Source organism: Ranitomeya variabilis, chromosome 2 (genome assembly GCF_051348905.1).
Source record: "Ranitomeya variabilis isolate aRanVar5 chromosome 2, aRanVar5.hap1, whole genome shotgun sequence".
Taxonomy (NCBI): Eukaryota; Metazoa; Chordata; class Amphibia; order Anura; family Dendrobatidae; genus Ranitomeya; species Ranitomeya variabilis.
Window position 1 is genome coordinate 286,920,479 of NC_135233.1, and position 288,358 is coordinate 287,208,836.

General features: G+C 46.9%; 2 protein-coding genes and 3 long non-coding RNA genes across 6 annotated transcripts; 2 read left to right on the forward strand and 3 right to left on the reverse strand.

Annotated features, from left to right (window-relative positions):
• The first annotated feature begins 2,607 nt into the window (after positions 1-2,607).
• On the forward strand, positions 2,608-73,583 carry TMEM255A (transmembrane protein 255A). The gene is made up of 9 exons (XM_077285094.1): positions 2,608-3,087; positions 47,962-48,104; positions 50,806-50,868; positions 54,918-55,007; positions 62,223-62,300; positions 62,388-62,476; positions 65,097-65,256; positions 67,863-68,006; positions 72,727-73,583. Exons 1-9 carry the CDS (start codon positions 2,937-2,939, stop codon positions 72,886-72,888), a joined length of 1,080 nt encoding a protein of 359 aa, XP_077141209.1. The 5' UTR covers positions 2,608-2,936; the 3' UTR covers positions 72,889-73,583.
• Positions 73,584-81,214: 7,631 nt separating this feature from the next.
• On the reverse strand, positions 81,215-95,411 carry ZBTB33 (zinc finger and BTB domain containing 33). Its single transcript, XM_077285102.1, has 2 exons — positions 94,918-95,411; positions 81,215-85,033 (listed from the first exon to the last, which is right to left on the reverse strand). Exon 2 carries the CDS (start codon positions 85,029-85,031, stop codon positions 83,052-83,054), a length of 1,980 nt encoding a protein of 659 aa, XP_077141217.1. The 5' UTR covers positions 85,032-85,033; positions 94,918-95,411; the 3' UTR covers positions 81,215-83,051.
• Positions 95,412-95,455: 44 nt separating this feature from the next.
• LOC143805596 (uncharacterized) lies at positions 95,456-241,089 on the forward strand. 2 transcript variants are annotated; one of them, XR_013221281.1, is made up of 5 exons: positions 95,456-95,581; positions 114,333-114,425; positions 116,355-116,428; positions 128,833-128,933; positions 240,957-241,089. It is a non-coding gene; the product is annotated as an uncharacterized LOC143805596 (long non-coding RNA). The 2 variants fall into 2 exon arrangements; XR_013221280.1 differs by lacking the exon at positions 240,957-241,089 and adding an exon at positions 129,071-129,202.
• Positions 111,618-117,416, reverse strand: LOC143805597 (uncharacterized). The gene is made up of 3 exons (XR_013221282.1): positions 117,300-117,416; positions 115,670-115,808; positions 111,618-111,725 (listed from the first exon to the last, which is right to left on the reverse strand). It is a non-coding gene; the product is annotated as an uncharacterized LOC143805597 (long non-coding RNA).
• On the reverse strand, positions 124,444-125,685 carry LOC143809354 (uncharacterized). Its single transcript, XR_013222229.1, has 5 exons — positions 125,517-125,685; positions 125,363-125,422; positions 125,206-125,274; positions 124,723-124,949; positions 124,444-124,502 (listed from the first exon to the last, which is right to left on the reverse strand). It is a non-coding gene; the product is annotated as an uncharacterized LOC143809354 (long non-coding RNA).
• Positions 241,090-288,358: the final 47,269 nt, after the last annotated feature.

Genomic DNA, 288,358 nt, shown 5'->3' on the forward strand with positions numbered 1-288,358 from the left:
GAAAATGTAGGAAGCTGTATTAGAACATGAAAAAAGAAATAAACAAAATACAACTACTCTAAAGGAAGGGACCGGCATGTGACACCTTTCAGACTCCCTATGTCCTCTCCTTACACAGAATGCTCTCATCACACACACACACTATTCCTTATGTATGTCCCTTTTGTATGTCCCTTTATCTCAGACTGCTCCCTATACCACTCGTTACACAGAATGCTCATTATTATTATCTCAGACTGCTCCTTATGCCCCCCTTACACAGACTTCTTTCTATGCCTATCCTCACAGACTTCTCCCTGTGTCCCCTCCTTCCACTGCTCACCATGCCCCCTCCTTACAGACTTCTCCCTATGCCCTCCCTACTTAGACCTCTCCCTGTGCCTCCTAATAACAGACCTCTCCCTGTGCCCCCTGCCTACACTGACTTCTCCCAATGTCCACCCATCACAGCCTGCACCCATCTTTCCCACAGACCTCTCCCTGTGCCCCCTAAAAACACACTTCGCCCTGTGTCCCCTAATAACACTTCTCCCTGTGCCCCCTAATAACAGACCTTTCCCTGTGCCCCCTAATAACACACACCTCTCCCTGTGCCCCCTAACACACACCTCTCCCTGTGCCCCCTAATAACACACACCTCTCCCTGTGCCCCCTAAAAAAAACAAACCTCTCCCTGTGCCCCCTAAAAACACACTTCTCCGTGTTCCCTAATAACAGACCTCTCCCTGTGCCCCATAATAACACACCTCTCCCTGTGCCCCCTAACACACACCTCTCCCTGTGCCCCCTAACACACACCTCTCCCTGTGCCCCCTAAAAAAAAAAAACCTCTCCCTGTGCCCCCTAAAAACACACTTCTCCTTGTTCCCTAATAACAGACTTCTCCCTGTGCCCCCTAATAACACACACCTCTCCCTGTGCCCCCTAATAACACACACTTCTCCCTGTGCCCCCTAATAACACACCTCTCCCTGTGCCCCCTAATAACACACACCTCTCCCTGTGCCCCCTAATAACACACACCTCTCCCTGTGCCCCCTAATAACACACACTTCTCCCTGTGCCCCCTAATAACACACCTCTCCCTGTGCCCCCTAATAACACACCTCTCCCTGTGCCCCCTAATAACACACACCTCTCCCTGTGCCCCCTAATAACACACACTTCTCCCTGTGCCCCCTAATAACACACCTCTCCCTGTGCCCCCTAATAACACACCTCTCCCTGTGCCCCCTAATAACACACACCTCTCCCTGTGCCCCCTAATAACACACACCTCTCCCTGTGCCCCCTAATAACACACCTCTCCCTGTGCCCCCTAATAACACACTTCTCCCTGTGCCCCCTAATAACACACACCTCTCCCTGTGCCCCTAATAACACACACCTCTCCCTGTGCCCCCTAATAACACACACTTCTCCCTGTGCCCCCTAATAACACACACCTCTCCCTGTGCCCCCTAATAACACACACTTCTCCCTGTGCCCCCTAATAACACACACCTCTCCCTGTGCCCCCTAATAACACACCTCTCCCTGTGCCCCCTAATAACACACACTTCTCCCTGTGCCCCCTAATAACACACACCTCTCCCTGTGCCCCCTAATAACACACACCTCTCCCTGTGCCCCCTAATAACACACACTTCTCCCTGTGCCCCCTAATAACACACACTTCTCCCTGTGCCCCCTAATAACACACACCTCTCCCTGTGCCCCCTAATAACACACCTCTCCCTGTGCCCCCTAATAACACACACCTCTCCCTGTGCCCCCTAATAACACACACCTCTCCCTGTGCCCCCTAATAACACACACCTCTCCCTGTGCCCCCTAATAACACACACCTCTCTCTGTGCCCCCTAATAACACACACCTCTCCCTGTGCCCCCTAATAACACACACCTCTCCCTGTGCCCCCTAATAACACACACCTCTCCCTGTGCCCCCTAATAACACACACCTCTCCCTGTGCCCCCTAATAACACACACCTCTCCCTGTGCCCCCTAATAACACACACCTCTCCCTGTGCCCCCTAATAACACACACCTCTCCCTGTGCCCCCTAATAACACACACCTCTCCCTGTGCCCCCTAATAACACACACCTCTCCCTGTGCCCCCTAATAACACACACCTCTCCCTGTGCCCCCTAATAACACACACCTCTCCCTGTGCCCCCTAATAACACACACTTCTCCCTGTGCCCCCTAATAACACACCTCTCCCTGTGCCCCCTAATAACACACTTCTCCCTGTGTCCCCTAATAACAGACCTCTCCCTGTGCCCCCCTAACAGACCTCTCCCTGTGCCCCCTAATAACACACACCTCTCCCTGTGCCCCCTAATAACACACACTTCTCCCTGTGCCCCCTAATAACACACACCTCTCCCTGTGCCCCTAATAACACACACCTCTCCCTGTGCCCCCTAATAACACACACTTCTCCCTGTGCCCCCTAATAACACACACCTCTCCCTGTGCCCCCTAATAACACACACCTCTCCCTGTGCCCCCTAATAACACACACCTCTCCCTGTGTCCCCTAATAACAGACTTCTCCCTGTGTCCCCTAATAACAGACCTCTCCCTGTGCCCCCTGCCTACACCCACTTCTCCCAATGCCACCCATCACAGCCTGCTCCCATCTTTCCCACAGACATCTCCCCATTTCCCTTCCCCCATGACACCGCCAGTCTGCTCCGTCCCGTCCCCGTATTGCTGCCGCCGGTTGCCCCCCAGAGCAGCGGTCCGTCCGTGTCTCCTCCGTATAGCGCTGTGCACAGCAGCACGCCCCGCCCCCGATCACATGCCCTCCTTACACCACTCCGCCGTCGCTGCTACCTGTCATGGCCAGCGCTGCTGCGGGACTATGCCCGGGGAGGAGGAGGCGGCGGCGGCAGTGAGGCGCGGGTCACCCTGCAGCCCCTATGGATGCTATGTGCCCAGCCAATTCCCAGCGCATTGTTGCATCTCCAGGACGCGTCCTTGTGCTGCTGCTGCTGCCCAGTAGCCGGACCCTCCGCCTGCAGCATGCTGACTCAGCAGTCCCAGCGCACGGAGATCCCAGCTGCAGATTCCACGGGTGAGTGGGTGTCCGTGGGCGCCCGTGCATTGCATGCATGTTGTTGTAGGTGCAGGGATGGGGAGCAGGGCAGTGACGTCAGCAGCACCCTGGACGTGCCGGAATGGCTGCTCCTGGATGTGACTAGTCACTGGCATCTGTGCCTGGCACCTCCGCACTGTGCAGCCCCCAGCTGTGTGGCAGCCCCCCGGCTGTGTGGCAGCCCCCCGCTGTGTGGCAGCCAGTGCTCTTTCCATGAGTCCCCAGTAGCAGAACACTGGGCTTGTGTCATGGAGTCTCTTCCATCTGTGCACAGTCTTCTTGCACCTTGTGTGTGTCCGTGTCCCTCAGGCTGCACCTCATGTATGAAGCCCCCATGGTGACTGGTGTGGGGGCTCCGCGCTGTCCCTGACGTGTCCCACCACGTCTCTATGGGGTCCTCTATAACGTCTCTGCTTTCTGGGGTACTCTGCATGCCACTAAGGCTTTGTTCACATTGCCTTTTTTTTTCTATTCCATTTTCATACCTGAAACAAAAAAACTTCGTGTTTTTTTTGTTTGTTTTTTTTAACCATTGATTGCTCTGTATTGGAAGCTTCATTAAGTGGCTTCATAGAAGATTCCCTAATTTTTCATCTGGCTCCACCTAAATCTGCATCTTTGCCAAAGTCTGTGTTTGGGGGTCTTAAGGTGGCAGCAGACCTACAATGAGGACCGTCGATCAGGCATGTTTTATTCAATATGTCTGACCCTTCTTTCCTAGGACACAGGCTGAACACACATCAGATTGTTGGCCGGTCACAACCTTCTCATTTGCAGGGACACCTAGGCTGGATTTAAGTCCAGTTTTTGTGGCATTTTGCCAGGACTTTAGTAAGTAAATTGTCAGTAGCCGGACGTTTGATATTGGTCGTATAAAGGGGGAGTCAGAATCAGTGTGCAGTCACTTTATGCTTCTCCTGGATCTTGGTGGTGTACATGATTCCCCTCTTTGTCTTCTGACCTTATGTATGCGATTTGCTTTCTCTTCACCACAAGCCCTCCAGACCCAGAGTTCCTCTAAAGTCTCTTCTGTTGCGAGAGTCTAGTGGGGCATGACTGTATATCACATATATTGGGTCATGTCACCTTCTACCTGCATACGGGTATCCTGGGGCATTGTGCCATTCAATCACACAGTGATTTTGATTGCAAGCTTTGCTTAAGTCTGGACAATCCCTTTAAGCTGCTGTTTGCTAAAATTTTGGACAGCCAAAAAGGCTAATCCAAACCATATTCTGCTGACTTGCCAAGTTTTCTTTACACTAATGAGTGTGAGAGATATTGGCCAATTGTGGATATCGCAAACACTTCATCTGCCTTGCTGGATTTTGTGTTCAGGTAATGTACTTTAAGGGGTTGTCAACAACTCGAACAATCCCATCTCAGTCAGCATGTTTGCACCAGTAAAACAGCAATACTTGCTTGTGCCGTTCCAGCAGGGTCAGCACTCGCTCCCCTGGGCTTGCGTCACATTATGTCATGCGAGCCCTGCGCCCAGTCAGCGCTGGCTTCACTCTTCTCTCCTTCAGACAAATCTGAGATGAAGAGGACGTCAGCGCTGCGGCTGGTCGCTCACTTCCTCTTCATGTTTGGTCCCACCAGGGGGAGAGTGAAGTCAGCGCCGATTGGGCACAGGGCTCTCGTGACATAAAGTGATGTGAGCTCTGGGTGAGCGTGCGCCAGCACCTGCGGGGATTATAGGTGTTATGTTACTGGTGCAAGCATGCTGATTGAGATTGTTCGAGTAGTGACCAACCTCTTTAAAAAGTCATTCATATCAATCAATGAGAGGCCACAGGTCGTGGCAGAGGTTCAGAGGCCATTTTTTTTTTTTTTTAAACTTCTCTGCTTGATGTTGGGATCATTTATCTGTTTTTTTTTACTGACTTTCTTTGGTTATTTGGCTCCATGGTAGAAAATATTTATTCTGTGCAGTTATTGGATATGCACAAATTTTCCATGATAGCCTCCTCTTTTTTGCCTGTTTATGTATTTGTAGCTCTCCAATTCTTGGTGGTTGGGTGGTGCGCAACAACTTTTCTAGTGTCAGTCTCATAGAAATAAATGAGGCTCTTAGCCCAGGTCAGGAGACCTACGGTTGGGCCCGAGCAACATGGACCCTAAAATACCCCCTACGGCATATATAATTGGAGAGCTTCAGAATCTGATGTTGCTGCTTCTCTGGTTAGTCTTAAAATAGATCATCTTATGGTTTTAATAGATCATATTCCTATGCCACAAATGTATACAGGGAGGGGACTGAAGCAGCATTGCATTACTGTTAGCTCTGATGGTTATTTATCCTTTCCATACCCGGCACATGGTTATTACGGCATCGCCTTTTTGTATCTTCACCGAATTTACAGTTGCCGTCTAATGCAGAGGTTCTCAAGCTGTGAAGTGGGTCCCACTGATGAAGCACCCCGCCATTGTTGGTGAGGGTTGGCGCCTGCAGTGGCTGCTTTAATCATTTAGTTTATCGGACTGTGGGTGGGCACTGATTGTTCCTCCGCGCCGCTCTAAGAAGTGAGCTGCAAAATTTAGCTCCACTATAGCATTGGACGTCCAGGATAACTGCCCCTCCGGACCCCCCTCCATACACTACTCCAGGAGAAAAAGTTGAAAATAAATATAATATTAACTACACTTATCTTCTCATAAATCAGCCATATGAGTGTCAATAAGAAATTTTGTAATGTCTTTTTAGAGAAAAATTACAGTTGAGCTAAATTTTGCAGGATCCTGGTCTGGCAGCCACATCGGTAGTCTATGGCCACCAGTCCAGAGCACTATGAACCTCCTGCTACCTGCGGCATCCCAGCTCCCCTCCTGATCAGTAAGTCCAGTGATGTCATTACATGGTGAGGTATGTAGGACATCATAGGGGCCTACAGATCAGAAGAGGCTCCAGGGAGGGAGCAGGCAGTAGCAGGCTCACAATGCTTTTCTTTTTATTCACCTCTTTCATACTCAAAAATTGCTCAAATCTACAATTATTAGGGGGGAAAATGCTACAGCCTTTGCCTATGTTAGCCTACAGAGAGAAAGGACTAAGAACAGGCAGTACACGAAGAGAAAATGCTGAGGCTTTTAGAGCAGGGGAAAATAATTGAAGATCTTATGAGTCATAATGGCAATGTTAGGATCACCTGGTGAGGTGGATTCTCTAAGCCTCAGGTACGGGTGGGCATGTGGGCAGGGAGGACTTGGCACACAAGAATCTCAGGAGCAGCAGGACAGATGAAGCACCCAACTGGCATGAATGCACGCACAGATGGTGGCACGCATAGGACTAATCTCAAGACACAGGTGTGTGACTACATGGGCCTTAAATAGGTCTACGGAGATGATGTAATTGATCTACTCAAGGCAACTTGCAAAACCCGACGTGGAGCACAACAGACCCAGGGCAAGGAAACGAAGCCTGGGATACCTGGAACAGGTGTGTAAGCGGCAAGAGATGGTGTTAGTACCCATGTAACTCAAACGACAGCTTATTCTGAAATGTCACCTGTAAGTTCAGTTATACTAAAGATGTGCAGCTGCTACATAATGCAGGTGAATTGGGTCACATTGCGACCCCCCAGGGCACCACGACCTTAGCAGTGATTTGGAGTTTTTTGTATGCTTGTTGTTGTTCTACTGTAGGTATCTCAATGCGACTCAATTTTCCTGTATTATGCTGCTACGTAACAGTCAGGGTTGTGGAGTCTATAAAATGGACCAACTGCTAAAATAGGTAGTAAAATGGGTTCAGTGGTACAGTGCAGTGTGTGCTGTAAATGTTTTCATAATAATTTTGGAAAATTATGAAATGTCCTATAAAGGTCTGTTCTGTTCCTAATCTGAGGATCTCGGCTTTTAGTTGAGATGAATCTGTGCTGTACTTTATGTACGTGCTCAGTACTGACCAGTGCTGTGGAGTCGTAGATGAGATGAATCTGTGCTGCACTTTATGTACATGCTCAGTAGTGACCAGTGCTGTGGGGTCGTAGATGAGATGAATCTGTGCTGCACTTTATGTACATGCTCAGTAGTGACCAGTGCTGGGCAGTCGTAGATGAGATGAACCTGTTCTGCACTTTATGTACCAGTATCAGTAGTTACCAGTGCGGGTCATTCCATGTCAAGTGAACCAATGATTTTTACCACTATATTTTTAATTCTTTTGAGATTTTGGTATTTGGTAATAGTTTGTCAGAGAATGCAAAATGTGAAGAAAAAAAAATTCTAGATATTTTTTTTAATTTTTTATTGATTTTCAAAGTTCGGAAAAAGTGCGAATTTCGGTGTTGCCTGCCCTTACATTTCTCCTCATAACTCAGGCTAGAAAAGAGATAATATTTCAAAAACTGCACATGTGCCTGTTATGCTCCTAGCCACTTCTGCACCAAAATACAAGCTGGGATCGTGATGGGATCATATTTTAAAAAATAAAACTATTACAGTGTCAGTTCAAAAATCTTGATTTCAGGTCTGTTCAGCCTGTGGTGTAGAAGTGTGGGGTTCATATTTACCTAATAATCCATGATTGTTAGCTATTCCTGTATTATTTTATTATGTTAGAGTTAGAAGCAGGAGAGAACAGAGGAGAAAGCTTTGTTAGGGCCCAACCTGAGATTGAACAGGGGTAGATGGTGACTGCAGAGCAGATGACAGGCCGGCAGCTCGAGCCTCCAGAGGCCGTATTCACACCAAATCTTATCACCCAGGCAACTCCTCAAATGGAGGGAGAAAAATACTCTTAACATCCAGTTCATGTATTGTTCAAACCAGGACTACGAAGAGGAGGAGAGTTTGTTATATCGGTTACAGGAAGCAGAACCCATCACAGGGACTCCGCAATACCGGACTGTCATCTCATCACATGTAGTGGAAATAAAGACAGTGATGTCCATGACGTGGTAGAAGGCGGCACAAGATCGGCAATGGATGACACAACTGGCTATGTGACCTGTGAATATGATTAGCGCTGACGGCTACTGGACTCTCCAAAGATTGTGAAAATGAAGACATAGAAGTGACTTTTCTGCACCTTCTGGTCCAGCGCCGTCCTTTGTGTATCCCAGAAAATCAGACATTGTAAAAGTGAACAAAAATCAGATATAACTCAGGTGGAGCCGAGCACCATGACAGCAGCACATACTCTGACACAGAAGGAAACGGCCATTGCTAGTGAGCGCTTATGGACAAGATGACATTTCACCCACTAGAAGGGACACATTGATGATAGAAGGCCAGTGTAAAAGCCTACTATTAATTGTTTGATTAGTTCATATTTTATAGAACGAGGATTTAACTACTGGACTATTCTTCTTAAACACTTCAGAAAAGACAGGTTTAGTGATATAGTAGAAAAAAAATTGTTCCATGTATAAATAGGTGGTAAAAATATTGGTTCTTTTAGTCTGGTTTTTAACATATAATCAGGATGAGACTGTATTTAGAAAACCACACTTGAGGATGTGATCACGTTTTTTCTTTTGGCTTGTTCAATGAATTCAGGTTGAAAATACTGAGCAAGTTGTTATGATGATTAAGATGTATTTATTCTGGCACTTTGGTAGTTGTTTTTTGCGTTTCTTTATTGTTACATATAAATGCTGAATGCAATAAGTTGTAATTTGAAAAGAAAAAGGGAAGAAGCTCACACAAACATAAAATCAGATGATTCAAGGCTTAAAAAAAAATACAAATTTGATAGGTCCCAAGTTGAATCCCTGTACAAATATAAACAAGGACACAAGTAACACACATGCATGTTTTCACAATTTTAAAACATACGTTTTTTTCAGAATTGCGCATCAAAATGTTTAATTTGATTTCACCAAAACAAAATATAAAGAAACATAGTCTTGTGACATATCAAATGAAAGCCGGTACCGTTCTGAGAAAAATGATACCTCTCCCACCTCTATATCTTAATCATAGCCCGAGATATGATAAAAAATGTAAAGCCATACCAGTCCAAAATCAGCGCTTTTTTAAAACTTTAAAAATCTGTAAAAAATTAACTGATGAAGAAAAAAATTCTAAACTTTTAATTTGTAATTAACTAAAGTTGTACTTCATAAAAACAAAAAATAAAAAAAATCTAAAGACGTCAGGTAAAAAAAATATTCATATTTGGATCCCTTGATATGGAATGACCAGTGCTGTGGAGTCGTAGATGAGATGAATCTGTGCTGCACTTTATGTACAGGCTCAGTAGTGATCAGGGCTGTGGTGTCGTAGATGAGATGAATCTGTGCTGCACTTTATGTACATAGTAGTGACCAGTGCTGTGGAGTTGTAGATGAGATGAATCTGTGCTGCTCTTTATGTACATGCTCAGTAGTGACCAGTGCTGTGGGGTCGTAGATGAGATGAATCTGTGCTGCACTTTATGTACATGCTCAGTAGTGACCAGTGCTGTGGAGTCGGGGTCAGGAAAATTGAGGAGTCGGAGGTTTGGCTTTCCGACTCCATAGCCCTGGTAGCAGCGGCACAGATGATCTTTGGCTGTATGACCTGTGTCACTGGTTAAATTCCCCATGTATCCTCAGCCTTAAGGGTAAGTTCACACAGGGCGTTTTTGGTGCTTTTTTTTTCTGCAGCAACCTGATCTTCTTGGCAGGAAAGAAGCTGCGTCAAAAACGCAAGTTTAGGTGCGTTTTTTTGTGCGTTTTTTTGTGCGTTTTTTTGTGCGTGTTTTCTCTTTGTCCATGCTAATGTTCTTGAATTTTCAGCTGCAAAAACGCAGCAAATAATGATACCTGTGTTTTTGCTGCGTTTTTTCAACGCCCATTCAAGTCAATGGGTGAAAAACGCAGCAAAAACGCTTAAAGAAGTGACATGCTCTATGTTCAAAAAACGCAGCAAAGCACAAAATACTGATTAAACAAAAACCAATGTGTGTGCATGAGATTTCTGAAATCTCATTGATTTTGCTGGTACTGTAAAAAGCATCTGAAAATTAGCATAAAAAACACAGCAAAAACGCCCTGTGTGAACATACCCTAAGGCTGTTTTTATAAATGTGGCATGCAATACTAACAGAGTGAGGCACAGGCAGCACCATGTTTTGGTTGGGGAGTCCCATTGGAAAACCATTAAACATCTGTGCTTGTATTATATTCCAAATAGTCGAATTGTTCTCATTACGAGCAGGAAGCATTTGGCTACTTTCTATGATTTTCCCATTCCCACAGTACACTAAAGGACTATGGCTGATTTGATCAAGGCTGGCGGGATCACATGGCAGTCTTGAACCTATAGCCCGCTGGATGTGCCCGATTTCTTAAGAGGCGCTCAACTTTGAATTATACTGGCACATCTTTTGAGCAGTCACTGGAAAATGAAATCTATGTAACCGTGTTCTGAAATTGGCAAAAGAGGTAAAAAAAGGTCTCCAGGTGCTAATAACACTTGTGACAAAATGTGCTCCTTTTGCATGCAAGAAAACTGGCGTCAAGATGGTGATAAATTCCCTCTTGTGTTTTATGCACCTGCATTAATGGAAAGCGAGGTCCACAGCAGCCCTCCTTTCTCCACTGACAGATCCGAAAATAGCTGTAGTGAAGAGGTGATCTCCTGCCACATGTGGAGACTGTAGTGATTGATTCCAGCCATGGTGTAATGACGGCATTGTAAAGGAGACATTGCCAATCGCCCTGAAATTCCAGGGCAATCCATTAATTAAGGCCCTTTTTGCCCTGTCTGTAAAAAAAAAAAAAAAAATTAAGACATCTGAGATTTTGTTTGAGGCTGAAGTAATTATTTTGACTAACTATCATTTTACAGTGAATGCGGCTGATGTGTCTATGTATCAGAATTATGGGCTGCAGACATATCTCTTATAATCTTATTGATTTATTGTAGATTTCCAATGTGTCTGTATAAAAATATTGTCTGTGCGGGATTTTTTTATAAGCTGTCCAGAAAAAATAAAAAGTCAAGTTGTGAACCCTACAGAGTACTGGTCCTGTCATTACTGATGAGATTAGGATAGAAATGCGTCATTTTCTTTCATGTGCATTTTGGTGTCAATTCTGCAAAAAAGCTTCAGGTTCAGATTCTGATTTTTGCAGCCAAAACCACTAGTCAGATTTTAACCACATGTTTAAGGCATGTCAAAGGGAAACTGTCACCAGGTTTTTGCTGCCCTATCTTAGAGCAGCATGATGTAAGGGCAGAGATCTGATTCCAGCGATGTGTCACTTACTGGGCTGTGTATTGTATTTTTTTATCTGCTGTAGATCTCTGAATGCTGAGTTCTGCATAACCCCGCCCACACCACTGATTGGCTGCTTTCTGCCTACACACAATCAGCGGTGGGGGTGTGGCTAGACTACCTGGCAGCAGATTTACTAGTCCCCTCTAGTGATAATCTCTTGCTGATAAAACAGTGATTTTATCAAAACTGCAGCAAGCAGCCCAGTAAGTAACACATTGCAGGAATCAAGGTCTCTGTCTTTACTTTGTGCTGCTCTCAGATTAGGAGGCAAAAAAAATTGGTGACTGATTCCCTTTTAATTATACTTGAGAGAAACAAGTGGAAGGCAAATGATAGGGCCATAAGTGACTTTGAAATTCTATGGACCTATAAATATATTTTGTGTTGCTAAATTCAAGCTAAAATTCAGAAACATTACTGGGCAGCATGTGCAGAGTGCCTGTGAATTAATTCACTAATATGTCCATCATTCAGAGTTTTATGCAGAATTCAGGGACATATAATAATAATCTTGCAGTCAATAATGTGCATCCATTGCCCAAATATAGGTCACAGTGGGAAATGCTGGCTGCATTGTTCACTTCCTCGGGTCTGTAATTGGGAATGTGTGTTTCTGCAGTGCACATGTTTAGTATTTCATCATTGTTCTATATGTCGGATACTCAGGACACGATTATATTAGGAGGCTGCACTGCCACTGACTTAGTGTGTGCAGTGCTCTACATCCTTGCTGTTCCCAGGTTTTAGAGATTTCTATTGTGATGACACAGATTTTTCCGCTGTATACAGTGGATTAACCATGTGGTATGTAGGCCGCTGCAGACAGCGCGGTGTATCTGCTGCTCTGAGTGCTAATGCGGCGCTCTGATGTGTCTGCCTGATGTACGGTAATTACGGTTTTCCAGGCGGCAGGAACAACCCTCATTACACTTTCATCATGCATCCTCAGCTTTTGTACCTCCATAGATCACTTGTGCAGGGGCTGCTGCCTGCCATGGGTCCACTATGCTGTTTTCTCCCCGTTGTATAGATTTCTCCTTACTGTTCTCAGATTTACTTGCTTTATGCAGACTGTATACCCTTCTTAACACATACGCTTCTGCAGGGGTGGGCAATTAATTTGCCACATGAGAGACCGTGACTGTTATGGAGGGCCGAATCAATAGGCTGAAATTAATTCTACTCAATATTAATATTGATATATTATAATGATTATATTATTTATAATTATATTAATATTAATTGTAGCACTTAACCCCTTTCCGACATCTGGCATAATAGTACGCCGATGTAGGACTCCCTCCCTTAGATGTGGGCTCCGGTGCTGAGCCCACATCTTTCCTGGCACTTGTCAGCTGTTTTGAACAGCTGACATGTGCCTCTAACAAATAGAGAAAAAGACCAGCACATCCAAGCTAGTGTGAACAGGCGCCAACCAAAAAAACATATAAGTTGAAAAACGATAAAGGTTGCACCATTATTTACCAAAAATGATTACTCTAGAATATTGAAAATGCATTACTGCCATAGAAAATAGGAAAAAAGCGCTATATAATGTACACATGAAATATTTATCTGCAAAAATTGCTATGAAAAAAGGAAGGTACTTCGCGCATAAATTGGCCAATGTATGTGAACCCAATTGCCATGCCAAGGCATCCTTTGTAATTGGGTCCCTGTCCTGTTTTGTCACCTCTCCTGGGCAAAAAAGCCTACAATTTATGGGTCAGGAGTGGACCAGCTAACTACTAAAAATAATAAGTAAATAATGGTGCAACCTTTAATTGTTTTTCAACTTATATGTTTTTTTGGTTGGCACCTGTTCACACTAGCTTGGATGTGCTGGTCTTGTTCTCTATTTGTATTAGGCCTTTTCTGATAGCTGGTACACTCCTGACCCATAAATTGTAGGCTTTCTTGACATGGCAATTGGGCTCACATACATTGGCCAATTTATGCGTGAAGTACCTTCCTTGTTTCATAGCAATTTTTGCAGATAAATATTTCATGTGTACATTATTTTGCGCTTTTCTCCTGTTTTCTATGGCAGTAATGCATTTTCAGTGTGCCTCTAACAGCCGCAGGTGGAATCGCGATCAACCCGTCACTGGTAAGCTGTTAAATGCCGCTGCAATCTCTGATTTCCTTTATATACTGTAAGAGCCCCATACAGCCTATCCATATACAGCATGAGCCCCACACAGCCTCCTCTATATGTGGCATGAGCCCCGCACAGCCTCGCCATATGCTGCATGAGCCCCACGCAGCCTCCCCCATATACGGCATGAGGTCCATGCAGCCTCCCCATATACGGCATGAGGTCCACAGTCTCCCCATATACTACAAGAGGGCCCCATAGCCTACCCATGTGCTGCATGACACCCCCATAGCCTCCCCATGTGCAGCATGCCACCCCTATAGCCTCCCCATGTGCAGCATGTCACCCCCATAGCCTCCTCATGTGCAGCATGTCACCCCATAGCCTCCCCATGTGCAGCATGTCACCCCAATAGCCTCCCCATATGCAGCATGTCACCCCCATAGCCTCCCCATGTGCAGCAATTCACCCCAATAGTCTCCCCATGTGCAGCATGTCACCCCATAGCCTCCCCATATGCAGCATGTCACCCCCATAGCCTCCCCATGTGCAGCATGTCACCCCCATAGCCTCCCCATGTGTAGCATGTCACTCCCCATAGCCTCCCCATGTGTAGCATGTCACTCCCCATAGCCTCCCCATGTGTAGCATGTCACTCCCCATAGCCTCCCCATGTGCAGCATGTCACCCCCATAGCCTCCCCATGTGTAGCATGTCACACCCATAGCCTCCCCATGTGCTGCATGACACCCCCCTTGCCCCCATAGCCTCCCCATGCCCACCAAAACATCCCATATGCATGAAAAAAAAAGAACACCACATACTCACCTCGGTACTGTTCCCCGTCTCTCTGCTTCTGCTCCAGTCTCGGTGTCTCCGGTGCGCTGACTTCCAGCAGTACACAGCTGACATGATGAAATCACGTCAGCTGTTTCACACGCTGATTGGTGGAGGAAGTGGCCGGAGACCCCTCCTCCACCAGTGCAGTCAGCGTGGATATAGACAGCGAGCGGGCACGGTGCTGACCGTGGGCCACTGTTTTCAGCCCCTCGGCTGTCTCGGTCTGTGGGCCAGACTGAGACAGCCAGAGGGATGGATGTGGCCCGTGGGCCGCACTTTGCCCAGGTCAGTGCTTCTGCATACACACTGTAGCTGGATTTTTGATGGCAGGTACTGAATATGGTTACTCCATTGTCAAAGTTGCCATAAATTTTTCTTTTTTTATGCAGGCTACAAAAAAGTCAGTCTTGTTATCCTAAGAAAATTTTAAAAATTGTTATTATGTGCCGGAGTCTTTGCCAATTCTTTGCATTATGTAATTGTATACTGGCAGGCTGATAATAATATAGTGTATTATCAGCTATATATATTGACAGGACCTGTCGCACACTGTTTATTAGCTATTGAGCTGTGCTCTTTCACTCCAGTTATTCAGTCTGATGCAATGAAGTTGTTCAATACAGCAATATAGATGGGAACAAGCTACTCAGAGGATGGAGAAAGAGTAAAATAATGTGGATCCATTATTATGTGAGCACCCTCTTATAACCAGGGATGTGGTTGTGTTAAAAATTAGCCAATTCTGGTATACTCATGTTACATAGTAGTCAGTAAGAAGCTGCCATCATTTTCAGTGATCTTGATTAATCCCATGTAAAGTTTAGAGTTGCATCTTACAGAAAAAGCCATAGCCCATGAACAGCTTACAACACAGCCAAGGGATCTCATTGTTTATAGGGACTCTGTCAGTAGGGTCAGCCCTTCTAAGCCGTCTATATGGGAATGTAGGTCATAGGAAGCTGAATAAGATGATACCTTCATATCTGCAATCTGATGACTTATTACGGAGAAATCCACATTTTTCTTATATGTAAATGATCTGGTCAGGATTGTGGCGAGGATGTTTCCTGGAAGATAACTCTGCCTCCAAAGTTTATTATAAATAGAAGTGGGAGTTACTAGTGGGAGACAAGTAAATAACGCAGAACAGCGGGAAATTAAATTTATCTTCTTACAAGCAATTTTTTGCAACTCTCTGAGCTCTGCTGTATTGCTATAATATTGCAACCCTAAAACAACAAAGACAGAAACATAATGATTAAATACCCTGCAGTAAATAAATAGCATAGTGCATGAAAATAACGTATGATACTTAGTTCCATTTTTTGAAAAAAAGACCTACAGTAGATCCATAAATTTCAAACTTTCTCCACCAATGGTTCATTTTGTCACTAATTTAACTATAACCCACAATGTTATGGGTATCTAGGGAATCATCCAGCCCTTTAACCCCTTAGTGACAGAGCCAATTTTGTCCTCAATGACCAAGCCAATTTTTACAATTCTGACCACTGTCACTTTATAAGGTTATAGCTCTGGAACGCTTCAACAGATCCCACTGATTCTGAGATTGTTTTTTCGTGACACTTTGTACTTCATGTTAGCGGTAAAAAATGGAAATTTTGGAAAATTTAGCAATTTTCAAATTTTTTTTTTGTGCCCTTAAATCAGAGAGTCATATAGCACAAAATAGTTAATAAATAATATTTCCCACATGTCTACTTTACATCAGCACAATTTTGGAAACATAATTATTTTGTTAGGACATTATAAGGGTTAAAAGTTGATCAGCAATTTCTCATTTTTTCAACAAAATTTACAAAACCATTTTTTTTAGAGACCACCTCACATTTGAAGTAAGTTTGGGGGTCAATATGACAGACAATACCCAAAAGTGACACCATTCTAACAACTGCACCTCTCAAGGTGTGCAAAACCACATTCAAGAATTTTATTAACCCTGCAGGTACTTCACGAGAACTAAAGCAATGTGGAAGGAAAAAATGAACATTTTACTTTAGACCCAAACTTTTTTATTTTCACAAGGGTAACAAGAGAAAATGAACCACAAAAATTGTTCTGCAATTTCTCCTGAGTACACCAATACCCTGTATGTACAGGAGAGCCACTGTTGGATGCCATGTCGCGTTTGGAGACCCCCTGATGTACCTAAACAGTGGAAACCCCCAATTCTAACTCCAGCCCTAACACAGCCTTACCCCTGACCCTAGTCCCAACCCTAACCCCAACCATAACCTCAACACCCCAACCGTAACCCAAACATAACAACCGTAGCCCCAACCCTAGCCCCAACCCTAACCCTAGCCCGAACCCTATCCCAAATGGAAATAGATGCATTTTTTTAAATTTTATTATTTTTTGATTTACTATATTTTTTATTTTATTTTGATAATTGTGATAGGATCTATCATAGTGATCAAAATGAACCAATAGGAAAAATCTCCCATCGTTGCCGGGTGCCGGCCGTCAGATCTTACGCATGCGCTCGCCATTTTCTTCCCCAAAGAAGACGCCAAGGGCTGCCTTATCAATTTTACCATACGTGGAACAACATAAAAAAACAAAAACACAATTCTTGAATTGTTGTTTTTTGTTCATTCTGCCTTCCAAAAATCAGAATAGAAAGCGATTAAAAAATGTCATGTGCTCGAATATGGTACCAATAAAACCGTCAACTCGTCCCACAAAAAGCAAGTCCTCACATAACTCTGTGGGCCAAAATATGGAAAAATTATAGCACTCAAAATATGGAGATGCAAAAACTAGTTTTTGCAATAAATGGCGTCTTTTAGTATGTGACAGCAGCCAAACATAAAAACCCGCTATAAATCTGATATTGCTGTAATCATACCAACCTGAAGAATAAAGTCACTTAAGCACTGATACAGCACGAGGAACGGCGTAAAAAATAAATAAAAAAACAATTCTTCACCTGCTGTTGATTTGTTCATTCTGCATCCCAAAGATCGCAGTAAGGGTATGTGCACACGTTGCGGATTTCCTGCGGATCCGCAGCGTTTTTTGCAGTGCAGAAACGCTGCAGATCCGCAAGTGATTTACAGTACAATGTAAATCAATGAGGAAAAAAAACGCTGTGCTAATGGTGCGGAAAATTCTGTGCGGAAACGCTGCGGACTAAAAGAAGTAGCATGTCACTTATTTTTTGCGGATCTGCAGCGTTTTTGTACCCATTCAATTATAGAAATCCGCAGGGGTAAAAAAGGCACAAAAACATGTCAAATCCGCACCTGCGTTTTCTGCCAAGAGATGCAGAATCTGCACCAAAAATTCCTAAGCCTAATTCGCAACGTGTCGGCCACAGTTTTGTGCACTTCTGAAAAGAAAGACAACGCTGAACAGAGGTCAGACGGAGTCCACAGTAACTCTACTGCCTCATTATAGTGAATGGATCCCTCAGGGGGTTTCATCTGAATCACATCACTCAGAGATTTAGTGTTCAGCGTAGAGCGCCAGATAAATGTGATCCCAAATGTTATGTAAAATGTTCCCAATAAAAGCTTTAACTCGGTCCACAAAAAAAGCTAACCCCCACTCAGGTCTGTCATCTGTTAATGGAAATATAGGGGGCTTCAATGTTACTGATAGCAAAAAGACTCTGGAAAAGCAAAATGGCTCCTCCCCCGCCGAAAGAAATTCAACAAATTCTGCGCTCTCAAATCCAGATCCCCCACCCCCTTCTGAGACCCACAGTGTACCACATATAGCGCTTACATGTTTTGGCATTTCTGTAGTGATGAGAGCCAGCCTAATTTAAAGGTGCCTGTTTCCTGAACCACGAGCTTGGCATAATGCACTGGTGGCTGCAACATACTGGTCACTACAATTATAGTTTGCAATTTTCAAGTCAGCAACATCCACTACTGCTTGTTTCTGGAAAACATCCATGGAGTCAAAATCATTACTACACCTGTAGACAAATTATCAAAGTGGAATAATTTCCAAAATGGGGTCACTTGAGGGGGGATTCTGCTTTTCTAGCACTTAGGGGCTCTGTATATGGAGTCCGCAAACTATTCTAGGAAAATCTGCGCTCAAGGAGGCAAATAGTCCTCCGTCCCTCCCAAGTCTCTTCGTCTGGCTAAGCAGTATTGTACATCCACATATGGGGTATTTCTACATTCAGCAGAAATTGTGGGACAAATTTTGATGCCATTTTGCCCATTTACCCAGTATGAAAATGTAAAACTTGGGGCTAACACACAATCTTCGTGGTAAAAATTTAAATTATTTTTTTCTTCACTGCCCAATGGTATAAAATTCTGTGACACACCTGTTGGGTCAATATAATCACTGCACCCCTAGATTAATTCATTGAGAGGTTTAGTTTGTAAAACGCAGTCACTTATGGGGGGTTCTGCTGTTCTGGCACCTCAGGGGCTCTGCAAATGTGACATGGCACCCTCAAACAAGTGCAGCAAAATCTGCTCTGTAATATGGCTCTACTTCCCTTCTGAGCTTTACGCTGTGCCTCAAAAGTAGTTTTTGACCACATATGGGGTATCTGTGAACTCAGGAGAAAATGGACCCCAAAATTTGTAGTGCAATTTCTCCTGTTACCCTTGTGAAAATACAAAATTTGGAGCTAAAAAAGATTTTTGCTGGAAAAATGTTATTTATTTATTTTTTTAAAAATGTTCATTTCTTAACATTCTAAACTTCTGTGAAGCACCTGGGGATTCAAGGGGCTCAATAGACATCTAGATAAGTTCCCTAAGGGGTCTAGTTTCTAAAATCATGTCACTTGTAGTGGGTTTCCACTGTTTAGGCACATCAGGGGCTCTCCAAACGCGACATGGCATCCGCTAATTATTCCAGTAAATTTTACATTAAAAAAGTCAAATGGCGCTCCTTCCCTTCTGAGCCCTGCCATGCGCCCAAACAGTAGATTTCCCCCACATATGGAGCATTTGTGCACTCAGGTGAAATTGCACAACAAATTGTATGGTCCATTTCCTCCTGTTACCCTTGTGAAAGTAAAAAAAAATTAGGTCTAAAGGAAAATTTCTGTGAATTAAAAGTTTATTTTTTCATTCCACATTCCAAAAATTCCTGTGAAGCACCTGAAAGGTTAATAAACTTCTTGAATGTGGTTTTCAGTATCTTGAGGGGTGCAGTTTTTAGAATGTTGTCACTTTTGAGTATTTTCTGTCATATAGGCCCCTCAAAGTCACTTCAAATGTGAGGTGGTCCGTAAAAAAATGGTTTTGCAAAGTGTGTTGTAAAAATGAGAAATCGCTGGTCAACGGTTAACCGTTATAACTTCCTAACAAGAAAAATTGTTTCAAAAATTGTGCTGATGCAAAGTAGACATGTGGGAAATGTTATTTATGAACTATTTTGTGTGACATATCTCTCTGATTTAAGGGCATACAAATTAAAAGTTTGAAAATCTCTAAATTTTCACCAAATTTCCGTTTTTTTTTTTCACAAATAAATGCAAGTCATAGCAAAGAAATGTTGCCACTATCATGAAGTACAATATGTCACGAGAAAACAATCTCAGAATCAATGGGATCCTTTGAAGCGCTCCAAAGTTATGACTCTTAAAGTGACAGTGGTCAGAATTGTAAAAATTGGCCTGGTCAGGAAGGTGAAAACATGCTTCTGGGAGAAGTGATTAATTCTGTGAATATCGGTGGGGGTTGAGGTCCTGAAGCCCCTACTGATTGCGGAAAAGACTTCCAAGGGTATGTGCACATGTTGCAGATTTTGATGCGTTTCCGCAGCGTTTTTGGATGCGCCGAATTGCCTCAAACACGCAGTGAGTTGTGCTCACAATGTTAACCAATGGAAAATACAAAAACGCTGTGCACATGCTGCGGAAAAAAACGCCCGGAATCACTGCATTTTTTTTCCGCAGCATGTCAATTCTTTGTGCGGAGACTCAGTGTTTCTGCACCCATTGACTATACATTGAGTAAGGCTACTTTCACACTAGCGTTAACTGCAATACGTCGCAAATGCGTCGTTTTGCCGAAAAAACGCATCCAGCAAAAGTTCTTGCTGGATACGTTTTTTCGTCATAGACTAACATTAGCGACGCATTTGCGACGCATTTGCGACGCATTGCAAACCGTCGCGTCCGTTTTGCGACGCTTGGGCGTGTGATAGCGGACCGTCGGGAAAAAAAAACGTTACATGTAACGTTTTTTGCTCCCGACGGTCCGCTTTTTCCGACCGCGCATGCGCGGCCGGAACTCCGCCCCCACCTCCCCGCACTTCCCCGCACCTCACAATGGGGCAGCGGATGCGTGGAAAAAATGCATCCGCTGCCCCCGTTGTGCGGCGGAGACCACGCTAGCGTCGGGAACGTCGGCCCGACGCACAGCGACGGGTTGTTCCCGACGCTAGTGTGAAAGTAGCCTAAGGCAAATCCACACATCAAAAAACGCATGACAATCCGCAAGCAATCCGCAAGTAGTCTGCAAGAAATCCGCATCAATTCTGCAAGAAATCCACAAGCATTTTGGCCTGCGTTTTCTGCCAAGAGATGAAGATTCTGTGCGGAAAATTCCGCAGGCCAATCCGCAACGTGTGCACATACCCTTAGAAGTGCAAATCTCGGGACCCCTGAAAATGTGCACAAGAACAGACAAAGTCAAAAGAGAGTTATGTCTTGAGAGTCCCATCATTCACTCAAAAGAATTCTCAGATGAGTTCAGGAGGCAGGAGAGCACAATTCCTGACTAAGCATGCACATAGAGAGGAGTACAGATAGACAGTGACTTTGTATTGAATCTGCACTCCTCTCCGTGCGTTCCAGCACAAAGGGTTAATCCCGCAATCGCATTATTTCCCACAAATAAAAGCATACTTATTGTTGTTTGGTCAATAAGTCTGCAGTTACTCTGTGGAACTGCAGAGTAATGAAACCCCCCAGCACACATACTGTGCGCTGTGGACATTCGCCGGTATCTGAGCCGGTACCAGAGGGTATGAATGAGTTATACATACACCCGACCTGAGCCCATCTAGTGCGCATGGACTCACTACATTCACTTGTATTGAGCGAGGCCGCACCCTGTCTAGTGATGTGGCCGTCCAGTGGGCATGGCCGACTAGAGGGAACAGCGTCACTACATACAAGTGTATGGAAGTGAGGCCGCTCCTACTGGCCGGGAGTTTGTATAACTCATACAGTGGAGAAAATAATTTTCAATGCTCTTACAGAGGGAAGGAGGTTGTTGGCCAAAATCTCGTGATACATGACCCCATCCATCCTCCCTTCAATATGGTGGTTGTCCTGTCCCCTTTGTAGAAAAGCTCCCCCAAAGCATGATGTTTCCCTCCACCATGCTTCACAGTTGAGATGGTGTTCTTGGGGTTGTATTCATCCTTCTTCTTCCTCCAAACACGGCGAATGGAATTAATACCAAAAAGTTCTATTTTGGTCTCATCTGACCACATGACCTTCTCCCATGCCTCCTCTGGATCATCCAGATGGTCATTGGTGAACTTTAAATGGGCCTGGACATGTGCTGGTGTTAGCAGGGGGGACCTTGCGTTCCCAGCAGGATTTTAATCCATGATGGCATAGTGTGTTATTAACGGCGATGTTTTAGACTGTTGTCCCAGCTCTCTTCAGGTTCTTGACCAAGTCCTGTCTTGTAGTTCTAGGATAATTCCTGACCTTTCTCAGAATCATCCTTAACCCACAAGGTGATATCTTGCATGGAGCCCCAGAACAAGGCATATTGACAGTCATCTTGTGTTTCTTCCATTTCTAATATTTGTGCCAACAGTTGTTGCCTTTTCACCAAGCTGCTTTCCTATTGTCCTGTAGCCCATCCCAGCCTTGTGCAGGTATACAATTTTGTCTCTTGTGTCCTTAGACAACTCCTTGGTCTTGGCCATGGTGGAGAGCTTGGAGTGTGATTGATTTTATGGACAGGTGTCTTTTATACAGGTAGTAAGTTCAAACAGGTGCAATTACCCAGACATTACTGTTCAGACCTGCCTATGGAAAGCTATATAGACAAAATACCCAGCCCAGAAAGGGGGAGTCATGCTCCTGTTTGTACAAAGTACCAAATACTAAAGCAAAACCAATGAAATGAGATGGAACAGATGTTGGTGTAAGTGCAATGTGTAGGTGTGCATTCACACTGTGGCCATCTAACAGACAGAACCTAACATAAAAAAGAGCAAATAACTTGTAGTGAATAAATAAGTAAACAGTAATAGTACATGTAAATAACATAGGGTGCTTAGTACACAATGACCTTATGTCCATTAGGAGTTTATCTCAATGCCTAATAGCAGTCAGGGTATCGTTGGTGTGAGGACACAGCATTGTATCTTAATTAACCAGATGCCTATTTTCAGCAAGCCAAGAAGAATAGACTGTTATCTATTTGTTGACTTTTGAATTCATGTGTTTCTTTCTGGTTGGTTACGAAAACAGACTTTTGATTGTGTAAGTCTGTAATGTTGACAATTTGTTGTGACACATTGTGCTCTTATCCTGGATAACTAGTGATGTTTGCTGATATGCTAATTACACATTGTCTAGGCCAGCTAGTTTGTTGACTTTTAAAATAGAGTAAGAAAAACTATGCAAATAGATTAAATAATCAAACAGTGCTACTTGATGTTGTCAATATTCTTCCCCTTTACCTACAAATACTGAATGAAGGACACTTGTTAATCATAAATAGAGGTTATATGCCTCTCTGAGTGACAAAGAGAGACAGAGTTTCAACCAAGACATCCAAACATCCAAAGGACCAGAGACGAGACAGCAGCCATGACATCATGTCTCCATCATGAAGAACTGTTGTGAATTTGCTTTTTGCTCCCTCTAGTGGTTACTAGTTTTTTGACTCTGGTTTTTCTGTCATTCCTTTTATCCGCACCTGGGTCGTTAGTTAGGGGTGTTGCTATATAAGCTCCCTGGACCTTCAGTTCAATGCCTGGCAACGTAGTTATCAGAGCTAGTCTGCTGTGCTCTTGTCTACTGATCCTGGTTCCAGTTATATCAGCTAAGTCTGCCTTTTGCCTTTTGCTATTTGTTTTGGTTTTGTATTTTTGTCCAGCTTGTTCCAAATCTATATCCTGACCTTTGCTGGAAGCTCTAGGGGGCTGGTGTTCTCCCCCCGGACCGTTAGACGGTTCGGGGGTTCTTGAATTTCCAGTGTGGATTTTGATAGGGTTTTTGTTGACCATATAAGTTACCTTTCTTTATTCTGCTATCAGTAAGCGGGCCTCTCTGTGCTAAACCTGGTTCATTTCTGTGTTTGTCATTTCCTCTTACCTCACCGTCATTATTTGTGGGGGGCTTCTATCCAGCTTTGGGGTCCCCTTCTCTGGAGGCAAGAAAGGTCTTTGTTTTCCTCTACTAGGGGTAGCTAGATTCTCCGGCTGGCGCGTGTCATCTAGAATCAACGTAGGAATGATCCCCGGCTACTTCTAGTGTTGGCGTTAGGAGTAGATATATGGTCAACCCAGTTACCACTTCCCTATGAGCTGGATTTTTGTATTCTGCAGACTTCCACGTTCCTCTGAGACCCTCGCCATTGGGGTCATAACAGTTTGCCAGGCCAGTATTAAATGTTTAATGCATTGCAGAAGAGGGATTATAAGAAAGAAGATTCTGAGTTTTTTTTTTTTTTTTCTTCTTCCCCTTTACCTCAGAGTGGCTATGCTTGCTGCAGACATGAATGTCCAGACCTTGATTACAAGTGTGGACCAGCTGGCTACTCGTGTGCAGGGCATACAAGACTATGTTATCAGAAATCCTAGGTCAGAACCTAAAATACCGATTCCTGAACTGTTTTCCGGAGACAGGTTTAAGTTTAGGAATTTCGTGAATAATTGTAAATTGTTTTTGTCCCTGAGACCCTGTTCATCTGGAGATTCTGCTCAGCAAGTAAAAATTGTTATTTCGTTCTTACGGGGCGACCCTCAGGATTGGGCTTTTTCGCTGGCGCCAGGAGATCCGGCATTGGCTGATCTTGATGCGTTTTTTCTGGCGCTCGGTTTACTTTATGAGGAACCCAATCTTGAGATTCAGGCAGAAAAGGCCTTGCTGGCTATGTCTCAGGGGCAGGACGAGGCTGAAGTGTATTGCCAAAAATTTCGGAAATGGTCCGTGCTGACACATTGGAACGAGTGTGCACTGGCCGCTAATTTTAGAAATGGCCTTTCTGAAGCCATTAAGAATGTTATGGTGGGTTTTCCCATTCCCACAGGTCTTAATGATACTATGGCACTGGCTATTCAAATTGACCGGCGGTTGCGGGAGCGCAAAACCGCAAATTCCCTCATGGTGTTGTCTGAACAGACACCTAATTCGGTGCAATGTGATAGAAAAACCGCAAATTCCCTCATGGTGTTGTCTGAACAGACACCTGATTTAATGCAATGTGATAGAATCCTGACTAGAAATGAGCGGAAAATTCATAGACGCCGGAATGGCTTGTGCTACTACTGTGGTGATTCTACACATGTTATCTCAGCATGCTCTAAACGTATAGCTAAGGTTGTTAGTCCTGTCACCGTTGGTAATTTGCAACCTAAATTTATTCTGTCTGTAACTTTGATTTGCTCACTGTCATCTTATCCTGTCATGGCATTTGTAGATTCAGGTGCTGCCCTGAGTCTCATGGATCTCTCATTTGCTAAGCGCTGTGGTTTTACTCTTGAACCATTAGAAAATCCTATTCCTCTTAGGGGTATTGATGCTACACCATTGGCTGCAAATAAACCGCAGTATTGGACACAGGTTACCATGTGCATGACTCCTGAACACCGCGAGGTGATACGTTTCCTGGTTTTACATAAAATGCATGATTTGGTTGTTTTAGGGCTGCCATGGTTACAGACCCATAATCCAGTCCTGGACTGGAAGGCTATGTCAGTCTCAAGTTGGGGCTGTCGTGGTATTCATGGGGATTCCCTGCCTGTGTCTATTGCTTCTTCTACGCCTTCGGAAGTTCCGGAGTATTTGTCTGATTATCAGGATGTCTTCAGTGAGTCTGAGTCCAGTGCACTGCCTCCTCATAGGGACTGTGACTGTGCGATAGATTTGATCCCAGGCAGTAAATTTCCTAAGGGAAGACTGTTTAATCTGTCGGTACCTGAACATACCGCTATGCGTTCATATATCAAGGAGTCTCTGGAGAAAGGACATATTCGTCCGTCTTCTTCCCCTCTTGGTGCGGGATTCTTTTTTGTGGCAAAAAAGGACGGATCTTTGAGACCTTGTATTGATTATCGGCTTTTAAATAAGATCACTGTCAAATTTCAGTATCCTTTACCGCTGTTGTCTGACTTGTTTGCCCGGATTAAGGGTGCCAAGTGGTTCACCAAGATAGACCTTCGTGGTGCGTACAACCTTGTGCGCATTAAGCAAGGTGATGAATGGAAAACCGCATTCAATACGCCCGAAGGTCATTTTGAGTACTTGGTGATGCCTTTTGGGCTCTCCAATGCGCCTTCAGTTTTTCAGTCCTTTATGCATGACATTTTCCGGAAGTATCTGGATAAATTTTTGATTGTTTATCTGGATGATATTTTGGTTTTTTCTGATAATTGGGATTCGCATGTGGAGCAGGTCAGGTTGGTCTTTAAAATTTTGCGTGAAAATTCTTTGTTTGTCAAGGGCTCAAAGTGTCTCTTTGGTGTACAGAAGGTTCCCTTTTTGGGGTTCATTTTTTCCCCTTCTGCTGTGGAGATGGACCCAGTCAAGGTCCGAGCTATTCTTGATTGGACTCAGCCCTCGTCAGTTAAGAGTCTTCAGAAGTTCTTGGGCTTCGCTAACTTCTACCGTCGTTTTATCGCTAATTTTTCTAGCATTGTGAAACCTTTGACGGATATGACCAAGAAGGGCTCCGATGTAGCTAACTGGGCTCCTGCTGCCGTGGAGGCTTTCCAGGAGTTGAAACGCCGGTTTACTTCGGCGCCTGTTTTGTGCCAGCCTGACGTCTCACTTCCCTTTCAGGTTGAGGTGGATGCTTCGGAGATTGGGGCAGGGGCCGTTTTGTCGCAGAGAGGCCCTGGTTGCTCTGTTATGAAACCTTGTGCCTTTTTCTCTAGGAAGTTTTCGCCTGCCGAGCGAAATTATGATGTGGGCAATCGGGAGTTGTTGGCCATGAAATGGGCATTTGAGGAGTGGCGTCATTGGCTCGAGGGTGCTAAGCATCGTGTGGTGGTCTTGACTGATCACAAAAATCTGATGTATCTCGAGTCTGCTAAACGCCTTAATCCGAGACAGGCCCGCTGGTCATTGTTTTTCTCCCGCTTTGATTTTGTTGTCTCGTATTTACCAGGTTCAAAGAATGTGAAGGCCGATGCTCTTTCTAGGAGCTTTGTGCCTGATGCTCCTGGAGTCGCGGATCCTGTTGGTATTCTTAAAGATGGAGTTATCTTGTCAGCTATTTCTCCGGATCTGCGACGTGTGTTGCAGAGATTTCAGGCTGATAGGCCTGAGTCTTGTCCACCTGACAGACTGTTTGTCCCGGATAAGTGGACCAGCAGAGTCATTTCCGAGGTTCATTCCTCGGTATTGGCAGGTCACCCGGGAATTTTTGGCACCAGAGATCTGGTGGCCAGGTCCTTTTGGTGGCCTTCCTTGTCAAGGGATGTGCGGTCATTTGTGCAGTCCTGTGGGACTTGTGCTCGAGCTAAGCCTTGCTGTTCTCGTGCCAGCGGTTTGCTCTTGCCCTTGCCTGTCCCGAAGAGACCTTGGACACATATCTCCATGGATTTCATTTCTGATCTTCCGCTATCTCAGGGCATGTCCGTTATCTGGGTGATATGTGATCGCTTCTCTAAGATGGTCCATTTGGTTCCTTTGCCTAAGCTGCCTTCCTCTTCCGATCTGGTTCCTGTGTTTTTCCAGAACGTGGTTCGTTTGCACGGCATCCCTGAGAATATTGTGTCAGACAGAGGATCCCAGTTCGTTTCCAGGTTCTGGCGATCCTTTTGTAGTAGGATGGGCATTGATTTGTCGTTTTCGTCTGCTTTCCATCCTCAGACTAATGGACAGACGGAGCGAACCAATCAGACTTTGGAGGCTTATTTGAGGTGTTTTGTCTCTGCTGATCAGGACGATTGGGTGACATTCTTGCCGTTGGCTGAGTTTGCCCTTAATAATCGGGCTAGTTCCGCCACCTTGGTTTCGCCTTTTTTCTGCAACTCTGGTTTCCATCCTCGCTTTTCTTCGGGTCATGTGGAGCCTTCTGACTGTCCTGGGGTGGATTCTGTGGTGGATAGGTTGCAGCAGATCTGGAATCATGTGGTGGACAACTTGAAGTTGTCACAGGAGAAGGCTCAGCGCTTTGCCAACCGCCGCCGCGGTGTGGGTCCCCGACTACGCGTTGGGGATTTGGTATGGCTTTCTTCCCGCTTTGTTCCTATGAAGGTCTCCTCTCCCAAATTTAAACCTCGTTTTATTGGGCCTTACAAGATATTGGAAATCCTTAATCCTGTATCTTTTCGTCTGGATCTTCCTGTGTCGTTTGCTATTCACAATGTATTTCATAGGTCCTTGTTGCGGCGGTACATTGTGCCTGTAGTTCCTTCTGCTGAGCCTCCTGCTCCGGTGTTGGTTGAGGGCGAGTTGGAGTACGTGGTGGAGAAGATCTTGGATTCTCGCCTCTCCAGGCGGAGGCTTCAGTACCTGGTCAAGTGGAAGGGCTATGGTCAGGAGGATAATTCCTGGGTGGTCGCCTCTGATGTTCATGCGGCCGATTTAGTTCGCGCCTTTCATGCCGCTCATCCTGATCGCCCTGGTGGTCGTGGTGAGGGTTCGGTGACCCCTCACTAAGGGGGGGGGTACTGTTGTGAATTTGCTTTTTGCTCCCTCTAGTGGTTACTAGTTTTTTGACTCTGGTTTTTCTGTCATTCCTTTTATCCGCACCTGGGTCGTTAGTTAGGGGTGTTGCTATATAAGCTCCCTGGACCTTCAGTTCAATGCCTGGCAACGTAGTTATCAGAGCTAGTCTGCTGTGCTCTTGTCTACTGATCCTGGTTCCAGTTATATCAGCTAAGTCTGCCTTTTGCCTTTTGCTATTTGTTTTGGTTTTGTATTTTTGTCCAGCTTGTTCCAAATCTATATCCTGACCTTTGCTGGAAGCTCTAGGGGGCTGGTGTTCTCCCCCCGGACCGTTAGACGGTTCGGGGGTTCTTGAATTTCCAGTGTGGATTTTGATAGGGTTTTTGTTGACCATATAAGTTACCTTTCTTTATTCTGCTATCAGTAAGCGGGCCTCTCTGTGCTAAACCTGGTTCATTTCTGTGTTTGTCATTTCCTCTTACCTCACCGTCATTATTTGTGGGGGGCTTCTATCCAGCTTTGGGGTCCCCTTCTCTGGAGGCAAGAAAGGTCTTTGTTTTCCTCTACTAGGGGTAGCTAGATTCTCCGGCTGGCGCGTGTCATCTAGAATCAACGTAGGAATGATCCCCGGCTACTTCTAGTGTTGGCGTTAGGAGTAGATATATGGTCAACCCAGTTACCACTTCCCTATGAGCTGGATTTTTGTATTCTGCAGACTTCCACGTTCCTCTGAGACCCTCGCCATTGGGGTCATAACAAAGAACACAGATTTATCATTCTACAGGATGCCAGCGTAGGAGACCACTGCTCCAGCTGGAAGAATACAGATCTGTTCCATTGACCATCGTGAATCCATGTATACGTTTGGAGAAAGCCAGGATTGGGATACACCGATTGCCTGGCTCCATGGACATGTTCGATGAAGCCAGGTTGTGACCCTCCGGTCAACTGGCCTTGTACCTGGATGAACTGTCATCTTCTTATGCTTGTCGTTACCGCCTCTCTGTGCGTGCCGCAGGTGGAGTAATCGGCCCTGGAAGATCTAAAGTAACAGCTGGATTCCCAGCGAGTCAACGGAAGGGTGAGACTCTGTAATGTGCACCATCTTGGGTACTGTGCTGGGATTGTTCTATGTGTTATCTGCCTGTTTTGTGGTTCAAGTATTGCCACACTGTTTTTCCCTCAACCCTTGTTGTGTGAGTAGCGTTATTCCCATGGTAAAAGTGGAGCTGGCGTGTGGTGGGACGATCCATGGTCCATGTGGTTTCGGCTAGCGAACCAGGGCACCCACCATCCCCTTCCCCCGTGTCTCCACAGATGGCTACTATTTGAAGGTTTATGCTGTTCCCCCTTCCTTAAAGATATATATGGTCTTGCTTTATGATGTTGCAGGCAGCAAACTATTAGCTCTGGCATTTCCAACCTCTTTGATATGTGTCACATGTGCTCAGTATGATCACACGCTCATCTGTGAGGAGAACGAAACACCAGTGGCGGACCTGGCAATTGTGGTGTTCTCTGGTAATTGTGAAATGGAGCTGCATGGTGCTGGGGTGTAAGCACAGATCCATCTACAGGATGTCAAACCCTCATGTCACCCTCACAGAGTCTGTTTCTGACAGTTTGGTCAGAATGATACACACAAGTAGCCGACGGGAGGTCAGTTTGTAGGGCCCTGACAGTGTTCCTTCTTGCACAAATGAGCAGATACCGGTCCTGTTGCTGGGTTGCTGATCTTCTATGATCCTGTCCGAATTTCCTTATGTAATGGCCAATGTCCTGGTATCTACTTGAGACTGTGCTGGGCATCACAGCAAATCTTTTGGAGATGGCATGTACCGATGTTCCATTCTAGTGGAGCTGGACTACAAACTGAATGAATACCACCACATGCTATCAGTAGTGACCTGAACATCAGCAAAACACAAAACTAGAGAAGAATTCAGGAAGGATATGGAAAGAGTATTTGTTTGTGGCCACCACCTGCAGAACCATAGTCTGTTTGGGGGGCATTGTTCCTGTCACCTATCTGATGCTTCTGTTCTCATTTTCATTTGTACCAAAACTGGTGAAGATGGTTCACAATCTCTTACACTTCATAACTGGACCCATTGATATTCCTGAAGTTAACTGACCTGGAGTTAGGTAAGACTCATTCAGACGTTGGTGTTTTTTAAGTATGATGCAAAAACAAGGTGTCATCAGTATTTTGGATCCGTGCTTTATCATGGTCAATGTCAGTTTTTACTATCGGTGATCATCAGTGATTTTCATATATGGATAAATAATTTACAAAGCGTCTCCTATCCTTTGCAGTGGTAAACATGGACAGCACACTGATGGCACATAAACTATAATGGGTAGGTCTGTGAAAAATGTGGATAGAACACGTAAGTGCAATATATCTGAATGAGGCCTTATACTGTGTGATGTGCAAGTGCTCCCTTCATATTTTTGAGCAATGTACTTTTATTCAGCAATTTATCCATATACAATATAGACATTTTTGACAGTCTGATCCGTTAGTGCCCGTCCTTGTGCTGTGTCCATTCTCGCGGAGGCTTTCGTCAGTACTGATGATATTGCTGTCAGTCATTGAGGGGATAGATAATGGTGAACCTATCAGGCATGAAATTGTAGATGAAATGCACCGGCTCATTCCTGGGGATTAGTCTGCTCCACATTTATGTCATAATTACAATAGGAGAAAGACATCAATTCTTACAGTGACCTCTCACTTGAATGAGAGGTTGTCCAGATAAAAAGGCTTATCTGTCAGTCTCACTGAAAAAAAGAAAGAGCTCAAGTACATTGGAACATACAGTACAAATAAATACCGTAACTATTATATATACCGTAAATATATTCCTTTTTACCAATCGGATGAGGTTTTTTCCCTCTGGGTAGATAGCTAAGCACTTGCAAGCAATCACATAAATTATATATACCCGCATTGCGTTTGTCAGATCTGGAAAATATGTGCAGGAATTTCTCAGTCAAATAACAAATTTGTGAAGTATGTATTTAAAATGCATGCTTTTGGTGACAAAGCAATGGACAAGAAGTATAATAAAAGTACAGGTTGGAAAAGTAGCAATTACGATGGCATGTCTGTTGTGAATTTACTTTTTGGCTCCCTCTAGTGGCTACTAGTGATTTGACTCTGGGGTTGTCAGTCATTCCTTTTATGCTCACCTGGGTCGTTAGGTCAGGGGTGTTGCTATATAAGCTCCCTGGACCTTCAGTTCAATGCCTGGCAACGTTGATATCAGAGCTAATCTGTAGTGCTCTTGTCTACTGATCCTGGTTCCTGCTTGATTAAGCTAAGTCTGCTTTTTTGCTTTTTGCTATTCGTTTTTGTTTGCATTTTTTGTCCAGCTTGTATATTATCTGTATCCTGACCTTGCTGGAAGCTCTAGGGCGGCTGGTGTTCTCCCCCCGGGCCGTTAGACGGTTCGGGGGTTCTTGAATCTCCAGCGTGGATTTTTGATAGGGTTTTTGTTGACCATATAAGTTATCTTACTATATTCTGCTATTAGTAAGTGGGCCTCTCTGTGCTAAACCTAGTTCATCTCTGTGTTTGTCATTTCCTCTTACCTCACCGTTATTATTTGTGGGGGGCTTGTATCCTACTTTTGGGGTCCTTTCTCTGGAGGCAAGAGAGGTCTTTGTTTTCCTCTTCTAGGGGTAGTTAGCTCTCCGGCTGGCGCGAGACATCTAGCGACCAACGTAGGCATGTTCCCCGGCTACTTCTAGGGTTGGCGTTAGGAGTAGATATATGGTCAACCCAGTTACCACTGCCCTATGAGCTGGATTTTTGTACTTTGCAGACTTGCTGATATCTCTGAGACCCTCGCCATTGGGGTCATAACACATGTCCAACTTTACCAGGCCCATTAGCCACTTTAGTACTTACAAATGGGAGCGGGAGGCAGGTGGAACTGGTGTGATGACATCATACTAACTGCACGATGATATAATTGTAGATAAGGTCAAGGTTTTAGCCTAGGTATATGTTTTGGTATTTGGCATTTGGGTACCCTAGACAATTTCTGTAGATTTGACATATGGTTTAAAAGTGTATGGATAGGATATCAATGTCTGATCAGAGGGGGTGCGACACCTGGCAGCGCTCCCGATCAGCTGTTCCCTGTGTCAGCAGGGACCGGAACTTCTCCGTTCCGAAGCTACACAGAACAGCTCCATTGACGGTACAGTGACTGCGGCCTGGTGATGCACCTACACCCTCTAGCGATTCTGGCTTGAAACCGCTAACAAAAAAAGGAAGCTCAATAAGCATTAAAAATAATGAACATACGCACAGCAATGTCAAAACGACTTGCTGTGCATGTGTAATGTCTTCGTTCAGTTCTTCTGCCTTCTTCAGGCTTTGAAACCTATGAAGTGACCGGTCCATTTTTCATGCGGCTTCTGCTTGGAAGCTGCTACAATTTTATTTATAAAATTAAAAAAAAAATGCTGGTGGGAAAGGCACTGCAAAAAATGACAAAAAGATGGCAAAGAAGGCGGTTCAAGAAAAACACCTTCAAAAACCATGTCGGTACGCTGGCGCTTAAAAGCTGCTGTGTGCACATACCCTACAGGGGTTCTCCGATCTCAAACATTTCTCACATACTCACAGGATATGCCTAGATGAGGCGACTACCGGCCACCACCTAAGAGGCAGACACTCTATACACAGTAGTTCAGATTTCCTTGAATTGCTCTCCATGCTCTAGGTATGGGAGTTGGCCGCCATAGAGGGTGACCTGCACACTTCTGTGTAATACAGATAGAATTCCCCTGTGTCTTCTGAACCCGATATAACTTGTACTCTGTAAAAAGTAACTTCATGTGGTGCCCATACCCCCTTTATAGCTATACATTCTACAGCTGTCAGTGAAGACATCGGGAGGTCTCGTAGAAATAAGGTAATCTTCTGGTCCCCCCCCCAAAATCTGTGAGTTTTTCTACAATGTGTATACAGGCCTTAAAGGGAACCTATCACCTCATTTTTGAGCTGTGAGCTGCGGCCACTGCCTTTCGAGGCTTATCTACAGCATTCTATAATGCTGTAGATAAGCCCCCAATGTAACCTGAAAGATAAGAAAAGCAAGTTTTATTATACTCACCCAGGGGGCAATCCGGTCTGATGGGTGTCGCAGGTCCGGGTCCGGCACCTCCCATCTTCATGCGATGTTGTCATCTTCCTTGCTTCGTGTTGTGGCTCCGGCGCAGGTGTACTGATCAGCACTGTTGAGGGCAGAGCACAGTACTGCAGTGCGCAGGCGCCGGGAAAGGTCAGAGAGGCCCAGGGCCTGTGCACTGCAGTACTTTGCTCTTCCCTCAACAGGACAGATCAGTACACCTGTGCCGGAGCCGCAACACGAAGCAAGGAAGATGACGACATTGCATGAAGATGGGAGGCCCCAGACCCGGACCTGCGACACCCATCGGTCCGGACCGCCCCCGGGTGAGTATAATATAACTTGTTTTTCTTCTCTATCAGGTTAGATTGGGGGCTTATCTACAGCATTACAGAATGCTGTAGATAAGCTGCGAAAGGCAGTGGCCGCAGCTCAGCTCAAAAATGAGGTGACAGGTTCCCTTAAAAAGAAATCTGTTACAAGGTTTTTGCTATGTAATCTGAGAGCACTATGATGTAAAGGGCAGGGCCCCTTTTCTAGTGATGTGTCACTTACTAGGCTCTGTCATTGTATTTCAATACAATTTCTATTTTATCAGCAGGAGATTATCACTACAGGACTAGGTGTCTTGTGCCTTCTAGTCCAAGCACACCCCTCAGCACCCTCAGCAGCTTCCTGTCAATCTACACTGGACACAGATGGCTGTCAATCAGAGGTGTGGGCGGAGTTATACAGAGCCCAGCATTCAGAGCTCTGTTTGATCTGCAGCAGAGAAAACTGTGATTCTGTCCCAGTAAACTAAGTGACACATCGCTGGAATCGGGGTCTCTGTCCCTAGATCGCGCTGCTACCAGATTACATAGGAAAACCTGCTTACAGATTCTCTTTAAAGTCCGGTATCAGACATGTTTATTCTAAATGTTTGGTGCATGAAAATTTAAAATTAACCCATACAGCACACAGCTCAAAGAAGAAAATTTGAATATCACCAGAATTGTGATTTTTTTTTGGGGGGAGGGGGGGGTCTTTACGCTAAATACAAAATACAAAAAGAACATCCTATTTACCCCCAAAATAATATCAATAAAACTGAGAGCTCGTCGTACAAGCTAAACCCATCAACAGAAAAATAAAAACATTATGGGTCTCAGAGAAGGGAAAATGAAAAGGCAAAAATACATTTTTTAGATGTTATATTAAAGTACTTCTAAGTTAGTCTATTGCCACCTCTTCTCTCTGGTTGGACCCCATGTTTCCCAGGATGCATCTCTGCATTATGCACACGGATGGGGGGAGAAATCGGACAGAAGCGGCATGTCAGAGGTGCAGGAGGAGACAATTAGTAAGTAGCATTAGCAAATATTGATATTGAGCTTGTATTTTACTGATGCAATAAATCACGGTGCTGCTGTGCTCTAACTGCAGGTAACTCGCTGTCTGTCTTCTTGCCAGACACTAATACATTATGGGCAATCAATAATCGTTTTCAGATGTAAATATTTAACAAATCTGCTCACAAGCCAAGCTGAGCCTGATCATCGCATGTATGCAAATGTCGGCTCTTTGCCTGTGTACTAGCAGCAAACTGAGCCCCATCCGAAGACTGAAGCCCCCAACACCTGCTGCAACCTAATACGTGTTCTAGGCGGCGGGGCCAGGAGGCGTCCAGACAGCTGAAAATATCAGGATGACATGATTGTGCACTTAGCCCACGCATCAGCAGCTCAATCATAGACTCCCTGAAGTGGAGCATTAATTAGTCTCCTATTTCTAATAATCATTAATGGAAAATTATAGTTTTATGTCTGTGGCCATCCAGCCAAATGGTGCAATGTCCAAACATATACCAGTACTTGTACACCAAAGCCAGGGGCCTGTGCAAATGAAAGATTTACCGTACTTTAATTTGTGTTGGCCCCACTCTTGGTTTTGGCTTACGACTGATCACATACAGCAGTGTGAATGTGGCCTGTATGTTTCTACCACTTTTTTTTAAAATTTCTTCTGTATTCTATAATTTAACCCCCCTTAGTGATGTGGGGGGATTTGGGGATTTTAAGATGCAGCCCCAGTTTGCAAATCCAATGTGTCACTTTATGTGATAATAACCTTGCAACGCTTCTACTTATCCAGATGTTTCTGGAAATGTCAATTGTTAATTTTACACTCATTTTCTTTGATATGTTTTGGGACTATTTCCAAATCTTTTCTTTAACACAACAGGTGTTACCAGACACATGCAACTTCAGAATTAATTCCCTGATATTTGTTTGTTTTTTAAAATATCCCAAATGCAGCCCTAGTTTTGTACAAACCCAGGCTTAGGCTACGTTCACATTTGCGGTCAGCGCCGCAGCGTCGGGCGCCGCAGCGGCGCCGCATGCGTCATGCGCCCCTATATTTAACATGGGGGCGCATGGACATGCGTTGTGCTGCGTTTTGCGCCGCATGGCCGCAAGCGTTGGACGCAAGAAACGCATCAAGTTGCATTTTTTTTGCGTCCAACTTGCGGCCAAAAACGACGCATGCGGCGCAAAACGCAGCGTTTTAGCGTGCGTTTTGCCGCGTTTTCGGTTGCGTTGTGCGCTGCGGCGCCGACGCTGCGGCGCACAACGCAAATGTGAACGTAGCCTTAGAAATGAAGGAGCGTCTCGCAGATTTTTGTGCCTCCATGTTTAGGTTCAATGTTTTCAGGTACCATTTCAGTTGAGGTAAAACTTGCATAAAACAATGAGAAATTACCTTGTGGTAAGTAAATACGATAAGTAAATAGTAATAGTACATGTAAATAACATAGGGCACTTAGTTAACACTATTTTCACAAAAAAAGTGTAAAAGCCATTCCACTGCGTCAAGGTGACCCAATCAGTATGGTGCTATCTTTAGCATTAAACCTCACTAAGTACCCTCAGACCTCAATAGACGGTAGCAGAGCAGGACTCAGGCCTGACTGTTTTGCCCCTCAAATGGAAAGGTATATAGACAAGATGCCCAAATCAAAAAGAAAGGGGGCATTCTTGCAGGCACAGAGAGGTGAAATGCTAGAGATGGGTCCATTCCGATTGGGCACACATTGTCACACTTTTTGGATCAAAATAGTGATAGACAAGTACCCTATCTGTCACGGGTTAGGCTACTTTCACATTTCCGTCTGGCACTCCCCGTCACAATGCGTCATTTTGGTAAAAAAAAACGCATCCTGCAAATTTGCCCGCAGGATGCGTTTTTTTCCCATAGACTTGTATTGCTGACAGATCGCGACGTATGGCCACACGTTGCGTCCGTTGTGCACTGGTTGCGTCGGGTTTTGGCAGCCCGTCGTCTGGGAGAAACGTTCATGGTAACGTTTTTCTGTGCGTTGTATCCAGTTTTTCCATCTGCGCGTGCCCGGCAGGAAATGTCTCTCTCTGTCCCTTTCCTGGCCGGGACTGCAGACGGAAATGTGAAAGGACACACTTCCGTTGGTACGTCGCGCCGACGCTTTGTGATGGGCGACTACCGACGGAAATGTGAAAGTAGCCTTAATTGGCCATGTTGGAAAACTCTGAGCTCTCAGCTGAGCTTAGTTAGCCATTCCGTTCCCCTTTATAATCTGGGTTCTGATGCATATCCATGTCAGAGCTAGCATTTGCTGCATGGCTTCAGGAGGAAGAGGTGTTCATATGAGAAAGAGTGTTGGAGGAGTTATCTGTGACTGTTGCATGGTTTGTAAGTGTGGTAATTCCCTTCCCTACTTTTGTTTATTCCCCATCCTCCACTCCCCGGTGCATTTCTCTGTTTTATGTGATTGAATATTTTTGTATGCCTGGAGTTTTCTGTTAACCTTTGTTTGTGTAGCCTTGTTGGTCAGTTTGGTGCACTGCAGTGCACAATAGCTCCCCTCTTCCCTGGGTGAGGGAAAGGAAACAATTGGAGGGCTATCTCAGGAAATAAGGCAAGGGTGGTGGCCCCGGCATCTTCACCTTCAGAAGTATCCCAGGGAATAGGGAGAGCTAGGGCGCCCCTTAGTGGTAGGATCAGGGAACGAGCCCCTGGTCCCGAGTCACCTGACAGCTGTGTTGTGACGCTATGTTTTTATCCTAGGTCTTTTCTGTTAATGGCCCCAGTGTAAATGTTCACCTACACGTTGCATTTACACCAGCATGTGTTTCGACCCCATTTGAAAATGAAATCCCTCTCCCTCTAGGAATTCAACTTGGCTTGTAGTCATTATTTTGACACCAAAGATGTTTGATAGAGTTTTATAGCATTGGCCATGAAAATGAAATCTTAATTTTTTTTCCAAAATTTAGTTTTGATAATTTTTTATTATTTAAAGACGTAAGTACACTGTCATATCTTACACAATTGCTCCTCTTTTGGGGCATTACCCTGTATGTGGCTATAAACTGCTGGGACTGAGAAAGATAAAGTGAAGTTCATGTTGTTATGCACATGGTGATATCAATTCTGTTTATTTTTATGTTTCAGCACTTTTATCCAATTTAATCACTTCTTTAGAAGATAAGTGCCATACTTTAGGAGACATAACTTTTTTTCTGTTGAATGTGGTGTGTGTGGTTTGATTTGTTGCAGGAAAAGCTGTGCTTTTATTGATACCATTTTAGATAAATGTGACTTTTTAATTAATCTTTTAAAAAACTTCTCTTATAGACTAGCATGTTAGGCTATATGTTAATATAGCAATAGCCACATGGATTGTAATTGGGGAGAAATCTAAACCCCTATTCATATGCACTTGCACTTTTATATTTCAAATCTACATGGAGATATACTTTAAATATGCTTAATCTTACATTGACTAATGCCATAATTCTATAATTTTTGATTACGAAATTATTGCCTGATTTTTTCTAGTTGTGTGAGATTTTTATAAAAACTTTTGAATCTATTAAGGGAATTCCACCCCTTTATACTGAAAAAAGTATAATATTGACTATGCAAATAATTTGAACTGATGGATGCATAAAATTACTGTTATTACTGCTATGATATGCAGAGATTATTTGTTATGCAGCTCCTCACACAAGAGGCACCTTTTGTTTTATGAAACTATATGTTGTTTTGTTCTTTTTAAATAATTTGACTAATAAAATATATTTTAAAAATAAAGCCGTTGAAGAGGTCACTTCTGGGACGAAATGAGAGTCGGCCAGATACAGATATCCCACCTACCGTCACCGGAGCTTACATAGTCACAGCCTCTGGCGCCTCCCTTACCCTCAGGTCAGTCAGGGAACTGCACCTAGGATCAGTAGTCACCAGAGAGGCTGCCCTGTTACGTACTGGTTATCAGGGCACTCTGCAGTGAGGGTGGTGTATATTTCACCAGTCCCAGGCCGGGAATATATATATAAACCTCCGGTCCTTCACTGTCAGGATCCCCCAATAACACCATAACGGTATGCTACCACTAGTTGCTAGTTAGATATAAGCCCAGTCCATTAACAAGCTTATATTATGTCAGAAACCAACCCCAGGTAGCGCATAAGTACTAGCCGGACTCACGGAGGTGGGAAATCAGGTTTTGAGATAAAAGAGCAGGCCAAAATGAATTGATATTTTAATTGCTGAAAGGCGCACTAGATAATACAAATATATACAGAGTAATACACAGATATTACAGCCAGAAGTACAAATAAAGGTAGGGTACAAGTATGGGATTGCAGTTAGCTGTATGTGTCCAGTTACTGTTCCTTATAGTATGTGGGCCCGGGGAAGCACTCGAGTCAACAGGTACTTTCTTAGTTTCTGGTACATCTCCACGCATGACGTGACCAGGTTTCCGTGGCAGAACAATGACTCTGGCTAAAGGTGTGTGGGTAGCTTCTAACTCTTTTTCGCCCCTCCCATATTTGCCGCCACCCCTCTGGGCCAGGCTGAAATCTTTAGCCTGATCTTCGTGCTAAAATAATTCCCAATATCTAGGATGGGTCATAACTTCCTAGTGGGAGGTCCAAACGGGACGACTGACGTCTTAACAGGGTTTGTTGGGGCTGGACCGATACGGAGAATCCAAACTCGAGCCGGCTAAGTGGTTCTGGAGAGCCAGTCTCGATAGCTCGGTATCTGGGGCAGCTAGAGAACGATGAGACCCAGGTGTGTGTGCGGAGGGCTCCCAGGTTTCTTGTGGTATATTGGACTTAATTCATCTCTGTGTGTCGGTGCCTAACCGTCTAGGGCTTCCAATGTTAGCTTACAGCCCTGCACAAAAGACAGCAGGGGGTCCCAGCTCTCTTTCTCCTCACATTAATGGACATGGGGCCTCTAATTCTCTTGCCATATGGCATGTTCCTGTTCTTTTGGGAATTTCTGTACTTGTGTCTTGGGTGGGGGCCACAGTTCAGGAGTGGAGGGAAATCTCTGGATAATATATTGGGCCTGAAATTAATGTATCAAAATGGAGTCTCCCTCGTCCCTCAATGCGGGACAACTTGATTTATATTACGGTTTGTGACACCACACTAATTGATACCTTTCTTTGATCTTAAATTACCCTGTATGTGGCTATAAACTGCCGGGGCTGAGAAAGATAAAGTGAAGTTCAGGTTGTTATGGACATGGTGATATTAATTATTTTCATGTTTTAGCACTTTTATCCAACTAGTTGGCCCGTGCGAAATTTTCGCACATTGGTTGTCGGGGGCGCATGCAATTTCAGCAAATTCAGGCTGGTCAAATGTTAATGTATTTAATGAGGTGACTCACACAAGAGAGGTATTTATATATGTAGATTGGTAATACAATAAATTAGTTTGATAAGTAGAGGCTAAAAAAATGTCTTGAGGTTGTGGTGCCACCTGAAGGTTATTGTTTTTTTCTGCAGGTTTCTGAAAATGAATGTTTAAACTGTATTTATTAATCAAACCGTTGTGAGGCTGTGGCCTCTGATACAGCTAGGGGGCGCTGTTTGTTCTCCCCAGAATGTGCATGCAGACGGATGAAATCCATAGGTGTGCATGAGAGTCACGCATTTCCGGTCCGGGTTTTCCATGTGGCTGAAGGCCACAGGTTTGTGTGTGTTTAAAAACCCTGCAGTAAGGGGTATGGGTGTGTCAGGTCAGGTGTGCGTGGTGCACGTCAGTGTCAGTCTGGTGTGTGCTGGTCTGCAGAGTGCATGGGAGCAGAGCCAGCACCCAGGGCAGCTGAATAGCCTGGCACCCGCAGCGTACACAGAGATGCAAGTCGTCCATGGTACTAGTCTCGGATGTGGACAGTCCTGTGCCCGGAGGTGGATGTCCTGTGCCTGAAAGAGGACTAGCATGTGTAACGATTGTAAACAGGTGGATATGGTGCCCGGCTGCTATCGGGAGGATATCCTGAACTGTGTACGACTGTGTGAGTAAAGAGTCTGTAAAGAGACTATGATACAGCGATGCAGGACACCCACGAGAACTAGTCAGAGGAGGGCTGGCGTGTGTAGTGTTTGCAACATATGAGGCTGTGTGTATGGAGACGTATAGAGACTGCGAGATGGCGTGCGGTCGCCCAGGGAAACTGGACAAGGGAAGTCTGGCCTGTTTAGGGACCGCAAATCTAAAGCCATGTGATATGTATTGCATTGAACTGGTGTAAACTGGTTACTGATAATATCCACTTAAGTTATATGCATTTATGTGAATTGGACTTTAATGCTGTGAAGAAACACATTAAAAGAGACTTTTGTGTTTGAATTTGTGGGTCACTGCTTCTTCACTGCGTACGATGCTACCGCAGCCTTACACCGTGAATATGTGGTGTGTTTGTGTCTTTTATTGCTGAAGTGGGCAAGTTTACCTTTCAAATGGTGTATTATTTGTGTGTGTGGGTCGAAGTAATCACCGAAAAAGCAGTGCATGTTTACAAATGTGTTTGCATATGTGACTCACCATTTGTGTGTGTGAGGCGAAGTAATCACTGAAAAAGCAGTGCATGTTTACAAATGTGTTTGCATATGTGAGTCACCTGCAGTAAAGTGTGCAATTCTCGAATTTGCCTGAAATAGGCTGAGCAAGCACTTCGGCAAGCTGGAAAGACCCCAATGCCACCTACAGGTAATTTGACCTTTAAAATGGTGCATCATTTGTGTGTGTCGGTGCAGTATAAACGAAGCAACTTAACGTTGTGGTGCCACCTGCAGGTTGTTTTTTTCTGCAGGTTTCTGAAAATGAATGTTTAAACTGTATTTATTGATCAAATCGTGAATGTGTGGTTTGTATGTGTCTTTTCTTGCTGAAGGGGGCAAGTTTACCTTTCAAATGGTGTATTATTTGTGTTTGTGGGGCAAAATAATCACCTAAAAAGCAGTGCATGTTTACAAATGTGTTTGCATATGTGACTCACCTGCAGTGAAGGGTGCAATCCTTAAATTGCCTGAAATAGGCTAGGCAAGCACTTCGGCAAGCTGGAATGACCCCAAGGCAAATGCCACCTGCAGGTAATTTGACCTTTGAAATGGTGTGTCATTTGTGTGTGTCGGTGGAGTATAAACGGAGCAAGTGTGCAATTGAATAGGCAGTGCATGTTTACAAATGTGTTTGCGTATGTGACACGCCTGCAGTGAAGTGTGCAATCCTCCAATGTGCCCGATATCAGCTGGTCAAGGAATTCGGCAAGCTGGAAAGCCCCCAAGGCAAATGTTAGGATGTCTGTAAGCAGCTTTGTGGTAGTGTGCTTTGGGGAGTGTGGTGCCACCTGCAGGTCATTTTTCCTTACTGCAGATTTATGAAAATTAACGTTTAAACTGTATTTTGTGATCACATCGTGGATGTGTGGTTTGTTTGGCTATTTTCTTGCTGGAGTTATCAAAGCTTCTGTGACAGAAAACTGGTGTAAAAACTTCAAAAAAGTGACAACATTTTTCTGCAACGTGTAGTTGTGCAAAAATGTTGCAACTTTTGACATCTTCACATCAGTTTAAAACATGTCAGCGTGAATCGGCGGAGTTGGGGAGGAGGCAGGATAGAGTGGCCACACCCCCCTGTCCAGTTCAATAAAAGTGGCGACGTTTCAGCAGCCAGAAATACTACTCCAGTTTTAGCCAGGGTGGATAAAAATCAATGTTTTTTTTAAAAAATCAAAAAAATCGGATTTTTTTGATTTAAATCGGATTTTTTTGATTTAAATCGGATTTTTTTCAATAAACTGCTTTTTGAGGAAAATATTTTACCATCCAAAGGTTCTTCCATCATGAGATAAAGCTGAGTTGTTTAACTCAGTAGAATAAAGGCTGTATATGTGTAACATTCACAATGCCATGCTCTTCCAGAGGTTTCTGTAGGATGCTGACTATCCAACAAGTTTGGGCATGTCAACTGAATGGAAAAAGAAACTAAACCAAAAGTGAAACCAAGCTAGAAGTGTGGAATTAAAGGGGCAGTATGAACAAAATGTGGAGGCTATTAATAGTTTATACAATTAAGACATGCTGCTTTTAAACACCTACCTATTGCCATATAGTAAAACAAAAAAGATTTTTACTTACTTTGGGGTCCCCCCCTCACCCTGGCGTTAGATCGTTGCCCCTAGTTTCGTCCGTGTAACTATGGGCGCACATGCGCACTGCTCTCACTTCTCATTTTAATCGTGATTTATATTAAAAAAAACCTTTTGATTTAAATCAGTGATTTAAATCATGATTAAAATCATGATTTAAATCGATCCGATTTAAATAGAAAAAAATCTTTTGATTTAAATCGTGATTTAAATCATGATTTAAATCGGCGTGATTTAAATCAATCCACCCTGGTTTTAGCCTTGAGTAGCATTTCTGCTGCTTTGCACGGAGGGGCTGGCGACTGAAATTCATTAAGTGGAGTTCGCCTCTTAATGAATTTGGAGCATTGTACTCCCCCAAGACTGGCACAGCATGAGCGAGCGCTATGCTAGTCTTAATTAATTGGATTCAGTGTGTTTGAGAGAACAGTTACTATATATAAGTTAATATACACAGCATGATACGACCTTCACGCATTAGCATTAAAAAAAATCCATATTTTCTGTTTTTTTTGGTGCGGATCTTTTTTCGCATTATACATATATTATTATATTACGTGTCACATGCCTGCATTTTTTTGTGTTCATTGAGTGGCTCAAATTTTAAATCTCACAGGACACACAAGAGAATCACCTCCAAAAATAGTTGTTACTTTATTTTTTGGAGGACCAAAATATTTCCTGACTTTAAGCATAAGACATTGGCCTAAATAATATTTTTTTTCGATAAGGATGCTGTTGCCTTTGCTTCATTTTTTGATTTGACATTGGGATAACGAACAATCCGAAATTAAACCACTTGGCCTCGTAGACTGACGGCACATTGTCCTTTTTAAAAGAATTTTGTGCTTGAGGAAGGGACTCGTGGTCCAGACTTACGGAGGTAGGAACCTCAGCGCCACAAAAGAAAATGGCACTGTAGGTCTTGCTGCAGTGTAAATTAATTTTGATCTGGCAACGAGTCAAAAAAACGATATGGTCCCTGATAAGCCCACACTTGCCGAATTTCCTGATTCCCGGCTCCTGCTCCTCACAGGTTCTTGACATGAAAGAGATCTTATGATTTACGTTATTGCTGTACTAGATTTCTGCCTACCTGCACCCGCAATGGATGTCCTTGACAAAGACCGCTCCCAGTCGAAACGTTGGACCATACCTGTTTTTGACTCCTTGCCGGATCAAACATTTTTTTTACACTGCAGCAAGACATACAGTCTCAGTTTCTTTTGTGGTTCTGAGGTTCCTACCTCAATAATCCTGGCTGTTGGGCATGCCATAATGTCATGGCATCTGTTGTGTATTTTGCTGATCTCGCACAATTTGTTCTTTATAGTGATGGTAAATTGATATTAATCATGACACGTCTAAATGGTTTGCTTTGTAGAAATATTGTGATGATCGGGTAATTACCGTAAGTAAATGCAGAATATTCTACTGGTGCCAGATGTTATGGTGATTGAAGATATATAAAGCATTGCTCTTATCTCATTTGCAGTTTTATTGAATGCTAAAATATTTGAAGGGCAGTTTAGTATATGTCAGTAAAGCAGCCTAGGCTCAAATTGCCCAATAATTCTTCTTCTGCACAGAACTTCCATATTGTACGTTTTTTTGTAGTCCTGTATTGTACTGTATATTTACAGAAGTTTTAGGTTCTGTGCAGATTGGAAGTAGAGTATATATTATGCCTTGTGTCTAGCCTTTAATCTAATAGTACTCATTACATAATTATCTTGTTTAATTGGAACCAGGTAATAACTGTGATTGACTGGCTGTGGTTCACTGCCAAATGACCTGTCAATCAACCAGAGGAGTGTGGTGCTAGGCAGGGAATACAGCGCGAGACAAAGGATCTGGAAGTGCATGACCACAATGCACTTCCAGACTCGTCTACAGAACTTCAACATGTTATTTTTCACTTCTGGAGCAATCTCTTGGGGTCATGAAGTGATCGTCTGGCTTATTTTTTAAAAGGATACACAGTCATAGCATTTTCAAGCCTCTTTTAACATGTCAAGGATATGGACACATATGGGCGCCAACATACAGACCCATAATCCATAGTAAAGTTGAGTATCTTTGTAGTCATGTTGCTCTATTTATTCTGTTCCAAAGGAGATATTGGATCCATGAAGTGACACACACTGTGCTGCAGACGTGTTCACAATGTGTTGCAGAGTCTCTCCTCCTAAAAATGGCTGAAATCATATTTCCTGTCACATGACCACATGGACCACCCTCATTAACGCAATTCAAACGTATGGTTTATTTGGAAACTTTGCATGATTTGCGTCTGGCTGCATTTGCAATAGCCTTCAATGGCAGAATTGACGCTTCCGTTACTCTTGCGTTAGCTTGACCAGACCCGAAAACGCTGCAAGCCGCGTTCGAAGGTCCGTCATAAAAAAACGGAATGTGGCAAACGCATGCCAATTTTGACATGCGTCACGATGTGTCATACAATGCAAGTCTATGGGTGCGTTACAATGTACGTTACATTGCGTTTTCACTACTTAAAAACGTGTCCGTTAGACGGACTCCCCTAGCGCAATGTAAACCTAGCCTAAGCCTTTACATCTAATAATATACTCCAAAGCTGCATTCACTGTTCTTCCCTTTGCTATAGGAAACTGTGAACTGTAAACCTTAACACCTCCATTATTCCATTATTATTTTTGACATACAAATTCTTATCAGCAGTACAATATGTAAATGTAATTACCCCTTATAGTGACATTTATATGGAAATCAGTAGGCATCAATCACGCTCCTTCTCCAACTGGCAGCTAATAGCTGGGAAATGTGTAACTAGAAAATAACCTGTTTAACCCCTTCATGACCTTGGGATTTTCCGTTTTTCCGTGTTCGTTTTTCGCTCCCCTCCTTCCCAGAGCCATAACTTTTTTATTTTTCCGTCAATTTGGCCATGTGAGGGCTTATTTTTTGCGGGACGAGTTGTACTTTTGAATGACATCATTGGTTTTACCATGTCGTGTACTAGAAAACGGGAAAAAAATTACAAGTGCGGTGAAATTGCAAAAAAAGTTGCAGTCCCACACTTGTTTTTTGTTTGGCTTTTTTGCTAGGTTCACTAAATGCTAAAACTGACCTGCCATTATGATTCTCCAGGTCATTCCGATACGATAATTGCGCCATTTTCCGATACTCGTGTCGTCTCCATTTTTCATGATCTGGGGTCGGTTGAGGGCTTATTTTTTTCGTGCCGAGTTGGCGCTTTTAATGATACCATTTCGGTGCAGATACGTTCTTTTGATCGCCCGTTATTGCATTTTAATGCAATGTCGCGGCGACCAAAAAAACAAAATTCTGGCGTTTCTAATTTTTTTCTCACTACGCCGTTTAGCGATCAGGTTAATGCTTTTTTTTATTGATAGATCGGGCGATTCTGAACGCGACGATACCAAATATGTGTAGGTTTGATTATTTTTTTTTATTGATTTATTTTGAATGGGGCGAAAGGGGGGTGATTTAAACTTTTATATTTTTTTAATTTTTTTCACATTTTTTTATTTTTACTTTTGCCATGCTTCAATAGCCTCTATGGGAGGCTAGAAGCTGGCACTACACGATCGGCTCTGCTACATAGCAGCGATCTGATGTTCGCTGCTATGTAGCAGAATGCAGGTGTGCTGTGAGCGCCGACCACAGGGTGGCGCTCACAGCTGCCGGGGATCAGTAACCATAGAGGTCTCAAGGACCTCTATGGTTACTATTCAGAAGCATCGCCGACCTCCGATCATGTGACTGGGTCGGCGATGCGCTCATGCCCGGCCGGAAGCGCCGGTAAAATGCCGCTGTCTGCGTTTGAAAACTGCATTTAACTAGTTAATAGCGGCGGGTGAATCGTTCAAAACAGCTGATATGTCCCTGCTTTGATGCGGGCTCACCGCGGAGCCCTGCATCAAAGCAGGGGACCTGACCTCGGACGTACTATCCCGTCCGAGGTCAGAAAGGGGTTAAATCAGGTTTGTAAGTAAAATGCATAATTTTTACAATTTAAAAAAAAAATATTTTCCATATACAGTAATTATATATGTGTATATCGTGATGAAATCTTGTAATTGTCAAACTTGATTTTTCAGCAGTCTTATTATCATCACAGACAAGATTAATATAAATGGTAATACCTCTATACACAGCTAATAACACAAAAGACATCCTTCATGTACAGTGACTGCAGTGATGAGTAAAACATAGTTTTTATTTTTGAATATCTGTTCTGCATTGTGGAGATGTTAGCTTGTAAAGTTTAGCCTATGATTTATGATAAGCCCAACAAGGCATCACTGGAGATTCTTCTCTGGGAGTGTGAAGTTTTTCCCTTGCAAGACTTGACAAATCAAAAGCAGGAGGTGTCATGAAGGGGAAAAAGGAACATGCCCCTAAAAATGTTTCGAACAGGCTTTTTCTGTGTGAGACATACAATGATACATGGCCCTGATCTCCTCCTTGACCTCTGCACCTACTGTGTAGAGTAGAGCCGTCTCATTACAAACACCTCTAGCAGTTTTCAGCTTGGTAGTCAGTGCGGGAGGAGTAGAGCAGAACTGACAGTGCCCTGAAATAGATGCTGAAAAGAGGTGTTTGTAATGACACACATCTTTGCTGTACTCCTCCTTCTCCCATGCTGACTGCCTTTAGGTGAAAGCTGTTAATATTTTAAAGACTCATAACTCTGCTTTACCTTCCCCCCACACTAACTGCTGTGGGATAAAAGCTGCTAAAGGTGTTTGTAGTCACACACAGCTCTACTCTACCCTGTAGGTGCAGAGATCATGCAAGAGAGAAGGCCTGTCTGTTGCTACATGTCTCAAAGGAGAACGCCTGCTCTAAGGTTTTCTGGGGCATGTTATGTTTTTCATTCCTACTTGTGATTGGTCCTTGTCATACAGGGGAAAAAGTACACACCTACCTGTGAAGAATCTCTGCTAACGCCCGTGCCTTAGAACCTAATGGAGATGAAACATTTAAAAAAAATAAAAACAAATGTTTTATTCAGCTCTGGAGCCACTATTCCTTGATGTAGCCAGTTTAACATGATAAAACTGGTGAAAGGTGATCTTTATCATATATATGATATAAAGCAGTAGGTCATTTTCTAATAAAACATTCTCTTTAAATGACTTTTCAAATCATCTTTAGTATCAAAGGATGATTTAGCTGGGCATAGGACACCTAGTTAGCTATCTTGGACAAAAAAAGTACATTTTAATCATATTAGTTTATTTTTTTATTGTAGGATCTTTTAATAGAAGAAGACGAAATTCCATATTTGTTACTGTGACACTTTTCCTGGTATCCATATTAATTTTAACTGTGGGTCTGGCTGCAACCACCAGAAGTGAAAATGTCACCGTGGGCGGCTACTATCCCGGTGTAATAGTAAGTGTAAATAAATGACTTTTGAACCTTTAATTCTAAATTGTTATGTACAGGGAGCCCCTGTGTACTTTGTTATCGTTATTAGATCCATCAGTTTATAGTAAGTCGCATTTCTTAAAAAAAAAAAAAAAAAAAAAAAAAAAATGTTAGTAAATGTAAGCAAAAATAAAATGAACTGAAGTATAAGTTGGAATGCATCTAAAATAGGAGCATGTTCACACTGGCCACCAGACAGATAATAACCCAACACATAAGCAAAATAGACATATACCCTGCTGTAAGTAAATACATAAAAGCAATAGTGCATATAAATAACGTAGGGTACTTCATAAACACAGTTTTTGATTAAAAAAAAAAGCGTAAAATCCATCCCACCTGAGTCAAGGTGAACCCAAATCGGGATGGTCCTAACCTCTAGTATTAAAACCTTACCATGTATCAAAGTGACATCAGTGTGAATAAGGGCAGAGTAGGACCGGGTCCCAAATAGATTGGCAGCAAATGGGAATCTATATCAACATTATACAAAGCTCAAAAAAGGGAGGAGACACCATTACCTGCACTGTTGGGTATCCATTTGGGACCCGGTCCTACTTGGCACTTATTCACATTGACATCACTTTGACACATGGTAAGGTTTTAATACAAGCGGTTAGGACAGTACCGATTTGGGTTCACCTTGACGCTGGTGGGATGGATTTTATGCTTTTTTTAAAAAATCGAAACCGGTGTTTACTAAGTACCCAAGGTTAATTGTATGCACTATTGCTTTTGCTTATTTACTTACAGCAGGGTATATGTTCATTTTGTTTCTGTCTTGGTTTTGTTTGTTAGCAAATGTGTTTATCTCTCATTGGAGATGTATTGTCCTACAAACCCATAATACCCAGAGAAGCCAGTAACTAATATCAATATGCAAACTGCTACATAGTATAAAATTACTGTGCATGAAAGAACACATTTCTGTCCAATCATCCAATATTTAAATGACAGTTATGGCCAAAACTTTTAAGACTGACACAAATTTTACCAAACTTGCTGCGTCACTGTTTTTAAGATCTTTTAGGCAGATGTTCCTATGGTAACTGAAGTGCAATTATAAACATTTCATAAGTTTTTACACTTCTATTAACAAATCATCAAGTTTATGTAAAGACTAGAGATGGGCGAACCCAAACAGTAAAGTTCGGGGTCTATACCGAACATTTCTCCCTGTGAACTCTCTGAGCTTAGCGCTGCATCGTGAGACTTTTCTTCACTGTGCTAGCGGTGATCTCAGTGAGGTCATTTAGTTCAGGGGCCTGGCTGGAAACGCAGCCTCAGTGACTGGCGGTAACCTCGATGACATCACCACTAGTCACTGAGGCTGCGAACGCAACAGGTCATTCCCCAGTGGTTCTCAGCCTGGACGGTCGCATCTTGGCACCGTCCTGGCTGAAAACTGTCCACAGACATGGATTACGGCGTGGGACAGAATGAGAGACACATGAGGGATATGGTTGTTTTTTTTACAGGAGACGCTGGCCTCAGTGGAATTGGGCATTAGGTGAGTATTTTATTTTTTTACAGGAGACGAGGGCTTTGGTGGAATAGGCATTAGATAAGTATAACTGCGTTTGTTATTTTTAAATAAAAAAGTAAAAGTTGTTTTTTTTCTTCTTCAAATAAAGGACTTTATACTTGCCGAGTGTTTATTTACAATACAACTATAGGATTAGTAATGGATAGGTGTCTTATAGATGCCTCTCCATTACTAAGCCGTGGACTTGATGTCACTGGACAATACAAAGGTAACATCAACCCCACAAATATGAACCCCACTCGCCACCATCACAGGGCAAGTGGGAAGAAACATCTAATTGATGCGCCTTTTCTTGGCAGCTGCGGGCTGCTTTTTTTAGGCTGGTGGGAGGCTAACATCCATTACCCCTTGTAAGCCTGAGATTGGTAGCCCCCAAGTGTCTGCTTTAGCTTGGCTGGTTGTCAAAAAAGGGGGTCCCCATGCCGTTTTTTTTTTTGTTTTTTTTAAGTTATTTAATTAAAAAAAATGGTGTTGGGACCCCTCTATTCTTGATAACAGCCTTGCTGAAGATGACACTGGTGGTTATCAAAAATACAGGGGAACCCACACCATTTTTTAAATTTATTTATTTTAAATTATTAATTTACAGCACAAGCGCTGGCTGATGATATGTCATTTGACAGCGTGGGAACCGTGCCTCTCTGACTGGTGATAATGATTTTACCGTCGATCAGAGGCAGTGTTTGCGGTGCTGTCATGCACATGACAGTGTGGCAAACATTAGATGTTCGGGCCCCCCATTCAACTAAATGGGGTCCGGGTTAGGGTTCAGGTGCTGTTCTTGTACCCAAACCCCACCTTTTTTGTAACTTTTTGGCTGAACCCGCCGGACCTGAACATTCAGGGGTCCGCCTATCTCTAGTAAAGACTCAATATTTACAGAGTTGACCCTTATTTTCAAAACTCCTGTCCTTTGCCCTGGCAGCAGAATATCTGGTTCTGGGCCAAATCCTGCCTGATTGCAACCCGTTCTTGTCTAATCAGTGCTTATGAAAACCAAAATTTGTGTCAGTGTGAAATCTTTTGGCCACGACTGCAGGTATTTCTTGAATATTGAAAAATTAGCCAGTTAACATATATAAGACAACCTTGTCTTTTTTCTTTCTTTTTCTCCTTCAGCTTGGATTCGGATCCATGCTAGGAATAATTGGATCCAATCTAATAGAGAATAAAAGACAGATGGTAAGTGTAATAATCTAATATATAATTGCCTAGAATACTACTTCCTGCAATTTGTGCCAACTTCCGGAGCTAATGTCCGGAGCTAATGTCCGGAGCTAAGTGACGTCACCAGTGTCCTACACCCAGGTAGAGCACAGTGGCCCCAGGCAGAGCACAGGGGCCCCAGGCAGAACATGGGGCCCCAGGCAGAGCACAGGGGCCCCAGGCAGAGCACAGGGGCCCCAGGCAGCATATGGGGCCCCAGGCAGAGCACAGGGGCCCCAGGCAGCATATGGGGCCCCAGGCAGAGCACAGTGGCCCCAGGCAGAGCACACACCAAATCGGAGGCCGAGGGGCCCCGCCAACCAAATCGGAGGCCGAGGAGCCCCGCCCACCAAATCGAAGGCCGAGCGGCCCCGCCCACCAAAGCGGAGGCCGAGGGGCCCGGCCCCGCCCACCAAAGCGGAGGCCGAGGGGCCCCGACCACCACATCGGAGGCCGAAGGGCCCCGCCCACCAAATCGGAGGCTAAGGGGCCCCGCCCACCAAATCGGAGGCCGAGGGTCCCCGCCCACCAAATCGGAGGCCGAGGGTCCCCGCCCACCAAATCGGAGGCCGAGGGTCCCCACCCACCAAATCGGAGGACGAGGGGCCCCGCCCACCAAATCGGAGGCCGAGGGTCCCCGCCCACCAAATCGGAGGCCGAGGGTCCCCACCCACCAAATCGGAGGACGAGGAGCCCCGCCCACCAAAAGTAAGTGCGCCCCCAAAAGTAAGTGCGCCCCCGGGTGCAAAAGTAAGTGCGCCCCCGGGTGCAAAAGTAAGTGCGCCCCCGGGTGCAAAAGTAAGTGCGCCCCCGGGTGCAAAAGTAAGTGCGCCCCCGGGTGCAAAAGTAAGCGCGCCCCCGGCCCCGGGTGCAAAAGTAAGCGCGCCCCCCAGTCCCGTGTGTGAAAAATGCTGCTGTAAAGCTGGTAGCGCTGTTCAAGCACCATGTATTTCCTTCAGGAAATGCCCATCTAATATATAATTGCCTAGAATACTACTTCCTGCAATTTGTGCCAACTTCCGTGGCTTTGTCCGGACATAATGTCCGGAGATAATGTCCGGAGATAAGTGACGTCACCAGTGTCCTACACCCAGGCAAAGCACAGGGGCCCCAGGCAGCATATGGGGCCCCAGGCAGAGCACAGGGGCCCCAGGCAGCATATGGGGCCCCAGGCAGAGCACAGGGGCCCCAGGCAGCATATGGGGCCCAAGGCAGAGCACAGTGGCCCCAGGCAGAGCACAGGGGCCCCAGGCAGAACATGGGGCCCCAGGCAGAGCACAGGGGCCCCAGGCAGCATATGGGGCCCCAGGCAGAGCACAGGGGCCCCAGGCAGCATATGGGGCCCCAGGCAGAGCACAGTGGCCCCAGGCAGAGCACAGGGGCCCCAGGCAGAACATGGGGCCCCAGGCAGAGCACAGGGGCCCCAGGCAGAGCACAGGGGCCCCAGGCAGCATATGGGGCCCCAGGCAGAGCACAGGGGCCCCAGGCAGCATATGGGGCCCCAGGCAGAGCACAGTGGCCCCAGGCAGAGCACAGGGGCCCCAGGCAGAACATGGGGCCCCAGGCAGAGCACAGGGGCCCCAGGCAGAGCACAGGGGCCCCAGGCAGCATATGGGGCCCCAGGCAGAGCACAGGGGCCCCAGGCAGCATATGGGGCCCCAGGCAGAGCACAGGGGCCCCAGGCAGCATATGGGGCCCCAGGCAGAGCACAGTGGCCCCAGGCAGAGCACAGGGGCCCCAGGCAGCATATGGGGCCCCAGGCAGAGCACAGTGGTCCCAGGCAGAGCACAGGGGCCCCAGGCAGCTTATGGGGCCCCAGGCAGAGCACAGTGGCCCCAGGCAGAACATGGGGCCCCAGGCAGAGCACAGTGGCCCCAGGCAGAGCACAGGGGCCCCAGGCAGAACATGGGGCCCCAGGCAGAGCACAGGGGCCCCAGGCAGAGCACAGGGGCCCCAAGCAGCATATGGGGCCCCAGGCAGAGCACAGGGGCCCCAGGCAGCATATGGGGCCCCAGGCAGAGCACAGTGGCCCCAGGCAGAGCACAGGGGCCCCAGGCAGCATATGGAGCCCCAGGCAGAGCACAGTGGCCCCAGGCAGCATATGGGGCCCCAGGCAGAGCACAGTGGCCCCAGGCAGAGCACAGCGATATTTTGGACCACTGTGCGGTGTTTCAGACCCCCTGTGTGATGTCTGGGGCCCTGTTCTTAAGTATATTAAAGATTAAAGTAACGTATATTAAAGTATATTATAGATCAAATTTGACACGTTTATGAGCACCATTGAGTGATATACTCAAGAATGACATAATTTTTCAACATTTTATGGTTTCAAACTGTAAACACTCAGAGTTTTTTTTACTTCAACCAGAAAACCTTAACGGTTCATAAAAAACTTGACTGTTCAGGATATGATAAAAGTCATAGTATTCTGAATCTTTAACTTATAAAGATACCTTTATATGGGGTGATTATTGGTTCCAGAGAGGCTTTCGGCCGATAATCGTACACATGGCTGGTGACAGGACAATACAATATAAACGTTCAAAGGTAAACACTGATAACATTAAAATCTAATATATAATTGCCTAGAATACTACTTCCGGCAATTTGTGCCAACTTCCGTGGCTTTGTCCGGAGATAATGTCCGGAGATAAGTGACGTCACCAGCGTCCTACACCCGCTCAGGGTGGACAAAGATATATGCCTTCGTGGTGCGTGACACTTTTCTGATTGGTTGCCGCCTGCCGCGAGCGACCAATCAGAAATGTGCCGTACTGTCAAGAATTGTCAAGAGCTGGTGAGTGCAGCCATTTTTTGTTCTTTCTTACTATTATTTATTAATTGTATTATTCTTACATTTGAATAAATAAAGTATATATGGATTCTAGACTCCCGATTCTTTAGAATCGGGCTGCCATCTAGTATATTATAAAACATGAAGCACAGATTTTGTTAAAATGAATGAAATTGTAACTTTATTAGCTCCTGTTATTTAGCTCTTGCACCTTGAATCACATCTTCCACCTCCCTACACAGTATAATGTCCCCACAGCCCCCCCCCCCAAAGTTCACAACACAGTCCCCACAATTACCTACAACGTATGATCCAATCAAAATCCCCAGAAATCATTGGTTTGCACTCAAATCTGATAGGAGGTGCTGGTAAAGAGGGAAATATCATGGAGGAAGTATCCACACACTCTCAAGGTTTCTTTTGAATTGCAGATTTTTAATATTAAGTGCAGTAGAGCATGGTCAAGTGTGACATTTTAGGACATAAAGCGAATGACCATATAAGGTTGATTCGCCCCGTTCTGGGTCTTTGTCTTGTGGTCACTGTTTTCAGCAAATATCTTAGAAATGAACTGGCGCCAATGCAGTATATACACATATATTTATTATATACATTTTATAAAATGTTTAATCATGCTTTTAGAACAAGCAGGGCTCATTACTAATGACGGCTATCATTTTATGTACACTATGCCAATGTGTTTTTTTTTTTCATTGAGGTTATCCACATTTACCTTTTTCCAAGTTTAAAGGGGTTGTCCAGTGAAGATAAGTTAGCGCGTATCAATAGGATAGGTGATAACTTATAAATCGATGGGAATTTGACCACTGCACCATTCATACCCTATGGGGCTATTGAGCGCTGCCATCTGCTTTTTTTGGGTGACTCATGGGGAATGAGTTGAGCAGCGGGGATAATGGTGCCTGGTTCTGCTGATTAGTGTGATTCTCAGTAGTCCGACCCTCGCTGATCTAGAAATTGGTGCACTTCCAGACATAACTTGAAAATGTGATTTCTTGCTGCTGGAGCCGTGCTTTTGGGTCACAAATTGTTTTGTCATAAGGGGATAGTACGACTTATCGCTTAAAAGGGGTACATCATTGTATTAATGATTGGGGGGATGGGGGTGTTAATATTTCCGATAGGTTGCCATTTAAGAAAAGTCAGTTCAGTTTTGCCTGTCTATATTTTGCATACTTGTCTATTCTCACCTTTTATCTTGTGTTTTCAGCTTGTTGCATCGATAGTTTTTATCAGTTTTGGGGTGATCGCGGCTTTCTGCTGCGCCATCGTAGATGGTGTGTTTGCTGCAAGACATCTGGTACGTATCTCTTAAGTGACGTCCCTACATTACATTTGTGTGGTTTAATTATGCATTTTTAGCTTATTAACTGTGAGTAATTAAAGGGAGAGTTCATGTTTATAATTTAGGAGCCATTGGTTTTTCTCTTTTCATATGCTAAGAATACCCCAGAGTTAGAGATCTACCTGAATTAATAGTACTAGGTGGAAGTCCCTAATGGAAAACTCAATTTTTTTGTCAGTATGTCATTTTTAAGTAAAAAAAATTCTGGTCTAATGATTATCTTAAAGGGAATGTGCCATTGGAAAATGGCCAATTTGAATCAAATTTTTTTGTTAAATGTAATTTTTAAATTTTTGTTTGATAATGTTTGCGTCCGTTTTACATATTACTATTTATACTTAACAAAAAATCTGAAATCTTTCAATATTCCCACTGTTCACCAAGCATAATGCTAGATTAATAATAATAATCTTTATTTATAAAGCGCCAACATATTCCGCAGCACTTTACAGTTTAACAGTTTCAAACACACCAGTCATAGGTAACAATGTTAACAATACAGTAATAAAGCAAAATAAGACAAAATAAGACGATCCTGCTCGTGAGAGCTTACAATCTACAATGAGGTGGGGAGATACAAAGTACAGGTGTGTATTTACAATGATGTATTTACAATGATGGTCCAGCCATCTTCAGGGGGTGGGGGGTAGATGGAGATAGTGAATGGGCTACACACACACACAAACATAAAATGACTGATTAGGGAACGTGATAGGCCGCTCTGAACAAATGAGTTTTGAGCGAGCGCCTAAAACTATGCAAGTTGTGGATGGTCCTAATATCTTGGGGTAGAGCATTCCAGAGGATTGGCGCAGCACGGGAGAAGTCTTGGAGTCGGGAGTGGGAGGTACGGATTAGTGCAGAGGTTAGTCGAAAGTCGTTTGCAGAGCGCAGCGGTCGGCTAGGCCGATAGACAGAAATGAGGGAGGAGACGTAAGGGGGTGCCGCACTGTGGAGAGCTTTGTGGGTGAGAACAAGTACTTTGAATTGTATCCTGTAATGAATAGACAGCCAGTGTAACGACTGGCGAAGAGCGGACACGTCCGAGTAACGATTAGCCAGATGGACGACCCTGGCTGCTGCATTAAGGATAGACTGGAGAGGGGAAAGTCACATGAGGGGGAGGCCAATTAATAGTGAGTTGCAGAAGTCCAGACGGAAGTGGATTAGGGCGACAGTGAGAGTTTTTGTTGTCTCCATGGTGAGAAAAGGGTGGATTCTAGAGATGTTCTTTAGGTGTAAAGGCCCCGTCTCACATAGCGAGATCGCTAGCGATATCGCTGCTGAGTCACAAGTTTTGTGACGCAACAGCGACCTCAGTAGCGATCTCGCTATGTGTGACACGTACCAGCGATCAGGCCCCTGCTGTGAGATCGCTGGTCGTGTCGGAATGGCCTGGACCTTTTTTTGGTCGCTGAGGTCCCGCTGACATCGCTGAATCGGTGTGTGTGACACCGATCCAGCGATGTCTTCACTGGTAACCAGGGTAAACATCGGGTTACTAAGCGCAGGGCCGCGCTTAGTAACCCGATGTTTACCCTGGTTACCAGCGTAAATGTAAAAAAAAACAAACAGTACATACTCACCATCTGATGTCCGTCAGGTCCCTTGCCGTCTGCTTCCTGCTCTGACTGAGATCCGGCCGTACAGCGAGAGCGCAGCACAGCAGTGACGTCACCGCTGCGCTCTCGCTGTACGGCTGCTCAGTCAGAGCAGGAAGCAGACGGCAAGGGACCTGACGGACATCAGATGGCAAGTATGTACTGTTTGTTTTTTTTTACATTTACGCTGGTAACCAGGGTAAACATCGGGTTACTAAGCGCGGCCCTGCACTTGGTAACCCGATGTTTACCCTGGTTACCCGGGTGCTGCAGGGGGACTTCGGCATCGTTGAAGACAGTTTCAACGATGCCGAAGTCGTTCCCCTGATCGTTGGTCGCTGGGGAGAGCGGTCTGTGTGACAGCTCCCCAGCGATCACACAGCGACTTACCAACGATCACGGCCAGGTCGTATCGCTGGTCGTGATCGTTGGTAAATCGCTATGTGAGACGGGGCCTTAAGCGGCACGAGCGGGCAAGAGATTGTATGTGGGAGGTGAAGGAGAGATCGGAGTCAAACATAACACCCAGACAGTGTGCCTGCTGCCTAGGCGTTATTATGGTGCCACCCACGGAGAGGGAAATGTCAGATTTAGGGAGGCTAGTAGAAGGCGGGAGCAGAAGAAGTTCAGATAGAGAGCGGACATGATGTTAGAGACTGCAGACAGACAGTCAGTCGCGTTCTGTAGTACAGCGGGGGTAAGGTCAGGGGCTGACGTGTATAGTTGTGTGTCATCAGCGTAAAGATGGTACTGAAAGCCAAATCTGCTGATGGTCTGTCCAATTGGGGCCCTGTAGAGGGAGAAGAGAAGGGGGCCAAGGACTGAGCCCTGAGGTACCCCGACAGTGAGAGGAAGAGGAGATGAAGTGGAGCCGGAGAACAGAACACTGAAGGAGCGTTCAGAAAGATAGGAAGAGAACCAGGAGAGAGCAGTGTCCTTAATGCCTAGTAACTGGAGCCTAGAGAGTAGGAGAGGGTGGTCAACAGTGTTGAAAGCTGCAGAAAGATCGAGGAGAATGAGCAGAGAGTGATCACCGTTACATTTTGTTGTCAGAAGGTCATTGGTCACCTTGATGAGTGCAGTTTCTGTTGAATGTAGGGGGCGGAACCCAGACTGTGAAGGGTCTAGGAGGGAGTGAGTGGAGAGGTAACGGGTAAGGCGAGAATAGACTAGGCGCTCCAGGAGTTTTGAGATGAAGGGGAGATTGGAGACCGGTCTGTAGTTGTTTGCGCATGATGGGTCAATGGTGTTTTTTTTTTAGTAATGGAGTAATGATAGAGTGTTTGAAGGAGGAGGGGAAAATGCCAGAGGAGAGGGAGAGATTAAAGATTGTAGTTAGGTGAGTTGTGACGACTGGAGAGAGAGACTGGAGGAGGTGTGAGGGAATGGGGTCGGTGGTGCATGTAGTTGGACGAGAAGAGTAGAGGAGCTTGGAGACTTCTTCTTCTGTGATGGGATCGAATGTGCAGAGTGAGCCAGGGGAGATGCAGGGAGGAATGGGAGTCATTGCACTTGGTGTCTGGGAGCGGATTTCCTGACGGATATTGTCTATTTTCTCTATAAAGTGGGAGGCCAGGTCATCAGCACAAATGTCTGTGATAGGGGCTTGTGCTTTTGGCCTGAGGAGGGAGTGAAAGGTGTCAAAAAGTTTCTTGGGGTTGTTGGATAGTGAGGAGATCAGGGTGGTGTAGAAGAACTGTTTGGCAAGGTGAAGGGCAGAGTTATAGGTCCTTAACATAAATTTGAAGTGTATGAAGTCTCCTGGTGTGCGAGTTTTCCTCCATAAGCGTTCAGCACACCTGGAGCATCGCTGGAGGAATCGGGTTTGCGATGTGAGCCATGGCTGTTTCACTCTGTGTTTGGAGGTTCTGAAGGTGAAGGGAGCTACTTGGTCTAGGGTGCTTCTAAGAGTGTCATTGTAGTGATGTACAGCCAGATCAGGACAGGAAAAAGAGAAGATTGGGGACAGTGATGAGTGTAAGGAGTCTGAGAGTCTGAAAGTGTATGAGGGTTAATGGCATGTAGATTTCTGAATGTGTGGTAGGTAGGAGGGTGCTGGGGTGGGCGAGGAGTTGTGAGTGTGAAGAAGAGAATGTTGTGGTCAGAGAGGGGAAGTGGTGAGTTATCTAGGTAAGGGATTGAACAGAGCCGGGCAAAGACCAGGTCCAGGGTGTTACCGTCTTTGTGTGTTTCAGAGGTTGAGAGCTGTGAGAGGCCTAGGGAAGTGGTTAGTGATAGAAGCTGGGATGCAGATGTGGAAGTGGGGCTGTTAATGGGAATGTTGAAGTCTCCCAGGATAAGGGTTGGTAGTTCTGAGGACATGAAGTGCGGCAGCCAGGCTGAGAAGTGGTCCAGGAAGTGGGTGGGTGAGCCTGGGGGCCGTTATATGACCGCTACCCTGAGGGAGAGGGGACGGAAGAGCCTGATGGTGTGGACCTCAAAAGAAGGGAATGAAAGTGAAGGAACTGGGGGTATAACCTGGAACGTGCATTGGGGGGACAAGAGTATGCCGACTCCACCACCAGGTCTGTTTGTGGGTCTTGGGGAATGGGAGAATTGTAAGCCACCATGGGAAATGGCAGCAGGGGAGACAGTGTCAGAGTCCTGGATCCAGGTTTCAGTGAGGGCCAACAGATTGAGAGAGTTGTTCGCAAAGTAGTTGTGCAGGAAAGGAAGCTTGTTACATACAGACCGTGGATTCCAAAGGGCACAATTGAAAGAGAGAGATAAGGGAGTGCAAGTAATATTAATAAGGTTAGTATGGTTTTGATATGAGGTAGGGTAGCGGTTGAGGTTGGGGGATGGGGGACCGGGGTTGGGGGATATGTCCCCCGAAATCAGTAGGAGTAACAAGATAAAAAGCAAGTAGTTTTTTGAAATGTTTGAAGTTTTTTTGTGCAGTGTGTTTGGGTAAGATGGGCTGAGGTTTTTCAGGAAGGTGAGAAGTGCATGGGAGCTGTACATGGGAGATGGAAGCAGTGAGGAGCTGATGTGTATGAGTCGTGGTGGAGGGGGGATTGGGCGGTGAATGTGCATTGCAAGGGAGCATAGGAGGATAGGAATAAAGCACGTGGTGAGAAGGGAGAGCAGAGTGTGGGTTACCTGACTCCTGCCCTGACTAACTGCCATGAAATAACTGCTGTATCACGACGCTTATCTTCCGTGACGCTTTGCCCCACTAGCATGCACCCCTAAAGGTACCTTCACACGAAACGACATCGCTAGCGATCCGTGACGTTGCAGCGTCCTGGCTAGCGATATCGTTTCGTTTGACACGCAGCAGCGATCAGGATCCTGCTGTGATGTCGCTGGTCGCTGAATAAAGTCCAGAACTTTATTTGGTCGTCCGATCGCTGTGTATCGTTGTGTTTGAAAGCAAAAGCAACGATACCCAGCGATGTTTTACACTGGTAACCAGGGTAAATATCGGGTTACTAAGCGCAGGGCCGCGCTTAGTAACCCGATGTTTACCCTGGTTACCAGCGTAAAAGTAAAAAAAACAAACAGCACATACTCACCTGCGCGTCCCCTGCCGTCTGCTTCCTGCTCTCTGACTGAGCGCCGGCCCTAAAGTGAAAGTGAAAGCACAGCGGTGACGTCACCGCTCTGCTGTTAGGGCCGGAGCTCAGTCAGTGTCAGGAAGCAGACGCTGGGGGACGCATGTAAGTATGTGCTGTTTGTTTTTTTTACTTTTACGCTGGTAACCAGGGTAAACATCGGGTTACTAAGCGCGGCCCTGCGCTTAGCAACCCGATGTTTACCCTGGTTACCCGGGGACCTCGGCATCGTTGGTCGCTGGAGAGCGGTCTGTGTGACAGCTCTCCAGCGATCAAACAGCGACGCTGCAGCGATCAGCATAGTTGTCGCTATCGCTGCAGCGTCGCTTCGTGTGAAGGTACCTTTAGGATGGTTCTACATTTATAGTCCAGTGATGGGTCAGAAGAGATGGATTATGGGACCAGGGTGGGGATAATTTGGCAGCTGGGGCCAGCACACCAGGGGGTGGTTAAATGATCAAAGGCATTGTGGCTGGCAACATGCTATCACACCTTCATCTGATTGTATCTAGAGTGGCCACAGTAATGGATATACATCAAACAGTGAGTACATCCTACAATACAACCAATGAATTATACCAAACATTACGCAGGCACATTAAAATAAGTTGCTAGATGGAGATAGATTCATGTTTCTTGCCGGTTACAAGAGACAGGATTACAGTGTAAGAGGACATCTTGAGGCTAGAGATGGAGCAGATCACTTTGCGCAGCCTGGTCCATAGTCCAGGTCAGTGCTCTCTGGCCCTGGACAGGCGTGAGGAGCAAATTCTCTGACCTGGGTTCCTCGTTCCGGTATTTCATTCACTGGCTTGGTGTGACATAATCTGTGCCGCGCAGAGTTGACCACACGCCAGCTCTGAAAATAAGACGAGCCCAGAAGGTCAAGAAATTCACGCAACTCCTGTTTACGGACCAGAGAGCCCTGACCTGGACCATGGACCGGGGTTGCGCAAAATGATCTGCCTATCTCTAATTGAACAGATAAAATAGGATCCAGCATCTACAAAAGGTCATGGTCACAGCACACCACCTACCTTCTTATAGTGAATTGAGCTGATTGGACCTGCCTGGGACAATCTCCAATATAACGTCAGTGAGTAAAGGTACCGTCACATTAAGCGACGCTGCAGCGATATCGACAACGATGCCGATCGCTGCAGCGTCGCTGTGTGGTCGCTGGAGAGCTGTCACACAGACAGCTCTCCAGCGACCAACGATGCCGAAGTCCCCGGGTAACCAGGGTAAACATCGGGTTACTAAGCGCAGGGCCGCGCTTAGTAACCCGATGTTTACCCTGGTTACCATTGTAAATGTAAAAAAAAAACAGTACATACTCACCCTCTGATGTCCGTCAGGTCCCTGGCCGTCTGCTTCCCGCACTGACTGTGAGCGCCAGCCGTAAAGTAAAAGCAGAGCACAGCGGTGACGTCACCGCTGTGCTGTGCTTTACAGCCGGCCGGTGCTCACAGTCAGTGCGGGAAGCAGACGGCCAGGGACCTGACGGACATCAGAAGGTGAGTATGTACTGTTTTTTTTTTACATTTACAATGGTAACCAGGGTAAACATCGGGTTACTAAGTGCGGCCCTGCGCTTAGTAACCCGATGTTAACCTTGTTTACTATTGTAAAACATTGCTGGCATCGTTGCTTTTGCTGTCAAACACGACGATACACGCCGATCTGACGACCAAATAAAGTTCTGGACTTTCAGCAACGACCAGCGATATCACAGCAGGATCCTGATTGCTGCTGCGTGTCAAACACAACGATATCGCTATCCAGGACGCTGCAACGTCACGGATCGCTATCGTTATCGTTGCAAAGTCGTTTAGTGTGAAGTTACCTTAAGAGCCGGTCTATTGTTCATGATAATCAGATGAATTTTCAGAATGTATTATGTATTGTTATTGTCACTAAATCTTGCACCAGCACAAAGTATATTGGGATTTGAGAATGTAGAATTAGTGGTCAAGAAGTGATATGAATTAACAACGATTTTACTTTGAAAGGATCTCAGACCAATCTACGCGGGCAGATGTCGATACTTTACCTCTGCTGGAGAAGATCAAGTTACTGACACTGTGGAAGTAAGATTATCATTACGTACTGTGCTATACCTGCAGGAATTACTGACCAAGGAGCTTTACTGTGTTATGTATCCATGTCTTGTCCAGGTTACTTGCCAGATGCCGACACGGGGCTCGTGCTCTTTGAAGATTAAGAGCAACACATGCTATTGCTGTGAGCTGTATAACTGTGGAAGGTAAAAACAGCAAGATTTGCTGCTCAAATTTAGCAATAATCTGATACTGATTATTGGCAAATTGCTTGTAACAGTTGTGGCAACTTGTAGGTAGAAGAGTTATCACATTCAATTGTATCATGTTGCAATATAGCATAATTGTAACGACTCTGTTGTCGGGTGACCTGGGACCAGGGGCTTCTTCCCTGTCCCTAGTGCTAGGGGGCACCCTAGCTCGCCCTGTTCCCTGGATTACTTCTGAAGGTGAAGATGCCGGGACCACGTATCTTTCCTTATCTCCTGAATCCGTCCTCCGTCTGTACCATTCTCTCACCAAGGGAAGAAAGGAGTAGTTGCGCACCGTAGTTCACCAACCAGATGAACAAGATAACACAAATAGGGGCAACAGAAAATACCAGGCATACAAATATACACTCACATATAACAGAGGAATGCATTGGGGAATGGAGGATGGGGAAAAAACAAGTAGGAGAAGGAAACTGAATTATCACACTCACTAAACCAAGCAATAGTCACAGATACACCCACCAACCGGTGGTCCTGCGGTGGTGGTACGGTGGCAAGGGTGGTGGTACGGCGGTGAGCAGTAACCCTGCGGCATATGGCGGCCGCCATTCTCCTTCTGGGGTCTAGCGTCCAGCTTCTGACTCAGCGCAGGCACAGATGGAGGAAAGCCAATATCTCCATCCGCGCCTGCCTCTACGCGATGTCTCCAGGAAAATGGTTGCGGCGCAGGTGCAGATGGAGATCTCAGCAACAAGATCTCCATCTGCGCATGCGCTGCCCCAGCTGCCATTTTCCCAGAGTCCATCGCATAGTAAATAGTGTGGGGCCTCTGGGCTTTCACAAAATGTTAGCGGAGCTCCCGCACCACCGTACACCCGCAGCACCACTCTTGCCTCCTCCAGCAGCGACCCTGCTCCACTTTGGCCTGCACCATCGAACACCAGCAGCGACCCTGGGACCCCGCTTCACCGCAGCCACCACCCCCCGGTAAGCAATAAGACGCCTGGATTGTAATAAAACACTTTTTGTTAATAAAATGGTGGTGCTTATTGTATTTTTCTCCTCAAAATTTGGGATGCGTCTTATAATCCTGCGAGTCTTATAAACCGCAAAATACAGTATATAACAATAAGTGATTAAAAATATGTAAAAACAATAACATTAAATAATAAATCATCTTATAATAGATAGCGATAAGGACATGATGCACAAAACTGTCCTAAAAATCATCCAGTGGAAAGTTGGGTGGGTTTTTCGTTGGTGGGCTGTGCTGCTCCTCAGCTCTGGTATTAATGATCTGCCCCAACACTGCACATAACATTCTTTATTGCAGCTTCTTTCATGCTCCAGTGTCATTCATGTTGCATTAGCCATTTGTAAATGTTCCTAAGTACCCCTAACAAAAGCGTCTACAACGACATGAATGAAGAGATACATTTCTCTTTCGTTCTCCTCAATCCTTGCAGTTCTGCTAGGAGTAGATGACAATAGTGACAATCTTGGAGGAAGAGTTCCAGTTCACGTTTATATTGCAGCGTATGCAGGGTTAGTACCAGGCAAGCTAACGGGAGCAGAGCTTTAATGAGGACGAGACCGGGACATATTGGGGAGCTTATATTGCTATGCAGTTAATCTGAGCGCTACTCCAAAAGTTCAAAATCCTGATTCTGAGAGAGTTTTTTCGTGACATATTGTACTTCAGGATAGTGGTAACATTTCTTTAATATGACTTGTATTTGTGACAAAATCGGAAATTTGGCGAAAATTTAGCAATTTTCAAACTTTTAATTTTTATTCCCTTAAATCAGTCATGTCACTCAAAATAGTTAATAAATAACTCCGGCAGGTATCTGTGCCACAATACACTTCAGCTGAATGTGTGTCCGAGGATGCACATCCAATTGCAGTTTGCTCTGACTTCGGTGTGCCCCTCACTCGCATAGGCCAGGTCGCGACCTCTGCGACCGCCATCTTTACGCCCCTGTTGTTGAGTGATTGGCTCTCTATGATCAGACCCTGTCCCGGGCCTAATTGTCAGCCATATTGCCATTTCTGGGACTAACATTGGACCAAGTGTGGGGCAAGCTTATCCATTGTTTGGCTGCTCTATCTGCGTGGTTCCAACAGATCAGATTCACTTGTTCTATATCCTCATTAACCAGCGCTGACCTGGTTTGAAAAGCTAGATAGTGAAAAGTAGTTTGAAAGTGCTGTAGACTGTAGTTCCACTAAACAAGTAAATTGGCTAAAGAGGACCTATCACGTTCCATGTTCAAGTGGACATATGATGTAATAGTGGCTTCAGAACAGAATAAAATATATTATTGTTATTAGCATTCAAAGTATTTGGCAACTAATGAGTTTATTTTCATTAAGTCCTAGTGGGTGTTATCAGATTGTTTTTACTGGGGGTGTGTACTTCTTCTCCCTGTATAATACTGACCAATCATAAGCAAGCAGCAACACACAGGGAAAAAAAGTGCCTTTCCAGCCATTAGCACAGTACATGCAAAAGCCCTCCCCCCAAAAAAACACAAAAACCTTGACCCCCTGTCATAGCTTGAACATAATTTAATGACCTGATAATAACAATCCTGTTTCCTTACATTTATAGGGCTGGAATTTCAGGTCTGTACTATGAATATATTGATGTTAAAAGCTGCCAAGATGTTATACATCTGTACCACTTACTTTGGTCGGTAACTATACTGAACATTGTGGGCCTGTTCCTGGGGATTATAACCGCTGCAATACTTGGTGGATTCAAAGATATGGTAAGAAATTATTTCCATATTGTTTTATTCTTGCTTGTAGTCATCTCACAAGTGGAGAGCAGTGGTTTCAGTATTGGTCCATCTATGGTGGAAATATGTTATTTTTTACAAGAATCTCTGACATATGATCCATACAAATTATTAGATTTCTGTGTAAAACTGAAGAGTACAAATTAATGCAAGTGATGACTCAAGTTTGTGTAGTTTCCTTGAAGAAGTAATTAGTACTGTATATACTCGAGTATAAGCCGAGATTTTCAGCCCCAAAAAATGGGCTGAAAGTGCCCCCTCTCGGCTTATACTCGAGTCATGGAAGGCGGGAGGGTCGGCGGGTGAGGGGGAGCGACGCCTGTCAAATACTCACCTGCTCCCGGCGTGGTCCCACTTTCTTCGGGCACGGCAGCTTCTTCCCCTGTTCAGCGGTCACTGGTTCCGCTCATTAAATTTATGAATATGGACTCCACTCCCATAGTCGTGGAGCCGCATATTCATTACTGTAATGAGCGGTGCCACGTGACCGCTCACTACAGGAAGAAGCTGCCGCTCCCGGAGACGTGGGAAATGCAGGGACCGCGTCAGGAGCGCCAGGAGCAGGTGAGTATGTCATATTCACCTTTCCGCGTTCCACCGCCGCCTCGTCTTCCGTGTCCTCTGCAGTGACTGTTCAGGTCAGAGGGCGCGATGACGTATTAGTGTGCGCGCCGCCCTCTGCCTGACCAGTTACTGCGGAGAGACGGGATGCTGAGGAGCAGCGGGCAGCGACGAGAGGTGATTATGTAATTTTTTTTTTTATTGCAGCAGCAGCATTATATGTGGCACACTGTTATATGGAGCGTCTATGGGGCCATAAAGAACTGCATGGAGCATTATATGGGGCATCTATGGGGCCATAACTGCATGGAGCATTATATGGGGCATCTATGGGGCCATAACTGCATGGAGCATTATATGGAGCATCTATGGGGCCATAACTGCATGGGGCATTATATGGGGTATCTATGGGGCCATAACTGCATGGAGCATTATATGGGGCATCTATGGGGCCATAACTGCATGGAGCATTATATGGGGCATCTATGGGGCCATAATGAACTGCATGGAGCATTATATGGGGCATCTATGGGGCCATAATGAACTGTATGGAGCATTATATGGGGCCATAAATAACTGCATGGAGCATTATATGGGGCATCTATGGGGCCATAACTGCATGGAGCATTATATGGGGCATCTATGGGGCCATAACTGCATGGAGCATTATATGGGGCATCTATGGGGCCATAATGAACTGTATGGAGCATTATATGGGGCATCTATGGGGCCATAAATAACTGCATGGAGCATTATATGGGGCATCTATGGGGCCATAACTGCATGGAGCATTATATGGGGCATCTATGGGGCCATAACTGCATGGAGCATTATATGGGGCATCTATGGGGCCATAACTGCATGGAGCATTATATGGGGCATCTATGGGGCCATAACTGCATGGAGCATTATATGGGGCATCTATGGGGCCATAATGAACTGCATGGAGCATTATATGGGGCATCTATGGGGCCATAATGAACTGCATGGAGCATTATATGGGGCATCTATGGGGCCATAACTGCATGGAGCATTATATGGGGCCATAACTGCATGGAGCATTATATGGGGCATCTATGGGGCCATAACTGCATGGAGCATTATATGGGGCATCTATGGGGCCATAATGAACTGCATGGAGCATTATATGGGGCATCTATGGGGCCATAATGAACTGCATGGAGCATTATATGGGGCATCTATGGGGCCATAATGAACTGTATGGAGCATTATATGGGGCATCTATGGGGCCATAAAGAACTGCATGGAGCATTATATGGGGCATCTATGGGGCCATAACTGCATGGAGCATTATATGGGGCATCTATGGGGCCATAAAGAACTGTATGGAGCATTATATGGGGCATCTATGGGGCCATAAAGAACTGCATGGAGCATTATATGGGGTATCTATGGGGCCATAAAGAACTGCATGGAGCATTATATAGGGCATCTATGGGGCCATAACTGCATAGAGCATTATGTGGGGCATCCTTGGGGCCATAAAGAACTGCATGGAGCATTATATGGGGCATCTATGGGGCCATAAAGAACTGCATGGAGCATTATATGAAGCATCTATGGGGCCATAAAGAACTGCATGTAGCATTATATGGGGCATCTTATGGGGCCATAAAGAACTGTATGGAACATTATATGGGGTGTATTTTGTATGGAGCATCTTATGGGGCCATAATGAACAGTATGGAGCATTATATGGGGCTCCTGATTCAATATGGATATTCAAAAACACTTAACCTACTGATGTCTCAATTAATTTTACTTTTATTGGTATCTATTTTTATTTTTGACATTTACCGGTAGCTGCTGCATTTTCCACCCTAGGCTTATACTCGAGTCATTAAGTTTTCCCAGTTTTTTGTTGCAAAGTTAGGGGGTCGGCTTATACTCGGGTCGGCTTATACTCGAGTATATACGGTATTTTGTTTGCACAAGATCAGAGAGATACTTGTCCAATACTTTAATATAAAGTTATTACATGTTTATGTTTACAGAATCCTACTATTCCTGCCATTAGTTGTATTGTGGAGACCCCACGTCCTACTGTACAGTACAACACAAGACCACCGGTGCCATCCTACAATACCTACTATCACAGCACTCCACACCTGCCACCTTACACTGCCTACGACTTGCAGGTATGGAAATAGAAGGGGATTTTTATTTATTAATGGGCAGAATTAAAATGTCACGTTTGCAGTCACGGGGGTGGTGCCGATGCTGGTTCAGTGACTGCGCTGAGAATACAGAGCGGCCACCCCCGTGACTGAAACCGGAACGCTGCTGGGGAGAATAAAGTATATTTTCTCCCCCCAGCAGTCAGCTGCGTGCAGTCGCCGGGCAGCATAATAACACTATTAGGCCATGTTCACACGTTGCGGTTTTTACCGCGTTTTTGATCTGCAGCAGTTTTCCATGCAGTATACAGTACCATGTTAACCTATGGAAAACCAAATCCGCTGTGCACATGCTGCGGAAAAAAAACGCGCGGAAACGCAGCGTTGTTTTTTCCGCAGCATGTCAATTCTTTGTGCGGATCTGCAGCGTTTCTGCACCCATTGACTTGCATTGAGTTGGGCACATCCGCAGATGTAAAAAAGATCTGCGGTTTAGCTGCGGGTGAAAACGCTGCAGATCAGGAGGGCGGAGTGTGGGTGGAGTGTGGGCGGAGACTGCGTTTCTGTGTGTGCGGGCCTGCCGGGGGTCTGTGCGGGCCTCTCGGGGGTCTGTGCGGACCTCTCAGGGGTCTGTGCGGGTCTCTCGGGGGTCTGTGTGGGCCTGCCAGGGGTCTGTGCGGATCTCTCGGGTGTCTGTACGGGCCTGCCGGGGGTCAGTGCGTGGCTCTCGGGGGTCTGTGCGGGGCTCTCGGGGGTCTTTGTGTGTGTGTGCAGGCATCGTCCGATGGGACTACAAGTCCCATCGGGCTATGCCTGCTACAATGACAGTGATTGACACATTAGCCAATGATGGGACAGTAGTAGTCCCATCATCCGGCTAATGTGTTGAGTGTAAAACCCCCCCCACAAACATACAACATATAACATAACAGAACATACAACATATAACAGAACATACAACATATAACAGAACATACAACATATAACAGAACATACAACATATAACAGAACATACAACATATAACAGAACATACAACATATAACAGAACATACAACATATAACCGAACATTCAACATATAACATACAACATATAACAGAACAAACAACATATAACATACAACAGAGCATATAACATACAACATATAACAGAACATACAACATATAACATACAACATATAACAGAACATACAACATATAACATACAACATACAGTAGAACATATAACATACAACATATAATATAACATACAACATATAACGAACATATAATATAACAGAACATACAACATATAACATACAATACATACAGTGCATTCATACATTACATACAATACATACATAGAGTACATACTCACCATCACCTTGTCACTTTGATCCCCAAAGCCAGTGTCACCTGTCAAAAATATTCAAATAATAAACAACCAATATACTCCCTGATCCGCAGAAATCCAATAAATACGAGTGTCCCACGACGATCTCCCGTGGAGAGCAGCAGCATCAGCTGATGCGACCGCTCTCCAGGGGCTCCAGGAATACAATGACGGAAGGTATCCTTCCGCACTGTATTCCTCCGCCCCTGTAAAAAATAGTCCCTAGTCTCACTTGTGCCACAGCTGTGTGAGAAAGTTCCCACGCAGCAATGCCATAAAGTGAGACCCTGAACTAAGGTAACCTCTTCAGTGATGCACTGCAGGAGCCTTTGTCTCCTGTCAGTGTGTCACTGAAGGTCTATAGAACGGTGACATCACCCGATGTCACTGTTCTACAGGGGAGATCATCGTGGGACACTCGTTATTAATTGGACAACGGCAGTCAGGGAGTATATGGTTTATTATTTTACGTTTTTTGCAGGCACTGAAGTATGGTAAGTATGGTTAAATTAAGGATATTAAAATACTTTTTTCTGGCTGTGTCTTTATTTTATTTTTTTTAACTCTTTCACTACTCTAGGATTAATAATGGATAGGTGTCTTATTGACGCCTCTCCATTATTAACCCGGCTTAATGTCACCTTACAATAGCAAGGGGACACTAACCCCTTATTACCCCATATCCGACCGCTACTCGGGAGTGGGAAGAGAGGGACTAAGTGCTGGAATTGGCGCATCTCACAGATGTGCCATTTCTGGGGCGGCTGTGGGCTGATATTTGCCAATGTCCATGGCCCCTCTCTAGGCTATGAATATCGGCCCGCAGCTGTCTGCGTAGCCTTTCTGGCTATAAAATATAGGGGGACCCCATGTCATTTTTTTTTGGGGGGGGTTCCCCTATTTTAATAGCCAGTAAAGGCTACGTAGACAACTGCGGGCTGATATTCATAGCCTGGGAGGGGGCCATGGGTATTACCCCCTTCCCAGGCTACAAATATTGGCCCCCGGCCGTCGGCTTTCCCCCTCTAGCACAGAAAGTTGCGCGGGAGCCCACGCCATTTTTTTAGTTGTTTTTTTTTATTAAACATTCATTAAGAAACATAGGCCTTGCTATTATACATCTATGGATATAACTATGGCTATATCGATCTATCGATATATTTATAGAGAGATAGATATATCTATAGATACATAGATGTTTCTATCCATATATCTATCTGGCTACTTTCACACATCTGGTTTTTGCAGTCAGGCACAATCTGGCCAGTTTTGAAAAAAACGGATCCGTGTTTGTTTTCGCGCCGGATCTGTTTTTTTTCTCATAGAGTTGTATTAGCGCTGGATTGCGCCTAATGGCCTCACGTTTCATCCGTTTTTTGCCGGATCTGTCAGAAAAGCAGACGGAGAAAACGTACAGAAGAACGATTTTTCTGTCCGGCGAAAAAAGGCGCAGCGACGGATCCGGCAAAAACCGTATGAAACTGGGATGTGACATGATGAATCCGGTTTTTCATGCATTTTTTCCATTGAAATCATGCACATTTTCCGCTCTCTCTCTCAAAAAAAGGGATCAGTTGCATCAGTTTTTCACTATTTGCAACGGATCCGTTTTTTCAAAAATTCGCTGGATGTAGATAGATATATGCATAGTTAGGCTACTTTAACACATCAGTTTATTTCCGTCAGGCAGGATCGGGCGAATTTTTTAAAAAACGGATCCGTTGCAAATAGTGTATAAAAAGTAGCTGAGATTCTCAGCCACAAAAGTTGAAGTGTTTTTTTTTTTTCTCACCAAGCATCCGTACGCCATGCGACTGCTATGTGAGTGTCCGTTTTTTCCCTCACCTAGCATCCGTGTGACAAGCATATGCCATGCGTTTTTAATATCCGCTTTTACATACTGTAATTCTAATAGAAATATGTCAGTGTAGTGCAGTGCATGTGTAGTTTACTGTACATGTACAATTGTGCTCAAAAGTTTACATACCCCGGCAGAATTTTTGCTTTCTTGGCCTTTTTTTCACAGAATATGAATAATAACACCAAAATCTCCACTCATGGTTAGTGGTTGGGTGAAGCCATTTATTGTCAAACTACTGTTTTCTCTTTTTAAATCATTATGACTTTTTTTTTTTTTTTAAACTTTTTAAGCTGCCTGGACACTTTCTTATTGAACCGCAACTAGGGCTTATTTTTGGAGTAGGGTCTTTATTGTAAGCATACTCAAAAAAGCCTGCAAAATTGTGCTCGTGCTTATTTACGGAGGTCTTATATTTGGGGAAAATAGGCCTCTGACAGCTATAGTAACTCAACAACCCACTAGCTCTGCTCCTCCTGCCACTGATAAAATGGGTGTGCTGGTGGAATCCGCAAGATAAACATATCGAAAATAATGTTATGGAGTGCCAGTTAACATCGGGCCATGACTTCCAGTTTCCTCATTAAGCCTTAAATGTCTGATCGTTATGGGTCCTCCTATGGAATTTTATGAATGCAGGGGATCTGGTCTTTCCCATTTATTTTCCACCAGAATGAGACAGCTGTCACATCAGACTGAATGAGGGGTAGGTATAGATATTTTATGCAGTGTTAGGCCGGGGTCACACTTGCGAGAGAATTGCACGAGTCTTTCCCATCAATAGCCAGCACTGCCACCGCCACTCGGGACCGGAGCGTTCAGCTTCATAGAAATACATGCAGCCGCACAGTCTGGTCCCGAGTGCTGGGTATTGATGCGAGAGACTCATGTGAGTTTCTCGCATTGCACTCGCAAGTGTGACCCCGGCCTTAGGGTGTGACAATAAAACTATATATACAGGGCACAATTGGAAAATGCTAGTCCAGGCTTGTAGGGAGAGCACCCAGGACCGGATTATATAATTGTAACATGACAGACAAATGACAAACAACTTACTATTGTTGAATTAGAAAATAGAATTCTTAAGCCCTCTGATTCTATTCTTCATCTTTTGGGATACATGGTTTTATCTGTATTAAGTATTATTTTTCCTGCCTACCCTTCCCCCCCCCCCCCCCATTGCCTTTTTTTTTTCTTTTCCCTTATTTTTCCTTCTACTATTTCCTCCTACTTAATACTAGATTACAAAAGAGAATACCAGTAATTATTTTCCGAGACCACAAAAGCTTGTGATCGACTTTAATATTAAGAATTAAAAAAGGGCAACAAGTCCATACTTTCTCTTTATACAATGAATCAAATGCTTTAAAAAAATAAATAAATAAATAAATAAAACATTAAAATAAAAGCAGGCCTCACAAATGTACTGTACAGGATTGTCTAAGTACTAGGTGTAAGTGCAGTGAGTAAATGTATTTTTTGGTAAAGTAACTATAATGCATTTGTTCGGCAGCATTCCAATGTGTTTCCGGCTTCCACCCCCTCTGGCTTATCAGACGATCCGAACTCAACCTCACAGTCCGGTCCCAGCTTCATGTGGCCGTCCAGCGCGCCACCTCGCTACTCTCCACCTTATTTCCCGCCAGATGAAAAGCCTCCACCATACACGCCATGATCTGTATCGGCAGCGATTCCCACCTCCTACAAAATGCAGGCCAAAAGTCCGCCAAACAATATGAAGTTTTTTTATATTTATGGAATAAATGTAAGATTACCGCGTGGAATGGACGACTGTGTAAATTCTAAGTGTACATACGTGTGCAAGACGCCTCAGACGCAACACTGACTTTTCAACTTCTGCCAAATGGAAATGCACATTGTCCGCTTTACATTGATGTGCCGAAAAAATGGGAAAAGATAATATAATGGTGCATTGATTTCATTGTTGCACTAGGTTTTGTGTTTCATTTTTTCTGTGCAAGTGTATACTTTACTATGTTTAGTGATTCACAGTTTTTCCATGGCCACTGTGTGAAAATATCATGCCTGGGCAACCTCACCGACGCAACTTGCCTTCGGATCACGCTTTCTCCTTGTAAGTGAAAGCAAAAGACACTGCGGGGACATGAGATTGTCGAAGTCTTAGTGCTCAGTACAAGTGGATCAAGTGTGGATGAAAAACTTTCAGAGTATTTCATTAGCAAAATAGAAGTTAATGTAAACTTCCATGGAGGATATACTGTTTACATCGCAATCCGGTGAGAGTGAGGAGAACTGGCAAAGTCTCGTCTTATCATGCAACATTGGTGCCTCTTATAAGTTTGTGAAGATCTCACTATGTAACATAAAATAAAGTCTGATGTGCAGCAATACTGTGGTGACCGGCGATATGGTATTATTCCGACAGCGGAATCGATGCACAAAGTCAGTGCAAAATCACGTGCAAGCAAATGAAGTCTGACGTTACGCATTATAGTGGCCCAACCAAACACATATAGAAAATACAAGTGCGTCTGTGTTTGAGTAATTCTCCAGGATTAACAAGAAATAATCTAATTCTTGAAATGTATTTTTTTTTTAGTAACAATATTCATCATTTCTGGCCATAGCTGAAACAACTTCTTTGTCTCTCTGCTTCTGCCCATTCCTCCCATGTCCATTGACTTATACCGGCAACAGATGTAACCTGATTTTTAATAAGGGCATGGTACGAGAGAGGGAGAAAGTGATTGATAAGTAGGGAGACATTTTTATTTTCTAAAATATATTACACAGATTATTTGTACATGTACTGAGATTAAAAAAAAAATGCGCAGTTACTATTTAAGATTCACATATACTTAATATCAAAATCTGAAATTTTGGATGGTTGCTGGCTTAGATTTATTTAGATGTGCAGTGTACTGGTACTTCACGAAAACATGTATAGTGGGCTTAATCGAGCCAGGCTACACTGTCGAAGGTGTTCGGTGCCTCAGTTTTGGGATACTAACAATTACATGTCCAGGTAACCAGGTCTTTCCTTGGTTTCTCTGGCTTAGAGCAGGAAGGTAAGACTCTGCCTACAGTCCTGCCTCGGAGCACGGGCATCTTATTAACCGAAAGCTCCTAAACATTGATTACACCCCAGGTATCATTTTAATCAGTGTAACAGGACCAACCTGACAATGCCTGTAGTTTACTTAGCAAAATCCTGCTGACAGGTTTGCTTTAAGCCTTAAGGTACCTTCACACTGAACAACGATAGCGATCCGTGACGTTGCAGCGTCATGGCTAGCGATATCGTTGTGTTTGACACGCAGCAGCGATCAGGATCCTGCTGTGACATCGTTGGTCGGAGCTAGAAGGCCAGCACCTTATTTTGTCGCTGGATCTCCCGCTGTCATCGCTGAATCGGTGTTTGTGACGCGGATTCAGCGGTCTTCACTGGTAACCAGGGTAAACATCGGGTTACTAAGTGCAGGGCCGCGCTTAGTAACCCAATGTTTACCCTGGTTACCAGTGTAAATGTAAAAAAAACCAAACACTACATACTTACATTCCGGTGTCTGTCGGGTCCCCCGGCGTCCGCTTCCCTGCACTGTGTCAGCGCCGGCCGGCCGTAAAGCAGAGCACAGCAGTGACGTCACCGCTCTGCTTTAGGGCCGGCGCTTACACAGTGCAGGGAAGCGGACGCCGGGGGACCTGACAGACACCGGAATGTAAGTATGTAGTGTTTGGTTTTTTTTACATTTACACTGGTAACCAGGGTAAACATTGGGTTACTAAGCGCGGCCCTGCGCTTAGTAACCCGATGTTTACCCTGGTTACCCGGGGACTTCGGCATCGTTGGTCGCTGGATAGCTGTCTGTGTGACAGCTCTCCAGCGACCACACGACGAAACAGCGACGCTGCAGCGATCGGCATCGTTGTCTATATCGCTGCAGCGTCGCTTAATGTGACGGTACCTTTACTTTAAAGGGGTCTTCCCACTAAATAGATAATAAACATTTAGTGGGAAACCCCTTTAATGCCAACTTTAATTTTCTTGGCCAAACTAGTAACCACCTTTTTTTTTTTTCTTTCCCTTTTAGTAAATAGTCTACATATATTACAAAGTTTTCTAAGCTTGTTATACGATCTTAGATAAATGTGCTGATTTTTCACCGTGTGGGTGTTAATAGGGAGTAAAAAAAAAAAAAAAAGCGCTCAAATTGTGCGCTCACTAAGGCTGTGTGTACACGTTGCGGAATTTGCTGCGGATCCGCAGCAGTTTTCCGTGAGTTTACAGTACCATGTAAACCTATGGAAAACAAAATCCGCAGTGCACATGCTGCGGAAAAAAACGCGCGGAAATGTAGCGTTGTTTATTCTGCAGCATGTCAATTCTTTGTGCGGATTCCACAGTGGTTTACACCTGCTCCATAATAGGAATCAGCAGGTGGAATCCACACAAAAATCATGCTAAATCAGTGGTAATTCCGCAGTGCGGATTACATGGGGATTTACCAAAATCAGTCCGGAAAAATCTGCACGACTTCCCGCAACGTGTGCACGTGGCCTTAGAGTACTGTGCGGAGGATACAACACCTATAGAAAGTGATGGTAAACCCAACTGCTGCCAATCCGGCAGGGGTAGAAGGATCCACCTTGCCTGTGAGAGTATTGAGAAGGAATTCCATTGGACATAGGACAATCCGGCTGCACAGCTGGTGTAAATGATCCAAGGGACATAGAATTTTGGCACTCAAATGCTTAGTTTTATCCATCACAAAAAAGTTTTAGTGAGAAAATCTTTGTCCCATGGGACATTCTATACCAGCAGTGCAGCTGGAACGTTGTATCTCCATTGGAATTCCTACTGGGCTGATCATTTATTCTCAAAATTCTCAGTTTACGGATAAAATCTGTATTCAGTAAAGACAGACTTTCCCATTACTGAGATAGGCGATGGCAGTTGGTGCTCATAAAGTTCTGTAGAGAAGAGTAAGGGCTCATTTCCACATGCGAGGCACACGTCTGTATCTCGCATGTGGAAACAAAGCTGTGGCGCCGGCACTTTGGAGCGGAGCTGTGCAGCTCCATGTGTTCCTATGCGGCCACACGCTCCGCTCTGGAGTGCCGGCTCCACAGCTTGGTTTCCACATGCGAGATACGGACGTGTGCCTCGCATGTGGAAATGAGCCCTTACTCTTGTTTCAGGAGAACCTACAGAATGCCTGGATCTGTCGCTAGCTCTTTCCCTCTTCATTAATAGTTAACAGCACCAACTATCATCTCTCAGTAATGTGAACATCCATATTCACTGAAAACAGCTTTTACCCATGTACTGCTAGTGACCAATCAGGAGGAAAAAAAAGATTTATCTGATAAGAAACTTTGTAATATCTTATTTGCTTGTACTATTGATTAAAAAAAAAAAAAATCTAGAAAAGTTTTATTATTCTTTGATTTAAAGTGAACCTGTCAGCAGGATTTAGCATTTTTGCCTGCAGTATTGTGTGGATTACCAACATTACCGAATGCGGTATAGAACCTTTGTGAGTCAGAAATCTTTATGAATGAAAAGGCTTATACCAGATTTTTTTTACTTGTATGCACAATACTAATTGATTCCAAATTACTCAGAGAATGTGACACTTAAACTTGATGCATTCTGTTGCCAAGAAGCAGCCGAAGTGTGGGCGCGGATATCGAACAGTTATGAATGTCACATCCGGAGATGAGTGAGCAGCCACAGCTCTTCCTCTGGATGTCTGATGAAGGGGACATACAAGCAGTCGCTGACTGGCCGCAGGGATTGCCTGACATTATGTCACGCAAGCCCTTGTAAAGTCAGTGCAGACACCGCTGGAATGGCGCAGGCACCAAAGGAGAGTGTAGGTGTTATTTCACTTGGAGGGAGAAAACAATGATTGAGAAGAGGCGTCCGAGTAGTGGACAACCCCTTTAACTCACACACATCGTGAACACGTGCTTAATAACCGGTTCCAATGAAATCCTGTTACACGAGTCAGATTGAAAAAGTGTTTATTGGTTTGCCATAAAAAGCTCTAAAGTCTAAAGGCTCAAGTATCAGTTAGTGAAAAGTAGCACAGGACTTTAAAAAAAAATAAAATAAACAAAAAAAAAGTTAAGGAAAAGCTGTACAAGTAATAATATATACACAACAAGACTGGTACAAAAAATGATCATGGAAGAAGAAAAGACATACAACCCAACTTGTTAGAGACAGACATATGCATTCCACGATGGGCAGTGACAACAGAATACGCTAACTGGTTGTTATGTCGACACTGGTTTCTTTCTGTACATACGAGACTGGAATGCTATCTGAAAAGCAATATATGTGCCAGGGCTCAGGAAGTAAAGACTTCAACCTTAGAACTGTAACCTCAATATACAAGAGACATCTAGCAAGTAGGGGGGAGTAATAATGTGCCGAGAGTAACGGACTGGTAGCGGCTTTTCTTGCTTGCAGTTTAGCATCTTTAGACAGTGCAATGGTCTAAATACTGAAACAATGGGTTGCATAATTTAGTAGCATGCGGTTTCTCCAGGAACTCACAAGTTAAATATTTCTTAATAATCATAGTATTTGTTTCACTGAAACCCTTCCATACAACCCAGACCAAAGATGTTACACAAGCACCAAATAGGACATGTCAGTTTTCAAGTCTCTTCTCCCGGTCTCATGCTATTCAGGACCACTGTTAAAACTTCCCATCTTATGTACTGGTTTTAAAGCTTAAAACTATTTTTTCCTCTTTTAAGAAACAAAATAACATTTCCATGTAAAAAATACTTAAACGCTTAAAAGTGAACTGATGAATCATTAAAAAGTGTAACCTTTCTGGCATACACAACCCATATGCCGTACATGCAGTTGGTGTGGACAACCTATTATTGGGTGCAAGCATCATAGGAGCTCGCAATCAGCCGATCGGCACCCAAGACTTACACTGAACGGTGGGTGCTGTCATTGGAACCTAGTCCAAGTGTTCACTGGTTTTTCAGCTGTTGTGAGACTACAGATACCAGCATGCCCAGCACTTGGTTTAGAGTTGGCGATCTAACACAATCTTTGCAATTCTCTACATTAAGTCCTGCCACAGCAAATTCGGGGTTCTTTAATTTTTAACATATAAAAGGCATAGAAAATCGTCCACGACGTGACTTATTAGTATGAAGGACTAAGGCCCAGAGATTCATGAGCATCTGCTAATAAATAAATGCACACACTATTAGGAAAAGATGTGTTAACATCACAACCCTATGATTGGGAAGTTTTAGCTTTAATGACCCATTTCTCCGTCATACTACTTGGGCTGCCTCTAGTCAGTGCTCTATAGGCATTTATACAGCGGATATCCCACGTCTTAGCTTATATATACAGATACCTGCACCTAGTCTTTGTACAATGTTCAACATCCACAATGGTATCATCACACATAAAAAACAAGTATCACTAGTTTAACCAAATCTTCATTATAAAAGAGAAAAGGCCATAGTAATTTGCCTACCGGCACTACGCTAGCTACAATAAGCCCAGGATCCTGCTCAGGTCATTTACACAAGCCGCTCATCAGTGTGCAACTACTTCTCCATGTTCTGAAAAAATGGCTGGCCCATAGCGAGCAAAGTAACACAGAGACTAAAGAAAACCCTGTGGAAAGGTGAAGTAAGGAAACGTAAGGAGAAAATCAAAAGTAGAAAAATAATTTATATCTGTAAAATCCAGTGGGGAAAAAAAGTATCTGCACTAGAACAGCTCCAATGTGAGAGGGCATCCTGTAACAACCTAGCAAATCGCCGCTGAAATTCTCAGGATATGGGATTTAATCTGTCCTCTGCCTTTTTTGCCTGGGTGAAACGGGGGCGACTTAGGTTTTCATAAATTGCATGTGAATAATGAGTTAGAAATATAACTTGAGAGAAATGGGTGAAGATAATAAGAAAGAAAATGTTAATAAACTGTCATGGGCAAAATTAAAATATGACCACTCACCATTTTATTACTGTTGCGTTTGGCAATGTTATGTTGACAAAGCAGCTGCAGTCTTGGATCAGGTCACCAGATTTCACAATACAAACTGCTCTTAGACCAGATGAGGCTGGCGTATTTACTTTGCAACTCCTTGTCAGAATGACTGTATAACCCCCACTATTAAGATGAGAATTTTATTAGTGATTAGCGAGTATACTCGGTACTCGAGATTTCCCGAGCACGCTCGGGTGGTCTCCGAGTACTTTGGCGTGCTCAGAGATTTAGTTTGTCTCTGCAGCTGCATGATTTGTGGCTGCTAGACAGCTTGAATACATGTGGGGATTTCCTAACAAACAGGCAACCCCCACATGCACTCAAGCTGTCTAGCAGCCATAAATCATGCAGCTGCAGAGACAAACTAAATCTCCGAGCACTAACAAATACTCGGAGATCACGTGCGCATGCTTGCTCATCACTAAATTTTATCAATCAAGACATAGCATTAAATAGCTGGTGATCAGTGATAAATCTAAGTGACTGGCAGCTTGTACTGGGCTGGATGAGGCTACGTTCACACTAGCGTTGTGCGCCGCTGCGTCGGCGACGCAACGCACAACGCACGCAAAAACGCGGCAAAACGCACGCAAAAACGCTGCGTTTTGCGACGCATGCGTCGGTTTTTGCCGAAAATCGGACGCAAGAAAAATGCAACTTGTTGCGTTTTCTTGGTCCGACGCTTGCGGCAAAAAAGCCGCATGTGTGGCACAACGCAACAAAAAAAAACGCATGCGTCCCCCATGTTAAGTATAGGGGGCGCATGACGCATGCGTCGCCGCTGCGTCGCCGACGCAAATCCGACGCACATTAGCTTAACGCTAATGTGAACGTAGCCTGAGATATCAGCATGGAAGAGGGACACTGAGCAGTAGACAATCAGGCTACGTGTGAAACTTCCATGAAGGATTATACACCCTTTGTGATGAGGATTTTAAGAGTAAAGAGAGCAGCCTCCTCAGGTACAAGAATTCTACGAAAATGGGTCATCCCCACCTGCAGTTTGTGTAATAATAAAAAAAGCCCTCTACTCACTTGCGCCATGTCCACTGTCGAATCTCTGCCTGTCACCGGCACGGATATCCCGTCAACAGCGCATCCAATCACAGAGCTCAGCGACTGTGCTGTTGATGGGACATTAGTGCCATTGCCAATGTCAGACATTCAGACTATCTGCAGAAACTCTAGGCAAAAAAGGCGTCAGTTAGAAATATCACAAATATCTATGGCGACTCTTATTACAGATAATGATATAAAAGGAGAACCGAGAGTCAAAACTAGCCAATATTATTACACAAAAACTTATTTTTATTGACAGAAATCAGTCACAAACATTAGTGTACCATATCGTAATAAATAATCAGTAAAAAGCACATAGCGACTGTATCCATATATACATCAAAAAGATCCAGGTACCTGGATCTTTTTGATGTATATATGGATACAGTCGCTATGTGCTTTTTACTGATTATTTATTACGATATGGTACACTAATGTTTGTGACTGATTTCTGTCAATAAAAATAAGTTTTTGTGTAATAATATTGGCTAGATTTGACTCTCGGTTCTCCTTTTATATCATTATCTGCAGAAACTCGCCAGTGAAGGAGAGTACAGCGCGTTTTTTTAACAAACTGCAGCAGGGGGCTCAACATTATATGAAAGAGAACAATCCCTTTAATATTGTATGCAGTGTGTATTGTGGAATCTGGTGACTATTCTGCGGGCCGCTGTGAGTGAAGACATAACTTGGGCTAATGTAACTGCGGTCATCATGTAGCCCTAGCCCAGGTTCTGTTCTTCCCTACACCAGTACACCCTTTATAACCTTGAGGCTTGTGCAGATGCACGAGTAATAATTCTTGCATGTTTGTTACGGTGTTTTTGTTTTTTTTTTACAAATGTAAGTTGCAAGGCATTGTATGTTAATGTACCACCAAAATCACAATTTATACTTCCTTACAGCAAATGTGATACAAGAGTACATGTTGAGGTTTATTTTTTCAGAGAAATGTAAAAAATTAAAAACACAACCATTATTGTAACTTAAAAAATGAAACCGTGACATCAGGTCTTTTAAGTTCAAAGGAAAACTGTCAGCTGACTCGTGCTGTCTGAACCATGGGGAGCGACAGGCAAAGTCCGGCAGCATTATTGTTACTCTGAAATGTTGCGGCGTTTCATAGAAAACTTACTTTGAAGAGCTGGCCGGACTATGCGCCTTGTATGATTAGCCTGAGATTGGCAGCTACACCCAGCCCCACTCCAGATGACTGACAGGTCTCTCCCTAAACACACAGATAGAAAGACCTAATGGGGAGCAGGGTGAGGAGAAGCTGCTGGGGACTGGACTTGGACTAGTAATCCTATACTATAATTAAACTATAATTATGCAATATTTTAAAGTAAAGCATACACGGGATGCAATAATGCAGCCAGACTCGGATTTATGCTGTGTGGTCTGGGCAGCCGGAGTCGCCTGACAGATTCCCTTTGATGGGATTTACTAGAATCACAACATTGCAGGGAATCATTTCTCAGAAGAATCCATCCCCTTAGGTTGTTTATATGGTCCTGTTGCTCCCTGAAAGATAATGTCATCCACACATCTACTGATGCAATCTGTTGCTTCCCGAATGAAAAAGTTACTGTTTTAATTCACATGTAAAAAGGGCTTAAGAGCAGGGCTGTGGAGACGGTAAGCCAAACCTCCAACTCCTCAATTTCCATGACACCGACTCCACCAAAATGGGCTCCAACTCCGACTCCACAGCCCTGCTTAAGAGCTCTGGGTGTGTCAAACAACTTTTCAAGTCACTGTTCCTTGCCCAGCCCATATTCGTATATTTGGTCAAGCCAGTGAGCTATCTGTCAAGGTGGAGGGGTAGGTGGCACTTAACCCTCATTTTCATATGAATGAAAGCAGCAATTTTCCAGTTCGGGAGTAGCAGATTATATCAGAAAAGGATTGGATGCCATTATCTTTCAGAGACCAACATCACCATATAAAGAGTTTGGCCATGGGATCATTTTGACAGATTCTCTTTAAAAGGTCTATCCTTAGGATATAGAGTAATGCTGTAATACCCAGCACAGGCGTGTTGCATATATGTACACTGAGAACTCTCCAACACTGCGGGCTCTTTAAACAGCTGATTAACATAAGTGCCAGCATCTGGACCGCAAGAGGCCATCAATACCGTGATCCTAGGAAACCCCTTTAATGTGCACTTGAGAATACTTTGTAAAAAAAAAAAAAAAAAAGTTATTAAAGCGGTTGAAAACCTAATCAAATGCCTTTTTTTTTTTTTTTAAAGTTCTCAATGCACTGCTTTTATAGAAGGTATGCTTTCCACGGTACATGTTTTAACTTCCAGTTCAGCAGTTGAGGAGTGGAAGACCTTAGATAGTTTACCTGTCTAAGACATTGCCAAATAAATTTCTCCATTTTAAAGTGCAAACATGCCTAAAGTATTCGGCAGCGGGAACTGTCTAACTCACACCGGAACGTCAGTAAAATGTAATACATACATCTTTATTCTTTTTATTACAAAAGTTCTAAGCCTAACCATTTCCTATACAATGATTGCGAATACCAAGGTATACCAATAGTCTCTGTAAATCTTGTATCATTGGCCGCTTAGGAGATTGTTGAGAAGATGCCCTCACATACTGGATGCAACTTAGAAGAAAGACTAAAACTAGGCTGTTTTGTAAGCTATATTAAAATGTATTTAAGATAGAAAAAAAAATCCTGACAGCAGTTCACCTGTTAGATCCATGTACTCCTTGCTCTCATTACACTGAATGTTAATATGATTAATAGGATTCTGGTATAACAAACTCAAACTCAGTACTGCCTTCTGAAGTAGTTGGTTTAAACATGTTCTGGTTGGACTGCTGAAGGAAGATATCGTCCCAGTTTACAGGTTTTGGCCCCTCGTTAGAGTGGTTCTGGTTCTCTGCAGACGCTGGCTCAGATTTGTCTGGGTCAATGTCATACACGATTCCGCCATCACTGATAACGGGGACAGAATTGGAACTGTCCGCTATGTATGCATACTGTCTAATCTGTAATGTCTTGCATGGGTTTAGGCGGTAAAGCTTCGAGTCTCCAGCAGGGTCCATACTGTGCACTGATCGAATGTGTGAAGCCATGACTTGGTAATTAATAAACGAACTACCACAAGTCAAGCACTGATATCTTCTTTCTCCTGTATGATGAATTTCATGTTTTGTACGATATTCTGCAAGAGGGAAGACTCTCTCACAATAGCGACAAGGATATTTCTTTTCCCAAGAGTGAACGTTAAAATGTCTCCGTAAACTCGTCAGACAAACGTACGATCTTTTGCACACAATGCAGATATAATAGACTCTTCCGTCGACGATGAGCTCGTAGTGATCTTCGTGTTTTATTTTCATTCGCTTACGATCTGGAAAGCCATCGTCATCCTCTAGCTTGGCCAACCCTTCTTCCTCTTCCTTGATGGGGATTACAATGTCATATGTATCCTCCCCAATATTTGCATAAACTTTGCACCCTGTTGACAATCCCTCAATCTCAGAGGCTGTGTCCAATGTAATTATTTTTTTTCCATCCAGTATGCGCCGAGGCTCTGATGAATCCTTGCTGGTTCCAGAAACAACATCGGCAATTTTAATTTTATATTCTCCCGGTTTTGAAGATGATGCGGGGCTGAAGGTGACCACTTGCTTTTTTTGAACTCCATCGAAAGAAACATTTTTGTGTGTAATTGTGGGCTGTTCCAAAGATACCACTGAAGACACAGGAGATGATGAAATGCCGTTGCCGTCCAGTATCAGTTCTGTTTTAGGCTTAATAATACCAATTGGTTGTAGTTTTGGCAAATTTTGAGTGGCGTCAGGGGCTGCCTGCTTCCTAGCTAACCCAGCTGTAACCAAAGAAGCAGCATTTTGGAAGGTCTGGTCCGGAAGAGCCACCGAAACCGGTGCAAGTTGTGGAACAGGAGGGACAGCTGAACCGTTTGGAGGAGGATTTGGAGTAGATAGGCTTAAATTAGCAGGGGGTTGAGTCTGAGGTTTAGTGTCCTGGTCTGGCTGCGGAGATTGGCTAGATGGTGCAGCAATTTTTGTATCAGATACTTGACCATTAGTAGCAAGAGTTGGAGTTTGCGAGGATTCTTTTTTCTCCGATGTCACTGGTTTGTCTGGCATAGTCTCTGAACAAAAGATCACATCATCGTCATCGGATTCATCCTCTATTATATTGGTTTCACCATCAGGTTCATCACAGGAGTATAAGGCGAATGCATCGCCGATGACTGGTATCCTCGAGACACCCACTTTACTAGATGATGGGCTGTTTTTTGCAGACTCTCGTGATTTTGGATCAGAATTCGACTGGGCCTCGGGAGAATCATCCTTTTCTCCACCAGCCATGCTCTTCACTTGTGATAAAGGTATTCCAAGCTCTGCTATAAAAGGAACTCCCAGCAATTTTCCAGATTTGATCAGCTCCTCCAGCATGTCGCATTTCACACGAACAATTTTAGCGCTGTAAATATAGTTAAGAATTTCTGCAAAAATTTCAGCTCTGATAAAATTCAATTCCACCACAGCTCCAGCAACAATGAACAGCTGGTGGAAATAAGTGCTGCAGGCAGAAAGTATATTCTTGTGAGCTCTGAATTTGCGGTCTTCAACGATGACTGTGACGTCACAGTATAAGCCCTGCAGCCGCTGGTCATTTAAAGATTGCAATAAGCTGCCAGAGTACTGCGTGTCTGTTGCCGTAATCAACTTTTTCCCCTCCATGTCTGTAAGCAAATACAAAAATGTGTCAGTAAAGGGACATTTTATTCTTCTGCTCACATGCTAATATACAATATCACCTGTAAATAGCCATCCTCCTACTCTAACTATACATAAAGAATATGGCTATGGCTACACATGCACACAAGCTTCATTATTACTTACAGCAGGGAATCCTCGGTATGGTACTAAACAAATGTGATTTTGCAAGGAAAGTAGTGCAGTAACTTAGTTTTGTAGTTACAGAAGCTGTACAAGAAAACAAATATTTATTTCACCCCAATAGCGATTGCAGGGACATGTAATGTAATGGGGTATTTGGAGCTACGTCCGCATCCTCACTTAAATTCTAGCCATACATACAATGGAAGGGCATTATTTATATTTTTCCGTAAGGGAACCTGTCATGTAAAAATACACCAGTAACCTGTAGATATGGGTTTAATCTACAGGTTAATAGTGTTGTGAAGCTGACTGGCACCTGCACTGGGAGCCCTGCTGCCAAAAAAAAAAAAACTTTATTCTTGACGGCAGCCTCAGGCTTTCAGTCATACGGCACTATCCTGTAGATTAACCCCATATCTGCAGGTCAATAGTATTTTTTTTTTACATGACAGGTTCCCTTCAAAAAACAAAACATTTTTATAAAATGTCGTATGATAACAAGTGGGTGTGTAGCTGCATTAATTACTAATCTCCAATGCACAATCATGTGGGCCGAATGGCACAAAAGTTGCAAGAACTACAAGCAGCATTTGACAAGTTTCCTTCAGCATGTATTATTTCTTTGATAATATAGAAAATTGTGCCCTCTAGTGAAGCGTTTCTGTACTGCAGTAACCCCTTCTGTGTTTTCGTTCAGTACTGTACAAATTCAAGAAAAGAGAACTCCTTTAGTAGCAATTATACTACTCACAAGAAATTTAAGATTAGTGATGAGCGAGTGTACTCGTTGCTCGGGTCACCTCCGAGTATCTGTTAGTGCTCGGAGATTTAGTTTTCATCACGGCAGTTGAATGATTTACAGCTACTAGCCAGCCTGAGTACATGTGGGAGTTGCCTGGTTGCTAGGTAATCCTCACATGTAATCAAGCAGGCTAGTAGCTGTAAATCATGCTGCTGAGGTGATGAAAACTAAATCTCCGAGCAGTCATAAATACTCGGGAGACCACCCGAGCAACGAGTACACTCGCTCATCACTATTTAAGATATTTGGCTTTCGGGAGAAATTTCAGGATGACCCTAAAATGCCCTCTAACGCATCAGGTGAGCTTAATGTGACCTTCTCTAAGCTTTTGGATGCACATTGCCATCCATTATTGTAAAGCATCTCAAAACTGGCATGCGTTGCGTTAGCGATGATGTGTTACTTTGTGACGCACCCTCAAACGCGGTCTAACGTGTTTTCGGGTACATTAGGTCTAACACACTGCGAACAGAGGCATTCACTATGCATAGACCTCTATTACTAATGCATGCCAACGCAATGCTACCATGCATTGGCGCATGCGTTAGCGCAATCGTAGAAAAAAAAGTGAATTTGGGCATCAGCATTCGCGCATCCGTTTAATGGATACGTTAAATGGATGGCACTAACGCGATGGGAACCTAGCCTTACCGACTCCACAGCCCTGTTTTTCAGAGGTACATAGCCACCACTGTGTTGGCTTTGTTTCAATAAATTGTTTCAGATGAGGAAATAACCATTGTTGCTTTTACGTAAATGCCCCATATTTATGATAAAATATATCACTGTAGCGTGAACTTTTTACGTTTTTCATACATTTCACCCGAAAGCCAAATATCCCTAACTTTTTGGGAGTAGTGTATATGTAAAGAATGCAATAATATAGTCACCGGGAGCAGTCTTCTGCGGTGACAAGTGACAGCATGTGACCTCTAAAACACGCAGTCACTGTTAATGTACGACAGACTCAGAATGAGGCAGCAAGAAAGTAACCGCAGACCCTGTGATCCGACAGGTTACAAATGTGGCCTCGTGCCACTGGAGTGGACCAGAGCGCCGCTGAAAACAGAGACCGGCGAGTATGTTACTGCACTTACTACACATCATTGCTACTACAGGGACAATTAAGTAGAAATTACAGGAGTTCTCCTCTAAATAAAATCTGTGCTGCTGGCTTTGTAAGGTCTTGATGCCAAACTACGTTCCCAGGTGAAGGATTTTTCATTTGGAAGAGGCTGATGGACAGGTCTGGCCACATTCTGCTCCATCCACGGCTATTTTGTGGACAGGAAAGCTGCACAGTCTATCTTTCTACAATTGTTTGTTTCATGATTATTGGCTTGTCTATTCAGGGTGCAATCACCTGAGGGGAAGAGAGGAAAAAAAAAAAAAAAAGTACAGCGCTGGTTTGCTGGGCGAGATGAAAAAGTGAAAAGCGGCACTCACCGGGTATGCGATTCATAAATCCTTTATTTTGACTTTATTGGAACGAAGATTGGTGAGCGGAGGGCAGGGAGTGTGCAGGAGAGAAACCGAGAATGACGGCCGTTTTGAGCAGCTACACTTCAACAGGTTCAACTACCGGCTTTCTCGGTTTCTCTCCTGCACACTCCTTTGCCCTCCGCTTACAAATCTTTGTCCCAATAAAGCTAAAATAAAGGATTTATGAGTCGCATACCTGGCGAGTGCCGCTTTTCACCACCGATAGATGTGATGCACGGCGTATTGCTCCCATATGCTGGGACTGGTGCCATATCAGCTTCTCTGAACGTTTAAGGAAAAAAAAAAAGAAAAATCCCATCCAGATTCACAGCTAACTTTAGCAAAAATTGTAAATCTGCAGTGCAAGTCAATTTCCAGCAGAAACGGTCTACATTACATGGATGACACTTGTAAAATCTCCTCCACGTGTCTGGCACTGTAATGACCCTGTGGGTTATAATTGCACAAATCGACGGGTAAAACCTTCAAAAATTCTGTCCTGTGCGGACTTCCATAAGGTAAAACTGCACTGATCCCCTGTAAAGCCCTGGCAGAACTTGTTCTGACACTAATGATGTGGCTTGCTGACCTGTGACCCCTGCAGAGGTGTGGACATGTCATCACTGGAATCAGGTGAATAAAGAAAGGGGTGCAGGGAACATCAGAGAAGCAAGGGCTGGAAAGTATTACTACTTTTATTTATACCAGGGGGGCTTTATGTAAGAAATAAATAATGGGGTTGGATAACTCCTCTAACAGTAAGTGAACATGACTGTATGTCTCCTATATTGGACATGGGTGCAGGTGACAGGTTGCCCAATGTGACACTTCACACAACGGCTCAGCTCAGTTTGCTCATCACCTGGATATAGAGTCATATGAGACTAGAAGTAACCTGCATTCACATAAACAGCAAGGTCAGACGAAAAGAAAAATGCTACTTCTATATGTATGTAATGTAACGTAACCGCTCTCTAAACTATCTCAAACTCACATTTAGGATGAGGTCCCATTAATGCTTGTGATAAGATTATATCTCACGTATTTGCCTTACATCACAGTACCTTCACACGAAGCGACGCTGCAGCGATAGCGACAACGATGCCGATCGCTGCAGCGTCGCTGTTTGATCGCTGGAGAGCTGTCACACAGACCGCTCTCCAGCGACCAACGATGCCGAGGTCCCCGGGTAACCAGGGTAAACATCGGGTTGCTAAGCGCAGGGCCGCGCTTAGTAACCCGATGTTTACCCTGGTTACCAGCGTAAAAGTAAAAAAAAACAAACAGTACATGCTCACCTGCGCGTCCCCCAGCGTCTGCTTCCTGACACTGACTGAGCTCCGGCCCTAACAGCACAGCGGTGACGTCACCGCTGTGCTTTCACTTTCACTTTAGGGCCGGCGCTCAGTAAGTGTCAGGAAGCAGACGCTGGGGGACCGCAGGTGAGCATGTACGGTTTGTTTTTTTTACTTTTACGCTGGTGACCAGGGTAAACATCGGGTTACTAAGCGTGGCCCTGCGCTTGGTAACCCGATGTTTACCCTGGTTACCAGTGTAAAACATCGCCGGTATCGTTGCTTTTGCTTTCAAACACAACGATACACAGCGATCGGACGACCAAATAAAGTTCTGGACTTTATTCAGCGACCAGCGACATCACAGCAGGATCCTGATCGCTGCTGCGTGTCAAACGAAACGATATCGCTAGCGAGGACGCTGCAACGTCACGGATCGCTAGCGATGTCGTTTCGTGTGAAGGTACCTTTAGAAGCCACAGACAGACACCATGCACATACATGATCTATGTTCCCTTTGTCTCTGGGCTCAGGTTACGGGCTCGGAGCATGCGCAGGTTTACATAAACCTTCTCAGTCTACCTCCCCCTCACACCTGATATTTCGGAGCCATCTCCATCCTCGTTGTTATTCTGCCTGCAGAACTTGGGATCTCGCTTTCTCTCTGTGGATGACTCCAGTCACAAATAATACAGCGGGTTATTTTGTTGGGAAGACAGATTCTTACACCCAAATGAACGGAGTGAGAGAATAAGCAGAAATTACTCTACCACCAGCAGTAGCAGATCTCATAGCAACCCTAAGTGACGGCATGACAACATTACACCTTGGGGAGGCAGCGAGACAAGGCCAACAGCTCAGGGACAACATGTTTGCCTAAACCACTTTGTGACATTTTCTGATCACGACCCGATGACTTTATCCTGACAAAACTGGGCAAAGCAAAAAGCTCCATATCCTTTACAGAATGCGCACAATTCCCTAAGATACTGGCAATCATATACACAATCACCCACAGAAGTCTGCATCCCATGATCTACATCTGGTCCCTCTAAACTTTCTATGAGAAAACTTAAAGGGCTAAATACTATTACCCTGCAGATCTAGGGGTAATCTTCAAGTTTATATTGTTCTAAAGTGGTGTGGCCGCCGCACAGAAAGCCCGGCTGCCAGTCAGTGCCGAGGCGTGATTATAGCCGCTGCTCACTATGTATTGAGTGGTGACTGAAGTTGCGCCTCTATAACAAAGCCCAAGGCTGCAGGGAGGAATAAAGTTAATTTCCTCCCAGCAGCCGGAGGCTACACATTTTAGAACACTATTAACCCCATTCCTGCAGGCCAACAGCGTTTGAGGACATGAGAGGTTCCCTTTGAAACAGTCATCAGATTTAAGCTTCTCCAACCCTTGCGTTATAAGGCACGGAAAGGCACTCTGATCACTGCCAAACTTTGCAGCAAAGAAATAGGGAACTGGGAGGAGTGGTCACCGAGGAGCAACCTCTGGGTTCTCCCCGTCCGGTTGAAATATCAAGTCTCTGACTATTTAAGTATGGGGAGTGATGTCAATCAAGCTGAGGTGGCAGAGGAGGCTGTGGGTATCCCATGCTGCTTGTTAGGGCAGCGTGAAACTGATCATAGGCTCCAGCCATATAACGTAAGTGTATCCCATCTACTATGCTAACATACAGCTTAACATTTATCAAAACTGTCTAACAGAAGTGGTCTTGTTGCCCACAGAGCTCAATCATAGCACAGATGCACTGTAACTGGTAGTTGTGGGCAATAAAGGGTGCTTTTCTGTTGGGCAGTTATATGTGCGGCTGTATGGTAGCCTAGATGGGTAAATTTCACTAAGTGTACTGATTCTGTAATATGACGGGAACCTATCACCAGATTCATGCTGACCTAACTTTAGGCTGCACAAATGGCTGACAAGTTCAGCAGAAAGAATTTTCAGTTGAGGAGTGTTTGGGGTTTAATGTTTAGTATCGCATAGAGAGCAGACGGGAGAGGCTCCTGATGCAGCTAGCTGTCTTACAGCCAGACACAGGTCAAGGAGAAGGGGGCCAGGGGTAGACCACCAGAGATACATATTGCTCTAAGGCTGGTTTCACATTTGCGTTTCCCTGATCTGCGGACGGCTGCGGACTTCCTCCGTGAAGCCCCGCCCTCGGCCGCACCTCCGCCTACTTCTGCATGCCGCATGCGGCCTGCGTACCTATCTTTAACATTAGGTACGCAGGTCGTGCGGCTGTATGCGGAGGCTGCCGCATGCGTCGTTTTGACGCTGCGGCGACCAGCGTAGGACGCAGCCTGTAGCATTTTTTTTTTGTCCGCAGCGTCAAAACGACGCATGCGGCAGCCTCCGCATACAGCCGCACGACCTGCGTACCTAATGTTAAAGATAGGTACGCAGGCCGCATGCGGGTGGCATGCAGTAGGTGGAGCTAGCGGCGGAGGTGCGGCTGAGGGCGGGGCTTCACAGAGGAAGTCCACACCGTCCGCAGATCAGGGAAACGCAAATGTGAAAGTACCCTTAGACAACAGTTGCACAGCTGGATACCAAAGTGCCAGTCCTTTTTGTTCTTAGGTGAGAGGTCACCACTAGAGATGTCAGACAGCATTCAGAGCAGATGCATATACATGCTTGGCTGTGTGGGGGGAGCTCTCTCTCTCTCTCGAGATATATATATATATATATATATATATATATATATATATATATATATATATATATATCTATATATCTATATATCTATATATCTATCTAAGGGTCTGTTTGTAACCGAAATCCCGCGTCGTTGATTGGTTGATTCAGCATTCATAAATAAACTACATACATATACTAGAACGAGAACAACATGGGAGGACAGCGTGTGAGGGAGAGAACAACATGGGAGGACAGCGTGTGAGGGAGAGAACAACATGGGAGGACAGCGTGTGAGGGAGAGAACAACATGGGAGGACAGCGTGTGAGGGAGAGAACAACATGGGAGGACAGCGTGTGAGGGAGAGAACAACATGGATGACAGTGTGAGGGAGAGAACAACATGGATGACAGTGTGTGAGGGAGAGAATAAAAATTTTCCCCGTTTTTAAGTTTATCATATGTGTCCAATAGGTTAAAACAGAAATGTAAGCACCAATGTTTATATGAATGGCGGCCCGATTCTAACGCATCAGGTATCTACTATATAATCGTCTAATTCTGTGTGTAACGGAAACCCCGAGTCGCTGATTGGTCTCGCCAGTTGTCCGCGACCAATCAGCGACAGGCGCAGTCTGGCCGCAAATTTGATTTGAACCACGCTTCGCTGATTGGTCGTGGCCGGCTGGCCACGACCAATCAGCGATATTGGCTCGAGATTTAAACCCCACTGCGCTGATTGGTCACGCACGGCCGGCCGCGACCAATCAGTGATATTGGCGCGGGATTTAAAGAGCGCTTCACTGATAATGTATACATTTTACCCAGAAAATCCTGTGTATTCATTGCATTATTCTTAAATCTTCATAAATAAACTACATACATATTCTAGAATACCCGATGCGTTAGAATTGGGCCACCATCTAGTATATATTACACCCACATATTGGAGATCACAGAAATAAGTGGAGCTGGGCAAGGCACCACAAAATCTTTCTGGAAAGGAACATGTTAAATATCTACCCCCAAAACCATCATTTAAGACTGTGTAGCCTTTTTGATAAGCCAGTAGACCCCAAAGTGATTGAACTGAAGTGCAAAATCGTTATTTTGAAGATCGGTATCCATCAGTGCCGATGTACCTCCAGCTCAATGCTGTATTCCATGCCGAGCGCCACCATCTCGCATGATTGACAGGTCGCTTCCTCTAGCACATGGCCACTGACATATCAGTTAGAGGAGGGTGGTGCTAGACAGGGAATTCAGCGCGAGGCTGAGGAGCCGCTACTGCATCATCACTCCGTCACAGATTTGAGAGTCAATGAAAACGAGAAGACGGTGAGTATGGTACTACCATAAGTACACACACAGTAAGTTATAGCGCTTACCGAATAAGCTGCAGAGAGAACCCAGATACATGGAGAGCTCCTGCTGATCAGCGGTCACCTGTGTGTTGGGCTCTCCATGCATGAGTTGTGACAGTGAAAGAGCTGCAACACATGCAGCTGCGGCACCAACAACTGGTCAGCAGGAGTGCTCCAGGTATCCGAGCCAAACATTTACTCATCTCTAATCCCGCGTGCTTAAATAGGAGATGATGTGCAATGCTGGAGAGCGGCCACTAAGAAGTGATGGCGCAGTGCTGTCCTCTCCGCTGCTGACGTTGCTCTCAGCTGATAATTATGGGGCTTCAATATCAGATCGGAGGGGCCGTTCATCCAGCTCCGCAGCCCAACACACTAGGTCAGGGTAGTGGAAACGCCTGGAAGTGCTGGAACTTGTTTGCGCATCAGTTCCTTCACAACAAGATGCTCCTGAAGCCTCCCGGCAATGACAGGCAACACCCTGGAGCCCCAATTATTAGGGTCTGGTCACCTACCGCTGCATACACAGAACCTGACCGCGGCCAGACCTGGGTATGAGGAACTGCTATTCCCACAGCAGCGGAGGACACCTACACGGCTTTGCCTACCTTTGATTTGAACAGTAACATTCCCATACATCCTGATGACAGATGTTAGCGGCTTTAACCCTTTATTGGGCTCATGCTGACATGATCTTTCAATCATCGCCCGCTCCCCCTGGTGATAGACTCCTGCCAGATATAGGATGGGTGCAGGGGGGTCTCCATACCCCCATTAGGCGAGGAGGGCTGTGTCGGCCATGCAGTAGCACATGCAGCTGTGTGGTGACAATACAGATGTCACTTCTCGGCAGGGTCCGCGGCCATCACTCAGGGCATTGTGCACAATTCTCCATACCTCCTCTGGAGACAATGTTGCGGGGGGTGATAACGTTGAAAGGGGGGGGGGGGGGATCACGTTGAAAGGGGGGGGGGGGGGAAATCACGTTGAAAGGGGGGGGGAATCACGTTGAAAGGGGGGGGGAATCACGTTGAAAGGGGGGGGGAATCACGTTGAAAGGGGGGGGGAATCACGTTGAAAGGGGGGGGGAATCACGTTGAAAGGGGGGGGGAATCACGTTGAAAGGGGGGGGAATCACGTTGAAAGGGGGGGGGAATCACGTTGAAAGGGGGGGGGAATCACGTTGAAAGGGGGGGGGGGATCACGTTGAAAGGGGGGGGGATCACGTTGAAAGGGGGGGGGATCACGTTGAAAGGGGGGGGGATCACGTTGAAAGGGGGGGGGATCACGTTGAAAGGGGGGGGGATCACGTTGAAAGGGGGGGATCACGTTGAAAGGGGGGGGATCACGTTGAAAGGGGGGGGGATCACGTTGAAAGGGGGGGGGATCACGTTGAAAGGGGGGGGATCACGTTGGAAGGGGGGGGGATCACGTTGGAAGGGGGGGGGGATCACGTTGGAAGGGGGGGGATCACGTTGGAAGGGGGGGGGGGGATCACGTTGGAAGGGGGGGGGGGGGATAGCCTTTCCCCTTCGTATCTCCAATCTGCAGACTTAATCCACGGTCAGTCAGGGGCGCATTGGACCGCCCGGCCAGCGTCACCGTCCATCTCCCAGGGTGAGGACCTGACAGAGGCGGTGAGCGGCCTGCTGACAGCCATCCATCACTGGGGCCATGGCAGCCAGCATGAGGGGCCGGCAGGCTGGGGAGCAGGCAGGAGGGGCCCGGCCTATCCCTCCATGTGCGGCACCTCCGTCGGTCACTTCCCAGGAGATCGCATCAGACAGTCGGCCGATCTCCTCCCGGTGCCGGCCCGGCCTCCATGCTCCCGCACCAGCGGCCTACACTCCCGCACAAGGCGCCGGCCTAGAAGGCCTCAGTGGCCGCCAGCACCGCGCTGTCTCCAGCACCGCCCCCGCCCCGTGCACAGCCCGGGCCCCGCACCAGCCCGACAACATGGCGGCAGCGGCCTCACAAAGGACGGCAGCCCGGCACTGCTACTGCTGGCGCAACTAGGCCCGAGCTTCATGGCGGCACGTTGCCGCCCCCGCTTCACAGAGCGCGTTCGTCTGACTGCCCCGGTGCCGGAGCCCGCTGGAGCACAGGCCCCGGCCGCCCCCTGCTCGGTGGTTACCTGGTGTCCCCGGGCCACCCGGTGCCTCGGCTTCCGCAGACAACGAATGAACAGGCTCCTCCCGCAGCCACCGAGCACCGCCGCAATACCAAGCCCTGACCAGCAGAGGACACCCGCGGCGACCCCACGGCCCGAGCTCAGGAGCGAAGCGCTCGGAAAATGTCGTCAATTTCCGTCAGTGGAAAATCTCGCGAGGTTTCCATTTCTTCTTTCTATGGCTGTAAGGCGCTGTTTCCTATACGAATACATTCGGCTGGTTGTTACAGTGAGGTGACGGAGCCATACTGAGAGAAGCTGCCAGTGCGCACAGCAGCGAGGCCGTACTAACGTCTCAGCGGCGCCATGTCCCTGCGCGGACTAAGGAACCGGCGTCTTTGTTCTACACGAAGCAGACACCAGCGCCCCCTGGTGCTCAGCCGCGGGCATCACACCACGGCTCTGCTGAAGGGACGGCGCCAGCACGTGCGGGATTCTCCCCACCCATGAGCGCTCTGCGCGTTCACATGCGAGCTGTCCAGGGTCCTGCTTCACATCTCGCGGGGCTTTGTGGACCGGTACCGTGTGCATAACACCGGACTTAATATACAGCATTTCCCTCAGGACCAGCTGCAGAAAATAGGCTGCTGCCCCGCCACTAGAGGGAGCTGGCCACAGGTATAGAGAGGTGAGAGTGGTGTCTGTAGGGAGCGCCCTCTTGTGGTGGGAGCGGATAGCAGCATTTCATCGTCCTGCATGCCAGCGGACGCAGTCTGCCATTGGCTCATACAGGCAGCGGGCACAATACCCTACGTGGGGCAACGCTTTGTCATGACTTTTATTTATTTTAGCATTTTTCACTTTTTATATATTTTTAATAGTTATATAATTGTATTTTCATCATTTTTTTTACTTATTAAGCAGGCTTTATTCATGGCACTGAAAGGCCTCCCCCAATATCGGTGTCTTCCTGTGGGTGGAAAGGCCGTTGGCTTCACAACTTGGCAAAATATTTTTAAATGACGTATGTCAGTAGGATTTCACCCCCAAAAGTATTTATGTACATGTAGCTTTTTCAGAGACCAGTCCAGCTAAGCCCACCGGCATCAGGGGCTTATCTACAGAATTCTGTAATGCTGTAGATAAGCCCCCGATGTATCCTGAAAGATGAGAAAAAGAGGTTAGATCATACTCACCCAGGGGCGGTCCCGGTCCGGTAGGCGTCGCGGTCCGGGGCTTCCCATCTTCATCAGATGACGTCCTCTTCTGGTCTTCATGTTGCGGCTCCTGCGCAGGCGTACTTTGTCTGCCCTGTTGAGGGCAGTACTTTGCTCTGCCCTCAACAGGGCACATCAGTACGCCGGAGCCGCAGCGTGAAGACAAGAAGAGGACGTCATAGTAAGAAGATGGGAGGCCCCGGACCGCGACGCCTACCGGACCAGGACCGCCCCTGGGTGAGTATAATCTAACCTCTTTTTCTCATCTTTCAGGATACATTGGGGCTTATCTACAGCATTACAGAATGCTGTAGATAAGCCCCTGATGCCGGTAGGCTTAGCACAACTTCCATTTTGGGGGTGACAGGTTCCCTTTAAAGGAGCCTTGAGTCATGCAGATGGAGTTGGTGCTGGGTGGGGAATAGAGCTGGAGTGACGGAGGCTTCATATCTACACTAGCTATTTAATCTCATTTACTATAATTTCAAACTCCTATTTCTCAGCGACGGAGGATTTCATGGCTGTTCATCAGTAAAATTGCGCTCACAGGAGGCACATGCGCAAATCGAGATCTCAGCTCAATTACGTCTTTATTGAGCCAAGATGGACTAGGAGACCAGCCGTGAAGTCAAACTGTGCACGTGCCGCCCACACCAGTGATGGTGGTGTGAAATTTCAAACCAGAGGCAGGTCATTGAAAAATCATGGTCCTGTCATTGAAACACCGGAGGCAGGCAGAGGGTCCGGAGCAGGAGGAGAAGACCCTACCCACAGTCTGGCCCCTGTGCTCCGAAACATCATTAGAAGACTATTTCAAATGGTGATTAAACAAGAACCACAGGGCGGATTTCTTCACCAAAGATATGTATCAGTGTAATCAGTATTACAGCGTTATTGCAGGCTTTACTTTACAAAAACGTGCTGACAGGTTCTCTTTAATGTGCCGCTAAGTTTTACAATAAAGTGTATTTTTTATATATATATTTTTCTCTGACTTTTTGTTTTCTTTTTAAAAGAATTCAGAAGTCTGCAGTCACATCAAGTGACTGCAGGCTTTTATGCAAGCCTGGACAACCCCTTTAAGGAGAGTGTATATGTGAGTACACATGTGGGGAGCTGTTACTTAGATCAGAAGCGGTTGAGACCGTGTGGGCTTGGATGTCAGACATGTGGGATAGCAAACTGGGTTGTACTGTGTGACACTTAAACTCTGTGGAAGGCTATAACTAAGGAGAGGTGTTGTGAATCCGCTTTTGGGCTCCCCTGGTGGTTGCTGGTGGTACTGATGACTTGTGTGTGCTTTGCGGTCTCAGTTCACCTGCTCCCATCAGTGTTTGGGAGTTTCCTATTTAGCCTTGCTCTCCAGTCATTTCCTTGCCGGTCATCATTGTAACCAGAGCCTTCGGTTGCATGTTCCTGCTACTAGTCTGTTGATCAGCTAAGTGGAATTTTGTCCTTTTGTTTTTGTATCTTTGTCCAGTTTGCAGTTTTGTTATTCTCTGTAGTTGGAAGCTCTTGTGGGCTGAAATTGCCACTCCTGTGTCATGAGTTGACACAGGAGTCTTAAAGTAATTTCAGGATGGTTTTTTGAAAGGGTTTTCAGTTGACCGTGAAGTCCTCTTTTGTATCCTTCTGCTATCTAGTAAGTGGACCTCTCTTTGCTAAATCTACTTTCATACTGTGTATGTAGTTTCCTCTGAACTCACCGTTATTATATGTGGGGGGCTTCTATCATCTTTGGGGTATTTCACTAGAGGTAAGCCAGGTCTGTTTCTTCCTCTACCAGGAGTAGTTAGTCCTCCGGCTGGCGCGTGGCATCTAGGGATAATCATAGGTATGCTCCCTGGCTGCTATTAGTTGTGTGGTAGATTTAGCTCACGGTCAGCTCGAGATTCCATCACCCAGAGCTCGTCCGTTATTTTTGTGTTTTGACGTTCCCCTGCCATTGGGAACCATGACAGTATGACCGGCCATGTGTTAAAGTTATTGGCAGAAGAAAGGAGAGAAAAAGAAGTCTGCAGATTTTTTTTTTTTTCCCCCCTATGCTTGCTCCATAGTTGGATCAGTTGTACTTCAGCTCTAATTACAGCCTTTGCCTTTCTCTCCTTCTAATCCTTGAATGGCTCTGATCTCACCTGTTTAAAGATGGATCCTCAGAGTTTGGCTGCAGGTTTAAATAATCTTGCTACTAAGGTTCAAAATTTACAAGATTTTGTTATACATACTCCTATGTCTGAACCTAAAATTCCTACACCAGAGGTGTTTTCCGGAGATAGATCTCGGTTTTTGAATTTCAAATATAATTGTAAATTATTCCTTTCTCTCAGACCTCACTCCTCTGGAGATCCTGTCCAGCAGGTTAAGATTGTAATTTCTTTGCTGCGAGGTGACCCTCAAGATTGGGCATTTTCATTGACACCAGGGGATCCTGCGTTGCTCAATGTGGATGCGTTTTTTCTGGCTTTAGGGTTGCTTTATGAGGAACCTAATTTGGAGATTCAGGCTGAAAAAGCTTTGATAGCCCTATCTCAAGGGCAAGATGAAGCTGAGATATACTGCCAAAAGTTTCATAGATGGTCTGTGCTTACTCAGTGGAATGAGTGCGCCCTAGCGGCGAATTTCAGAGAGGGCCTCTCTGATGCCGTTAAAGATGTTATGGTCGGGTTCCCTGCGCCTACAGGTCTGAATGAGTCCATGACAATGGCTATTCAGATTGATCGGCGTTTACGGGAGCGCAAGCCTGTGCACCATTTGGCGGTATCTTCTGAAAAGATGCCAGAGAATATGCAATGTAACAGCACACAGTCCAGAAGCGAGCGGCAGAATTATAGGCGTAAAAATGGGTTGTGCTTCTATTGTGGTGATTCTGCTCATGTTATATCAGCATGCTCTAAACGCACAAAGAAGGTTGACAAGTCTGTTTCAATTGGCACTTTACAGTCTAAATTTATTCTGTCTGTAACCTTGATTTGTTCATTATCAGTTATTACCGTGGATGCCTATGTGGACTCTGGCGCCGCCCTGAGTCTTATGGATTGGTCCTTTGCCAGGCGCTGTGGGTTTGATTTAGAGCCTCTGGAAGTCCCTATACCTCTGAAGGGTATTGATTCTACACCTTTGGCTTGTAATAAACCACAGTTCTGGACGCAAGTGACTATGCGTATGACTCCAGACCATCAGGAGGTGATTCGCTTCCTTGTGTTGTACAATTTACATGATGTTTTAGTGCTTGGATTACCATGGTTGCAATCTCATAACCCAGTCCTTGACTGGAAAACAATGTCTGTGATAAGCTGGGGATGTCGGGGGGCTCATGGGGATGTACCTTTGGTTTCTATTGCCTCATCTATTCCCTCTGAGGTTCCGGCGTTTTTGTCTGATTATCGTGATGTTTTTGAGGAGCCTAAAATTGGTTCACTCCCTCCCCACAGAGATTGTGATTGCGCCATAGATCTGATTCCTGGCAGTAAATTTCCAAAGGGTCGTTTGTTTAATTTATCTGTACCTGAACATACTGCTATGCGAGAGTATATCAAGGAGTCCCTGCAAAAGGGACATATTCGTCCTTCTTCATCTCCTTTAGGAGCCGGTTTTTTCTTTGTGTCTAAAAAAGATGGCTCTCTGAGGCCTTGTATTGATTATCGACTCCTGAATAAAATTACAGTCAAATATCAGTATCCGTTGCCCTTGCTGACTGATTTGTTTGCTCGCATAAGGGGGGCTAAGTGGTTCTCTAAGATTGACCTTCGTGGGGCGTATAATTTGGTGCGAATTAAGCAGGGGGATGAGTGGAAAACCGCATTTAATACGCCTGAGGGCCATTTTGAGTATCTAGTAATGCCTTTCGGCCTTTCTAATGCACCTTCAGTCTTTCAGTCCTTTATGCATGATATTTTCCATGAATATTTGGATAAATTTATGATTGTGTATTTGGATGATATTTAGATTTTTTCTGATGACTGGGAGTCTCATGTTCAACAGGTCAGGAGGGTTTTTCAGGTTTTGCGGGCTAGTTCTTTGTGTGTAAAGGGTTCAAAGTGTGTTTTTGGGGTTCAAAAGATTTCTTTTTTGGGGTACATTTTTTCCCCTTCTTCTATTGAGATGGACCCTGTCAAGGTTCGGGCTATTTGTGACTGGACGCAGCCTACTTCTCTTAAGAGTCTTCAGAAATTCTTGGGCTTTGCTAATTTTTATCGTCGATTTATAACTGGGTTTTCTGGCGTTGCTAAGCCTTTGACTGATTTGACTAAAAAGGGTGCTGATGTTGCCGATTGGTCCCCTGCTGCTGTGGAGGCCTTTCGGGAGCTTAAGCGCCGCTTTTCGTCTGCCCCTGTGTTGCGCCAGCCTGATGTTTCTCTTCCCTTTCAGGTTGAGGTCGATGCTTCCGAGATCGGAGCAGGGGCGGTTTTGTCGCAGAAAAGTTCCGACTGCTCAGTGATGAGACCTTGTGCGTTCTTTTCTCGAAAATTTTCGGCCGCCGAGCGGAATTATGATGTTGGTAATCGGGAGCTTTTGGCCATGAAGTGGGCGTTTGAGGAGTGGCGTCATTGGCTTGAGGGTGCCAGACATCAGGTGGTGGTTTTGACTGATCACAAGAATCTGATTTATCTAGAGTCGGCCAGGCGCCTGAATCCTAGACAGGCACGCTGGTCGTTGTTTTTCTCTCGGTTTAATTTTGTGGTCTCATACCTACCGGGTTCTAAAAATGTGAAGGCAGATGCTCTTTCTAGGAGTTTTGAGCCTGACTCTCCTGGGGATTCTGAACCTGCTGGTATCCTTAAGGATGGGGTGGTTTTGTCTGCTGTCTCCCCAGACCTGCGACGTGCTTTGCAAGAATTTCAGGCGGATAGACCTGATCGTTGTCCGCCTGGTAGACTGTTTGTTCCTGATGATTGGACCAGTAGAGTCATCTCGGAAGTTCATTCTTCTACGCTGGCAGGTCATCCTGGAATTTTTGGTACCAGAGATTTGGTGGCTAGGTCCTTCTGGTGGCCTTCCCTGTCTCGAGATGTGCGTGTTTTTGTGCAGTCTTGTGATGTTTGTGCTCGGGCTAAGCCTTGTTGTTCTAGGGCTAGTGGGTTATTGTTGCCCTTGCCTATCCCGAAGAGGCCTTGGACGCACATCTCTATGGACTTTATTTCTGATCTCCCTGTTTCTCAGAAAATGTCTGTCATCTGGGTGGTGTGTGACCGTTTTTCTAAAATGGTTCATTTGGTACCTTTGCCTAAGTTGCCTTCCTCATCTGAATTGGTCCCTCTATTTTTTCAAAATGTGGTTCGCTTGCATGGTATTCCTGAAAACATCGTTTCTGACAGGGGAACCCAGTTCGTGTCTAGATTTTGGCGGGCATTCTGTGCCAGGTTGGGCATTGATTTGTCTTTGTCGTCTGCATTCCATCCTCAGACTAATGGCCAGACGGAGCGAACTAATCAAACTTTGGAGACTTATTTGAGGTGTTTTGTGTCTGCGGATCAGGATGACTGGGTTGCCTTTTTGCCGTTGGCAGAATTTGCTCTTAATAATCGGGCTAGTTCTGCCACTTTGGTTTCCCCTTTCTTTTGCAATTCAGGGTTTCACCCTCGTTTTTCATCTGGTCAGGTGGAATCTTCGGATTGTCCGGGAGTGGATGCTGTGGTGGATCGGTTGCATCGGATTTGGGGACAAGTGGTGGACAATTTGAAGTTGTCCCAGGAGAGGACTCAGCAGTTTGCTAACCGCCGTCGTCGTGTTGGTCCTCGCCTTCGTGTTGGGGACTTGGTGTGGTTGTCTTCCCGTTTTGTCCCTATGAGGGTTTCTTCTCCTAAGTTTAAGCCTCGGTTCATCGGTCCTTATAGGATTTTGGAGATTCTTAACCCTGTGTCCTTTCGTTTGGACCTCCCGGCATCTTTCGCTATCCATAATGTATTCCATCGGTCGTAGTTGTGGAGGGTGAATTGGAGTACGTTGTAGAGAAGATCCTGGACTCCCGTATTTCCAGACGGAGACTTCAATATCTGGTTAAATGGAAGGGCTATGGTCAAGAAGATAATTCTTGGGTAACTGCCTCTGATGTTCATGCCTCGGATTTGGTTTGTGCCTTTCATAGGGCTCATCCAGATCGCCCTGGTGGTTCTCGTGAGGGTTCGGTGCCCCCTCCTTAAGGGGGGGGGGTACTGTTGTGAATCCGCTTTTGGGCTCCCCTGGTGGTTGCTGGTGGTACTGATGACTTGTGTGTGCTTTGCGGTCTCAGTTCACCTGCTCCCATCAGTGTTTGGGAGTTTCCTATTTAGCCTTGCTCTCCAGTCATTTCCTTGCCGGTCATCATTGTAACCAGAGCCTTCGGTTGCATGTTCCTGCTACTAGTCTGCTGATCAGCTAAGTGGAATTTTGTCCTTTTGTTTTTGTATCTTTGTCCAGTTTGCAGTTTTGTTATTCTCTGTAGCTGGAAGCTCTTGTGGGCTGAAATTGCCACTCCTGTGTCATGAGTTGACACAGGAGTCTTAAAGTAATTTCAGGATGGTTTTTTGAAAGGGTTTTCAGTTGACCGTGAAGTCCTCTTTTGTATCCTTCTGCTATCTAGTAAGTGGACCTCTCTTTGCTAAATCTACTTTCATACTGTGTATGTAGTTTCCTCTGAACTCACCGTTATTATATGTGGGGGGCTTCTATCATCTTTGGGGTATTTCACTAGAGGTAAGCCAGGTCTGTTTCTTCCTCTACCAGGAGTAGTTAGTCCTCCGGCTGGCGCGTGGCATCTAGGGATAATCATAGGTATGCTCCCTGGCTGCTATTAGTTGTGTGGTAGATTTAGCTCACGGTCAGCTCGAGATTCCATCACCCAGAGCTCGTCCGTTATTTTTGTGTTTTGACGTTCCCCTGCCATTGGGAACCATGACAGAGAGGTGGTTAATAGTGATGGGCGAATATACTCGTTACTCGAGATTTCCCAAGCATGCTCCGGGGTTCCTCCAAGTATTTTTTAGTGCTTGGAAATTTAGTTTTCTGCGCCTCAGCTGAATGATTTACAGCTACTAGCCTGCTTGATTACATGTGGGGATTCCCTAGCAACCAGGCAACCCCCACATATACTTATGCTGGCTAACAGATATAAATCATTCAGCTGCGGCAATAAAAACTAAATCTCCGAGCACTTACAAATACTCGGAGGTCACCGAGTATCGAGTATATTCGCTCATCACTAGTGGTTAAGCCTGGAAAGGGTTTGAGAGATGGGCATATAGATTGGGGCTGGTTGATCTTTGGCCTGTAGAATTTACTCCTGTAACACCAGTAGACTGAAGGTGAAAGTAGCAGCTATACATTTGAGAGACTATGGGGATATGGCCACTTGAGTGGAGAGTGACCCTCCCTCTTAAAACTAGGATACTTAGAGAATTTAATCATATGGTTCATCTCTTAGTAGTTTGTGTGGCTATAGCAGCAACATTTAGTGTTTATGAAGTAACATTGACCTCTTGAGAACTGTATTGCTCTACAAAGAGGACCTTTCACCAGTTTGAGCTTGTTAAACTGGTCACATCCTGGACTAGTGGCTGCAGAACCAAGTAAAAGATAATTTTTGTTTTTTAATTTCTCTCTGTTGCAGAGATATTGGCTTGTAAAGTTTAGTCTATAATATATGTTATAGTCCAACTGAGCATTACCAGCGATTTCTGTCTAGGGGGTGTGTATTTCTTCACCTGCATGAGGTTGACCAATCAGAAGCAGGTAGGGTCATGTTGGCGAGGAAAGGACACGCCCTCCTCACTGATCTCTGCAGCTACTGTGTACTGTGTATGTGAATAGGAATAATTCTATATGGATTGCCATTGCCTTAGGTACATACCTTGGAGGATAAGGATAATGTTATGGTTACATATGCAAGCTTTTGAGGGCTGAATAAATTTATATATGTTGCCATTTCCTTTGTATTGCCACAGAGGAGGATAGTGATGGTAGGTATGACTATGTTATATTATACTGCCCAACAAGGTTGCAGACGTATTGTGGAATATTTAGTGGATATGTGATCTCATTGTTCTCTTGGACACTCTGTTCTTTTGATATTGCTTGCTCTTGTTGATTTTATACATTAATGAAGACTTATAAAAATAATTATCTTAGGGTCCTCTTCTTGCGGCTAAGTTAATTTTAGTCCGTATTTGATTTAATTCTGTTCTTGAAGTGCCATAGCAATTTACATTGGACATTTTTTGGTGTTAAAGCTACTGTGTACTGTAGAGATACAGCAGAGCTGAGCTATGTATCATTATAAACACTTCCAGATCTCATTTCATCACAGTCTTTGTGGGCAGAGAGTGAATGCTGACCGCACTGTGAGATGGGATTCGGAAGTGTTTCTAATGTTACATAGTTCAGCTCTGTTGCATCTCTACAGAGGAACTACAGAGACGAGCGAGGAGAGGAATATGTGTGTTTTTCTTCCCTGCATTACTCTGCCTGTTTATGATTACTCAACCTGATGCAGGTCCACGTCCACAGAGACAGATATCTGGTAACGACCAGTTGAACAATAACATAAATTGTAACCTAAACTTTACTGTGGTGAAATATGTGTGTGTGTATATATATATAGAGAGAGAGAGAGAGAGAGAGAGATTCAAAAAAGAGGCAGCACTCCATTGTAAAAGTGAAAAATGTGGTAGGTTTAATCGACCCACATAGCCGGGCGACGTTTCAGCTCAATCTGAGCCTTTATCAAGCTTGATAAAGGCTCAGATTGAGCTGAAACGTCGCCCGGCTATGTGGGTCGATTAAACCTACCACATTTTTCACTTTTACAATGGAGTGCTGCCTCTTTTTTGAATCTCTGTGAATCTGGTGTAATCAGTGGACTGGTTGCCTGGGGCCCTGCACCCAAAGATAAGTAACATTGTTGTGCTGTTCCCTTTTCTCTGTACTATATATATATATATATATATATATATATATATATATATATATATATATATATATATATATTGTATATATTTGTGCAGTGGACTATGTATAGATTTATTGTGTCACTGGCAATAATGTAACATCTGTCCTGAAGGCTGCAGGTTCGCACACAGTTGTTAATATGTATTTTCCTGGGACAAGTAGAATTCTGTCTCCAATCTCACCAAGGGGTCCTGCTAGAAGCCAAGAATAAAGGTAACATTTGACACCTCCTAGCTCTTGGAAGAGAGATGTTAATTACGGCCTGATAGGATCTCTGTAAGAACTTTTACACAAAGGACCTCAAGAGAAAATAATATATTCATTGGGGGGCGCGGCCGTGGTCCAATCAAAAAACAAGCAATTATCATATTAACCTGAGGGGTTGGTCTAGACCCCTGACCTCCAGACCAAAGCTATAAAATAGACCTGATACCTAAAAAACATGCTCACATAATGGGGGCAGCCGAGCTGGTGTGATGCAATCTACATTCATCCTACCCTCAGGGAGCAGAAAGCAGACTACCAAGTTAGATGATTTCTGTAAGTTTTCTCCTGTTATTTTATACTGTTTTGCATAAGTTGTATGTCTTTTTGTTATCATATTTTTATAACTTTTCTTACTGTAAGCACTGACCCTTTTTGTATTAAAGTATAAAACTTTAACAAGTTGAACCTTGAATGTTCTAAAAGAATCCATAGCCTAAGGTGTGTAAGCCTTATGAGTGGTAGACATTATTAGTATTAATATTTCTGGGACTCATCGCCCATGTGTTCGATGAGTGGTGGCAGCGTGTATGAGCGGGTGTGTGGCCTGGGTCAGTGTGTGATTTATGCTCCCATTACAGCATAGTGCAGAGGTTGAATGCTGGGCTGAGAGTGGGGAGATTGATTAACCCTTGCAGGCAAAACCACAAGTCACATGTTGAGAGCGGGCACGTGATGAATTAGTTTACATCACGGAGTAAGAGATCCATGACAATTGGTGTGAGAGCGGTGGGATAGAATTATTTCTATTAGAGCATTAGTGCATGGTTTAAGCAATTATTCCCTGTACTAAAGAATTGGTATCCTTGCGAGGAGTGCACCAGTTCTACAAGGTTCAACTCAGTGCTTACTTAGACATACTTGCAAACAGTTTCCTCTCCCCTTTTTTCTTTTCTATCTTTTATTTGGCAAAGGCTGTTCATCGATATGGCAGCCCAGTACAAGAAGCAGAGCAAAGAGGCTCTGACCGGCCTCTGTGAGCAGAGAGGAATAGAGACGGCAGACAGATCCAGGGAGCTGCTTTTACGCGCCTTGGTCGAGTAGGACATAGAGCAAAGTGCTGAAACATTTGGGCAAGGAGAGAGCTCACCTCAGAGAGATCCAGCAATGCCACTTCTTGCACCGGAGATGCCTGATGGAAGTGTCAGCAATGCCAATGCTGAGGAGCCTATGGACTGTACTTTGCAAATGGACTTACAACGGCTGGGAACAAGTGATCCCAATTTACGCATTGAGCTTGTCTTACAGCACCGACAGGCTGAGAGAGAGGCTGCAGAACGCCAGGACCAGGCTGAGAGAGAGGCTGCAGAACGCCGGGACCGGGAGGAGAGAGAGGCTGCAGAACGCCGGGAGGACAGAGCTTTCCAGCTTCAGATGGCTACCATCTACCCTATGGGCAGTGGGCACAGTATCTAACCCCAGGGTTGAGAGGCAAAGCCCTGGAAGTTTTTGCTGGCCTCCCACCAGAGCTAGAAGTACAACCTAACACCAGAAGTGTATCGGAGAAAGTTCCGGAACCTACAACGTGGATCAACTGACAGCTATGCAGATGTTGTGAGCACCTTGAGAACCACATTCCACCAATGGATCAGGGGACTTTCTGATAACAGTTTTGAGGACTTAACGGATCTTATTGTCAAGGATCAATTTCTTCACATGTGCCCCACAGATGTACGACAATTTGTGTGTGATCGGGAGCCACAAACTGCCCTTATAGGGAGAAACGCACAACCACAAAGCCGTTGGTGTCCCACCATCTGTCCTCTTTGTGGCCAGCTCTGATGCAAGGGCTAATGAGAACTGTCAATCTGTCACTGTTGGCCATAAAGTCACCATTGGTCTCAGGGACACTGGGGCAGAGGTGACCCTGGTGCATTCAGCCATGATAACCCCTGCTGATTTCATACCAGGAAAGACTATGTTTATAACCAGGATTGGAGGGGTCAACCCTGCCGTGCCCATGGCCCGTGTGTACCTGGACTGGGGAGCAGGGAAAAGACTGAGAGAAGTGGGAATATCAGATTCTATTCCCACCAATGTGTTGCTAGGCACGGACCTGGGGAGGATGGTGTCCCACTATGTTCCTCCCTTGCAAGTAAATGATACAGATAAAGTGGAAGAAAGTGACCCACCTGAGATCCTGTGCGAGGAGGGAAAATGTCCCAGTGCACAGGACTGTAAATATGTGGCAGCTGTGACCCGAAGTCAGGCTGCGGCTCAGACTCAGCCCCAGAGATTAGAGGATGAGTCTCAGACAGAACTGCCAGGACAGGAGGCCAATGCTGTGGTCCCGGAGCCTCCTTACATGGCAGACCCACCAAGGTCCCTGATAACAGACACTGAAGACTCAGCTTCAGACCAGCGCCTGGCAGTCAAACTAGGCCAGGACCTGCAACCTGACGGAGCTTCCAGGAGGCCCTGCGGACAGATGTCAGTCTGGAAGAGCTCAGATGTCTTGCAGACCAACCCCCTGCTGCTTCTGGCAAAGAGAGAGTATACTGGGACCAGGGCAGACTGTATACAGAGACACTCCCCACGGATACTGCAGAATCTTGGGACTCTGAAAGGCGGCTGATCGTCCCTTATCCATTTAGGGAACAATTATTGAGAATTGCACATGAAATTCCTTTGGCCGGACACCTTGGAATACAAAAGACTAAAGCTCGCCGGACACATAACTTCTATTGGCCCAAGATGGGGACAGATATTGCCAATTACTGTCGGTCATGTGTAGTTTGTCAGAGAGTTGGAAAGTCTGGGAGTATCCAGAAAGCTCCATTGATACCACTGCCTGTGATTGATGAGCCTTTGCAGCGTGTGGCTGTGGATATCATAGGGCCACTTGCAATCCCTAGCAGCTCTGGCAAAAAGTACATCCTCACAGTGGTGGACTATGCTACACGATACCCGGAAGCCGTGGCACTGTCCTCCATCCGAGCAGACAAAGTGGCGGATGCTTTACTGACTGTGTTCTTTCGTGTGGGTTTCCCCAGGGAGATGTTAACCGATCAGGGAACCCAGTTCATGTCCGATCTGATGGAAAGCCTCTGTGAAAGAATACAAGTACAGCATTTTGTGGCCAACGCTTATCATCCCCAAACCAACGGACTCTGCGAGCGTTTTAACGGAACATTAAAGCAAATGCTCAAAATGCTGATGGACACTGAAGAAAGAGACTGGGAGCGGTACCTCCCCCATTTGGTGTTTGCCTACAGAGAGGTACCCCAGGCATCAACTGGATTCTCCCCCTTTGAACTGGTTTATGGGAGGAGGGTCCGGGGGCCACTTGATTTGATTAAGGACTGTTGGGAGGATGGCCCCAGAACTACTGGAGTCTCAGTGGTCGAATGTACTGCGGCTCAGAGAGAAAATGCAAAAACTGAGCAACCTGGCCCATGAGAACGTGACGCAGGCCCAAACCAACCAGAAGGTCTGGTACGACCGTAATGCCAGACTGAGGGCCTACGAAGAGGGGCAGAAGGTTTGGGTGTTGGTCCCTATGTTATAGAATAAATTGCAGGCCGCATGGGAGGGACCATACACTGTACATAAGCGGCTGAATGATGTTAATTATGTGGTGACACTAGATGAGCATGCAAAGCGTCAGAAAGTATTTCATGTGAATATGCTGAAGGCTCATCATGACAGGGAGACCTGTGTCTTGCCTGTCTGTAGCCTGCCTGAAGAGGGGGAGGCTGATCTGTTACTAGATGTGGGGGCTGGGACTCAGTACATGGAGTCCCTGGAGTCAGCAGAGTTAACCCTGAGCTATCCCACAGTCAGAGGTCTGAGCTGATGGGGGCGCTCAGTGAGTTCACCGAAGTCTTCACAGGGCAGCCTGGGAGGACGCACTTAGCAGCTCACCATGTGGACACTGGTACTAATCCCCCAGTACAGCAGTCTGCATACCGTGTGTCAGCAGAGGTGAAGGCACACATGAAGTAACAGGTAGAGGAGATGCTGAACCTCAGGGGGATACAAAGATCCCAGAGTGCCTGGGCCTCGCCTGTGGTTCTTGTCCCAAAAAAAGAACCGTACTACCCGGTCCTGTGTAGACTACAGGAAATGAAATGTACTGACTACATGTGAGGTCTACCCCATGCCGAGGATAGACGAGCTTTTAGAGCAGGTAGCTAAGGCATCATACCTCACCATCATGGACCTAAGTAGGGGATACTGGAAGATACCCCTGACCAGAGAAGCTCAGGAGAGGTCTGCCTTTATAACGGCTGTTTGAGTTTCTGGTTATGCCATTTGGTATGAAGAATGCCCCTGCCACCTTCCAGAGGTTGGTCAATCACTTATTGGAAGGATGTGATGGTTTTGACGTCACTTATCTCGATGACATAGCCATTTTTAGTAATTCTTGGGAGGAACACCTCGTACATCTTTCTCAGGTGTTGCAAAGGCTTAAATCTGCAGGTCTTATTGTTAAGCCAGGGAAGTGTCAGATAGCCATGCGGGAAGTACAGTACCTAGGACACCGGGTGGGGGGAGGACTGCTAAAACCTGAGCCAGGGAAGGTAGAAGCCATTACAGCCTGGGCCACCCCACAAACCAAGAAGCAGGTACTGACCTTCCTGGGTACGGCTGGCTACTATAGGAGGTTTGTACCAAACTACAGTGCTCTGGCCAAACCGTTAACTGATCTGACCAGGAAGAAACTTCCCAAAATTGTCTCCTGGAGTCCTCAGTGTGAGAAATCATTTGCTGCCCTAAAGTCGGCATTGGTTAGTTCACCCGTCCGGCAGGCCCCGGATTTCACTCACCGGTTTGTAGTGCAGACAGATGCCAGCACCTATGGGCTAGGTGTGGTTCTCAGCCAGGTGAACCAACAAGAAGAGGAGCACCCAATTCTTTACCTAAGCAGGAAACTCCTGCCCAAAGAAGTGGCTTATGCCACCATTGAAAAGGAATGTTTGGCAATTGTGTGGGCTCTGCAGAAGCTGCAACCATACCTCTATGGGCGCAACTTCACCGTGATCACAGATCATAACCCATTGAGTTGGCTCAACAGAGTAGTTGGGGACAACGGGAAATTGCTTAGATGGAGTTTGATACTTCAGCAATATGATTTCACAATTCAGCATAAGAAGGGAGTCGATCATGGCAATGCTGATGGCCTATCACGCGAAGGTGGGGCGGAACCAGATACGTGCTCGGGAGCTCACCTGTAAGTCAACCCCCATCATGCACCTTCAAAAGTAGGGAGGTGTGGTGAAATATGTGTATAAATATAAATATATATACACTCACCGGCCACTTTATTAAGTACACCATGCTAGTAACGGGTTGGACCCCTTTTGCCTTCAGAACTGCCTCAATTCTTCGTGGCATAGATTCAACAAGGTGCTGGAAGCATTCCTCAGAGATTTTGGTCCATATTGACATGATGGCATCACACAGTTGCCGCAGATTTGTCGGCTGCACATCCCAAAGATGCTCCATACAAGGCAGGATGGATCCATGCTTTCATGTTGTTTACGCCAAATTCTGACCCTACCGTCCGAATGTCGCAGCAGAAATCGAGACTCCTCAGACCAAGCAACGTTTTTCCAATCTTCTACTGTCCAATTTCGATGAGCTTGTGCAAATTGTAGCCTCAGTTTCCTGTTCTTAGCTGAAAGGAGTGGTACCCGGTGTGGTCTTCTGCTGCTGTAGCCCATCTGCCTCAAAGTTCGACGCACTGTGCGTTCAGAGATGCTCTTAGGCCTACCTTGGTTGTAACGGGTGGCGATTTGAGTCACTGTTGCCTTTCTATCAGCTCGAACCAGTCTGCCCATTCTCCTCTGACCTCTGGCATCAACAAGGCATTTCCGCCCACAGAACTGCCGCTCACTGGATTTTTTTTCTTTTTCGGGCCATTCTCTGTAAACCCTAGAGATGGTTGTGCCTGAAAATCCCAGTAGATCAGCAGTTTCTGAAATACTCAGACCAGCCCTTCTGGCACCAACAACCATGCCACGTTCAAAGGCACTCAAATCACCTTTCTTCCCCATACTGATGCTCGGTTTGAACTGCAGGAGATTGTCTTGACCATGTCTACATGCCTAAATGCACTGAGTTGCCGCCATGTGATTGGCTGATTAGAAATTAAGTGTTAACAAGAAGTTGGACAGGTGTACCTAATAAAGTGGCCAGTGAGTGTATATATATATATATATACAGGTATATATATATATATAACAATAGCAAAAAAGTGAGAGCAGCACAGAAAAGAAAAACAAAAATCAGGGTGCAAGGCCCCTCAGGCATGTACCAAACCTTGTCATAGAAGTCCAAAAATCAGAGGCAGCACACCATTCTGGATAAAGTTATGAAGGTATTCAAATTTAATAGCCCATAATGGCAACGTTTCGGCCCGTGGAGAGCCTTTCTCAAGCCTTTTATGATCTTCAGAAGAAATTCTTTTCATATTTCATAATATATCTAAAAAACAAGAAAAAAGGTTTAATTAATACCATCAACTAGCTACAGTCATAAGAGAGGCAAGATCCCAAGTTGAAATATAAGGAAATATATACTGCAATTCATTATAATGTCACTTGCAACTTAAAATCAACATTCAAACCATGTGGTTTTAATGTATTCAATTTTCGAATCCACTTAAGTTCTCTAATCTTTAAGAGTTTAGCCCTATCCCCTCCCCGCCTCAGTGGGGGTATATGATCAATGATCCTGAACTTCAAATTTTTTTCTGTATGTCCATATTCTGTAAAATGTTTAGAAACTGGCAAATTGATTTTTTTCTTTTGTATGGTATATCTATGGTGATTTATACGGGTTTTAAAATCCCACGTAGTTTCACCTACGTACCATAATTTGCATGGGCATTCCAAGAGATAGATTACGTAATCACTAGAACATGTCAAAAAATGATTAATAAAGAATTTTTCATTGGTAACCGGATGAAAAAAATGATCTCCTTTTCACATATTGTTACAATTAATACAACTGAGACAAGGATAACATCCTACTCGATTTTTTCCAGTAAGGGAGGGTTGAAATGAGGATCTTCTAGGGCCCATATCTGAACGAACAAGACTATCCTTTATATTTTTAGACCGTTTATAAGATATGAGTGGTGGATTTTTATATTCAGCTATCTCAGGAAGACAACGACCTATCATGGGCCAATGTTTTTTAACAATGCTCACTACTGCATAACTTTCGTCACAATACGTTGTGACTAATGGAATTCTTTTCATGGTTTGTTCTTTTTTGTCTCTACATAAAAGGGTATCTCTATCCATATCCTTTACTTTATTTTCCCATTTTTTTTTAAATTTTATTGGGATAACCCCTTTGTCTAAATTTTTGGGTCATCATCCCAAGGGAATCAGCCACATTCCTATCATCACTTACTATTCTTCTGACTCGCAGATATTGACTGTAAGGTAATGCTTCTATTAATCTACGAGGATGATGACTTATCATATTTTAATAGACTGTTTCTATCAGTAGACTTTATAAAAACTTCAGTAGATAATTTCATGCCTTCACATCTTACCAACACATCCAAAAATTGTATTTCTTTTTCAGAGTGTACTAGTGTGAATTTGATGTCTTCATTCAAACCATTAAGAAAAGTCTTGAACTCCTCCAATTCAACAACTGTTCCCTTCCATAGGAGGAAGACATCGTCTATGTATATGCACCACTCCACAACATTGCGGAAGTGGTGGGACACATAGACAAGGTCCTCCTCCATGGCTGCCATGACTAAATTTGCATACGCGGGTGCCATATTGGCACCCATGGCCGTCCCTCTCATTTGCATAAAATATTCATCTCCAAACAGGAAGTAATTATTACCAAGTACCACCTCCAAAAGTTTTAGGATAAATTCAATCGTGTGTATTATACTCAGTCCCAGCAAGCTTCCTACGTACTGCTGTCAAGCGGGGGGGAGGAAATGAATCCAAAAAGATAACCTTATGTCTTTTTAATAAAATTGCTTTATTAAAGTGCAAGGCAAGGAGGCAATGGTGACAACAAAGTCGCCCAACAAATATATAAAAACAAATAGCACACACAAGACACCAGGGAAACCAACTGCTGACCCATGTTAGAGAAATATCATTATAACAATCAGCATATTGGGTCAAATATCGCAAAACCAGCAGGGCTATATAGCCATTATCACAGTGGCCCACCTAGAAAATCACCAAGTCCCATAAAAGGTAGTGTCACAGTTAATCATACGATCTAATGTAACATTGTACAAAGTACAAAAAGAGGCTATACTAGGCGATAGAAATAATTAGTTAATACATCACCCCAAAGGTATAGTGCTTGGCAGATGTAGAGTCCCGGTGTCCGCCCCAACGCGCGTTTCGGAAACCCTTCGTCAGGGGGTGCATAGTGCAGAATGAAAAATGTGCAGCATAAATAATCCGGAGACCGGAAGTGAACGCCGACCGTAACCCGGAAGTGGCCGCGCGTATCCTGGCAACCGCCGGTATAACAAAGGGAGATGGCGCCATCCAGGTCATGTGAGCCGATGAACGTGGGGCCCCACGTGATACGCTCACAATAACACTGGATCGCCGTTCACCAGAAGGACAACCGGTGGGCGCATGCGCTGGAACACATCCGAGTGCGGAGATGTCATGAAAGAGAGGAAAGGAAAGGAGGCACAGCGATCTATAATTAGTAGCGCTATCAAGTTGAAGACAATTCACATAATGTAAATACTTTACTTTTACATGCTTAGACTTAAACATACTAAACATAAAGAATACAAAATAATACAATTTCAATGTGAATACGTATTATATTAATACTGTCATCCAACATGTATAGCATTCTCCTTAGTAAAAAACATATGTAGAAGGTAAAAGGGGAGGAGAAAAATAATCATACAATAAGTCCATGTATGAAAAGAATTCAGTTTTATCTCTCATAAAATCTTCATAATTTAGAGACGATGCAAAAAATGTCCACTAGATGGTAATGGTGAGGCAATTTTCACTTCTGTTCAAACACTTTTTTCTTTTTCCTCTTTCCTTTCTCTTTTCTCTTCCACCTTCACAGATAAACTTCTCCACAAGTATACGGCGTAGATGGAAAAGATCCCACGGATATGGCCAAAAAGACTAACCTAAATTCACTAAAACTAAAAAACAGGTAAAATTAAAAATAGTTGGGTAAGAGTATGTTATCAAACAGAGCACTCGACAGTCAGATGATCACAAGAATGGGGCAAAGCTTAAGTTTTCATTGAGACCAAGGGGGTGAGTTGTCTGCAAGGTCCAAATCCATTTCGCCTCTAGGCGTGCAAGCCTAGTAGTTAATTTACCACCCCTGATACCAATGTCTAGGCTATCAATCCCCCTGAACCTAATCAATTTTCCATCACATCCGTGATATTCCCTAAAATGTCTAGGGAGTGTTGTAAGTTTTGTAGTGTCCAATGTAGGATTGGCTGCCGCCTCGATTCCATGTACATGCTCACGTATACGGATCTTGAAGTACTGCTGTCAAGCCTACATCATGACTAATGGATGTGTACAAAGAAACTTCATCAAAAGATGCCATTATAATCTTCTGTTCAATCTTGATTTTTTGAAGTTTACCCAAAAAATCAGTTGTGTCTTCCACAAAAGATGGTGTCTGTCTGGATAAAGGTCCTAAAATTTTATCAAGGAAAATACCTATATGACTGAATATCGAATCATTACCTGACACAATAGGTCTTCCTGGTGGATTAATTAAAGATTTATGAATTTTAGGCAATATGTATATTACCGGAGTAACCGGGTTCTCCACCATCAAAAATGTATAAAGATCATCATCTATGATGTTCTGGTGTTTTTCTTCATCCAGAATCACTTTAATTTTACTTATAATCATAAACTTAGGGTCACCCGACAACCTCCTATATACATCCAGATCCGATAGCTGACGTACGATTTCTGCCTCATATTTACATGTGTCCATGACGACGACAGCACCACCCTTGTCTGCTGACTTGATGGTGATGTCGCCGTCATGGACCAATTCACATAAAGCCGTGTTCTCCTCACGTGTCATATTAGGGTTTTTGAAGCTTGTCTTATCATAAGTTTTCTTCAGATAATCTATATCTCTGTTAACGGCCGAGATAAATGCATCAATGACAGGGACATTAATAACAGGTACAAATTCACTCAAATAACATAAGTTGTTTAGATCTAAATACGGCTCCTGCTGGATTGTAAATACCTGGATTTTGTGAATGCCAACCAATATTTCAACTTAATGGTTCTGAAGAATCTAAAAAGTTCCATTTCCAGTGTAAACCAAGCAATATGTCTATTAGGACTAAAAGAAAAGCCCTTACTTAATACTGATAATTCACATGTATTTAATGACCTAGACGAGAGATTTACCACAATATTTAATCCTTCTTCTTCACCGCGGTCTGTCTCTGTGGAAGCACCCGACCTTTCTGCTTCTTGTCTCTTTTTTCCACGCCGGTGTTTTCTGCCACCTCTTCTGCTCCTCTTGCACTGTCTTCCATCTGATCCTCTAAAAAAATAGCATTATCAGAACATGAATGAATAGTGGCTGACCCCCTTGGTTGAGAACTGGTTGGATAAACACCTCTATCCAATTGGTATTTTTTAGATTTTGGAGTCTGAGAACCCTCTTTTTGCCAATTATAAACTTTCCCAAGACGATAATCCTCAGAGTCCCTGTTCCACTTCCTCCTTTTAATATCTTCCAACTCTTCCCTACTTTTTTTCAAGCGAGAGTCAGTCATGTCCTTGAATTGTTTCCATGCATCCTCATTCATTATTTCCTTTAATGAGGTCTCTATTGTCAGAATATTTTACACAAATCCTGGATCTCCCCCTGCAGATATTCCATATTAAGCAATAATAAATCCATGGCATATTTGTTTGACAGAAAAAAAGCGTTCACAAAAAACATGGTCTGTTGCAAACAAATTTGGACGAACATTGGATCTCAGACCTCTAGGAATCCTGTTATGTATATAGTACTCCTTCAAGGTCATAAGGTGCAGTTGTAAAGTTAGCAGTCTTTTCAAGAAAAGCCATATTTACGTTTCAGGTCCATAAGAGATGGAGTACTTAGAAAAGCAGTGTCTCCCTCTACCCCCCTCAGGATCCTCTCCTCATCTTCAGGTGTGTAGCAAAAAACATTGGGCAGTTCTGGATTACCACCAGAGGTAGACATAATTTTAAGAAAAAATAAAAAACAAAAAAGAAAAGTTGTGCACGCTTCTCAGAGGTAATGTAACAATAGCAAAAAAGTGAGAGCAGCACAGAAAAGAAAAACAAAAATCAGGGTGCAAGGCCCCTCAGGCATGTACCAAACCTTGTCATAGAAGTCCAAAAATCAGAGGCAGCACACCATTCTGGATAAAGTTATGAAGGTATTCAAATTTAATAGCCTTGGAATAGGCTTGAGAAAGGCTCTCCACGGGCCGAAATTATGGGCTATTAAATTTGAATACCTTCATAACTTTATCCAGAATGGTGTGCTGCCTCTGATTTTTGGACTTATATATGCAGTGGACTATTTATAGATTTATTGTGTCACTGGCAATAATGTAACATCTGTCCTGAAGGCTGCAGGTTCGCACCCAGGTGTTAATATGTATTTTCCTGGGACAAGTAGAATTCTGTCTCCAACCTCACCAAGGGGTCCTGCTAGAAGCCAAGAATAAAGGTAACATTTGACACCTCCTAGCAAATTTGCAGTGATTTTGCTGCATCTGAAATGAGATAAGTGGGCATTTATGGAAGAATTGTCCAGTATTGTAATAAGTAATAGTGACAATTTGGGGTAGTAAAATTACCCAATAAGCTTCCATTATATGTGTGCTAGAACAAACATTAACCTCTTAAAGAGACCTGTCAACAGTTCAAAAGTGGATAGCTTTTATTCTTATTTGATACCCGCTGCACATCTGTTTTTTCTTTTCAGAATTCACATTTGGTTATAGAAATATGGACTTTTTTATTTTATTTCTAAATGTAATAAAACACTTACTAATTGCTGTCTTCCCCTGTTTCTAGCAGTGCTCCGGTCCTCTTCTCATGTGAATGAAATTCTGACTCTCTGGATCAAGGGGAATTTTTGTGAACTGAATGTCAAAAATTCAATGTATGTGATGTAGCCTTGTTCTGAATCTCCCAAGTCTTATGTTGTAGGCTATTTATTATACACTATAGACTCTTTCTTCTCTCATTTCCTAAAGTTCAATGTGGACAAAACTGAATTCATCATCTTTCTTCCATCTCACCTAACAACCCTACCAAATTTATCTATCACAATAAATTACATCACGCTTTCCCCTGTACTGGAAGTACGCTGCCTCAGAGTAACCCTCAACTCTGCCCTGTCCATCAACCCACATATTTATATTTCCTGCTGCCTGCAACTCAAAAATAATTCCAGAATCCGGCCGTACATGCCCTCATCATCTCCCACCTCGACTTCTGCAATATCCTCTGTGCCCTCCCTGCTAATGTAAACATGCCCGAGGTGGTAGGCGAGTGTCATATGTCCAACACCCCGGCACGTTACAGAAAACAGAGGTCTGTTTCTAGTGTGTATGTTTTGTGGTTGTTACTGTGGAACTTTTCAAACTCCTCTGGCCCACCACGCTTAGTATGGCCATGATTCCCTGTGACCCCAGAGACAGGAAATCACAACTGTCCATAAAAACAAATTCAACTTTACTGTCTGTTTCATTTATAAAGAAAGCTCAGCAGGAGATGCAGATGTCTTTCTATGGGTTGCAGTACATTGGCATGTCCTCATCAAACATTTTCTGAGGCACAGTTGGGGAAACTTCTCACTAGTAGAGTTAGGAACTTTCAAGCTTCCTAGCCATGTATAACACTTTAGCTGCTCCTTCTGGTTTTCTCTATGTTCTGCCCACTTCTCAGTAACCATGTAAATGAAGCATTGGTGGCTAACTCCTTTTCTATATGTAACCCAAGTCTCACCGACTTGTCTCTTCTCAGACCTACAGCTCTAAAGCTGTGGCTGACACTTTCCATTCCTGGAGGCCCGTAGGAACTCTCACAAAGTTGCTGAATCAAAGTTCTCTTCTCCAACTCACTTGCTAGGAGTACTCCACTGCCAGAACTCAAGCTCTTCTTCTTAGTTGTTTTCCTTCTCTGTCTGCTTCTTTGTTCTCCTCTTCCATGCACACACACACACACACACTACAATGAAGATCACCTCGACCAGAGAGGTGTCCTTACTTTTTTCTTGTCTGAACTTACTAAATTAACTTCCTATTCCTGTCATTAACCCACAATCCCCAATCCTCCCTCCCAACCCGGGCTAGACTTACAGTTAACCCTGCCTACACTACTAACCGGAAACTGCAGCCACAGAAGGATAACTCAAATACAATACTGTACAATACATGTAAAATACATTTTCATACTCTTAACCACTATGGGATGTAAGAGGAGTAAAACGCCATCCTCACCACCCTTAAGGTACCTTCACACTCAGCAACTTTACAACGAGAACGACAACGATCCGTGACGTTGCAGCGTCCTGGATAGCGATCTCGTTGTGTTTGACACGCAGCAGCGATCTGGATCCCGCTGTGACATCGCTGGTCGGAGCTAGAAGTCCAGAACTTTATTTGGTCGTCAGGTCGGCGTGTATCGTCATGTTTGACAGCAAAAGCAACGATGCCAGCAATGTTTTACATGGAGCTAACGACCTGTGAGAACGATAAGTGAGTCACCGTTACGTCACAGGATCGCTCCTGCATCGTTCTGGAGCTGCTGTGTTTGACGTCTCTACAGCGACCTAAACAGCGACGCTGCAGCGATCGGCTCGTTGTCTATATCGCTGCAGCGTCGCTGAGTGTGATGGTACCTTTACACTAACACTCTTGCACCTTTCCAGTCCGTCCTTATCTCTGCTGTCAGACTAATCCATATCTTGCCTCACTACTCCACCACTTCTCCCCTCTGAAAATCCCTTCATTGATTCCCAATTCCTCTATGTATTCAGTTCAAACTACTAACATTGATTAACAAAGCCGTCCATAATTTGTCTTCACCATATATCTGCGATCTAAACTCCCGATACCTTCCCACACATAATCTCCGCTCCTCCAAAGACCTCCTTCTCCCACCCAAACTTGTACATTCTTCACCCAATCACCTCAAAGACTTATCCAAAGTATCCCACGTCCTCTAGAATTCTGTGCCCCAATATGTTTGATTACCCACCACATTCAGAACTGCAGATAGAACTTGAAACCCCATCTCTTCAAGAAAACTTTCAGCCTGCTATGACTTTGCTGCCACCTATCCACTAGCAGAGCTGATTCTACCCCCCAACCTACTGTCTCTTTCCCCATTATCCTGTAGACTGCAGGGCGCTCTCCCCTCTGTACCTGTCTGTCATTGATAGTTTATTCATTGTAATTTATTTGTTTTTTGTATGTAACCCCTTCTCATGTACAGCACCATGGAATCAATGGTGCTCTAAAAATAATAATAATAATAATATAATCAAAGAATCATAGAATTTTAGAGTTGAAACTAAGCTCCAGAGACATTGTGTGACACCTCCTGCTAATAAAATAGATGTGGTTTCTGGGTCACACCTAGAGCACAGTGTGCCCTAGTGAGTGAGAATTGCAGTCAAGTGAGTAAGAGGAGGACCAGAGTGGCGCTGAAAACCAAGGAATGTTGCATTTTCATTACACAACATACATATTTAGACAGGCTTAGCAAATAAAAAAACCCTGGGAGTGCTGATTGGTGCATTGCAAGAGCCATTGCTTTCTATTTTCTGATTCCGAAATGCGTCAGACGAGATTTTGATACTCAATTTTAAATGTCGTCTATGCCCATGATGTTTGAATAAATAAATAAGAGTTCATCCTGGAGGACCGAGTGCCGACTTTTCTACAGTGGATTTATCTTCATGCTTGCTCAGGTCGTCGAGCACCCGGAATGTTAATGGTGCAGGTGTGGTGAGTGATTATACTTGCTTGTTAATTGCTATGTTTAATTGTTATAATTTTTAAGGAGGATTGAAAATTGTCTTTTTTTAACTGAAATAAATCTGCAATTGTCTGATCCTTATCGTCATGCTTAGGGGTTAAATGGCCACTGTCACCCCCTCCAGCCGTTATAAACTAAAAGAGCCACCTTGTGCAGCAGTAATGCTGCATTCTAACAAGGTGGCTCTTTTAGTTTTTGGTGCATGTATTCCCAAAATAAAGCGTTTTATAACTTCTCCAAAATACCTGTCTTTCGCCAGGGAGGCAGGTCCTCACCCCCCTGCTTGAAACGCCACACTGCCATCACTCAAATCTTCTGGGGAGCCGGGCGCCGCCCCCTCCGTGCTGTTTTCGCATGAAATCCGGCGCCTCCACTGTGTAGTACTGTCTGGTGCAGGCGCAGTGAGCTCTGGCCATCTGACGTCACAGCCAGGCTTGCAGACTGCGTCTGTGCTGCCAGTGTGGCCACCCACCTTGTGAATCCCAGCCCCGCAGTGTGTTATGCATTATGCAGAGTGCGGGGCTGGGATTCACAAGCAGGGCGGCCGCACAGGCGCAGTCTGCAAGCCTGGCTGTGACGTCAGACGGCCAGAGCTCTCTGCGCCTACACCAAACAGCGATACACAGCGCAGGCGCCGGATTTCATGCGAAAACAGCGCGGAGGGGGCGGCGCCCTGCGCCCCTGAAGATTTGAGTGACGGCAGTGTGGCGTTTCAAGCAGGGGGGTGAGGACCTGCCTCCCTGGCGAAAGACAGGTATTTTGGGAATACATGCACCAAAAACTAAAAGAGCCACCTTGTTAGAATGCAGCATTACTGCTGCACAAGGTGCCTCTTTTAGTTTATAACGGCTGGAGGGGGTGACAGTGGCCCTTTAAGGGCTATACAATGCCTGAAAAACGGAACTGCAAGGCTCATGGATTTTCCACCTTGTAGGAAAAAAGCTAAGTGGTCTCCAGCCTCTACATTCTTATCTCTCAAAACAGTATCAATGGCTAACCATATCCAAGATGGTAAATATGCAGCTCTAATTTGTCAAATAAGTAATTCCCAATATATAGTGGATATTAATCCATTCTAAAATGGGCAGTATAATATCAAATATACCAATAAACTAATGCACAAGGACCTAGAGCTGAAAAGACACTAGCACAGACCGCTGTAGATAAATGTAGTACCCTCCCCGTATAGGTGACGTACAGTAACTATATACATATATCTTATGAGAGATGCAGTAGAGGTAACATATACATTGTGCATTGAAAAACAGTGGGAGTGTACTACATTTATTTACTATATATTGGGAATTACTTATTTGACAAATTAGAGCTGCATATTTACCATCTTGGATATGGTTAGCCATTGATACCTTTTGAGAGCTCCTCCTATTGGACATTTTTGTTTTTTCATATTTTTTGTCGTGTGTATTTTAAAGATTTCTAAGGCTAGGTTCACATTGCGTCAAGTACATGTCGTTAAACGGATCCGTTAAACGCATGTACAGAAAAGGATCAAATTTGTAGAAAAATCGGCTTCACGTTAACGCTTGCGTTAACGCTTTTGACAGCGTTTTTCTCATTTTGATGTCCGTTCGCGATGTATCCGTTTGTCTGCGTTTGTCACTGTCAATAAAGTTTGTTGTTTTTTTTTTCTCCTTTTGTCCTCGTCGGGGTGTGGGTGCAGACTCATTCTCCATTTTGAAAGCATTGAGTGAACTTCTGCTAGCAAGATGTTTGTGTCTGAGCTGGTTCGATTTCGCTTGATGCGGTTGTGACTTCGGCAGAGAAAGCGTAGTTCGCAAAGGAGATATTGGATCCACGAAGTTAATTTCTTGCGGAGTACATATGGTGCCTTTCACACCCTGTATCTTCAGCTTCGGGATGACCCTTCAAAATTCCAACGCTATCTACGGATGTCCATTGAGACCTTTGATGTTCTGCTTTCACATGTGAAGGATGAGATACATCATCATCGCAGCACTTTTTGTGAAAGCATCTGTGCGGAGGAACGATTAGTAGTGACTGTGAGGTAATTATAAAAATTTTTCTCATTCTATTGATAAAGACTAGATCTAGGCATCGTGGGGCATAATGTTCATTTAGCAATTGTATATTCTATTTATGTAGCCTTTTAGTTGTCCTTTAAAATCCTAACATTTTTTTTTTTTTTCTTTTTCAATGCCGACAGATATCTGGCTACCGGAGAATCTTTTGCGTCACTGCATTACCAATTTAGACTGGGGAAGTCAACAATTTGCCAACTGGTTCGGGAAACTTGTGATGCCATTTGGAACAACTTGCAACCACTTGTGCTACCAACCCCAACATCAGAAATGTGGCTAGCGATTTCCCAACAGTTCGAGGATGTGGCTAATTTCCCCAATTGTATTGGTGCCATGGACGGCAAGCACATACGGATTCAGAAACCAGCGCATAGTGGGTCCCTGTACTATAATTATAAAAAATACTTCTCCATAATCTTGATGGCTATTGCGGATGCAAGATACCGGTTTGTAGCTGTGGATATTGGTGCGTATAGCCGTACTAACGATTCAAGAGTCTTCAGAGACTCCAACATGGGGAGATGTTTGTATAGCAACAATTTTAACTTACCCTCATCACGACCTCTACCGGGGACCGAAGACCCAAGTTTGCCCTTTGTTTTAGTTGGTGATGAGGCGTTCCAACTTGGGCAAAATCTCCTCAAACCGTACTCAAGCCGCAGTCTGAACTCCACCAAGCGCATTTTTAATTATCGCTTGAGCCGGGCAAGACGTTATGTGGAGTGTGCCTTTGGGATTTTGACATTAAAATGGCGAATTCTACTAACGTGCATGCAACTGCAACCAGAAAATGTGGACCGTGTTGTGAAGGCATGCATCTGTCTGCATAATTTTGTGGCCAGACATGAACCCCAGGTGGTTGACCCCGATGAATGTGAGTCGAACCTCATTAGCATTGAATCTACTGCTGTTCGGTCTACAGCACAAATAATGAGGATTCGTGACCAATTTGCACAGTACTTCATACATGAGGGGCATGTTCCATGGCAAGACAGACACGTGTAAAATTTATTTCAAGTCTGAAGCTGTGTCCTGATGTGTTTTTTTGTTTTTTTTTATTTCCCATATGTCTTGTAAAATATGTCTTGTAAAATGTTACATTACTGTTATGTTGTGTTCACAGTCATACAAGAATCAGATTTTAAACAGTTTACTTAAGTTTCCGAATTTTTATGAAAGAACAGTTGTGAACTTGTTACATATGATATCCCATAGGGATGTAAAAAAACACACACGAAATTGGGTGGTAAAAAAACAATAAACCAAAAAACGTGAAACACAGTTTGCACCTGGCTGGGGACACTGAGCTGTACTATAGACTCTGGTATTGCGTGGGTGTATTGTCTGCCCAGGTGTATGATGGACTGCTACTTTGTCTCTGATGTTCAATGCTCGGTTCACACCGGGCTCTATATTGAGGGTTGTAGGCCGGCATGTCTATGCTTCTGGTTCTCGATGGAGCTGGCTCCTGGGGTCCCACAAATTCCTCAAGAAGGTCATTCAGTCTTTGCCGAAACAAAAGGTTTCTGTGTGCCGGGATATTTTGTGCTACGGGAACATAGGACAAAAAAAGTAGCTTCCATTCATTTGCAGAATATACAGACTCGCGAGATTGCAAGTCGGTAATTTCCTGCCTCAGGTCTTTCAGTTCACTCCGACACATGTCCTCAACCCGCTGAAGTCCATCGACAATAATGGCATCAGCTTCATCTTTTTGTGAAGCTCGCTTGCGCCCACGCACTGATTGCAACCGGGCACTCACACCTGAAGCCACAGTGCTTCTCTCCCCAGATCGTGGCTCGCTGATGACAGAGACGTCTTCAGTGCCCGTCTGCTGACTTGGTTCCAGTGGAGATGGCTCCAGTTCTTCTGCCTGTCTAGGCGCGGCGGTACTGCAGATCGTGCTGTAACCAAAAAAAAAATATATATTTTGCTGTAATTTTTTTAAAAAAATTTTCTCGCACACAGACCAATTTGTACTTACGAGCGCTGAGACAATGTTTTTTGAAGAAAGAGCAATTGCTCGTAGTGCACATACGGGGTCACCCGTTTTGCACCTGCTCCGCTTGGTACATTTTTACTATTCCGGTAGTCACGGACAAAGCGGTCCCTTATTGATTTCCAGCGAGTATGGACCGCATCCGCTGTAATTTTTAAAAAAAGGTTAAAAAATTATATATATTAGTAGACAGTTCTTATATTGATAGTTTAAAAATTGTGTATAGTTAAGATAGTTGATATATAGCTAGTAGATAGATAGTTGATAGATAGTAATTATTATAGATGATAGAGAAATAGTTTAGTGTATAGGTAGTTGATAGTTTAGAGATAGATAATAGACAATTTAACATCACCAATATTTACCAATTTTTTTCTTTGAGGTTGACGACTTCTCCATGTATCGGGGATCGAAGTGAGAGATAATTTGATCCCACAACTTGCGGTTCTTTACTATGTCATGGTGGGAGCTGTCGCTTTGGTCCCATATTGAGGGGTTGGCTTCCACAAGGTTGATCAGTGTCTCATTGTGAATGGTCAACGGCTCTTCGTCAACCACAATCCTTTTTTTTTTTTTGGCTCGCTGACTTGGACTATGTAAACACAAAACGTTATGTTGAAAGGTTCAGATTCAGTTTATTGGTAGACTAATAGATAGATACAGAGATAGATAGATAGATACATAGATAGATAGATACATAGATAGATAGATACATAGATAGATAGATACATAGATAGATACAGCGAAAGATAGAGAGAGAGAGAGAGAGAGTGGATAGATAGTTTATAGATATAGCAGATAGAAAGTGAATAGATAGATTGTAGATAAATTTCTAGTTTTATATTTACCACTGGCAGTTGTGGAGACGACAGACGGCGAGGAACCTTCTTCCTCTTGTGTCCTCCGTGTGCCACAACCTATTGTGTATGTAAATGGAAAAAAAAAATTACATTTCTTTGATCAATAAATTTATGTTTGCAAAACTTAAAAATGTCTGCTATGTACCTTTGTTGGTTTTGCCTGTTTTTTTTGGGGGGGCCTAGCAGCCTCGGGCTCCGAAGACTCCTATTTGCAATAGAAACATGATTATACATATATATAGCTTAATACACTGAATTTTCACAGAAATTTTAGTGTTTTTTTTAAAGTGCAAGCCTACCGACTGAGAAGAAAAAACCGCAGACACGCTGCTGCTGCTGCTGCTTCCCTCACTATCCGACATCTGCAACAAAGCAATACATTTTTAGTACACACACATCCGTCGTACAATACAGACTCCCATGATGTATACAGAGATATCTACTATATAATTGTCTAGGGAACTTCCGTCTTTCTGTCCTTCTGTCACGGTATTAATTCGCTGATTGGTCTCGGCAGCTGCCTGTCATGGCTGCCGCGACCAGTCAGCGACGCGCACAGTCAGAAAAAAAAGGGCCGCCCCGCACTCACTGCCCGGCGCCTGCATACACCCCTCTGCTCACCGCTCACACAGGGTACTGTGACAAACGTCGCTGTGCAATATACTACGTGACTGGGTTCTGTATACTACGTCGCTGGGTGCTGTATACTACTTCACTGTGCAATACACTATGTGGCTCTGTGATGTATACTACATGGCTGGGCAATATACTACGTGGCTGGGCAATATACTACATACTGCATGGCTGGGCAATATACTACGTGGACATGCATATTCTAGAATACACGATGCGTTATCGGGCCACCATCTAGTATATATATATATATACAAATGTACTTACATTTCCTGTGATCTTTTGCAAGACACTTTTTCTCTGGTGTGCAGCAGGCCTCAGGATGTGCGCTGGGGACAGTAATGGCCGAAATCCTGTTTCCTGTCACATGACCACATGGACCTCCCTCAAACGCTATTAAAACGTATGGTTCTTTTTGGAAATTTATCAAGATTTGCGTCTGGCTGCGTTTGCCATAGACATCAATGGCAGAATTAACGCTTCCGTTAGTATTGCGTTAGCTTGGCCGGACCCGAAAACGCTGCAAGCCGCGTTCCAAGGTCCGTCAGAAAAAAACGTTATGTGACTAACGCATGCCAAATTTGGCATGCGTCACGAGGCGTCAGACAATGCAAGTCTATGGGCGCGTTAGTATGTGCGTTATATTGCGTTTTCACTACTTAAAAACGTGTCCGTTAGACGGACTCACCTAGCGCAATGTGAACCTAGCCTAATAAAAACTTGTGTTTTTTATACCATGGTTCGCTTCTTTGGACTACTAAATAGTAAGTCCACCGGTGTTAGGGCTATGGTAACATGCTCAAAAGTTATCGACGTTTAGGTGGTAAAAATACACTTTTTCATTCCTGTCATGCCACTTTGCATTAACTCCTGAAAATCGCCTGAAGTGTTAATAAACTACCTGAGAGCAGTTTTCAAAACGTTGAGGGGTGCTGTCTTTAAAATGATATCACGTTTGGGGGTTTCCCAATATATAGGACCCTCAAAGTTACTTCAAAACTGGATAGGTCGCTAAAAAAATAAATTTTCTAAATTTCCTTGAAAAAATGAAAAATTACAGCTCCGTTTTTAAACCTCCTAAAATGCTAGCAAAATAAAAGAACATTATGCAAATGGTGCTGATTTAAAGCAGACATGTGGGAAATGTTATTTATTAATGTTTTTCTGTGGTATGACTATCTGGATTAAAGGAATAATCATTCAAAGTTTGAAAATTGCACATTTTTTAACATTTTTCTCAAATTTCTGATATTCTTTTGTAAATAAACACAAAACATATCGACCTAAATTTACCATTATCATAAATTATAATGTGCCACGAAAAAACATTCTCAAAATCAATGTTGAAGCGTTCATGAGTTACAGTATTAACACATAAAGTGACACTGGTCAGATTTCAAAAATTTGGCCCGGTCACTAAGGGGTTAAACCACACATACATCTTTTGCTTTGTAAATAGATAAAAAGTACACATTACTGATAATTAGAAATATCTTTTAGATTATTGCAATTATAGATGAGAACTGATCCAATAATGTAAATTAAGCATTACATGATTTGTAGCTTTATTACAAAAGCTTGCGGATGTTCATCTATACCAATAAGTGTATATGAATAATGATATTAATAACCACATTTATCACATGGATTTTTGCTGCTACTCATCTTCACTTTAGGCTGAAGATCTGCTATGTCCAATATACAATTATCTTGGATAATAACATGAATTTTTACAAGGATTGATATTTCCGGAGAAAAAGTTTTTATTCTTGCTTAAATTGTAAACTACATTACTACACTACTGTTCTCAACAAACAAGTTCATCACCTGTCCATAGTAAAGGTGATAACTTATTGATCAGTGAAGATCTTTCTGCTGGAACCTGTATCTATTGGCAGTAGGGAGAATTTTTATCCCTAATGGGGCACTTTTATCCCCATTAGAATGGAGTGGCAGTGCAAATGCCTGACTTCTGCTCCATTCATTCTCTATGGGGCTGCAAGAAAAAGTTGAGTGCAGTGGAAACCCCATAGGGAATGAATGGAGTGGTGTTTGGGCATGCGCACTGCCGCTCCATTCTAACGGGGATAAAAGTTCTCTTTTCTGCCAAAGAGAAACTAGCAGTTTCAGCCTGATGTTGAAGATAGAATGAAGCAAAAATAAGGTAATGGAGAATGTTAAAAAGATTCATAACTTTACAAAAGCTGGTAAATTAACAAAAGTTGAGATACTCTTTAAGGATACTGATGTCATTTTAACCTGAAATGTTAAATTCTAATATATTATTACATATTTGAACAACCCTTTGGATAAGTTGTTGTGTACAGAATTGTCCTAGTTATCTATGTCTTGTAAGAAAACAGAATGTGTAGTCCTGGATGACAGGTATGTGTCACTGAGGTGGCTGGCCTCAGTGATGTACGGTAAGTCCCAGAAAAGATAGGTTGCTTAGGAGGTATTTAATGAGACCTGAATTTGGGTCCGGGATTTAGGAGCGGCCAAAGAGCCTGGATGGGAATGGTCGCTCCCAGACCTCCAATCCAGCTTTTGCAGCTCCTATAAAAGGCAGATGAATTGTCTCAGGTGGGTGCTGGGAACCAGTGAATCACCAGTGAGTGTGAATCACGCTGAGGCTAAGAATCTGTGCTGCTGTCTGAGTGAGACCATATTTGCTTTATCTTCCTTGAAAAAGGACAGAGCTTTGTTAGCACTTGCATGTGCCAGAAAAAGGCAAGTGTTCCATGAACTGTGGAAGCTTATGAACCCAGTGCCTGTGTGACCTCTAGTGCCTACGTGTGACCATAAACCCTTACAGTCTATTTACTACACAGAATTATGTATGTGTAATATCACTTGATCTGGCTATAAGGAGGAACAGCAATTTGTTAAATTAACCTGATTGCAGTCTTCTACTAAATCATCAACTTTCAAATGGGAAATTCTGAAAAGAGGGGAAATCACTTTCAACAATTTTTCTAATAGGGTTCACCTGAAAAGAAGCTGATTACATGGTGTCCCACTGCTGAGGGCCCTAGAGATCTGTGTGGGGGCTGAGCAGCAGTACTTCTCCTGGGCTATCACAGGTACGCATTAAATATCACTTATCTTCCATATAAACATCATATTTCCATAAAATGCATTATGTAAATATAAATCCTCTAATTGTCCTCTTGAGACATTACAAATTCTATTAGGCTGCTTTATTTTACTTGCCCAGTAGATGGCAGCATCAACCCACAAGTCACTAGAAGAATAAAATAACACGCAGTCTTCTGATAAAAAAGTAAGATGTTTTCTTAAGACAATATTGTATATCAGTCATCCTGAAGCCGGGTCCTTTCCAAAATGCTGCACATATGATTAGCCATGGCCAATCCAACCACATGGACAACATTGTGAGCTGATATATGAATTAGCGCTAGCACGCTGGCCTCCGTCCTCATTTGGTAAGATTAGTTTAATTAAGTTCAGCTTGTTCTTCCTCATTGACAAAATAGACAAGATCACGGAAAGCTCACTTCAGCTTAAGATCATACATTTTCTGACTTTATATGCCTTCACTTTTTATATAAAGATAATGGCGTGGAGTCTAAAAGGAAACCCATATTAGAGGGAGTCTGTCACCCCCAAAACTGACATTAAACTATTTAGACCTTCATATGGGGGACACTACAAAAATCATACTGATACTGTAGATTTTAGTAAATGTGTTTTACAGAAAAACTGTTTCATTACAGATATAAATGAGGGTGCTCAGGTGCACCATTGCTGTGACCATGGGCTCGGTGCACCATTGCTGTGACCATGGTCTTGGTGCACCATTGCTTTGACCATGGACTTGGTGCTTCATTGCTGTGACCAAGGGCTTGTGCACCATTGCGGTTTCCAAGTGCTCGATGCCCATTGCTGTGACCAAAGGCTTGTGCACCATTGCGGTAGCCAAGTGCTCGGTGCCCATTGCTGTGACCAAGGGCTTGTGCACCATTGCAGTAGCCAAGTGCTCGGTGCCCATTGCTGTGACCAAGGGCTTGTGCACCATTGCGGTAGCCAAGTGCTCGGTGCCCATTGCTGTGACCAAGGGCTTGTGCACTATTGCGGTAGCCAAGTGCTCGGTGCCCATTGCTGTGACCAAGGGCTTGTGCACCATTGCGGTATCCAAGTGCTCGATGCCCATTGCTGTGACCAAAGGCTTGTGCACCATTGCGGTAGCCAAGTGCTCGGTGCCCATTGCTGTGACCAAGGGCTTGTGCACCATTGCGGTAGCCAAGTGCTCGGTGCCCATTGCTGTGACCAAGGGCTTGTGCACCATTGTGGTGGCCAAGGGCTCCATGCACCATTCCAGTGGCCAATGGCCTGTGCACCATTCAGGCGGCCAAGTGCTCAGTGCACCATTGCGGTGGCCAAGGGCTTGGTGCACCATTGTGGTGACCAAGGGCTTGTGCACCATTGTGGTGGCAAAGGGCTCGGTGCACCATTGCAGTGGCCAAGGACTGGGTGCACCATTGCAGTGGCCAAGGGTTCGGTGCACCTTTCCAGTCGCTCAATTATAATACTCAACCCATTCCCTTATGATGATTGACAGCACTTGTTTGGAGCACTGTGTCACGCTCATGCCTTGACTGGTGGGCATGAGCTCGGGGGGTTTGTGGTCCCACTGTGCCACGAACCAGACTACCCTGGAAGGGGCGTGACTATGACAGCTGCCTTGGTCTTCACTGGAGCCTCTGATGGTGAGGTCAGACTTGTGCGGCAGGCAGCTGCCAGGTGCTACTCCAGGGTGGTGTCTGGCTGTGGCTGCTAATCCCACTTGAGAACAGGAACACTAGGACAGGTGCAGGCATCAGGCAGGACTAGCAGATGAGCACGAGTAGGCTGGGACACAGGGCTGGCAGGAACGGCAGAGACACAGGACTGGCAGGAACAGCAGAGACACAGGACTGGCACGAACGGCAGAGACAGGGCTGGCAGGAATGGCAGAGACACAGGGCTGGCAGGAATGGCAAAGACACGAGCTGGCAGGAGCGGCAGAGACAGGGCTGGCAGGAACGGCATAGACACAGGACTGGCAGGAACGGCAGAGACACAGGGCTGGCAGGAACGGTAGAGACAGGGCTGGCAGGAACGGCAAAGACAGGGCTGGCAGGAACAGCAGAGACAGGGCTGGCAGGAACAACAGAGACAGGGCTGGCAGGAACGGCAGAGACACAGGGCTGGCAGGAACGGCAAAGACACAGGGCTGGCAGGAACGGCAGAGACAGGGCAGGCAGGGCAGAGACACAGGGCTGGCAGGCACGGCATAGACACGGCTGGCAGGAACAACAGACACAGGGCTGGCAGGAAAGGCAGAGACACAGGGCTGGTTGGTGTGGTGTATGAAGGAACAGGTAGGGACCTGCTCACACAAGAGGTGAAGGTACGAATATGAATTATGAAGGAACAAGTTGGGACCTGTTCACACAGGAGGTGCAGGTAAGAAAGTAAGCAGGAAGGAATGGAGAATGAAGGAACAGGTTGGGACCTGTTCACAAAGGAAGAGAACCGCAAGGCTGCGGATAGGAGTAGTAGAGCAGCAAGAGATGGTGCAGCAACAGAAGCTAAGCAAAGCGGAACCACAAGGAATGCGGAGAGGAGCTGCAGCAAGAGGTTTCTGCATCAGCAAAAGCTAAGCAGAGTGGAACCGCAAGGAATGCGGAGAGGAGCTGCAGCAAGAGGTTTCTGCAGGAGCTAAGCAGAGTGGAACCACAAGGAATGCGGAGAGGAGCTGCAGCAAGAGGTTTCTGCAGGAGCGGAGCAGAATAGAGTACAATGGAGCAGAACCACAGGAGTGCGGAGCAGAGGTAAAGCTGCAAGAGAGCAGAGCACAGGCAAAGTCACAAGGGTATAGAGCAGGCAGAGCCGCAAGAGTGCAGAGCATAAGCAGAGGGGACACAAGGAATGAACAGGGAAAGAAGCCACAGACAAGGAGACAAAAGGTAGGACAAAGTTCAGACAAGGAAATGGAACAAGGCAAGGTATAAGAACAAAGACACAGGGACCAGGATATACTGCCTCCTGGAGGGCGGAAAACAAGATCAAGGCAAGCCTAGAACAGAAACACTGAGACCAGGATATACAGCCTCCTGGAGGGCAGACAGACAAGATCAAGGCAAAGCTAGGAGTAGAACCTCCAGAGAAGGAGAAACACAGAGCAAGGCCTGGCAACTCAGAAGCAAAACACTGACTGAGTTAACACATTGCACAGGCCCAGTCCACAGGGTGGATCTGTCCTAAATAGTGGAGGCCTGTTGGTAATTGGTCAGGAACAGATTAGACAGGTGCGCCCAGATTCTACAAGAACCAGAGAGTTCTGGCGCCGCCCCCCTATGCACACAGCCAGGAAGCATGCAGAGAGCAGAGGCACAGAATATGGAGCCGGCAACAAACAGAAACCACAACATGACCTGGAGCAGTGGGTAAGATAGTGTGAGAGTTGTTACACACTGCCTGATATGACTCCCCAGTCCTGCACACACTGACACTGAAGCAGCTGAGCTCCTGCATACATGGTGTCAGGGTATGCAGAGGCAGAATTCTCACCCCACTGCTGTGCATAGTTGCCTCTCGCTGTGCTCAGGATTACAAAGTAGCGAGCAGACGATGATGACAGGGGAGGGATGAGAACGAGCAGATTGTCAGTGTGTGTGCTCTCTCACCTCCCTCTCCTGTGTATACCGGTGGCTCGCTGCATACAGGATCATACAGCAGTGTGCAGCCCCTATACACGGGATAGGGATAAGATCTCGGCCCATGCACACACTGACACTGTATGCAGGAACTTGGCCATTCCACTGTTAGGGTGTACAGGGATGGGGAGTCAGACCAGGCAGTGCTCCAAAGTGAGCACTGCCACTCACCATGAGGGAAGGGGTGGAGTATTGTATTCAATGGGATGTAAATGTGCACTAAGTCCTTGGCCATGCCAGTGGTACACTGAAGCCCCTCATTTATGTATGTAATAAAATGTCTCTTCTATGAAACACAGTTATTACAATCTAGAGTACATGTTGTAAGGCACCGGTAGCAGTGAAGGGGCAGTGACTCACAAAGTTCAAACATAAAAGTCTTTTTAATGTGTTATCTTCACACAGAAAAGGTTCCAAGCATACAACCCCTGGCAAAAATTATATAATCACCGACCTTGGAGGATGTTCATTAAGTTGTTTAATGTTGTAGAAAAAAAGCAGATCCCAGACATGGCACAAAACTAAAGTAATTTCAAATGGCAACTTTTTGGCTTTAAGAAACACTACAAGAAATCAAGAACAAAAAATGTGATAGTCAGTAATGGTTACTTTTTTTAACCAAGCATAGGGTAAAAATCATGGAGTCACTCAACTCTGAGGAAAAAATTATGGAATCATGAAAAATAAACAAACAAAAAAAAACACTCCAAAACATCACTACTATTTTGTTGCTCCACCTCTGGCTTTTATAACAGCTTGCAGTCTCTGAGGCATGGACTTAATGAGTGTCAAACAGTACTCTTCATCAATCTGGCTCCAACTTTCTCTGATTGCTGTTGCCAGATCAGCTTTGCAGGTTGGAGCCTTGTTATGGACCAATTTCTTCATCTTCCACCAAAGATTTTCAATGCATATAATTTCAGTGTTCAATTCATACCAGTTCATAACAGCATCCTGTAGACTGCAGTCACTACACACGCTAGTCCTCCTCTGACTAGTTTTGTGGGTGTCCTGCACCGCTGTATCACAGTCTCTACTCACAGCCATACACAGACCTTGACATCTTTCTGTCTGCAGCTGTGACACACGCCAGTCCTTCATTTGGGCACAGGACAGTCTACCTCTGGTTCACCTCCAGGCACAAGACCTGTCCACATCGGTTACCAGTCATCATGGAGAGCAGCACCACTGTGTATGCTGTGGGTTGTCAGGCCTCACTCTGGCCATGACACACTTGAGACTCCTCAGACTCAATTCTCTATACTACAGGGCTTTTAACAATCGTAATCACAGCTACACCTGCGACTACAATGCCCCCTCATGGCCTCACTATGCCTCTTCGCATCCTGGGGAGAATAAACAGCACCCCCTAGCTGTACCAGGCGTCACTGCCTCACATATCCCCCTCCCCTGTTCAAACCTGTGGGGTTGAACACTTGTCACCCCACATGGGTGAGAGGGCATCTGCATGCCCCTATGACATCCCCACCCGGCACTACACTAAGAAGCCAAATTAGGGACCAGAACCATTGAGCGGCACATGCATCCCTTCCCTTTGTGTTTCTTCTCCATACTTCCTTCTGGGACCACCCATCACCCCGGTGTCTGTTGCTTACAACATGCACACCTTCATGTTTTACCGTAGGTTTGGGTCGGTTTTGGATGGTCTCGACCTTGTTTATCCTGGGTTCACCAACCCCGCAGCTCATCCTGTCACCTGCCTTCGGGCCCCAGTACCAGTTCCTCCATACCCTTACCTGTGCCCCGGTGAATATGTCACGCTGAAACGCCGCAGACCTTGCCGGAAACTCCGAGCATATGTCTGTATTATGTTGCACCCAAACTGAGCCTCCCGACACTGCTGTCCAGCGAGCGCTCTATCTAATTTACCCTGACTCCCGGCCACATCCTTGGCCGGTGCCAGAGGGTTCCTTCTGCTCACGTTCCCAGTCGCCTCCGCAACCATACGCTCTCTACTCTTCTCAGCACCCATTCTATTTGCATGTTTCTTATACCTGCGTCTCTGTGTGGGACCCTGGATCTGAGATGTCCCGAACTTACCATGGAACACCTCCAGCTCGGGGTTCAATGGGATCCCCACAACCTCTACTGCCACAACCTCTAGAGGGAGGCTATTGGGGTTACACTCTATCCCTAAATTGGCAACCCCTGTGGCAGACATCTTAGCATCTCCGAGTTCTACGCCTGAAACAACATTTGCAGTTTCTCCTGCCATTACCTCTAGGGGGAGCCTATCGGGATTACACTCTGTCCCTAGGTTGGCGACCCCTATGGCAGGTATCTCAACATCTTTGGGTTCTGCACCCGCCACAACATTTTCGGTGAGAGGGTTGACCCTTGTCTCCCACAGGACCAAAACGGGCAAATCTCTCCCCAACACAGTCCCATATGGAAGGGTCTTCACCACTCCCACGTGGTGTGGAAAACTTGACCTCCGCTGTCAGGTACTCACGGATTTCCTCGTGGATACTCATCACCTTCACTTTCTGTCCTTTGGGGTTGTCCCCAGCAACAAGAGACCTATGGACCCAAGTCACATTACTCTCCATGTCCAGGAGAGCCTCTTTGTTACCCATTCATGAGTACCTGGCACAATCGTGGTTTGCTGCTGGCTGTGCAAAGACTCATGGCAAGTGTTCCCGCAGTCCATGGGCTTAGATGTCACCGAACAGTTACTAGCCCCATGCCCGGGCTCTGGTGCAACGTCCTGAGTGGGTTTATACCACTCAATCAATTCTATCAGCAGTTCCAGGGTGGCTAGGTCCTTTAGCCCGACCCAACGCTGCATGGCAGCCAGCAGAGCCTGCACCATCCTATCAACCATGATTCTCTCCAGCATCTTGTATGGGGAAAAAAACTCAGGCTAGAGCCATTCATCCACCAACTGCAATAAGTCATTTGCTTGAGAACTGGTGGGCCAAGACTCTAAATAGGACCAATGGTACACCCAATGATCACCCCTCACCTTAGGGGTCTCTTCATGATTCTGCTGACTGCCCCTCATTTTAGGGGTCTCCTCTTTACCATGCTGAAGTTCTGCTAGCTTCCACTGTAACACCTCTTGCTGCCGCTGTTGCTGCTGCAACTGCAGCTCTTGCTGCTACAGAACCTCTTTCTGCGACCGCTGAAACTGCAGCATCTCTTGCTGAATCCTTTGCTGATTGAGCACAACCTGCTCCAAAAGTTCCTCCATTTTTCCAGCAGACTTGCACAATGATCAGCCGCACTCTCTGGCGTATGCCTTAATTCACACGGCCCGCATTCTTTCCACCATATGTGAGGCACTGGTAGCAGTGAAGAGGCAGTGACCCACAATGTTCAAACATAAAAGTCTCTTTAATGTGTTATCTTCACACAGAAAAGGTTCCAAGCATATAACTTCAATGCGTATAACTTCAGTGTTCATTTCACACCAGTTCATAACAGCATCCTTTAGATTGCAGTCACTACACACACTAGTCCTCCTCTGATTAGTTTCATGAGTGTCCTGCACCACTGTATCACAGACTCTACTCACAGCCGTACAAAGACCTTGACATCCTCCTGTCTGCAGCTGTGACACGCCAGTCCTTCCTTCGGGCACAGGACAGTCTACCTCCGGTTCACCTATGGGCACAAGACCTGTCCACATCCGTGACCAGTCATCATGGACTGCAGCACCACTGTGTATGCTGTGGGTTGTCAGGCCTCACTCTGGCCCTGACACATCTGAGACTCCTCAGACTCAATTCTCTATACTACAGGGCTTTTAACAATTGTAATCACAGCTACACCTGCGACTACAATGCCCCCTCATGGCCTCACTACACTTCTGTGCGCATCATATTGAGAGCAAACAGCGCCCCCTAGGTGTAACAGGTGTCACTGCTTCACATAGTATTATTTTTATAGTCCCAAATATGAAAGTCTAAACAATTAAATTTCAGTTTGGGGGCGACAGACTCCTTTAGGGCTTTTGGTTTGTAATAAATAATTTTATATTTCTATATTTTTTAACGAAAGTTGAAGCGCACTTGTCTGACGCCACTGGCTATTGCATTAAGTGTAAGCGCTTATCTTGGTTTGTATCAAAGAAAATAAGATAAAACCATAATGTTGGTAAAAAGGAACCATTCTTCGAAAAAGATTTCAAGTCTCTGACCATCGCCGGCAGAGCACATAAGTAAATGATTGTAGAGGATATTTTTGCTTTACAGCTGATACCATTGAATGGATTATTTACAGTAGCAGTAAAATGGCATAACCAGTACATCCATCTATGCCTCCCGTCCTCCGTAGGGACTGATATAAAATGGTGTGGCATAAAGCCACATGCTGTACTGTTCCTTAAGCAGAAATGGATACAGTATGTTTCACGGCATTACCTTTAGAGAAAACATTAATATTTTAAGCATCAAGCCCAAAGGCCACTGCAGTGCTAAGTGTTTAGGTTTCACACGTGAATTACCGTAGCATTTGTCACAGAAAAATCTGATGTATATTTTTCAAAGAATCCGGAGCAGAGATCCAAGGCTGACACTCAGATTTTTGCTTTGGATGAGCAAATCTGAACAATTATCTGAGTCCTAAAGTCATTAAATCTGCAGCTTTTCCCTACAGAATTGTGCACACAACTACCATGTTTTTACAATCAGAAGCATGAACATTATTCCATATACATTTTTCCCTGCTGATTGTGATTTAAATTGGATGATAATTTTTTTCCTGATTTTATGGGGTTTAAAGGGCATCTGTCAGTAGGATCAAGCCTCCTAAGCTGTCTATATAAGCATGTAGTTCATAACAAACTGAATAACATGATACATTAATATCTGTGATCCGATATCTTATTCCAGAGATATCCACTGTTTTCTTATATGTAAATGACTAACAACCTATTTCAGAGTGAACACGAAACTGAAGCATTAAAGTATTAATGTGAGCTACAGATCATCTTTACACTGGTACTAGTATCTCTCCAAAGCCCTTAATATATTTTGTAGTCATGAAAGACTATTCACTATATTTGCACATGCACTTTACTGAGTCTTGATAGACTGCTTACTATAGCTTCACTTGTGAGCTTGTCCCCTGTGGGTTTACTGTGTCTGGTATCTTTTATTATATGACTGGATCTGTATTCACTCAGTATTTTTTGTAATATGATATTGTATGGTTTTGTTGTCAGTTCTCTTTGTTTTATACTTTTGCTAAAATAAATTGTTTTTAATACTTTAATGCTTCAGTTTCGTGTTCACTCTGAAATAGGTTGTTTGACATTATTGAAGTGGAAATTATTCACTAGGGTGAATTTTCTTATTGTGTTGTGTATTTTTATATGTAAATGAGTTGTTCAGGACTATGGGCCGGACATAGATCTCCCTGAGAATCTGTCTCCAGAGCGTATCATAAATTAAAGTGGGCTTTACCAGCATGAGACATGTAATCCCTGACAATTTACTCCCGTAATCACACACAGCTCTGCAGTGAGAATAGAACTAACACAATACAGCAGAGCTAACACTGTGCAGCAGAACTAACACAGTACAGCAGAGCTAACAGTACAGCAGAGCTAACAGTACAGCAGAGCTAACAGTACAGCAGAGCTAACTGTACATCAGAGCTAATAACACTGCAGCACAACTAATGTAGAGTAGCATTATAGACAGTTAGTAAGCACAAGAAATTGACTCCAGTTTTGACTCATCGGAACTAATAGTCATTTGCTGATTTTCTTCTGTTATGGCAACCAAATCATGGCTGTGTGAGCTGGATCTGGCTCTCCAACTTCCGCCTATTAACTGTTTGCACTGAAAGCGAAGCTCCTTGTTCATGCAGAAGAGTATGATGGGATTGGTGAAGATGGGCAGATCAAATAAAAACTCAGCTGCTGTTTCCAAACAGATATTTTTGTCTGCAATGATTGGCAATACTCCTCCTGAAACGGAACCAAAGACAAATCAATTTCAGCATCTACATAACAGTAAAGATTGTACATCAAGAAATGTCATAGTATATCCAGGGGCAGTCGTACCACATGTAGAGCTGCACAAATGCCCATTCCCCCTAGGTCACCTAGCAGTCAACCTTGCGCTTGCCTTGTGCCTGAAGTCCAGCGCATGAACCATGCATGGGTTTATTCACTGAACAGGACAGTGAGAAATGCACACGTGCCATGCTTTCTGTAAATGGAGCAAGGGCACGGTTTACTGTTACATGTGAATGACATATGAGAAAGGTGCTTACAGTAGGAACACAGCGGTCAGTGCCATTTGCAATGACCCGGTTCACTTTGTGCTTAATATTAACTTTTTACTATTAAAACTTATGATTTAAAAAGGTATTATTTAGTAAGACATTACCTTCTCTTATGTTGTCTTTGAGTGTTTGGATCTTTGTTATTGAGGATGTGAGAAGGGGGTTTGAGTGGTTGAGCAGTTTCCCATATTTCGTATTGCTTGATCATTAAGTTAAAATTATTCATAATCATGTGCATTGTAATTATAATAGGTATTCCTCATATTCCAATTTAGCCCCAATTCATCAACGTGTTTATGCCAGTAAAGGGACCTCTAAAACACCTTAAAAAGTCACCAAAATTTTGCACAATTCGGACTTCCTCTAAAATATTGCGACTTTTGGTGTTTTCACAACAATTTTTGGCAGCTTCAACAAAATGGATGGAACTAAGGAGGAGCTGGGGCTGGATGTACCTATGGCTGCCCATCAAATTCAGCAATAGTGGCAGCATTTTTCACGCCAAAAATGCTTCTCCAGTCCCTGAATGAAGTAAAACCTACAGCAGATCTATCCACCATACCAAGAGCAACCATTTTATTAAGTTACTCAATATACTTGAGTTTATATTCACAAAAACGAAGAATATGTGATGAATCCTTATTGGTTTCCAGGAGTTTATAGGGTGCATGCTAACATTGGCCTATAATAACACCTACTTATAATTTATGAATGATTTGAAAGGACTGATGGCTTAGTTGAAACCTTCAGCTGTTTTGGAAAATGAGCGCAGAAACATTGGAATCATGTAGTACAACAAGAACAATATATAGATAAAAAGATGAGAGCAGCTTCATGTATTTCTTTACCTTCCTTCCGCTTTGAAGCAGACAATAAATCCATTACAGCCTTATTGGTTTACTCTTTCAGTCCCCATTTGAGGATTCCTTTAATAGTGCAGTTTCCTTTAATAGGTTAGAGCAGCAATAATCTTCTTATTTGTATCTCTAGGGCTGCTTTGTGCATTATAGGTATAGTAAGATTACTTTGTTATTTGAGGATTTCAGGAAAAAAAGAAAGTCATTAAAGGGAATCTGTCACCAGGTTTTTGCTATCTCATTGGAGAGCACCATGATGGAGGGGCCGAGACACTGATCCCAGCAATGTATCACTTACTTTATTGGGCGGGTCTGTATAAACCCGCCCACACTACTGATTGGCTGGTTCCTGTTTTTACTATGCATAGGCAGTAAAGTACCAATCAGTGGTGGGGGCGTGGTTGGACTACATGGCAGCAGGTTTACTAGCTCTCTAGTGATATATCCTGCTGATAAAACAGTGATTTTAGATAATACAAAAAACAGCAGGCAGTCCAGTAAGTGACACATAGCTGGAATCAAGGTATTTGTCCCTACAATACGCTGCTCTCAGATTAGGTGTCAAAAACCTGGTGACAGATACTTTTTTGAAACCTGGTAACAATATAGCACATCAATTACACAATCACCTCAGTCATAACTATTTTATATATATTGTGAGGCAGTGACCATTGTCACAGGTAGGGGGTCGCTGTGTCTTCTCCCCAGTCTCCTGCAGTCACAGGCATATCTGTGATTGTAACGTAGACTTAAAATAAGTGTTAGTCTTGGGCATGTTAGTGTCCACGGCAGAGTTGGGAAAACCTGCTCTGGGATTTTTGTATTTTGAGGCAGACTGCAGGCTGATAGTCATGCAGTCCATTTCATTCCTGGCCCGGGTTTTCCATGTGGCTGAAGGCCACAGATCCCAGTTAAAATCCCTGCAGTAAAGGGTTTGGGAGTTTCAGGGTCAGGGTCAGTATCAGTCTGGTGTATGCTAGAGGGCAGAGCAGTCTGCTCTGCAGAGCTCCTGTGTGAGGCAACACAAGCGGAGCCAAGCAGCCAGGGGAGCTGAGATGCCTGGCACCCACAGCGTGCGCAGTGGTGCAGCCGCCCACGTTAACTGGCCAGAGGAGGACAGGCATGTTTAGTGACTGTAAACTGAAAGATATCGTGTACTGTGTAAAGCTGTGAGTAAAGAGACATTAACACGGTGGTGCAGTCACCCACAGCAAAAAGTCAGAGGTGGACTGGCATGTTTAGTGACTGTAATCCAGAGGATATGGTGCCCGGCAGCGATCAGGAGGATACTGGGCACTATGTAGTGCTGTGATTTGGACATTAATGGTACATAATTGTATGAATTGGATATTAATGCTGTGAAGTAACCGCATTAAAGAGCCTTTGTGTTGGAATTTTGTTGGGTCACTGCCTTCTCACTGCATAAGTTTGCTACTGTTGCACTGCAATAAATATCTTTTATTCTAATCCAGATCATAGGTTAAATTTAGGACTCCCATTTTATTTTCATTTAATCTTTTGCAATATTTAAAGAGGCTATTGCATTAGTGCTACTCATGTCCTTATGGCTTAGCAGAGCATGTTGAGTATTTAGAACTATCCTATCCTCTATGACCCACGATGTAGTCATATTGTAATACCTAATTTTGCTGCATGGAAAAAAAAAATGTATACAAGGTGTCACATGTCCACCAGAACTTGTTCCTGCGACATCTTCTTCTGTGGCCAGGTGACACAGTACTCATTCTAAGGGTGGCGCAAGTGACAGCAGGAACGTTGGAACTTGAAGTTCTGGACGACGTTCTGTCCAGCCATTTAGATTAGGTTGGCTGGGACCATCGGCGGAAATTCAGAAATATATTCCTATTTTTTCTTTCTGAAAATCTCTTTCCAACTTTACCTATGAAAATCTGCACTTTTAATATAATTGGAGGCTTTTTACTTAATTGATTCTTCATTTTCAGGCTGTAATGCTCTATTGTCAAGCTCCTTCCTACACATGCAACAAATACATTTTGTACTCGGAACAGTTTAGCCGTGTTCTCTGTATGATACACAATTGTTTACTTCATTTGTATTAGCGCAAATAAGCTACCTGATTGCATAAATGTAAGCTGGAAAAAACTTCTAAGGGAAGTAAAACATTTAATAAAAATTACAAGAAGGCACATTTACCTATTGTGACTTAATACAGTATGAAGTGAACATAAGCAAACTGCTTTATTCTAAAATAGTTAGGCTTTGTGCACTTTATGAGATACTATATCTGATTATATTCTATGGACAGCAAGGTGGCTCAGTGGGGTCCTGGGTTCAAATCCCACCAAGGACAACATATGCAAAGAGTTTGTATGTGGATGATTGTGTGGATTTCCTTGGGATTCTCCAGTTTCTTCCCACACTCCAAATTCAAACTGATAGGGAATGTAGATTGTGAGCCCCAGTGGGGACAGTGATGATGATGTCTAAAGATCTGACAATTATGATCATAGAGTCATAGAAAATTAGAGTTGGAAGGAACCTCCAGGGTCATCATGTCCAACCCCCTGCTCAATGCAGGATTCACTAAACCATCTCAGACAGATGTCTGTCCAGCCTCTGTTTGAAGAGTTCCATTGAAGGAGAACTCACCACCTCTCGTGGCAGCCTGTTCCACTCATTGATCGCCCTCACTGATTGATGGTGCCATATAAGTGAGTAAAATAAAAAATATATAAGTGTAAAGCATAAGTCAGACATCTGTTTGTCAATTACATGCTCTATTCTTGTTTTTAATTGATAGAGAACTTACGTCTATGGTTGTGTGACTGTTCACTTGTCCATTTTTTTGCCAATAAAAGGTTCAACAAAAAAAACCAAACAAGGGAGGCATTTCCATGTTTGATTTAAGTTAAAGGGAACATTTCGGCACTTTTTTGCAATGAATCTGAGGGCAGTTTAAGGTAGAGACTGCAACACAGATTTCAGTGATGTGTCACTTATTAGGCTTTGTGCTATTGTTTCAGTACAATGAGTGTTTTATTAGCAGGAGATTTTCACTGCGGGACTGGTGCCCATGTGTATCCTGGTCCAACCCTGAACCCAGCACTGATTAGAAGCTCACTGCCATATACAATGCTGATTGTTTAACAACTTCTTTAACCAGTAAGTGATACCTTGTTGGAACCAGGGTATCTTTATTTACATTATGCTGTTCTCCAAGGGCTCATACCCATCACTGCAAAAAAATACATGAATTTACTGTACATGTATTTTAGTAATAAATACATATATATATATATATATATAATACAGATATTTATAGCTTGGTAGGAGGTGATACATATGGAGCTTCCCAGGCTATTAATCCCTTTCCGACATCGAGCATAATAGAACGCCGATGTCAGACCCTCTCCCTTTGATGTGGGCTTCGGCGGTGAGGGCAAGTGGAAAGAGCGAGGCTAAGTGCCAGTCTTGCTGCATCTTATGGATGTGCCATTTCAGGGGCTGCTGAGAGCTGATGTTTTTAATCTGTGAGGGGGTCAATAGCCATGGACCCTTCCTAGCCTATTAATATCAGCCTGCAGCTTTCTGCCTAGCCTTTGCTGGTTATTAATTATAGGGGGGACTCCAGGTCATTTTTTTGGGTTCCCTATTTTACTAATCAGTAAAGGCTAAGTATAAAGCTGTGAGCTGATATTATTAGTCTGGGAAGCTCCATGGGTATTACCCCCTTCCCAGGCTATAAACATCAGACCTCTGCTGTCCGCTTTCCCTCTGCTGGTTAATAAAATTTTGAGGGATCCCACGCCATTTTTTCAGAAAATTATTCCTTTATTATTTAAAAATGTACAGTAAGCTACACATACACTGTTCTAATTATACATGTCATTGTCATCTTTATATCTTTATTCTAAGTATATATGTATTTTATCTATTCTATTCTTTCGGGTCACGCTGTGATTTTACTGTACGCAGTAGATGAAATGTTGGGATTTTAAGGACATGGGTGTATAAAAATCAGGCTGCACTAGCATGGTCTGAGTGCCATACAATTTATGACACCCATTGTCTTGCATTGGTGAGTCTCGTTCAAGATGCGAGGACAATCGCAGCATGCTGTGATTTTTTTCTCAGTCCGATCTAAGCTGAGAAAAAAAAAGCAAATGAGCAGGGACTCATAGATTAACATTGGTCAGAGTGCTATCTGATTTTTCATGGTATTGCACTAGTCCATTTTTCATGCAAATGAGTATGAGCCCTAAGGATCAATATCACCCATACATGTCTATAGATCTATGAAAATCACAGCCAGCGCACTGATGCCTGAGAGTACTGACCAGTTTTAACATTGCAATGACACGAAGAAGCTTTGAAGTTTTTTTTTGTCTCTGAGAAAAATACTGATCATAAAATCTGACACAAGAACCAAGCATTGATGAAAATCTGATAGAAAATACTTTGGATAATTGATCTGTTTTTTTTTTCATGTATGTGAAACATAAGCATGTAGTGAAAAAAACATACTGTATTGGATTGAGGCATTAGACTGGAAAAAACTTTTGTTTTAAAATTAAATATTTCTTTCAACTTATATGAGGCTGCAGAAACAAAATGGACTTCATAATGGTGTATATAAAGGTTAGCGCTGCAATCATCTCTCCACGCAGGGTGGATTTAGTCTAGGCAGGTAGCTTCTTGTTAAGGTACCCACAACACTATTACGGGATTGTTCAAACTGGACAGGACACATTTTCGAGAAGGTTTAGTATTCCCCTAGATTGCTGTACTTTTTGTGACTTTTAGAATGCTCCCACAAAAAAATAAAGCTCGAGAACCAAACTTACCAGGTATATGAGCAATGAAAGTGATGAGACAGATAGAAGAGAACATTTTGGCCAGCTTTTTATTTGTTGTCTGACTCCTTTGCATTATTTGGGCGCTCCTAAAAATTGTGAATAATATATGAAGGTAAAAATATGCAGTTAGTGGAAGGCCAAGGAGGATCTTACAAAGCATTCTGATCTTCATGGTTGGGTCATTTATGATGGTGAAGCATGTTTCATACACAAGATCATAATGAGGGTCCTTCCAGCCAAGGAGATGTTCTATCAGCTCTTCACTCATGAGCAAAAAACACGGAAAGAACAACTGAAAAAGAGTGAATAATCTTCGCTCATCTATTTTATATCCAAATACTATTGCAATGTAGATGGAAAATGAAATACACGAGACATAATAAAAAGATAAAGTACTTGCTGTTTGTTTGATGTAGACCATTAGCTCACATGTAGAAGAACTGAAGCGCCACTTATGATAAATCCTCCAGTCAATCATCAGGGGCCAAGAAAGTAAATTGAGTATGTTGAAAGCCGTGCTGCCGACTACATAGGCTACAATGCTGTTTTTGATGCAATTCTTCTTGCTGTTTAGACACATACAGATGGATACAAGGATCAAAAAGTTTATAGTCAGTCCGGGCATTATTAGAAAACTCCTGACATAGGCGCAGAACTGGAAATACATTTCCACATTGCAATATATGGTGCTGTTTTGATGCATGTTGTCAGATATTTGTCCTGCGAAAGTAAATAGTTAGAGATCTTTCCAAGAAAGTTTATCCATTTGTAAAATGAAATAAGGCATTTTGAAAAAAAATGTCTTTAAATATTGTTTTCCTTTAGAGAAATAATTTTAGGAATCTTTTTTTTAATATAACACCAATGGTTTTGCTAGAGCTGACTGGTGCATTATTCTGAACCTCAGTAGTACAGAACTTTTATACTCCAACATTGCAGGATCAAGAGAACTCAAGGGATTAATTATGGTGGACTGGCAACATAATCCGTGCATCCCACCTGTCATTAGCTTAATTATCTGAAAATATGACTAGTAATAATTGCCCAGAACACACTTGTTTTAGTCTTTGCAGCAGGTTTCTTCCTAGTTATGATCATTAATGTCATAGGATTCTAGAAACAATGACATCAGAACTTGGCAGCTTTAACATTTCATCTGATTTCATGCAAAATAATAAAGGCATCTTATTTATTAATCCCCTTCAACATGTTGATGAACTAGTATGCAAGGGTCCTGAGGTAGTTGGTACACCTTGGTGTACTATTATTTCAAGGTGACAGTGGGACGATCTCACGGGGTTACTGCGACAGTGTGGAGCCAGAAAACCGCAGTGTCTGATTGCTCCTACTCTACTTCTTCATTTTAAATGTGTTTATTCCTTCTAGCAGAACAGGAGAACAGGGGTTAATCGGCCATGTTGGAAAGCTCTGTGCTAATCTCTGTGCTCGTTTAGCCACTCCTTTTCCCTATATAATTTGGGCTCTGGTACTAATCCTTGTCAGAGCTAGCTTTATTGCTGCATGGCTAACGGAGGGAGAGGAGTCCGTATGAGAAGGAGAGTTGAAGGAGTTACTAGTGACTGTTGCTTGGTCTGTATGCATGGTAATTCCTTATCCTTCTCTGTTTTGGTTTATTTCCCTACCTTCACACCCTGGTGCATTCCTCTGTTTTGCAGCACCCTAATACATCATCTGATGTGGGAATCTTGTCTCTCAGGAAAACCATAGTGGAGCCCAAGGTCACGTTGCCTAATAGGTCCCCTGGGGGGGGGGGGTGACAAGTTTTTCGTTTTTAGAGAGGCCTGTAAACTGTACTTCAAGTTATGTGTGGTTTCCTCAGGTACAGAGAAGCAATGTGTGGGGATAGTAATCTCGCTCCTTCAGGGGGACCCCCAAGCATGGATGTTTTCTCTCACGTCTGACTCTCAGTGGCTTCAGACGGTGGAGGGATTTTTTTGGGATCTGGGCCTTATATAAGATGACCCCGATCGCGTCTCCTTAGCTGAGTCCACACTGCGCCAACTTCAGCAAGGAGACCCGCCAGCGGAGGAATATTCCTCTGACTTTTGGAGGTGGGCCACGGATACCAAGTGGAATGAACCCGGACTCCGTAGTCAGTTCTGTGAGGGGCTTACAATAAGGGTGAAGGATGCCTTAGCTCTGTATGAGACTCCTGACTCCCTTGAGGCAGCCATGTCTCTGGTGATCCGGGTTGCCAGAGACATAGGGTGTCACCTCTGGGTGCAGGAGGTCCGGGGTCAAGTGAGGTAAGCACTGAACCTACTGAGGAACCAACATTGAAAGCATAAGAAAACATTTGGGAGCTTGGATCCCTAATAATCAAAAACATGTAGATAACATGGTAAATAAGTCCCAGTTTTCATTAATAGTCAAAGTACGAGAATTTAATTTATCAAAAGTTACAGAAACAGGACATAGAAATATAAATGTTACCACATGTTACAAAATAGTTATAAAACAGGCGAGAAATGATACAACCGTGGAGCAACACTATGAGCAAAATCACTGGAGAGGGTAAGGGGCGCGTATATTATATAGGGTAGTAGATTGAACGTCAGGTTAGACAAACAGCAGATAAATGCAGCATCTATAGTATATCAGACGGCCTTATGTATTAAAGTAATTGACATGTCATTTCTTAATTACCGAACAAAACGCTAGAATATGGCCAAAGCATACTACATGCATGCATAAACTTATCAGGGCAAGGTGGCCACAGTAGTTCCCTATCACTAACTCCGCCCAGGCATTCACATGGTTCTTTTACCCATAGTTAAAGCGCCCAAGTGTTGCATTGAAGCCCTGATGCGTGTTTCACACTTGCTTCTTCGTGGGGCAGTCTGCTGCTGAATGAGGAACCAACAATGATGTTTACACACTAAACTCTGTGCCATTATCTAGTGTATAGCTTGTACCTTGTCGAATGTCTGCTGCGCTTACCTGCCTCACATTGTTTAACCCTTAGTGACCACCAATACATTTTTTTAGTTACCTGCAATACTGTATAAGAGACTAGCATCCCCATACAGGTGACAATCCAGCAGCTGTTAGCTGTACACTATAGCTGACAACTTGCTGCATCATCCACAATTGGTGTTGGCACCGATTATGGTCGTTTAACCCCTTAAATACTCAATAGTGACTATGGCATCTAGATGGTTAACATAGTGTGGGGGCTCCCACTTTCACCCATCGGCACCCTGAGATATTGATCGTGTGGTCCTGATGTTTGCCATGGCAGTTCATGGCCAAATAATGGCCTTAAAGTCTTCCAGCTATAGCGGCCTGTTCAAAAGTTATCGTTTAGGTGGTAAAAATAAACCTTTTCACTCCTGTCATGTCACATTGTATTAATTCCTGAAAAGCACCTGAAGGGTTAATGAAGTACCCGAAACCAATTTTGAACATGTTGAGGGGTGTGGATTTTAAAACGGTATCACTTTCAGGGGGTTTCCAATATATAGGACCCCAAAGTCACTTCAAATCCGAAGAGGTCCCTAAAAAAAAAGGTTTTGTAAATTTCCTTGAAAAAATGAAAAATTGCTGCCATATTTTTAAACCTTCTAAAATTCTAACAAAATAAAACAAAATGTTACAAATGGTGCTGATGTAAACCAGACATGAGGGAAATATTATTTATTAATGTTTTTGTGTGACATGACTATCTGGATTAAAGGGATAATCATACAAAGTTAAAAAATTGCACATTTTTATCAAATGTCTGACATTTTTATAAATGCAAAACATATCAACCTAAATTTGCCATTATCATAAAGTATAATGTGTCACGAAAAAAACTGTTAAAATCAATGGGATATGTTGAAGCGTTCCAGCGTTATTACCATATAAAGTGACATAACGATTTTTTTAAAAAAATGGCCCGGTCACTAAGGAGTTAAACCAGTTTCAGATAAGTGTGTCTCTGTCCATCACTATGTTATCATCATATGGAAAGCCATCTTTAAGGTTAAGGATCATTTATGAGAAACTCATCCACCAACATATTCTTGTGTCTGATTAGGTTAGAAGGGATGGCATTAGCTTTTCATGTGCATCAATTGGTGTTATATGACCAAGACCCTATACTTCTTTTTAAATCCTGTATCACTTTTGGAAGACGCTAACCACTGCATACCAGGAACATCCTACAATATATGTCCTTGTAGAGGGGCCTTGACTTGTCTAGCCATCACAATTTGGCCCTTTTGTAAGTCATCAAAATCCTTACACAATAGAGATGATCAAATCAATTTGATGCTACTCAAATTTAAGCTGAATTTTATTAAATTACAGATCCTTTAAAAAAAAAACACAAAATCATTAATTACAGAAGGTTGATATGACTTCAGAGATTCCCACTAATGCTTTGCAGATATTACATCACATGGTATAGCAAAGCCCTTAGGAAGGACAATTATACCCTGTATAAAAGCATAAGCACTAAATGCAGCAGCTATTTTAAGTTGATTTTAGGTTAGTGAGAAGACATCAAAGCTCACAGCTCAGCAATAGAGATCGTAAGAGAAAGTCTTATTACATTGGACAAATATTCCAGAAAGAAATATGTTGAATAACTGTAACACTGCAGAAGATGAGAATATAGCCTGCGAGTAATAAAGCGATTCAATTGATAGGGAGAGAAAGTGATATGATGTAGCTGGCATATGTAGTACTACATTTGAATTACAGTTACACATTTGTTCCCTCATTCTTAATGCACTTGAAAGCAGAAGCAAGACAGCACAATAGTTTTACAGAAAAAAAATCTGAAATTAGTGTCAGTCAGTGTGTTAACTTGTGATTAGCAAATGAGCTGGGACACTCGGCATTCACATGGATGTGTTGCAAAACAAGGTGAATTTATTTACAGTGAATCAGTCCATAGATCAACAGCTAGTAGATGTCGTTTCAGTCCGCATGGACCTTTAACAGATAAATGCTGTGTGGCTGAAGTGGAATGAGAGTAGACACATCATCAATGGGGTTGAGACTTATGCGGACTGACAATGATAAGGGGTGAATCTACGCTGAGGTATGGTGGCTGACCGCTTCCCGATTGTGGCTTTCAGCCACCATACCTCAGCGCAGATTCACACCTTATCATTGTAAGTCCGTATAAGTGTCAACCTCATTGATCATTTGTCTACTCTCATTCCACTTCAACCACCTGATGAAGGTTGATGCAGACCAAAATGTTATCTACTGGTTGTTGATCTATGGATAGAGATGAGCGAGTATGTTCGGCTCCCTCCTTATTCAGAAAGCTATAGCGATTACCGAATAAGCTGCAGAGGGAACCCAGATACCTGGATCACCCCTGTTGATCAGCTGTCTGGCGCAGTAGTTGCATGTGTCGCAGCTGTTTCACTGTCACAACACATGCATGGACAGCCTGTTTGTTGGGCTCTCCATTCATGTGTTGTGACAGTGAAACAGCCATGACACATGCAGCTGCGGCGCCAATCAGCAGGAGCGCTCCAGGAAGCCGGGTTCCCTCTGCAGCTTATTCGGTAATCGCTATAGCTTGCTGAATAAGGAGGGACATATTCACTCATTCCTATCTATGGACTGACTTCACTGCAAATAAATTCACCTTGTTTTGCAACACATCTATGTGAGGGCCGAGTGTCACTACTACTACTGGTACAGATTGGAACCCTACTCAGGAACCTCATGCAATCACTCTGGTGTGCCATTTATGTTTTGTCTAGCAAATTTGCAGAGTTTTTGCATTTATTGTGCATTTTTTTTAAAGGGGGAAATTATTTATTTATTTTTTTTAAATACAAGAGAACATTTCCCAAAACTATTGCGACTGCCTAACTTCCAAAGTGGGTGTCGAAAACAAATTTTTCTGCACATTGTTTTCACTTGTCAAACTTTACATCTGTCAATACAGCGCCCTGTTGTAGGTACTGCTTTTTTTTCTATTTTGTCATTCTTGAAAAGATGGTTGACTTTTGTTGAAAAAATAGAAAACAAAAATAAAAAAGCAGATATTTAAATGTGCACATCTAATTTTGGATACTTGTTTATTAGTCCATTTAGATAACCATGCAGGATAACCCATACTGTATCTTGTTGCCACATTTTACTTTGTGTATGTCTACCTACCTGCCCAGCATTTCTTATGTCCTTTTGGTAAGGGTTCAATAATTAGGATTGAAAAGATTGTCAAGAGTTAATTACAGAAAATGTATGATAAAGGAATAAGTTGCAAGAGCAATGGAAGGGATAATGTAAAAGAAAAGAGCCCCATACTAGTGCTTAGAATGTGGGAGCCGATAGCAGCAGCAGCAGAATCAACACCTTCATTACTGTCACCAGCCATCCAGGTAGTAATACTAACAAACATAGGCCACAATTGTCCTCCTTTGGTTCCAGAAAGCACATTAGTGGAGAAAAAGAAAAGAGCATTTTGGAAAAATAGCACACTATCCATCTCAGTCACAGCAGGAAGACCATGTTACCTCTGGCAGCAACACTATCAGTTTATTATTATTATTATTTATTTATATAGCACCATTAATTCCATGGTGCTGTACATGAGAAAAGGGGTTATGTACAGGGTTATAGACAAAATTTACAGTAAACAAATATACAATGACAGACCCATGCGGACTTACATTCTACGGGATAATGGGGAGGGGACAGAAGGTCGGGGGAGCTGCAGCTCTGGCGGTGGTGAGGCAGCAGCTCTGGCGGTTGGTGATGCGGCAGCTCTGGCGATTGGTGACGTGGCAGCTCTGGCGATTAGTGATGCGGCAGCTCTGGCGGTTGGTGACGTGGCAGAATGGTTATTGCAGGCTGCAGGCTTTCCTGAAGAGATGGGTTTTCAAGTTCCATCTGAAGGATCCGAGGGTGGTGGATAATCAGACGTGTTGAGGCGTGGAGTTCCAGAGGATGGGGGATATTCGGGAGAAATCTTGGAGACTTTTGTGTGAGGAGCGAATAAGTGTGGAGGAGAATAGGAGGTCTTGGGAGGATCGAAGTTTATGTGAGGGAAGATATTGGGAGATTAGTTCAGAGATATAGGGAGGGGACAGCTTGTGGATGGCTTTGTAGATCAGTGTTAGTAGTTTGAACTGGATTCGTTGGGGAATTGGGAGCCAGTGGAGGGATTTGCAGAGGGGAGTAGTGAGGAGAGAGGTGGATTAGCTGGGCAACAGAGTTGAGGACAGACTGGAGTGGTGCAAGAGAGTTAGCGGGGAGGCCACAGAGGAGGGTGTTGCAGTAATCAAGGCGGGAGATGATGAGAGCATGCACAAGAGTTTTAGTAGATTGAGGGCTGAGCAAGGGACAGATTCTGGCAATATTTTTGAGTTGGAGACGACAGGAGGTGGCAAGAGTTTGGACGTGCGGCTTGAAGGACAGAGCAGAGTCGAGAGTTATCCCGAGGCAGCGGATTTCAGGTGCAGGAGGGAGCGTGATGCCGTTTACCGTAATAGATAGATCAGGTGGGGGGGGGGGTACGTGAGATGGGGGAAAGATGATGAGTTCAGTTTTGTCTACATTGAGTTTTAGGAAGCGAGAGTTGAAGAAGCAGGATATGGCTGATAGACACTCTAGGATTCTGGACAGCAGAGAAGTGACATCTGGGCCAGAGAGGTAGATCTGAGTGTCGTCCGCATACAGGGGGTACTGGAAGCCATGGGACTTTACGAGTTGTCCTAGGCCAAGGGTATAGATGGAAAAAAGTAGGGACCCTAGAACAGAGCTTTGAGGGACTCCAACAGAGAGAGGGCAGGATGAGGAGGTAGTGTGGGAGTGGGAAACGCTAAATGTGCGGTTGGAAAGGTATGAAGCAATCCAGGACAGGGCAAGGCCTTTGATGCTGAGGGAAGAAAGAATCTGTAGCAGTAAGTGTTTGAGTAAGTATTCTGCACATAATTGTCTTCATTACAAATGACTAAGAGGGATAATTTGGGACTTTTTATGTTAAAAAAACATGAAAATTCTGTCAGTGCAGCATGTTATTACATGGGCTATTGTTTACTGCACTGTATTTTTGTTATTTACTAAAAACTGGGTTTTAAAATATTAATTTTGGCACTCTTTCAGGTAATAACATAATTGTTCCCTCTCCCGTCATTATTAAAATGGATTTGCATTTGAGCTTAATAATGAATGTCGTATTGATTTCTGAATAGTGAAATCTTGGTTCACATGGTTCTAGTTTTTCATATTATAACTATGAGAGAACTTGGACGAAAGCAAAGTTATTTTTATGCACCCATAGACTGGGTAATAGAGCCTCATCTTGTTTCTATGCATTCATTTCTACAACTCTAAAAGTAAAGTTACCACCCATTCCGCCTGATGCATGCATTACCTCATTGAACTTTTAAACTTCAAGAAATAGAATTTTCTGTTGCTGTGACAGGTGGAAAGAAAGTTATAATTAGACAAAAGGGTTTGGGCAGATACACCACTGCTCCATGTTCTGACTAGCTATTAAACATGTCACCCTTCCAACATGGTGAATAATTGGGAAGATTTTATTTAAAGTAGGTCACTTTTTGAATAAAAGCCGCAGAAAAAAAAAGAAGCTTTGATTAGCAGAGGACTTTCAGCTCATTTTGTCACAATGGCTAATTAATGTGAAGTCAATGCAAATTCAAGTGCTTGTTATTGCTGCCAGTGTAATTGTAATAATCACGAGGTTAAAAATCCAATTTAATACTCAAAATGTGTGACAGTTGCAGTAGAAATTTCTATAACGTTTGACAAGATAGATGGGTTTTTCCTGTGAAAAAAGTGGCACAGAATTCCATTGAAACACAAGTTTATCGTTAACTAAAGTTTGTGTGCACAGCTTCAAACAGGCATAAAGATGTTATAACGGGGTCCATCGAAAAGACGGACTCTGTAATCTCATATGGTAATATTATAATGCCTGTTAGGCACAGTTTACACGACTATGAGATTTCTCGAGTCTGTCATGCTTACTTGCAGCTTCGGGCATTGATCTTCACCTCTGATTGGTGCAAGGTTTATTTACCATTTAAAATAGCTCTGTACTGTCTACAGTATGAAACTAGTGCAAACTAGCATTTTTCACATGGGCCATCTATCTGTGTTAAAAATAATTTATCAGTGTGCTGTCTGTGAGCGGTCTCCCTATAAGACCTTCATTCATATACCCATATCAGTATTTTGTTCTACAAAAAAAAACATGAGCATTTTTCATCCATGTGATGGTCACTTTTTAATATGTTTGCCTCTGGTGAGCCCATTTTGATTATATGCCATGAAATTGAAAAATGCCTAACTTTCAATTTCTGAATTGTGCTGTAGCTTGTGAATATAATATGAGTATAAAAGATTTTCAAATCATTGCATTCTTGTTTTCTTTACATTTTACACACCATCCCAACTTTTTGGGAACTGGTTTTGTACTTTGCTTGGCACAGCTCCAGCCAGGTGTCTATCATCTCCTCTGCTACTCATGACTTCTGTGTTAAAACCAGCATTGTTTCCAGGCTCACTCCAACTTAGTAAGATTTGTCCACGTCAAGATCTCAGCAAGCAAGTTACCAAATCCTTGCAACTATTCTAAGCTTTGTTCACACCTGGCCTCTGCAATCAAGTTAGTGCATCTCTTCAAACTTGCTACAATTTGAACTTAGTTCTCTGGTACATTTCTGCAATTATCCATTTCCCTGCTGGAAGATAACAGACTCCATTCTGATGAATAAATGTTTCCTTGCTCAAAGATACCAGTTTCCTATACAGTTACTATTTCCGGATTCATCAGCACACACAGGTCTGGCTCATTTATGTTCCATGCTCCACTTGTTTGTCTGCCATCCTGCATACCTTTCTGTCCTGGTTCTTGTTGATCCACGTGTTATATGTCAAGACCTGCTCCGTTGCACCATTGCCTCCGGTCTGTGCTGCTCACACACACCTATGGCTTAGAAAACTCAGCTCACCAGGTGAGCCCATAACTTGCCTAACCTTACAAATCCTAATACAAAATATTGACCAAAATACTGCTTTGGAAAAGTGGTTTACTGTATATCTAAAGGGAACCTGCTATGTCTCCAAGCGTTATTGATTTGCAATGATTTAGTTAATCTGCAGGGTAATAGCATTCTAACGCTGCCTAGCTGCTGCACTGAAAGCATGGCTATGGTAGGAAAGGAACTTTATTCCTCCTGTCAGCCTCCGACTTTCAGTCACAGAGGCACAGCTTCAGTCACCCCATGTATACAGTGAGCGATGGCTGTAAGTACACCTTGGCACATTGACTGACAGCTGTGTCTGCAGCATATCAGTGCAGAACTGGCTGTCAATGTTGGGGTGAACTTTCAGTCACTGCTCACTGTGTACTGAGTCACACTGGTCGCACCTCTATGCCTGAAAGTCTGAGGCTGCCAGGTGGAATATAGTTCACTTTTGGCAGCTTTAGAGCGCTTATAACCTACCAATTAACCCCATATTTGCAGCTTAATAGCGTTTGAGGACATGACAGTTTCTCTTTAATATACCTATGAATATGCTATATTTCTTTGCTGGATTGATAGATGAACTTCAGAACATAAATCACACGAAGTTGTTAATAATTAGGTATCTTAAAACTAACAAAAACAATTTTTCAGCTTCCTTCATGGTTGTATAAATCCCACTAATGAGACTACTATCTCGTAAAGCCGATGTAATTAATACCATGTCCAGGAGTTCTCTGATTTATGTAATGCACTCCATAAAAATATCAAATTGTACCAGCTGCAAAAGCAAGATCCTTAAATTAGTCCTCCAGGATTATATATTATATTATAAAAATAATTATAAAACAAAAAATGTATTACCAAATAGGAAAAGGAACATAGTCCTAAAAGTAATTTGTATTTTCGGTTAGGGTGTATTCTCACGTAGCAATCATGGCGAGGCTAAGCCTACATGTTCACACTTGTGACAAATGGAATTAATGTAAAAAAATGGATCAGTTACATGACTGATGCAAGTGGAAGAGGAGAGACCACATTTATTATGGAGTCTGGGTTCGGTCATTTGTCTGTTTTTAAAATGCAAAAAAATGTGCATCATGCAGAAAAACAGCAAAACCAAATGCTACGTTTTTCAGGCATGGCACATATGAATACACCCTTTGCATAATCGTCTTTATTAGATTTATACACTTTTGAAGGGATTTTCTCAGAAACAACATTTTAACCCCTTCACCCCCAAGGGTGGTTTGCACGTTAATATCCGGGCCAATTTTTACAATTCTGACCACTGTCCCTTTATGAGGTTATAACTCTGGAACGCTTCAACGGATCTTGGCGATTCTGACATTGTTTTCTCGTGACATATTGTACTTCATGATAGTGGTAAAATTTCTTCGATATAACTTGCGTTTATGTGTGAAAAAAACGAATATTTCGCAATTTTCCAACTTTGAATTTTTATGCCCTTAAATCACAGACATATGTCATGCAAAATACTTAATAAGTAACATTTACCACATGTCTACTTTACATCAGCACAATTTTGGAACCAAAATTTTTTTTTGTGACGGAGTTATAAGGGTTAAAAGTTGACCAGCAATTTCTCATTTTTACAACACCATTTTTTTTTAGGGACCACATCTCATTTGAAGTCATTTTGAGGGGTCTATATGATGGAAAATACCCAAGTGTGACACCATTCTAAAAACTGCACCCCTCAAGGTACTCAAAACCACTTTCAAGAAGTTTATTAACCCTTCAGGTATTTCACAGGAATTTTTGGAATGTTTAAATAAAAATAAACATTTAACTTTTTTTCACACAAAATTTATTTCAGCTCCAATTTGTTTTATTTTACCAAGGGTAACAGGAGAAAATAGACCCCAAAATGTGTTGTACAATTTGTCCTGAGTACGCTGATACCCCATATGTGGGGGTAAACCACTGTTTGGGCGCATGGCAGAGCTCGGAAGGAAAGGAGCGCCATTTGACTTTTCAATGCAAAATTGACTGGAATTGAGATGGGACGCCATGTTGCATTTGGAGAGCCCCTGATGTGCCTAAACATTGAAACCCCCCACAAGTGACACCATTTTGGAAAGTAGACCCCCTAAGGATCTTATCTAGATGTGTGTTGAGCACTTTGATTCAACAAGTGCTTCACAGAAGTTTATAATGCAGAGCCGTAAAAATAAAAAATCATATTTTTTCACAAAAATGATCTTTTCGCCCCCAATTTTTTATTTTTCCAAGGGTAAGAGAAGAAATTGGACCCCAAAAATTGTTGTGCAATTTGTCCTGAGTACGCTGATACCCCATATGTGGGTGTAAACCATTGTTTGGGCGCAGGGCAGAGCTCGGAAGGGAAGGAGCACCATTTGACTTTTCAATGCAAAATTGACTGGAATTGAGATGGGACGCCATGTTGCGTTTGGAGAGCCCCTGATGTGCCTAAACATTGAAACCCCCCACAAGTGACACCATTTTGGAAAGTAGACCCCTTAAGGAACTTATCTAGATGTGTGTTGAGCACTTTGACCCAACAAGTGCTTCACAGAAGTTTATAATGCAGAGCCGTAAAAATAAAAAATCATATTTTTTCACAAAAATTATCTTTTTGCCCCCATTTTTTTATTTCCCCAAGGGTAAGAGAAGAAATTAGACCACAAAAGTTGTTGTGCAATTTGTCCTGAGTACGACGATACCCCATATGTGGGGGTAAACCACTGTTTTGGCGCATAGCAGAGCTCGGAAGGGAAGGAGCGCTATTTTACTTTTCAATGCAAAATTGACTGGAATTAAGATGGGGATACCATGTTGCGTTTGGAGATCCCCTGATGTGCCTAAACATTAAAATCCCCCACAAGTGACACCATTTTGGAAAGTAGACCCCCTAAGGAACTTATCTAGATGTGTTTTGAGAGCTTTGAACCCCCAAGTGTTTCACTACAGTTTATAACGCAGAGCCGTGAAAATAAAAATTCTTTTTTTTTTCACAAAAATTATTTTTTAGCCCCCAGTTTTGTATTTTCACAAGGGTATCAGGATAAATTGGACCCCAAAAGTTGTTGTCCAATTTGTCCTGAGTACGCTGATACCCCATATGTGGGGGGGAACCACTGTTTGGGCGCATGACAGAGCTCGGTAGGGAAGGAGCGCCATTTGGAATGCAGACTTAAATGGATTGGTCTGCAGGCGTCACGTTGCATTTGCAGAGCCCCTGATGTACCCAAACAGTACAAACCCCCCACAAGTGACCCCATATCGGAAACTAGACCCCCCCAAGGAACTTATCTAGATGTGTTGTGAGAACTTTGAACCCCCAAGTGTTTCACTACAGTTTACAACGCAGAGCCGTGAAAATAAAAAATCTTTATTTTCCCACAAAACTTATTTTTTGACCCCCAGTTTTGTATTTTCCCAAGGGTAGCAGGAGAAATTGGACCCCAAAAGATGATGTCCAATTTGTCCTGAATACACTGATACCCCATATGTTGGGGTAAACCCCTGTTTGGGCACACGGGAGAGCTCTGAAGGGAAGGAGCACTGTTTTCCTTTTTCAACGCAGAATTGGCTGGAATTCAGATCGGATGCCATGTCCAGTTTGGAGAGCCCCTGATGTGCCTAAACAGTGGAAACCCCCCAATTATAACTGAAACCCTAATCCAAACACACCCCTTACCCTAATCCCAACAGTAACCCTAACCACACCTCTAACCCAGACACACCCCTAACCCTAATCCCAACCCTATTCCCAACCGTAAATGTAATCCAAACCCTAACCCTATCTTTAGCCCCAACCCTAACTGTAGCCCCAACCCTAGCCCCAACCCTAGCCCTAACCCTAGCCCTAACCCTAGCAATAACCCTAGCCCTATCACTAGCCGTAACACTAGCCGTAACACTAGCCCTAACCCTAGCCCTAACCCTAGCCCTAACCCTAGCCCCAACCCTAGCCCCAACCCTAGCCCTAACCCTAGCCCCAACCCTAGCCCTAACCCTAACCCTAACCCTAGCCCTAACCCTTGCCCTAACCCTAACCCTAGCCCTAACTCTAGTCCTAACTCTAGCCCTAACCCTAATGGGAAAATGGAAATAAATACATTTTTAATTTTTTTTATTTTTCCCTAACTAAGGGGGTGATGAAGGGGGGTTTGATTCACTTTTATAGCGGGTTTTTTAGCGGATTTTTATGATTGGCAGCCGTCACACACTGAAAGACGCTTTTCATTGCAAAAAATATTTTTTGCATTACCACATTTTGAGAGCTGTAATTTTTCCATATTTGAGTCCACAGAGTCATGTGAGATCTTGTTTTTTGCGGGACGAGTTGACGTTTTTATTGGTAACATTTTCGGACACGTGACATTTTTTGATCGCTTTTTATTCCGATTTTTGTGAAGCAGAGTGATCAAAAACCAGCTATTCATGAATTTCTTTTGGGGGAGGCGTTTATACCGTTCCGCGTTTGGTAAAATTGATAAAGCAGTTTTATTCGTCGGGTCAGTACGATTACAGCGATATCTCATTTATATCATTTTTTTAATGTTTTGGCGCTTTTATACGATAAAAACTATTTTATAGAAAAAATAATTATTTTGGTATCGCTTTATTCTCAGGACTATAACTTTTTTACTTTTTTGCTGATGATGCTGTATGGTGGCTCGTTTTTTGCGGGACAAGATGACGTTTTCAGCGGTACCATGGTTATTTATATCAGTCTTTTTGATCGCGTGTTATTCCACTTTTTGTTCAGCGGTATGATAATAAAGCGTTGTTTTTTTGCCTCGTTTTTTTTTTTTTTCTTACGGTGTTTACTGAAGGGGTTAACTAGTGGGGCAGTTTTATAGGTTGGGTCGTTACGGACGCGGCGATACTAAATATGTGTACTTTTATTGTTTTTTTTATTTTATTTAGCTAAAGAAATGTGTTTCTGGGAATAATATTTTTTTTTTTTTCTTTATTTAGGATATTTTTTTTTTTTTTTTTACACACATGTGGGGAATTTTTTTTAAACTTTTTTACTTTGTCCCAGGGGGGGACATTACAGATCATTGATCTGACAGTGTGCACAGCACTCTATCAGATCGACGATCTGCTGTGCAGGGCTGCAGGCTTACCAAGTGTCTGCTCTGAGCAGGCACTCGGTAAGCCACCTCCCTCCCTGCAGGACCCGGATGCCGTGGCCATCTTGGATCCGGGACCTGCGGCGAGGAGGGAGGTAGGAGACCGTCGGAGCAACGCGATCACATCGCGTTGCTCCGGGGGTCTCAGGGAAGCCCGCAGGGAGCCCCCTCCCTGCGCAATGCTTCCCTATACCGCCGGTACACCGCGATCATGTTTGATCGCGGTGTGCCGGGGGTTAATGTGCCGGGGGCGGTCCGTGACCGCTCCTGGCACATAGTGCCGGACGTCAGCTGCGATATGCAGCTGAAACCCGGCCGCGATCGGCCGCGCTCACGGGGGATCGCGTATGACGTATTATCCCGTCGGTGGTCATACGGGCCCACCCCACCTCGACGGGATAGTACGTCTGATGTCAGAAAGGGGTTAATGACCAACTGGTGTGACCCACACTTATCCAGAGAAGGATCATACCCATGGAAAGGTGGGAAAGGTGCACATGTCTTTCTTACATACAAGTGCTTTTCACAAAATTAGAATATCATCAAAAAGTTAATTATAGTGCTTTGGAACAAAGCACTATACTGTTATTCCATCGTGGATAACTTCTTCTTATTATAGTGCTTTGGAACAAAGCACTATACTGTTATTCCACCGTGGTAAACTTCTTCTTATTCTTATTATTCAGTCCGCACGTAATGCGGCCCGAACCGCTAAACTCACAGACTCCAGTGAGGTGTCATTTCGAAGCCAGCGTTCCTGAGAGGTGTGCTAAGTATTTTTCGTGTCGATCGGATTTGTAGTTTTTGCGCAATTTGTGTTTGAAAAAAGTCTTTCAATGCGTTTCAATGGAGAAATTTTCCTATACGTTTATAATGGGCTGGTTTCTGAGGCAATTTCTAAAAATAACTGCCACCTGGCTGATTAGCTCATTGATATGCGCAGTCAGACCCAGTTACTATGCCAACGCCTATGAAATCTACATCAGCTCACCAGGTCACAAGTTTTGTCAGATAATATCAGCTCTTAAAGTGACAGTACAGCACAATTCCAAACCACTATCCGTAGTCTTATGATTATTAGACTGTGGCCCAATTCTAACTCATCGGGTATTCTAGAATATGCATGTCCACGTAGTATATTGCACAGCCACGCAGTATACAGTGCAGAGCCGTGCAGTACACAGCGCAGAGCCGCGCAGTACACAGCGCAGAGCCGCGCAGTACACAGCGCAGAGCCGCGCAGTATAAAGCGCAGAGCCGCGCAGTACACAGCGCAGAGCCGCGCAGTACACAGCGCAGAGCCGCGCAGTACACAGCGCAGAGCCGCGCAGTATAAAGCGCAGAGCCGTGCAGTACACAGCGCAGAGCCGCGCAGTACACAGCGCAGAGCCGTGCAGTACACAGCGCAGAGCCGCGCAGTATAAAGCGCAGAGCCGTGCAGTACACAGCGCAGAGCCGCGCAGTACACAGCGCAGAGCCGCGCAGTACACAGCGCAGAGCCGCGCAGTATAAAGCGCAGAGCCGCGCAGTACACAGCGCAGAGCCGCGCAGTACACAGCGCAGAGCCGCGCAGTACACAGCGCAGAGCCGCGCAGTATAAAGCGCAGAGCCGTGCAGTACACAGCGCAGAGCCGCGCAGTACACAGCGCAGAGCCGTGCAGTACACAGCGCAGAGCCGCGCAGTATAAAGCGCAGAGCCGTGCAGTACACAGCGCAGAGCCGCGCAGTACACAGCGCAGAGCCGCGCAGTACACAGCGCAGAGCCGCGCAGTATAAAGCGCAGAGCCGCGCAGTACACAGCGCAGAGCCGCGCAGTACACAGCGCAGAGCCGTGCAGTACACAGCGCAGAGCCGCGCAGTTTAAAGCGCAGAGCCGTGCAGTACACAGCGCAGAGCCGCGCAGTACACAGCGCAGAGCCGTGCAGTACACAGCGCAGAGCCGCGCAGTATAAAGCGCAGAGCCGTGCAGTACACAGCGCAGAGCCGCGCAGTACACAGCACAGAGCCGCGCAGTACACAGCGCAGAGCCACGCAGTATAAAGCGCAGAGCCGCGCAGTATAAAGCGCAGAGCCGCGCAGTACACAGCGCAGAGCCGCGCAGTACACAGCGCAGAGCCGTGCAGTACACAGCGCAGAGCCGCGCAGTATAAAGCGCAGAGCCGTGCAGTACACAGCGCAGAGCCGCGCAGTACACAGCGCAGAGCCGTGCAGTACACAGCGCAGAGCCGCGCAGTATAAAGCGCAGAGCCGTGCAGTACACAGCGCAGAGCCGTGCAGTACACAGCGCAGAGCCGCGCAGTACACAGCGCAGAGCCATGCAGTACACAGCGCAAAGCCGCGCAGTATAAAGCACAGAGCCGCGCAGTATAAAGCGGAGAGCCGCGCAGTACACAGCGCAGAGCCGAGCAGTACACAGCGCAGAGCCGCGCAGTAGACAGCGCAGAGCCGTGCAGTACAGAGCGCAGAGCCGCACAGTATAAAGCGCAGAGCCGCGCAGTATACCGCGCAGAGCCGTGCAGTACACAGCGCAGAGCCGCGCAGTACACAGCGCAGAGCCGCGCAGTACACAGCGCAGAGCCGCGCAGTACACAGCGCAGAGCCGCGCAGTACACAGCGCAGAGCCGAGCAGTACACAGCGCAGAGCCGCGCAGTACACAGCGCAGAGCCGAGCAGTACACAGCGCAGAGCCGCGCAGTATACAGCGCAGAGCTGCGCAGTACACAGCGCAGAGCCGCGCAGTACAGAGCGCAGAGCCGCACAGTATAAAGCGCAGAGCCGCGCAGTACACAGCGCAGAGCCGCGCAGTACACAGCGCAGAGCCGCGCAGTACACAGTGCAGAGCCGCACAGTACACAGCACAGAGCCGCGCAGTACACAGCGCAGAGCCACCCAGTATACAGCGCAGAGCCGCGCAGTACGCAGCGTAGAGCCACGCAGTATGCAGCGCAGAGCCGCGCAGTATACAGCGCTGAGCCGCGTAGTATACAGCGCAGAGCCCCGCAGTATACAGTGCAGAGCCCCGCAGTATACAGCGCAGACACGCGCAGTACACAGCACGGACACGCGCAGTACACAGCGCAGAGCCGCGCAGTACACAGCGCAGAGCCACGTAGTATACAGCGAAGAGCCACGCAGTATATAGCGCAGAGCCGCGCAGTACAAAGCGCAGAGCTGCGCAGAGCTGCGCAGTATACAGCGCAGAGCCGCGCAGTATACAGCGCAGAACGCGCAGTACACAGTGCAGAGCCGCGCAGTACACAGCGCAGAGCCGTGCAGTACACAGCGCAGAGCCGCGCAGTACACAGCGCAGAGCCACGCAGTATACAGCGCAGAGCCGCGTAGTATACAGCGCAGAGCCGCGTAGTATACAGCGCAGAGCCACGCAGTATACAGCACAGAGCCACGCAGTATACAGCGCAGAGCCACGTAGTTATACTGCCCAGTCACGTAGTATATTGTCCAGTCACATAGTATACTGCATATCCCTGTTAAAAAAAAAGAATTAAAATAAAAAAGTTACATACTCACCTCCTGGAGCGGCCGGTATCTGATGGTTGTTGCACCTCCTAGAGCGGCCGGTACACGATGCTTGTTGCACCTGGAGTGGCCGGTACCCGATGCTTGTTGCGCGCTCCGGTCCCAAGAGTGCATTGCGGTCTCACGAGATGATGACGTAGCGGTGTTGTGAGACAGAAAGACGGAAGTGCCCTTAGATAATTAGATAGTAGATTACCCCGCTCACCAATTCGGAACCCGAGAGGCCCGGCCCACCAAATCGGACCCCGAGGGGCCCGGCCCACCAAATCGGACCCAGAGTGACCCCGCCCCCTAAATCAGACCCAGAGTGACCCCGCCCACCAAATCGGACCCAGAGTGGCTCCGCCCACCAAATCGGACCCAGAGTGACCCCTTCCACCAAATCAGACCCAGAGTGACCCCTTCCACCAAATCGGACCCAGAGTGACCCCTTCCACCAAATCGGGCCCAGAGTGACCCCGCCCACCAAATCGGACCCAGAGTGACCCCACCCACCAAATCGGACCCTGAGGTGCCCAGCCCACCAAATCAGACCCTGAGGTGCCCAGCCCACCAAATCGGACCGAGTGACCCCACCCACCAAATTGGTCCCTAAGGTGCCCCGCCCACCAAATCGGACCCAGAGTGGCTCCGCCCACCGAATCGGACCCAGAGTGGCCGCGCCCACAGAATCGGACCAAAAGTGACCCCGCCCACCGAATCGGACCTAGATTTACCCCGCCCACAAAATCAGACCCAGATTGACCCAACCCACCAAATCGGACCGCCTGAGGGGCACCCAAGTGTGAAAGTCTTGCAGGGGCAGCCCGGGCACCATTCCAAAGCACTATCTGTAGTTCCTTCAGGAAATACCCATCTAGTTATAGTGCTTTGGAACAAAGCACTATACTGTTATTCCACCGTGGTAAACTTCTTCTTATTCTTATTATTCAGTCCGCACGTAATGCGGCCCGAACCGCTAAACTCACAGACTCCAGTGAGGTGTCATTTCGAAGCCAGCGTCCCCAAGAGGTGTGCTAAGTATTTTTCGTGCCGATCGGATTTGTAGTTTTTGCGCAATTTGTGTTTGAAAAAAGTCTTTCAATGCGTTTCAATGGAGAAATTTTCCTATACGTTTATAATGGGCTGGTTTCTGAGGCAATTTCTAAAAATAACTGCCACCTGGCTGATTAGCTCATTGATATGCGCAGTCAGACACAGTTACTATGCCAACGCCTATGAAGTCTACATCAGCTCACCAGGTCACAAGTTTTGTCAGATAATATCAGCTCTTAAAGTGACAGTACAGCACAATTCCAAACCACTATCCGTAGTCTTATAATTATTAGATGGTGGCCCGATTCTAACTCATCGGGTATTCTAGAATATGCATGTCCACGTAGTATATTGCACAGCCACGCAGTATACAGTGCAGAGCCGCGCAGTAGACAGCGCAGAGCCGCGCAGTACACAGCGCAGAGCCGCGCAGTATAAAGCGCAGAGCCGTGCAGTACACAGCGCAGAGCCGTGCAGTACACAGCGCAGAGCCGCGCAGTACACAGCGCAGAGCCGTGCAGTACACAGCGCAGAGCCGCGCAGTATAAAGCGCAGAGCCGTGCAGTACACAGCGCAGAGCCGCGCAGTACACAGCGCAGAGCCGCGCAGAGCCGCGCAGTACACAGCGCAGAGCCGCGCAGTATAACGCGCAGAGCCGCGCAGTACACAGCGCAGAGCCGCGCAGTACACAGCGCAGAGCCGTGCAGTACACAGCGCAGAGCCGTGCAGTACACAGTGCAGAGCCGCGCAGTACACAGCGCAGAGCCGCGCAGTATACAGCGCAGACACGCGCAGTACACAGCACGGACACGCGCAATACACAGCGCAGAGCCGCGCAGTACACAGCGCAGAGCCGCGTAGTATACAGCGAAGAGCCACGCAGTATATAGCGCAGAGCCGCGCAGAGCTGCGCAGTATACAGCGCAGAGCCGCGCAGTATACAGCCCAGAGCCGCGCAGTATACAGCGCAGAACGCGCAGTACACAGCGCAGAGCCGTGCAGTACACAGCGCAGAGCCGCGCAGTACACAGCGCAGAGCCGCGCAGTACACAGCGCAGAGCCACGCAGTATACAGCGCAGAGCCGCGTAGTATACAGCGCAGAGCCACGCAGTATACAGCACAGAGCCACGCAGTATACAGCGCAGAGCCACGTAGTTATATTGCCCAGTCACGTAGTATATTGTCCAGTCACATAGTATACTGCATATCCCTGTTAAAAAAAAAAAAGAATTAAAATAAAAAAGTTACATACTCACCTCCTGGAGCGGCCGGTATCTGATGGTTGTTGCACCTCCTAGAGCGGCCGGTACACGATGCTTGTTGCACCTGGAGTGGCCGGTACCCGATGCTTGTTGCGCGCTCCGGTCCCAAGAGTGCATTGCGGTCTCACGAGATGATGACGTAGCGGTGTTGTGAGACAGAAAGACGGAAGTGCCCTTAGACAATTAGATAGTAGATTACCCCGCTCACCAATTCGGAACCCGAGAGGCCCGGCCCACCAAATCGGACCCCGAGGGGCCCGGCCCACCAAATCGGACCCAGAGTGACCCCGCCCCCTAAATCAGACCCAGAGTGACCCCGCCCACCAAATCGGACCCAGAGTGGCTCCGCCCACCAAATCGGACCCAGAGTGACCCCTTCCACCAAATCAGACCCAGAGTGACCCCTTCCACCAAATCGGACCCAGAGTGACCCCTTCCACCAAATCGGGCCCAGAGTGACCCCGCCCACCAAATCGGACCCAGAGTGACCCCACCCACCAAATCGGACCCTGAGGTGCCCAGCCCACCAAATCGGACCGAGTGACCCCACCCACCAAATTGGTCCCTAAGGTGCCCCGCCCACCAAATCGGACCCAGAGTGGCTCCGCCCACCGAATCGGACCCAGAGTGGCCGCGCCCACAGAATCGGACCAAAAGTGACCCCGCCCACCGAATCGGACCTAGATTTACCCCGCCCACAAAATCAGACCCAGATTGACCCAACCCACCAAATCGGACCGCCTGAGGGGCACCCAAGTGTGAAAGTCTTGCAGGGGCAGCCCGGGCACCATTCCAAAGCACTATCTGTAGTTCCTTCAGGAAATACCCATCTAGTTCTTATTATTATTCAGTCCGCACGTAATGCGGCCCGAACCGCTAAACTCACAGACTCCAGTGAGGTGTCATTTCGAAGCCAGCGTTCCTGAGAGGTGTGCTAAGTATTTTTCGTGTCGATTGGATTTGTAGTTTTGGCGCAATTTGCGTTTGAAAAAAGTGTCTCAATGCGTTTCAATAGGGAAATTTTCCAATACGTTTATAATGGGCCTGATTTCTGAGGCAATTTCTAAAAATAACTGCCACCTGGCTGATTAGCTCATTGATATGCGCAGTGAGACCCAGTTACTATGCCAACGCCTATAAACTCTACATCAGCCCACCAGGTCACAAGTTTTGTCAGATAATGTCCGCTCTTAAAGTGACAGTAGAGCACAATTCCAAAACACTATCTGTAGTCTTATAATTATTGCCCCGCTCACCAAATCGGACCCAGCCCACCAAATCGGACCAGAGTGCCCCCTCTTGCCAAATCGGACCCAGAGTGGCGCCGCCCGCCAAATCGGACCCAGAGTGATCCGGGCCACTAAATCGGACCCAGAGTGACCCGGCCCACCAAATCGGACCCAGAGTGACCCGGCCCACCAAATCGGACCCAGAGTGACCCGGCCCACCAAATCGGACCCAGAGTGACCCGGCCCACCAAATCGGACCCAGAGTGACCCGGGCCACCAAATCGGACCCAGAGTGACCCGGGCCACCAAATCGGACCCAGAGTGACCCGGGCCACCAAATCGGACCCTGAGTTACCCGGGCCACCAAATCGGACCCTGAGTTACCCGGGCCACCAAATCGGACCCTGAGTTACCCGGGCCACCAAATCGGACCCTGAGTGACCCGGACCACCAAATCGGACCCAGAGTGACCCGGCCCACCAAATCGGACCCAGAGTGACCCGGCCCACCAAATCGGACCCAGAGTGACCCGGCCCACCAAATCGGACCCAGAGTGACCCGGCCCACCAAATCGGACCCAGAGTGACCCGGCCCACCAAATCGGACCCAGAGTGACCCGGCCCACCAAATCGGACCCAGAGTGACCCGGCCCACCAAATCGGACCCAGAGTGACCCGGCCCACCAAATCGGACCCAGAGTGACCCGGCCCACCAAATCGGACCCAGAGTGACCCGGCCCACCAAATCGGACCCAGAGTGACCCGGCCCACCAAATCGGACCCAGAGTGACCCGGGCCACCAAATCGGACCCAGAGTGACCCGGGCCACCAAATCGGACCCAGAGTGACCCGGGCCACCAAATCGGACCCAGAGTGACCCGGGCCACCACATCGGACCCAGAGTGACCCGGGCCACCACATCGGACCCAGAGTGACCCGGGCCACCACATCGGACCCAGAGTGACCCGGGCCACCACATCGGACCCAGAGTGACCCGGGCCACCACATCGGACCCAGAGTGACCCGGGCCACCACATCGGACCCAGAGTGACCCGGGCCACCACATCGGACCCAGAGTGACCCGGGCCACCACATCGGACCCAGAGTGACCCGGGCCACCACATCGGACCCAGAGTGACCCGGGCCACCACATCGGACCCAGAGTGACCCGGGCCACCACATCGGACCCAGAGTGACCCGGGCCACCACATCGGACCCAGAGTGATCCGGGTCACCACATCGGACCCAGAGTGACCCGGGCCACTACATCGGACCCAGAGTGACCCGGGCCACCAAATCGGACCCAGAGTGACCCGGGCCACCACATCGGACCCAGAGTGGCCCCGCCCACCAAATCCTCAACTACCAAACCAGCGTCTGAGGGGCACCCAAGTGTGAAAGTCTTGCAGGGGCAGCCCGGGCACCATTCCAAAGCACTATCTGTAGTTCCTTCAGGAAATACCCATCTAGTTATTATTTTTCTTATTATTAGGCTTTTTTTCGCAGTTAATGCGGCCCGAACCGCTGAACGCACAGACTCCAGTGAGGTGTCATTTCGAAGCCAGCGTCCACGAGAGGTGTGCTAAGTTATTTTCATGTCGATCGGATTTGTAGTTTTGGCGCAATTTGCATTTGAAAATTGTTTCCCCCTCATTGGAAAGCATTGTTTCAATGCATTTCAATAGGGAAATTTTGCTATACGTTTAAAATGGGCTGGTTTCTGAGGCAATTTCTAAAAATAACTTAACTGCCAAATGCCACCTGGCTGATTAGCTCATTGATATGCGCAGTCAGACACAGTTACTATGCCAACGCCAACCAACTCCACCAGGTCACCGTTTTGTCAGATAATATCAGCTCTTAAAGTGACAGCACAGCACAATTCAAAAGGACTATCTGTAGTCTTATTATTATTACAGTATAAAGCGTAGAGCCCCGCAGCATACAGCGCAGAGCCGCGCAGCATATAGCGCAGAGCCCCGCAGTATACAGCGCAGAGCTCCGCATTATACAGCGCGGAGCCGCGCAGCATACAGCGCGGAGCCGCGCAGCATACAGCGCGGAGCCGCGCAGCATACAGCGCGGAGCCGCGCAGCATACAGCGCGGAGCCGCGCAGCATACAGCACGGAGCCCCGCAGTATACAGCGCGGAGCTCCGCATTATGCAGCGCAGAGCCCCGCAGCATAAAGCGCAGAGCTCCGCATTATACAGCGCGGAGCCGCGCAGTATACAGCGCGGAGCCGCGCAGCATACAGCGCGGAGCCGCGCAGCATACAGCGCGGAGCCGCGCAGCATACAGCGCGGAGCCCCGCAGCATACAGCGCGAAGCCGCGCATTATACAGCGCGGAGCCGTGCATTATACAGCGCGGAGCCGCGCAGCATACAGCGCGGAGCCGCGCAGCATACAGCGCGGAGCCGCGCAGCATACAGCGCGGAGCCCCGCAGCATACAGCGCGGAGCCGCGCATTATAGAGCGCGGAGCCGCGCAGCATACAGCGCGGAGCCGCGCAGCATACAGCGCGGAGCCGCGCAGCATACAGCGCGGAGCCGCGCAGCATACAGCGCGGAGCCGCGCAGCATACAGCGCGGAGCCGCGCAGCATACAGCACGGAGCCCCGCAGTATACAGCGCGGAGCTCCGCATTATGCAGCGCAGAGCCCCGCAGCATAAAGCGCAGAGCTCCGCATTATACAGCGCGGAGCCGCGCAGTATACAGCGCGGAGCCGCGCAGCATACAGCGCGGAGCCGCGCAGCATACAGCGCGGAGCCGCGCAGCATACAGCGCAGAGCCCCGCAGCATACAGCGCGGAGCCGCGCATTATAGAGCGCGGAGCCGCGCAGCATACAGCGCGGAGCCGCGCAGCATACAGCGCGGAGCCGCGCAGCATACAGCGCGGAGCCGCGCAGCATACAGCGCGGAGCCGCGCAGCATACATCGCAGAGCCGCGCAGCATACAGCGCAGAGCCACGCAGCATACAGCGCAGAGCCGCGCAGTATACAGCGCCCACCAAATCGGACCCAGAGTGGCTACAACTACCAAACCAGCGCCTGAGGGGCACCCAAGTGTGAAAGTCTTGCTGGGGCAACCCGGGCACCATTCCAAAGCACTATCTGTAGTTCCTTCAGGAAATACCCATCGTTTTCTCTCTGTTATCAGCCATTCCCCGTACTGCTGTCAGTCTATTTCTCTCTGTTTTCAGCCATTCCCCTGTCCTGCTGTCAGTCTATTTCTTTCTGTTATCAGCCATTCCCCTGTCCTGCTGTCAGTCTATTTCTCTCTGTTATCAGCCATTCCGCGTCCTGCTGTCAGTCTATTTCTCTCTGTTATCAGCCATTCCCCGTCCTGCTGTCAGTCTATTTCTCTCTGTTATCAGCCATTCCCCTGTCCTGCTGTCAGTCTATTCTCTCTGTTATCAGCCATTCCCTTGTCCTGCTGTCAGTCTATTCTCTGTTATCAGCCATTCCCTTATCCTGCTGTCAGTCAGAGTGACCCGGCCCACCAAATCGGACCCAGAGTGACCCGGCCCACCAAATCAGACCCAGAGTGACCCGGCCCACCAAATCGGACCCAGAGTGACCCGGGCCACCAAATCGGACCCAGAGTGACCCGGGCCACCAAATCGGACCCAGAGTGACCCGGCCCACCAAATCGGACCCAGAGTGACCCGGGCCACCAAATCGGACCCAGAGTGACCCGGGCCACCAAATCGGACCCAGAGTGACCCGGGCCACCAAATCGGACCCAGAGTGACCCGGGCCACCAAATCGGACCCAGAGTGACCCGGGCCACCAAATCGGACCCAGAGTGGCCCGGGCCACCAAATCGGACCCAGAGTGGCCCGGGCCACCAAATCGGACCCAGAGTGGCCCGGGCCACCAAATCGGACCCAGAGTGGCCCGGGCCACCAAATCGGACCCAGAGTGGCCCGGGCCACCAAATCGGACCCAGAGTGGCCCGGGCCACCAAATCGGACCCAGAGTGGCCCGGGCCACCAAATCGGACCCAGAGTGGCCCGGGCCACCAAATCGGACCCATAGTGGCCCGGCCCACCAAATCGGACCCAGAGTGACCCAGCCCACCAAATCGGACCCAGAGTGGCCCCGCCCACCAAATCCTCAACCCTAAGGAGCTACAACTACCAAACCAGCATCTGAGGGGCACCCATGTGTGAAAGTCTTGCAGGGGCAGCCCGGGCACCATTCCAAAGCACTATCTGTAGTTCCTTCAGGAAATACCCATCTAGTTATTATAGTGCTTTGGAACAAAGCACTATACTGTTATTCCATCGTGGATAACTTCTTCTTCTTATTATAGTGCTTTGGAACAAAGCACTATACTGTTATTCCACCGTGGTAAACTTCTTCTTATTCTTATTATTCAGTCCGCACGTAATGCGGCCCGAACCGCTAAACTCACAGACTCCAGTGAGGTGTCATTTCGAAGCCAGCGTTCCTGAGAGGTGTGCTAAGTATTTTTCGTGTCGATCGGATTTGTAGTTTTTGCGCAATTTGTGTTTGAAAAAAGTCTTTCAATGCGTTTCAATGGAGAAATTTTCCTATACGTTTATAATGGGCTGGTTTCTGAGGCAATTTCTAAAAATAACTGCCACCTGGCTGATTAGCTCATTGATATGCGCAGTCAGACACAGTTACTATGCCAACGCCTATGAAGTCTACATCAGCTCACCAGGTCACAAGTTTTGTCAGATAATATCAGCTCTTAAAGTGACAGTACAGCACAATTCCAAACCACTATCCGTAGTCTTATGATTATTAGACTGTGGCCCGATTCTAACTCATCGGGTATTCTAGAATATGCATGTCCACGTAGTATATTGCACAGCCACGCAGTATACAGTGCAGAGCCGTGCAGTACACAGCGCAGAGCCGCGCAGTACACAGCGCAGAGCCGCGCAGTACACAGCGCAGAGCCGCGCAGTATAAAGCGCAGAGCCGCGCAGTACACAGCGCAGAGCCGCGCAGTACACAGCGCAGAGCCGCGCAGTACACAGCGCAGAGCCGTGCAGTACACAGCGCAGAGCCGCGCAGTATAAAGCGCAGAGCCGTGCAGTACACAGAGCAGAGCCGCGCAGTACACAGCGCAGAGCCGTGCAGTACACAGCGCAGAGCCGCGCAGTATAAAGCGCAGAGCCGTGCAGTACACAGCGCAGAGCCGCGCAGTACACAGCGCAGAGCCGCGCAGTACACAGCGCAGAGCCGCGCAGTATAAAGCGCAGAGCCGCGCAGTACACAGCGCAGAGCCGCGCAGTACACAGCGCAGAGCCGTGCAGTACACAGCGCAGAGCCGCGCAGTATAAAGCGCAGAGCCGTGCAGTACACAGCGCAGAGCCGCGCAGTACACAGCGCAGAGCCGTGCAGTACACAGCGCAGAGCCGCGCAGTATAAAGCGCATAGCCGTGCAGTACACAGCGCAGAGCCGCGCAGTACACAGCGCAGAGCCGCGCAGTACACAGCGCAGAGCCGCGCAGTATAAAGCGCAGAGCCGCGCAGTACACAGCGCAGAGCCGCGCAGTACACAGCGCAGAGCCGTGCAGTACACAGCGCAGAGCCGCGCAGTTTAAAGCGCAGAGCCGCGCAGTTTAAAGCGCAGAGCCGTGCAGTACACAGCGCAGAGCCGCGCAGTACACAGCGCAGAGCCGTGCAGTACACAGCGCAGAGCCGCGCAGTACACAGCGCAGAGCCGCGCAGTACACAGCGCAGAGCCGCACAGTATAAAGCGCAGAGCCGCGCAGTACACAGCGCAGAGCCGCGCAGTACACAGCGCAGAGCCGTGCAGTACACAGCGCAGAGCCGCTCAGTTTAAAGCGCAGAGCCGTGCAGTACACAGCGCAGAGCCGCGCAGTACACAGCGCAGAGCCGTGCAGTACACAGCGCAGAGCCGCGCAGTATAAAGCGCAGAGCCGTGCAGTACACAGCGCAGAGCCGCGCAGTACACAGCGCAGAGCCGCGCAGTACACAGCGCAGAGCCGCGCAGTATAAAGCGCAGAGCCGCGCAGTATAAAGCGCAGAGCCGCGCAGTACACAGCGCAGAGCCGCGCAGTACACAGCGCAGAGCCGTGCAGTACACAGCGCAGAGCCGCGCAGTATAAAGCGCAGAGCCGCGCAGTACACAGCGCAGAGCCGCGCAGTACACAGCGCAGAGCCGTGCAGTACACAGCGCAGAGCCGCGCAGTATAAAGCGCAGAGCCGTGCAGTACACAGCGCAGAGCCGCGCAGTACACAGCGCAGAGCCGCGCAGTACACAGCGCAGAGCTGCGCAGTACACAGCGCAGAGCCATGCAGTACACAGCGCAAAGCCGCGCAGTATAAAGCGCAGAGCCGCGCAGTATAAAGCGGAGAGCCGCGCAGTACACAGCGCAGAGCCGAGCAGTACACAGCGCAGAGCCGCGCAGTAGACAGCGCAGAGCCGTGCAGTACAGAGCGCAGAGCCGCACAGTATAAAGCGCAGAGCCGCGCAGTATACCGCGCAGAGCCGTGCAGTACACAGCGCAGAGCCGCGCAGTACACAGCGCAGAGCCGCGCAGTACACAGCGCAGAGCCGCACAGTACACAGCGCAGAGCCGCGTAGTATACAGCGAAGAGCCACGCAGTATATAGCGCAGAGCCGTGCAGTACAAAGCGCAGAGCTGCGCAGTATACAGCGCAGAGCTGCGCAGTATACAGCGCAGAGCCGCGCAGTATACAGCGCAGAACGCGCAGTACACAGTGCAGAGCCGCGCAGTACACAGCGCAGAGCCGTGCAGTACACAGCGCAGAGCCGCGCAGTACACAGCGCAGAGCCACGCAGTATACAGCGCAGAGCCGCGTAGTATACAGCGCAGAGCCACGCAGTATACAGCACAGAGCCACGCAGTATACAGCGCAGAGCCACGTAGTTATACTGCCCAGTCACGTAGTATATTGTCCAGTCACATAGTATACTGCATATCCCTGTTAAAAAAAAAAAAGAATTAAAATAAAAAAGTTACATACTCACCTCCTGGAGCGGCCGGTATCTGATGGTTGTTGCACCTCCTAGAGCGGCCGGTACACGATGCTTGTTGCACCTGGAGTGGCCGGTACCCGATGCTTGTTGCGCGCTCCGGTCCCAAGAGTGCATTGCAGTCTCACGAGATGATGACGTAGCGGTGTTGTGAGACAGAAAGACGGAAGTGCCCTTAGACAATTAGATAGTAGATTACCCCGCTCACCAATTCGGAACCCGAGAGGCCCGGCCCACCAAATCGGACCCCGAGGGGCCCGGCCCACCAAATCGGACCCAGAGTGACCCCGCCCCCTAAATCAGACCCAGAGTGACCCCGCCCACCAAATCGGACCCAGTGGCTCCGCCCACCAAATCGGACCCAGAGTGACCCCTTCCACCAAATCAGACCCAGAGTGACCCCTTCCACCAAATCGGACCCAGAGTGACCCCTTCCACCAAATCGGGCCCAGAGTGACCCCGCCCACCAAATCGGACCCAGAGTGACCCCACCCACCAAATCGGACCCTGAGGTGCCCAGCCCACCAAATCAGACCCTGAGGTGCCCAGCCCACCAAATCGGACCGAGTGACCCCACCCACCAAATTGGTCCCTAAGGTGCCCCGCCCACCAAATCGGACCCAGAGTGGCTCCGCCCACCGAATCGGACCCAGAGTGGCCGCGCCCACAGAATCGGACCAAAAGTGACCCCGCCCACCGAATCAGACCTAGATTTACCCCGCCCACAAAATCAGACCCAGATTGACCCAACCCACCAAATCGGACCGCCTGAGGGGCACCCAAGTGTGAAAGTCTTGCAGGGGCAGCCCGGGCACCATTCCAAAGCACTATCTGTAGTTCCTTCAGGAAATACCCATCTAGTTATTATTATTATTCAGTCCGCACGTAATGCGGCCCGAACCGCTTCACTCACAGACTCCAGTGAGGTGTCATTTCGAAGCCAGCGTTCCTGAGAGGTGTGCTAAGTATTTTTCGTGCCGATCGGATTTGTAGTTTTTGCGCAATTTGTGTTTGAAAAAAGTGTTTCAATGCATTTCAATAGAGAAATTTTCCAATACGTTTATAATGGGCCTGATTTCTGAGGCAATTTCTAAAAATAACTGCCACCTGGCTGATTAGCTCATTGATATGCGCAGTGAGACCCAGTTACTATGCCAACGCCTATGAACTCTACATCAGCTCACCAGGTCACAAGTTTTGTCAGATAATATCAGCTCTTAAAGTGACAGTACAGCACAATTACAAAACACTATCCGTAGTCTTATGATTATTAGACTGTGGCCCGATTCTAACTCATCGGGTATTCTGGAATATGCATGTCCACGTAGTATATTGCACAGCCACGCAGTATACAGTGCAGAGCCGCGCAGTACACAGCGCAGAGCCGCGCAGTACACAGCGCAGAGCCGCGCAGTACACAGCGCAGAGCCGCGCAGTATAAAGCGCAGAGCCGTGCAGTACACAGCGCAGAGCCGCGCAGTATACCGCGCAGAGCCGCGCAGTACACAGCGCAGAGCCGCGCAGTGCACAGCGCAGAGCCGCACAGTATAAAGAGCAGAGCCGCGCAGTATACCGCGCAGAGCCGCGCAGTACACAGTGCAGAGCCGCGCAGTACACAGCGCAGAGCCGCGCAGTACACAGCGCAGAGCCGCGCAGTACACAGCGCAGAGCGGCGCAGTGCAAAGCGCAGAGCCGCGCAGTACACAGCGCAGAGCCACGCAGTACACATCGCAGAGCCGCGCAGTACACAGCGCAGAGCCGCACAGTATAAAGCGCAGAGCCGCGCAGTACACAGCGCAGAGCCGCGCAGTACACAGCACAGAGCCGCGCAGTACACAGCGCAGAGCCGCACAGTATAAAGAGCAGAGCCGCGCAGTACACAGTGCAGAGCCGCACAGTACACAGCGCAGAGCCGCGCAGTACACAGCGCAGAGCCGCGCAGTACACAGCGCAGAGCGGCGCAGTGCAAAGCGCAGAGCCGCGCAGTACACAGCGCAGAGCCGCGCAGTACACAGTGCAGAGCCACGCAGTACACAGCGCAGAGCCGTGCAGTACACAGCGCAGAGCCGCGCAGTACACAGCGCAGAGCCGCGCAGTACACAGCGCAGAGCCGCGCAGTATAAAGCGCAGAGCCGTGCAGTACACAGCGCAGAGCCACGCAGTATACCGCGCAGAGCCGCGCAGTACACAGCGCAGAGCCGCGCAGTACACAGCGCAGAGCCGGGCAGTACACAGCGCAGAGCCGCGCAGTACAGAGCGCAGAGCCGCACAGTATAAAGAGCAGAGCCGCGCAGTATACCGCGCAGAGCCGCGCAGTACACAGCGCAGAGCCGCGTAGTATACAGCGAAGAGCCACGCAGTATATAGCGCAGAGCCGTGCAGTACAAAGCGCAGAGCTGCGCAGTATACAGCGCAGAGCTGCGCAGTATACAGCGCAGAGCCGCGCAGTATACAGCGCAGAACGCGCAGTACACAGTGCAGAGCCGCGCAGTACACAGCGCAGAGCCGTGCAGTACACAGCGCAGAGCCGCGCAGTACACAGCGCAGAGCCACGCAGTATACAGCGCAGAGCCGCGTAGTATACAGCGCAGAGCCACGCAGTATACAGCACAGAGCCACGCAGTATACAGCGCAGAGCCACGTAGTTATACTGCCCAGTCACGTAGTATATTGTCCAGTCACATAGTATACTGCATATCCCTGTTAAAAAAAAAAAAGAATTAAAATAAAAAAGTTACATACTCACCTCCTGGAGCGGCCGGTATCTGATGGTTGTTGCACCTCCTAGAGCGGCCGGTACACGATGCTTGTTGCACCTGGAGTGGCCGGTACCCGATGCTTGTTGCGCGCTCCGGTCCCAAGAGTGCATTGCAGTCTCACGAGATGATGACGTAGCGGTGTTGTGAGACAGAAAGACGGAAGTGCCCTTAGACAATTAGATAGTAGATTACCCCGCTCACCAATTCGGAACCCGAGAGGCCCGACCCACCAAATCGGACCCCGAGGGGCCCGGCCCACCAAATCGGACCCAGAGTGACCCCGCCCCCTAAATCAGACCCAGAGTGACCCCGCCCACCAAATCGGACCCAGTGGCTCCGCCCACCAAATCGGACCCAGAGTGACCCCTTCCACCAAATCAGACCCAGAGTGACCCCTTCCACCAAATCGGACCCAGAGTGACCCCTTCCACCAAATCGGGCCCAGAGTGACCCCGCCCACCAAATCGGACCCAGAGTGACCCCACCCACCAAATCGGACCCTGAGGTGCCCAGCCCACCAAATCAGACCCTGAGGTGCCCAGCCCACCAAATCGGACCGAGTGACCCCACCCACCAAATTGGTCCCTAAGGTGCCCCGCCCACCAAATCGGACCCAGAGTGGCTCCGCCCACCGAATCGGACCCAGAGTGGCCGCGCCCACAGAATCGGACCAAAAGTGACCCCGCCCACCGAATCAGACCTAGATTTACCCCGCCCACAAAATCAGACCCAGATTGACCCAACCCACCAAATCGGACCGCCTGAGGGGCACCCAAGTGTGAAAGTCTTGCAGGGGCAGCCCGGGCACCATTCCAAAGCACTATCTGTAGTTCCTTCAGGAAATACCCATCTAGTTATTATTATTATTCAGTCCGCACGTAATGCGGCCCGAACCGCTTCACTCACAGACTCCAGTGAGGTGTCATTTCGAAGCCAGCGTTCCTGAGAGGTGTGCTAAGTATTTTTCGTGCCGATCGGATTTGTAGTTTTTGCGCAATTTGTGTTTGAAAAAAGTGTTTCAATGCATTTCAATAGAGAAATTTTCCAATACGTTTATAATGGGCCTGATTTCTGAGGCAATTTCTAAAAATAACTGCCACCTGGCTGATTAGCTCATTGATATGCGCAGTGAGACCCAGTTACTATGCCAACGCCTATGAACTCTACATCAGCTCACCAGGTCACAAGTTTTGTCAGATAATATCAGCTCTTAAAGTGACAGTACAGCACAATTACAAAACACTATCCGTAGTCTTATGATTATTAGACTGTGGCCCGATTCTAACTCATCGGGTATTCTGGAATATGCATGTCCACGTAGTATATTGCACAGCCACGCAGTATACAGTGCAGAGCCGCGCAGTACACAGCGCAGAGCCGCGCAGTACACAGCGCAGAGCCGCGCAGTACACAGCGCAGAGCCGCGCAGTATAAAGCGCAGAGCCGTGCAGTACACAGCGCAGAGCCGCGCAGTATACCGCGCAGAGCCGCGCAGTACACAGCGCAGAGCCGCGCAGTGCACAGCGCAGAGCCGCACAGTATAAAGAGCAGAGCCGCGCAGTATACCGCGCAGAGCCGCGCAGTACACAGTGCAGAGCCGCGCAGTACACAGCGCAGAGCCGCGCAGTACACAGCGCAGAGCCGCGCAGTACACAGCGCAGAGCGGCGCAGTGCAAAGCGCAGAGCCGCGCAGTACACAGCGCAGAGCCACGCAGTACACATCGCAGAGCCGCGCAGTACACAGCGCAGAGCCGCACAGTATAAAGCGCAGAGCCGCGCAGTACACAGCGCAGAGCCGCGCAGTACACAGCACAGAGCCGCGCAGTACACAGCGCAGAGCCGCACAGTATAAAGAGCAGAGCCGCGCAGTACACAGTGCAGAGCCGCACAGTACACAGCGCAGAGCCGCGCAGTACACAGCGCAGAGCCGCGCAGTACACAGCGCAGAGCGGCGCAGTGCAAAGCGCAGAGCCGCGCAGTACACAGCGCAGAGCCGCGCAGTACACAGTGCAGAGCCACGCAGTACACAGCGCAGAGCCGTGCAGTACACAGCGCAGAGCCGCGCAGTACACAGCGCAGAGCCGCGCAGTACACAGCGCAGAGCCGCGCAGTATAAAGCGCAGAGCCGTGCAGTACACAGCGCAGAGCCACGCAGTATACCGCGCAGAGCCGCGCAGTACACAGCGCAGAGCCGCGCAGTACACAGCGCAGAGCCGGGCAGTACACAGCGCAGAGCCGCGCAGTACAGAGCGCAGAGCCGCACAGTATAAAGAGCAGAGCCGCGCAGTATACCGCGCAGAGCCGCGCAGTACACAGTGCAGAGCTGCGCAGTACACAGCGCAGAGCCGTGCAGTACACAGCGCAGAGCCGCGCAGTACACAGCGCAGAGCGGCGCAGTGCAAAGCGCAGAGCCGCGCAGTATACAGCGCAGAGCCGCGCAGTACACAGCGCAGAGCGGCGCAGTGCAAAGCGCAGAGCCGCGCAGTACACAGCGCAGAGCCGCGCAGTACACAGCGCAGAGCCGCGCAGTACACAGTGCAGAGCCGCGCAGTACACAGCGCAGAGCCGCGCAGTACACAGCGCAGAGCGGCACAGGGCAAAGCGCAGAGCCACGCAGTACACAGCGCAGAGCCGCGCAGTACACAGCGCAGAGCCGCGCAGTACACAGCGCAGAGCCGCACAGTACACAGCGCAGAGCCGCGCAGTATAAAGCGCAGAGCCGTGCAGTACACAGCGCAGAGCCGCGCAGTATACCGCGCAGAGCCGCGCAGTACACAGCGCAGAGCCGCGCAGTACACAGCGCAGAGCCGGGCAGTACACAGCGCAGAGCCGCGCAGTACAGAGCGCAGAGCCGCACAGTATAAAGAGCAGAGCCGCGCAGTATACCGCACAGAGCCGCGCAGTACACAGTGCAGAGCCGTGCAGTACACAGCACAGAGCCGCGCAGTATACAGCGCAGACACGCGCAGTACACAGCACGGACACGCGCATTACACAGCGCAGAGCCACGCAGTACACAGCGCAGAGCCGCGTAGTATACAGCGAAGAGCCACGCAGTATATAGCGCAGAGCCGCACAGTACAAAGCGCAGAGCCGCGCAGTATACAGCGCAGAGCCGCGCAGTATACAGCGCAGAACGCGCAGTATACAGCGCAGAGCCGCGTAGTATACAGCGCAGAGCCGTGTAGTATACAGCGCAGAGCCACGCAGTATACAGCGCAGAGCCACGCAGTATACAGCGCAGAGCCACGTAGTTATACTGCCCAGTCACGAAGTAAATTGTCCAGTCACATAGTATACTGCATATCCCTGTTAAAAAAAAAAAAAAGAATTAAAATAAAAAAGTTACATACTCACCTCCTGGAGCGGCCGGTATCTGATGGTTGTTGCACCTCCTAGAGTGGCCGGTACACGATGCTTGTTGCACCTGGAGTGGCCGGTACCCGATGCTTGTTGCGCGCTCCGGTCCCAAGAGTGCATTGCGGTCTCACGAGATGATGACGTAGCGGTGTTGTGAGACAGAAAGACGGAAGTGCCCTTAGACAATTATATAGTAGATTACCCCGCTCACCAATTCGGAACCCGAGGGGCCCGGCCCACCAAATCGGACCCCGAGGGGCCCGGCCCACCAAATCGGACACAGAGTGACCCCGCCCACCAAATCGGACCCAGAGTGACCCCGCCCACCAAATCGGACCCAGAGTGGCTCCGCCCACCAAATCGGACCCAGAGTGACCCCTTCCACCAAATCAGACCCAGAGTGACCCCTTCCACCAAATCAGACCCAGAGTGACCCCGTCCACCAAATCGGACCCAGAGTGACCCCGCCCACCAAATCGGACCCAGAGTGACCCCACCCACCAAATCGGACCCTGAGGTGCCCAGCCCACCAAATCAGACCCTGAGGTGCCCAGCCCACCAAATCGGACCGAGTGACCCCACCCACCAAATTGGTCCCTAAGGTGCCCCGCCCACCAAATCGGACCCAGAGTGGCTCCGCCCACCGAATCGGACCCAGAGTGGCCGCGCCCACAGAATCGGACCAAAAGTGACCCCGCCCACCGAATCGGACCTAGATTTACCCCGCCCACAAAATCAGACCCAGATTGACCCAACCCACCAAATCGGACCGCCTGAGGGGCACCCAAGTGTGAAAGTCTTGCAGGGGCAGCCCGGGCACCATTCCAAAGCACTATCTGTAGTTCCTTCAGGAAATACCCATCTAGTTATTATTATTAGGCTTTTTTCCGCAATTAATGCGGCCCATACCGCTGCACTCACAGACTCCAGTGAGGCGTCATTTCGAAGCCAGCGTCCACGAGAGGTGTGCTAAGTATTTTTCGTGTCGATCGGATTTGTAGTTTTGGCGCAATTTGCATTTGAAAATTGTTTTCCCCTCATTGGAAAGCATTGTCTCAATGCGTTTCAATACGGAAATTTCCTCATAGGGTATAATGGGCTGGTTTCTGAGGCAATTTCTAAAAATAACTGCAAACTGCCACCTGGCTGATTAGCTCATTGATATGCGCAGTCAGATCCAGTTACTATGCCAACGCCTACGAGCCCACTAGAAAACAGGTTTTGTCAGTCAGATAATATCAGCTCCTCTCTGTTATCAGCCATTCCCCTGTCCTGCTGTCAGTCTATTTCTCTCTGTTATCAGCCATTCCCCGTCCTGCTGTCAGTCTATTTCTCTCTGTTATCAGCCATTCCCTTGTCCTGCTGTCAGTCTATTCTCTGTTATCAGCCATTCCCTTATCCTGCTGTCAGTCAGAGTGACCCGGCCCACCAAATCGGACCCAGAGTGACCCGGGCCACCAAATCGGACCCAGAGTGACCCGGGCCACCAAATCGGACCCAGAGTTACCCGGGCCACCAAATCGGACCCAGAGTGACCCGGGCCACCAAATCGGACCCAGAGTGACCCGGGCCACCAAATCGGACCCAGAGTGACCCGGCCCACCAAATCGGACCCAGAGTGACCCGGGCCACCAAATCAGACCCAGAGTGACCCGGGCCACCAAATCGGACCCAGAGTGACCCGGGCCACCAAATCGGACCCAGAGTAACCCGGGCCACCAAATCGGACCCAGAGTGACCCGGCCCACCAAATCGGACCCAGAGTGACCCGGGCCACCAAATCGGACCCAGAGTGACCCGGGCCACCAAATCGGACCCAGAGTGACCCGGGCCACCAAATCGGACCCAGAGTGACCCGGGCCACCAAATCGGACCCAGAGTGACCCGGGCCACCAAATCGGACCCAGAGTGACCCGGCGCACGAAATCGGACCCAGAGTGTCCCGGCGCACGAAATCGGACCCAGAGTGACCCAGGCCACCAAATCGGACCCAGAGTGACCCGGGCCACCAAATCGGACCCAGAGTGACCCGGGCCACCAAATCGGACCCAGAGTGACCCGGGCCACCAAATCGGACCCAGAGTGACCCGGGCCACCAAATCGGACCCAGAGTGACCCGGGCCACCAAATCGGACCCAGAGTGACCCGGGCCACCAAATCGGACCCAGAGTGACCCGGGCCACCAAATCGGACCCAGAGTGACCCGGGCCACCAAATCGGACCCAGAGTGACCCGGGCCACCAAATCGGACCCAGAGTGACCCGGGCCATCAAATCGGACCCAGAGTGACCCGGGCCACCAAATCGGACCCAGAGTGACCCGGGCCACCAAATCGGACCCAGAGTGACCCGGCCCACCAAATCGGACCCAGAGTGACCCGGGCCACCAAATCAGACCCAGAGTGACCCGGGCCACCAAATCGGACCCAGAGTGACCCGGGCCACCAAATCGGACCCAGAGTAACCCGGGCCACCAAATCGGACCCAGAGTGACCCGGCCCACCAAATCGGACCCAGAGTGACCCGGGCCACCAAATCGGACCCAGAGTGACCCGGGCCACCAAATCGGACCCAGAGTGACCCGGGCCACCAAATCGGACCCAGAGTGACCCGGGCCACCAAATCGGACCCAGAGTGACCCGGGCCACCAAATCGGACCCAGAGTGACCCGGCGCACGAAATCGGACCCAGAGTGTCCCGGCGCACGAAATCGGACCCAGAGTGACCCAGGCCACCAAATCGGACCCAGAGTGACCCGGGCCACCAAATCGGACCCAGAGTGACCCGGGCCACCAAATCGGACCCAGAGTGACCCGGGCCACCAAATCGGACCCAGAGTGACCCGGGCCACCAAATCGGACCCAGAGTGACCCGGGCCACCAAATCGGACCCAGAGTGACCCGGGCCACCAAATCGGACCCAGAGTGACCCGGGCCACCAAATCGGACCCAGAGTGACCCGGGCCACCAAATCGGACCCAGAGTGACCCGGGCCACCAAATCGGACCCAGAGTGACCCGGGCCATCAAATCGGACCCAGAGTGACCCGGGCCACCAAATCGGACCCAGAGTGACCCGGGCCACCAAATCGGACCCAGAGTGACCCGGGCCACCAAATCGGACCCAGAGTGACCCGGCCCACCAAATCGGACCCAGAGTGACCCGGCCCACCAAATCGGACCCAGAGTGGCCTCAACCCTGAGGGGCTACAACTACCAAACCAGCGCCTGAGGGGCACCCAAGTGTATAAGTCTTGCAGGGGCAGCCCGGGCACCATTCCAAAGCACTATCTGTAGTTCCTTCAGGAAATACCCATCTAGTTATTATTCTTATTATTATTCAGTCCGCACGTAATGCGGCCCGAACCGCTAAACTCACAGACTCCAGTGAGGTGTTATTTCGAAGCCAGCATTCCTGAGAGGTGTGATAAGTATTTTTCGTGTCGATCGGATTTGTAGTTTTGGCGCAATTTGCGTTTGAAAAAAGTGTCTCAATGCATTTCAATAGGGAAATTTTCCAATACGTTTATAATGGGCCTGATTTCTGAGGCAATTTCTAAAAATAACTGCCACCTGGCTGATTACCTCATTGATATGCGCAGTGAGACCCAGTTACTATGCCAACGCCTATAAACTCTAAATCAGCCCACCAGGTCACAAGTTTTGTCAGATAATATCAGCTCTTAAAGTGACAGTACAGCACAATTACAAAGCACTATCTGTAGTCTTATCATTATTTCCCCGCTCACCAAATCGGACCCAGCCCACCAAATCGGACCCAGAGTGCCCCCGCCCACCAAATCTGACCCGGAGTGGCGCCGCCCGCCAAATCGGACCCGGAGTGGCGCCGCCCGCGAAATCGGACCCGGAGTGGCGCCGCCCGCCAAATCGGACCCGGAGTGGCGCCGCCCGCCAAATGGGACCCGGAGTGGCGCCGCCCGCCAAATGGGACCCGGAGTGGTGCCGCCCGCCAAATGGGACCCGGAGTGGCGCCGCCCGCCAAATGGGACCCGGAGTGGCGCCGCCCGCCAAATGGGACCCGGAGTGGCGCCGCCCGCCAAATGGGACCCGGAGTGGCGCCGCCCGCCAAATCGGACCCGGAGTGGCGCCGCCCGCCAAATCGGACCCGGAGTGGCGCCGCCCGCCAAATCGGACCCGGAGTGGCGCCGCCCGCCAAATCGGACCCGGAGTGGCGCCGCCCACCAAATCGGACCCGGAGTGGCGCCGCCGGCCAAATCGGACCCGGAGTGGCGCCGCCGGCCAAATCGGACCCAGAGTGGCACCGCCGGCCAAATCGGACCCAGAGTGGCGCCGCCCGCCAAATCGGACCCAGAGTGGCGCCGCCCGCCAAATCGGACCCAGAGTGGCGCCGCCCACCAAATCGGACCCAGAGTGGCGCCGCCCGCCAAATCGGACCCAGAGTGGCGCCGCCCGCCAAATCGGACCCAGAGTGGCGCCGCCCGCCAAATCGGACCCAGAGTGGCGTCGCCCACCAAATCGGACCCAGAGTGGCGCCGCCCGCCAAATCGGACCCAGAGTTGCGCCGCCCGCCAAATCGGACCCAGAGTGACCCGGGCCACCAACTCGGACCCAGAGTGACCCGGGCCACCAACTCGGACCCAGAGTGACCCGGGCCACCAAATCGGACCCAGAGTGACCCGGGCCACCAAATCGGACCCAGAGTGACCCGGGCCACCAAATCGGACCCAGAGTGACCCGGCCCACCAAATCGGACCCAGAGTGACCCGGGCCACCAAATCGGACCCAGAGTGACCCGGCCCACCAAATCGGACCCAGAGTGACCCGGGCCCATCAAATCGGACCCAGAGTGACCCGGGCCCATCAAATCGGACCCAGAGTGACCCGGGCCACCAAATCGGACCCAGAGTGACCCGGCCCACCAAATCGGACCCAGAGTGACCCGGGCCACCAAATCGGACCCAGAGTGACCCGGGCCACCAAATCGGACCCAGAGTGACCCGGGCCACCAAATCGGACCCAGAGTGACCCGGGCCACCAAATCGGACCCAGAGTGACCCGGGCCACCAAATCGGACCCAGAGTGACCCGGGCCACCAAATCGGACCCAGAGTGACCCGGGCCACCAAATCGGACCCAGAGTGACCCGGGCCACCAAATCGGACCTACTGTGACCCGGCCCACCAAATCGGACCCAAAGTGACCCGGCCCACCAAATCGGACCCAGAGTGGCCTCAACCCTGAGGGGCTACAACTACCAAACCAGCGCCTGAGGGGCACCCAAGTGTGAAAGTCTTGCTGGGGCAACCCGGGCACCATTCCAAAGCACTATCTGTAGTTCCTTCAGGAAATACCCATCTAGTTCTTATTATTATTCAGTCCGCACGTAATGCGGCCCGCACCGCTTCACTCACAGACTCCAGTGAGGTGTCATTTCGAAGCCAGCGTCCCCAAGAGGTGTGCTAAGTATTTTTCGTGTCGATCGGATTTGTAGTTTTGGCGCAATTTGCGTTTGAAAATGTTTTTTCCCCTCATTGTAATGCATTTCAATAGGGAAATTTTCCCATAGGTTATAATGGCCGGGTTTCTGAGGCAATTTGAAATGTACCTGCCACTTGCCACCTGGCTGATTAGCTCATTGATATGCGCAGTCAGGCCCAGTTACTATGCCAACGCCTGCGAACTGTACATGACCACACCAGCACAGTTTTGCCAGAAAATATCAGCTCTTAAAGTGATAGCACAGCACAATTTCAAAGCACTATCTGTAGTCTTATTATAATTATTGCCCCGCTCACCAAAACGGACCCAGAGTGGCGCCGCCCGTTAAATCGGACCCAGAGTGGCGCCGCCTGCCAAATGGGACCCGGAGTGGCGCCGCCCGCCAAATCGGACCCGGAGTGGCGCCGCCCGCCAAATCGGACCCGGAGTGGCGCCGCCCGCCAAATCGGACCCGGAGTGGCGCCGCCCGCCAAATCGGACCCGGAGTGGCGCCGCCCACCAAATCGGACCCGGAGTGGCGCCGCCGGCCAAATCGGACCCAGAGTGGCGCCGCCGGCCAAATCGGACCCAGAGTGGCACCGCCGGCCAAATCAGACCCAGAGTGGCGCCGCCCGCCAAATCGGACCCAGAGTGGCGCCGCCCGCCAAATCGGACCCAGAGTGGCGCCGCCCACCAAATCGGACCCAGAGTGGCGCCGCCCGCCAAATCGGACCCAGAGTTGCGCCGCCCGCCAAATCGGACCCAGAGTGGCGCCGCCCGCCAAATCGGACCCAGAGTGGCGTCGCCCACCAAATCGGACCCAGAGTGGCGCCGCCCGCCAAATCGGACCCAGAGTTGCGCCGCCCGCCAAATCGGACCCAGAGTGACCCGGGCCACCAACTCGGACCCAGAGTGACCCGGGCCACCAACTCGGACCCAGAGTGACCCGGGCCACCAAATCGGACCCAGAGTGACCCGGGCCACCAAATCGGACCCAGAGTGACCCGGGCCACCAAATCGGACCCAGAGTGACCCGGCCCACCAAATCGGACCCAGAGTGACCCGGGCCACCAAATCGGACCCAGAGTGACCCGGCCCACCAAATCGGACCCAGAGTGACCCGGGCCCATCAAATCGGACCCAGAGTGACCCGGGCCCATCAAATCGGACCCAGAGTGACCCGGGCCACCAAATCGGACCCAGAGTGACCCGGCCCACCAAATCGGACCCAGAGTGACCCGGGCCACCAAATCGGACCCAGAGTGACCCGGGCCACCAAATCGGACCCAGAGTGACCCGGGCCACCAAATCGGACCCAGAGTGACCCGGGCCACCAAATCGGACCCAGAGTGACCCGGGCCACCAAATCGGACCCAGAGTGACCCGGGCCACCAAATCGGACCCAGAGTGACCCGGGCCACCAAATCGGACCTACTGTGACCCGGCCCACCAAATCGGACCCAAAGTGACCCGGCCCACCAAATCGGACCCAGAGTGGCCTCAACCCTGAGGGGCTACAACTACCAAACCAGCGCCTGAGGGGCACCCAAGTGTGAAAGTCTTGCTGGGGCAACCCGGGCACCATTCCAAAGCACTATCTGTAGTTCCTTCAGGAAATACCCATCTAGTTCTTATTATTATTCAGTCCGCACGTAATGCGGCCCGCACCGCTTCACTCACAGACTCCAGTGAGGTGTCATTTCGAAGCCAGCGTCCCCAAGAGGTGTGCTAAGTATTTTTCGTGTCGATCGGATTTGTAGTTTTGGCGCAATTTGCGTTTGAAAATGTTTTTTCCCCTCATTGTAATGCATTTCAATAGGGAAATTTTCCCATAGGTTATAATGGCCGGGTTTCTGAGGCAATTTGAAATGTACCTGCCACTTGCCACCTGGCTGATTAGCTCATTGATATGCGCAGTCAGGCCCAGTTACTATGCCAACGCCTGCGAACTGTACATGACCACACCAGCACAGTTTTGCCAGAAAATATCAGCTCTTAAAGTGATAGCACAGCACAATTTCAAAGCACTATCTGTAGTCTTATTATAATTATTGCCCCGCTCACCAAAACGGACCCAGAGTGGCGCCGCCCGTTAAATCGGACCCGGAGTGGCGCCGCCCGCCAAATCGGACCCGGAGTGGCGCCGCCCGCCAAATCGGACCCGGAGTGGCGCCGCCCGCCAAATCGGACCCGGAGTGGCGCCGCCGGCCAAATCGGACCCAGAGTGGCGCCGCCGGCCAAATCGGACCCAGAGTGGCGCCGCCCGCCAAATCGGACCCAGAGTGGCGCCGCCCGCCAAATCGGACCCAGAGTGGCGCCGCCCACCAAATCGGACCCAGAGTGGCGCCGCCCGCCAAATCGGACCCAGAGTGGCGCCGCCCGCCAAATCGGACCCAGAGTGGCGCCGCCCGCCAAATCGGACCCAGAGTGGCGTCGCCCGCCAAATCGGACCCAGAGTGGCGCCGCCCGCCAAATCGGACCCAGAGTTGCGCCGCCCGCCAAATCGGACCCAGAGTGACCCGGGCCACCAACTCGGACCCAGAGTGACCCGGGCCACCAAATCAGACCCAGAGTGACCCGGGCCACCAAATCGGACCCAGAGTGACCCGGGCCACCAAATCGGACCCAGAGTGACCCGGGCCACCAAATCGGACCCAGAGTGACCCGGCCCACCAAATCGGACCCAGAGTGACCCGGCCCACCAAATTGGACCCAGAGTGACCCGGCCCACCAAATCGGACCCAGAGTGACCCGGGCCCATCAAATCGGACCCAGAGTGACCCGGGCCCATCAAATCGGACCCAGAGTGACCCGGGCCACCAAATCGGACCCAGAGTGACCCGGCCCACCAAATCGGACCCAGAGTGACCCGGGCCCATCAAATCGGACCCAGAGTGACCCGGGCCACCAAATCGGACCCAGAGTGACCCGGGCCACCAAATCGGACCCAGAGTGACCCGGCCCACCAAATCGGACCCAGAGTGACCTGGGCCACCAAATCGGACCCAGAGTGACCCGGGCCACCAAATCGGACCCAGAGTGACCCGGGCCACCAAATCGGACCCAGAGTGACCCGGGCCACCAAATCGGACCCAGAGTGACCCGGGCCACCAAATCGGACCCAGAGTGACCCGGGCCACCAAATCGGACCCAGAGTGACCCGGGCCACCAAATCGGACCCAGAGTGACCCGGGCCACCAAATCGGACCTACTGTGACCCGGCCCACCAAATCGGACCCAAAGTGACCCGGCCCACCAAATCGGACCCAGAGTGGCCTCAACCCTGAGGGGCTACAACTACCAAACCAGCGCCTGAGGGGCACCCAAGTGTGAAAGTCTTGCTGGGGCAACCCGGGCACCATTCCAAAGCACTATCTGTAGTTCCTTCAGGAAATACCCATCTAGTTCTTATTATTATTCAGTCCGCACGTAATGCGGCCCGCACCGCTTCACTCACAGACTCCAGTGAGGTGTCATTTCGAAGCCAGCGTCCCCAAGAGGTGTGCTAAGTATTTTTCGTGTCGATCGGATTTGTAGTTTTGGCGCAATTTGCGTTTGAAAATGTTTTTTCCCCTCATTGTAATGCATTTCAATAGGGAAATTTTCCCATAGGTTATAATGGCCGGGTTTCTGAGGCAATTTGAAATGTACCTGCCACTTGCCACCTGGCTGATTAGCTCATTGATATGCGCAGTCAGGCCCAGTTACTATGCCAACGCCTGCGAACTGTACATGACCACACCAGCACAGTTTTGCCAGAAAATATCAGCTCTTAAAGTGATAGCACAGCACAATTTCAAAGCACTATCTGTAGTCTTATTATAATTATTGCCCCGCTCACCAAAACGGACCCAGAGTGGCGCCGCCCGTTAAATCGGACCCAGAGTGGCGCCGCCCGCCAAATCGGACCCAGAGTGGCGCCGCCCGCCAAATCGGACCCAGAGTGGCGCCGCCCGCCAAATCGGACCCGGAGTGGCGCCGCCCGCCAAATCGGACCCGGAGTGGCGCCGCCCGCCAAATCGGACCCAGAGTGGCGCCGCCCGCCAAATCGGACCCGGAGTGGCGCCGCCCACCAAATCGGACCCGGAGTGGCGCCGCCGGCCAAATCGGACCCAGAGTGGCGCCGCCGGCCAAATCGGACCCAGAGTGGCGCCGCCCGCCAAATCGGACCCAGAGTGGCGCCGCCCGCCAAATCGGACCCAGAGTGGCGCCGCCCACCAAATCGGACCCAGAGTGGCGCCGCCCGCCAAATCGGACCCAGAGTGGCGCCGCCCGCCAAATCGGACCCAGAGTGGCGCCGCCCGCCAAATCGGACCCAGAGTGGCGTCGCCCGCCAAATCGGACCCAGAGTGGCGCCGCCCGCCAAATCGGACCCAGAGTTGCGCCGCCCGCCAAATCGGACCCAGAGTGACCCGGGCCACCAACTCGGACCCAGAGTGACCCGGGCCACCAAATCAGACCCAGAGTGACCCGGGCCACCAAATCGGACCCAGAGTGACCCGGGCCACCAAATCGGACCCAGAGTGACCCGGGCCACCAAATCGGACCCAGAGTGACCCGGCCCACCAAATCGGACCCAGAGTGACCCGGCCCACCAAATCGGACCCAGAGTGACCCGGCCCACCAAATCGGACCCAGAGTGACCCGGGCCCATCAAATCGGACCCAGAGTGACCCGGGCCCATCAAATCGGACCCAGAGTAACCCGGGCCACCAAATCGGACCCAGAGTGACCCGGCCCACCAAATCGGACCCAGAGTGACCCGGGCCACCAAATCGGACCCAGAGTGACCCGGGCCACCAAATCGGACCCAGAGTGACCCGGGCCACCAAATCGGACCCAGAGTGACCCGGGCCACCAAATCGGACCCAGAGTGACCCGGGCCACCAAATCGGACCCAGAGTGACCCGGGCCACCAAATCGGACCCAGAGTGACCCGGGCCACCAAATCGGACCTACTGTGACCCGGCCCACCAAATCGGACCCAAAGTGACCCGGCCCACCAAATCGGACCCAGAGTGGCCTCAACCCTGAGGGGCTACAACTACCAAACCAGCGCCTGAGGGGCACCCAAGTGTGAAAGTCTTGCTGGGGCAACCCGGGCACCATTCCAAAGCACTATCTGTAGTTCCTTCAGGAAATACCCATCTAGTTCTTATTATTATTCAGTCCGCACGTAATGCGGCCCGCACCGCTTCACTCACAGACTCCAGTGAGGTGTCATTTCGAAGCCAGCGTCCCCAAGAGGTGTGCTAAGTATTTTTCGTGTCGATCGGATTTGTAGTTTTGGCGCAATTTGCGTTTGAAAATGTTTTTTCCCCTCATTGTAATGCATTTCAATAGGGAAATTTTCCCATAGGTTATAATGGCCGGGTTTCTGAGGCAATTTGAAATGTACCTGCCACTTGCCACCTGGCTGATTAGCTCATTGATATGCGCAGTCAGGCCCAGTTACTATGCCAACGCCTGCGAACTGTACATGACCACACCAGCACAGTTTTGCCAGAAAATATCAGCTCTTAAAGTGATAGCACAGCACAATTTCAAAGCACTATCTGTAGTCTTATTATAATTATTGCCCCGCTCACCAAAACGGACCCAGAGTGGCGCCGCCCGTTAAATCGGACCCAGAGTGGCGCCGCCCGCCAAATCGGACCCAGAGTGGCGCCGCCCGCCAAATCGGACCCAGAGTGGCGCCGCCCGCCAAATCGGACCCAGAGTGGCGCCGCCCGCCAAATCGGACCCAGAGTGGCGCCGCCCGCCAAATCGGACCCAGAGTGGCGCCGCCCGCCAAATCGGACCCAGAGTGACCCGGGCCACCAAATCGGACCCAGAGAGACCCGGGCCACCAAATCGGACCCAGAGTGACCCGGGCCACCAAATCGGACCAGAGTGACCCGGGCCACCAAATCGGACCCAGAGTGACCCGGCCCACCAAATCGGACCCAGAGTGACCCGGCCCACCAAATCGGTCCCAGAGTGACCCGGCCCACCAAATCGGACCCAGAGTGACCCGGCCCACCAAATCGGACCCAGAGTGACCCGGCCCACCAAATTGGACCCAGAGTGACCCGGCCCGCCAAATCGGACCCAGAGTGACCCGGCCCGCCAAATCGGACCCAGAGTGACCTGGCCCGCCAAATCGGACCCAGAGTGACCCGGCCCGCCAAATCGGACCCAGAGTGGCGCCGCCCGCCAAATCGGACCCAGAGTGGCGCCGCCCGCCAAATCGGACCCAGAGTGGCGCCGCCCGCCAAATCGGACCCAGAGTGGCGCCGCCCGCCAAATCGGACCCAGAGTGGCGCCGCCCGCTAAATCGGACCCAGAGTGGCGCCGCCCGCCAAATCGGACCCAGAGCGGCGCCGCCCGCCAAATCGGACCCAGAGTGGCGCCGAATGCCAAATCGGACCCAGAGTGGCGCCGCCCGCCAAATCGGACCCAGAGTGGCGCCGCCCGCCAAATCGGAACCAGTGTGGAGCCGCCCGCCAAATCGGACCCAGAGTGGCGCCGCACGCCAAATCGGACCCAGAGTGGCGCCGCCCGCCAAATCGGACCCAGAGTGGCGCCGCCCGCCAAATCGGACCCAGAGTGGCGCCGCCCGCCAAATCGGACCCAGAGTGGTGCCGCCCGCCAAATCGGACCCAGTGTGGCTCCACCCGCCAAATCGGACCCAGAGTGGCGCCGCCCGCCAAATCGGACCCAGAGTGGCGCCGCCCGCCAAATCGGACCCAGAGTGGCGCCGCCCACCAAATCGGACCCAGAGTGGCGCCGCCCGCCAAATCGGACCCAGAGTGGTGCCACCCGCCAAATCGGACCCAGAGTGGCGCCGCCCGCCAAATCGGACCCAGAGTGGCGCCGCCCGCCAAATCGGACCCAGAGTGGCGCCGCCCGCCAAATCGGACCCAGAGTGGCCCGGGCCACCAAATCGGACCCAGAGTGACCCGAGCCACCAAATCGGACCCAGAGTGACCCAGTGCACCAAATCGGACCCAGAGTGACCCGGGCCACCAAATCGGACCCAGAGTGACCCGGCCCGCCAAATCGAACCCAGAGTGACCCGGCCCGCCAAATCGGACCCAGAGTGACCCGGCCCGCCAAATCGGACCCAGAGTGGCGCCGCCCGCCAAATCGGACCCAGAGTGGCGCCGCCCGCCAAATCAGACCCAGAGTGGCGCCGCCCGCCAAATCGGACCCAGAGTGGCGCCGCCCGCCAAATCGGACCCAGAGTGGCGCCGCCCGCCAAATCGGACCCAGAGTGGCGCCGCCCGCCAAATCGGACCCAGAGTGGCCCGGGCCACCAAATCGGACCCAGAGTGACCCGGGCCACCAAATCGGACCCATAGTGACCCAGTGCACCAAATCGGACTCAGAGTGACCCGGGCCACCAAATCGGACCCAGAGTGACCCGGCCCACCAAATCGGACCCAGAGTGGCGCCGCCCGCCAAATCGGACCCAGTGTGGAGCCGCCCGCCAAATCGGACCCAGAGTGGCGCCGCCCGCCAAATCGGACCCAGAGTGGCGCCGCCCGCCAAATCGGACCCAGAGTGGCGCCGCCCGCCAAATCGGACCCAGAGTGGCGCCGCCCGCCAAATCGGACCCAGAGTGGCGCTGCCCGCCAAATCGGACCCAGAGTGGCGCCGCCCGCCAAATCGGACCCAGAGTGGCGCCGCCCGCCAAATCGGACCCAGAGTGGCCCGGGCCACCAAATCGGACCCAGAGTGACCCGGGCCACCAAATCGGACCCAGAGTGACCCGGGCCACCAAATCGGACCCAGAGTGACCCGGCCACCAAATCGGACCCAGAGTGACCCGGGCCACCAAATCGGACCCAGAGTGACCCGGGCCACCAAATCGGACCCAGAGTGACCCAGTGCACCAAATCGGACCCAGAGTGACCCGGGCCACCAAATCGGACCCAGAGTGACCCGGGCCACCAAATCGGACCCAGAGTGACCCGGGCCACCAAATCGGACCCAGAGTGACCCGGGCCACCAAATCGGACCCAGAGTGACCCGGCCCACCAAATCGGACCCAGAGTGACCCGGCCCACCAAATCGGACCCAGAGTGACCCGGCCCACCAAATCGGACCCAGAGTGACCCGGGCCACCAAATCGAACCCAGAGTGACCCGGGCCACCAAATCGGACCCAGAGTGACCCGGGCCACCAAATCGGACCCAGAGTGACCCGGGCCACCAAATCGGACCCAGAGTGACCCGGGCCACCAAATCGGACCCAGAGTGACCCGGGCCACCAAATCGGACCCAGAGTGACCCGGGCCACCAAATCGGACCCAGAGTGACCCGGGCCACCAAATCGGACCCAGAGTGACCCGGGCCACCAAATCGGACCCAGAGTGACCCCTGCCACCAAATCGGACCCAGAGTGACCCGGGCCACCAAATCGGACCCAGAGTGACCCGGGCCACCAAACCGGACCCAGAGTGACCCCTGCCACCAAATCGGACCCAGAGTGACCCGGGCCACCAAACCGGACCCAGAGTGACCCGGGCCACCAAACCGGACCCAGAGTGACCCGGGCCACCAAATCGGACCCAGAGTGACCCGGGCCACCAAATCGGACCCAGAGTGACCCGGGCCACCAAATCGGACCCAGAGTGACCCGGCCCACCAAATCGGACCCAGAGTGACCCGGCCCACCAAATCGGACCCAGAGTGACCCGGCCCACCAAATCGGACCCAGAGTGACCCGGCCCACCAAATCGGACCCAGAGTGACCCGGGCCACCAAATCGGACCCAGAGTGACCCGGGCCACCAAATCGGACCCAGAGTGACCCGGGCCACCTAATCGGACCCAGAGTGACCCGGGCCACCTAATCGGACCCAGAGTGACCCGGGCCACCAAATCGGACCCAGAGTGACCCGGCCCACCAAATCGGACCCAGACTGACCCGGCCCACCAAATCGGACCCAGAGTGACCCGGGCCACCAAATCAGACCCAGAGTGACCCGGGCCACCAAATCGGACCCAGAGTGACCCGGGCCACCAAATCGGACTCAGAGTGACCCGGGCCACCAAATCGGACCCAGAGTGACCCGGGCCACCAAATCGGACGCAGAGTGACCCGGGCCACCAAATCGGACCCAGAGTGACCCCTGCCACCAAATCGAACCCAGAGTGACCCGGGCCACCAAATCGGACCCAGAGTGACCCGGGCCACCAAATCGGACCCAGAGTGACCCCTGCCACCAAATCGGACCCAGAGTGACCCGGGCCACCAAATCGGACCCAGAGTGACCCGGGCCACCAAATCAGACCCAGAGTGACCCGGGCCACCAAATCGGACCCAGAGTGACCCGGGCCACCAAATCGGACCCAGAGTGACCCGGCCCACCAAATCGGACCCAGAGTGACCCGGCCCACCAAATCGGACCCAGAGTGACCCGGCCCACCAAATCGGACCCAGAGTGACCCGGGCCACCAAATCGGACCCAGAGTGACCCGGGCCACCTAATCGGACCCAGAGTGACCCGGGCCACCAAATCGGACCCAGAGTGACCCCTGCCACCAAATCGGACCCAGAGTGACCCGGGCCACCAAACCGGACCCAGAGTGACCCGGGCCACCAAATCGGACGCAGAGTGACCCGGGCCACCAAATCGGACCCAGAGTGACCCCTGCCACCAAATTGGACCCAGAGTGACCCGGGCCACCAAATCGGACCCAGAGTGACCCGGGCCACCAAATCGGACCCAGAGTGACCCCTGCCACCAAATCGGACCCAGAGTGACCCGGGCCACCAAATCGGACCCAGAGTGACCTGGGCCACCAAATCGGACCCAGAGTGACCCGGGCCACCAAATCGGACCCAGAGTGACCCGGCCCACCAAATCGGACCCAGAGTGACCCGGCCCACCAAATCGGACCCAGAGTGACCCGGCCCACCAAATCGGACCCAGAGTGACCCGGCCCACCAAATCGGACCCACAGTGACCCGGCCCACCAAATCGGACCCAGAGTGACCCGGGCCACCAAATCGTACCCAGAGTGACCCGGGCCACCTAATCGGACCCAGAGTGACCAGGCCCACCAAATCGGACCCAGAGTGACCCGGCCCACCAAATCGGACCCAGAGTGACCCCTGCCACCAAATCGGACCCAGAGTGACCCGGGCCACCAAATCGGACCCAGAGTGACCCGGGCCACCAAACCGGACCCAGAGTGACCCCTGCCACCAAATCGGACCCAGAGTGACCCGGGCCACCAAACCGGACCCAGAGTGACCCGGGCCACCAAACCGGACCCAGAGTGACCCGGGCCACCAAATCGGACCCAGAGTGACCCGGGCCACCAAATCGGACCCAGAGTGACCCGGCCCACCAAATCGGACCCAGAGTGACCCGGCCCACTAAATCGGACCCAGAGTGACCCGGCCCACCAAATCGGACCCAGAGTGACCCGGGCCACCAAATCGGACCCAGAGTGACCCGGCCCACCAAATCGGACCCAGAGTGACCCGGGCCACCTAATCGGACCCAGAGTGACCCGGGCCACCTAATCGGACCCAGAGTGACCCGGGCCACCAAATCGGACCCAGAGTGACCCGGCCCACCAAATCGGACCCAGACTGACCCGGCCCACCAAATCGGACCCAGAGTGACCCGGGCCACCAAATCGGACCCAGAGTGACCCGGGCCACCAAATCGGACCCAGAGTGACCCGGGCCACCAAATCGGACCCAGAGTGACCCGGGCCACCAAATCGGACGCAGAGTGACCCGGGCCACCAAATCGGACCCAGAGTGACCCCTGCCACCAAATCGGACCCAGAGTGACCCGGGCCACCAAATCGGACCCAGAGTGACCCGGGCCACCAAATCGGACCCAGAGTGACCCCTGCCACCAAATCGGACCCAGAGTGACCCGGGCCACCAAATCGGACCCAGAGTGACCCGGGCCACCAAATCGGACCCAGAGTGACCCGGCCCACCAAATCGGACCCAGAGTGACCCGGCCCACCAAATCGGACCCACAGTGACCCGGCCCACCAAATCGGACCCAGAGTGACCCGGGCCACCAAATAGGACCCAGAGTGACCCGGGCCACCTAATCGGACCCAGAGTGACCCGGGCCACCAAATCGGACCCAGAGTGACCCCTGCCACCAAATCGGACCCAGAGTGACCCGGGCCACCAAATCGGACCCAGAGTGACCCGGGCCACCAAATCGGACCCAGAGTGACCCGGCCCACCAAATCGGACCCAGAGTGACCCGGCCCACCAAATCGGACCCACAGTGACCCGGCCCACCAAATCGGACCCAGAGTGACCCGGGCCACCAAATCGGACCCAGAGTGACCCGGGCCACCAAATCGGACGCAGAGTGACCCGGGCCACCAAATCGGACCCAGAGTGACCCCTGCCACCAAATCGGACCCAGAGTGACCCGGGCCACAAAATCGGACCCAGAGTGACCCGGGCCACCAAATCGGACCCAGAGTGACCCCTGCCACCAAATCGGACCCAGAGTGACCCGGGCCACCAAGTCGGACCCAGAGTGACCCGGGCCACCAAATCGGACCCAGAGTGACCCGGCCCACCAAATCGGACCCAGAGTGACCCGGCCCACCAAATCGGACCCACAGTGACCCGGCCCACCAAATCGGACCCAGAGTGACCCGGGCCACCAAATCGGACCCAGAGTGACCCGGGCCACCTAATCGGACCCAGATTGACCCGGGCCACCAAATCGGACCCAGAGTGACCCCTGCCACCAAATCGGACCCAGAGTGACCCGGGCCACCAAACCGGACCCAGAGTGACCCGGGCCACCAAATCGGACGCAGAGTGACCCGGGCCACCAAATCGGACCCAGAGTGACCCCTGCCACCAAATTGGACCCAGAGTGACCCGGGCCACCAAATCGGACCCAGAGTGACCCCTGCCACCAAATCGGACCCAGAGTGACCCGGGCCACCAAATCGGACCCAGAGTGACCCGGGCCACCAAATCGGACCCAGAGTGACCCCTGCCACCAAATCGGACCCAGAGTGACCCGGGCCACCAAATCGGACCCAGAGTGACCCGGGCCACCAAATCGGACCCAGAGTGACCCGGCCCACCAAATCGGACCCAGAGTGACCCGGCCCACCAAATCGGACCCACAGTGACCCGGCCCACCAAATCGGACCCAGAGTGACCCGGGCCACCAAATCGGACCCAGAGTGACCCGGGCCACCTAATCGGACCCAGAGTGACCCGGGCCACCAAATCGGACCCAGAGTGACCCCTGCCACCAAATCGGACCCAGAGTGACCCGGGCCACCAAACCGGACCCAGAGTGACCCGGGCCACCAAATCGGACGCAGAGTGACCCGGGACACCAAATCGGACCCAGAGTGACCCCTGCCACCAAATTGGATCCAGAGTGACCCGGGCCACCAAATCGGACCCAGAGTGACCCGGGCCACCAAATCGGACCCAGAGTAACCCCTGCCACCAAATCGGACCCAGAGTGACCCGGGCCACCAAATCGGACCCAGAGTGACCCGGGTCACCAAATCAGACCCAGAGTGACCCGGGCCACCAAATCGGACCCAGAGTGACCCGGGCCACCAAATCGGACCCAGAGTGACCCGGCCCACCAAATCGGACCCAGAGTGACCCGGCCCACCAAATCGGACCCAGAGTGACCCGGCCCACCAAATCGGACCCACAGTGACCCGGCCCACCAAATCGGACCCAGAGTGACCCGGGCCACCAAATCGGACCCAGAGTGACCCGGGCCACCTAATCGGACCCAGAGTGACCCGGCCCACCAAATCGGACCCAGAGTGACCCGGCCCACCAAATTGGACCCAGAGTGACCCGGCCCACCAAATCGGACCCAGAGTGACCCGGCCCACCAAATCGGACCCAGAGTGACCCGGCCCACCAAATCGGACTCAGAGTGACCCGGCCCACCAAATCGGACCCAGAGTGACCCGGCCCACCAAATCGGACCCAGAGTGACCCGGCCCACCAAATCGGACCCAGAGTGACCCGGCCCACCAAATCGGACCCAGAGTGACCCGGCCCACCAAATCGGACCCAGAGTGACCCGTCCCACCAAATCGGACCCAGAGTGACCCCTGCCACCAAATCGGACCCAGAGTGACCCGGGCCACCAAACCGGACCCAGAGTGACCCGGGCCACCAAATCGGACCCAGAGTGACCCGGTCCACCAAATCGGACCCAGAGTGACCCGGGCCACCAAATCGGACCCAGAGTGACCCCTGCCACCAAATCGGACCCAGAGTGACCCGGGCCACCAAACCGGACCCAGAGTGACCCGGGCCACCAAATCGGACCCAGAGTGACCCGGGCCACCAAATCGGACCCAGAGTGACCCGGCCCACCAAATCGGACCCAGAGTGACCCGGCCCACCAAATCGGACCCAGAGTGACCCGGCCCACCAAATCGGACCCAGAGTGACCCGGCCCACCAAATCGGACCCAGAGTGACCCGGCCCACCAAATCGGACCCAGAGTGACCCGGCCCACCAAATCGGACCCAGAGTGACCCGGCCCACCAAATCGGACCCAGAGTGACCCGGCCCACCAAATCGGACCCAGAGTGACCCGGGCCACCAAATCGGACCCAGAGTGACCCGGCCCACCAAATCGGCCCAGAGTGACCCGGCCCACCAAATCGGACCCAGAGTGACCCGGGCCACCAAATCGGACCCACAGTGACCCGGCCCACCAAATCGGACCCAGAGTGACCCGGCCCACCAAATTGGACTCAGAGTGACCCGGCCCACCAAATCGGACCCAGAGTGACCCGGCCCACCAAATCGGACCCAGAGTGACCCGGCCCACCAAATCGGACCCAGAGTGACCCGGCCCACCAAATCGGACCCAGAGTGACCCGTCCCACCAAATCGGACCCAGAGTGACAAGTCCCACCAAATCGGACCCAGAGTGACCCGTCCCACCAAATCGGACCCAGAGTGACCCGGCCCACCAAATCGGACCCAGAGTGACCCAGGCCAACCGAATCGGACCCAGAGTGACCCGGCCCACCAAATCGGACCCCGAGGGGCCCCGCCCAAAAAATCGGACCCCGAGGGGCCCCTTCCAAAAAATCGGACCCCTAGGGGCCCCGTCCGCCAAATCGGACCCGGAGTGGCGCCTCCCGCCAAATCGGACCCGGAGTGGCGCCACCCGCCAAATCGGACCCGGAGAGGCGCCGCCCGCCAAATCGGACCCGGAGTGGCGCCGCCCGCCAAATCGGACCCGGAGTGGCACCGCCTGCCAAATCGGACCCAGAGTGGCGCCGCCCGCCAAATCGGACCCAGAGTGGCTACAACTAACAAAACAGCGCCTGAGGGGCACCCAAGTGTGAATGTCTTGCTGGGGCAACCCGGGCACCATTCCAAAGCACTATCTGTAGTTCCTTCAGGAAATACCCATCTAGTTATTATTATTAGGCTTTTTTCCGCAATTAATGCGGCCCAAACCGTAAAACGCACAGACTCCAGTGAGGTGTCATTTCGAAGCCAGCGTCCACGAGAGGTGTGCAAAGTTATTTTCATGTCGATCGGATTTGTAGTTTTGGTGCAATTTGCATTTGAAAATTGTTTCCCCCTCATTGGAAAGCATTGTTTCAATGCATTTCAAAAGGGAAATTTGCCTATACGTTTAAAATGGGCTGGTTTCTGAGGCAATTTCTAAAAATAACTTAACTGCCAAATGCCACCTGGCTGATTAGCTCATTGATATGCGCAGTCAGACACAGTTACTATGCCAACGCCTACCAACTCCACCAGGTCACAGTTTTGTCAGATATCAGCTCTTAAAGTGACAGCACAGCACAATTTCAAAGAACTATCTGTAGTCTTATTATTATTACAGTATACAGCGCAGAGCCCCGCAGCATACAGCGCAGAGCCCCGCAGTATACAGCGCAGAGCTCCGCAGTATACAGCGCAGAGCCCCGCAGTATACAGCGCAGAGCCGCGCAGTATACAGCGCAGAGCCGCGCATTAAACAGCACGGAGCCACGCAGCATACAGCGCAGAGCCGCGCAGCATACAGCGCAGAGCCGCGCAGCATACAGCGCAGAGCCCCGCAGCATACAGCGCAGAGCCCCGCAGCATACAGCGCAGAGCCGCGCAGCATACAGCGCAGAGCCGCGCATTATACAGCGCAGAGCCGCGCAGTATACAGCACGGAGCCGCGCAGTATACAGCACGGAGCCGCGCAGCATACAGCGCGGAGCCCCGCAGGATACAGCGCGGAGCCCCGCAGCATACAGCGCAGAGCCCCGTAGTATACAGCGCAGAGCCGCGCAGCATACAGCGCAGAGCCGCGCAGCATACAGCGCAGAGCCGCGCAACATACAGCGCAGAGCCCCGCAGAATACAGCGCAGAGCCGCGCAGTGTACAGCGCAGAGCCGCGCATTATACAGCGTGGAGCCGCGCAGCATACAGCGCAGAGCCCCGCAGCATACAGCGCAGAGCCGCGCAGTATACAGCGCAGATCCCCGCAGCATACAGCGCAGAGCCCCGCAGTATACAGCGCAGAGCCGTGCAGTATACAGCGCAGAGCCACGCATTATACAGCGCAGTGCCCCGCAGCATACAGCGCGGAGCCGCGCAGCATACAGCGCAGAACCCCGCAGCATACAGCGCAGAGCCCCGCAGCATACAGCGCAGAGCCCCGCAGCATTCAGCGCAGAGCCCCGCAGCATATAGCGCAGAGCCCCGCAGTATACAGCGCAGAGCCGCGCAGTATACAGCGCAGAGCCCTGCTGTATACAGCGCAGAGCCTAGCAGTATACAGCGCAGAGCCAGGCAGTATACAGCGCAGAGCCGCGCAGTATACAGCGCAGAGCCGCGCAGTCAGACCCAGTTACTATGCCAACGCCTATGAACTCTACATGAGTCCAGCACACAAGTGTTGTCAGGGCAGCACGGTGGCGCAGTGGTTAGCACAGCAGCCTTGCAGCGCTGGATTCCTGGGTTCAAACCCCACCAAGGACAACATCTGCAAAGAGTTTGTATGTTCTCTCCGTGTTTGCGTGGGTTTCCTCCGGGTACTCCGGTTTCCTCCCACATTCCAAAGACATACTGATAGGGAATTTAGATTGTGAGCCCCATTGGGGACAGCGATGATAATGTGTGCAAACTGTAAAGCGCTGCGGAATATGTTAGCGCTATATAAAAATAAAGATTATTATTATTATTATTATTAGATAATATCAGCTCTTAAAGTGACAGCACAGCACAATTCCAAAGCACTATCTATAGTCATATTATAATTATTGCCCCGCCCGCCAAATCGGACCCAGAGTGGCGCCGCCCGCCAAATCGGACCCAGAGTGGCGCCGCCCGCCAAATCGGACCCAGAGTGGCGCCGCCCGCCAAATCGGACCCAGAGTGGCGCCGCCCGCCAAATCGGACCCAGAGTGGCGCCACCCGCCAAATCGGACCCAGAGTGGCGCCGCCCGCCAAATCGGACCCAGAGTGACCCGGCCCACCAAATCGGACCCAGAGTGACCCGGCCCACCAAATCGTACCCAGAGTGACCCGGCCCACCAAATCGGACCCAGAGTGACCCGGCCCACCAAATCGGACCCAGGGTGACCCGGCCCACCAAATCGGACCCAGAGTGACCCGGCCCACCAAATCGGACCCAGAGTGGCGCCGCCCGCCAAATCGGACCCAGAGTGCCCCCGCACGCCAAATCGGACCCGGAGTGGCACCGCCCGCCAAATCAGACCCAGAGTGGCGCCGCCCGCCAAATCGGACCCATAGTGGCGCCGCCCGCCAAATCGGACCCAGAGTGGCGCCGCCCGCCAAATCGGACCCAGAGTGGCGCCGCCCGCCAAATCGGACCCAGAGTGGCGCCGCCCGCTAAATCGGACCCAGAGTGGCGCCGCCCGCCAAATCGGACCCAGAGTGGCGCCGCCCGCCAAATCGGACCCAGAGTGGCGCCGAATGCCAAATCGGACCCAGAGTGGTGCCGCCCGCCAAATCGGACCCAGAGTGGCGCCGCCCGCCAAATCGGACCCAGTGTGGAGCCGCCCGCCAAATCGGACCAAGAGTGGCGCCGCACGCCAAATCGGACCCAGAGTGGCGCCGCCCGCCAAATCGGACCCAGAGTGGCGCCGCCCGCCAAATCGGACCCAGAGTGGCGCCGCCCGCCAAATCGGACCCAGAGTGGTGCCGCCCGCCAAATCGGACCCAGTGTGGCTCCACCCGCCAAATCGGACCCAGAGTGGCGCCGCCCGCCAAATCGGACCCAGAGTTACCCGACCCACCAAATCGGACCCAGAGTGACCCGGGCCACCAAATCGGACCCAGAGTGACCCGGGCCACCAAATCGGACCCAGAGTGACCCGGGCCACCAAATCGGACCCAGAGTGACCCGGGCCACCAAATCGGACCCAGAGTGACCCGGGTCACCAAATCGGACCCAGAGTGACCCCTGCCACCAAATCGGACCCAGAGTGACCCGGGCCACCAAATCGGACCCAGAGTGACCCAGGCCACCAAATCGGACCCAGAGTGACCCCTGTCACCAAATCGGACCCAGAGTGACCCGGGCCACCAAACCGGACCCAGAGTGACCCGGGCCACCAAATCGGACCCAGAGTGACCCGGGCCACCAAATCGGACCCAGAGTGACCCGGGCCACCAAATCGGACCCAGAGTGACCCGGGCCACCAAATCGGACCCAGAGTGACCCGGGCCACCAAATCGGACCCAGAGTGACCCGGCCCACCAAATCGGACCCAGAGTGACCCGGGCCACCAAATCGGACCCAGAGTGACCCGGGCCACCTAATCGGACCCAGAGTGACCCGGGCCACCAAATCGGACCCAGAGTGACCCGTCCCACCAAATCGGACCCAGAGTGACCCGGCCCACCAAATCGGACCCAGAGTGACCCGGGCCACCAAATCGGACCCAGAGTGACCCGGCCCACCAAATCGGACCCAGAGTGACCCGGCCCACCAAATCGGACCCAGAGTGACCCGGCCCACCAAATTGGACCCAGAGTGACCCGGCCCACCAAATTGGACCCAGAGTGACCCGTCCCACCAAATCAGACCCAGAGTGACCCGTCCCACCAAATCGGACCCAGAGTGACCCGTCCCACCAAATCGGACCCAGAGTGACCCGGCCCACCAAATCGGACCCAGAGTGACCCAGGCCAACCAAATCGGACCAAGAGTGACCCGGCCCACCAAATCGGACCCCGAGGGGCCCCGCCCAAAAAATCGGACCCCGAGGGGCCCCGCCCGCCAAATCGGACCCCGAGGGGCCCCGCCCGCCAAATCGGACCCGGAGTGGCGCCGCCCGCCAAATTGGACCCGGAGTGGCGCCGCCCGCCAAATCGGACCCGGAGTGGCACCGCCTGCCAAATCAGACCCAGAGTGGCGCCGCCCGCCAAATCGGACCCAGAGTGGCTACAACTAACAAAACAGCGCCTGAGGGACACCCAAGTGTGAAAGTCTTGCTGGGGCAACCCGGGCACCATTCCAAAGCACTATCTGTAGTTCCTTCAGGAAATACCCATCTAGTTATTATTATTAGGCTTTTTTCCGCAATTAATGCGGCCCAAACCGTAAAACGCACAGACTCCAGTGAGGTGTCATTTCGAAACCAGCGTCCACGAGAGGTGTGCTAAGTTATTTTCATGTCGATCGGATTTGTAGTTTTGGTGCAATTTGCATTTGAAAATTGTTTCCCCCTCATTGGAAAGCATTGTTTCAATGCATTTCAAAAGGGAAATTTGCCTATACGTTTAAAATGGGCTGGTTTCTGAGGCAATTTCTAAAAATAACTTAACTGCCAAATGCCACCTGGCTGATTAGCTCATTGATATGCGCAGTCAGACACAGTTACTATGCCAACGCCTACCAACTCCACCAGGTCACAGTTTTGTCAGATAATATCAGCTGTTAAAGTGACAGCACAGCACAATTTCAAAGAACTATCTGTAGTCTTATTATTATTACAGTATACAGCGCAGAGCCCCGCAGCATACAGCGCAGAGCCCCGCAGTATACAGCGCAGAGCCCCGCAGTATACAGCGCAGAGCCCCGCAGTATACAGCGCAGAGCCGCGCAGTATACAGCGCAGAGCCGCGCATTAAACAGCACGGAGCCACACAGCATACAGCGCAGAGCCGCGCAGCATACAGCGCAGAGCCGCGCAGCATACAGCGCAGAGCCCCGCAGCATACAGCGCAGAGCCCCGCAGCATACAGCGCAGAGCCGCGCAGCATACAGCGCAGAGCCGCGCAGCATACAGCGCAGAGCCGCGCAGCATACAGCGCAGAGCCCCGTAGTATACAGCGCAGAGCCCCGCAGCATACAGCGCAGAGCCCCGCAGCATACAGCGCAGAGCCGCGCAGCATACAGCGCAGAGCCGCGCAACATACAGCGCAGAGCCCCGCAGTATACAGCGCAGAGCCGCGCAGTATACAGCGCAGAGCCGCGCATTATACAGCGCGGAGCCACGCAGCATACAGCGCAGAGCCCCGCAGCATACAACGCAGAGCCCCGCAGCATACAGCGCAGAGCCGCGCAGTATACAGCACAGAGCCCCGCAGCATACAGCGCAGGGCCCCGCAGTATACAGCGCAGAGCCGTGCAGTATACAGCGCAGAGCCACGCATTATACAGCGCAGTGCCCCGCAGCATACAGCGCGGAGCCGCGCAGCATACAGCGCAGAGCCCCGCAGCATACAACGCAGAGCCGCGCATTATACAGCGCAGAGCCGCGCAGCATACAGCGCAGAGCCGCGCAGCATACAGCGCAGAGCCCCGCAGCATACAGCGCAGAGCCCCGCAGCATACAACGCAGAGCCCCGCAGCATTCAGCGCAGAGCCCCGCAGCATACAGCGCAGAGCCCCGCAGTATACAGCGCAGAGCCGCGCAGTATACAGCGCAGAGCCCCGCTGTATACAGCGCAGAGCCTAGCAGTATACAGCGCAGAGCCACGCAGTATACAGCGCAGAGCCGCGCAGTGTACAGCGCAGAGCCGCGCAGTCAGACCCAGTTACTATGCCAACGCCTATGAACTCTACATGAGTCCAGCACACAAGTGTTGTCAGGGCAGCACGGTGGTGCAGTGGTTAGCACAGCAGCCTTGCAGCGCTGGAGTCCTGGGTTCAAACCCCACCAAGGACAACATCTGCAAAGAGTTTGTATGTTCTCTCCGTGTTTGCGTGGGTTTCCTCCGGGTACTCCGGTTTCCTCCCACATTCCAAAGACATACTGATAGGGAATTTAGATTGTGAGCCCCATTGGGGACAGCGATGATAATGTGTGCAAACTGTAAAGCGCTGCGGAATATGTTAGCGCTATATAAAAATAAAGATTATTATTATTATTATTATTAGATAATATCAGCTCTTAAAGTGACAGCACAGCACAATTCCAAAGCACTATCTATAGTCATATTATAATTATTGCCCCGCCCGCCAAATCAGACCCAGAGTGGCGCCGCCCGCCAAATCGGACCCAGAGTGGCGCCGCCCGCCAAATCGGACCCAGAGTGGTGCCGCCCGCCAAATCGGACCCAGAGTGGCGCCGCCCGCCAAATCGGACCCAGAGTGGTGCCGTTTGCCAAATCGGACCCAGAGTTACCCGGGCCACCAAATCGGACCCAGAGTGACCCGGCCCACCAAATCGGACCTAGAATGACCCGGCCCACCAAATCGGACCCAGAGTGACCCGGCCCACCAAATCGGACCCAGAGTGACCCGGCCCACCAAATCGGACCCAGAGTGACCCGGCCCACCAAATCGGACCCAGAGTGACCCGGCCCACCAAATCGGACCCAGAGTGACCCGGGCCACCAAATCGGACCCAGAGTGACCCTGGCCACCAAATCGGACCCAGAGTGACCCGGGCCACCAAATCGGACCCAGAGTGACCCGGGCCACCAAATCGGACCCAGAGTGACCCGGGCCACCAAATCGGACCGAGTGACCCGGGCCACCAAATCGGACCCAGAGTGACCCGGGCCACCAAATCGGACCCAGAGTGACCCGGGCCACCAAATTGGACCCAGAGTGACCCGGGCCACCAAATCGGACCCAGAGTGACCCGGGCCACCAAATCGGACCCAGAGTGGCTCCACCCACCAAATCAGACCCAGAGTGGCCCCGCCCACCAAATCCTCAACCCTGAGGGGCTACAACTACCAAACCAGCATCTGAGGGGCACCCAAGTGTGAAAGTCTTGCAGGGGCAGCGTGGGCACCATTCCAAAGCACTATCTGTAGTTCCTTCAGGAAATACCCATCTAGTTCTTCTTATTATTCAGTCCGCACGTAATGCGGCCCGAACCGCTAAACTCACAGACTCCAGTGAGGTGTCATTTCGAAGCCAGCGTTCCTGAGAGGTGTGCTAAGTATTTTTCGTGTCGATCGGATTTGTAGTTTTGGCGCAATTTGCGTTTGAAAAAAGTGTCTCAATGCATTTCAATAGGGAAATTTTCCAATACGTTTATAATGGGCCTGATTTCTGAGGCAATTTCTAAAAATAACTGCCACCTGGCTGATTACCTCATTGATATGCGCAGTGAGACCCAGTTACTATGCCAACGCCTATAAACTCTACATCAGCCCACCAGGTCACAAGTTTTGTCAGATAATATCAGCTCTTAAAGTGACAGTACAGCGCAATTACAAAGCACTATCTGTAGTCTTATCATTATTGCCCCGCTCACCAAATCGGACCCAGCCCACCAAATCGGACCCAGAGTGCCCCCGCACGCCAAATCGGACCCGGAGTGGCGCCGCCCGCCAAATCGGACCCGGAGTGGCGCCGCCCGCCAAATCGGACCCAGAGTGGCGCCGCCCGCCAAGTCGGACCAAGAGTGGCGCCGCCCGCCAAATCGGACCCAGAGTGGCGCCGCCCGCCAAATCGGACCCGGAGTGGCGCCGCCCGCCAAATCGGACCCGGAGTGGCGCCGCCCGCCAAATCGGACCCGGAGTGGCGCCGCCCGCCAAATCGGACCCGGAGTGGCGCCGCCCGCCAAATCGGACCCGGAGTGGCGCCGCCTGCCAAATCGGACCCGGAGTGGCGCCGCCCGCCAAATCGGACCCGGAGTGGCGCCGCCAGCCAAATCGGACCCGGAGTGGCGCCGCCTGCCAAATCGGACCCAGAGTGGCGCCGCCCGCCAAATCGGACCCAGAGTGGCTACAACTACCAAAACAGCGCCTGAGGGGCACCCAAGTGTGAAAGTCTTGCTGGGGCAACCCGGGCACCATTCCAAAGCACTATCTGTAGTTCCTTCAGGAAATACCCATCTAGTTCTTATTATTATTCAGTCCGCACGTAATGCGGCCCGAACCGCTTCACTCACAGACTCCAGTGAGGTGTCATTTCGAAGCCAGCGTCCCCAAGAGGTGTGCTAAGTATTTTTCGTGTCGATCGGATTTGTAGTTTTGGCGCAATTTGCGTTTGAAAATGTTTTTTCCCCTCATTGTAATGCATTTCAATAGGGAAATTTTCCCATAGGTTATAATGGCCGGGTTTCTGAGGCAATTTGAAATGTACCTGCCACCTGCCACCTGGCTGATTAGCTCATTGATATGCGCAGTCAGGCCCAGTTACTATGCCAACGCCTGCGAACTGTACATGACCACACCAGCACAGTTTTGCCAGATAATATCAGCTCTTAAAGTGATAGCACAGCACAATTTCAAAGCACTATCTGTAGTCTTATTATAATTATTGCCCCGCTCACCAAATCGGACCCAGAGTGGCGCCGCCCGCCAAATCGGACCCAGAGTGGCGCCGCCCGCCAAATCGGACCCAGAGTGGCGCCGCCCGCCAAATCGGACCCAGAGTGGCGCCGCACGCCAAATCGGACCCAGAGTGGCGCCGCCCGCCAAATCGGACCCAGAGTGGCGCCGCCCGCCAAATCGGACCCAGAGTGGCGCCGCCCGCCAAATCGGACCCAGAGTGGCGCCGCCCGCCAAATCGGACCCAGAGTGGCGCCGCCCGCCAAATCGGACCCAGAGTGGCGCCGCATGCCAAATCGGACCCAGAGTGGCGCCGCCCGCCAAATCGGACCCAGAGTGGCACCGCCCGCCAAATCGGACCCAGAGTGGCGCCGCCCGCCAAATCGGACCCAGAGTGGCGCCGCCCGCCAAATCGGACCCAGAGTGGCGCCGCCCGCCAAATCGGACCCAGAGTGGCGCCGCCCGCCAAATCGGACCCGGAGTGGCGCCGCCCGCCAAATCGGACCCAGAGTGGCTCCGCCCGCCAAATCAGACCCAGAGTGGCGCCGCCCGCCAAATCGGACCCAGGGTGGCGCCGCCCGCCAAATCGGACCCAGGGTGGCGCCGCCCGCCAAATCAGACCCAGGGTGGCGCCGCACGCCAAATCGGACCCAGGGTGGCGCTGCCCGCCAAATCGGACCCAGGGTGGCGCCGCCCGCCAAATCGGACCCGGAGTGGCGCCGCCCGCCAAATCGGACCCAGAGTGGCTACAACTACCAAACCAGCGCCTGAGGGGCACCCAAGTGTGAAAGTCTTGCTGGGGCAACCCAGGCACCATTCCAAAGCACTATCTGTAGTTCCTTCAGGAAATACCCATCTATTTCTCTCTGTTATCAGCCATTCCCCGTACTGCTGTCAGTCTATTTCTCTCTGTTATCAGCCATTTCCCTGTCCTGCTGTCAGTCTATTCTCTCTGTTATCAGCCATTCCCCGTCCTGCTGTCAGTCTATTCTCTCTGTTATCAGCCATTCCCCGTCCTGCTGTCAGTCTATTTCTCTCTGTTATCAGCCATTCCCCGTCCTGCTGTCTGTCTATTTCTCTCTGTTATCAGCAATTCCCCTGTCCTGCTGTCAGTCTTTTCTCTCTGTTATCAGCCATTCCCTTGTCCTGCTGTCAGTCTATTCTCTGTTATCAGCCATTCCCTGATCCTGCTGTCAGTCAGAGTGACCCGGCCCACCAAATCGGACCCAGAGTGACCCGGCCCACCAAATCGGACCCAGAGTGACCCGGCCCACCAAATCGGACCCAGAGTGACCCGGCCCACCAAATCGGACCCAGAGTGACCCGGCCCACCAATTCGGACCCAGAGGGACCCGGCCCACCAAATCGGACCCAGAGTGACCCGGCCCACCAAATCGGACCCAGAGGGACCCGGCCCACCAAATCGGACCCAGAGGGACCCGGCCCACCAAATCGGATCCAGAGTGACCCGGCCCACCAAATCGGACCCAGAGGGAGCCGGCCCACCAAATCGGACCCAGAGGGACCCGGGCCACCAAATCGGACCCAGAGTGACCCGGCCCACCAAATCGGACCCAGAGTGACCCGGGCCACCAAATCGGACCCAGAGTGACCCGGGCCAGCAAATCGGACCCAGAGTGACCCGGGCCACCAAATCGGACCCAGAGTGACGCGGGCCACCAAATCGGACCCAGAGTGACCCGGGCCACCAAATCGGACCCAGAGTGACTCGGGTCACCAAATCGGACCCAGAGTGACCCGGGCCACCAAATCGGACCCAGAGTGACCCGGCCCACCAAATCGGACCCAGAGGGACCCGGCCCACCAAATCGGACCCAGAGGGACCCGGCCCACCAAATCAGATCCAGAGTGACCCGGCCCACCAAATCGGACCCAGAGGGACCCGGCCCACCAAATCGGACCCAGAGGGACCCGGGCCACCAAATCGGACCCAGAGTGACCCAGCCCACCAAATCGGACCCAGAGTGACCCGTGCCACCAAATCGGACCCAGAGTGACCCGGGCCAGCAAATCGGACCCAGAGTGACCCGGGCCACCAAATCGGACCCAGAGTGACGCGGGCCACCAAATCGGACCCAGAGTGACGCGGGCCACCAAATCGGACCCAGAGTGACTCGGGCCACCAAATCGGACCCAGAGTGACCCGGGCCACCAAATCGGACCCAGAGTGACCCGGGCCACCAAATCGGACCCAGAGTGACCCGGGCCACCAAATCGGACCCAGAGTGACCCGGGCCACCAAAACGGACCCAGAGTGACCCGGGCCACCAAATCGGACCCAGAGTGACCCGGGCCACCAAATCGGACCCAGAGTGACGCGGCCCACCAAATCGGACCCAGAGTGACCCGGCCCACCAAATCGGACCCAGAGTGACCCGGCCCACCAAATCGGACCCAGAGTGACGCGGCCCACCAAATCGGATCCAGAGTGACCCGGCCCACCAAATCGGACCCAGAGTGACCCGGGCCACCAAATCGGACCCAGAGTGACCCGGGCCACTAAATCGGACCCAGAGTGACCCGGCCCACCAAATCGGACCCAGAGTGACCCGGCCCACCAAATCGGACCCACAGTGACCCGGCCCACCAAATCGGACCCAGAGTGACACGGCCCACCAAATCGGACCCAGAGTGACCCGGCCCACCAAATCGGACCCAGAGTGGCCTCAACCCTGAGGGGCTACAATTACCAAACCAGCGCCTGAGGGGCACCCAAGTGTGAAAGTCTTGCAGGGGCAGCCCAGGTACCATTCCAAAGCACTATCTGTAGTTCCTTCAGGAAATACCCATCTAGTTTATTTCAGTTCTTCAATACAAAAAGTGAAACTCGTACTGTATATTATATAGAGTCATTACACACAGAGGGATCTATTTCAAGTGTTTATTTCTGTTAATGTTGATGATTATGGCTTACAGCCAATGAGAACCCAAAAGTCATTATCTCAGTAAATTAGAATACTTTATAACACCATCTTGAAAAATGATTTTAAAATTTGAAATGTTCACCTACTGAAATGCATGTTTAGTAAATGCACTCAATGCTTGCTTGGGGCTCCTTTTGCATCAATTACTGCATCAATGCGGCGTGGCATGGAGGTGATCAGTCTGTGGCACTGCTCAGGTGTTATGGAAGCCCATGTTGCTTTGATAGCAGCCTTCAGCTCATCTGCATTGTTGGGTCTGGTGTCTCTCATGTTCCTCTTGACAATAGCCCATAGATTCTCTATGGGGTTAAGGTCAGGCGAGTTTGCTGGCCAATCAAGCACAGTGATGTTCTTGTTTTTAAACCAGATATTGGTACTTTTGGCAGTGTGGACAGGTGCCAAGTCCTGCTGGAGAATGACATTTCCATCTCCAAAAAGCTTGTCGGCAGAGGGAATCATGAAGTGCTCTAACATTTCCTGGTAGATGGCTGCGCTGACTTTGGTCTTGATAAAACACAGTGTACCTACACCAGCAGATGACATGGCTCCCCAAACCATCACTGATTGTGGAGACTTCACACTAGACCTGAAGCAGCTTGGATTGTGTGCCTCTCCACTCTTCCTCCAGACTCTGCCTACGCAAATGTCCTGAAACAGTGCTCTTGTTACATTTTTGTATAAATACAACTCAAAAGGGGCGGTAAAGTATACCACCACCTAAATGAAGCAAACCATCAATATTAGAATTAATTATTTTTTATTGAAAAGAATTTAAAAATTGTATAAAAAAGCCACAAATCCATTATACACAGAAACACGCCCTCGGAAGAAGCAAAAGGGTGAAACGCGCGTCACTGGCAGACCATGGATATCACTTTTTTTTTAAACCAATTAAGGAGGTAATGTCACTCATGCACTTTTAATATGGATCTTTGTGAATAGGTTATTTTTTCTTCTATGTTTGAAGCATACATTGTTCAAATGTTCTTACTGGGACATAGCATGAATTTATATGTATCATTTGTCATATCAGCAAAAAGGATGCTTTTAGCACTTGGTGAACTGGCTGATATTGTAATTCATATGTAAATGCATATATTGTATCCCATAAGTGACTATTTGGATGCACAATCACTTACTAACCTCTTAAATATAATTGAATGCTATTTGGTATTAATTGATCTGCTAGTGTTGTCCCCCTTGGGGTATGTTTTTGTGTATAATGGATATGTGTTTTTTTTTATACAATTTTTAAATTCTTTCAATAAAAAATAATTCATTCTAATATTGATGATTCGCTTCATTTAGGTTGTGGTATACGTTACTGCCCCTTTTGAGTTGTATTTATCATTTAGAAGTGCCATTTGGTATATTTTGGGACATTGGTTAAAATTGTGCATTTTTGTATAGTAGCAAAATAACAGCTTCATGCAGATAAAATTTAATAAAATCATTAGCAACAAAAAATAAAATGACTTTATAGTGAAAAGTGAATTAGTGATATTTAAGATCTTTATCACTGAGAAGAAAACTAGAAGTGTGTGTGGTGCCCCTGAGGGTTCAGTCGCCAAAGTGGTACTGTACCTCATCCACAGGTGCAGAATCCCACTCTCAGTTAAGGAGGTGGCACTACCCAGGACTCTAACACCAGCATCCAACACCTCACCACTCCAGTTAGGGCATCTGGGCGTACCCTACTGGAGGATGGCCTCATCCCAGTCTGGAGAGGGTTACTAGGTAGAGGGTGTGGGTGGAGCACATAGTTAAGGGAGGAGTGAGTAAGTGAGTTAGACAGTTGGAGCTGGGGACTTGAGCAGTGAGAAGCTTGTCTCAGCACCAGAAGACAGAGAGAGAGAGAGAAGTCGCAGAAAATGAGAGAGAGAGAAGGGGTCCTAGGAGCACGGGTAGTGAGCAATCCACCTGTGGGGCCCACATCCACGCTGACCATTGCCAGGTGGAGGGATAAGGTCGCAGTGGGGAACCAGCCCCAAAGACTAGTCGAGAACTACAAGGCCCAGCTAGCCAGCCGGAGGCTGTGGTATCTGTACGTGCCACAGCCACATCCACGCAAGTCGCCTGACAAGATCCTGGGCTGCTGGCTTGGGACACTATGTGTGAAGGCGCAGGGCAGGAGAGGTGGGAGCCAGTGCAGTGAGATGGCCAGGAAAGGAACATATGTCACGAGGAGACTAGGTGAGCGAGAGCTAATAACCCGGGCCCCTGCAATTTCCCTCAGACTAGGGAAATCCTGACTGACCCTCTACCTGGAGTTTACACTGATGGTGTGCATGTCCAGGCCTCGAACCTCACCCTGTCTCCTGTTTCAACCCTAGGCTGAAACCTCCCCCACCACCCAGTGAAGAGGTAATACACCAATACCCACAGTTAGCACAGACAAGGATAAAGGAAAATATACACCACGCCGCAGTCACTCAGGAATACACTATAAATGTGCAGGGCAAAATAAATACAAATATAGGAAGGAGTAAATAAGACTAAGGAAAATACACCACCAGCAACGAATCTCCAACAACCAGATCTCCACTCCAGACCGAGATAACAACGCACAAGACAGAAGCTATAATCGGCGACTCCCAATGATCAGGAGAACTATTTAAAGGCAATGGGCATGGCCCAGCTTCCAATCCGAGGATCAGGTAAATTAACCCCGGAACAGCTAGATAAAATCTAGCCGATGCCAATGAGCAAATAGTGGTCAAAAGCAGAATTACCGCTGTCTGTCGAATGACCTGGTCTGAACAGCGTCTGACATGACAGTACCCCGCCTTCTACGAGGGACCCCAGGGCCCTCACGGCTTATAGGACCCGGCTTGTCTGGATGGCGATGATGAAAAAACCTGACCAGCCGATCCGCATGAATATCCGAGGCTGGTACCCAGGACCTCTCCTCAGGCCCATAACCATGCCAGTGTACCAAGTACTGTAAAGTGCGACGCACTACACGAGAGTCAACCACCTTGGAGACTTCAAACTCCAAATTACTATCCACCAAGACTGGAGGTGGCATAGGCGCCGCGTCCACAGAACCCACCACCTTCTTTAGAAGAGACCTGTGGAACACGTTGTGTATTTTATACACCGTAGGGAGCTCCAATCGGTACGCTACTGGGTTAATGACGGCGGTGACCCTAAATGGACCAATAAACCGTGGACCCAATTTAAGGGACGGTATTTTGAGTCTTATGTTTTTTGTGGATAACCACACCCAGTCATCCACACTCAGGTCCGGACCTGGCACACGCCTACTCTCAGCCACATGTTTGTACCTAGCACCCACATTCAACAGGCGCTGTTTAACTCTCCTCCAGACTGATGACAATTGTGCTCCTAACTGATCCTCCTCCGGAACGCCGGAAGAGCCCCTCTGACTCAAGGTACAAAATTGAGGATGTAGCCCGAAAACACAAAAAAACGGAGACTCCCCAGACGACTCCTGGCGGTGATTATTGATGGCAAACTCAGCCAAAGGAAGAAAGGTAGACCACTCCTCCTGGTTATCAGAGACAAAACAGCGTAGGTACTGTTCCAAATTTTGGTTCATACGCTCAGTCTGACCATTTGACTGAGGATGGAATGCCGAAGAATGAGACAACTTGATCCCCAGCCGTGAGCAAAATGCTTTCCAAAATTTTGCCACAAACTGAGACCAAGTCCTGTCGGATCTTGGGCCACCAAAACCGACGTGACACCAACTCCCAGGTACCTCTAACCCCTGGGTGGCCAGCCAGGACAGCATCATGATGCTCCGCCAAAACCTTTAAGCGGAGATGAAGCGGTACAAAAGATTTGTTGATGGGAAGCTCAGATGGTACCTCCTCCTGAGCCTCGGCAATTTCAGCCTCAACCTCGGTAGTGAGAGCCGAAACCACAACACCCTTTTGGAGGATGGGTACTAGATCTTCCCAAGGTTCACCCCCCGGAAAACACCTGGACAGAGCATCCGCCTTAGTGTTTTTAGACCCCGGTCTGTAAGTGACAACAAAATTGAACCACGTGAAAAACAATGCCCAGCGAGCCTGCCTGGGGGACAGACGCTTGGCTGACTCCAAATACAGCAGATTCTTATGATCGGTAATAACAGTAACCTGATGTACCGACCCCTCCAAGAAGTGTCGCCATTCCTCAAAGGCCAACTTGATTGCCAACAACTCCCTGTTGTCAATATCGTAGTTACGTTCGGAGGACGACAGTTTCTTGGAGAAATAGGCGCACGGACGCAAACCACTCAAAGATGAGCCTTGAGATAGTACCGCCCCCACACCAATCTCAGACGCATCGACTTCCACAACTAAGGGTTTTGATAAGTCTGGCTGCACAAGAATGGGGGCTGAAACAAAACTGTTCTTAAGAAACTCAAATGCGCGCACAGCAGCCTCAGGCCAAACGGAGAAATTGGTACCCTTTTTAGTCATGTCAGTTAGCGGCTTAGCAATGATCGAAAAATCCTTGATAAATTTCCTATAGTAGTTAGAAAACCCAAGGAACCGCTGAAGTGCTTTCAGGTTATCAGGACGTTCCCAATGCAGCACCGCTTGCACCTTAGCGGCGTCCATTTTAAAACCAGAAGCAGACACAATATAACCCAAGAAAGGCAACTCTTGAACAGAAAATACACATTTCTCAAGTTTAGCATACAGCTTATTCTCTCTGAGAAGCTGTAACACCTGCCTGACATGAATTAAATGAGCATCACGGTCGCAAGAATATATGAGGATGTCATCTAGGTACACGATAACGAATTTCCCCAAAACATGCGAGAACACATCATTGATGAAATGTTGGAACACTGCAGGTGCGTTAGTCAACCCAAAAGGCATCACCAAATTTTCAAAATGACCCTCAGAGGTATTAAAAGCCGTCTTCCACTCATCGCCTTGTCGAACTCTTATGAGGTTGTACGCCCCTGAGGTCAACTTAGTAAACCACTTAGCACCCGCCACCTGGTTGAACAAATCTGGTATCAGTGGCATCGGGTATGGATCACAAACCGTAATCTGGTTCAACTCCCTGAAATCCAAACACGGGCGTAATCCGCCATCTTTCTTCTTCACGAAGAAGAACCCTGCTGCCACCTGCGAGGATGACGGCCTGATGTGCCCTTTGCTCAAGCTTTCAGCAATATAATCTTTTAACGCTTGTCTCTCCGGACCGGAGATGTTAAACATCCTTGCTTTAGGCAACTTGGCCCCTGGTTTAAACCTGATAGAACAGTCATTGGGACGATGTGGCGGCAACTCTGAACAACCCTTTTCAGAGAACACATCCACAAAATCCAGAAGTGACTCCGGAACGCTTGAAGTCACCGCAGCCACACATGTGGCCAGGCAATTCTCCTGGCAGAACTCGCTCCACTGAATTATGTCCTGAGTTTTCGAGTCAATTACCGGGTTGTGCATGGACAACCAAGGAAAACCCAAAACCACCTGAGCAAGAAGATTCCTGAGCACCCAACATGTAACCCGCTCGGAATGTAGAACCCCAATGTGGAGTTTCACCTCAGCCACAAATTCAGTAATCTCCCCCTGAGAGAGAGGATTGATGGTGACCACGCGGATAGGATGAGACAGTTTTTCAATCCTAAAACCTGCTGTGCGCGCAAACTCCTCATCAATGAGATTTGTGGCTGAACCACTATCCACAAAAACAGTAATTGGCAGCTCACTGCCAGCGATAAAAACCTTAGCAGGGAGCATGAATTGAGAAACCACCATGGAGGATATACAGTACATAAGCTCAGATTGGTCTCCTCCACACCCTCTGAGCTTAGAAGTTTTCCGCCGTTGCGTTTTTCTTAGACAGCAGAGGACAGATGTTAATAAAATGACCAGATTTACCACAGTAAAAACAGGCTCCCTGCTTCCTGAGCTCAGGGGCTCAACGCTTCACATGTGACACCACTGCGATTTGCATAGGCTCCGTGGGCTCACCTGCAGCAACCTCACGTGAACCCTAAACCCTCTCCCATAGGCGGTGTCTCATGCTCCCCCTGACGCAAACGGCGATCAATGTGGACAACCAGACTCAGCGGAATCTAGAGAAGCAGGAATCTCGTACATCAGAAGGGCTTTTTTAACCCTTCCAGAAACCCCATGAATAAACTGACTCCGCAATGCTGGATCATTCCATTGTGTATCGATTGCCCAGCGATGAAATTCAGAACAGTAATCCTCTGCAACTCGCTCCCCCTGGCGAATAGTGCATATCTTAGATTCTGCTAGAGCCATTCTGTCAGGTTCATCGTAGATTTTTCCAAGAGAGGAAAAAAAACTCTCCACAGAGTCAAATGCAGCAGAATCAGATGGCAAAGAAAACGCCCATGCTTGGGGATCCCCGCTTAACAATGACAACACCAGGCCCACACGCTGAGCCTCATTACCCGAGGAGATCGGGCGCATACGGAAATATAGTTTGCAAGCTTCATGAAAAGAAACAAATTTACTGCGTTCCCCAGCAAATTTTTCAGGCAAAGGGAATTTAGGCTCAGCAACTCTTCCTGTCGCTCCAGCTTGCACATTAGATACTGCTAGTCCCTGTTGCTGAACTGCTCCCCTCAACTCAGTGACCTGTAGGGACAGCGCCTCCAACTGGCGGGTTATGGAAGTCATGGGATCCATGACAAAAGAAGAAAAAAAAAGAACCCCCTTTTTTTTTTTTTTCCTCTTTTTTGTTGTTGGGCCGATTATAATGTCACGAGGAGACTAGGTGAGCGAGAGCTAATAACCCGGGCCCCTGCAATTTCCCTCAGACTAGGGAAATCCTGACTGACCCTCTACCTGGAGTTTACACTGATGGTGTACATGTCCAGGCCTCGAACCTCACCCTGTCTCTTGTTTCAACCCTAGGCTGAAACCTCCGCCCACCACCCAGTGAAGAGGTAATACACCAATACCCACAGTTAGCACAGACAAGGATAAAGGAAAATATACACCACGCCGCAGTCACTCAGGAATACACTATAAATGTGCAGGGCAAAATAAATACAAATATAGGAAGGAGTAAATAAGACTAAGGAAAATACACCACCAGCAACGAATCTCCAACAACCAGCTCTCCACTCCAGACCGAGATAACAACGCACAAGACAGAAGCTATAATCGGCGATGCCCAATGATCAGGAGAACTATTTAAAGGCAATGGGCATGGCCCAGCTTCCAATCCGAGGATCAGGTAAATTAACCCCGGAACAGCTAGATAAAATCTAGCCGACGCCAATGAGCAAATAGTGGTCAAAAGCGGAATTACCGCTGTCTGTCGAACGACCTGGTCTGAACAGCGTCCGACATGACAACATAAGAGAGGAGTACTGGAAAAGTGTACCCCAAATCATCTGAGGGTTGGCTGGGCCACAGACCCAGAGGACACAGCACACAGCTAGAGACAGTATCTGCAGAACTGTGAGTAAAGCGACAGAAACTGCACCCAGCTGTGTCCTCTGAATTATTTGCTGCGCCACCTGACCTTAATTACAACATCCACCATTGACATTAACCCCATAACTACCCTGGGGCCTAGCTCTACCCGTGGACAGCTGTACCAACTCTGCTGCATCACCATCTGCCCCAGAGGACCTGAATTGCAGCGTCGGCCATCATCTCATTGCCGAACACCACGGGTAGCGTCACGAACAATTTCCCTGTAAACTTTATTTCCCCTTTCAATTCATAGACTCTTTTATTGGACACCCAGTGCCACGGACTGGGTCACTGCTGCCATGACCACATCCCTTTAAGAACCTGCCCAGTACTGAGTATCCCCATGACCCTGGAGGGCGCTCCATGTGTATTGTAAGAGCTTACAGAGAATGAAATGGAAAGCAAAATTAATGTCAAAGGTTTATACAACAAAAGCTGTGGTTGTCATATAGCTAGGTATAGATACAGTAATAGTAGGAGAAATTAGCCTAAAAAAAAAGAAAAAAAATCCATTATACCAGTTCCACAGCCAGAGTGTTAACTGTACTGTTAATAAAATATGATATGGAATGTGGATGTTATTTCCCTGCTGTGTTGCTTTTAGATTTAAAGCTTTCATTTCCTTTTAAAGCTCTTCTGTGTATAGTCATTGCTGCACACGGAGGCAATGAGATGTTGTTTGCTGGTGTAGGGCTGCAGGGTAATATTCTGCGCAGTGCAGTTGCTGTCTGATAGAGGTTCTGACCATTCCTTTCCTTCGAGAGGGAGTTTTGGTTGTTATTAATGAGGATAATGCATGCATTAACCGTACTAATCATAGCAAAACTATTCAATTACAAAGCACATCACAACAATCCATTGGATACATTAATCATTTCAATATTAAATGCAAGGGCTCGGCTGCTGTGTTCTGCTGCAGCTGTAAGCCATCTTAGGGCTGTGTTATTAACCATCCAATTTCCTCATGCTGGCCATACACATAAGAATACTAGTAGTGATGAGCAAACGTCCTCAGATAAAGTGTTATGCAAGCATGTTCGGGTGTTTTCTGAGTATCTTGGGCGTGCTTGAATAATATGTTTGCGTTCCTGCGTCTACATGAGATTCGGCTGTTAGACGGCCGTAACACATGCAGGGATTGTCTTTTTGTCCTTTCTTCCCTTAGTCTTCACTACAGGAGGACCTTCAGGTCCTCTCCTTGTCAGTATAGAAACTCCTATCTTCCAGGACTGGCTAACACAGAGCCCTTTGTAGCCCATTCCTTCTAGGGGAATTACACCTCCCTCAGCTCTGTTGTTCTACGCTGTACTCACTGCACATGAAAGAAGCATTTTTATTAGTTTTCTTCTATCTCTGCATTACGGCCATGAAAGTAATAGTTGCTGGTAGGAATTTGTCCTAGAACTTGCTATCCTTACAATCGTCTGTCGCTAAACACACTCTCCAACTTGTGGCCTTTTCTTAATCTGCAGTACTTCTCACTCTTCCAAAAGCTGCTGTCCAGCTGCCTGTCTAACAGGAAACAAGTTCATATGTGCCCATATATCTCCTCCCAGATGGTCTCTGACAGCTAACCCTGTCCACAGGCTATCTAACTACTACAGACCCAAAATAGCTAAAGCATATAAAAATTGAAGTCAAAGCATTACATTAATATGTGTTTTTCATAAGGATTGTCGACAGTTCTGCGCTCCTTTAGAGGACTGCCAGAGAGAACCAGCATTCTGTAACATAAACCATGAATGGTGAAGTGGTGCGCATATGCAAACAATGTTCCATTTCATTGAGGAGTCTTGTTCATGAATCATGAGGTCAGTGAAGGTCCCAGTGCTGAAACCCCACTAGAGATCCGCAACTGGTCTACCAGTATCACCTATTCAGTTCCCTGCTTTACAGAAAGGAATCTAGTCTTAAGAAAAAGTCAGGCTCTAGTTTATGACTGGAGGTAAATAGATGTGTTTGTAACACCACACTCAGTTCTGGTGGATGCACTTCTGAGTCACAGTGGTTACTTTACAGTTAATACTATAGTGCTCCACTACAAAGAGGTTTTTTTTTTATATGTAGTCTCATCCAAATAATGGAGGTATCACCTCTTGCCTTTTGATGATAATAACTGCTGACCCTGCATTATCTGGGCTGTTCATTTGTACCAAGCACAAGCTGAAAAGTCACGTCTCTGCCTCTTGTACCCAGTGTGAAAATGAAAATGTTTAAGATACATTTATTTTATTTTAAAAACATAGCAAGTGATTATTTTTGAAAATGTCTTTAACGGCAGAAAACTCACTAAAATGAATAAAAGAACAATTTGCCTTTTAAATTCCTGTGCGTTTCAGTGATCTTCTCTGGTTCTTGTGTATTTCCCCGCAGTGATGATATGCCGTCCGCGTGAATGTGACCCCTGTAGCCATTCACTCCTGATGCCAGTGCTTGGCTGCAGCGGCCATGTGCAAGCTTGGCATGTCATCACTGCAGAACCAGCAAACACAGACCATCGGGACCACAGAAATAACATCTTTGGAGTCGGGGCGGATTATAAAAGTGAGTTACCGGTACTTTTTTTTCTTTTGCATTTGCTGCTGCTGCTAAAAAACTTTTTCAAAATCTCAGACAAGCACAAAAAAATGTAAGTTTTCTGATTTAAGATGTTCTGTATGTACCATCCTAATCTTATTAATTTGAAGCGTTGTTCACACATTTTATATTTAGACTCAGTTATAAATTCTTTATTTATTTAGTAAAACTGAAATTGGATAATATTTTTTTAAATTTTCTTTTTAGAAAAAATTAAACTGCTGTTTAAAATTAACATTTGAAAGAATAGTCCACTACTGGACAACTGCTTACTAATGAGCTCCGGGAGGTGAAAAAAAGAAATAAATTCAAATTCACCTCTTAGACCAGGGCTGCTCTTTTGTACTCCACTGCCAGCATGAACATTTGCCGGGATGAACATTTGACAGGGAAGGCACTGATCTACTACAACATTCACATTTTATTTTAGTGGAAGGAGTAGTATTTCTTCCAATGGATCAGAGCTGGTCCAGTAGGTGAGTATCAATTTTGTTAATTTTTTTTCTTACCTTCCTAATAATAAGGGGTTTTCCAGTAGGGGACAGTCTCTTTAATGATATAACAAAGTTTATATATGCAAAAGCTATAGTTGTGAGTGAAGACAGTTTGTGTTTTGGTTAAAAATCGTAAAATATAATGTGTTTTACAAAAGAAAAGAAAAAATCAGATTGTAGAAAAGAATCATCTCTTCGGAGCAAAAGGCTAATAGTCCCATATGAACATTCCTCTCCCCATGTGAAGCGTTGATGCGCAGAGAAGTCCGCAGTCATGCTGTCTACTCAGACTTCCAAGACACTAAATCGAAAAACCTATATAGAAATATTACTACTGACAAGAACAGAAAAGCCTATTATAATATTTTCCACAAAGGTTCAACAGGTGGTATTATAATGCAAATCCATAATTCATAGACATCATGCTGTTTTTAGAATAGAGAATGCATTCTTCTGGTGGAAAGCAAGCAGCTATTTCGCTCTTAGTCATTGTGAGCCTCTTTAAAGAAAACAGGTCACAGGTTATTCTCTTCTTAAAAAAAGAGTTGCTGTAATTGGTTCTCTGTGGTGACTGCAGGCCGTTTTGGTACTCAGGACAGGAGCCATCAGAGAGTAACCTCTGGATCAAAAATGTAAATATCGTCTTTCCAGACAGCTGAATTCCTGACTTTACAAATCAAACCATTGTGCAGCAAGGGCATGTTGTATGCTCATTTCCAAACACAACATAAAATGCAGATAAATTGACTCGCATGATCTTTTAGGGAATGATAAAACGGATGTTGTAAGGACTTCCATCTAGTATCGGGAAGTATTAGCTCTGGCATATTTTACAGTTGGTAATTATTATATTCAGACATTCTCTTTTAACCCCAAGCACGGGTTCATCAGCATCTTGTTTATTCTGACATAACTGGGATGCTGCAAATGCTTTATTCAGCCTTCTGAGTCTAAATTCAGCACCTTGTGGCTGTTTCTTCTGCATTTTAGATGCCAGTTAAAGATGAGCAAATTTACTTGAGTGGAATTGAAGTCTTCTTGAATTTTACAAAAATTCAGATTTTACAGAATACAATTTTTTAGCAATTTGCTTCCCATCAATGCAGCAAAATAGCAGCAAGATGTTACAGAGAAAAAAAGATAAAATTAAAAAAATGAAAAAGAAAAAATTAATTAATACTTAACTCATATTTAAATCTCTTCTTCCCTTTCTGCCACTGCTCTAGCCCCACATCTGGTCCTCTGGGCCTCTACTTTTTGCTTTCCGTCTTTGCATGCATATTTATCAGCTTACTTCACTCTATGCCAGGGCTTCTGGCACCAAATATACTGACAAGCAAAAGTGTAACAATGTTTTGAACTTTTGACTTTCAGGCTCCATATCTCACCATCTACTACTGCTTTGAATCCGAGACTACCATCATTTTACAGACAATCATCTTGGCTATCTCATACATAAATTGACTTGCAACTATTTAGCATATGATTAGTTATGTACATTCTTGTCATGTCACTACATTGTTACTGTTTTGCTTTTGTTGATGTAATTTTTTTTCCCTGTATATTACAAAATACATCCTGTTTTCGCATTCTCTAATAGCTCAGAGTGTTATTAGGTTAATTCCCAAGCAAAAGGTTACTGAGTCTAATCGAAGAGCAGCCATTAAGAATATTTCCCAAGAAAAGAGAAACAGCATCATCGAGCTCATCGATAGCAGTCTCTTGGCCAAGAAAATGTAGACAAACTATCATGTGAGTGCCATGACAGTTGGAAGAGTACGAAATGAAGTCCTTCCATCCATTGAAAACCATGAGGTGGATGTCCAGGCAAAATATTAGAGTCAACAAGTCGGCTCATTAGAAGGTCTATCAGTTCTAGAGAGACAAGTGGAGGTGGCTCACATACTTCATAATAGTGAGATCACAGACATGCATACAAGCACCGTGCAATGCACGTTACATTAGCCTGGAATGGTGGCTTGAAAAAGGATTAAGAGGCCTCGACTTCAATATCGTCATAAGGAGTGAGTAAAAATGTACGAAAAGTTGACAGTAGACGATTGGAAACTGATGATTTGCAGCAATGAGATGAAAGTCAATAGTCTAAGCTCTAATGAGTGCAAATGGGTCTGAAGAAACAAGGGAAAACAGGGCTAACAGATCGAGAAATTTAAGGAACTGTCAAGTTCGGTGGAGGAAGCCTGATGATATGGGGTTGTTTCACAACTAAAGGCATTGGATACTTGACAAGGTTCAATGGTTGTCCCAATGCTGAGCTATAAGTGAGTATCGTACTAGACAAGTTACTTCGTACACTCAAGTACTATGGATATGATAGAGACATTATAGTGTTCCAACAGAACAATGACCTGAAGCATACATTGAGATAGATGAAGAAATAGTTGAATGACAATGAAGTAAAGGTGCCTGATTAGCCTCCACAGTCCCCAGACATCAGTCCAATTGATCACTTATAGGTAGAGCTAAAAAAGCAAACTGCATACATAGCCAAGTGAGTCGACCAGTATGAACCAACTTTGAGGAAGCGGCAACACGTGAACGCGAAACGCGCGTTGGGGTACGGCACCAGGACACAGATCGGGCACCCTGCTGAAAATGGGTAATTAATCCATCTATTCCCCTTTTGTTTCTATTTAGTTTATACATGATGGTCCGCAGCAGTTTCCATTGTGTTTACATTTACATGTAAACCCTATAGAAACCGCAAACCGTTGTGCACATGCTGCGGGAAAAACCGCGCAGAAACGCAGCGGTTTACAACCCGCAGCATGTCACTTCTTTGTGCAGAATCGCTGCGATTCTGCACCCATAGAAATGCATTGAGCCGCTTACTTCCCGCATGGCGCTGTGCCCACGTTGCGGGAAGTAAGCGGATAATGTGCGGGTGGTACCCGGGGTGGAGGAGAGGAGACTCTCCTCCAGGCCCTGGGAACCATATTTGGGGTAAAAAAAAGAATTAAAATAAAAAATCATGTTATACTCACCTCTCAGCGCTGCACGCGGCCGGCCGGTCAGAGTTGCTGTGCGAACAGGACCTGCGGTGACGTCGCGGTCACATGACCGTGACGTCGCGGTCACATGACCGTGACGTCACGAAGGGTCCTTCTCGCACATCATCTTTGGAACCGGACTGCCGGGTGCAGCGCCGAGGAGATCGAGACGTCAGAGGGTGAGTATATAAACTTTTTTTTTTATTTTAACATTACTATTGATGCTGCATATTGCTGCATATGCAGCATCAATAGTATAGGCGGAAACCCGCAGCGGAAACCGCAGAACAAACCGCGATAAATCTGCAGGGATAACCGCAGCGGTTTTGCCCTGCAGATTTATCAAATCCACTGCGGGAGAACCCGCAGAGGTCACCCGCAAAGTGTGAACATGGCCTTAAAGTGGAGATGGTGTTATTTATTGTGTGTGGGAAGATTTGTAGTGGGGATGGGGCGCTTTAATGTGTGGGGGAGATTTGAGGTCACAAAATGAAGAGCAAAGGGGGAGATGGGGGGCATGTATGAGGAAACAGTACAGGGGAATGGGGAGGCATGTATGAGGAAACAGTCCTGGGGAATAGGGGACATGTATGAGGAAACAGTATGGGGGAATGGGGGGCATGTATGAGGAAACATAGAAGAATGGGGGGCATGTGCAAGGAAACAGTATGGGGGAATGAGGGCATGTATGAGGAAACAGTACTGGGGAATGAGGAGCATGTATGAGGAAACAGTATGGGGGAATGGGGGGCATATATGAGGAAACAGTTTGGGGGATGGGATCAGACAGTATGGGGATCAAACAGGGGAATGTATGCAGACACAATATGAGTAGCGATGTGAAACATGTATGTGGACAGAGTACGGGGAGTGAGGGTGATGGGATGTGTGCAGACGCAGTATGGGGAGTCAGGTGAGCAGGCAGTATGGAAAGTGAAGGGGTAAATATATGAGGAGACAGTATGGTGAACAGGAAGGATGTGAAAGGAGACTGTATGAGGAGGGAGGGGAATAGTGGGAGGAGACAGTATGGGGGGAGGAAGGTGAGGGGGTACAGAATAGAAACTGAGTAGTGGGGGCGGAGCATGGAGGGACAGTGTAAGGGTACAGCCAGGAGGGGACAGTATACCAAGGAGGGGGAATGTGATGAGAGAGTACAGTATAAATACTGGGCCCTATAGGGGGGACACAGTATGAGAGGACAGAGTGAAGAGGGGGCCGGTATGGAAAGGAGAGGCCAGTGTAAAGAGCATGAACCATAAGAGGGACAGTGTGGGGGTCATATTTTGTGCAGACAGTATAGTGAGGCAATTTTTTATTCAGGAGCATTATAATGACACTTCTATCTTTTTTACTGCAGACTTCTGACTTCTCACAGTGCGCACTGCATACTTTCAGGATTCTCTCGTGCCGGTGATTTACATACATGCAGTCACATGCTGACTAGACATGTGTGGCCTCACTCAATGAAAATGAACTGAGTTAGGCCGGGCACGTCTAGTCATAATGTGATCAGAAGTATACAAATCACATGCTTGTGCTGACATGACTGTCCATCGGCAAGGGAGAATCCTAACAGTGTGCAGTGCATTAGTTGTGAGAATTCAGAAGCCTGCGATGTCAGGATTCAGCTCTGCAGGTTCCAATAGTCATCACATGGACACTTCACTCATATGTGACTTTCATACATATGATCTTGTGACAACGAGCTTCTCTTCCTGCTTCTCTCAGTTTTTCATTGAACATTGAGAGCATTAGGGAGAGGAGCTTATGGGTACATGACTAAGTGAGCAAATCGCATAAGTCCTTGGGGGGCGCCAAACTGAATTCTTGTCCCTGGTGCCAGAAAACCTAGATACACCTCTGCCGCATGGGATGCACCTTATGACGTCATGAATGTGTCATGCTAACCATAGCTTAGAGTGAAGCAGGCTGAAGAAGATGTGTGCGATAGAGGAAGGCAAAATTAAGAGGTGCAGAGGATTGGACGGCGGGCTGTGGGAGCAGCGGGATTGAAGAGCAGAGAGCTGAGTATTACTTTTTTTATATCCTACTTTTACTTTGCTCTGGGGTCTAGTGAGACCCCATGATCACAATAAGGAACATTCATTTTGCATTGAATAACTTCAAAGTGAATCAAATCAGTTAAATTTGCATTGTTTGCTAAATTTGAATCTCGGCATCTGTAGTGTCAATATTATTTATTGTTGTATTGAAAGAACACTAAACACAGAAAACATCCCAGCACTACCTCTTTTAATTTTGAAATGTTCTGTGATACTATTTTGTCTTAAATTGCATATAAAATCTAAATATATATAGCTGTTTTCTTTTCTCCCTGGTGTATTCCTTTGTTATTTATTTGTGTATATTTGTATATTTGGTATTTTTCATTATCCCTGTTTGTATTTCCTTGTTAGTCTGATTGGCGTATTACGGTATACTGCTACTCCCCTCTTCCCTGGGTGGGGAAAGGTACAAACTGAGGGCGGAATTAGGAGCTAAGGCAAGGTATGTGGCCCCAGCGTCTTCACCATCAGAAGTAATCTGGGGAACAGGGCAAGCTAGGGCACCCCTAGCGTTAAGGACATGGAAGGAGCCCCTGGTCGTGACAATATGTCCGAAATGGAGATTGGAGCTGAATGTAAAGTGATCCTTAGTGAACTCATGATAGGGTGACAAGCTGTGACTGCATTGCAATGTGTGGAGGGGATAGGAATGGAGGAAAATGTGTCAATAAGAACTATGATGATTGGTGTCAAAAGGGATGACAGAAGGTAATTACATGAATAACTGTCCATCCAAATCCTATGATGTTGAACTTAAGTAAACAGAGGGATGACATTCTCAACTCTTTACCTTGGGCACCCTGTGAGCTTGTTCCACCACTGGCACTGACTAGTTCTAAACATAATGTTTGAACATACTTAATAAGAGACAAGGCCAGAAATGTCCTAAATTTATTTCTGATAATATATACAAATCTATCTAGTGTAATGCAGTTTTGAGATGGAGGAAGCAAAACAAACATTTTGTTATCATTTATCCTTAGGCTAAGGGAAACCTTTCATGTTTAATATAGTTTTTGATCTGCAGGCACAAAGTTATTGAGCAGGAGGAGTTTATCAGATTGATGCAGAATTTTTGGGAAAAGGTTCAGTAAAATTTGCATTTTATTTGTTGAAATCCTTGGAATTTGTAGCATAGTAGTCCAGTGGGCGGTCCTATTAAGTGATTGACAGTCCTCCCTGTATGGCTATTCTTGCAGAGATAGCTGTCAATCACTAGTATCCACGCTCACTGGACTCCTATACATACAAATACCACAGATTTCAATGAATAAAATATAACTTATACTGAATCCTTTACCTTAATCCTTTATATGATACCACTCAGCTTCTCCAAGACTGTATATACAACATGTCAGGTTCCCTTAACCCCTCAGTGACCGGGGTTATTTTTAGTTTTGCATTTTCATTTTTTGCTCCCCTTCTTCCCAGGGCCATAACTTTTTTATTTTTCTGTCAATAGGGCCATGTGAAGGTTGGTTTTACCATGTGATGTAAAGAAAATGGGAAAAAATTCCAAGTGTGGTAAAATTGCAAAAAAAGTGCAATCCCACACTTGTTTTTTGTTTGGCTTTTTTTGCTAGGCTCACTAAATGCTAAAACTGATCTGCCATCATGATTCTCCAGGTCATTACGAGTTCATAGACACCAAACATGTCTAGGTTATTTTTTATCTAAGTGGTGAAAAAAAATTCCAAAGTTTGTAAAAAAAAAAAAACCTAGCCATTTTCTGAGACTCCTAGCATCTCCTTTTTGTGGGGTCTGGGGCTGGGTGAGGGCTTATTTTTTGCGTGCTGATCTGACGTTTTAAATGATACCATTTCGGTCATGTGACATGGGTGCCGATGGGAGGAGGTAAAGATGCGCTTCCTGTGCATTCATGTTAAATGCCGCTGTCAGCGTTTGACAGCGACATTTAACATGGTAAAAGCCGCGGGTGGAATCGCGACTTCCAGCTGTCATGTGCTGGAAAAGGTGCGGGCTCATCGCTGAAGCCCCCACCAAACAGGGGGAGGTGTCCAATGATGGACTGTTAAGTAGATGTAAAAAAAACTGAAGGAAAAGCAAACAAATGAGTCGGCGTACATCTTGGTATAAGTGCAATATTTTTGTGCACATTCACGCTGTGGCCAATAAAAGAGAAAACCTAGGATAAAAACAAAATGAGCATATACTCTGCAGTAGTTAAATAATGAAAGAAATAGTAATACATGTAAATAACATAGGGTAGTCTTAGTCTTAGGCTACTTTCACACTAGCGTTTTTGGCTGTACGCCGCAATGCATCGTTTAGGAGAAAAAAACGCATCCTGCAAAGTTGTCTGCAGGATGCGTTTTTTCCCCATAGACTAACATTAGGGACGCATTGCGATATATGGCCACACGTCGCAACCGTCGTGCGACGGTTGCATCGTGTTTTGGTGGACCATCGGCACAAAAAAGTTACATGTAACTTTTTTTGCGCATCGTGTCTGCCATTTTTGACCGCGCATGCGCGGCCGAAACTCCGCCCCCTCCTTCCCGGACCTTACAATGTGGCAGCGGAAGCGTCGTAAGACTGCTTCCGCTGCCCACATTGGGCATTATTTTCACAACGCACGTGGGCACGTCGGGCCGACGCATAGTGACGGCCCCGTGCCGACGCTAGTATGAAAGCAGCCTTAGTCTTAGTAGACACAATTCTGATCAAAAGAATGTAAAAGCCATACCACCGCCACAAGGTGTACCCTATCAAGATGGTCTTTAACTCACCTCTCTGCACTGTGTTCCAAATTATTATGTAAATTGGATTTAAGTGTCCTAAAGATTTAATTGTTTTGTTTTTTAAATAAACTCGTGGATGGTATTGTGTCTCAGGGCTCAATGGATCACTGAAATCAATCTTAAACACGTGATAATTAGTTTTTCAAGTGATTCTAATTAAAGGAAAACTATTTAAAAATGATATTCCACATTATTAAGCAGGCCACAGGTTTCAAGCAATATGGGAAATAAAAAGGATCTCTCAGCTGCTGAAAAGCATTAAATAGTGCAATGCCTTGGACAAGGTATGAAAACATTAGATATTTCACGAAAACTTAAGAGTGATCATCATACTGTGAAGAGATTTGTGACTGAAACAGAGCACAGACAGAGTTCATGCAGATAAAGGCATAATGAGGAAGGTTTCTGCCAGACAAATTCATTGGATTAAGAGAGCAGCTCCCAAAATACCATTACAAAGCAGCAAACAGTTATTTTAAGCTGCTGGTGCCTCTGGAGTCCCTCGAACCTCAAGGTGTAGGATCCTTCAAAGGCGTGCTGTGGTGCATATACCTACTATTTGGCCACCCCTAAACAGTGTTCACAAGCAGAAATGGTTGCAGTGGGCTCAGACATACATGAAGACTAATTTTCAAACAGTCTTGTTTACTGATGAGTGTCGAGCAACCCTGGATGGTCCAGATGGATGGAGTAGTGGATGGTTGTCCCAACAAGGCTGCGACATCAGCAAGGAGGTGGAGGAGTCATGTTTTGGGCCAGAATCATGGGGAAACAGCTGGTAGGGCCCCTTAAGGTTCATGAAGGTATGAAAATGACCTCTGCAAAGTATATAGAGTTTCTGACTGACAATTTTCTTCCATGGTATAAAAAGCAGAAACGTGCCTTCAGGAGCAAAATCATCTTTATGCTGACAATGCACTATCTCATGCTGCAAAGAATACCTCTGAGTCATTATCTGCTATGGGCATAAAAGGAGATAAACTCATGGTGTGGCCACCATCTTCCCCTGACCTCAACCCTATAGAGAACCTTTAGAGGATCATCAAGCAAAAGATCTATGAGGGTGGGAGGCAGTTCACATCAAAACAGCAGCTCTGGGAGGCTATTCTGACTGACTTCATGCAAAGAAATACAAGCAGAAACTCTCCAAAAACTCACAACTTCAATGGATGCAAGAATTGTGAAGGCGATATCAAAGAAGGCTCCTATGTTAACATGTAACTTGGCCTGTTAGGATGTTTTCGAGTTAAATAGCTTTTTTGTTCAGTGAATGTGACCTCCTAATGCTGCAAATTTAACAAATGAACATTTTCAGTTCTTAAAACATATCAAATGTTTAGAAATTCTACTGTGCCTAATAATTTGGAACAGTGCATTTTGAGTTTTTATTCCTTTTGGAGATTATTCTGTTATCATTGGAAGGTTTCTTCAATAAAATTTGATGTCTACTCTAACAGATGATGACTTTTATTATTATTCATTTGCACCGACCATTTAGGAAAATCCAAGAAAAATATAATTTGCATAATAATATGGAACATGGTGTATGTGCCAGCAGACCTCAAAATAGACCGAAGCAAAGCAGGACCTAGACCTGACTGTTTTACACTTGCCTGTGGAGAATGAAGTAGGCAATGTACACAGTTGAAAGTTTATTTTGAAGCCTGCTGGCATGTTGCATGGAAATGTTAAGTCCTTCTCAGTCCCTGGCTTACTAGAGGTAGGGATCCGAGTAAAATGACACGCAGCACAAAAGGTTGTGTGATCATATACAGGGGAAGCCCAGGAGCACGTCTGACTCACTGGGCTCTACCCCTCCTTTATATAGAAAAGAGTTATACATTTACAGACATGCGCACAAGCGCTCATATTTCACATCCTTTTACAAAAACAGTCTAAACTAGAGATAAGGTACAGCTTCTGGTATGTAGGTAAAAGGTTACAATATCAAGAAGGAATGCGTCCATAAAAGGAAATGTCAACTTTGCTTAAGTTTCCTGATATAAGCCAGATGTCTCAGGAGAAAGACACAATGGATTCTTTCAGTCTGATCTCCACAATTCCCCCCTTTGACATATTCTTTTTTTATTACCACAGGGCCAAAGACAAAGCCTTTATTTTTGGTATTACACATGCACACACTTATATTATTAATAAGAGAATCAAATCTAGTATTAATTCTTCTATCGCAAATTATTTTCTTCTTTAGCAGTATACTAAAATATAAAAACAAAAATTAGTACGGTAATATTAATTAGAATCACTAGAGGATAATAAAAGAAAAAAAAAATTTATACTCTTGCATCTATTACACAAAGTTTATCTGTGCATACTGAGATACCCTTGAGCACAATCTGGAATAGTACGTATATGACTACAATAATCATAACTATATGTATTATGCTCTGCATAATCCCAGCAACCCACCCACCGATTCCTCTGAACCAGTTGGCTGGGTTAAGAAAAGAAAAGGTATCTGACCACCAGCTATCCTTATTCTGGTCATTATCTTTGTCATACTGATCTCTGAGTCGTTGTACGTCCTTTAATTTAAATGTCATACTCATAGTACTATTCGGGTCTATATAATGACAGCAGGTGGGTCCGATGATTTGACACATACCCCCTTGTGAGGCAGTTAGGTAATCCAATACCAGGGTATGTTGGTTGACGACTATTATAAGCTGATTCTGTACAGCTATACTAGTGTTTAGTATATCCAATATATCCCAGATCTGATCATCTAAATAATCCGTGGCTCTAACTAATTTATCCCACATTTGTGTTAACATAGGATAAATAAAAATGGTACTAGCAATTTTGTTAGGAATTCCCATTTGTACTATATGTGGCCTCCCCGAGGGACGTGGTGAGTTATCTGCAGCTCTTTTATATAGTGTGTGCTTGGGCACGGCTTGCATATTCACTTGTTTATTTGAAATTATGAATGTAGCTGGGGTTAGGCGTCCTAATGTACAAGTACCCTTTATACCTACGGGAAGCCATTTATATGCTCCTTCTCCGCATATCCAAAATGTACCTTCAGGCAGATCCCATAGAGCTGAGTGCTGCAATACCAATCTGTGAGCCAAATCCACAAATCTAGATACATCCTGAAGCATACACCAAGAGGGTTTTTGTCCCAAGGGGCTACAGTACCCGGCTGCGGGATTCCCACATACAGGCATTCCATTGACATACTCATCAGATTCATTACAAACCAGGTTCCCCGGTTTGCTTGTACAATCGCTTGCATTACCTTGAGGGAACAACTCAGAATGTTCCCAATTTCTATTGTGTATGTATCTTTCCAATACTACAGGTTTGAAAGCATCAGAGGGATCGGCGGTTGTACTGAAACTGAGCTGTAGATTTTCTGTGGGGACCTGTCCTAAATTAGTTAATCCAGTCTTATTCCTAGGTACCCAGGCCCCACCCTTATAGGCCAAATATTGTAGATGTGTACCAGTCCCTGAGAGATTACCCTGCCACCAAGGAAATTCTACCCATCCCACAATTGGTATGGCGATTGTAGTATTCCACAGCCTAGCATTACCAGTTTGGTTGTTGGCCAGGTTGTCTGAACAATTAGGCCAAGCGAATATTTCTTCTGCTGATACGGGAACTGCTAGAAAAGGTATACTTGTGGCTGATACCGGTGAATGGGTACAGATCCAACAATCTGTCAGGGTTTGTGTATTGTTTAACAAGTCATGCACTAATTTTTTATGATGTTGTACGAATCTATTGTTCAAAGGGGCTAGAGAATTCAGTGTATCCCATGCCTCCGTTGAGGTTATCATTATTAACATCAATATCATGAGTTTATACTGCTTTTTTTGCAATGGCTTGCATGTATCCATGATGCCTTTCCTTCAAGCTTGACTGATGTAGGTGTTGTCAACAGGACTTGGAAGGGTCCGTCAAACCTTGGTTCTAGAGCCTTTCTGGTGTGTCTTTTTACATAGACTTGATCACCTGGTTCCAACTTGTGACTTCCTTCTGTGTTGTCAGGATCTGGAAGGGAAGCAAAAACTTGTGCATGCACCTTAGTTAATTGTTTCTGAAGATTTTGCACATAAGAAGTCAATGACTCAATATTTAACACAAGTTGCTGTGGAAAATAACATCCTAAATTGGCAGTCCTGCCAAACAAAATTTCATATGGAGACAGTTTAGTCTTACCCCTTGGGGTATTGCGTATTGAGTAAAGGGCCAGTGGAAGGCATTCTGTCCAAGGCTTTCCTGTTTCAGCCATGGCTTTCTGTATTTTTAATTTTAAAGTTCCATTCATGCGTTCCACCTTACCAGAACTTTGAGGATGGTACGGAGTGTGTAACTGACTTTCAACACCCAACATTTTCAGTACATTTTGAAATATTTCTCCAGTGAAATGAGTACCCCTATCTGACTCGATCACTTCAGGGAGACCGTAACGGGGTATCAGTTCGGCAACTAGCTTTACAGCAGTGTTTTTAGCTGAAGCCTTCCGAACTGGATAGGCCTCTGGCCACCCTGAGAACATGTCCACACACACCAACACATACTCATACCCATTACTTTTTGGCAGCTGGATAAAGTCTATTTGTAATCGCTGAAACGGATAGAGAGGTCGGACGTGGTGCTTCATAGGGGTCTTTGTTGTCTGTCCGGGATTATGTGCCAGGCATATAACGCATGCAGCACAATAGTCTCTTGCGTAGTTGCCAAAACCTGGAGCCAACCAGACTTGCTTTGCCAGTAGTGTCATTGCATTTGCAGACACATGAGTAGGGTGGTGTAGTCCACCAACTACAATCGGGTACCAGGCTCTAGGTAGACATATTAGTCCATCTTTCTTCCAAATTCCCGCTTGTTCTTCTGCCCCTTCCTTTTTCCACCTGTCCCTCTCCTCTTCTCCTGCATCTTCCTGTGCTTGTCTCAGTCTATCTTCAGTATTTTCTGTGAGGTTTACAGTATGAACCTGTTGTAAGGGTTTGACTGCTGCTGCTTTGGCTGCTTTATCAGCCCTATCATTTCCCCTAGATTCCCTAGTGTCGAGTCTCACATGTGCAGCTACCTTAATTACTGCTACTTCTTTTGTTTCTTGTGCAGCCTCTAAGATCTGTTTGATCAAAGAAGCATGTTTTACAGGTTGTCCTGACGCTGTCATGTAACCTCTAGCTCTCCAGATTACTCCAAAGTCAAACACAATACCATGTGCATACCTAGAATCAGTGTATATATTAGCTGTCTGATTCTCAGCTATTTTTAGCGCTTCGATCAATGCTGTTAGTTCTGCTTCTTGTGCAGACTGTTTTGGTGGAAGTGGTTCTGCTTTGAGAGTTTCAGATTCTGACACAACTGCATACCCTGTATGGAAGTTACCTGTGTCATCTGCAAACCTACTACCATCTATAAACAGCTCTAAATCTGGATTTTGAAGTGGTGTTTCGGATACATTGGGTAAGCCTGCCGTTTCTTGTAAAATGAGCTCTGTACAATCATGTGTGTCTGTAGGGAAAAAATTTGCGTGTGGATCAGTGTCCTTATTCCCCCCTTCAGACTCGAGAGGTAGCAGTGTTGCTAAATTAAGAGTCTGAAGCCTTGCAAATGTGATAGTAGAGGGGAGCAGCAAAGAACACTGTAGCCGCAAATGTCTGGCCATGGAAATGTGTTTTGGTTGGACCTGGTTTAATATCCCATAAACATGATGCGTAGTTTGAACTGTGAGTGGATACTCTAGGACAATTTCTGATGCTTTGTCCAACAATAGTGAGACAGCAACAACTACACGTACACAGGTTGGCGCTGCTCTAGCTACGGGATCTAACCTTGCTGAAAGATATGCAATTGGTCTTTGTTTCCCTGCATGCTTCTGGGTAAGAACTCCTGTAGCATGAGAATCAACTTCTGCAGCCATAAGCTGAAATGGTTTGGTGTAGTCTGGTAGCCCTAACGCTGGAGCTGAAACAAGGGCATCTTTTAATTGTTGGAACGAAATCTGACCTTCTTTTGTCAACAAATAAGGTTCACTTTTTACACAGTCATACAGTGGTTGCATTAGTTGACTGGCATGTATAATCCATTGTCTACAATGAGACACTATTCCTAAAAATGCTCGTAGCTGTTTATGATTTCTAGGCTCATTCATCTGTCTTATTGCTTCAGTTCTTTGAGGTGTAAGATGCTTTTTACCTTGAGAAATGCAATGACCTAGAAAGACCACTTTGGTCTGACAAACTTGTAGCTTTTGTCTATTCACTTTACACCCTTCTTTTTCTAGAAAACATAGTAAACTTACAGTGGACCTTTCTGCGGTTTCTAGATCTGGGCAGCAAAGTAGTATGTCATCCACATACTGTAAAATTACTACCTGTGGTTCGGGTTCAAACCTTTGAAGAACTGTTTGTAGGGCATTTGAATAAAGAGTAGGGGAGTGTAACATTCCCTGTGGAAGGCGTGTCCACGCCAACTGTTTGCCCTTAAATGTAAATGCAAACAAATGCCAACTATCTTGGTGTAAAGGAACCGAGAAAAATGCATTTGAAAGATCTATTACAGTAAATACTTGAGAACTGGCTGGTATCTGTGATAGTAACGTATGAGGATTGGGTACAACTGGGGTGATTGGATCTAGAACTTTGTTTATTTCTCTTAGATCATGTACCATACGATATTTGGGCATAGAACCCTTATCAAGAGTTCTCTTCTTGACTGGATACAGAGGAGTGTTAGCAGGTGATTGTATCTCTACCAAAACTCCTTTCTCTCTATATCCCTCTATCTGTTTTGTAATCGCTAATTCCTGCTGGGCACTCACAGGGTATTGTCTGAGCTGTGGGAGAACAGTTCCTGGTTGCACAGATAATTTTACAGGAGAAATATGCAATAATCCCACATCAGTGTCACCCTGTGCCCACAGTGTTTCTGGGATCATTGAGAGGTCTAGATCTGTAGTGTACTCTTTTTCTTCAGTATAATCCTCAAAAGCCTGAATTCTGACATATTGTTCTAATGATTCTGCATCATCAGGGATAGTCAGCATAACTGTGCCATCTTCCCTAAAATTGATGTTAGCTTCTAATTTCTTTAGTACATCAGTTCCTAACAGACATGTTGGGGCACCTCTGGCATACAAAAATCTGGATGCGAAACATTTAGGTCCTAATGAGACCTCTAGGGGCACAGTATATGGCAGTGTTCGAATTACCCCATCATAACCCTCAGCAAAAGTTGTTTGTTCTGAAATATCTTCCGGATTCGGAAGAAAATCTTGATTCAAAATTGAGGAAGTTGCACCTGTATCTATCAAAAATGGAATCTCTCTCCCCCCCACATTCACCTGTATCATAGGTCTTCTAGCTGGTAGGGAAGTTTGTAACACATCGAGTCAATCTGAATCTGGTATGGGACCATCTATGATGGTAGATTTCTGCTGGTTGTCCGTTTGGGGAGGGTTATTTCTGGGAACAAATTTGCCTGACTTTATATCTGCCAACTTCTTCCTGCACTCTCTTTGAAAATGACCTGGCTTTTTACAGTAGTGGCAAGGAAAATTGTGTCTCACTCTTCCTCCTGTATTAGCTTGTGCTATTCTAACAGGCTTACGATTCTCTCTCATATCCATGGCTATTCCTAAACATCGTTGTTTCACAATATTTGGTTGTTCAATTGTTCTCCAATCTGGAGTAGAGGATTTAAATTTTTCTCTGATTTTCGGATCTAGCCCCTCTATTAATTGTTTTGTAAAAAGTCTCCTTACTGAAGCATCAGTCAAATCCAATCCTTCATCCCTAAAGCTATTTTCTAGTTCTTGACTATATTCTTCAATACTTTGCCCAAATTTCTGCATAATCACACCTGTAGACCCCCTTTCCCTCTGTTTTCCTCTCATGAAAATTATTAATGCCTCTGTGAACTGGGTACCTGATGCTTCTGTCTGTAAGGCACCCCCTTCTGCCACTGGTCTATTGGGCTGTAGGTGTGTCAATAATTCCTGAAAAAGTCCGGGGGACATTTTCATTCTACATAATTCTTCCCCGTCCGCCCAGACCCCAGCATGAGTCTGCATGATTTGTTGTATGTATTGTGCAAATCGGATAGGATATTGAGTGGGATCAGGCGCATTATGCAGGAGGGACATACCCTCGGCTGGAGACCATGGAAAATACTGTCGGGTCTGATGATATCTAGTTCCCATTACCCCGTCAGCACCAGGTTCCCTAAAGGGTCTTGGTACTACCCTAACAGGGGCAAGTACAGCGCCATATCTAGGTGTACCACAGGCTAGGCAATCATTTCTCCAATCTGGATTTTGTTGTCCACAGTGTGAACATTCCCATCCTCCTACCCCACCAAGATTGGGATACAAGGCTGGAAATTGTTTTCCTCCTTCTGCTCCTCCAGATGGTACAAATGATTGGGCTTTTGGATCTAGGTAAGGTGGCGGGATTATGTCACAACTTTTTCCCTTCCCCATGATCCATTTGGAAGTGTCTGGATCGTACTTCCAATTCTCCTCTTTAGCTGTTTTTGAGACCTCTATCATACAATGTATGATTTCTTCCCACCCATTGTCTTTGATAATTCCACCTCGTTCTTTACTCAGTTTTTCCCATTCTGTACTGAACATAAGTGCTTCTGAAATTCCCAATTTTTCTCTTACCCTTCTAATCTGACTTCTGACTGTCTTTCCACATCTTTCCTGTATGATATCTGCTGCTTCCACTTGTCCTAAGACGGTTTTTGTCTGTTTATTTCCCATTTTTCTTTTTCAATATTAGCTATTTCTACCCCAGGTGACGTTTGGACAATCACTTACTCTATGGTGATGTCTCGTTGCCTTCTCTCCTAGGGAGCTAAAATATTGAAAGGCTTGTCTGCTCCGTTCTTCCTAACGTGCAGAACGTACTTAAGTGCTATTATACACGCAAACAGACCCAGCAACACCATACAGATCACAAAACTTTCTGTGTCAGTTAGCATACTTGTCCCAGGCTCATGAAACCGCGTCCTGGGCTCATTCTATCAAACCTTATCCAGAAATGAAGGAGGTTAAGCACTTAATGAGAGTCAAGCATGGGCGGAGGTCTCCCAGAAGGACGCAACCACATGACCCAGTTAGGCTGACTTCCGTGTATAAGGCTTATACCCCAACTATTTCGGCTTATTTTTCTACGCACTTTTGCTCTTCTTTCACAACATACCACAACCTTCACACTGTTCACACACTGCCAGGGACAGGACTCATAAATCTATACAATATGGTAACCCGAGTTTTATAGGTATCTACTCACTACTAGACTAACCCAGCGTGACACGGCTCATAGAGATCTTTCGGATAATACAGGGCAGATAAAAGAGAACTAATAATGTCTCTTACCTGGCCAGGTTTTTCAGTTCATTTGCCGTCCATTATCCCAGATCTCCGTTGTCCGTATCCGCAGGTAAATCTCGAGCAAATACTCTCACCTCGGGTCCCTGTTCGGTGCACCAAAGAAATGTTAAGTCCTTCTCAGTCCCTGGCTTACTAGAGGTAGGGATCCGAGTAAAATGACACGCAGCACAAAAGGTTGTGTGATCATATACAGGGGAAGCCCAGGAGCACGTCTGACTCACTGGGCTCTACCCCTCCTTTATATAGAAAAGAGTTATACATTTACAGACATGCGCACAAGCGCTCATATTTCACATCCTTTTACAAAAACAGTCTATACTAGAGATAAGGTACAGCTTCTGGTATGTAGGTAAAAGGTTACAATATCAAGAAGGAATGCGTCCATAAAAGGAAATGTCAACTTTGCTTAAGTTTCCTGATATAAGCCAGATGTCTCAGGAGAAAGACACAATGGATTCTTTCAGTCTGATCTCCACAGTATATCACAGTGGGATCGCTTTTACCCTCTTTTGATCAAAATAGTGTCAACTAAGTATCTTATGTTATTTACATTTACTATTACTATTTATTTACTTACTACAGGGTATATGCTCAATTTGCTTTTATTCTAGGTTCTGGCTGGTAAATGGGCACAGTGGGAATGTGCACCTACGGCTCATTTCTTTGTCTTGGCATTTATTTTTTGTGATTTGTACATATAGAGTGTGACTCCCCCTTTTTGGGCTGTACATTTTGTCTATACGGCAGGTGTTGAAACAAGTCTAGGTCCTGCTCTGCCCTCATCTATTTTGAGGTCTGCTGGCATGTAGCCAGGTGAACTACAAGTTAGGGTTTATCCTGTTTGGGTACATCTTGTAATTGTGGGATGGCTATAATGCTCTTTTGAGCAAAATAGTATCAGCTAAGTATCATATGTTATTTACATGTACTATTACTATTTGCTCATTCTGGTTTTGTCCTAGGTTGTGTCGCTTTATGTAAATTGTATTCCTTACCCAAAATATGTAAATCAGATGAATGCCTAATGTCACGCTTGTGGAAGAACCACTCCTAGGGCAGTTCCCAGTTCTGCAGCAGCTGACTCTAAGGGTCAGAATAGAAGAAACGGACTCAGAGTCTAAGGCAGGACCAGGCACAGATGGTACGGATGCAGATGCTTGTTCAGAAGGGACAAACTCTGGGACCGGAACTAGCAGCGTGGGTTTCAGGCACAGGAACCACAGGAGCAGTTTCAGGATACAGGAACCACAGATGTGGTTTCACGTTCAGATGATGCTCGAGCGGTTTCATGTTCAGGTACCACTGGAGCAGTTTCAGGTTCAGGTACCGCCAGAGCAGTTTCAGGTTTGGGTACCACCAGAGCGGTTTCAGGACTGTCTCATACAACATGGATACTGGAAAGAAGAACTGATACTGGTATAGGTTTAACTGAAATGGTACAGGGACCTGATAACAAGCTATTACCTTCAGATTGCCTAACTACAATTGTTGCATAGACACCTCACAACAGGTGGAGGTATCTTAAGTATTAAGTGCCTCCCAGCTATTGGCTGAGGACACATTAGGAGTGTGCATGCTGTCTCTTTACGAGACAGGAAGTGTGCGTGCCCTTAGCTCTCAGCCAGGAAACCTGCATGGCACGCGCAGACCCTGTGACATGGGAGGCGACATGGGTGTTAGAAGAGGAGGCATAGGTTACACCTATTAAATAAGCAATTCAGTACTGATAACATATTTTACACCTCTGGCTGACTACCAATCTGTGAAATCTAAGGCTCGCCAGACACATTAGATGACAGCTGCCTGAATAATGGTTTGTTCTGTGTTCTCTATTCAAGAGCTGTTGCCAGACCATGCGTTTTCTGCATGTAATCCGCACTTGACTGTACCAATAATATTTGTCAAATCCAAATACCAGGAAGTATAAAAACTTTATGTAAAACATGACATAGCAACAAGAGACAAAAATCTGCAGGGTCAAAACACATAAAAAGGATAGCAAAAAAATTAGCTAGAAAACAAGTAACCTAATTTAACAAATGCGTGCAGAAATGCTTCAGAAAAGCAACAACTTCAAAAATTCTCCAAATCCTCATTATGGGAATGTAGCCTAAGACTAAAATACATGAATGCTTAACTCTTGCTTGTTTTACGCCCCAGGCAGATTTCACCTTTTAAAATGTTTGGGCAGGAGATAATTTCCCATATCACATAGTCTTAACTGTTACCGTAAAGTATTGAAATATCCAGTGTCAATTACATCGCACAGAAAACTTGCTTAATTTCTCTTTCCTGCCTTTTTAGTGCTGAAACTGAGATGCCAATCAGTTTGAAGATACTGAAGAGTTTCCATAACTTTTTTTTTTCTAAAGATGCAATAGATCTACAAACAAAATGCCTTATCTGAGCAATTTTGTACACTGCGGTTGGACCTTGGAGCAAACAATCGCAGATTTTGGGCAGCTTTAAGCATTTCTCTCAAAACAGATTTCACCTAATAAAAGCAATAAATGTTACAGTGCAGACGCTGAGTCCTATCCCTGCGGCACAAACCGAGAAGCCAATTGTTGGGTTTTCACAGTGATATGATTTTACAATTAATGAGATTAGCAGCAGGAAACATAAGAAAATTCCGATTTATTTTTTATCATTATTTTAATGGGCTGCTTAATTTTTCGCTGAACTTGATATTTGCAAGGTTATAAGAAATATCGCAGTATATATTAATATTAAGTATCTCAGCATTGAGGGTTTGGTAATTTACAGTAGTCATTGCATTTTGAAATTCATTAAAAAATACTGCTCTGTTTTATACACTTACATGGCACTAGGAAGTAATTTGTGTCAAGTCCAGGCAATGAGCAATGAGTGGAAGTTACTATTTCATACATCTGTATCTCCAATTAGAGAATTGGGCGATCATTTATGTCTGCTCATTTTTTAGCCTTCATAAACTAAAAGTCAAAATATAATCATAACACCGGCAGCATAAAAGAAAAGATAGCAAAGCCTAAAAGTCTTCTAACAATTAAATTACAATCTTCTATTTGTTATGCATATCTTCTATTGATTTTGTTATAATTTTAAAGTAATACAACAGTGTGAATGGAAAATAAGATATTTTTCTTCATTCTTTACAGACAACATAAAATTCTTCCCATGGATATATCTAATGTTTTTGATATCTACCATGTAGCCAGAAATATCCTATAACTGCATTGAAAAACAGCAACGTTTTTAAATATGTATACCTAAAGAAGCGGAGTAAGCCATAAACCACTTAAAATTATAGGTAAGACAAATTTTCTGTGACAGACACAGAATTTGTCTTGGGGGGCGTGACCGGATGCTGAATGTGACCGACGCCTAGTCTGTGAGGGTTCCAAGCCACGAGGCTGTCAGCAGCTCATGCCGGCTTCATAGAGTTTCTCAGCCGCCAAGGACTTTTTGTTATAGTTGCTTCCCGTTTCTGAAGCTGTGTTGAGAGATACTATAGAGATACTACAAGCTGCTTCTCTTTTCACGGAGCTGTACTGAATGCTGGCTGTTCCTGTCAAAGGAATTTGTTCACTGCTTATCATTTACAAATTACATGATGACTAGTGTTGAGCATTCCGATGCTGCAAGTATCGGGTATCGGCCGATACTTGCTGTATCGGAATTTCCGATACCGAGATCCGATATTTTTGTAATATCGGATATCGGTATCGAAACAACATTAATGTAAAAAGGTGTAAAAGAAAGAATTAAAATAAAAAAAATCGCTATACTCACCTGTCCGACGCAGCCGGGACCTCAGCGAAGGAACCGGCAGCGTTGTTTGTTTAAAATTCGCGCTTTTACTTGCTTACGTGAATTCCCGGCTTCTGATTGGTCAGGGCGGCCATGTTGCCGGGACGCGGACCAATCACAGCAAGCCGTGACGAAATTACGTCACGGCTTGCTGTGATTGGTCCGCGTCACGGCAACATGGCCGCCATTAACCAATCACAAGCCGTGACGTCACGGGAGGCTGGACACGCGCTTATTTTGAAAAGCGCGCGTGTCCAGCCTCCCGTGACGTCACGGCTTGTGATTGGTCACGGCGCCATATTGCCGGGATGCGGACCAATCACAGCAAGCCGTGACGAAATTACGTCACGGCTTGCTGTGATTGGTCCGCGTCCCAGGAACATGGCCGCCATTAACCAATCACAAGCCGTGACGTCACGGGAGGCTGGACACGCGCTTATTTTGAAAAGCGCGCGTGTCCAGCCTCCCGTGACGTCACGGCTTGTGATTGGTCACGGCGCCATATTGCCGGGACGCGGACCAATCACAGCAAGCTGTGACGTAATTTCGTCACGGCTTGCTGTGATTGGTCCGAGTCCCGGCAACATGGCCGCCCTGACCAATCATAAGCCGGGAATTCACGTAAGCAAGTAAAAGCGCGAATTTTAAAGAAACAACGCTGCCGCTTACAATCGCCGAGGTCCCGGCTGCGTCGGACAGGTGAGTATAGCGATATTTTTTATTTTAATTCTTTATTTTACACATTTATATGGTTCCCAGGGCCTGAAGGAGAGTTTCCTCTCCTTCAGACCCTGAGAACCATCAGGGATACCGTCCGATACCTGAGTCCCATTGACTTGTATTGGTATCGGGTATCGGTATCGGATTGGATCCGATATTTTGCCGGTATCGGCCGATACTTTCCGATACCGATACTTTCAAGTATCGGACGGTATCGCTCAACACTAATGATGACTCGCGGGAAGAGTAAGCAAACATCACCTCCTAGACTGCTGGACTTCTATCCAGGAGGCCAGACGGTACATGCAAGGGGAAAGGTAATTCCAGCTACTCCACCCAGAGAACCACACTCCCCGCAGGGAGGAGGGGGGAGAAATGGGAGAAGTATTGCACCATCCCAGCACAATGAGAGCAGTAGTTGTAGCAGCAGCAGCTCAGCCCCACTTACAAAAGGGGATATGAATGAGTTTGTAGCTACAGTCCGGGCATCACTAAAAGAAGATTTGTATGAGATGCTAAGTGAAATGAGGAAAGATGTGGATTCCCTGGGAGACAGAACAGCTCATATAGAGTCTAAAATGGGGGAATATACGACAACGATTAATGCCCTTGTGGACGAAAATGAGACTCTAAAAAGTGAGTTGTCTAAGGTGCATGACAAATTAAATGATTTAGAAGACAGGTCTAGAAGGCAGAACATCAGAGTGCGAGGTATCCCGGAGGACATAATAGATAAACAGCTGGCCCCTTTTATGTTAAGGTTTTTGGCTGTGGTACTACCTGACTTTTTGCCTGCAGAACTGCTTATTGAAAGGGTTCACAGGATTCCAAGACCAAGACACCTGGATTCTACATATCCTAGAGACACTTTGGCCAGATTGTTGCGTTTTCCTACCAAGGAAGCATTCATACAACAAACAAGAAAGCCCCTTACACTTCCTACGGAATTTCAAGGGTTACAGGTGTATTCAGACTTATCTGCAGCAACATTGGCAAAGCGCAGAGAGTACGCACATGTATGCGCAGCCTTGAGAGACGCTAACATTAGATATAAATGGGGGTTTAATCCTGTGAAACTCCATATAATATATGAAGGTAATATAGTATAGCCTGTGTCTCACCTAAATCAGCTGAGGAGAAATTAGTGGGGTGGAAAATTGCATATACCCCTGCCAGAGTGGAAAAAGGGAAGAAAGTAGTAAATGACTGGAATAAAGTTTAAGTCTAAGTGTAAAGTGGCGAGAATGTAGCCTCGTGGCCGGCCCTCGAGACATTAACTGGAGACAATTTTGTTTTCCAGACCCCAACAAGGCAGATGTTTTTTTTTCTCTGCCCGCTGCCCGAGGTACAGGGCCTCCCCTATGGTACTTGTGATCAACCATAGGGCTCTGAATGTATGTCGGTTTTTTTTTTTGGTTTAAAAAAATATATTTTTTTTATTATTATTATTTTTATTTTATTTTTTTTAATTTATTTATTTTTTTCTTTTCTTTTCTTTTCCTTTTTTTTTTTTTTGCAGTTTGGATCTGAAAGAGACGGAGATATCTGTTTGTTTTATAGTGTTGGATATCACAGATATTAGTGTATTTAATAGGAGTAGTTCAAAGGGTAAGGAGGAGGAGGACTTTATAGCAGAAGATATATATATGTTGTAATGAGTATAAAAATAATGTCATTAAATGTTAAAGGCATGAATTCCCCTAGTAAAAGGAGCATGGTCTGGTCAGAGGTGTTAAAATCACAAGCAGAAATAATCTGTTTACAGGAGACACATCTGCTTGAAATAGATAATAGGAGATTTCGCCATGACCAGTTTCCACATATTTTTTTTTCTGATAATACGGCCAAAAAATGTGGGGTCTGTATTATAATTAAACATACAGTGGCATGTGAAGTGTTACAGACATATGAAGATTCAGAAGGGAGATTTTTGATTGTGTCCTGTACTTTAAATGGGATAATTCATACATTAGCGACAATATATGCTCCGAACAGGGGCCAAGGAAAATTCATTAGAAAGGTATTTAAAAAAATTCAGGCAGTTGGAAAAGGAGGTAAAATAGTTTGTGGGGATTTTAATCTTCCTATGAGTAGAGAGATGGACAGTTCTCGAGGGGGTGAGCGGAGTCGAGGGGAGTTGAGATCATTAGCACTCGAATTTCACTATCATGATTATTGGAGATATGTTCAAGCATCAGAAAGAGATTATACTTTTTTCTCCCACCGACACCACACATATAGCAGAATAGATTATTTCCTGGTGGATGATAACATTTTATTAAGGAGTATGGAAGCAAGGATTGGTCTGATAACATGGTCGGATCATGCTCCTATATATCTTAAGATCTCATTGTCTCACCAACAAGCGCCCATATTTAGGTGGCGCATGAATGAGGATATGCTCCTGAATGAAAGGGTATTTTCGATAGTAGGTTCTGCAGTAAGGGAATATTTTGACCAAAATGACAATGGGGAGATCAATGATGAAACATTGTGGATGGCACATAAAGCGGTTATAAGGGGGGTGTTATTACAACAAGCGTCTATTCTGAAACAAGGAAAGGAGAAGGAGAAAAGAGATCTTCTGGGCAGATTGCAAACTTTAGAACCTATTAACAAGAAGGCGGTCACTCCTTCAATCACTGCTGAAATATTTTCAATCAGGTTTAAATTACGAGATTCATTGCTGTCTGCATATGCACATAACATGCGTAAATTAAAAATGAAGTGGTATTCTGCTGGGGATAACGGGGGGGCCCTCCTTGCTCGAAGAATAAAAAAAAGAGAGATAAAAAATAGGACTGAATATATTTTGAAGTCAGATGGGTCTTATGTGAGAAATCCTATGGGAATAGCTGAAGAATTTGTTAAATACTATATAGAGCTGTATAATCTGGGGAGTGATCCGGGGATCCCACAACCCTCGATGCAGGGAATAAAAAATTATCTTGGATCCGTGAATCTCCCTAAGATTTCAGATGAGCAATTGAGCTATCTGAATGCCCCCTTCACAAAAGAAGAAATTATTCCGATCATAAAACAATCTAAGAGGGCTAGTGCTCCTGGGCCGGATGGTTTTCCTAATTATTATTACCAAATTTTTCAGGAGGAGTTGGTTCCTTTTATGTTGAGGATATTTTCGAGGTGGAGGGATGAGGGGTCAATCGAGAAAGTTAATTTGGAGGCTACCATTATTACTTTACCGAAACCCGGCAAAACACCCACAATCCCAGAAAATTTTAGACCTATAGCTCTCTTGAACAACGATATAAAAATTTTTACTAAAATGTTAGCCTCACGTTTAAATCAGATCATTCCAGATCTGGTCTCACCAGACCAGGTAGGGTTTGTGAGGGGTAGAGAGGCGAAAGATGGAATACGCCGAATGATAGATCTAGTTCGGATTGCGGAGGTGTCTGGCCTCCCCAGTGCATTCCTGTCATTGGACGCAGAGAAAGCCTTTGACAGGGTGCACTGGGGTTATGTCCGGGCAGTTCTGGAAAAATTTGGGTTGGGAGGATCAATTCTCGCAGCTATTTTAGCTATATATGCGGCCCCTTCGGCGAGGGTGTGGACGGCGGGCGCTCTATCGGAACCTTTTTATATAACAAATGGGACGCGACAGGGCTGCCCCCTGTCCCCAATAATTTTTGTCCTATGTATGGAACCACTGGCGGAAAGGATTAGGATCTCGCCTTTAATTTCAGGGGTAATGGTAGGGAAGGAAGCTCATAAAATAAGTCTTTATGCGGATGATATTATTATCTCTTGTGTGAACATCAAACAGTCCTTATCGACAGTTTTAGAGGAGCTGAAGGAATTCAGTGAGATATCGTTCTATAAATTAAATCTGAATAAATCATCAATTCTTCCGTTGGCAATATCAATAGAGTCCATACAAGATATGAAGAAATTATTTTCATTTCAGTGGTTAAAAGATGGAATTCCGTACTTAGGGATAATGTTGACAACTACAGATCAGATAATAAAAGTAAATTTTACAAATCTACATACACAAATTAAAATTTTACTAGAAGATATGCATAAAATCACCACTTCGTGGATAGCCCGTATCAATGCTTTCAAAATGATAGCCTTACCAAAGATCTTGTATTATTTCAGAACCCTCCCCCTAAATATACCAAAAAAATATATTTATGATCTACAACTATTAGTTAGTAAATACATATGGGCATATAAGAAACCACGTGTAGCAAGGGCGTTACTATATCTACCTATGGAAGCAGGGGGGATTGGAGTTCCGGATCTAATGGCATATCATAGAGCCTCAATATTAGTGGGTTTAAAAGAATGGTGGCAGATGACTGGAAATCATAGATGGCTGCAGATAGAAAAATTTTATTCTAGACGGGGTTCCACGCGTCTGGCGCTAGAGACAGAGTTAATTCAAACTGGACCCACCTCCCCCTTATTGCCAACAATGCAGGAGGCAATCCGGTTATGGAGACTGTTATTGCCCTCGCTGCTAGGGATACCATGTGAAACATTATCAATATATGCCATTGAGCCCCATATTCCTTATTTAAACCTCCAACAATGGCGAGGGGCAGGTATACAAACCTTAGCAGACATAATGGAAATTAATGGAGTTATCCCTTTTGATCAATTGGCCAATAAACATACTGGAATACGAAAATATTTTTATCAGTATTTACAAATTAGGAATTTTCTAAATAAAATTGTAATAGCGAGACACTCTGGTACTACGGGAGAGGGAAAGATGGGTAAACTTATAGTAACATTAGGTCCAATTATAAAAGGAATATCAGTGTTCTATAGAGCTTTAGTTAATCCAGTGGAAGAGATTAAAACTGCCCTATATGAAAAAATGGGAACTAGAGTTAGGGCAGGTATTAGAATTAGAACTATGGGGAAATAGTATAAAGGAGGTTAAGAGAGTGTCATCCTGTATAAATCACGTGGAACAATTAAAGAAAACTCAAATGAGATGGTATCTATGCCCAGAGAGAATTGCAAAATTTAATCCGCAATCCTCCCATTTGTGTTGGCGAGGATGTGGATTAGTAGGCAACCAGAGACATATCTGGTACTTGTGCCCGAAGCTTTTATCCTTCTGGGGCGGTGTGCTGAAGCTGATTATGGAGATTACGGGGGTAATGGTACAAATTACTCCCTCAATGGCGATTTTACATATTGGATTGGAAATATTTCCTAAACAAATTAGAGGGTTGATATCACATATATTGATAGCGGCTCGGATACTGTTGGCTAGAAAATGGAAGGAGACCTTTCCTCCAACCCTAGAAGAGCTGACCGAAAAGCTGAATGTGAATTGTAAATATGAATTAATGTTGTCTCAGTCTCGCACTAGGAGAAAAAAGGTAGCAAAGATTTGGCAAACCTGGACAGTGAGTAAATATTATTTGTCTTAACATAGCTGTTAATCTTTTTTTTTTTTTTTTTTTTTTTTTATTATGTAATTATAATTTGTAATGGAAATAATTTATGTTTTTGTTGTCATGTGTTACTTTTTGAAAATAAAATAAATATGGAAGAGACAAATTTTCTTAATACAAATAGGACAAACATGTTATAAATGGAAAACAAATATCACGGTGTAGTAGAAACATATAGAGGAGACATGGAAGTAGGCAAGGATGGGAAACAGACAAAAGTATAAGGTAGGACCAAAAGGGGGAAGATCAAGCGGAAATCTGTAATATATGCCTGAACAACATCAGCAACAGAAGATGAATTGTCTCAAAAGATAAAGTGCATAGTGTGCATCAGAAGTCAAGCCAGTCAAAGGGAAATCCTATCCGCTTACCCATAATAGATCTCAATAGTAGATCTCAGTGGCTGTCTCCCTCCTCGCTCGTTTCGTGCTCCTGCTTTGTCGTGTTTCTCTGCTTCATCCCTTTTGACATAGCAGGAACACAAAATGTGCATCAGGGGTCACGAGGAGGGTGACAGCCACTGAGACCTACTATTGAGATCTATTATGGGTAAGCGGATAGGATTTCCCTTTGACTGGCTTGACTTCTGATGCACACTATGCACTTTATCTTTTGAGACAATTCATCTTCTGTTGCTGATGTTGTTCAGGCATATATTACAGATTTCCGCTTGATCTTCCCCCTTTTGGTCCTACCTTATACTTTTGTCTGTTTCCCATCCTTGCCTACTTCCATGTCTCCTCTATATGTTTCTACTACACCTTGATATATGTGTAAGGGACACAAGGAGGTGTCCGTAAATGTTACTTGTAATGTCTTTGTAAGTGTCCATGTTATGCATTTCCCTGGCATGTAAATGTACTATTATGTAGATAGGGAAAGCGTAGTTCCCTAGCTTGTCCACTAGGTGGGGTTAGAGAGTTTCAGGAAGTAGATGGTTAATGTGGGAGGAGCTAGTGACAGGGTTCAGAACAGCTGAGAATTTGGATCAGTTGGGCGGGAGCGCTCTGTCAGGGCAGTCAGCACTGCAGCAGCCCAAGATCCAGTCAGGCAGCATCAGGGCCAGGAAGGCTATGAGAGAAAGAAAGAAGGCATTGAAAGGGTCTCTGGCAGTGCAGTATAAGTGGAACTGCGGCTGTGGGTGCTAGAAAAGAACTAAGCAGTATGGACAGGTCACTCAGAATGTGGCGGCTTGCTAAGCGGATGGATGTACTCGGGACCAGGGCAGAATGTTTTAGAGGAATCCCTACTAAAGTAAGACTGGGCACAGAGGACGCTGGAGGACCGGTGAGCACGGTCTGTTCCAGAAGCTGGCTTAGTAAAGATGAAGGAAAGACAGAGAAAGAGGAGAATCTGTGTAATGCAAAGCCTGAGGTAAATGCTGACAAGGAAAGAGAGGAGACAGGGATAGAGAAGGAATTGTGTATTGTAAAGCCTTCTGTCAATGCTGAAGAGAACCATGACCGCGTATCGCCAATGCAGGATCCTGTTAGTCATGAATCCTCCAACCCCAACTACCTTGCTCCCCATTAAAAACCATACCCTTTTACCTACCCAATGAATTGACACCAAGACATAAATTTCTTTTGGATAATTTGGCCACAGCGGCCATTTTATTAACAAACAAATACATTAATAACAAATGTAAACATGGTAAATATAAAAACCTCGAGGGGAGGGTTCTTGGAGCAAAAATCTGGCTCATAATAGGCCGAAAGCCTACCACAAAAATTTGACCGAAAACACGTATTTACCCTCAGCCGTAACCACCAGCTCGAGGGCACCATGTAACCCGTTTTGGGCAAAACCAACCCCAAAGCTCCCGAGGTAAACACCCCGTCCAGAGCCTGTAACAAAAGCCAGATCAACCCTCTAAGCATCATCACCAACTCCAAGAACCCCACCCCCCGCCAAAACCGCCACTGTGACGATAATAACAAAAAATTCGTTCACCTGATAAATAGAACATAAAAAATTGCAAACAAAAATAAAAATAACAAAACACGAAGATCCCCACCAAAATATGTTCCCTTGGATTGCCACCAAACAAAGGGAGGGTGGGCGGGACTCACTTCGGCTGTGTCTAACTGACTGACCCCCTTTCCCGCACTTTTCCCAGGTCCCCCCTCCCAATCCCATAGAATTCCCCGCCCCCACTGCTATCCACCAATCCTGAGCCTCCCTTCTAATTTTTTAAAAGAAAATTACTACCCTGCTCCCCATGGCAACGCAGTCATGTGGGGGCTTCCTCTTAGCTGCGCCCCATACAGCCCCCCCTCTTGACCGCGTATCGCCAATGCAGGATCCTGTTAGTCATGAATCCTCCAACCCCAACTACCTTGCTCCCCATTAAAAACCATACCCTTTTACCTACCCAATGAATTGACACCAAGACATAAATTTCTTTTGGATAATTTGGCCACAGCGGCCATTTTATTAACAAACAAATACATTAATAACAAATGTAAACATGGTAAATATAAAAACCTCGAGGGGAGGGTTCTTGGAGCAAAAATCTGGCTCATAATAGGCCGAAAGCCTACCACAAAAATTTGACCGAAAACACGTATTTACCCTCAGCCGTAACCACCAGCTCGAGGGCACCATGTAACCCGTTTTGGGCAAAACCAACCCCAAAGCTCCCGAGGTAAACACCCCGTCCAGAGCCTGTAACAAAAGCCAGATCAACCCTCTAAGCATCATCACCAACTCCAAGAACCCCACCCCCCGCCACACACGAACAGCCCTGACCACCTCAGGCTCATGAGTGCCCCACCATCGCCAAAGCTCTTTCTACACCGTCCTGCAGACCGAGCGCCCATAAATCCATGCCAATCTCGTTAAGGTGCACTCCATCATCTCGCCAGAAATTCCCAACCCCGGCCTCCAGCTCAAAGTGTCTAACGGCAATACCACCGTTCCGCGACACAAAACTCGCCACCGACCTGTTCAATTTCACCCTGGCCCTGTTAATCCCTTTGTGGGAACGGGCCTCCCGCCAAGTCTGACGTGGCACAATGTCCGACCACACCGTCAGAATACCAGGGAAAGAAACCCACAGTCTCATAAAATCGAAACGGATATCCCGAATCAATTCCCTCACTGGTTTAGCCCCCAAATCGTTACCTCCCAAGTGAACCACCAAAATGTCCGGGGGGCGATCCAGGCGTGTGGCACGGGAGAATTCCGACAAAAAACTACGCCACAACATTCCACGACGACCCATCCAACGAATAACCACTGCCTCCCGACCAAAACCCAGTTGCCTACCATTCAACCTAGCGTCAGCCCGGAGGGCACCCCAGTAAACGAAAGAGTGTCCAACTATCCAAGCCAAGGAGGGGGGCCGACCTGCAAAACACAACCACAATTAACAAAAAACCAAGAAACACACCTCCACTTTTCCGAATCAATGTCGCACATAAGACAGGTAACGATTAGAACTCCACCTGCCTATCTTCTTAATCACCTCCGGCCCCAGTCCCAAACCATCGGCCTCGGACGCAGCCCCGATCCGAAAAGAGTGCGAACCGAAATTCTCCGGATTAACACCCAAATATTCCAAGCCTCTCTTCAAAATAGCTATAAACTGGAAACGCGACAAAAAATCCCCTCCTTGGTGTTGTAACAAAGGACCAAACCTAAACAGGCACACGTTCCAATAAACCTCCAAACAGTGTTGCGGGCACATCCCGCTACCATCCACCCTTCCTAAAACTACCTTCTTTCCCCTGCCCAGCTGGTCCGTTTTCGATTGCCTTATCCAAAAAGTAATACCACCATCCCAAAAACCCACATCTTCCGCCAAAAGACCCCCTGACCTGTCCCTGCTCGGGGAAACCAATTCCCCCAACCGCAAGGCACCAAAAAACGCTAAAGAAAAAGCCAAACGAAACAGTACCACCTCAAACTGAGAAGAACAAATGGAAACCAAGGCCTCGCCTAAACGCTGCAACATTTCAAAAGAAATGGGCCTGCGCTTATCAAAAGTTACATTACCCTTACGAAAACCCTTCAACGCCTGCCGTATCACAAAATCTTTCGTAACGTCCCTTAACCCTTGAAGCTGAAAACCAAAAACCAAACCTGCAATGAACTTATTCAACCTAGACACAGACCAACCCCATTCCACCACCTTACCTATCAGGGCCAATAACGCCATAGTCCTATCGCCATCAGACTCAGTCGGGCCACATTGAGACAACCAACCTTCCCACATAGCCCAAGATGCCGTGTAATCCAACCAAGTCCTATTTGACACTGAAGCTCGAATCAGCCGGCCTCCCGTTCCGTAACCACCTGCCACAGCTGCAAAGGACATGCCGCTCCTGTCGCCTCCGAATCTGGAGCCAATTCCCGGAAACGGTCCCACTGCAAACGAGACAACGCGTCAGCTATGTTGTTCTGAACACCTGGCACGTGCACCGCCGAAATCCATGCGTTCAACTCCAAACATTTTAACACCAATTCCCTGACCAACCTGATTACTGGGAGGGAAGAAGAAGATAAGCTGTTAATCACAGACACCACGCTTGAGTTATCGCAATGAAAACGGACGCGCCGGTCTCTAAAATTGTCGCCCCAAATAAACACCGACACCACAATTGGAAACAGTTCTAACAACGTCAAATTCTTAGTAAGCCCCGTCTTTTTCCAATCTTCAGGCCACACACCCATACTCCATTTTCCTCCACAATAGGCACCATAACCAACACTTCCTGCTGCGTCCGTGTAGATCTCACAGTCAAATGCATTGACATCTTCCCACTGAATAAGCGACCTGCCGTTGTAGCTAACCAGAAAACGCTGCCACACAAGGAGGTCATCCTTATGCTCTCTACTCAAACGGATAAAATGGTGGGCTGACCGAACACCAGCCGTCGCCCTGGACAGTCTGCGGCAAAAAATCCTGCCCATCGGCATAATACGGCAAGCAAAATTCAGGCGGCCCAGCAACGACTGCAACTCCTTCAAGGTAGTCTTACGCATTTTACTGATCCTGTCCACTTCCTGCTTAAGCAACAGCAATTTATCATCAGGCAACCTACATTCCATTTTTTCGGAATCAATGAGAATCCCGAGAAAACTCAAAACCTTGCAGGGGCCCTCCGTTTTTTCCTGCGCCAAAGGAACGCCGAACTGTCCGGCCACCCATTCCATGGTGGCAAGTAGATGACCACACACCGCAGAATCCGGTGGACCAACAAACAAAAAATCATCCAAGTAGTGGATGACAGAAGGAACGGCTGAAACATCTCTCACTACCCATTCCAAAAAGGTACTGAAAGTTTCAAACAAAGCACACGAAATCGAGCATCCCATGGGCAAACACCTATCCAAGTAAAAACCCCCTTTCCAACAACAACCTAACAAAGGAATGCTCTGCGGGTGAACCGGCAGAAGCCGAAAGGCCGACTCAATGTCTGTTTTTGCCAACAAGGCCCCGGGCCCGTACCTGCGCACCCACTTTACCGCCGCATCAAAAGAGGTGTAAACAACAGAACACAACTCATCCGCAATCCCATCATTAACCGACGCACCCTTGGGATAAGACAGGTGCTGAATCAGCCGGAACTTATTCGGCTCCTTCTTGGGCACCACCCCAAGCGGGGAGACAATTACGTCAGCCATAGGCAGCGAACTAAATGGCCCCGCCATTCTTCCCAATTCAACCTCTTTTGCCAGCTTAGCCGAAACAATCTCCGAATGCAAACTAGCCGATCTCAAGTTTTTCGTAGAAAAAGGGACAACATGCGTCGGGTGAGGGATCTTAAACCCCTCAAGAAAACCTTCTCTAATAACCTCTGCCTTAAGAGAATCCGGGTATCTATTTAGATAGGGGGCCATCTTTTGAAGCCTCACCGGAGTCTCCCCCTTGACCGCCACCCACGGATGGCTTGCCCCGTGATTTCTTAAAACATTTAGCGGCCCCATGTGAGGCCCCGCTACAGTGGGAGCACACATGTTTAAACTTACAGGTTGCGCCAAACTTACACTGGCCGTCGTTAAACTGCCAGCATGTCCCCGTCTTTTCCTTAGCCTGTGACCCCTGACCTCCTCCACCGTGTCCTGACTGCTGACCGCTACCCCCTCCGCCCCCTTGAAAGGACTGCCCGTAACGCACCGGTGCCATAACCTTCAACCACAATCCAATGTCTTTTTGATCCCATCTTATCTCGGGCCTCACCGCCTTGCGCTGCCTGAACTGTTCATCGTATCGCAGCCAAGCCTGGCCCCCATAGGTACGATGCGCTTCGCCAATAGACTCCAAATAACAAAAAAGGCCCGAGCAATTCTCTGGGGACTTTTCCCCTATCACGCTCGCCAGAATGTTAAATGCCTGCTGCCAGTTAACAAATGTCTGAGGGATAAGGCGCCAACGCCTCTTTTCCTCCTCCTCCTTTTTACTATCATCTTTCTTTCCTTTATCCAAATTAAATTTTTCTAAAGGAAGGAGAGAGAAAATCTCGAGGTATTCGTCTTTCCAAATCTTTTCCTTCACCTCCTTCTTCAAATGGGCCCCCAGCGGGCCCTCAAAGCACACGAAAACCTCACCTCTTGCCCTGTCATCTAACTTGACGGTATCGCCCCTCCCCGTCTCGGTTTGTACCGACACCGACACACCAGCCGCTGAAGACAGCGGCCCGCTAACGGAACTAGCAATTTCGCTCGAACCCCCAACTCCATGACCGGCAACCGACACCCAAGCCCCAGCGGGCGACGCTCGGGCACTATCCGCAACCCCGCCATCCAATCTACTCAAAATTTGTGACATACCCGCCAAAAGTTCTCTAATACCCGGAACCTCACCACCATCCCCACTCCGCTCAACAGACCCCGAAAAACCCGCCACCGGAAAAGGACTGGACATATACTCACGGGGCTGCGCAGGTGCTGTGTCCCCACCAGCCGTGCTTCCTGAAGCCTGCCGCTCGCTGTCTTCACGATGCTCACTCCCCGAGTCGTCGCTGTTTCTTCTCTGCCCCAGGCCCGCGCCCCTGGCCTCCACGTCACCAGGGGGGACCGAGACTGGCGAAGGCGACCGCTCCCTCGACCTCCTGCTGGACCTGGATCTGGCAGCTTGCACAAGTCCCCTGGGTGCCGCCGCCGGACCATCCGCTCTGCGCGCCGCTCCTGCGCTGCTCCGACCACGTGCCCCTTGCCGCGGTGATGCCACTGGCCTGGCCGCCATCCTGCTGCTCCGTCCTGTCCCAGAGCCAGGTGCACCGTACGGCAAAGATCCAGGTGCACCCGCCGCAGTACTTCCCGTGTCCCGGCTCCTGTCATCTGCTGTCGCTGCTGCGCTCCTACCGCGCACCGTCCCCGGAGTCACCGCCGCTGGAGCGGCTCCCCGGCGGGTCTGGCGTGCAGAAATCGGCGCTGCAGCGCTCCCGCGCCCCCTGCCAGGCCGAACCGGAAGTGCGGCCATAACATCCTGTGAAGCGCCGGCGTCCTGCCGCGCTTGCCCAGCTCCTGCAGCGCCTCGTCGTCTCGCGCCGGCAGGGCCGCCGGGTGGATTCCTGCCGGAGGGGGGGGGCGGGCGGTGTGGCTGCGCCGCGTCCCCCAGCCCCCGCAGGGTCCCGTGAGGGGCTCCGCGGCCTGCGCCTGCCGCGCGGTGTATAATCTGGGGACAACCTCTCGGGCGGCCTCGACCTCCTGGAACTCCGGCCCCGGCTCCCGCTGTCCTGGCTGTCACCTCCTCCTAGCAGCCCGGTGAGCTGCTCTTCCAGCCATCCGGCCCTCCTGGATCTCGCCTCCCTCCTAAGCTGCGCGACCAAGCTGTCCACCGCGGCCATGGTGAGTAACGCTGCGGCAGCTGGTCCACTCACTTCGGCTGTGTCTAACTGACTGACCCCCTTTCCCGCACTTTTCCCAGGTCCCCCCTCCCAATCCCATAGAATTCCCCGCCCCCACTGCTATCCACCAATCCTGAGCCTCCCTTCTAATTTTTTAAAAGAAAATTACTACCCTGCTCCCCATGGCAACGCAGTCATGTGGGGGCTTCCTCTTAGCTGCGCCCCATACAGCCCCCCCTCTTTACATGCCTGTTTCTAGTAAAGTTCATTGTTCAAGTGTTCAACGAGACTGTGACTCTGTTTATTCTGCTTCGGCTGAGGAAACCGTGCAGATCTTTATAGGAACCCCAGAGAGAAAAGGAGCTGCAGGTATGCTGACTGAGAGTCCTGGAGTGTATGCGAAAGAGGTCAGGGTGTGCAAGAGACTTTTACCTCAGCCACGACTACCACCCTGACTGCCCCTTACATATGTTTTACATTTTTAACATGTTTGTCCTATTTGTATTAAGAAAATTTGTCTTACCTATAATTCTAAGTAGTTTATGGCTTACTCCGCTTCTATAGGTTTGCAACTTCTTTGGGAGTACTCCACTATCCTGATTAGTAAACTAGTATTATGAGGGAGCTACACTTTAATATGCTCTCAGGCCCATTACTGTTATTGTGCTATCAGATTATTGTTTTAGCCAACGGTTTTAAATATGTTTGCAAAAAAACCCCCAGGATTGATAGATGTATGTGACTGTAAAGCCATACATTTGCATATGTTTGAAGACTAAATTTGGCTGAACACTGTGTCACTGAATGTAATGCTCAAATGCAATACAAAACAAGTCAAAGACCAGTTTCACACAAGCACCTTTTGCAAGTCCCGACCCAACTGTGTTTTTTTCCCATTTTTTTATGTGCACTGAAGACACCATCCCCAGCATCAAACATGGTGGTGGCAGCATCATGCTGTGGAGATACTTTTCTTCAGCAATGACAGAAAAGAAGCTAGTTAGAGTTGATGGTAAGATGGATGAAACAAAATAGAGGGCAGTCCTAGAGGAAAACCTGTTAGAGGCTGCAAAAGACTTGAGACTGGGGTGTAGGTTCACCTTCCAGCAGGGCAACGTCCCTAAATATATTGCCAGAGCTAAAATGGATGGTTTAAGGTCAAAGCATATTCATGTGTGTGAATGGCCCAGTCAAAATCCAGACCTAAATCCCATTGCTAATCTGTGGCAAGACATGAAAATTGCTGTTCACAAATGCTCTCTAATCCAATCTCACTGAGCTAGAGCTATTTTGCAAAAAACAATAGGCAATATTTCTGCATCTAGATGTGCAAAGTTGGTAGAGACAGAACCCAAAAGACTTGCAGCAGGAATTGCAGTGAACGGTGGTCCTACAAAATATTGACTCAGAGGGCTGAACAGAAATGCACGTCACAATTTCAGATTTATATAAATATTTAGAAAACCATGTATCATCTCCCTTACACTTCACAAATGCTTGCTACTGTGTGTTGGCATATCACATAAAATCCCAATAAAATACACTTAAGTTTGTGGGTGTAACATGAAAAATGTGGAAAAGTTCATGTGCAATTAATACTTTTTCAAGGCACCATAGATAGCTTAGGTAGCTTGGTTCTGCTGACAGCTTCCCTTCAAAAGGGGTTCTCAAATAATAAAAATAATAGCTTTTGACAATATTATTTAGTACAGTTTTATCCCTGTTAGAGTGGGAATAAAGTGATAGCTTCTTCCAATTGTAATTCCCTTTTAAGCATAACCAACTGGGAAAGTTGCATTGGTAGTACGGTATCTTCTGGTAAAATAATATAATGCTTCCTTTAAAAAAACCTATATACATATGTACCTATATACAGTATATATTTAGATAAATATTTTAGTCTTATTTTACTACATAAATATAATGTGAGGGTTAAATATGAAAGAAGTTATAACCGATTTGGCACCCACCAATTTCATTCAAAGACGGTCGGATTAATCAATGCTGATATGAACCTGCTTCACCCTGTCATTGCCTTTGGTCTGATCTTCACGCTGCAGTAATTTTCCATTTTAACTGGTTTTGTCAGAGATGAGAATATTAAGACAGCAAAGTGCTTTTTTGCTTTGCATCTGTGGCAGATAGGCAATTTCCGCTAATATAAGCAAAGAATTACATTACAAACAGTGAAAAGCAAAACATGACCGGGGTTAGGCCGAATGTGTCATACAGACATTTGGTTTGTGCTTTTGCAAACTTTCTTTTCAAAAGGTTTGCTTCAAGGTCAGCACAACAAGTGAGAATGTCAAAATTGTATTCACAGATGTCAAAAATGCATATACAGTATATGCATTTTGACATCTGTGAATAAAAGTATACTACATATACACAATATATATATATATATATAATTGTCTAAGGGGTACTTCTGTCTGTCTGTCTTTCTGTCTGTCCGTCTTTCTGTCCGCAACTTCCGTAACGGAAATCCCGCGTCGCTGATTGGTCTCGCCAGCTGCCTGTCATGGCTGCCGCGACCAATCAGCGATGGGCACAGTCTGATTATCCCTCCCTACTCTCCTGCAGTCAGTGCCCGGCGCCCGCTCCATAATCCCCTGCAGTCACCGCTCACACAGGGTTAATGGCAGCGGTAACGGACCGCGTAATGCCGCGGGTAACGCACTCCGTTATCGCTGCTATTAACCCTGTGTGTCCCCAACTTTTTATTATTGATGCTGCCTAAGCAGCATCAATAGTAAAAAGATGTAATGTTAAAAATAATAAAAAAAACGCTAAGACCGCTAAGTCTTCTGGGTAATTTCGCACTGCATCTGCATCTGAGAACGTAACCTGGCGGCAGCCGCGCGCTTATCGCCAGAGCTTCGCTGGATCCCGGTGGGTGAGTATATAACTATTTTTTATTTTAATTATTTTTTTTAACAGGGATATGGTGCTCACACTGCTAAATACTGCGTGAGCTGTGTGATATACTGCGTGGCTGCTATATACTACGTGGCCAGTGTTATATACTATGTGTAAACCTATAAAAACACACTAGGTTGTGAGATGAGATGAATAACTATATCCGAAAGTCCACAACCAGGCGGTAGAGGTATCAAAGACAATTTTATTATAGTATCAAATACACAGAATTGTAATAAATACACTTGGACAAAAGAACAGTGATTGGAAAAAGACGGGCAGCAACACCTGCATGAAAGATGTGAACTACATGCTGGGGAAAGACACAAAAAATCCAGGCATCCTAGCTACACCATCACGCCGGAATAAGCCCATAAATCAAAAATTGAAAAAGGTGACACAGATGGGCGACCCTCCAGGAGGATATCACAATCTGAAGTAGTATATGATAACCAAAAACCCCACGGAGGTAACCCAACAGAATGAAGAGGTCTTATAAGACAAATATGGCTGTATTCAAAAAAATTTACAGGGCACAGAGATGTACATGTCACCGGCACACCCAAGTCCTAGGAATAGTACATGCATGCTGCTGATAATAAAATGACATTACCTTGAGACATGCTGGTGACAGAGCGCCAGCGTGGTGGGAGCAAGGAAGAGCCTCGACGCGCGTTTCGCTGACGAATTCCATGTAATTTTACAATCTCTCTCAAGAAAATCTGCACCAAGGTCTTGGCGTTAGGTTAAGCGGATAGCTTAATAAAATGTGATATTTTACTACAACCAAAATGACAGTATTGCCTGCAGACAGGGCTAGATCTGTGATAAAATTGACCGATAAATGAATTCAAGGTCTACTGGGAATTGCCAGTGGTTGGGGAGACCCAGATGGATGAATATGAGAGATTTTAGAAAATACACAGACACAGCGGGCGGCTACACCTTGTGCAAGCCTAGCTAGGTCCACCAGAGTCTTCTCCACCGTTATCTTGATTTTATAAAGTCATCGGGTTGCTGGATTTCCTTTTCACCATATTCCTTCTATTTTTCCAACCATGATGTTGTAGCGCCCCCACTGCCGCAGGGCCGAGGGATACCCGGTACCGGGCCTCTGAGTCTCTGCTCTGGGGTTGTCACGGTGGCTAGGCCCAGTCCGTGACCCTGCCGAGGGGCGTACAGTGATAGATATGATGGATGATGGTAGTGGTGGTGGTGCGGTGCAATAAATAACGAGGATACCAGGTTGCAGTCTCTTTACCTCTTTACTGAAGATCTCTGGGTCCTCAGTCCGGAATCCGGATAACCAGGCTGCGCAAGCCCGGCCGATCCAATGGCACCTCCAGAGTTCTCTTTACAGGTGGAAATCTGTGCCTTCCTTCTAGCGCTATGTGTTGCGGTCCTTCCCTGCTGTGCTTACGGAAAGTCCCCACAACTGTTGTGTCTGTTTCTTAAGTTCCCTCACAACACGATTAGATGATGTTCTGCTAATCCTCCGTCCCTCCCTGATGTTACGGTTAGGACGGCACCCGTTTGACGGGTAGGCTCGGAGCTCTTCCGGGACCCTAGAGTCGCCCCTCTCCACAAGTTGCCCCCCAAGACTGCATAGGTGATTTAGGTGAGACAGCCCGCCTGAGACTGACTGTCCTGCCGTAGGTTCGAAGTATTGCCTGAAGCTGTATATAGAAATACTTCCTTCGGCGTTCCGGCCACCGGTTGTTTACGCCTCAGTAGGATGTTGCCTCGGTCTTACAGCACGACCCCTACTGGTATTCTCCTTGTTGCTTTGATCTCGTTTCTCACTCAGCACAATCTATCTCGCTTCTAGTCCTTCCTTGGGCACCGCCGCTATACTGAGCAGGCACGGTCCCGTTACGTTCTCTCAGTTTGCCAAGCCTCTGTCAGGATCCCACCCCTGACAGAGACCCTACCGAATCTTCTCCTGCAACACCCTCTGCCACAAGGTGTTGCCTGGCTCCAACCCAGTCAGCTTTCTGGCTAACTTCCTGCCTGACCCCCAGTTTTACCAGTGATGTGGAGAGTGGCCTAGTAAATAGAACCCTTAGCTCCCCCTGGAGGCCCGGCGGTGAAATATATTGGTGTCTGTGATACCTGCTCAGATGAACTCCTTCAGTGCCATCAGACGTACCATAGCTCCCCTTAGTGGCGGAGCCACAGTACTGCAGCGACCAGGACTCTGGGGCGCTGCAATGTCCTTCTACAGTGATTGCTCTCTTCTTATGATGTGTCCAAAGTAGGCAAGTCTTAGCTTCTTGATCTTTGCTTTAAGTTACATGTCTGGTTTGATTTGTTCCAAAATTGATTTGTTTGTTGTTTTTGTCATCCATGGTATTGTTAGTATCATTCTCCAGCACCACATTTCAAAGGCGTCGATTCTTCCATCTTGTTTGTTTATCGGACAGGTTTCACATCCATATGATACTACAAAAAAGACCAGACTATGTATTAGCTGTGTCTTCTTCGCCAGTGAAATGTTTCTCAATTTGAAGATCTTGTCCAGTGACTTCTTTGTTGATTTGCCCTTATCTATTCTCCTATTAACTTCCAGTGTTGTTGCTGCACCTTGAGTAATTATTGATCTGAGTATGTTGAAGTCATTTACAACTTCCAGTTTGTCGCCATCCATCTAAAATATATCCTGGTCATACCTGGCAGTAGTCAATAGCTTTGTCTTCTCTGTATTGACTAGGAGTTCCATGCTGAAGCTTTCCATCTTGACACTTTGTAATAAGTCCTTCATTCCAACTATGCTTGTTGTTTTCAAGGTTGTATTGTCTGTGTATTTAAGATTGTTTATGATTTGTCCAGCAATTTTGATTCCTTCTTCTTTTTCGGTAAGTCCAGCCTTCCTGAAAATATCTTCTGCATATATAGCTCTGGCAAAAATTAAGAAACCACCACATCAAAACCCTGTCATGGCAGCCCAATCTCCAGACCTGAACCCTATTGAAAACCTCTGGAATGTAATCAAAAGGATGATGGATAGTGATAAGCCATAAAAAAAGAACTGCTTAAATATTTGCTCCAGGAGCAGTGTGAAAGACTGGTGGAAAGCATGCCAAGACACATGAAAGCTGTGGTTAAAAATCATGGTTATTCCACAAAATATTGATTTCCGAACTCTTCCTGAGCTAAAACATTAGTATTATTGTTTCTAAATGATTGTGAACTTGTTTTCTTTGCATTATTTGAGGTCTGAAAGCACTGGTTGTTTTAATTTGACCATTTCTCCTTTTCAGAAAAAAATACAAAATGTATTGCTTGGAAATTCGGAGACATGTTGTCAGAAGTTTATAGAATAAAAGAGCAATTTACATTTTACTCAAAAATATACCTATAAAGAGAAAAATCAGACAAACTGAACATTTTGCAGTGATCTCTTAATTTTTGCCAGAGCTGTAAATTGAAGCAAAATGGTGACAGGTAGGGTTGAGCGACTTTCATTTTTTTAAGATCGAGTCTGGTTTTGTGAAACCCGATTTAGTCCAGAGTCGAGTCGAGTGAAGTCGGCCGATTATCGCTAAAAGTCGGGGATCGACCGAAACACGAAAACCCAATGCAAGTCAATGGGGAAGCATAGCCGGCAGTGAGTGGAGGCCAGGAAAACACCTACAGTGCACATTTTACTGCCAAAAACATCCATTCTTGTTTTCTGAAGCTTGTCAATCTTAATTAACTTTATAATAATAGTTGGGCACTGGAAATTGGGGGTCATTTGGCAAAAGTTGTGGGGGTAGGGCTGGTTCAAGGTTTTAGTGGGCCCAGGAAACATGGACTACGTCATGGCGGTGGAGCAGGGAGAGGTAAGTATTTCAACGTTGCAAGTGCTGTGATCCTGAGCAAGCAGGGGGGGCCCACTCGTTCGCATTGGCACTGGCACAGGGCCCCTCAAAGTACGGCGGTGTGTTTGCATGGCGGGGGCGCCTCCCACCAGCAGCGACACTTTTGCGTACTCTGAGTGGCCCTGTGCCAGTGACGTCGCCAACGAGTATGCCCCCCCACCTGATGAAGGAACCTGCACTTTCATCTGCACCTTCCTCTTTGTCCCTGTGTAAGGTGGTATAATATGCGGGAAGGGGAACCTTACTTTCAGCAGGGTCAGATTCTGGCTGTGTAGAGTACAAGGGGAATGTAGTGGTCTAGGTCAATGTACCAGCAGACTCATCTAGCAGTGGCTGGGCAATGGGCAGGATGATGAGGAAACAGATATAGGGCCAAAGAATAAAGTAGGCTAAATGCAGATCAAAATTGGTAACAGGACTAAACAGGCGGCATTGCTTTGTTCAGTGGAGTAGCAAACCCAAGAGCAGCAGACACTGTTTCAAGGGCCTAACCACACTAGTAGGCCAAATGCAGTTTAATATCTGATAGTATAGGCCGAAAGCCAGAATGTGGAAGCTCAGCTTTGTTCAGTTGAGGACAACACCAGGGAGGGGCAGACACCGTTAGTAGGCCCTAACCACCATTTTGTTTTTTAAAAAACACTTAATGAGAGCCAGAAGGTTGAAGCTCAGCTTTATTCAGTTGAGGGCAACACCAGGGAGGGGCAGACACCGTTAGTAGGCCCTAAACACCATTTTGTTTTTTAAAAAACACTTAATGAGAGCCAGAAGGTTGAAGCTCAGCTTTATTCAGTTGAGGGCAACACCAGGCAGGGGCAGACACCGTTAGTAGGCCGGAACCAGCAATGTGTTTAAAAACAGCAGTTAATCAGAGCCGGAAGGTAGAAGCTCAGCTTTATTCAGTTGAGGGCAACACCAGGGAGGGGCAGAAGCCGTTAGTAGGCCCTAACCACCATTTTGTTTTTTAAAAAACACTTAATGAGAGCCAGAAGGTTGAAGCTCAGCTTTATTCAGTTGAGGGCAACACCAGGCAGGGGCAGACACCGTTAGTAGGCCGGAACCAGCAATGTGTTTAAAAACAGCAGTTAATCAGAGCCGGAAGGTAGAAGCTTAGCTTTATTCAGTTGAGGGCAACACCAGGGAGGGGCAGAAGCCGTTAGTAGGCCCTAACCACCATTTTGTTTTTTAAAAAACACTTAATGAGAGCCAGAAGGTTGAAGCTCAGCTTTATTCAGTTGAGGGCAACACCAGGCAGGGGCAGACACCGTTAGTAGGCCGGAACCACCATTTTGTTTTTTAAAAAACACTTAATGAGAGCCAGAAGGTTGAAGCTCAGCTTTATTCAGTTGAGGGCAACACCAGGCAGGGGCAGACACCGTTAGTAGGCCGGAACCAGCAATGTGTTTAAAAACAGCAGTTAATCAGAGCCGGAAGGTAGAAGCTCAGCTTTATTCAGTTGAGGGCAACACCAGGGAGGGGCAGAAGCCGTTAGTAGGCCCTAACCACCATTTTGTTTTTTAAAAAACACTTAATGAGAGCCAGAAGGTTGAAGCTCAGCTTTATTCAGTTGAGGGCAACACCAGGCAGGGGCAGACACCGTTAGTAGGCCGGAACCAGCAATGTGTTTAAAAACAGCAGTTAATCAGAGCCGGAAGGTAGAAGCTCAGCTTTATTCAGTTGAGGGCAACACCAGGGAGGGGCAGACACCGTTAGTAGGCCGGAACCAGCAATGTGTTTAAAAACAGCAGTTAATCAGAGCCGGAAGGTAGAAGCTCAGCTTTATTCAGTTGAGGGCAACACCAGGGAGGGGCAGAAGCCGTTAGTAGGCCCTAACCACCATTTTGTTTTTTAAAAAACACTTAATGAGAGCCAGAAGGTTGAAGCTCAGCTTTATTCAGTTGAGGGCAACACCAGGCAGGGGCAGACACCGTTAGTAGGCCGGAACCAGCAATGTGTTTAAAAACAGCAGTTAATCAGAGCCGGAAGGTAGAAGCTCAGCTTTATTCAGTTGAGGGCAACACCAGGGAGGGGCAGAAGCCGTTAGTAGGCCCTAACCACCATTTTGTTTTTTAAAAAACACTTAATGAGAGCCAGAAGGTTGAAGCTCAGCTTTATTCAGTTGAGGGCAACACCAGGCAGGGGCAGACACCGTTAGTAGGCCGGAACCACCATTTTGTTTTTTAAAAAACACTTAATGAGAGCCAGAAGGTTGAAGCTCAGCTTTATTCAGTTGAGGGCAACACCAGGCAGGGGCAGACACCGTTAGTAGGCCGGAACCAGCAATGTGTTTAAAAACAGCAGTTAATCAGAGCCGGAAGGTAGAAGCTCAGCTTTATTCAGTTGAGGGCAACACCAGGGAGGGGCAGAAGCCGTTAGTAGGCCCTAACCACCATTTTGTTTTTTAAAAAACACTTAATGAGAGCCAGAAGGTTGAAGCTCAGCTTTATTCAGTTGAGGGCAACACCAGGCAGGGGCAGACACCGTTAGTAGGCCGGAACCAGCAATGTGTTTAAAAACAGCAGTTAATCAGAGCCGGAAGGTAGAAGCTCAGCTTTATTCAGTTGAGGGCAACACCAGGGAGGGGCAGAAGCCGTTAGTAGGCCCTAACCACCATTTTGTTTTTTAAAAAACACTTAATGAGAGCCAGAAGGTAGAAGCTCAGCTTTATTCAGTTGAGGACAACTTGAATTAGGGACTGCATACAGACTTAGCAGGCTGTCCCCTGTGTGGACCATGCATCCAATACATTAACCCATTAAGCCACAAAGGACACGTAACCTTCTGTGGCCATGCCTACAGGTCCATGTGTCTGTTGTCAGGTGTACCTTTGTCAGTGTAGGCCTATTGGAAGGAGGGACCGCAGACAGGCTTCGAAGGCCTAACACAATAAAATGGGCTGGCTGTAGGCACTTTAAAATTGGTTCCAGGGGTACACGGGCAGCAGTGGTCTGGTCAGTGGAGGCCTAGTGGAAGGAGGGACCGCAGACAGGCTTCGAAGGCCTAAAATAACAAACAATAGGCTCATGGCAGTTTTACAGCGGTTACATGGATACACGGGCAGGCAGCTTGGTGGTGAGTGGAGGAGTATTTAAAGTAGGGACCGCAGACAGGCTATCAAAGGCCTAAAATAACAAACAATAGGCTCATGGCAGTTTTACAGCGGTTACATGGATACACGGGCAGGCAGCTTGGTGGTGAGTGGAGGAGTATTTAAAGTAGGGACCGCAGACAGGCTATCAAAGGCCTAAAATAACAAACAATAGGCTCATGGCAGTTTTACAGCGGTTACATGGATACACGGGCAGGCAGCTGGTGATGAGTGGAGGAGTATTTAAAGTAGGGACCGCAGACAGGCTATCAAAGGCCTAAAATAACAAACAATAGGCTCATGGCAGTTTTACAGCAGTTACATGGATACACGGGCAGGCAGCTGGTGATGAGTGGAGGAGTATTTAAAGTAGGGACCGCAGACAGGCTATCAAAGGCCTAAAATAACAAACAATAGGCTCATGGCAGTTTTACAGCGGTTACATGGATACACAGGCAGCTTGGTGGTGAGTGGAGGAGTATTTAAAGTAGGGACCGCAGACAGGCTATCAAAGGCCTAAAATAACAAACAATAGGCTCATGGCAGTTTTACAGCGGTTACATGGATACACGGGCAGGCAGCTTGGTGGTGAGTGGAGGAGTATTTAAAGTAGGGACCGCAGACAGGCTATCAAAGGCCTAAAATAACAAACAATAGGCTCATGGCAGTTTTACAGCGGTTACATGGATACACGGGCAGGCAGCTGGTGATGAGTGGAGGAGTATTTAAAGTAGGGACCGCAGACAGGCTATCAAAGGCCTAAAATAACAAACAATAGGCTCATGGCAGTTTTACAGCGGTTACATGGATACACGGGCAGGCAGCTGGTGATGAGTGGAGGAGTATTTAAAGTAGGGACCGCAGACAGGCTATCAAAGGCCTAAAATAACAAACAATAGGCTCATGGCAGTTTTACAGCGGTTACATGGATACACAGGCAGCTTGGTGGTGAGTGGAGGAGTATTTAAAGTAGGGACCGCAGACAGGCTATCAAAGGCCTAAAATAACAAACAATAGGCTCATGGCAGTTTTACAGCGGTTACATGGATACACAGGCAGGCAGCTGGTGATGAGTGGAGGAGTATTTAAAGTAGGGACCGCAGACAGGCTATCAAAGGCCTAAAATAACAAACAATAGGCTCATGGCAGTTTTACAGCGGTTACATGGATACACAGGCAGCTTGGTGGTGAGTGGAGGAGTATTTAAAGTAGGGACCGCAGACAGGCTATCAAAGGCCTAAAATAACAAACAATAGGCTCATGGCAGTTTTACAGCGGTTACATGGATACACGGGCAGGCAGCTGGTGATGAGTGGAGGAGTATTTAAAGTAGGGACCGCAGACAGGCTATCAAAGGCCTAAAATAACAAACAATAGGCTCATGGCAGTTTTACAGCGGTTACATGGATACACGGGCAGGCAGCTGGTGATGAGTGGAGGAGTATTTAAAGTAGGGACCGCAGACAGGCTATCAAAGGCCTAAAATAACAAACAATAGGCTCATGGCAGCTTTACAGCGGTTACATGGATACACAGGCAGCTTGGTGGTGAGTGGAGGAGTAGTGCAAGGAGTGTCTGTCCCAGTACTCCCAAAATATAAATAGATGTTAATGTCTCGCAAAACAACCAAAACAAAAAAAAAGGTGGCATACTTAGGTACAGGGGTGGACTCATCTACTGAGTTTCTGACATAGTAATTTGGCAGTAACTATTTAATGGTGCCAATATAGGACACAGACACAGACTACTTTAAGTTGCATCATAGATGTCTACAAATTTGTATTGTCAGTGCCAGACATTGAATGATGTCAGCGAATAGACTAAAGATTGGTGGAGCTGTGCGACATAATTTTGCACGTGGTAGAGCACATTTTGAGCTGGGGTAGGGGGGAACTCTCTTGAGGCCGGCGGGACCGCCCCAGGGCCCCTCATGTTACAACGGTGTGTCTGACGTTGGGTGCGCACCACCACCGCCAGAGACACTACATTGTACTATGAGGGACCCAGTAGCAATGCCGTCAACCAAAAGCGAGCACACCCACCTCTTCAGACAAACAGCAGTCTCACGGGTGCTTGCGCCAAGTCGCGATACCACGGCCCCGTGTGGGGAGTTTTGCCATTTAGGGAGGTGTAAACATGTCGTATGCTGTACAATCAGCTGCAGCAAATTAGACATTAGAAAAGTAATTCACAGGCAAGAGCTTTTCATAGGAAAGCTAGGTGTCGGCCGGGCAAGGTGGGGCAAAAGATTTCGAAATCCAGTTGTGGTTCATTTTAATGAATGTTAGATCGTCAACATTTTGGGTAGCCAGACGAGTCCTTTTTTCGGTTAATATTGAACCTGCAGCACTGAATACTCTTTCTGATAGGACACTTGCTGCCGGGCAAGCAAGCTCCTGCAATGCATATTCTGCCAATTCTGGCCAGGTGTCTAATTTGGAGGCCCAGTAATCAAATGGGAATGACGGTTGAGGGAGAACATCGATAAGGGATGAAAAATAGTTAGTAATGTTGTCTCCTGTCTAGTGTTGAGCATTCCGATACTGCAAGTATCGGGTATCGGCCGATACTTGCTGTATCGGAATTCCGATATCGAGATCCGATATTTTTGTGATATCGGGTATCGGTATCGAAACAACATTAATGTAAAAATGTGTAAAAGAGAGAATTAAAATAAAAAATATTGCTATACTCACCTCTCCGACGCAGCCTGCACCTTACCGAGGGAAGCGGCAGCGTTCTTTGTTTAAAATTCGCGCTTTTCTTTCCTTTACGTGAGTCCCGGCTTGTGATTGGTTGCGTGCCGCCCATGTGACCGGGACGCAACCAATCACAGCAAGCCGTGACGTAATTTCAGGTCCTTCAGGATTTTAAAATTACGTTCCGGCGTTGTGATTGGTTGCGTCGCAGTCACATGGGAGACGCAACCAATCACAGCAAGCCGTGACGTAATTTCAGGTCCTTAAGGATTTTAAAATTACGTCCCGGCTTTGTGATTGGTCCGCGTCCCGGCAACATGGCCGCCATTAACCAATCACAAGCCGTGACGTCACGGGAGGGTGGACACGCGCGCTTTTTAAAATGGGCGCGTGTCCAGCCTCCCGTGACGTCCCGGCTTGTGATTGGTTGCGCCGCGGTCAACCAATCACAAGCCGGGAGGCTGGACACGCGCCCATTTTAAAATTTTAAAATGCGCGCGTGTCCAGCCTCCCGGCTTGTGATTGGTTGACCGCGGCGCAACCAATCACAAGCCGGGACGTCACGGGAGGCTGGACACGCGCCCATTTTAAAATTTTAAAATGCGCGCGTGTCCAGCCTCCCGGCTTGTGATTGGTTGACCGCGGCGCAACCAATCACAAGCCGGGACGTCACGGGAGGCTGGACACGCGCCCATTTTAAAAAGCGCACGTGTCCAGCCTCCCGTGACGTCACGGCTTGTGATTGGTTAATGGCGGCCATGTTGAAGGGACGCGGACCAATCACAGCAAGCCGTGACGTAATTTCGTCACGGCTTGCTGTGAATGGTCCGCGTCCCGGCAACATGGCCGCCCTGACCAATCACAAGCCGGGACTTCACGTAACCAAGTAAAAGCGCGAATTTTAAACAAACAACGCTGCCGGTTCCCTCGCTGAGGTGCAGGCTGCGTCGGAGAGGTGAGGATAGCGATATTTTTTATTTTAATTCTTTCTTTTACACATTTATATGGATCCCTGTTGTGAAATTGGATTCTGGGCTCCCCCGGTGGCCACTTGTGGAATTTAACTTGTGTGCATCATCCCCTCTGTTCACCTGCTCCTATCAGGATGTGGGAGTCGCTATATAACCTTGCTCCTCTGTCAGTTTCATGCCGGTCAACAATGTAATCAGCAGCCTTTCTGTGCATGTTCCTGCTACTAGACAACTCCCAGCTAAGTTGGACTTTTGTCCTTGTGTGTTTTTGCATTTTGTTCCTGTTCACAGCTGCTGTTTCGTTACTGTGTCTGGAAAGCTCTTGTGAGCGGAAATTGCCACTCTGGTGTTATGAGTTAATGCTAGAGTCTTAAAGTAATTTCTGGATGGTGTTTTGATAGGGTTTTCTGCTGACCATGAAAGTGCCCTTTCTGTCTTCATGCTATCTAGTAAGCGGACCTCGATTTTGCTAAACCTATTTTCATACTACGTTTGTCATTTCATCTAAAATCACCGCCAATATATGTGGGGGCCTCTGTCTGCCTTTTGGGAAAATTTCTCTAGAGGTGAGCCAGGACTGTCTTTTCCTCTGCTAGGATTAGGTAGTTCTCCGGCTGGCGCTGGGCATCTAGGGATAAAAAAACGTAGGCATGCTACCCGGCCACTTCTAGTTGTGCGGCAGGTTTAGTTCATGGTCAGTATAGTTTCCATCTTCCAAGAGCTAGTTCTCATATATGCTGGGCTATGTTCTCTCGCCATTGAGAATCATGACAGTTTGACCGGCCAAAAAAAGGGTTAAATTACTGGCTGAGAAAGGAGAGAAAAAAGAAGTCTGCTACAATTTTTTTTTTTTTTCCCTCTAGTTCTGAGTGTGCTCTTAATTGAATCACTTGCTAGTCTGCCTATACTGCAGCCTTCCTCTCTTCCTCTCCTTCTAATCCTTGAATGGCTCTGTGTTCACCTGTTTCAAATGGATCTTCAGAGTGTAGCTACAGGTTTGAATAATCTCGCCACAAAGGTACAAAATTTGCAAGATTTTGTTGTTCATGCACCTATGTCTGAGCCTAGAATTCCTTTGCCTGAATTCTTCTCGGGGAATAGATCTCACTTTCAAAATTTTAAAAATAATTGCAAATTGTTTTTGTCCCTGAAGTCTCGCTCTGCCGGAGACCCTGCACAGCAGGTCAGGATTGTAATTTCCTTGCTCCGGGGCGACCCTCAAGACTGGGCTTTTGCATTGGCACCAGGGGATCCTGCGTTGCTCAATGTGGATGCGTTTTTTCTGGCCTTGGGGTTGCTTTATGAGGAACCTCATTTAGAGCTTCAGGCGGAAAAGGCCTTGATGTCCTTGTCTCAGGGGCAAGATGAAGCTGAAATATACTGCCAAAAATTCCGCAAATGGTCTGTGCTTACTCAGTGGAATGAGTGCGCCCTGGCGGCGATTTTCAGAGAAGGTCTCTCTGATGCCATTAAGGATGTTATGGTGGGGTTCCCTGTGCCTGCGAGTCTGAATGAGTCCATGACGATGGCTATTCAGATCGATAGGCGTCTGCGGGAGCGCAAACCTGTGCACCATTTGGCAGTGTCTACTGAGAAAACGCCAGAAAATATGCAATGTGATAGAATTCTGTCCAGAAGCGAGCGGCAGAATTTTAGACGAAAAAATGGGTTGTGCTTCTATTGTGGTGATTCAACTCATGTTATATCAGCATGCTTTAAGCGTACTAAGAAGCCTGACAAGTCTGTTTCAATTAGCACTTTACAGTCTAAGTTTATTCTATCTGTGACCCTGATTTGTTCTTTGTCATCTATTACCGCGGACGCCTATGTCGACTCTGGCGCTGCTTTGAGTCTTATGGATTGGTCCTTTGCCAAACGCTGTGGGTATGATTTGGAGCCATTGGAGGCTCCGATACCTCTGAAAGGGATTGACTCCACCCCATTGGCTAGTAATAAACCACAATACTGGACACAAGTGACTATGCGTGTTAATCCGGATCACCAGGAGGTTATTCGCTTTCTGGTGCTGTATAATCTACATGATGTTTTGGTGCTGGGATTGCCATGGCTGCAATCTCATAACCCAGTCCTCGACTGGAGAGCTATGTCTGTGTTAAGCTGGGGATGTAAAGGAACTCATGGGGACGTACCTTTGGTTTCCATTTCATCATCTATTCCCTCTGAGATTCCTGAATTCTTGTCTGACTTTCGTGACGTTTTTGAAGAACCCAAGGTTGGTTCACTACCTCCGCACCGGGAGTGCGATTGTGCCATAGACTTGATCCCGGGTAGTAAATACCCTAAGGGTCGTTTATTTAATCTGTCTGTGCCTGAACACGCTGCTATGCGAGAATATATAAAGGAGTCCTTGGAAAAGGGACATATTCGTCCTTCGTCATCTCCCTTAGGAGCCGGTTTTTTCTTTGTGTCTAAGAAAGACGGCTCTTTGAGGCCGTGTATTGATTATCGACTTTTGAATAAAATCACGGTTAAATATCAATATCCGTTACCACTGCTTACTGATTTGTTTGCTCGTATAAAGGGGGCCAAGTGGTTCTCTAAGATTGATCTCCGTGGGGCGTATAATTTGGTGCGAATTAAGCAGGGGGATGAGTGGAAAACCGCATTTAATACGCCCGAGGGCCATTTTGAGTATTTGGTGATGCCTTTTGGTCTTTCAAATGCCCCTTCAGTCTTCCAGTCCTTTATGCATGACATTTTCCGCGATTATTTGGATAAATTTATGATTGTGTATCTGGATGATATTCTGATTTTTTCGGATGACTGGGACTCTCATGTCCAGCAGGTCAGGAGGGTTTTTCAGGTTTTGCGGTCTAATTCCTTGTGTGTGAAGGGTTCTAAGTGTGTTTTTGGGGTTCAGAAGATTTCCTTCTTGGGATACATTTTTTCCCCCTCTTCCATCGAGATGGATCCTGTCAAGGTTCAGGCTATTGGTGATTGGACGCAACCCTCTTCTCTTAAGAGTCTTCAGAAATTTTTGGGCTTTGCTAACTTTTATCGTCGATTTATTGCTGGTTTTTCTGATGTTGTAAAACCATTGACTGATTTGACTAAGAAGGGTGCTGATGTTGCTGATTGGTCCCCTGATGCTGTGGAGGCCTTTCGGGAGCTCAAGCGCCGCTTTTCTTCCGCCCCAGTGTTGCGTCAGCCTGATGTTGCTCTTCCTTTTCAGGTTGAGGTCGACGCTTCTGAAATCGGAGCTGGGGCGGTGTTGTCGCAGAGAAGTTCCGACTGCTCCGTGATGAGACCTTGTGCTTTTTTTTCCCGTAAATTTTCGCCCGCCGAGCGGAATTATGATATTGGGAATCGGGAGCTTTTGGCCATGAAGTGGGCTTTTGAGGAGTGGCGTCATTGGCTTGAGGGGGCCAGACATCAGGTGGTGGTATTGACTGACCACAAAAATTTAATTTACCTTGAGTCTGCCAGGCGCCTGAATCCTAGACAAGCGCGCTGGTCGTTGTTTTTCTCTCGGTTTAATTTTGTGGTGTCTTACCTACCGGGTTCTAAGAATGTTAAGGCGGATGCCCTTTCTAGGAGTTTTGAGCCTGACTCCCCTGGTAATTCTGAGCCCACAGGTATCCTTAAAGATGGAGTGATATTGTCTGCCGTTTCTCCAGACCTGCGGCGGGCCTTGCAGGATTTTCAGGCGGATAGACCTGATCGTTGCCCACCTGGTAGACTGTTTGTTCCTGATGATTGGACCAGTAAAGTCATTTCTGAGGTTCATTCTTCTGCGTTGGCAGGTCATCCTGGAATCTTTGGTACCAGGGATTTGGTGGCAAGGTCCTTCTGGTGGCCTTCCCTGTCACGAGATGTACGAGGCTTTGTGCAGTCTTGTGACGTTTGTGCTCGGGCCAAGCCTTGTTGTTCTCGGGCTAGTGGATTGTTGTTGCCCTTGCCTATCCCGAAGAGGCCTTGGACGCACATCTCGATGGATTTTATTTCGGATCTTCCTGTTTCTCAGAAGATGTCTGTCATCTGGGTGGTGTGTGACCGTTTCTCTAAGATGGTCCATTTGGTTCCCCTGCCTAAGTTGCCTTCTTCTTCCGAGTTGGTTCCTCTGTTTTTTCAAAATGTGGTTCGTTTGCATGGTATTCCGGAGAATATCGTTTCTGACAGAGGAACCCAATTCGTGTCTAGATTTTGGCGGGCATTCTGTGCTAGGATGGGCATAGATTTGTCTTTCTCGTCTGCTTTCCATCCTCAGACTAATGGCCAGACCGAGCGGACGAATCAGACTTTGGAGACATATTTGAGGTGTTTTGTGTCTGCAGATCAGGATGATTGGGTTGCTTTTTTGCCTTTAGCGGAGTTTGCCCTCAATAATCGGGCCAGCTCTGCCACCTTGGTGTCTCCTTTTTTCTGTAATTCGGGGTTTCATCCTCGATTTTCCTCCGGTCAGGTGGAATCTTCGGATTGTCCTGGAGTGGATGCTGTGGTGGAGAGGTTGCATCAGATTTGGGGGCAGGTGGTGGACAATTTGAAGTTGTCCCAGGAGAAGACTCAGCTTTTTGCCAACCGCCGGCGTCGGGTTGGTCCTCGGCTTTGTGTCGGGGACTTGGTGTGGTTGTCTTCTCGTTTTGTCCCTATGAGGGTTTCTTCTCCTACGTTTAAGCCTCGGTTCATCGGCCCGTACAAGATATTGGAGATTCTTAACCCTGTGTCCTTCCGTTTGGACCTCCCTGCATCTTTTTCTATTCATAATGTTTTTCATCGGTCATTGTTGCGCAGGTATGAGGTACCGGTTGTGCCTTCCGTTGAGCCTCCTGCTCCAGTGTTGGTTGAGGGCGAGTTGGAGTACGTTGTGGAAAAAATCTTGGACTCCCGTGTTTCCAGATGGAAACTCCAGTATCTGGTCAAATGGAAGGGATACGGTCAGGAGGATAATTCTTGGGTGACTGCCTCTGATGTTCATGCCTCCGATCTGGTCCGTGCCTTTCATAGGGCTCATCCTGATCGCCCTGGTGGTTCTGGTGAGGGTTCGGTGCCCCCTCCTTGAGGGGGGGGTACTGTTGTGAAATTGGATTTTGGGCTCCCCCGGTGGCCACTGGTGGAATTGAACTTGTGTGCATCATCCCCTCTGTTCACCTGTTCCCATCAGGATGTGGGAGTCGCTATTTAACCTTGCTTCTCTGTCACTTCCATGCCGGTCAACATTGTAATCAGAAGCCTTTCTGTGCATGTTCCTGCTACCAGACAACTTCCAGCTAAGTCGGACTTTTGTCCTTGTTTGTTTTTTGCATTTTGTTCCAGTTCACAGCTGCAGTTTCGTTTCTGTGTCTGGAAAGCTCTTGTGATCTGAAATTGCCACTATGATGTTATGAGTTAATACTAGAGTCTTAAAGTAATTTCAGGATGGTGTATTGATAGGGTTTTCAGCTGACCATGAAAGTACCCTTTCTGTCTTCCTGCTATCTAGTAAGCGGACCTCGATTTTGCTAAACCTATTTTCATACTACGTTTGTCATTTTCATCTTAAATCACCGCCAATATATGTGGGGGCATCTGTCTGCCTTTCGGGGAAATTTCTCTAGAGGTGAGCCAGGACTATATTTTCCTCTGCCAGGATTAGTTAGTCCTCCGGCCGGCGCTGGGCGTCTAGGGATAAAACGCAGGCTACGCTACCCGGCTACTGTTAGTTGTGCGGCAGGTTTAGTTCATGGTCAGTTTAAGTTTCCATCCTTCCAAGAGCTAGTTCCTATGTATGCTGGGCTATGTTCTCTTGCCATTGAGAACCATAACAAAAGACCGCTGATAGGTCTGCATACGGCTGGCGTGTATAGGCGAACGTCGGATATGTGAGCAAAGTGCACGCACTTTGAGGAGCAGGTCGGAGAACCCAGGATAAGTTTTCAATAAGCACTGCACCACCAGGTTTAAGGTGTGAGCCAGGCAAGGAATGTGTTTCAGTTGGGAAAGGGAGATGGCAGCCATGAAATTCCTTCCGTTATCACTCACTACCTTGCCTGCCTCAAGATCTACTGTGCCCAGCCACGACTGCGTTTCTTGTTGCAAGAACTCGGACAGAACTTCCGCGGTGTGTCTGTTGTCGCCCAAACACTTCATAGCCAATACAGCCTGCTGACGCTTGGCAGTAGCTGGCCCATAATGGGACAACTGGTGTGCAACAGTGTCATCTGCCGATGGAGTGGTTGGCAGACTGCGTTCTGTGGAAGAGCTGTAGCTTCTGCAGGAGGACGAGGAGGAGGAGGGGGTGCGAACGCCTACAGCCAACTGTTTCCTAGACCGTGGGCTAGGCACAACTGTCCCTAAATTGATGTCGCCTGTGGACCCTGCATCCACCACATTCACCCAGTGTGCCGTGATGGACACATAACGTCCCTGGCCATGCCTACTGGTCCATGCATCTGTAGTCAGGTGCACCTTTGTACTCACAGATTGCCTGAGTGCATGGACGATGCGCTGTTTAACATGCTGGTGCAGGGCTGGGATGGCTTTTCTGGAAAAAAAGTGTCGACTGGGTAGCTCGTATCGTGGTTCAGCGTACTCCATCAGGGCTTTGAAAGCTTCGCTTTTAACTAACCGGTAGGGCATCATCTCTAACGAGATTAGTCTAGCTATGTGGGCGTTAAAACCCTGTGTACGCGGATGCGAGGATAAGTACTTCCTTTTTCTAACCAGAGTGTCATGTAGGGTGAGCTGGACTGGAGAGCTGGAGATCGTGGAACTTTCGGGTGTGCCGGTGTACATGGCAGACTGAGAGACGGTTGGAGACGGTATTGTTTCCGCCGGTGCCCTAGATGCAATATTTCCTCCTACAAAACTGGTGGTTCCCTGACCCTGACTGCTTTTGGCTGGCAAAGAAACCTGCACAGATACTGCCGGTGGTGCGGAAAATGGTGGCCTTACAGTGACGGAAGGGATGTTGCGTTGCTGACTTGCTTCATTGGCCGAGGGTGCTACAACCTTAAGGGACGTTTGGTAGTTAGTCCAGGCTTGAAAATGCATGGTGGTTAAGTGTCTATGCATGCAACTAGTATTTAGACTTTTCAGATTCTGACCTCTGCTTAAGCTAGTTGAACATTTTTGACAGATGACTTTGCGCTGATCAGTTGGATGTCGTTTAAAAAAATGCCAGACTGCACTCTTCCTAGACTCGGATCCCTTTTCAGGGATTGCAGACTGAGCTTTAACCGGATGGCCACGCTGTCCTCCAACAGGTTTTGGCTTTGACACGCGTTTTGGGCCAGATACGGGCCCGGCAGATGGAACCTGTTGCGATGTTGATGCCTGCTGCGGCCCCTCCTCCACCTCCGCTTCTGAACTACTGCCGCCTGCACCCTGTTCCCCCAATGGCTGCCAATCGGGGTCAATAACTGGGTCATCTATTACCTCCTCTTCGAGCTCGTGTGCAACTTCGTCTGTGTCACTGTGTCGGTCGGTGGTATAGCGTTCGTGGCGGGGCAACATAGTCTCATCAGGGTCTGATTGTGGATCTGTACCCTGAGAGGGCAATGTGGTGGTCTGAGTCAAAGGAGCAGCATAGTACTCTGGCTGTGGCTGTGCATCAGTGCACTCCATGTCAGAATCTACTTGTAATGGGCATGGCCTGTTAAATGTTTCACTTTCTAAGCCAGGGACGGTATGTGTAAAGAGCTCCATGGAGTGACCCGTTGTGTCGCCTGCTGCATCCTTCTCTCTTGTTGTAGTTTTTGCTGAGGAGGACAAGGAAGCGACTTGTCCCTGACCGTGAACATCCACAAGCGACGCGCTGCTTTTACATTTACCAGTTTCGGAAGAGGAGGCAAAAGAGCTAGAGGCTGAGTCTGCAATGTAAGCCAAAACTTGCTGTTGCTGCTCCGCCTTTAAAAGCGGTTTTCCTACTCCCAGAAAAGAGAGCGTTCGAGGCCTTGTGTAGCCTGACGACGAAACTGGCTCCACAGCTCCAGACTTAGGTGGAATATTTTTATCCCCACGACCACCTGATGCTCCACTACCACTACCATCATTACCAGCTGACAATGAACGCCCACGACGACCTCTTGCACCAGACTTCCTCATTGTTTTAAAATCTTAACCAAAGTAACTTTATTTGTTGCTGTCAAACAACTTACACGGTGAGCTATAACTTCAGTATGATTTCAATATCCCTTAACAGGTTGGTGAGACCACAAGGAAAATCAGGCACAATGTTACACACTCTGTTTTCTGTGGCACAAAATCACAGAGATGACACACACGCAGGACTGTCACTCAAGCACTAATGTCAATATTAATCTCCCACCTAATTTTTTTTTTTTTTTTTCTCAGGGAGACTTTAGAAACTAAATAATATTAAAAAAAAAACAAAAAAAAAAAGGCTTTCTATGGCCCACAATTAGAGAGAGAGAGAGGTGGCACACCCAGGAGTCAAGACTGGCGCACAAGCTGAAAGGGCAATATTACTCTCCCACTGTTTTTTTAAGTTTTTTTTCTTTTATTTTCAGGGAGACTTTAGAAACCAAATAATATTAAAAAAACCAAAAAAATAAATAGCCTTTCTATGGCCCACTGAATGAGAGAGAGGTGGCACACCCAGGAGTCAAGACTGGCACACAAGCTGAAAGGGCAATATTACTCTCCCACTGTTTTTTTAGGTATTTTTTTTTTTCAGGGAGACTTTAGAAACCAAATAATAAGAAAAAAAATAAATAAATAAATAGGCTTTCTATAGCCCACTGAATGAGAGATAGCACACACAGCAGTGGCACACAAGCCCTGACTGAGGCCAATATTTTTCTCCCACTGATTGATGTAGTGTTTTTGTGTTGAGGTAGATTTTAGAACACAAATCAAGGAAAAAAAAAATAAATGCTTTCTATGGCCCACTGAATGAGAGAGAGGTGGCACACCCAGGAGTCAAGACTGGCACACAAGCTGAAAGGGCAATATTACTCTCCCACTGTTTTTTTATGTATTTTTTGTTTTTTAAGGGAGACTTTAGAAACCCAATAATATTTAAAAAACCAAAAAAATAAATAGCCTTTCTATGGCCCACTGAATGAGAGAGAGAGGTGGCACACCCAGGAGTCAAGACTGGCACACAAGCTGAAAGGGCAATATTACTCTCCCACTGTTTTTTTATGTATTTTTTGTTTTTTAAGGGAGACTTTAGAAACCAAATAATATAAAAAAAAAAACAAAAAAAAAAAGGCTTTCTATGGCCCACAATTAGAGAGAGAGAGGTGGCACACCCAGGAGTCAAGACTGGCGCACAAGCTGAAAGGGCAATATTACTCTCCCACTGTTTTTTTAAGTTTTTTTTTTTTTATTTTCAGGGAGACTTTAGAAACCAAATAATATTAAAAAAACCAAAAAAATAAATAGCCTTTCTATGGCCCACTGAATGAGAGAGAGAGGTGGCACACCCAGGAGTCAAGACTGGCACACAAGCTGAAAGGGCAATATTACTCTCCCACTGTTTTTTTATGTTTTGTTTTTTTTTTTCAGGGAGACTTTAGAAACCAAATAATATTAAAAAAACCAAAAAAATAAATAGCCTTTCTATGGCCCACTGAATGAGAGAGAGAGGTGGCACACCCAGGAGTCAAGACTGGCACACAAGCTGAAAGGGCAATATTACTCTCCCACTGTTTTTTTAGGTATTTTTTTTTTCAGGGAGACTTTAGAAACCAAATAATAAGAAAAAAAATAAATAAATAAATAGGCTTTCTATAGCCCACTGAATGAGAGATAGCACACTTAGCAGTGGCACACAAGCCCTGACTGAGGCCAATATTTTTCTCCCACTGATTGATGTAGTGTTTTTGTGTTGAGGTAGATTTTAGAACACAAATCAAGGAAAAAAAAAAATAAATGCTTTCTATGGCCCACTGAATGAGAGAGAGGTGGCACACCCAGGAGTCAAGACTGGCACACAAGCTGAAAGGGCAATATTACTCTCCCACTGTTTTTTTTTATGTATTTTTTGTTTTTTAAGGGAGACTTTAGAAACCCAATAATATTTAAAAAAATAAATAAATAGGCTTTCTATGGCCCACTGAATGAGAGGGAGAGAGGTGGCACACCCAGGAGTCAAGACTGGCACACAAGCTGAAAGGGCAATATTACTCTCCCACTGTTTTTTTATGTTTTTTTTTTTTTCAGGGAGACTTTAGAAACCAAATAATATTAAAAAAACCAAAAAAATAAATAGCCTTTCTATGGCCCACTGAATGAGAGAGAGAGGTGGCACACCCAGGAGTCAAGACTGGCACACAAGCTGAAAGGGCAATATTACTCTCCCACTGTTTTTTTATGTTTTTTTTTTTTTCAGGGAGACTTTAGAAACCAAATAATATTAAAAAAACCAAAAAAATAAATAGCCTTTCTATGGCCCACTGAATGAGAGAGAGAGGTGGCACACCCAGGAGTCAAGACTGGCACACAAGCTGAAAGGGCAATATTACTCTCCCACTGTTTTTTTATGTATTTTTTGTTTTTTAAGGGAGACTTTAGAAACCAAATAATATTAAAAAAACCAAAAAAATAAATAGCCTTTCTATGGCCCACTGAATGAGAGAGAGAGGTGGCACACCCAGGAGTCAAGACTGGCACACAAGCTGAAAGGGCAATATTACTCTCCCACTGTTTTTTTATGTATTTTTTGTTTTTTAAGGGAGACTTTAGAAACCCAATAATATTAAAAAAAAAAAAAAAAAAAAAGGCTTTCTATGGCCCACAATTAGAGAGAGAGGTGGCACACCCAGGAGTCAAGACTGGCGCACAAGCTGAAAGGGCAATATTACTCTCCCACTGTTTTTTTATGTATTTTTTGTTTTTTAAGGGAGACTTTAGAAACCCAATAATATTAAAAAAAAAAAAAAAAAAAGGCTTTCTATGGCCCACAATTAGAGAGAGAGGTGGCACACCCAGGAGTCAAGACTGGCACACAAGCTGAAAGGGCAATATTACTCTCCCACTGTTTTTTTATGTATTTTTTGTTTTTTAAGGGAGACTTTAGAAACCCAACAATATTAAAAAAAAAAAAAAAAAAAGGCTTTCTATGGCCCACAATTAGAGAGAGAGGTGGCACACCCAGGAGTCAAGACTGGCGCACAAGCTGAAAGGGCAATATTACTCTCCCACTGTTTTTTTATTTATTTATTTTTTTTTCAGGGAGACTTTAGAAACCAAATAATAAGAAAAAAAATAAATAAATAAATAGGCTTTCTATAGCCCACTGAATAAGAGATAGCACACACAGCAGTGGCACACAAGCCCTGACTGAGGCCAATATTTTTCTACCACTGATTGATGTAGTGTTTTTGTGTTGAGGTAGAATTTAGAACACAAATCACGGAAAAAATAAATAGGCTTTCTATGGCCCACTCAGTGAGAGATGGCACACACAGGGATGGCACTGTAGCAGAAATGCCAATCTTAATCTCCCACAAAAAAAAACAAAAAAAAAAAAAAACAGGGACTGTCCTACAATTACTATCTCCCTGCAGTAATCTAAGCCAGGTATGGCAGGCAGCAATAGGAGTGGACTGATGCACAAATTAAATAAAAAGTGTGGACAAACAAAAAAGATAGCTGTGCAGAAAGGAACAAGAGGATATGTGCTTTGAAAAAAGCAGTTGGTTTCCACAGTGGCGTACACACAGCAATACAGCTATCAGGGAGCCTTCTAGGGCAGCCCAATGAGCTACAGCGCTGAGGAAAAAAAAAAAAAAATAGCTTCCACTGTTCCTGCACACCGAAGGTGGTGTTGGACAGTGGAAATCGCTACAGCACAAGCGGTTTGGTGGTTAGTGGACCCTGCCTAACGCTCTCCCTGCTTCTGACGAAGCGGCAGCAACCTCTCCCTAAGCTCAGATCAGCAGCAGTAAGATGGCGGTCGGCGGGAACGCCCCTTTATAGCCCCTGTGACGCCGCAGACAGCAAGCCAATCACTGCAATGCCCTTCTCTAAGATGGTGGGGACCAGGATCTATGTCATCACGCTGCCCACACTCTGCGTTCACCTTCATTGGCTGAGAAATGGCGCTTTTCGCGTCATTGAAACGCGACTTTGGCGCGAAAGTCGCGTACCGCATGGCCGACAAGCACAGGGGTCGGATCGGGTTTCATGAGACGCCGACTTAGCCAAAAGTCGGCGACTTTTGAAAATGATCGACCCGTTTCGCTCAACCCTAGTGACAGGATGTATATTTTACATAGTTATGGGAAAGCAGCTGTATGAGATTGTGCAGCTGCAGGAGTTGGGAACAGACTGTCAGACACAGCTGAATTCCCTCCCCATAGAGAAAGGCAGAAATGTTTTTTTCACCATCTCTGCCATCCCGATCACTATATACATAGGGCTGAATGAGTGCAGAGCTGCTGAGACCTAGCAGATCCAGATTAGCTTTTCTATTCAAGCAGTATACCAGTCTAGTTGCAGGCTAAATCAGCAAAATACATTTTATTTAAAAGTTGAAATGCCCCAAAAAAGTATTTTCTGACCTTATGGAAGCAAAATGTGTTTAAAAACTTAAAAAATAATCCATACAAAACAAGAAAAACTAAATAAGTAAATAAAAACTAAACAAACAAAAAAAGCCACTGTCTTAATTGCTGTCTCTTGCCTTGTTCTGTTAAAATAAGACATATTCTCATTGTATAAAAGCAGCTCAGGTAATAAAAGTAAATTAGAAAAAGTGATTGTTTTATATATATATATATATATATATATATATATATATATATATATATATATATATATATGCTATGTGCAAAAAGAAAAAAAAGAGCATGAACCGCACATCCCAAAATCATACGTTGATCTAAAGCCGCTAGGCAAAAATTTAAATACTGAACATGAGGTTTTCAGTTTAACATTCTGATCAGACTGTATGAAGCCCACTGCCCCTTCACGGCAAACCTCGTAGTGGGTCTCACTGAAGAGCTGGAGGAAGGTGAGTTTAAATGCTCCCTTCATTTTGGTGCTGGTGCTGTGTGGCGGCCATTGTTGCTGTGGCTTTGTGCTGGTGGGGCGGCGCGGTCTGGAGTCTTGGGGGCTCAGTCTCGCAGCATGGGTGCTGTGGGGCAACAGGCCATCCGCCCTGCTGGTGCATGGCCGCTGCGGCGGTGGTCGCCGCACGGCTCCGCTCCGTTAGGGCGTTAGGACCCACTACGAGGTTTGCCGTGAAGGGGCAGTGGGCTTCATACAGTCTGATCAGAATGTTAAACTGAAAACCTCATGTTCAGTATTTAAATTTTTGCCTAGCGGCTTTAGATCAACGTATGATTTTGGGATGTGCGGTTCATGCTCTTTTTTTTCTTTTTCCACAAAGCATGTACTTCTCTCTTTTTTTGGACCAGCACTCCTCCCATTTGGCACAGGTGATTTTAATTAGCAGGAGACTGCAAAGTAAGGGGTCTAGCCCATTTTGGCTCTCACTGAAGAGCTGGAGGAAGGTGAGTTTAAATGCTCCCTTCATTTTGGTGCTGGTGCTGTGTGGCGGCCATTGTTGCTGTGGCTTTGTGCTGGTGGGGCGGCGCGGTCTGGAGTCTTGGGGGCTCAGTCTCGCAGCATGGGTGCTGTGGGGCAACAGGCCGTCCGCCCTGCTGGTGCATGGCCGCTGCGGCGGTGGTCGCCGCACGGCTCCGCTCCGTTAGGGCGTTAGGACCCACTACGAGGTTTGCCGTGAAGGGGCAGTGGGCTTCATACAGTCTGATCAGAATGTTAAACTGAAAACCTCATGTTCAGTATTTAAATTTTTGCCTAGCGGCTTTAGATCAACGTATGATTTTGGGATGTGCGGTTCATGCTCTTTTTTTTCTTTTTCCACAAAGCATGTACTTCTCTCTTTTTTTGGACCAGCACTCCTCCCATTTGGCACAGGTGATTTTAATTAGCAGGAGACTGCAAAGTAAGGGGTCTAGCCCATTTTGGCTCTCACTGAAGAGCTGGAGGAAGGTGAGTTTAAATGCTCCCTTCATTTTGGTGCTGGTGCTGTGTGGCGGCCATTGTTGCTGTGGCTTTGTGCTGGTGGGGCGGCGCGGTCTGGAGTCTTGGGGGCTCAGTCTCGCAGCATGGGTGCTGTGGGGCAACAGGCCGTCCACCCTGCTGGTGCATGGCCGCTGCGGCGGTGGTCGCCGCACGGCTCCGCTCCGTTAGGGCGTTAGGACCCACTACGAGGTTTGCCGTGAAGGGGCAGTGGGCTTCATACAGTCTGATCAGAATGTTAAACTGAAAACCTCATGTTCAGTATTTAAATTTTTGCCTAGCGGCTTTAGATCAACGTATGATTTTGGGATGTGCGGTTCATGCTCTTTTTTTTCTTTTTCCACAAAGCATATATATATATATATATATAATATATATATATATATATATATATATACTGTATATATATATATATATATATATATATATATATATATATATTAGTAATGGAAAATGTAACCCCTTCACGACTTATGAGCTGAGCCTGCATGTTTTCCGGCACAGGACAACTGATTTCATCAGCTGTCAACATTGCAATAAAATGCAATAACAGGTGATCAAAACATTGTATGTGCCCCAAAATAGTACCAATAAAAACAGCTTGGCGTATAAAAAATAAGTTCCTCATCCTGGCACCTATCCTGACTTATATGTATGTACTCCATCCTGGTATATATTTTCCCCTTCCTGGCCCCATCCTGGTATACATATTCTCTGTCATGATATATATGTCCCTTATCTAAGGACCATCCTGTTATATTTATCCCCTATCCCGGTATATATGTCCCTTTTCCTAGGCCCCATCCTGGTATATATGTCCCTTATCCTGGTATTATATATATCCCCCAACCTGATATACTGTATATGTCCCTTATCTAAGGCCCATCCTGTTATATTTATCCCCTATCCCGGTATTTATATCCCTTATCCTGGGCCCCAACCTGATATATATGTCCCTTATCCTGGACCCCATCCCAGTTATATAAATATATCTACCTTCCTGGTATATATATATCCCGCATTATGGTATGTATGTTCCCCATCCTAGTATATGTCCACTGTTCTGCCACTGTTTTTTAATGCATAGAAAAATATAAACTCATCTTCCCTATGCTGCCACACCATGTGGCGTCCTCTTCTGAAGCTGGCAGCTGTTTTCAGTGTACAAGGACCAGAGCTCATGACATCACTGCCATGTGCCATCAATCATGTCAGGTGCTGGCCTCAGATTGGCCAGCAGCATTTTTTGCAGCATATGGACCTTACAGGTCTCTGCACCGCAATGTACTTCAGCTGAATGTGCGTCCGAGGACACACATACAGTTGAAGATTGTGCTGCGTCGGTGGGCCCCCACCAGCACGGGCCTCTCAGTTCCCAATGCATGTCCTAATGCTTTTTTTGGATCAGTGAAACTTTTTCATTGACCTTTTTTCAGCCAAGGAAGAAATTACAAAAATGTAATTACTTTTGGTCTAATCCTTTCATAACCAGGAGATCTTCCAAGTAAAGGTGTCCTAAATAAACTTTATACTTGCTCTGGTGGTGTCTATCTATTATGCTGAACACAATAGTGCCATAGACTACAATATTGAAGTTTTAAACATAGTATGAAACTAGCCTTGTATACATTTTTATAGAATGTAATGAATAATATTTTATAATTTCTTATGTTTATTTTCATTCAGACTTCTGTACTATTTGACAGCTTGTGTCAGAACAGGTGAATTAGCTTACTCCCAGTGGCTGTGCTGCTAATGCGGCATTATCGTAGGCTCTTATGCCTTTGTCTTGTGACCTTTCGTGATATAGAAATCAATATACATTTGAGAAAGGCGCTACATGCCTAGAATGAATTCTGACTTTGATATTCTCCACCATGGCCATGACTTATCAGTCTAACTTTCATATCAATTCTGTGATGCATCTGTGACAAATCATTGTTGATCTAGGTCTTATCAGGCATAGTAGCATCTACAGGGGGAAAATAAGGACAGCATCTCATTCTGTATTTACTGCACAGGTATCATTGAGAACTACGCCAAAAAAACTTCTAAGACAGTGAGTTGATGTAGTAGACTAATTCTGGCCTTCAATTGGAGCCTCATTAACCACTTCCAGACCACCCGTAGACGTTAAACCTCTGGGTGGTCCGCGTTCTACTCTACAGTGATGTTCTAAAATGTCCCTGCACATTAGAAAAGGTGGACATGGTTGTGTAGCTACAAAAAAGGAAGTCATCGGTCAGACACAGCCGGACTCCTCATAAAGAATTCAGAGACAGTTTATTACTAATTTTGCCTTATTGGTATGCAAAGCACTTAACAATAGTATTATACACAATTTAAAAAAAGCATTAAGAATTGTTCCTCCGGATTCAGCAATCGTGTGATCGCTGGGTGTAGGAAGGGAGGAGGAGCTGTCAGCTCTGTCATGCAACCAGAAGGCCGAATTTCCACTATAACTGGGTCTTCTATGCCAGGCAAAATGTTGTAAAAAAAAAAAAAGTATTTAATTGTTGAAATGACACTCAAAGGTCTTTTAAAATTAAAAAGAAATACATAAATACATTTAAAGGCAGCAAAAAAACCCCACTGCCAATCCAATTTACTGTAACTAGCTCCCAAAAATAAAAAAATTCTGATATATAAAAATAATTGTTACAGAAAGGGGAACAAATTTTAAACATTATGATATATTTATAGTCCTGTTTGGTTTAAAAAAAAACACATAAAAAAACAGACCCATATTTACTTTATTTTCACACCAATATCAGCAAAAAAATAATTAAAGAGAAAAGAAAAAAAGCGAGTATGAAAGTAACAAAAATTACTGCCATATATCCAGGGATGCACTGCATGGGTGTGTTGTGTCATATAGTGCTTATGTAGACAGAAAAAGGGGAAATGTCCATGTTGTTAGCGCCAGAGACCAGCGATCATGGGACTTGTAATATAATCTAACAGCAATCTAGGTCAGACTGGAGCCTTTCATATTAAGCAACTAACACTTGGTTAGAAGAGCTGCACATATCAATATCATGGATGCTATCAACATCTAATAGATCATGGGTAGGTTGTTCTGCCTTCCTCCACGTAGGCTGCTGTGTGGATTCCAACATACGGCTAAACCTTCATCCACATCCCAGTAAACAGACTGTGTTGATGCTTAAGTCTTATTTATTAGGGTGATGATAACATAAACTATAACGTTGAACAACAATGGTCGATAGTATTCATAGTAGATGATCGAATAGTGAATGATGTTGATGTACAAAGTGGATGTTCAGTGAATAATCATAGTGGATGACTGGTGAAAAACTGTAAAGAATAACAGCATATCAGTATATGCACATACAGGGTGCAATCACATAAATAACTGGGACATTACAGCAAGAATTATACAGAGTGCATTACACAGTAATTCTAGCAGCACTGCCCTATTCTATACAAAGATGCATCTATCTACATGCAAGCTGCAGAGCACAATCTGCCTAACTACATCAGACTATAGGAGCTGCATAAGGCTGAGATACTAACACAAACATAAGATGCATTTAACCCTTTATAAACGTACCGAGATCCGTTAGGACAGGGGTAGGAAAGTAAGTGAGACAGGAGCACGTGTGCCTCCCTTCAGACCTGAGGAGAAATGGCTACTGAAACTTGTCTTCCACAAGAAGAATGAGGGCGGAACTTACCCAGAAGACATTGCTCTTCTGAGGGAAGAGTTGGTAAACAACATGAAAAGTAGGCAACTGATGACCTCCAGTGGCCACAACTTGAATAACATGATAATTAACTTTCTGTACATTAAGATGGGCAGAACACTCCCCGCTTGGCGTCAACAAATGCCACAATTAGGTTCTTTTGGGGAAAATAATAATATAAGCTCGGTAACGGGCTTGAGGAACAGTTTGTTCTCCCCAAGCTTGCACACTCTGACCTCTACTTTCCGCACCTTCCCATCTTTGCTGGGAAGGGTCTTGATGACTAGGCCGTGTGGCCACTCGTTCCGATGCGACTGACTGTCTTTGACGAGTACAACATCGCCAGATTTAATATTTGGGCGGTCTTTCTGCCACTTTGTCCTGGTTTGCAGAGTGGAGAGATACTGTTTCCTCCATCTATCCCAGACGCATTCCGGAAAAAAACGCAGCATGTTTATTAATTTGCGGAATCTTGGGGATTCCGCAGACATAGAGATTCATTGATCCGCTTACTTCCCGCATGGGGCTATGCCCACCATGTGGGAAGTAAGCGGATCATGTGCAGATGGTACCCAGGGTGGAGGAGAGGAGACTCTCCTCCAAGCCCTGGGAACCATATAATTGTTAAAAAATAGAATTAAAATAAAAAATTGTGATATATTCACCTTCTGATGGCCCCGGAGTCTTCCCGCCTCTCAGTGGTGCACGCGGCAGCTTCCATTCCCAGGGATGCTGTGTGCAAAGGACCTGGGATGAC

Coding starts and splice junctions, on each gene's coding strand:
- TMEM255A (XM_077285094.1), top strand. CDS start 2,937: ATGCTATGTGCCCAGCCAATTCCCAGCGCATTGTTGCATCTCCAGGAC. Junction 62,301..62,387: donor AAGTTACTGACACTGTGGAA/GTAAGATTATCA, acceptor TGTCTTGTCCAG/GTTACTTGCCAGATGCCGAC. Junction 62,477..65,096: donor GAGCTGTATAACTGTGGAAG/GTAAAAACAGCA, acceptor TTACATTTATAG/GGCTGGAATTTCAGGTCTGT.
- ZBTB33 (XM_077285102.1), bottom strand. CDS start 85,031: ATGGAGGGGAAAAAGTTGATTACGGCAACAGACACGCAGTACTCTGGC.